At 39.6% G+C, this 288,358-nt stretch overlaps 2 protein-coding genes across 3 annotated transcripts; both read left to right on the top strand.

The window, feature by feature from the left end:
- The first annotated feature begins 5,186 nt into the window (after positions 1-5,186).
- Positions 5,187-118,579, top strand: LOC124552651 (DNA topoisomerase 2-binding protein 1-like). Its single transcript, XM_047126978.1, has 10 exons — positions 5,187-5,265; positions 41,580-41,662; positions 63,003-63,166; positions 66,375-66,495; positions 72,058-72,120; positions 79,717-79,851; positions 92,093-92,134; positions 92,233-92,448; positions 101,566-101,798; positions 117,222-118,579. Exons 1-10 carry the CDS (start codon positions 5,241-5,243, stop codon positions 117,436-117,438), a joined length of 1,299 nt encoding a protein of 432 aa, XP_046982934.1. The 5' UTR covers positions 5,187-5,240; the 3' UTR covers positions 117,439-118,579.
- Positions 118,580-157,513: 38,934 nt separating this feature from the next.
- Positions 157,514-215,174, top strand: LOC124552650 (methionyl-tRNA formyltransferase, mitochondrial). Of its 2 annotated transcripts, XM_047126976.1 has the most exons (6): positions 157,514-158,020; positions 185,587-185,790; positions 191,117-191,239; positions 197,942-198,120; positions 206,485-206,956; positions 215,025-215,174. In XM_047126976.1, exons 1-5 carry the CDS (start codon positions 157,806-157,808, stop codon positions 206,922-206,924), a joined length of 1,161 nt encoding a protein of 386 aa, XP_046982932.1. In that variant the 5' UTR covers positions 157,514-157,805; the 3' UTR covers positions 206,925-206,956; positions 215,025-215,174. The 2 variants fall into 2 exon arrangements, with proteins under 2 accessions (XP_046982932.1, XP_046982933.1); XM_047126977.1 differs by lacking the exon at positions 206,485-206,956 and having other exon boundaries at positions 157,515-158,020.
- The last annotated feature ends 73,184 nt before the right edge of the window (positions 215,175-288,358 follow it).

Consider the following 288,358-nt stretch of genomic DNA (forward strand, 5'->3'; position numbering starts at 1 on the left):
GATGTTAAGTCCCATAGTGCTCATAGCCATTTGAACCATTTGAACATTTCAGATTGCAGAGGTCTACAGTAGAGATATTGATAAATCATATTACCTGTCGTCGATGCCTTTGGTTCTGAGGACCAGGAATCATCGTAAAATAAATGAATCTGAATTTGTGTCAGTGAGGTTTAAATGTACCCACAACTGTAATTTTTTTACAGTTGTCAACACCTGTGGCTGTCTATTCCTACAGGAACGTCGTTTGAGAAATCAGGGCTTCCTATGAAAAACATTTCCTACTTTTTTGTTTAAGATCTCCTATCTGGCTCGCTGCTCATGAGACAGAAACAGACTGTAAAACTGTTATAGACTGGGAATTTGGTTTGGATTTTGTTATGAGAACGGGCAAAATTGGTGGGACAGGGGTTGTTATACTCTAGATATGATTTTTAAGGTAATTAAACAGAGGACAGCTTGTTCTGTCTTTCAGTTAGTAAAAAGTTATATAGGAGATGGGTCAATCATAGTGTCAGCTGGGAGGGCTATTTACAGACGATCAGACGAAATTGGGTACATGCATTTCGCTGTAAATCGTACCATTGAATTTAGAGACAAAAAGAAACAGGGGCCTTTACAAACACAATTGACAGGTATTGGGGCAGGGGGTAATAAAAAATATTATTGGGTGAGGTAAAGTACTACAAAGTCATGTATATGGGTATGTCTGGAGGAAGGATGTTTCACAAAATTGGTGCTTGTTTGAGGTTTTTTTGGAAGGTGTGGGGGAGGATGTGTGTGCCAAAGAAAGAGAGCTAGTTTCTGTTTTCGAATGGAGGTGTATTTTTCGTTTTTTATTCTAATTTTTGTAGTTACTTTTGTATTGTTACTTTTGTTTCATGTTTCGTTTTGAAGTCATAGGATGCCTTTTTTTATAGTTCATACAATATGACTTAGACAAACTTTCCAGTTGGTGTGATGAATGGCAGGTAGCCCTAAATGTGGAAAAATGTAAGTTAATGCGGATGAATATGAAGATCAAACCAGCAATGTTCAGATACAGATTGACTAGTGTCCTGCTTGACACAGTCACATCGTTTAAACACATGGGCATAAAGTTGCAGAGCGATGTGAGGTGGAACGAGCATGTGACAACGGTGACAGGGAAGGCAAGTGGTGAGCTTCGGTTTATTGGGAGAATCTTAGGAATGAGTTGTTCACCTGTAAAGGGGACTGCATACAGGACGCTGGTGTGACCTATTTTTGAATAAAGCTCGAGTACTTGGGATTCATACAAGGTCATATTGAAGGAAGACATCGAAACAATTCAGACGCAGGCTGCTAGATTTGTTACTGGTAGGTTAGAACAACACATAAGTGCTATGGAGATGCTTTGGGAACTCAAATGGGAATCCCTGGAGGGAAGGCACGTTCTTTCCGAGAAACACTTTTGAGAAAATTTAGAGAGCTGGCATTTGAAGGTGACTGCCAAAAGATTCTACTGCCACCAGCATACATTGAACATAAGGGCCATGAAGAAAAGACACAAGAAAATAGGGCTCATAGAGAGGTGTATAAGCAGTCGTTTTTCCCTCACTCTATTTGCGAGTGGAACTGAAGTGGAAATGGAAATGACAAGTAGTGCTACAAGGTACCCTCCGCTATGCACTGGACGGTGGCTTGTGGAGTATCTATGTAGATGTAGACAGCCTTGATTTCTTGAATGTCAACCTATTGGGAATATTAATCAGCTATTGGTAAGTACTAGTGCATATCCTATTACCATAATTTTCATTTCTATATTAGTTTTTTCTAACAACGACTTGCAGTGTGGTGTTTCTTCTATTGTGTGCTGATGTTGGAAGTTGTTTGACATAGGTGTTAGTGAGTATGTATATATAAACTGAGCACATGTCGAAAGGTAGATAGAGTGAAAAAGAGAGATGTGTGTTTTGGAATTATGGAAGAAGTTCCAGATTTCCGAGAGAGTGGTTACCTTGTGAGTCGAGTCAAGAGAACAGCTTAATGTTACAATAATGGATTGGTTTAGCTGTAGGTCTAGTTTAGGTTGGAGCGTGATGATATTGACTTGAGTCAGTAAAGCCAACGAATCTTGCACTGGAAAAGGTGTCGGTGTTGACAAAATGATCTGTAACGTAACCTGAGTTCTAGTTTAGGTTGTGAGTTGTCAAAGTCATAGGATATGACAGTGTAAAAGCTTTCTGTGTCACGCACTGATCTGTAGTGCAGCTTGAGGTCTAGGTTAGGTTGGAATGCAACAGCATTTTTCTGAGTTGGCAAAGCCAATGACTCAGATAGCGAAAAAGCTATCTGTTGTGACAAACTGATCTGTAGTGTAGCCTGAGGTCTAGGTTAAGTTGAAATGTAACAGTTTGGTTGTGAGCTGTCAACGAATCTGACAGTGGAAAACATTCTGTGTAACATAGCAAGACATCTGTGTTAGGTGTAATCTGCAAATTTCGTTGAGGTGTCGAAGGAAACGAATGCCAGCAGAAATGCAAGGGCCTGTTTCGTCTGTATCGTATGTCGTTATATATGATGCTTTTCGCAGTATCCTACTTGTATTTACGACTTTTCCGAATATTTGGAGCATGTGATTCAGTTACGAGTTATTAGTAGATAACTACAGCAGATATTATCTACAAATAAGTATCCTAATTGGCTGACAACATAGTAACGATTTAACGTTATCAGTTTGTTCGTTGTGATGCTTGTTTGGCTTAGTTCTAATATTAGTCGATTTACGAGGAATTACTTATTAGAAATATTTCGCTGTTTCCGAGTGTAATATGAGCCACAGTTAGGGCCTATTCACGAAGCAAATATTATCTCCGAGAATCGTGGGAGCCATTATCAACACTATCGGACTTTGGAAATGTAGCTGAGCCCATAAGTGTATTTCTAGTTTACTTTTCTGTATGATTTTGACTCTTACATTTAGTAGCATGTTTCTTTTCAATCTCATGGACTGTATTCTAGAAAATTAATGTTTATTTCTTACTCTGGTAGTTTCTGTCATCGAATTGAAACAATGCATTTGTCATTTGGATCTCATTCGTTTCCTGAAACAAAATAAAAAGAATCCATCAGTAACAATTACGAGCTACTAGAAATTCAGAAAGTTACATTAACAGCTATGTGCATCTTTGTTGCTAGTTAAATACATCATTTTACCTCAGAAACGGATAGGTTAGTCCAAAAAAATCACCTTCTCCAGTTTATTTTCACTTTCAGATGACCCTGAAATTTGAATAAACTTTGTATAACGTCATCCTTCAGTAGCTGTCTGTCAGCTCCTGGTCGAAACATGTAGCTGTCTTTCGTGAAATTAGAGCTACAAATGACACCATGTTTCGATGGAGTCCAGTATTCCCTTGCTACTGCATGCACGCATTTCTTCAGAAGTTCTAGGTGCGAGCGAGGAAAACTAGAAAGATTTTAGATATCTTTTTAAAATATTTGAATTTCTCGAACACTGGTTCCTTTACCATATCTTAGAGCATATGTAGCTTATAGGCGGAACTGAAGACCACTTCCTGTTATCCGTCGATTACTGCATCAGTGTACAACACAACTCTTGATCATGTTTGTTAAAAAAAGAAACAGAATCGGTTTAAAGTCACAAGTAGAGAACGACAAGAAGTACTACTGTCCCATTGCAATACGGCGATCCTACCAAAGAGCATCACAGTTTTCTAGGCAAACACGCCTCTGAGCAGTCTCTACAGTTTAGTATTGAGTTCACTGGTTTTTGGTTCTATTTATAGCGCTCACAGTAGCAACGACAAAAGATGGAGGTTTACTAAGTTACAAGTAATCACAAATGAAAGTAGTAACTTTACTTACTTTTCTGGTTAGCCACATCTTCTTCATGCACTATTCCTGGCGCTGTATAAGCCACCAGCAGCAATCATTTTTTTCACATAATCCATGTACACTCATGCTATGTCAGTCAGAAATATTGGGAGAGTGTCAGAAGGATCAGTTTTTCCACGTAACCTCAAACTGTGGAAATATAGGTACTGGAAGTGGTGGAGTACGTCCGTATCTCGTGGACGTCCCTCTATTTTTACCAATGATTGACAGACTTCCAAAAGCGTTCGATATTCTGTGTGTGGACAGATGGATCGTCCGATGACATAAATTCAACAGAATGATTCACAAATTCGTTTCGAAATCCTTCTTTCTTTAAGATATTTTATGGTTGAAAGACATCTGTTGTCGCTTTCGTACCTGGTAATACTAAGTGCTTTATCAGAGAGACTAAAAGTTTTCTTCCCCTTTGAATAAACTCGAACTATAAAGCACTTGATCTGCTTCACTTTTCACCGGTCGTCCTCTCTCGTATTACCTGGTAGCTATACGCTTTTCGTCTACTTCGACAACCGTGTTTTCTCCTCCGATTGAAATATTCTCGTTCGTGAATATGGCGTAATAGATTTCTCGGCAGAAACCGTAGTAGTTGCACACCGGTGCTCGTGGATAACTGCGTTTAAGAAGCTGTTGCTTGTAACGTATAGTCTCTTATCCAACAGGAAACTAAAATGATGCCCTTCTTATGGATAACTTAGAACTGTCAAAATCACGTGTTCTTTCTTAAAAATGTTCTCCTGTGGCGTTGGGCGCAGTGCAACTGCAAAGCAAAATCAGCAGTCGCACTTTTCTTGCGGATTTCCGTGGAACTTAGTCCATGACATTCTCCACAATTCCCGCTATCCTCATTTGGAAGCTTTCCGAAGTCCCAACCAAATTTCAAACAACTTTTCATACTACATGAACGAGGAATTAGATTTCGCCATGTGAGACTATCGACACTCGAAACTGCAACGCTTTTAGTCATTGCTAATCACAACGGGAAACGATAAACTACGTTCCCTTACACTAAATATTTACCATGATTCGCGCCACAAGAGTTGTGCAGTCAATATCGAGTCGCAAGTTTGTTATATATCGTTAGGGGCATGCACGTTCGGTAGACAAACTTTATTAGAATTTGCCTGTTATATCAATAAATAACACAGCAATACACACACACGCTACTAACTGTTTTTTGTTCTCCAACACATGGTGAATTGCACAAGTCGCTGCCTTCATATTTACGGCATAATGGCAACTCCATAGATTATAAAATCTTTGGTTTAAGATCTTTGGCTGATGTCAACAGTGAGTATCTTTGCCCAGAAGAATTACGCTGCTTCTGCTTGTGTCAAACGAAGCTTGTAAAAAATAAAGTGCCTACTATGAACGAAACAGAATTAGAGAGGCGTAAGTAGTGTCTGGTTTTCTTGTCTCTTCCTGTTAATAAAGTTACGAGCGGACTAGAGACGCGGAAAGAGGCAATGAATTATTAGCGCCGGAATTGAAACTATTATCGGCTTCGCTGTTGTCTCAAATATTTGACTGTTTTTTCCCATGTCACGAATTACGAGGTGGTTGTGTTATGACCTGATGGCACAGTCTAAATTTCTGCGAGTGTAATGAGCATAAATTACATTTATAATCTTTGTTGTCAAAAATATTTGTATCTTCCGAATGTGTTAAGATTTCTATGGTTGTTCTGTATTGGTGTGAAGATGTAACGTTACTTCTTGGTATCTTGCTTCGAAACACGTCGTTTGTCCGCTTTTCTAATTCACTACGTTTTCAAGAGGCTCCCAAAACTGCATTTCATAAACGGACTTCCGAATTTCGCTTGTTGTTGCACATGTAAACATTCCAATATCGATTCTAGAAATGCGGTTCTAATATTTGGTTTTCAGCGCCCACAATCTATTTTTGCTCCCATGGAAACGAAAATCCGTTTCTTAAGCGTGTTTGGACTGTCAGATTTTGTGTCGTGTACTATGTCCGCTAATTTGGTGGGCGCTCGATACCAGTCATCTGCGTTTGTGACGTCATAGTGGCGCGGCGTATTTGAAATGTATCATGTTTGGACAAGACGTGTTGGAGTACGCTGTGGCGCGCACAAATGTGGGATGTTTATCTTTCTAAATTATGCGGTAGTAGTGTTAGTGTTGTTGGACACCTTAAGCTCTGTTTAGTGAGTAGTTATGATTTTGGCAGTTATAGACAATAGGTTCATTTCCGGGTATGGAATTATTAGTGAGGTGCGTTTTCTTGTTAATTGTGGATATGACAGCAAAGTTGACCAGGTGGTACCTGCATGTTGCCGTGAGGGATGACATGTTGATCCTGATTAAATTCTTACAGTTACTCGTTTTAATTACGAAACCGAGCACGTCACGCGCTTACGTCTGTGGAGAAGCCCTGAGACTACTACGGAAAAGGGACTGGATCCGGCGTTGAAGTTGTGATAACGTCTGCCATTGTATCCGGTATTGTTGCTGGTTCGTTAAGTCTAGTTTTGCTGTTCGGGAATGGGCGGATGACGTAATGTTTTTGCTATCGCAATGTTGTGAGACATACGAATCGCTCGAGTTTACATGGTAAGTATGTTTTAATAGTTTATTTTATTGCAGCATGTGTAGTTCTTGTGATTGTACGTTTCTTGTACGTCGAAATTTCTGTTCTCGCAACATTTTATGAATTGTTTGTTTGTGTTGTTGTTGGTTATTATTTTACAATGTGAATGGTAGGTATCGTGGAGTTTACGCACTTTCGTAGGGCCAAGTTTTCGATCTTAGTAGTGGCACTGTGGACAGGTCGACTGATGTCGATACCGCCTTTCGTTGGTTTCGCGATTTTTCTGTCGTATCGTTTGACTTCATTTAGTCAGTCTTGTTTACGAATTTGTATAGTTCAGGTTGAACTTTATAGCTCACCTGATGTTATCGATGTCGCCTTTGATTGGTTTTCGTGGTTTCCCGGTATGTGTATTGATCTTGGTTTTAATATTTTTGTGCTGGTCATTATGTTTGTTGATGCATAAAGTTCAACTGATGTTTTCGATACCAGTCACATTTTTTTAGCTTTTAAGTTTTTTCCTTCTTTGAAGCTAATGTTTGTTATTGTTTACTAATAATGTGAATCTGCAGTTGTTGTATTAGTCTTTAGTTTCACCCACTCAAAGCCCCCATTTTCCCACAGTACTGCCGTTAGCTTGAACATTTATTATTAAGAATTTGCCCGGATCTGTACTTGAAGAATTTGTTTGCGCCACGGTAAAGTTTAAGCTTATTGGCAACGATTTTGAAATAATTTTTGTTTCATCCTGGGGCTTTGTATGACATAATTTGTCAAAGTTGACTGGTGGTATCATATGCTCTGGTTAGCCGTGAAAACCAGATTTAAATGGGTGACAAATACATTAAAAAACAATACTTGACCAAATTTCTTGGCCTGGCACTGGATGCAGAGTTAAACTGGTCTGATCATGTGAATGATATTTGCAAAAAGTTATGTACTACCATATATGTCCCAAGAAAACTGACACCTTCTTGTAACATCACCACTCTGAGGCAAATATATTTTGCACTATTTGAATCCTATCTAAGCTATGGGATAGAGGTATGGGGATCCAGCAGTAAAGGTAATATGAAAAGTGTAATTATCTTACAAAAGAAGGCACTTAGAATTATGGGAAAGAAATGTGCCAGGGAGTCCTGCAGAAATTTGTTTAAAGAATTTAAAACACTAACTGTTCATAACCTGTATATGCTGAAGATAATCATTATGGCAGTAAACAGTAGCAAAACACTTAATAAAGAAATACACGATCACAAAACTAGAGGTAAAGAGAGACCCCACATCATCTCTCATAGAACAACACTTTATGAGAAAAGCCTTCACTATGCAGGCATAAAACTACTGAATTGCTTCTATCCTAATATCTCCAAATTGCCCATTACAAAACTAAAAATGAAATTAAAATTATGACTCCTAAACAGTCCTGTATATTCAGTAGATGAGTTTCTAGATTTAGTACACTCATATGATGGAAGACCATCTATCTAAAAATATATGTAATTTCAGGTCTTACACTGTGTCACTACCTGTAAATATTTGAATGTCAGATATGAATACTGTGTCACAAACTGTAGATTCCTTAATCTAAGTATGGCAATAACAATTTTTTTTAATGTATAGTCCATAATGTAACTCTGTTCTCTCAACTAAATTTAAAAAAAGTTGTGTAGATAAAAGTGCCAGCCAATAATATGTAACTCTAGTAAGTAAGGCTCTGACTTACCCAGAAGACTGGAACAAAACACAGCCTTTTTGTTGTAATCAGTTGATGTTGTATCAAAATAAAATAAAATAAAAAGCAACTTTTGTGCAGCAAAGTAGTAGTAGTAGTAGTATTCCATAGATGAAGAGGTTATTCCTAAGCTTTATTAAATAGAAGAGAAGCATATACTAACATTGCTAGATGACAAGAGATTTCGGGATGGTGATATTTTCACACAGTTAATGAAAGGTGTGGCTGGAAGTAGTTACACACGAACATCTGGTCAGTTAAGGTACGTGTCTGCTTTTAGATAAAAGTAACATGTATGTTTAAATTGGATGTAACTCATTATGTTGTATTTCAGGCAACACTGTTAAGAGTGATTTCCAAGACACCAACAAGCACAGTGGTATTAGTGGTATTAGCAGATTTGGATGTTCGGATTTTGTTTGTGATAAGATGGCTATTCTCTTTTACCAGAGACTGTCATCTTTAATAATACATTGTGGTGTTGATTCCACGCCATACAAAGAAGGCAAGCGTTTGGCTCTTGTAATGAAACAGCATTTTTAGTTAATGTGGTATTTTATCATGTTAACTAAAATGCTACACTGTAGATTGCTTTATTGTACAGAATCTTTGGTAACAGTTCAAATTGCCAGTGTGTGAGAAAATTGCTTTTACAATATGCTGTCATAACAACAACCAGACCTGCAACAAGTGAGTGCTGCTTATATTTGAAATTTATGTAGTTTGGAGTATTGAAATTCATTTTTGTGATTGCTGAACTGTCTTCATGGTTTCATCGTATATCTACCATGATAGCTCCACTAACTTAGTGTGTTTACACAGTGTCCATATTATGTTTACTTGCGATACAGGTTTGGTAATTGTCACATTTTGTAATAAGCCCTTGTATCTATTATGGGAAATACAGTGTGTGGTAATTCCAGAACTAACCATGATATGGCAGAGGATGGAAATCACCAACAAGTGCTTCATTATCAAAAGCTTTAATGAAAACGGGAAGCACAATACAGTTGAACAACTTGTAACGGCGCACACACACACACACACACAAAAAAAAAGAGAGCAGAATCAGAGATTGTAACATCAAAGGTGAACGACACTTATCTAGTGGTTGATGCTAACCACAAATAGGTATGGATGTTGTTTGCCACCTTTGTACTTTTTATTGACGGTGAAGAACTCTTACTTGCAGAGTGGATTATGCTAGTACTTTAGCCACCCTTGCCCACAATGTAAGTACAAACCAGTTAGAGGCCAAAAGGATCTACAAAAATAATTGGTTTTGTTCTTGAGTTCAGTATCTGATTGTTAAACAGATATACTCTGTGAATAGTGGGAATTGTTCTGGAGATAGTCAAGTCATTAAGATTTATAGTAAAAAGTGCCCATGGAACATGAAACTGACTGAGCGAAACATTTAAGTTAATCATGGGCCTTAAATCTATGAAGCTATTACCTTCACATAGAGATCAGAGCCGACATAGTTAACAGCTCTATGGAAAGCTCCTATACTGGCCATATGATAATGACATCTTACTTAAAATGGAAAAAACATCTCACAAGGGAAACTCCCCATCACACCCCCCTCAGATTTAGTTATAAGTTGGCACAGTGGATAGGCCTTGAAAAACTGAACACAGATCAATCGAGAAAACAGGAAGAAGTTGTGTGGAACTAATAAAAAAATTAGTAAAATATACAAACTGAGTAGTCCATGCGAAGATAGGCAACATCAAGGACAATGGGATTTGAGGAGCGCCGTGGTCCCGTGGTTAGCGAGAGCAGCTACAGAACGAGAGGTCCTGGGTTCAAGTCTTCCCTCCAGTGAAAAGTTTAATTTTTTATTTTCAGTTTATGTGACAAACTCTGTTTTCATCACTTTTTTGGGAGTGTTTATCACATCCACAAGAAAACCTAAATCGGGCAAGGTAGAAGAATCTTTTTACCCATTCGCCAAGTGTAAAAGTTAGATGGGTCGACAACATATTACTGTCTTGTGATGCACATGCCGTCACCAGTGTCATATAGAATATATGAGATGTGTTTTCCTGTGGAGGAATCGGTTGATCTATGACCTTGCGATCAAATGTTTTCGGTTCCCATTGGAGAGGCACGTCCTTTCGTCTACTAATCGCACGGTTTTGCGGTGCGGTCGCAAAACACACACACTAAACTTATTACAGTGAACAGAGACGTCAATGAATGAACGGACAGATCATAACTTTGCAAAAATAAAGAAAGTAAAATTTTCAGCCGAGGGAAGACTTGAACCAAGGACCTCTCGCTCCGCAGCTACTCACGCTAACCACGGGACCACGGCACTCCTGACCTCACACTATCCTTGATGTTGCATATCTTGCGCATGGACTACTCAGATTGTATATTTTACTAATTTTTTTCATAGTTCCACACAACTTCTTCCTGTTTTCTCGATTGATCTGTGTTCAGTTTTTCAAGGCCTATCCACTGTGCCAACTTATAACTAAATCTGAGGGGGGTGCGATGGGGAGGTTCCCTTGTCAGGTGATCTTCTGTCCATTAAAGATCCATGCAATACATATACAATCATTACTCAGAAACACAAAAGTTATTGTACAAGTTAAAAAGGCTAAGTTCCTGGGGCTCTGGATAGACAACACACTCTAGTGGAATATCCATAAAGATAAACCACTGTGTAAAATGAGTAGCATATGCTAAAACTTCAGAGTTATCCTCAAAAGGGTGACTTGATTAGTATTAAAACTTTGTACTTTGTGCTAGTTAACTCAGTCCTCCCATATGGCATTCATTTCTGGAGGTCGAAACATAAGAAAATACTTGTTATGCAAAAATGAATTGTCAAGATCATAATTAGAGTATCACCACATCTACAAAGCCAGTCTTTAAAGACTGGGTATATTACTTGACTCATACATATACATTGTAGACATTGTAGAAACTGTTTCATTTATGAATAAAAATTTCCCTCTCTTTAAAACAGTTGGGTGGGGTGGGGCGGGGAGGAGGTGTGGTTGACATAGACGAATCACAGTTTGAAAAGAGGAAGGATGGGAGGGTCAAGTCTCCGGTTGGCTTATGGGTGTTGCAGCTGTTATTTCGGGGGAATTCTGTTTTCAGGGTTTTTTGGAGGGGCATACTAAGAGGGAATTGGTGGGGTTAATTGAAAAGTATATAGAGGAGGTGGGTACTGTAAGTGAAATGGTTTTTCATCATACAGGGTTTTGGTAAAGAGGGGTTATGATCATTTAGTCGTAAACCATAGTTTAGAGTTCAAAAATTAAGAAACTGGGGCATGTATTAGTACAATAGGAGTTTTGGGGGGCAGTTAAATCAGTCATAGGCAGGGGGGAAGAGGCATTCCTCTAACCTGGGGATTATTGTAATTTTTTTTAGGGCCGTGAGTAAGATGTACGGACCAAGGATGGTTAGCTGAGTGGGTTTGGTATTGGGGAGGGGGGGGGTAATGTTTGTGGATCTAGGTGGGTGGGTTGGGGGAGGGGATTATGACTATGGTGCAGAGGATCATTTTTGCTGCAGCTGTTTTTAGTTGTAATGTGTGATAGTTTCATTTATTTTGTGGTTTTTATTTGTTGGCAGGTTTTTTTTCCCATTTGGGGGGGGGGGGGGGGTTTTATGAGGTTGTGGATTGTGTGTGTGTGTGTGTGTGTGTGTGTGTGTGTGTGTGTGTGTGTGTGTGTAGTGCCGGAGTTTGTTGGTGCTAAGTAGCCTTTTTTTTGTTATTGTTCGCGAGTTGTGATGTTTTGTGGTGGTTTTAAGGTGTTGTGGGTTTGGTTTTATTTGTCGCAGTTGTAGGTGTTTTTTTGTAGTATCGTCAGCTGTGGTTAACCTGTATAGGTAAAGGAAAATGTTTGGTTCCAATTTTTGTCGTTATAAGTGTGTGTGTTTTGGTATCGTCAGCAGTGGTTGACGTATATAGAATAAGGGAAGTGTCAGGTTCCAATTTTTGTTGTTTTAGGTGTTGGCTTTGTGGAATCGATAGTTCTGGTTGAGTTATATAGGTCAAGGGAAGTGTGCATTTCCAATTTTTGTAGTTGTAGATTTTTTGTGGTATTGGCACTTATGGTTGAGCTATATAGGTGAAGGGAAGTGACAGATTCCTGTGGATTTTGTGGGTGTAGCTGAATATGGGAAGTTTGTGGTGTTTTTCATCATGTTGTGTGGTTTGGGGTCATGGTGTGCATCTTTGTGTTTATATTTAGCTTGTCCCCACCCTAAAACCTCCAATTTCCTGTGCTTGTCGTGTTAGTTTGATTATATTTCTGGAGGGAGATGATGATGATGTTGTATTTACATGTATTTTCGTGTTTGTTGCCATGTTTATGTAGTGATGTAATAGGTGCCATATTGGAGACATTGTGAATGGTCATTTCTGCCACATTGATGACATCATGGGTCAAAGCAGACGGGCGGAATTGGACGTTTCTGTAATCCCCAGTGTGACACACAAATAGGGAGCGTACTTTATAATTATCTTGCTCAGTCAAAAGCGATAAAAAATATTCAGGAAGAATGTTATAAATATAATGCTCCAGCATTCCAGTATAATGCTCCAGTGCCGTTTTCATTCTGTAGATGACTTTATGTAGACCAGCTTATGTCCCGTGTAACTTTAATTTTGTCCGAAACATATTAACCATGAATGTGCTGTTAGTTGAATAGCAATTACTATGCTGATTACAAAAATATTTTAAAGTAGAAATTGCTGCATAGGAACTATTGTAATGCAAATGTATGTGTATTCTGTCGTTTACCTTACATATGTATCTAGGAATCTATGTGACCAATAAGTTTATGCTCTTTTAGCTATGTATTGCTATAACTTGTATTCCATATCATGAACATGATTTTGTGGACAAATAAATAAAAAATATAAATAAGTTCTGCTTTGTAGTACAAATGGCTTACAAAAGGAGTGAAAAGTCCATTTTCTTTTAGTGCCAGAATTACTGTGCACATTTTTACGGTTTCACACAGTTGTAGTGAAAGTTTATCATTGGGTATTCACACAATTTGAACTGATCAGTGAATGTATTGCAGAATGTTTCTCACTTATTGCAGGTTCTGTCTATGAAAGCAGTAGATCTCATATACCACTGTAGCTTAAGTTTGAGGCACCTTTTTAGCAGAAAGATGAATTTGTTACAGCAACCTAATTTAAATGACAGTTTAGCGAGTGTCCTCATTTTTAGTGTATAAAAAAACAAGTCTAAGCATTCAGTTGCTCTGTGAAAGGAGTGAGAGTTGTTACCATAATGATTTAAAAACGATTTTCATAAATTGGTGTCAGATAGCAGGTTACAAAAATAAATGGAAATAAAAGTACCTTTCTCAACACAAAAAAAGTGTTGCTAGCTGTTGCAATGGAGCTTTTGTTATACTAGATACAGTGTGTTCTAGCGACATACCATAGTGGTGCTTTTGTTACCCAGTTATTGTGAAATTGGTAAGATCTTAGGAATTTCGTTAATTTCAGTCCTACTGATGGAAATTAATAATGCATTAGTTATGAAATCATACAGGTAAAAGGCAGTACCAATTTGGAATAATTATGTATATTAAAATTACGTAGTATGGATAACATTATAGCACTGTTTCATCGGCTCACTGGAGATACCTGTAATGACATACGAGTCTTTTTATAAAGAGTCTCATTACCGGTTATAAGTGTGACATCAGTACAGTGATAATTTCTGTCAACTGTGTTACAGAATATCAGAAGAATTTGAAACAGACAGGCAGTGGGAGTAGCAACTGCTAGAGAATATGCAGGCAAGGCATGCAGAAGAGACAGAACAGCTGGTGACTATTTCCTTATGTGCCCTTCAGTCTCTGTGGAAGGAACAACCGACCCAATTTCATGCCTTACCTATGCTCCTCACAGTTCTTTCCCCAACCTGGCTTTTTTCCACCAACATTCCCCACTCTGGCTTCATCTCTTTCCCTGGCAGTGTGTAGTTCCCTATCAACACCAGTTCCCAATCAGAAATATTGGCCACGTAATCATGTTGTAATATGAAACATGATAATAAATAAAGTACTTACTGAAAAAACTTCTCTTTTATTTGGTAACTGCCCCAAATTTGATCAGATTTACAGATCGTTATACTATATTACTTAAAGAGTGTACAAAATATGTGATGGCCAGATACAGTCTGAAGAGATTGTATGAGTGTTGCAGGATATGTTGTGCTGAGAAGTAATTGTTGAGAAAAAAAATTCCAATACATTGCACCACATCTGAGCTATTAGCATTGAAGTCAATCAGGCTGTTGTGGGAACAAGTCAGGTGACCCTCCCTAAAGAGAGTGTGGTCAAATGTGTATTTTGTTTCAGAGATACAAAAATTGGACATGGGACGATAGTAAGATTCGAACCTAAGCCAAAGGCTGAGCAGTCTCGTGTGCTATTGTCTATACTATGAGAACAACAGACACTAATTGTATCTAATGGGGCACTTGTATATGTGCACCGAACGGCCTGATTGGCTAACTTCAATGCTAATTAAGTCTGAAATGGTGCAACATGTCATTTTTTAACAATCATTTCTCAGCACGCCATATCCTTATAAGGTTTTCAGGCTGTTTCTGACACTCTGTATGTTAGAGCTTCATATTGGGTGTTGTCTAACTAACGGCAGTTGAATTTTAAGCAGTACTACATAAGGTTTATTATCCAATGCTCTAGTAAGTGCTTTATGATAAACTAAAACCTTAATCAAAGTCTTCTTAATGAAAAGTTGTAAGAACACTATGTTCTCTTATCACTTCAGCAAGTAGTTTCACTGGGCCCACATTATTGAGCCAGTTCTTTCAAAACTGGTCTTTGTGTTGTAATGGCATTGTGGAGAACACAACAGGCAGAAACAAGCTGATGCACAAATCCATAGTTCGTGTGTATAAATTAAGGAAGACACGTCCAGCAAACTTTGACAGCCAAAACATTTTCCACAGCAATTCTAGTGCAGCTTCTTCAACTGAAACATTACTCCCCAAAGTTTTATCAGCCAAAATAGGTGTTAGGAGTCAAGCTCCATTTAAAAGTGGGAACTTTGGCATGACAGTGCCATTGATTGTGCATAGTGCCAAAGAAATTTGTTAGTAGGGATTACTACAGTGTTCTAGATTCAGTCTTTTAAGTACCTTAACTGAGCAATAACTTTCAATGTAATTGAAATTATTATGTGCTTACATTTGAAACAGAGCTATTTGGCATATATTGACTAATTATTGTAGCACATTTTTATTATGTTACTTCCAATTGGAATATGCATAACATTGGTTCTGTAGACTATACGTAAGACAATGATGAGTCTATGCCGGATGGTGCCACCCTCGTGCCACAGCATGAGCACGCATTAGCGCGCGCTCGCGCACTCATGCACACACCCACGCATGCGCGCGCGCGCACTCGCGCGCCCTCACACACACACACACACACACACACACACACACACACACACACACACACACACACACACACACACAGACAGAAAGAGAGAGAGAGAGAGAGAGAGAGAGAGAGAGAGATGTCACTAGAAATTCATTTCCTTGTATGATAATGACACTTATATGCAGATATTTTTTTAAAATAAAGTCTCAAGATGTGCTTTTAGCAGCTACATTTTTCACAATTAGCCTACCCTGAAGAATATCTAGTAACAGTTTCTTGCTTATGTGGAATTGTTTCTACATTTGATGTAAGATAATTCACGAGTTAATATTTATGTATATTTTTGACGATGTGTTATACACTGATGAGCCAAAACATTATGGTCAGCTGCTTAATAGCTTTTTTGTCCATCTTTGGAACAAAACACGTCAATGGTTCTGCACATCAGGGATCCGAGACTTCATTGGTAGATTTGTGGAGGTATGCGTCATTAGATGTCTGAGTACCGGTCATGTAATTTACGTAAATAATGGGCCACTGATTTGCATACACGGTGATGGCACTCGATAGTGACCAGGTGGGTTTTACATTGGGTGAATTTGGTCACTGAGGCATCAATGTGAGTTCACTATAATGCTCCTCAAACCACTGGGAAAAAGGGTTTCTGGATCTGAGATAAGCACAGTTTTATTGCTGAAAGACATCACCATTGGGAAGACATCAAGCATGAAGGGATGCAGGTGGTTCACAACTGTCAGTGTGTCTTCAATTACTACCACAGGCCCCATGCAAGTGTACAATAATGTCTCCCATAGCATAATAATATTGCTTCCATCAGCCTGCATCCATGGCACACTGCACGTTTCAAGCTGCCATTCACCTTGATGACAGGGTTTGTGGAGACAATCATTGACCTAGTGTAACAAAAATGAGTCATCCAAAGAACCAACCTGTTTCCATTGATCAATGGTCAAATCCAGATGGACCTGTCGTAATTGACAATGTCATTGGGTCAACATGTGAAGCAGAGCCCCATGTTCAACAGTGTGAGATGAATGGTGTACTCCAAAACACTTGTGTGTGCACCAGTATTCTGCTCTTTTGGCAGAGATGCCGTAGATCACCATCTATCTTACTTTACAGAGCAGACAAGTCTCCAAATCCCACATTTTGTGAAGAATCAAGAGCTCCAACCAATTAGCACCTATTGGTAGTCTTACTGTCCTTCTGCCTCTTCCTGTAGATGCTCACAACAATAGCACATAAACATTTTACCAGCTTCACCATATCTGAGACATTCATTCACTAACTTCGTGTTATAATAACCTGCCCTTTGTCAAGGTTGCTTATCTCAATGGATTTCCCCATTTGCAGCACATGTCTTCACTAGGGTGCTCTCCTGTCCATGTCTGCCCAACTTACCTATTTTCGTTACTGCAACACTGCCAGGTGGTAGCCTATGTTACGGTGGACAGTGGTCGTAATGTTTTGGCATATCAGTGTAAGTAAATCTTGTCACTTTACTGGACAAATATTATAGCCATTCACAAGGGAGTAAAACTGTGGATCTGAAATTTAGACACTATGGAAATCTCACTTATGGCTGTATCAACTATTGGGAATCAACTAGACAGAACTATATCTTAAATTTGGCATCAACCTGCTTGCCATTTTATATAGTTCTGAATTAGTCAATACTGATGTCTCGTTTGTGTATCTGATATGACAGATTTTAATGTTTCTAGAACTGTCCAAAGAAAATCTTTCTTTTAGCTAATTTTAGTATCGCTTTGTGTATCTGACAAAATATATATGTACCAATAATGGCAGTCAGCAACTGCCTGAGTTACAATGGATGTCCAGCATTTTCTGTTGAATTCTGCATATTCCTCTTGCAGAGTTAACGCAGCAATGTGTGTGCCGTGTATTGTTTCTACGATCTGTGAGAATCCAATATGATAGAGAACTCGTTGCTAATTTTCTCTTCTTCCTCAGTGTCTGGTATTTTTATAAATTTCATCAGAAATACAGTGTTCACTGCATTAACAAAAGAATACAGGTATTTGTGCACAGAGCTTTTATGCACACCTAACTGATTGACAGTTACTCTGTATTCTGCACCGCTTGCTAATTTATAAATGGCTATTGCCATTTCTTCTCTAGTGCAGTGGCTCACAAATAAATACTGTGGTTGGTAATAATACACAGTTTATGGAATGTCTCTTTCCTCTTGCCATTAGTATTCATTAAAATGCTGGAGTGCAGTACCATTCCATCAGTTTTCACTAGACTATTTCTTTCACAAAGTGAGCGATCTTGGGTGGTGCAAAAGACCAGCTTTGGATGGAATAAATTTGATAGATATGATTCACATATGTCACTTCTTGAATAACTCCCTCCTCCATATGATTTCACTCACATGTGTTAGATATTCATATTCCCCCTCTATGAGAAACATCACAAATACACCAGTTAAATTGTTTACCTATACTGAAGCTGCTGACTAGAGTTTTAACTGCACAAGCTGTTTGTCTTAGGCCGTCTGTGTAAAATAAATAATATTTGGAAAACCAATGTTCAGAATCAGAACTGGACATATTTGTCACACCTGCAACAAGCTTATTTTTTTGTCCGTCAGTTGCTGTTTTTATCTTGAAAGTTTCAGTTTCAGGCAATGTTGCCAATCCTTAGATCATGTCTTATAGTTACGGAGTAATTGTCATAATGGAATTATTACTTCACTGTCATATATTCGACAGTGAACTGTGAATTACAGTGAATTGAAAGCTCCAGTATGACAGGTTGCTCTGTAACTATGACATATAATCAAAAGATGAGTGACATTTCCCAATGCCAGTAATTTGGAAATAAGAAACTGGATCAGCAAAACCAGTTCATGCCATGTAAAAGACAATTCAGGATAAACTGTTTCCGAAATTTAGTTTGCATTCTCTGGAAGTTGGGTTGCACATAAACAACATAGAACCAGCAGCAGAGACATCCCCTTTTGTTTCCATCATACCTCTTGGTGAGTGCTGAGAACATTGCTCCACAAAACACGTAAGTATGCCATTGGCCCTGGTCTAGACACTTATCCAAAGAATGGATTTAATCTGTATTTATTTCGGTTGTTAAGCAATGATAAGTTAATATCCCAAGGTTCTAATGTGCAACACCTCCAACAATATGTAAAACTCCAGAAATTTAAAATGTCTTTCTAAACCACATTTTCTTTATAACAAACTGACTGGGATGAGTTTCTGAAACAACTGAGGAACAGAGATGATACCTTAGAAATTTTATATCATTTCCAATAAGATAATTGAAAACAATTATTTTAACATATCGTGTTTCTTTTTTTTTTTTTTTTTTTTTTTTTTTTTTTTTTTTTTTTTTTTTTTTTTTTTTTGTGATTAATACATTTTCTCCTTATTGTTGGCACAGAAGTTTTGAGATACTTAAAATTCCTGATGGATGCTCAAAAATATTAGGTTCTTTAATTTTACAATTTCTTAACATTAGTACTAAAAGTTGCAGGTGTTTGTGTCAACAGTTGCCACACTAGTTCCACACTTTCAAATGATTATCCTTAAAATAAAAAAGATATAGGCACAATGTAGCATGTGCATGATACAAAATAAAGTTTCACATCTTACATTTTCCAGCCAAGCACGTACAAAAACAATCTCTCACAGCTCACTAATAACAAGGATTCCATGCACATCAAAGAGATTCTTTCACGTAACAAAATTGTAGTGTCTAAGACTTCAAATGCAAATAAAATTTCATAAGTAAATTTCAAAATAAATCCACTATATGAAAAATAATGAAGTTATTTGAATAATGAAATTACTAATATTATGGATTGTATTGTTTGATAAAGTTATGAAGGGCATCGGTTAATCCTTTCCTTCACTGTATCAGCATGCACTATATACATGTAATGAAAGATGCACTATTGATCAGTTTCATTAGAAAGTGAAATTTTGAACTCTGTTTACAATCAGTAAATGTCCCCTTACAGCAAAACTCGAAGAATGTAGTAACAGTGAGTGTAAGGTGAATTTTAGATTTATTAATAACCTGTGAATACTAGGTCCTTTTTCGCTTCTTTTAGAGGACTGTAGTAGATATGATGGGATGTATACACACTTTTCTTATCACGCTTTACTAATGATGTATTTTAATCTTGCATAAAAAGCTTTTCATATTATTTTTTCGTATTGTTGTCACTTCTTGCATCTGTGAGTTGACTAACCTAACTGATGTCCAAATTTCCTCAGTAACGGTGAAATATAGGCCTCTCCTCCTTTCTTGTGGATTGAATTCATAACCTGATAGTTCATTAACAGAGACCATACTACTGATATGAACTTGAAGAGTTTGCATATTTATTGCGTCCAGAACACATCACGATGGTCAGCTTCTTATAGCATCTTTGGATATAGTTTACACAACACATGTTGTCAACTATATGTAGCAGACATTCACAATGATAATATACTTCAAGAACATTTTGTAACAGTCTCATGGCCCTTTTCTTTGCACACATTGGGCCCCTCACGAATCATAGTTTGAACGAAAAGTATCAATTATGAGTGGTTCTCAAAGTGAAACACAATGAAGATGACAGAATTATCAAATGCAAATTGGCTAATACAGTTTATGTGTATATGTAAATTCATGAAGACGAGTAAATAAATAGTGTTACAAAACAAATTAACTGTGGATTTTGACTTGTAGTAGTGATAAGATGTTAACCTGTTGGGAACTAGACACAGATTTTCATGCTAATATTGTCTTGTGTTGATGACTGAACGCTGACTGTGATCGATACAAGGCACAAGTTGTCAGAAATATTGGCTCGTGGTTCTATATAGAAACAAGTGTATAAATAACTAGTTAAATCTATAAATACATATTGCTGGATAATGAGATAAAGGTCAGAATTAATGGTGATTGAATCTAGTAAACTAAGTGGTAATATGGCTTAACTGTGTGTAAAATTAACAGTGAGATGGACTGTTTTGTTAATACCAAGTATGCCTCTGTGAGGATTTGTGTCATGTAAGTTTCACAGTTTTTTAAGACGCTCCACCACCACCACGACCACATCACATACTCCAGTCAGCATGCGACTTCAACCTAAAATGCTATCAGCACTTCGATGGCAGGGTGACATAGATGGTAACTTGACTGTTATATTTTATGTGCAGTGTAGGTTATTTGATTATCGGCGTTATCTTGGGATTTTGAACACTCAGTGACCACAATCTGTCAATCAGCATTTGTCTTCTATGCCTATCCACAGGGCACAGTATACAGAGTTTTCAGTGCCATTACAGACAACATGATCTCAACTCCTCTGGGTGAGGACTACCTTCTAGGTTTTTAAAAAGACATTGAATGTAGCATTTTCCCATACGTGTTATAAACATAACAGATACACATGACAGAGACTTTAGTCATCAGTAATAGTGGTTGTGAGGTGAAGAATGTTCAGAATGCATTTTCTCCTGGGAAGGAAGTTCCTTGAAGATTTTTTGACATAGAGCAGAAATGAGAAAATCTGAGGGCACAAGATGATGTGAAGAAGGCAGGTGCGGAATGACTTCCCAACCCAACTCCTGTATAGTGTTTTTTACCAGTCTAGCAGAATGCGAGCGGGTGTTGTTGTGGAGTAGCATCACTTCGTGCATTCTTGCTCCTTGTTGTTCTTGGGCTGCATGTGCAAGTCATCTCAGTTGTTGATAAATATCAGCAGTGATAGCCACACCTCAGGGAAGAAAGTCATGGTACTCGACATCATCACTGTTTCACCAGATGCATAACATTGCCTTCTGTGGGTAAGTGCAGGTGCTTCTACAGGGAGTTGCTGCTTTGTTTGATCTCATCCCTTCCTTTCTTTTAATTATGGAAGCATAAAGACACCATTTCTCATCATCAGTAATGGTACAGGATAGGAATGGTCGGTATTGTTCACAGGCCAATTGGTGATGAGCAATCGAAGAGCACATAAGGCCACCTGCTGATTTTTGTGATTCTTGCTTTGAGCATAAAGTACCCAGGAAGACAATTTTCGAACCTTCCCATTTCATACAAATGTCACATAGTGGTGGAATGATCACATTTCATCATATTTCCCCGTTCTCAAGTACACTGGCATGAATCGTGGTGGATTAATGTGTGTAAATGACCTTCTTCGTATCCTGAAGGTCTTCCTGAACATGGAGAGTCACTAAAGTTAAAATGACCATCTTTAAAATGAGAAAACCATTTTCTTACCATGCTCTGTCCATTGGCAAATGTTTCTAGTTGCCTCTGTTGTTACGACACCTCTGTTGAAGTCAAAAATAAGAATACATCAGAATGTTCAGGTTTCTCCACTTGGCACTCCCATGTTGTAGCATCCATAGCTCCACTCACTATCTCCCAATGACAAAATGGATGTTACACAACTGTATTTGGTTTAATGAAGGATACAAACAGCCAACTGATTACATAAATTTTATTCCTGTGACCTGGTTTTGATATCAACCAAGGGGTATCTTTATAAGAATAAGTTAATTACATATATTCACATTGCCTGGAGATATATTAAAACTGTGTGAACTAAAGTGCTAAAGTAAAATAATTTGAAGTTGTCTTGGAGATCCATCATTAAAAAGGCCTTCTAAGGTAGGCAGCACATTCCTACATTCTAGCACAACTCGTACACACATAACCATTGAATCTGCCCACTGAGACTGCACTGTGAGCAACTGTGGATGTTGGGAGAAACAATCTGGGTTGTGGGGGTAAGGAGGAGGCTGGGGTGGGAAGAGGGAGAGGTAGGAGGGTAGGGGTGGGTGGTGGTAAAGTGCTGCTTGTGAGAACTTACAGGGACGTGATGAAAACAGGGTAGGGCTGCTAAGTGCAGTCAGGAGATTGGACAGAGGGGGGGGGGGGGGGGGGACAGCATAAAAGGAGAGAAGTAAAAAGACTGGGTGTGCTTGTGTAATAGAGGGCTGTGTAGTGCTGGAGGGGGGACAGAGAGGGGGATAGGAGGTTGAAGGACAAAGATTAAGGAAGGTCAAGGCTAGGAAGGTTACGGGAACATAGGATATATTGCAGGGAGAGTTGCCAGCTGCGCAATTCAGAAAAGTGGGTGTTGCTGGGAAGAATCCCGATGGTGTGCAGTTTAGTGTTCCCATCAGTTGGGCGATCCAGCTGTTTCTCGGCCACAGTCTGTCAGTGGCCACTCATACGACAGACAGCTTGTTGGTTGTCATGCCCACATAGAATGCAGTACGGTGGTCGCAGCCTAGCTTGTAGATCACATGACTTGTTTCACAGGTAGCCCTGCCTTTGATGGGATAGATGGTGCTTGTGACAGAAACAGAGTAAGTGGTGGTGGGAGGATGTATAAGACAGGTATCTAGGTCTGTCACAGGGATATGAACGATGAGGTAAGAGGTGGAGTAGGGATGGATGATGCTATTGTATAGATTTTGTGGGTGGCAGAATACCACCGTGCGAGGGCTGGGAAGGATAGTGAATAGGATATCCCTCATTTCAGGGCATGATGGCAGGTAGTTGAAACTCTGGCAGGGATGTGATCCAATTGCTCCAGTCCCAGGTGGTACTGAGTCATGAGGGGAATGCTTCCCTATGGCCAGATATGGGGATTATGGGAGGTGGTGGGTGACTCAAGAGATAAGGCACAGGAGATCTGTTTCTGTGCAGGGTTGGGAGGGTAATATTGATCTGTGAAGGTCTCAGTGAGACCCTCATTATATTCGAGAGGGACTGCTCACCACTACAGACGCAACCGCCACAGTTGGCTAGGCTTTATTGCAGGGACTTATTGGTACGGAATGAGTGACAGCTGTAGAATTGGTTGTGCTGGTGGTTGGTAGGTTTCATATGGATGGAAGTACTGATGCAGCCATCTTTGAGGTGGAGGTTAACAGCGAGGAAGGTGGCTTTCTGGATTGAGGAGGACCAGGTGAAGTCAATGGGGGAGAAGGTGCTCAGGTTCTGGAGGAATGTAGATAGGGTGTTTTCATGCTTGATCCATATCATAAAGATGCTGTCAGTGAATCTGAACCAGGTAGGGGTTTGGGATTCTGGGTACATACGAATAATTTTTCTAGATGGCCCATGAAAGGCTGGCACAGGATGGTGCTATGCCGGTGTCTATTGGTGTACCCCGGATTTGTTTGTAGGTGAGGCCTTCAAAGGGGAAGTAATTGTGGGTGATGGTATAGTTGGTTGTGGTGCTCAGATAGGTGATTGTAGATTTGGATCAGTTGGCTGTTCGGAAAGGTAGTGTTCAATAGCAGCAAAGCCATGGACATTAGGGATGTTAGTGTAAAAGGAGGTGGCATCAATAGTGATGAGCAGAGCTCCGTGTCTTAAAGAAACAGGAACAATATTGTAAGTAGCAGTATGTCATTTTCGTAATACAGGGTGTTTGAAGAAGAACTCTCTAGTTTTAATGTGTTCTATAATCTGTACAAAGTGACATACACTGTTCTAGTTTGTGGTGTTTGTTTCATCAACTTCCAAGTTTGGCTCCCATGTGGTTGGCAGGTCTGCTTCAACTTGAGATGGCACCAGTGCTGTTTATTTTCCTCTGTTCCCTCAGTTCCTTGCGTGCAGTGCAGTGCAACTCAGCAACAATGTATACTCTGCAACAGAAAGTGCAGTGTGTTATTTGGCTTGTGAAAACTGAGTCAGTTATAACAGTGAAACGTAATTTTAGCCATCAGTATGGTGGTGAACCACCTTCAGAAAAAATTACCCGTCATTGGCTAAAATCTTTCAAGGAAACCGGTAGTGTTTTAAAAGCAAAATCACCAGGTAGACCAAGAACTTCTGAAGATGTTGTTGAACAGATTCGTGTTTCGTGTGTTCAGAGCCCGAAGAAGTCATTGGCCAGACGTGATCTCTAATCAGGAGTGCCTAAAGGAACTGTGTATGATGTTGTGTGTAGAAGACTTAAATTGCATGCCTACAAATTGCAACTGTTATGTGAAATAAAACCTACTCAGAAAATCGAGAGGTATGAGTTTGCTGTTGACTTTCTACACAGAATTGATGATGTGAAGATCAGAGACATCAGTCATTTACGTGAAAGAATCGTCATGGTGGTTGGGACAGTTACACCTGAAATGTTGGTGAATACTTGGCGACAAAGTGGCATATCGTCTTGATGTGTGCAGGGCAACAAATGGATTCCATGTTGACGTCTACTAACATTAAACAAAACGAAGAAATTATCTTTCGTGATATGTACTCATTGATGTAATTTTTCATTAATTTCCCCATTAAATTTATACTTAAAACTAGGGAGTTCTTTTTCAAACACCCTGTGGTGTTGTCATTATTCCTATCCTAGATTTTTCATTGCTTGGTTTTAGTGTTGACTTTAGAAGATAACCTCAACTTATTTGACATGAGCACTTTGTTTTTATTATACCTCCAGCCAATGTGAATCTATGTAACTGCAACTTATTCTGATGACGGTATCCTTTGTTGGTATCGAAACCAGATCAATGCAATAAAATTTCTGCAACTGGTTGGCCATTTTATCCTTCATTAATATATATAACAAAAATCTCAGAAAGTTCATGACCAGTTTACTTGAAAGAATTACATGATGATAAACATTAATACAGGTATAAGCTATATTATTTTTAAACAAGTGTGTTCAGCTTTTCTTTTAAAACTGACTTCAAGGAGAATGCTGTGCTGTGCTGTGCTGTGCTGTGCTGTGCTGTGAAAATGGGCAGTTTTGTTTTGGTTTTCATTCTCACTAACAGTTTTAACTGCTGTAGCAGGGCATTTAAACCATTAGACAAATTGCTTCCCCTATTTATATTCCTTCTCCTTATTCATAATTTTGCACAAAAATTCCACACATCAATATGCTGTGGTGTTTTCTTCCTCACAGTTAGTTTTCACAAAAAAAACATGAAAGTTGTATTATGGATTATCGGCCTATGGTTAGAATCTGAACTGTCCAAAACTGGCACTCTTATGCATTCACTGATTAAAACTATACGAAATACTGTCATTGAAACTATTATCTACACAGATCCAGAAGCTGGAGAGGTCTCCCACATACCCCATATGCCATTGTTTCTAACTGATTTACCCATTCATTTACATGACTTCATTGCCAGTCCAGGTTTCATACGCAATAACAATAAACAAGGCTCAACATCAGAGAGAAAGAGAAAGGGGAAGACAAGATGGGAAGGGAAGGGAGGGGAGGGGAGGGGGAAGGTGATTTGGATATGTATCCAGTTCCCATACATATGTAGCAATTTTGAAGCACTGCCGAGTTTGCATGGAAAGTATAATGTCAAGTTTTTGGTTTTTTTTTCCCCCGATTTCATCAATGATTCATGTCAAAGAAATCGTCGCTCATTATTCTGCAGTATCTGTTGCTCGATCCTCCAGAGCACTGGTCGCCAAACTTATGAAGCTTCTTAGCTACAGTACCGCTTTTAAATCTTTCTGTGAACTACCAAAAGAAACTAGCACAGAAATAGGAAATTTTTTATATTACATTTTTTTTGCCTACAAACTTACATTTATAATAAATATGAAATGAATTTTAATTAAACTATGTACTGTAAAGTGGGGTGAATAGAAACAGTTTTCAACTTCAAAAGAAAGAATTGATAATTTTAAAAATATATATGAAAATCAAAATTAAATGGTAGGGCTTCTGCCTAGCTTTAAACTGACAATTAGGTTTGGGACCTTGTATTATAACATAAAGAAATAAAAACGAGGTGTTTCCATCCACCCCAAAAAGAGCAGTGAATAGAAACAGCAGTTTTAACCTTATTATTGGTCTCTGGGGTGAGTAAGGACACGGAAAATGTGTTTTGAATCCAGGGGAATAAGAAACGAAATTTACCTGGTTCAAAAAAGTTTTTAATCAATAAAAGAACTAAGTAGGCTACTTGGTTTTAACATTAAATTGATGAACCTGGTTTGCTTGTTAATACGTTAAGTTCCTGGCATCAGTTTAAAAACGATGTCTTTGAATCTACAACTCGCACACCTAGAAGTAACGAAGAGCTTTCAAACAGTATCTCCTTGATTAAAAACTATATGGCTCCTCTTCTGTTTAAAGTGTTTAATTGGTCTTTTTGCTTAAAAAATCAATGTAGTCCCTGCCTTCCAAATAACAAATTTTGCATGTATACAATCTAAATGACTGCTTTCATTTTCCATATACATCAACCACAGCATAATCTCCTGAGCAGAGGGTAGTGACAGGTGGTTCTCCAATTCTGTCAGATTCTTAGTTTTTTTTCTGAGGAAACAGTGATGACAACTGTTTTATTCACCTTATTAACCCCAAAAACAAGTCCCAACATTTTCAGTTAGCCAAAAGACAAGTCATGTTAAAAGTATATTTTAAAACTGAGTCTTTTGTTAATGAAACAGAACTGCAAATTTGCTTACCGTGTACTTCAACTAAAACAACACAATTTAGACTGGTATTTACAAAGTTTGAAGTAAACAAATTCAGCAGCACATATGATGTTCGTCACAGAATGAACAAAATATCAACCGATAGTGTTGTCAACTTTGAAATTCGTATTTTCCCTGTAAGAATGGTTCAAAAATAACTTAGAGAAACAAATTTGTGAATAATATTCCCATTTGTGTTCAGTCATTGACAGCATAGAACTTTTTTGGGATTTTTGTTTCTGTCATATTATTCTTACTGCCCATTTTTTTGCAGTCAGAGTGATGTTCTCTCGGTAATTATTCCATAAAACATTAGTAATTGGAAATGTATTAAATACCTCAGGAGGTTGATTCATTTGCTCCCAAATCTAGCAGTTACACAAAGAGCAAAAGTAGCTGAATTTAATTTTTTGAGAAGCTCAGTAATATGCTTCTTCCAGTTCAAGTTCTCATCAGTATGTACTGACTCTTGTTCATGTGCTACATCATTTGTTGTTATTACTCTATTTGCCAAACAGAACTGAGTATAGTGCATTTCCTCAAAACTTAAGGATAGAACATTTTCAGAGGACCACTTAATAATTCTTTGTAAAATGTCATTAACAGTCTCTTCCATTGCTTTCTCTCTGATGGGATTTATTATGACACCAGTATTGTCTGTAAAAAGTACCAATTCTCCTTGTTGAATGTTTGAGTGGAAGGTCATTCACATATGTCAGGCAGAGGAGTGGATCTAAACATGAACCTTGTAGGTCTCATTTTTGTGATTTCTCCCAAGTTACTAAAATTTACTACCTTTCCAACGTCATTTGAATTATTCAGCATAACTTTTTCCATTCTCTTTAAGTATGGTTTGAACCAGTTGACTGTAAGGCCATCAGTATAATAAAACTTAAGTTTTTCTACTATTGCAATTCCATGAAGTCCATGGAACATTAACCTTAATCTTCCTTCCAGCAGATATGAGCTTCTTGAAATACTGAATTCATAGGTCAGGTCATTTACAACTATATAATCATAACCATCTTTGTGAGGCAAAGGTACTTTAGCGTGCATGTATTTGAATAAACTCATTTTAAATGGTAAAGACATAATGTAATTGACATTCCTGTCTGGTTATAGGTTTGGCATGCCTGAAATTTCTTAGATGGAGGCTGTTTAATGCCACCACTCCTCTAACAGTGAAAACTTGGGGCATTCTTCAGCAACTGTTATTGGGAATGTTTGTGGGATGTCATGGGCCTCCAAGATAGGGGATCTCGGTATAACTACTCAGATTTAAGAATGGGACAAACTTGTATTTGTAGGAAAAAATCTGCCTTAATGGGTGCTATGTGTTAATGAGATACACAGTTGTTGATGGTATGAGTAGGAAGCAGGTGCTTTTTGAGACAACTAGTGGTTTGCAAGTCATAGAAAGTCAGTTGCTTCCAGACCAGATGCAGCAACTACTGCTTAATCCTGAGCAACATGAGCCATCAAGAAATGACTCTCCAGGAAGCTTACAAATTCATGAAACAACTCATAGTGCTGTAATACACCTTGTTTCTTGTGACCGGGAATATTCATTGTTAGTATCTAGATAATTTTTGAATTTGACCGACGACATAAGATGTCAGCCTCAGAATGATGTTTAATTTTAGTTGCTGTAGCGTCAACCTGAGATAATTGTATTCTTTACACATTTATTGCAGTAGCTTCAAATAAAGATGACATTTTCTTTCACAAGATTTCAGTTAAATTGATTCCATAATTTTTCATAAGTCCGCCCCTGGTAGCTGAGTGGTCAGCGCAACGGAATATCATACCTAACGGCCCGGGTTCAATTCCCGGCTGGGTCAGAGATTTTCTCCACTCAGGGACTGGGTATTGTGTTGTCCTTCTCATCATCATTTCATCCCCATCAACACGCAAGACGCCCATGTGGCGTCAACTCGAAAGACTTGCACCAGGCAAACAGTTTATGCAACGGGAGGCCCTAGTCACGCAGCATTTCCATAACATGTATAGCTTTTCTGTCTGTTAACCAGACTTTTAATATGTAAAAACTAATAGTCCTCATATATGTTGGTTCTTTCCACATTACTGATAGAGCAGTATGTTACTTTTGATTGCTTCACTTTTATAATTGTAATAAACCTTTTGTTTCGTTCAGCATTCTGTAAAGCTTCCAATAAGATGAGAGAATTGTTTCATAAATAAATTTCTCAGGTGGCACAGTTAAAATTTATCGTTCCACAAACAAAGCATTTATTTTCACTGTTCATAGTAGTCAAACATAGTGACTGACAGAAGTGTGTCATAATCTCAGTTACACTGTCTTCCAAACAGAAAACCTTTTCGTTACTGGGTATAACAGGAAGACTGAACATTTCCAAAGTTAAGTTCATACAAGATTTTTCATCTTTTTTATACAGTTAAAAATAACAGACATAGATACTCAGAACAAAATGTCTGTATCTTCTCGTGATTGATGGCTGCTGGATAAAGGTGTCATTCTGAGTGGTGCAGCAGTGATCAACTCCAATGAAGTACACGCATTTGTGTTGCTCCAGTCCCTTTTCATTTAACATAAAAATACAGATTTATCTATTTCTTTCACAAAATCATGATGAGTAAATACTCTTTAATCATATTTTTATGCATCTTCATCCTCATGTTGCTTAGGCAGTAAAGATAGCAGTGTGCTCAGAAATTCTGTCCCACTACAATGTGTACATTCCTTAGCAAAAAGGCGTATGACACAAAAGTGGAGAGATCATATCTCAAATTAATTTCACAACTGGGGTTTCTGCGTCCATTCCCACTTTCCCTACAATCCTTTCTTACAGAGCAGTATTTCCACTGCACTGCTGCGAAAATAGCTTCAGGCATATTTACACAGTAGAATGGTGCAGAGTGCATGCAGAGTGTTATCTTCACTGCTGCAATTATCAACTGTACCCAGTACAATAGGGGCCAGCTAAATGCTCACTGTTTGTTGACGGCCGTGTGATGTAATTTTGTTCTCCCAACCATATAGTGATAACTTGTAAGCTGCAGGTGACACTTTGGAGGTTTCAGGAGTGGACTGCCAGTACAGACTTTACATTTTCTTTCTGAGGTACATGTTGCACGAATTTCACCCACAGCCAATACATTTTAATACACCTTCACTGCAATTTTACTTGTCCATAGTCTTCTTCATCACCTGAGGTAGATATTTGAAAAAAATGTACAGCAAATTGAGTGCAGCAAATTCAGCTGCATCAGAACTTCATGGAAAATCAGTGGCAATGAGTGAAAAATGCATGCCAGATCAGGACTCGAACCTGGGATCTGCTTGTTAGGTAGTTTGCACTACCCGGACACAGTGCTTATCGCAAATGCACAGACTGTCTTGTCATTCTCCTTGGCCTGACCCACACTCCCAACTAGCGCCACTATCCACAGCCCCGCCCATGTCTTCCATGCTCACATATTTCAGTTTACCACTGGAAGTTGGATGAAGTGTGCATCCACACTGCAGGTTGTCACTGCGCATTCATGTAAATTTTGTATACTAATGTACAGGGTGACCCAAAAGCCCATTAACATTTGAAACTGTACTAATACACAATATGTAGGTTGAGAGCTAAAAATTGACACAAATTCCTGAGGTTTTATTGAAACCAAAAACGAATGCATAAACTGGCCAACAGGTAGTGCTGGCTAGCAACACGTCAGTGACACAACATGAGAATCATTTATAAAATAAGCTGTAGTGAGAGAGCAAGTCGGATCATCCCTAGCCTGGCTGATAAACACCTGCTGCAAACTATGACTTTTATGCAGGATGGTGCTCCACTCCATATTGCTACATGTGTGGAACATCCCTTTCGCATGTTGTTTGGTGAAAATCGTGTCCGAGCTGCCACTTCCCAGGCCCCTGGCCCTCATCTGTGTGATTATTGGTTTTGGGGTTACCTGAAGTCACAAGTCTACCACAATTATCTGACCTCATCAGGGATGATAAAGACAACACCTGACAGCAATTTCTCACAGTAACTACTGATATGATGTACAATGCTGTTCACAATGTTGTTCCTTAACTACAGGTGTTGTTGATGAATGACAGCTGACATGTTGACCACTTGTTATAAAGATCATCACTTTTGCTAAAAATCATTTGTTAAGCTCATAATCGATTTTGTATCGTGTGAAGCACCATGTGTTGGTCATTTTGTGCACTTTCTTTTGTTTCGATAAACCCCATGTCATTTCAATCATGTCCCATCAGTTATTCCCCTCTACCCACATTATTCAGTGAAGTATTGAATTTTCAAATGTTAATGGGCTTTTGGGTCACTGTGTACAATCTTTATGCATTTTATCCTTAGCCAGTAAATCTTTAATACACTTACACTCCACTTTAATTTCTTTGTGGTCTTCTTCATCATATGATTTAAATCAGCAAATAGGATACAATAAACTTTATCTACTAATGTAAACTCCTTTGTGATTTAAATGAGCAAACTAACAATGCTTCAGTATATGTAGATAGTTTGAAGTGAGGCGACTTTGTGTTCTGTAACATTGTTTCCGCACACAGCGTTTTAAGGATCAATTTGCCCATAGGTTCATGGTGTTTTGCATAGGGTCATATGTGATGCTCATCTGCTGAACTCACAGATTGCTTTTGAGAATACCCGGGATAGTTCATTCGTGATATTTAGGATGCCTTTTCTATGCAAAAGCTGCGTAAAGAGGTGTCATTCCGCTCAGTTAATGGGCGCATATTGTAAGCAGTGGCAACAAGGCTGCTGATGCACCAGTCGAACAGGCTTGTCAGGAAAATGCCATGACAGTGTGCGAGGCTACCATAGATTTGGTGATATCATTGGTGAGGAGGACAGTTGTTGCTTTGCAGGAAGAGAGGGGCTGAGTGAGTGTGGAAGGGAACAAACCTTGGATGATTTAAATCAACCACTCAAGTAAGGCATATCTTCTTCCAGTTATTCAAACTGAATGATGTAATGCTATTTCACCTCCTTTTAAAGGCCTGCCATCAACCCTTGGATTCCCTGTACGAGATGAAGGATCTCTGCAATGTGTCAATTTGTAACATTACTGCAACAGTGAATCATGGTTTATTAATCTCAAGACATACATTTACAATCTTTGTAATTTGTGTAGAGGAGACACACCAGAAATTTGCATCCTAGTTACAATAGTTCTGGCAAAAAATAATATAGCATTAAAATAATGCATGTATTAATAAACAGCAATTCTTAATTGGTGGAATAAATAACAAGTTTATCAGTTTGTCCTTCATGAATTCATCCACTGAGTAATTTGAACAGAATAATATTGACACAGGGGGAAACATCATGGAAAAAGGGAAAAAAATGATAATGAAAATTTGACAATTAGATGGTGCTGTAAGTGTGAATGAATGAATTGCAATACAATGGCTATGGTTTGAGTTGCACATTACACCACCCGTACCATCCATGACTGCACCGATTTCTTCCATCCGATGTGGTACTACCTAGCCGTGGTGGATGGGCTTGCATAACGAACAGTGCTACAACTGTTATCTGCTGAACTAGCACAGTTATGCACACTGAACAGTACGGGTGGTGTAATGCACAACTTATTAGCCATTGTACTGCAATCTGTCTGTCATTTGTAGCCAATCTCATTTATGTTAACACTTGTAGCTCCACCTATTGTCTAAATTTTCATTAATTGTTTTTTGTTCCATGACATTTTCTACTGCATCAATAATGTTCTGTTCAAATTTGATGTCATTCTGAGCAGCGGCTCTCTTTCTTCAGTATTTTGAAACTGGAACTTTGATTATGGATACCCTGTATATATGAACAATATTCTAGCTACTCAAGTGAAGTGATTTTATATGAAAAATTCATATATCTTTTAAAAGTAACGTTGAACATCAGTCACTCATTGAGCAGATGTCACAACCTTCTCCTGCCATAAACTGTTCCCTTTTATTTTATTATAAATCTTCATTCCTGTATATTGAGAGTCTGGGTATAGAATCTGTGACATGTTACCTTTGTCACCTCCCAGACATTTTACACCATTGAGCAATATATAAAATCAATAAAAATGAGAATGATTTTAAAAAAATATGAAAATATGGTTCAAAATATTGCCTTCTGCTGTACCGTGTGTGAATTTATATTTCACTCAGCTCTTCAGCTAAGTCTCACTTAATTTGTTTGTATGTTAATATACTTGTCTTCATGTACTGTCTTTTTTTTACTCAGAAGACCACTGCTTTATACGCTACAGTATTGTAAGACCCAGCTGCAAGACCCAACCTACACAACCACCCAAAACTATCTGTTCCAATCCTGTCACAGTCATATCCTGTCTTACTAGATGTAGGGCCACTAGAGATCAGAAATGAGCTCTGTATACTTGCTTGGAACTTACTAGTGGGTCTGAAACATATCTTGTAAAAGATGTATTATTTTTCAATTTTTAAAATTCTTATGATGAAATAATTAATCTGTAAGAGAACAACATTGTAAAATATGTATATAACATCAAGGACTACAGAATGACTACTAGTTGTAATTCAAAGGCAATGTATATGCAAAATGTCAAAGAAAATCTGTAAACCTCATTCAATTTTTTGTGAAACAAAAGATTCGGAAGTGAGGTCTTTCTCTTCTTGTAACTCACTTCAGATGTCTACAAACCTATAGGACATGCATGTAATTGAGCTATGTAATTTATGTAATCTATTGAATAATAATTGTCATACTAACAGTAAATGTGTCTGAATTCTTTGTAGAAACCTTTTAGAAATGATGTATTAATTTTACTATATGAATTTCATATTGTAGACGAATGAGCCGGCAATTGTGTGCGAATTGTTTGAAGGCAGAATGACCAATAGCTTATTGCATCATGCCATTTAAATACTGCATTCTTAAAGAGTAGAACCTGCATATCCCTTTATATGAATTTCAAACTAATACTTATTACCACTTATTAAGTGGAAGTCAGTTTAATACTTCCATGGTCAAAAAGCTTTCAAACAGTGACCATGTACAATAACCTCCAGGGCCTGATCTATGAAAGATAACAAGCAATGACCTACACAATACAATGAACATAATACAATATAACAACATAACTGATTACTTATTGATGTGTGTTGTTATAGTGACCACATCACACCATTGCATTTGCAACTTGTCTTTCCCAAGGCAAACCTTTATTTGTGCTTTACATACTTTTTACTCAGTTTAATTATTTTCCTCGCTGTATTATCCGTCAGGAAGGAAGGGTTACAGATCCTATGACATCATCTCTGAACCCACCATCTCTATATGCTCAGAGTGTCACCTTGCGAGAGTCCGCTGCTGCCTATTTAACTAAAAACTCTTCACTTGAACCTGTTATTGAGTACAAGTGGACTGTACCAGCATAGAAATGAGAGTACGCAAGGTTGCAAGTACGACCCAGGATTTGTGGCATTGCCAGTACATACACGTACACATGGGCATGGCTATTATTACGTAGGGTCCCACCAATACAGTAACTGCTAAGGTAGCAGAACTGACTTCAGATGTCTATGAACCTATAGGACATACATGTAATTGATGTCGTGTATTGAATAATAATTGTCATACTAACAGTAAATGGGTCTAAATTAATTGTAGAAACCTTCTAGAAATCGTGTGTGTGTGTGTGTGTGTGTGTGAGAGAGAGAGAGAGAGAGAGAGAGAGAGAGAGAGAGAGAGAGAGAGAGAGAGAGAGAGAGAGAGAGAGAGGGGGGGGGGGGAGGATGGAATATCAAAAATATAAGGAAAAGATAGGTTGCTACTTACCATAAAGATGATATGTTGAGTGCAGACAGGCACAATGAAATGACACTTACACATAGCTTTCGGCCAAAGTTTTCTTCAGTAAAGGATACAGGATACGCACACACAGTCATCCACACATAAATCTCACCTCATGCACATGACATCCCTCTCTGGCAACTCAGACCAGAATGCAACTGTTACATAGCATGGAAGAAGAAAATTGGAGGGGGAGGGGAAGGGTCAGCAAGGCACTGGTGGGGGCGAGAGAAGAGTGCTGTCTGGCAGAGCATGCAGGGACTAAACTGTCAACAAATGTGGTGTGTGGAGGATGGTAGGATGGAAAGTGAAAAAGGAGAGGAGTGAGGAAGGGGAAAGATGGGTGGGTGTATTGGCAGAGGGCCATGCACAGAGTGGGTGGGAGACGAGAATGGGGAAGAGGTGATAGGTCAGAGGGGATGGAAACTGTTGGGTGGAAGGGGTGGGGGCAGTATATTACCATAGGTCGAGGCTGGATGATTATGGGAGCAGAGAAAGTCTTGTAAGCATAACTCCTATCTGCACAGTTCAGAAAAGCTGGTGGTAGAGGGGAGGATCCAGATGGTTCAGGTAGTGAAGGAGTCATTGAAAGCAAGCTTGATATGATCAGCCACATGTTGTGCCACAGTATGGCCTGCTTTGCTCTTGGCCACAGTTTGGCAGTGGCTATTCAGCCTGGTGTACAGCTGGTTGGTCATACCAATATAAAAAGTTGTGTAATGATTGCAGCAGAGCTAGTACATGTAATATATGCTTTTGCAGGTGAGCTAACCTGTGATTGGATAGGATAAGCCTGTGACAGGACTTGAGTTGGAAGTGCTGTGGAAGACTCAAGCGGAAGACTGGCCCAATCCACACACCCTGCTAGAACCATTGCACAGCTTTTTATATTGGTATGACCAACAACCAGCTGTTCACCAGGATGAATGGCCACTACCAAACTGTGGCCCAGAGCAAAGTAGACCACTCAGTGGCACAACATTCAGCTGAATATAACATGCATTATTTCAATGGCTGCTTCACTACCTGAGCCATCTGGATTCTCCCCTCCACTACCAGCTTTATGAACTGCACAAATGGGAGTTGCCCTTACAACACATTCTCTGCTCCTGAAATTATGCCAGCATTGATCTACAGTAACATACTGTCCCCACACTCTCCACCCAACAGTTCCTATTCCTTCTGTCATATCACATCATCCCTATTCTTGTTTCCCACCCTTTTTGTGTGTTGCTTTCTGCCAACACACCTGTCCATCTTTTCCCGCCCCTCTCCTTTTTTGCTCTTTTGCTCCTTTTTTCCCCATTTCCTTGTCCCACAACCTACCGACACTGTGCCTCGTGGCAGTCTAGTCCCTGCACACTCCACCAGACAGCACTCCTCTCCTCCTCTCATACCCTGCTGTCCCTTCCCCTCATGTGCCCCATCCAGTTTCTCTTGATCCCCTGCTACATGGCAGTTGCAGAGAGTGTGTGTGTGTGTGTGTGTGTGTGTGTGTGAGTGTGAGTGTGAGTGTGAGTGTGAGTGAGAGAGAGAGAGAGAGAGAGAGAGAGAGAGAGAGAGAGAGAGAGTGTGTGTGTTTTTCCTTTACTGCAGAAGACTTTGGCTGAAAGTTATATGTAAGTGTCTTTTTGTTGTGCCTGTCTGCAACTCTGTGTGTTGCTTTTACTGTGAGTAGTAATCTTTTCCTTGTATTGTTATACATAAGTATGGATATGTTTATCTATAAGTGTGTATGTATGTATGTATATAATAGAGGGAAACATTCCACGTGGGAAAAATATATCTAAAAACACAGATGATGTGACTTACCGAACGAAAGTGCTGGCAGGTCGATAGACACATAAACAAACACAAACATACACATGAAATTCAAGCTTTCGCAACAAACTGTTGCCTCATCAGGAAAGAGGGAAGGAGAGGGAAAGACGAAAGGATGTGGGTTTTAAGGGAGAGGGTAAGGAGTCATTCCAATCCCGGGAGCGGAAAGACTTACCTTTCTCCCTTAAAACCCACATCCTTTCGTCTTTCCCTCTCCTTCCCTCTTTCCTGATGAGGCAACAGTTTGTTGCGAAAGCTTGAATTTCATGTGTATGTTTGTGTTTGTTTGTGTGTCTCTCGACCTGCCAGCACTTTCATTTGGTAAGTCACATCATCTGTGTTTTTAGATGTGTATGTATGTACGTATATGTGTATTACAGAGGGACCGTGCAGAGACTCCTCTGCATGAAGTCGGAATAGCAGTTGGGTTCTCTGATGTGTCTTTGAAGTTAGTCAAACATTGTCAGAGTTCAATTATTTATTAATCATATTTGCTGTCATCTTGTCTGACACCAGCCTTGTAGCCAATGCCTCATTCAGCTGCATGTTGGATTCCCACTGACAACTACCAAGTCAGCTACTTTTCTGCAGGCCTAGGCTTAGAATGAGTGACCTCACACTGCGGTGTCTTCCTAGTGCGGCTGTGGTCCACCGAGAATGGTCTTATACTAGCTGCTGGAGTGTCCTCGATCCCACTGTTAATTCTACATTGACCTTTAATGGCAATCCATGATGTGGTGTTGGAAGTCATGTGGTTGGTCGATCTCCTTCCTACCAGCTGGGTAGGTTTCAGGACATAGAGGGGCCTAGTGTCAAACAGGAATGTGGACCCCACAAGGCCCTGCTGCCGGTTTCCATGCTGAAGCTTAGTTCTGTCAGCACTCTGCTATGTGCTGTTGTTGGAAGACAGTCAACTTCTCCATCGCCAGTGGTAGGCAGCGAACAGTACAAAGGTTCGTCAGTCCAAGACCGTCATCTCAGGTTCATCTTCGGCTGGTTCGTAGACTGTACTGGAGTAACTAGGACAGATTTGCTACAGTGTCATAATTGTGGAATCGAGTGCTATTATTGTGAATACCATCAATCCCAACGAGTACCTCCTTGAGAGCTGGAGAGCTCGAGTATTTAAAGGCACCTAATATGAGTCTATGATGTGATGCTCAGTTCGTAATGACCACGTGTGTCCTCCTTATTGTGCTATATTCACTTAACAGTCTCTTAACTGCTGTTTAGGTTCTCTGATACTGGTTCTTGTGAAATGCGTAGTTTCTTTCAACATCTCTTATGAGGTAACAAGTACATGTGTCACATTTCTGTTGATTTTTCTGTCCCATGCTTTTTTATGCTGATATTGTCCTCTCTCTCTTGGCACAGTGTTATAAGGTGGTGAGGTCTGACCCACTTGCGACATACCACTTGCTTCCTGGTTCTGTCTCTGCCTCTGACATGACCACACTTTGCTTGTATTAAGGTGAACGAGTTTTAATCAAATTTTGTCATTTTCAACCCCTTACTATTCCCTGCCATAACAGTATGTATATACTTTTTGAAGAGTGCTGTAAATTTATTGTAGTAATTAATCTATGTTCAGAGAATGTCTAATGAATCTGTGATGACAGTACAATAAAACAGTACACAAGGACGAAGTGTGCTCTCTCAATGGTGATTAATTATTAAAATAAGTTTACAGTTGTCATCATAAAAGTTACATAAATGAATGATAAGCTACAGAACTTGCTATTATCCCACAAATGCAGGTTGATGTGACCAAAAGAATAGACAAGCAGTGTGCATTTTTGCCGTAAGGACATCACGGTAGTGTTGCTTTGTGTCCAGTTTTCATTTTTTCACAAGAACACAAGCATTTTGTTTGTATTGGACGAATTTTGTATATTCTTCATCTGGAGCATGGACTGTAGCATCAGACTTTTTCCAGGCACTATAATTCTTCTAATGCAGTACATTTGCAATTGTATTCACTGCATCACTTAATTTTAGTTTTTCACTCTCAACAGTCTCACAAAACACAGCTTTGATAGAGGTCACCTGATCCAAACAATCAGTCACTTCACTCTGTCGGTGCCACAGGGGGCATTCATAAATAATGCAACCCTTTTTTTCTGAAAGCAGGTTGATTTTATTCAGGATCCAATATATCATATTATTCCCCACTCTTTTGGCTACAAAACTCTATTTTTTAACAAAACCTCTGTCCAATGCGACAGTCTTACACCATCTAACTGGAAGGGCCTGTACACCTGCACAATATCACTCTACTGATAGATGTTGGAGCCAGCACCTCCCCATTATCCACGTGCTTCCCACGGAGTGCATCCTCCTTTAGGCCACACAGATGGATGTCTGAAGGCACGAGATCCAGGCTGTAGGATGGGTGATGAAGAACAGTCCAATGAAGTTTCGTGAGCTCATCTTTGGTGAGCAGACTACTGTAAGGTCTGACTTCATCACAGAGAAGCAGAAATTTGTTTGCATTTTTGTGGTGACGAACATGCTGAAATCATTTCTTCAATTTCACGAGGGTAGTACAATACATTTGAAAGTTGATTATTGCACTTTGAGGGAGGACATCAATCACAGCTACCCCTTCAGAGTCCCAGAAGACCATCACCATGACTTTACCAGCTGAGGGTACAGCTTTAATCTTTTTCTTCAGAGGGGAGGTTGTGTGGCGCAGCTCTGTGGATTGCTGTTTCATTTCTAGTTCAACATAATGAACCTATGTTTCATCACCTGTGATGATGCTCAGCAGAAAATTGTCACAATTAGTCTCGTAATACCCAAACAATACCACACAGATGGTCCTTCACTGTTCTTGATGGTCTTACGTTAGGCGGCTAGGAATCCAGACGGCCCACACCTTTGATTACCCCAGCTCGTGGACAAGTCTCTCAGCACTACCAACACAGACATCCAGTTGAGCAGCGAGGTGTTTGATTTCAATCCTTTGATCTTCTCAAATGAGAGTGTCTGCTTGTTCCAACGTTGCAACAGTCACGGCTGTGTGCAGCTGGCCGGCATGTGGGTGATCGGACGAGTTTACACAACCTTGTTGCTGTGATGACAGACACCTCGCCCAATGACTAACCATGCTTTTATTCACTGTCAGATCTCTGTACACATGCTGCATACACCTGTGAATATCTGCGATGCTCTGGTTTTCCATAAAAAGAAACTCACTGATGGCTCTCTGCTGGGAATACACCTCTATTATAGATGCCATTTTGAAGGATATGTATAATGTCACCACATATCAGAACTTTGTCAAAGTATCGGGGCTGAAGTGGGAATGTTCCACGATGTCCCACAACAAATTCTGCATTTTTCCAACTGAAATTGGCCGAGAAAAAAAAAAAAAAACGTGTTGCATTACTTATTGAATGCCCCTTGTACTTTACAACAGCATGATCATGCACATAACTTCCATACTAAGTCATGGCTAGCCTAACTCCAGCTCACTTCAGTAAGAGAGAGCAAATTAACAGTATGAAGCGACCACAGCACCATCATTCTCTGACTCAACATACCAGAAAAACTACAGTGGGAAGGAAGGAAGCCAGTCTAAAACCGATGTAACAGCAGCACCTTGATCTTTTGTGTATGGACCCCTCTATATTAAACTCGTATAGCTCCACTTCTGACCTCTAACGGCCACACATGAAGTCGGTTGTATCATACCACCAGTGAATGGAAACATCCAGTCTGTGACTGAGACTAGAGTTCATCACTCATTTGTGGAACACCTCACTGAGCATAATGTGCTTGAATTGTATGGCTTCTTCAGTTTCTGTGCTATCTGTATTTCAAACCACTAGTTATCTCTAGACGAGGACATCATCCAGTGACTTGTTGTGTTCAATCTGGTTTTTGCATCTATCAACAATTCTATACATCAACTGCACGATGAGCTGCCGTTACTTGTTCCATTATCTATATCCCACAAAGGAGCTGTATCTTCAGTAAAAGTGACATGAGAAAAGACACTGTGTGGATTGAGGAGTTAAGCATTCATAGATGAAACTTCAGTTTTGCTATACAATGATGGCTTTCATGGCCGGGTGTCTTAGCTGCTGGTGATCCTTCCACACTGTGTGGCAGTGTTCCTTAAAACTTCTCTGTTCCCAACATTTCATCCAAAACTGCACTAGACATCTTCATAGGTGCTCCTGTGTCTGTTGAGTCTGGCCGACTGACAGGTTGGATTTTGGAGAATGACATAAATACTGAGGAAAAGGCACTTGCTTGAAGTTTACATGTGCTAGGCAGAGACAATCCTTGTCAGGGATAAAGGTTAACTATTGATTGTCACCTGTCCAAGAAAAACTTATCTATGAGTTCTGTAGAGCTCATGTCCAAGTACCACTATGCATCATGGCTTCTTCTTTTTTGTTATCCAATGCTATATAGAGAAGCTGTGGAAATACATAAACATGGGTATCATTTTATAAGGAAAGAAGCTGCCATGAAATTTAGTGTTATATGCACAGTGGTTTTACAGAATTAATACATAAATTTTATTTAGTACAGACAACAATTGAAAGTTATGTTTAATCTCAGATGAGGATTATCTCTGCTGATCATGTGTAAATTTTGACCACTCTCCGACATCCGACCCATCAGTCGGCCAGACTTATTTGAACCTGGACTACCTCTGAAGGGACCTTTGTCCTACAACCCATATGATGCACCAACAGCTTGATTTTGGTTACCATAGCTTAACTGCTAAGCTTGTAATTTTCACCCCCAATGTTTGTGTGTGTGTGTGTGTGTGTGTGTGTGTGTGTGTGTGTGTGTGTGAATTATTAAGGAATACAAAAATTTAAAAATTATATTAAACATTTCTGTTTCAGCCCCTCCAAAATATATGGAAATTGTCAATAAATTGACACTGGCAGATGCAAAGGAGGCTGGACCTTTTTTAGATGGGTGCAAGGTAAGTTTAAAAAAATCAAAATATTCTTGCACATTTCTTGTGAGAGACTTACTGTGGAAATGAACAGGAGTGTTTGTTTCGGCCAGTTAAGGAAAATCATTTACTAATTGAAGCTACTAAATTTTCAATGTAACTGTGTTCTTTCAGGAATTCAGACTTGTCACTTTCTGTTTCATGAATTGATTTATTTAAATTTGGTTGTTCTGTTTATGCCATTTTCATATAAGGTAACGCATGACGTAGCATCATTTTACTGTGGCAGCTATAAATGAGTCTTATTTTGCCTTTTTCAAAAATAATGAAAACCATTCACTGTACATGTGTTGATTCATGTGTATGTGTATGTACATGAGTTTATGATTTGTTGTATCTTAACGACATGTATAATTATGTGTGTGCATTGCTTCAAATTGTAATTCAGACATTTGCAGAATTAATCATGAGTAATTGTCAATATCTACATATATGAGGGAAGTAAATTATTATCTGCAAAGTGGTTATAAAATTTTATTGTAATCAAATAGGAAACCTACAAGAACATCATTTTTTGACATAGTCTCCTTACGTTTCAATGCACTTGGTCCATTATTGTACAAGCTTTCTAATGCCCTCATAAAAGAAGGTTCTTGGATGAGCTGCAAGCCAGGAATGCACCGCTTCTTTCATTGCTTCATCTGAGGAAAATCAACATCCCCTTAATGCCTGTTTGAGTGGACAAAACAAGTAATAGTCAGAAGGGGTAAGAGCGGGACTATATGGAGGATGACCCAGTACTTCAAATTTGAATTTCTGGAGTGTTTCAGCAGTGTGGGCAACAGTATGTGGACAGGCCTTGTTGTGCAACAACACACTGTCTTGTGACAGCATTTCTCGGTGTTTGCTTCGAATTGCAGGCTTTATCCTGGCAGTTAGCATCTCACAGTAATGTACGCTGTTTATTGTTAGCCCCTTTCCCCATAATGTTCCAGTACTGGACCTTGTGCTTCCCAAAAAACTGGAAGCATCAGTTTTCCTGCGGATGGTTGGGTCTTGAACTTTTTCGTGCACGGTGAATTTGGATGTTTCAATTCCATACTCTGCCGTTTACTCTCTGACTCGTAATGATGAATCCATGTTTCGTCACCAGTAATGATTCTGTCCAAGAAATTATCGTCACCAATAATGATTCTGTCCAAGAAATTATCGCTTTTGTTACCATAGCAATCCAAATGTTTTTGCAAATGTCCAAATGTGTTTGTTTATGCAACTGTGTGAGTTGTTTTGGGACCCATCTTGCACAAACTTATGAAACCCAAGTCTGTTGTGGATGATTACGTAGGCAGAACTGTGACTAATTTGCAGACAGTGTGCCACTTCGTCAATAGTTAAGCATCTGTCCAAGAGAATCATTTCATGTGAACTTTCAATGATTTCTTCATTTGTGGTGGTAAACGGTCGTCCGGCACCTTCATCATGCGTAACACTTGTGCAACCATTTCGGAATTTTTCAGTCCACTCGTAGACACTCCACTGTGAGAAAACATTGTTGCCATACTATACTGAAAGTCTTTGATGAATTTCTGCCCCTGATACACCTTCTGACCACAAAAAAATGGATCACTGAATGTTGCTCTTCTTTGGTGCATGTAGACAGTGGAGCAACCATGATTAACAGCACAGTAGTGATAACGAAACTAATCAAGCAGCTTGAAAATTGCAAAGATATAACAACAAACCCCCCCCATGAACCATGGACCTTGCCGTTGGTGGGGAGGCTTGCGTGCCTCAGCGATACAGATAGCCGTATCGTAGGTGCAACCACAACGGAGGGGTATCTGTTGAGAGGCCAGACAAACGTGTGGTTCCTGAAGAGGGGCAGCAGCCTTTTCAGCAAGATGCAACCACAACGGAGGGGTATCTGTTGAGAGGCCAGACAAACGTGTGGTTCCTGAAGAGGGGCAGCAGCCTTTTCAGTAGTTGCAAGGGCAACAGTCTAGATGATTGACTGATCTGGCCTTGTAACACTAACCAAAACGGCCTTGCTGTGCTGGTACTGCAAACAGCTGAAAGCAAGGGGAAACTACGGCCGTAATTTTTCCCGAGGGCATGCAGCTTTACTGTATGGTTAAAAGATGATGGCGTCCTCTTGGGTAAAATATTCCGGAGATAAAATAGACCCCCATTCGGATCTCCGGGCGGGAACTACTCAAGAGGATGTCGTTATCAGGAGAAAGAAAACTGGCGTTCTACGGATCGGAGCGTGGAATGTCAGATACCTTAATCGGACAGGTAGGTTAGAAAATTTGAAAATGGAAATAGATAGGTTGAAGTTAGATATAGTGGGAATTAGTGAAGTTCGGTGGCCGGAGGAACAAGACTTTTGGTCAGGTGAATACAGGATTATAAATACAAAATCAAATAGGGGTAATGCAGGAGTAGATTTAATAATGAATAGGAAAATAGGAATGTGGGTAAGCTACTACAAACAGCATAGTGAACGCATTGTTGTGGCCAAAATAGACACGAAGCCCACGCCTACTACAGTAGTACAAGTTTATATGCCAACTAGCTCTGCAGATGACGAAGAAATTGAAGAAATGTATGATGAAATAAAAGAAATTATTCAGATGGTGAAGGGAGACGAAAATTTAATAATCACGGCAGTAGGAAACATAGTAGGTGAATATGGATTGGGGGTAAGAAATGAAAGAGGAAGCCGCCTGGTAGAATTTTGCACAGAGCATAACTTAATCATAGCTAACACTTGGTTCAAGAATCATGAAAGAAGGCTGTATACATGGAAGAAGCCTGGAGATACTGACAGGTTTCAGATATATTATATAATGGTAAGACAGAGATTTAGGAACCAGGTTTTAAATTGTAAGACATTTCCAGGGGCAGATGTGGATTCTGACCACAATCTTTTGGTTATGACCTGTAGATTAAAATTGAAGAAACTGCAAAAAGGTGGGAATTTAAGGAGATGGGACCTGGATAAACTGAAAGAACCAGAGATTGTACAGAGTTTCAGGGAGAGCATAAGGGAACAATTGGCAGCAATGGGGGAAAGAAATACAGTAGAAGATGAATGGGTAGCTTTGAGGGATGAAGTAGTGAAGGCAGCAGAGGATCAAGTAGGTAAAAAGACGAGGGCTAGTAGACATCCTTGGGTGACAGAAGAAATACTGAATTTAATTGATGAAAGGAGAAAATATAAAAATGCAGTAAATGAAGCAGGCAAAAAGGAATAGAAACGTCTCAAAAATGAGATCGAGAGGAAGTGCAAAATGGCTAAGCAGGCATGGCTGCAGGACAAATGTAAGGATGTAGAGGCTTATCTCACTAGGGGTAAGATAGATACAGCCTACAGGAAAATTAAAGAGACCTTTGGAGAAAAGAGAACCACTTGTATGAATATCAAAAGCTCAGATGCAAACCCTGATCTAAGCAAAGAAGGGAAAGCAGAAAGGTGGAAGGAGTATATAGAGGGTCTATACAAGGGCGATGTACTTGAGGACAATATTATGGAAATGGAAGAGGATGTAGATGAAGATGAAATGGGAGATATAATACTGTGTGAAGATTTTGACAGAGCACTGAAAGACCTGAGTTGAAACAAGGCCCCGGGAGTAGACAACATTCCATTAGAACTACTGGTAGCCTTGGGAGAGCCAGTCCTGACGAAACTCTACCATCTGGTGAGCAAGATGTATGAAACAGGCGAAATACCCTCAGTCTTCAAGAAGAATATAATAATTCCAATCCCAAAGAAAGCAGGTGTTGACAAATGTGAAAATTACTGAACTATCAGTTTAATAAGTCACGGCTGCAAAATACTAACGCGTATTCTTTACAGACGAATGGAAAAACTGGTAGAAGCCGACCTCGGGGAAGATCAGTTTGGATTCCGTAGAAATGTAGGAACACGTGAGGCAATACTAACCCCATGACTTATCTTAGAAGCTAGATTAAGAAAAGGCAAACCTACATTTCTAGCATTTGAGACTTGGAGAAAGCTTTTGACAATGTTGACTGGAATACACTCTTTCAAATTCTGAAGGTGGCAAGGGTAAAATACAGGGAGCGAAAGGCTATTTACAATTTGTACAGAAACCAGATGGCAGTTATAAGAGCCGAAGGACATGAAAGGGAAGCAATGGTTGGGAAGGGAGTGAGACAGGGTTGTAGTCTCTCCCCTATGTTATTCAATCTGTATATTGAGCAAGCAGTGAAGGAAACAAAAGAAAAATTCGGAATAGGTATTAAAATCCATGGAGAAGAAATAAAAACTTTGAGGTTCACCGATGACATTGTAATTCTGTCAGAGACAGCAAAGAACTTGGAAGAGCAGTTGAATGGAATGGATAGTGTCTTGAAAGGAGGGTATAAGATGAGCATCAACAAAAGCAAAATGAGGATAATGGAATGTAGTCGAATTAAGTCGGGTGATGCTGAGGGAATTAGATTAGGAAATGAGACACTTAAAGTAGTAAAGGAATTTTGCTATTTGGGGATCAAAATAACTGATGATGGTCGAAGTAGAGAGGATATAACATGTAGACTGGCAATGGCAAGGAAAGCGTTTCTGAAGAAGAGAAATTTGTTAACATCGAGTATAGATTTAAGTGTCAGCAAGTCGTTTCTGAAAGTATTTGTATGGAGTGTAGCCATGTATGGAAGTGAAACATGGACAATAAATAGTTTGGACAAGAAGAGAATAGAAGCTTTTGAAATGTGGTGCTACAGAAGAATGCTGAAGATTAGATGGGTAAATCACATAACTAATGAGGAAGTATTGAATAGGATTGGGGAGAAGAGAAGTGTGTGGCACATCTTGACTAGAAGAAGGGATCGGTTGGTAGGACATGTGTTGAGGCATCAAGGGATCACCAATTTAGTATTGGAGGGCAGTGTGGAGGGTAAAAATCGTAGAGGGAGACCAAGAGATGAATACACTAAGCAAATTCAGAAGGATGTAGGTTGCAGTAGGTACTGGGAGATGAAGAAGCTTGCACAGGATAGAGTAGCATGGAGAGCTGCATCAAACCAGTCTCGGGACTGAAGACGACAACAACAACAACAACATAACAACAAATAACCAAAGCATGCGTCATCAATGTAAAATGACAGTACAACCAAAATAAACAAAAATATAAGTAAATTGCAGATAATAATTAACTTACACTTGTATTTCTACATCCACACACCATCTCTAATCTCATCCTTCTGTCAACCGTATTTAAAACATGATTTTCTGTTTGTCAGGCAGGCTTTGGTGGCAAGCTTTATGCAGATGTACATGTGACAGAATAGAAAGATGGAGCAAATTAATGCACATGATTAAAAAGCAATATTTGAAATGAAATAAGTTATTTAGCTTATTTGCTTTCTGTTGTTTTCTTGGAGTTTCTGTAAATTGATTCAGATTCAAGGTATGTTCCAGCTTTGCTAGGACAAATCCACATTTTTGGTTTTGGTTTTCCATGTATAAATCTTAGAAATAAAATATTGCAGAGCCTTATTGATTTTCTACAATTATGTAATTTATTCTTTCCATAACAGTTTCCAAGACTGAGTAGTAAAGCGCTTGAATACATTACAGATCAGAACAGGCCAGAACAGTGTGAAGATGCCATACCACTTTACAGAACACTGATGACTCGTGCCAAAAAGTTAGACTAAAATGACCAGTGATGCTCGACTCGTAATGCTAAGATATTTATCTTTATTATTAATCTTTACATTGAAAGCTAGAAATTGTGTCAATATTTTCTAAAATTTTCATTAAAGTTGCTTTTCAGGTTGTAATCCAAAAACTGTCAAGATTATTGTTATTATTATTATTATTATTATCATCATCATCATCATCATCATCATCATCAAGTTTCAGAATTTTCCTCTCAAAATTCAAGCAAAATGTGTTTAACACAACTTTTAGTGGTTTGATTTTTATTTTGAAATAATTTCTTATTACGATTTTTTATATTTGTATATAGTAAAATAATAATATTCTACAATTTATTTTCACAGAACCAAGTGCCAAATTTTTATTATTTATGACATATGTCAGTGTATCAAGTAATACATTTATGAGAGTGTACCAGGAAGTGTAGTACATAACATGTGTGAGCCACTGATCATTATCATTACACACCATACGGTATGTATTGGGGATTAGTTTTGGTTCTGATGTTACTTTTCGCCTTTCCTGTCAGTTACAAATATTGCATGGGAAGAGAGATTGTTGCCAAGCCTCTCTAATTTTACCTCCATTGTCCTTTCACAAGATGTAGTACAGTGTATTTCAAAAAGAATATAGGTACTTTGCACACTCACATTTGTGAAATTGTAAGACGTAGAACTATGAAACTTGGGACACGTATTTACCAATCTCTCATGTTTAGATTACAGATGTTCAATACGTCCTCCACCAATGACACAAACAATATCACATTGCGACTTGAATTCCTCCTGTACTCTGGTGAGATTGTCCATTGTCACTGATGTTATGGCAGTAAGGATCTGGTTCTTCAACTCTTCTAGGTTCTGTGTTAGTGTTGGTACACAAATTTCATCCTTAATGAAACCCAACAGGAAGAAGTCACAAGGTGTTAAATCTGGTGACTGTGGAGGCCAGCTGAGAAGTGCTAAGTCTTCGGCTATTTGACAGCCGATCCAACAGCTCGGTTGAGTTTCATTCAGATATTTATACACTTGGTGACTCCAGTGAAGGGGTGCCCGTGTCTCGTTGAAAAATGAAGTTGTCCACATTCAGCATCAGAAACAATGAGTTTTGTAACATAGCAAGATACTGATGACTGTTAACAGTGTTTCCAGCACCAAAAAAAAAAGGGCCGTAATCACATGAGTGGGGCACTGCAAAAAACATGTTGACTTTGAGTGAATCCTGTTACACGTTCAGTGTGTGCATGTGGTTTCTGTACGCCCCAAATTCAAATGCTGTGTTTGTTTACTTTCCCACTAAGGTGAAAATTCACTTCATCACTAAATGCAATGCATTGTGTAAATGTTTTCTTTGTCAATTGTGTTCTGGAGCTCTTCAGAAAATGTCACACTTTTGCATTTGTGGTCACGATGTAGAGCCAGTAACAACTGTAACTTTTACAGCTTCACACCCAACTGATGTCTCAAAATACACCAAATTGTTTTTATTGGCATTTGCAACTTCTGACTCGCATGAAGAGTTGATTTTGTAGGATTATGTTGGAAAGTGGTTTGAATTCGTGCAACATTTTCATCAGAAATATGAGGATGGCCAAGACTCTTTCCTTTGCATACATATCCTCTGTCTACAGACTGTCAATACCGTACTTGAAAGTTCCTTTCATTCAGAGGAGCAGTTGTATACCTCAAACTGTAATATCTTTCCACTGTACTCACTGAATTACTGTTCACAAACTCGTGAGCACAAAGTGATTTCTGCTGCGGAGTAGCCATTTTGCAACATGTGACTGTAACCAAGCAAACAGAAGAGAACCAACACTTAGTGGCAATGTTTATAAAAATAGACACTGTATCTGTTCCTTGAATAACAGAGCCATGGCACAGCGATCAATAGTTTCGACAACATAATACTGTGTAACGCGTATATTCTTTTTTAAACACCCTGTATGTTGGTTGCTCTCTGAATTTTAACTGTAAGCCACACTGTGTTGCATAATATCTCTCTTGTAGCATTTGCCACTACTGCAATGTGCAAGTAGAAAGGCAGGTGCGCGATGCCTTTAGCACAGAGGGAGACCCAGAATATACTTTTTGGTATTGCTAGTGTGCTGTGTCTTCACTCATCGCCATGCTCTTGAGCCATTTTATAGTCTGGTAATTGGAAATACTGAGGTAGGTGCTACAATGTGCCACAGTTTCCACTTCTAACTCTCCCTAATTAAATTATATACTCAGAAAACTATTACTGTCACCTCTCAATGTAAGACACATCACGTTTCCTTTGTACCATCCATAATTAACACTGTAGTGGCCCAGTAGCTTCTCCGTGTCTAAACTAACATGAAAATGAATGCTAAATGTTCTAAGTGTACTCAGAAGTGCATGTTGCAATCAGACATGGCAGAACGATACCACTCTTTGGTACACTACCTCTTGCCATTGTGTGTTACTCCACCATGTATCTTCCTGTGTGCGCATTACTATGGAGTTGGTTGAGCAACTCTGTGACACTTTCATGCATATTAAATGAACTCACAAAGCAATACACTGCTCTTCTTTCAATCTGTTCTGTTTCCCCTATCATTCCATCATTGTACATCTACAGCCACGTCTTCATCTACACCCACATGTACAAACACACATAGGAGGTCTGTTCAGAAAATTCCGAAACTTTGCCTGCTAAATTTTTCTGTGCTTTTACTTATTGTGCATGGCCTCCTTCAAAATATTCTCCTCCACAACTGATACACTGCTCCTAATGCCTTTTCCACTTCCAGAAGCAGTCTTGGTATGCCTCTTGCTGGATTGCGCGAAGTGCCATCTGCAGACTTTCTTTTATCTTGTCTGTCATTGCAATTCTTCGTCCTTTCAGTGGGATTTTCAACTTTGGCAGGGGCCAGGTCTGGAGAGTACAGAGGATGGGGCAGCACAGTGATTTCGTTTTTTATGCAATAGTCACGCATCAACTGGGATGAAAGTGCGGGTGCATTATCTTGATGCAAGAGCCATGAATTGCCTCTCCTCATTTCAGGCTGTTTCCTTCTCACATTTTCTGACAGGCATCACAATACACCCCAATAGTACCATCAATTAATGGTTTGTCCCTGTGGCATGAATTCATGAAGAACTAATCTGTCAAAGTCAAAGAAAATTAACAACATGGCTTTAACATTTGACCTGACCTTACAGGCTTTTTTTGATTTTGGAGAACCTTTCCTGGCCCATTAGTTTTGGATAACCTTTCCTGACCCATTATGAAGACCGAACCTTAGTCTCAACATCATAACCATAGCCCCACATCTCATCGCCAGTTATGATTCTCTATAGGAGCACCTCATTCTCATTTCTGCGATCCAAAAACTCTTCACAGATAGCAAGGCAAAGGTCTTTATAGTATTGACCCATGAACTGTGGAACAAACTTGGTCGCAACACAATGCATTCCAGGATACTGTGTCAGGATGTCATGGCAAGATGCAGCCAAAACATTACATTCTTCTGTGATCTCTCAGTCAGTCAGTCAGTCAGTCAGTCAGTCTTCGATTGGCACACACAGTTTCATTGATGTTTCTGACATGAGCATCTTCGGTAGGAGTCAAAGGGCATCCTGAATAAGGGTGATCTTTAACTTCTGTCCAGACATTTTTAAACCATGTGAACGACTCATAATACTGAGTATGGCTTAAGCACTCATCACCATAGGCTTCCTGCATCATTTGGTATGTCTCAGAAAAGGTTTTTCTTGAGTTTCATGCAAAATGTAACTCAGACACATTGTTGCTCTATCTCTGCCATCTCGAAATTTGCAGACTGTGCAACACAATGTTCTACTCAATACAGCACTGAACAATAACTTACCGACATACAACAATGAAACTCCTGATAGTTACACATTAAACACAGACATGTGCATGGATGCCAATCGCATTTCACTCCAACACATCATTGACACAATATTCCAAAATTTTTTGAACAGACCACTTATGTACATACATACCAGTCAAAAGTTTTCAATGACGTACCACAACTATAGATTTGTGATTGAAACGGGGATATTTTTTTTTTTTTTAATATGTTATCATATCCCTGTTCTGATAATAAAAGAAGTATAAACATGTAAGGATTAACTGCTGCTTTTGTGTATTTGACTGGTTGTTCGCACAGATGGGCATTGATAATTATCCACAAAAATACTGACATGAATTTACCTAAGATGGTTACATTCAAATAGGCCTTATTCCTTGAACTGTCTGTGAATCAATCAGTTCGCATTAGTTTGTAATACATCTACTTCTTCATCTACATCACTACTCAGCAGTCCACTGTACAGTTCATGGTAGAGGGTACCCCATTCCACTACTAGTCATTCTCTTCCCTGTTCCACCTGCAAATAAAAAAAGAGGGAAAAAATGACTGTCTATATGCTCCCATAAGAGCCCTAATTTCTCATATCTTATGTTTGTGATCCTTATGCACAATGTATGTTGGAGGTAGCATAACCGTTTGGCAGTCAGCTTCAAATGTCAGTTTTCTCCACAGTGTTCCTCAAAAAGAGCGTCGCCTTTCTTCCAGGGACCCCATTTGAGTTCCCGAGGCATCTCCGTAACACTTGCGTGTTTTTCAAACCTACCAGCCCGCATCTGAATTGCTTCAATGTCTTCTTGTAATCCTACTTGGTACAGATCCCAAACGCTCGAACGGTACTCTAGTAGTGTCCTATATGCAAGTCTCCTTTACAGATGAACCACACTTTCCTAAAATTTTCCCAATAAACCGCAGTTGAACATTCGCTTTCCCTACCACAATCCTCGTTCCATTTCATATTACTTCGAAACATTATACCCTTCTGTTTAAATGACATGACTGTGTCAAGCAGGACACTATTAATGCTGCATCTGAATATTATGGGTTTGTTTTTCATACTCACGTGAATTACCTTACATTTTTCTACATTTAGACCTAGCTGCTATTCATCACACCAACTAGAAATTTTGTGAAAGTCATCTTGTATCATCCTGCAGTCACTCAACTTCAGCATCTTTTTGTATATTGTGTGCATCTAGCAGTGTGTTTGTATACCTGATCCAGTGCATACCATATTACCTCCTATTGGGACAGAAGCAGGAGACTCTAATTGAAAAACATGCTGTAATTGTAGCTCAGTATCAGAAGGGCTATTCTAATAAGAAAACAGGAACAAAATTGGCTTAGCCCCATCTGTAATGGTGTATATGTTGTAGTGGTTCTAGCAAACTGGTGCCAGTGCAAGTATTTCACAGTCTGGAAGACCCTGAGTAACATCATACAGGGAAGATCACTTCATCAGAGGATTTGTACTGAAATTCAAGAGGAAGTAAATAATATGCAAGCAGCTCCAAGCTTTGTCTCAACAGTGCAATACCCCGTTTGTGAATAAGGTTTAAAGAGTTGCATAGCAACCAAGAAACCTCTGTAACATAAACAAAATAAAGTGAAAAAATTGCAATTGACACAGAAACATAAAAACTGAAGTGTGTAGCAATGGTCCAAAGTGTTATTTACAGACAAATCTATGTTTGAAGTATTTAGAAACGATCGTCAAATGTTTGGCAACTTTATGGAGAACATATGAAGAGATAGTGTTTGATGCCAACAGAGAAGCACAGTGGAAGTTTGGTCATGGTGTGGGGATGTTTTGTGGGTGATAAAGTTCGTAAACTAGTGAGAATTAATGGAACATTAAAGAAGGAAGAATATCACAGGATACTGTTCAACACTGCAGTTACATCTGGTAGGAGGCTTATTGGTCATGGATTTGTTCTGTAGCAGGACAGTGATCTCAAACCTGAATATAAATTGTGCAGAGGACATGTCAGTAGAGAAAAGAAATGTGGGTGAATGAAGAATAATGGTTTGGCCAAGTTAGTCACCTGAATTAAATCCCTATTGAACTCTTATGGGATGAACTTGACAGGGATGTCAGAAAACTGAGATCATCAAATGTTGAAGATCAATGGCATAATTTACACATGCAAAAAAAAAAAACAACAACTCCAAAATGTTACCTACAGAATGCCGAGAGTGTGTGTAGCTGCTCTGAGGTCAAATGGTGGACACTTTGAACAGGCTAAAATCTAAGCCATATTGTATTGTATTTAACCCTTAACATCCCTGATGCAGTCTTACAGACTGTTGCTAACACACAGGCATGGGTAGGAGATTAACACGGTGTTACCTAGTTGTTCTGTCTCAAAGCTGATGTGGTTTCCTTTGTCAGTAGCCACTTGAGCATGATGTGGATTGGCACTGCTTCTTTCGTGCTAGCGGTCTGTGTCTGAGACTGTATGTGGGACTTAGTGTTACGGATTCAGGAGCCAGATCTTCAATCAGTTTTCATGTTACAGACCCTGATGGTGAGGATACTATTTTAAAGTGGTTTGAAGACAGTTTATGAAGTTATGCTCTATCAGATGGTGACAACAAAATTGCAAATGGACATAATTCAGAATCAGAACAGTTTGAAAGTGGAGATGAATTGTTTTGCCACCTGTGAATTCCTTGAATGAAACAGGTGATGAAGGTGATGAAGATAGAAGTGTAGAGACTGAATCTTTAGCTAAAGGTTCTGCTAGAAATGTATTTGGTCGAACAAATATCACTGGTTGCCAAAGGCTGCTCTCAAGCAATTTCATGTCCGGCAGCATAATGCCATTCATTTGCCAACAGTGCACCACCAATTCAAGTAGATCATAATCCAGATCCTCTTACTGTTAGGAATCTGTGTATGTCTGACGATGTTTGAATATCGTACTGAAATGAACTAATGTAAAAATAAATAAAGAAATGCCTGAGAATGATCCAGATCTTCAGTATGAAGCTGATTTATGTGAAATAAAAGCATTTTTCATTCAGCCATTTGCCATGTTTTGGGTGTAGTGGAACCAAGAGTAGAAGTCATTGCAGACAGATTGGAAGAATGCAAAACATGCACCACCTGTGACCCAAGAAAGAAGAGGAAGACACCGTACATTAGCCATTACTGCAAGAAGCCGATCTGCATTGAATACTTGACAAAAATTTGCAGTGAGTCTAAAGAAAACTTCCAAGAAGGGAACTAAAACCCTAAAAGCTACTAGTGTAATTTTTATTTTTTGAATGTTTTATGGGAGTTTACTATGTTTTTACTATTACATGAATAACAAGCAATAAAAATACAGCAAAAAATGAAATTTAGATGTAGGGTGTTTGAGTTGTATTGCATTAGCGTTATCATGTAATGTTATGCTCATTTTGTGCAGTTTTCCATATAAATGCATCTTTTTCATAAAAATAAACTTTAAAATTTATTGAATGTATTTTTTTGTGTGGTATTAATGTAACTTCTACATAAAAACTGAATTATTTCACTGAAATTACTGAATGTAATTTTTATGGCTGTTTAAATATAACAGTCTGTTAGAATGTACCTAGGACAGTGTGTGACAAAAAAATGAACTGGTGATCTAATGGTTAATGAGAGAGAGAGAAAATACTTGTTTTCTTGACCTATATAGTTTGTATGGTGTGTTTATACATTGAAATAAAGTATGTAGTTTTTGGTCATGGGTGATCGAAAACTTTTGGCGTGTAGTGACGTACATACATACTTCGCAAGGTACTGTAAGGTGTATGACGAGGGGTAGTTTCAACCACTACTAGTCATCCCCCTTCCTGTCTCATTCCCAATTGGAGCAAAGAAAAAATGACTGTCTGTATGCCTACATACCAGCCCAAATTTCTCATTTCATTTCTTTGTGGTCCATATGTGAGACGTGTACGTGGCAGTGGTTTCATCCAGCAGTCTGTTGCAAATACCAGTTCCCTAAACCTCCTCAAAAATGTTCCTAAAAAGAACATCATCTTCTTTACAAGGATTCCAATGGTTTCACAGATCATTTCCGTAATACTCACTTGTGAATTGAACACTTGGCAACAGGTCTTAACAGCATGTCTGTGACTGTCAAACACTGAAGTAATACTCAAGAAAGGTCAGCACTAGTGTTTATTTGCAGTCTCCTTTATATATGAGCTACAGTTTCCAAGAATTTTCTCAGTAAGCTGAAGTTGACCATTCGCTTTCCCTGCAGCTGACATTATGTACTCATTCTATTTCATATCACTTTGCAGTCCTACACTTAGATATTTAGTAGGCATGATAGTGTCAAGCAGCATGCCACTAATGTTGTATTCGAACATTATGAGTTTGTTTTTCCTATTCATCTCCATTAAATTAACATTTTTCCATATTTAGAGCAAGCAGCCATTCATCATGAAATAGAAATTGTGTCCAAGTCATCCTGTATCCTACTACCGTCACTCAGCAACAACACCTTCCATATACTACAGCATCATCTTCGTCATCAAACAGCCACAGATTCTGTCTCACCCTCTGCACCAGATCATTTATGTATATAGAGAGCAAGAGCAATCCTACTGCACTTCCCAGGGCACTCCTGGTGATACCTATGTCTCTGAGGAACACTCAGTGTCACGGACAACGTACTGGGTTGTATTACCTAATAAGTCTTTGAGATACTCACATATCTAAGAACCTATTCTGTGCGCTTGGACCATCATTAACAGCCTGCAGTGTTGCACTGCGTGAAACACTTTCCAGAAGTCTAAGTATATCGAATCTGTCTGTTACCCTTCATCCGTGGTTCGCAGGATATTGTGCAGGAAAAAACAAGCTGAGTCTCATATGAATAGTGGTTTCTAAATCTGTGCTGATTTGTGGACAGAAGATTTTCTATCCCAAGGAAATTTATTACATTCAGATTTAGAATATGCTCAATAATCCTGCAGCAAACCAACGTTGAGGATATTTGTCTTTAATTTTGCAGGTCTGTTCTCTTACTCTTCTTGTGTGCAAGAGTCACTTGCCAATAAATGCCAAAGAGTACTCTCTATACAACCAAATTTGGTTCTGTGTCCTCCATACAGGAGTCTGCGCAACAGTCAGATGACGGTGTGTTATGTTTCTCCCGTGTGAATGATTTTTTAGTCACAGAATTTAAAACTTGAGCTTTCCTTTTGCTGTCTTCTATTGCCACACCAGACTATCAATACAAACCTTTGACTCTCTTAATGATTTCATGTAGGAGCAGAATTTTCATGTGTTCTTGGTAATATCTTTCACTAATGTTGGTGGAAATTATTGTATGCTTCACACTACTATCTTTTCACAGAAATGCGAATTTCCATTAATTTTTGCTTGTTGTCAGTTCAATCAGAATTCATCAGAGTGCAATAATGTTTATTTTCTCAGAATTTTTTAAATTTTGTCATTAATCCACACTGGATCTTTTCCACCCTCAATCCAGTTAGATACTTCTCCAGAACACAATTTACATAGTCCAGTCACATTAATGTGATCACAGCTTATGTTCAGTATCAACATGCAGTGACAACTCACAGAGGAGATGGCAACACTAGCAGCGGATGGCGGGATGTGGAAAATACCGCAGTCATTGTTATAATGTGGAAACAGAGTGATTTATCTGACACTCAAATGGACATTATCATTACCTTTCTGGCCGAGGGCTGAAGCATTTCCAAAATGGCTAAGTTTGTAAACTGTTTGGATGCCGCCTTGGTTAAAGTATACCAGTGTGGAAAAATGGTGCTATCTAAAACTGGTGCTGAGGCAACTGTGATGTACCGTGGGTCATAGAGGACTGAGGTGATTGATGGTTGCAGAGATGTGTACAGGTGAACAGATATGCAACTGTTGAGCAACTGACTACCCAGATGAACCAATGGGCTACCAACAGTGCCTCCTTAATGACAGTTCACTGAACATTACTGCATGTAGACTTCCGCAGCAGATGACTGGTTCATGCATACAGTGTAATATTGCACCCTTCCCGTGACGTAATAACATACTATTTTCCTTTCCTATCGAAATGTCAGAAGTTAAAGATATAATTTAACCTTTGTTTAACCTTTGTGCCAATTAACTGCACTGCAAGTCAGCGAATATGTACACCCAGGATAATGAGAGCGACGTCGTATTATCATGTGTATTTTGTCCTATATAAGAATGCGTGCTCGTCTTTTCTTTCTCTCTCTTTAGCTGCGCACCTTTCTGACAGCATCTTACACTATCAGACTCCTATTTTCTTCCATTTTTGTTCAAATGGAATGAAATTGTATTCCTGTAGGAATTTGTTTAATTGTCCCATTACTATCGCCAACTTCAATTACCGATATGACTTTACTATGAACACTTTTTTCTTTCGCTCCATAGCCGAGCTAAGATTATTATAAATTCTATGTGTTTCACCGAAAGATGGCATAATTCTTTATCATGACCAAAACTGTGAGATTAGAGCTCGAGATGTCAGATGTCTGTATAAAAAACCTTACTTTGTGAAACAATAATTGTTTAATTTGGTATATCTGCTTTCATTCCATAGTAACGATCATCTATCCCCAATTTATAAAATGTTACAGATATTGCTTTACTACATTTTTTCTTATGTTGCCAATGCGATACCCATGAAATTAAATTAAAACTGTTCTGAATTTTTTCGCGAGGTGAGGAGACAGCTAATTGTATCCCTGATATGTTGTTGTTGTTGTTGTGGTCTTCAGTTCTGAGACTGGTTTGATGCAGCTCTCCATGCTACTCTATCCTGTGCAAGCCTCTTCATCTCCCAGTACCTACCGCAGCCTACATCCTTCTTAATCTGCTTAGTGTACTCATCTCTTGGTCTCCCTCTACGATTTTTACCCCCCATGCTGCCCTGCAGTACTAAATTGGTGATCCCTTGATGCCTCAGAACATGTCCTACCAACTGATCCCGTCTTCTAGTCAAGTTGTGCCACAAACTCCTCTTCTCCCCAATTCTATTCAATACCTCCTCATTAGTTATGTGATCTACCCATCTAACCTTCAGCATTCTTCTGTAGCACCACATTTCGAAAGCTTCTATTCTCTTCTTGTCTAAACTATTTATCGTCCATGTTTCACTTCCATACATGGCTACACTCCATACAAATACTTTGAGAAACGACTTCCTGACACTTAAATCAATACTCGATGTTAACAAATTTCTCTTCTTCAGAAACGCTTTCCTTGCCATTGCCAGTCTACATTTTATGTCCGCCCTACTTCGACCATCATCAGTTATTTTGCTCCCCAAATAGCAAAACTCCTTTACTACTTTAAGTGTATCATTTTCTAATCTAATTCCCTCAGTATCACCTGACTTAATTCGACTACATCCTGATATCATAGGAAAGCAAATTAAACATTTTTCAGCACACCAAGAGTCTACGAACCTTCACTTCCAACAACAAAAAAAGGTAAAAAAGATTAAGAAAGTGATCCGTGTGTGCGAGTGAAATATTTAAATTCATTTTACTGTTCATTTACTACATTTCCTCTTAATTAATTAATTATTTATTTGATTATTGTTTATTTTATTTAATTATTACTAAACCATGCTGACCACTGTGCATCAGTGACAAAGGCTATAATTCACACATCAGTACCACAACTGTATGTCCAATGAGTGGTGTCAGGTGGCCTGTTCAGATGAATCACATTTCACACTCTATCATAGAAATGGCCACACAACTATCATTGGAAGGGTGGAGACTGGAGAAGGGAGGGTTGTGGTCTGATTAATGTTTTTGTGGCATTTACTTCGTGATGTCATCATACTGGAAATCACAATGGATTAACACAAATGTGCACATATCCTTGGGGACTATGTCTACCGTTAAATGCTTTTTCTTTTTTCTCCAGCATGATGGCACCTGCCAGCAGGGCAATGCAACGTGAGAGACAGCTCACAGTGTACATGCTTGGTTCAGTCAGCATCAGGATTTCACTGTACTTCCCTGGCCACCAAACTCCCCATATTTTAATCCAATCAAGAATCTGTGGGTCCATTTCGATTGGTCTGTTCATGCCGTGTATATACTCAACCAATAAACTTAGTGCAGCTGTCCACGGCATGGATTTGGCATGGCTCCCTATCCTTGTTGGTACTTTCCAGAACAGCATTGACTGTTCTTGCACATCTGTGCTGCAAAAGGTGGTTATTCACACTTTTGATAGATGGTCACATTAATGTGACTGGACTGTGTACAGTCTGTTTGAACTTCCTCCTGAATTCTCAACATCCGTGATATCAGAACTGATGATGTCTTTGTCTAATCAGGATGCTAACAACTGCTTTCTGATCTTTCCAGCATAAAAACTCTCCTAGCCTTCTTAATGGATTTATTGACTGTAGTAGCTATCAAGGCTATAGTATGATCACTAATCCCTGTCTCCACACTGAAATTACTGATGAAGTGAGACCTGTTTATAGCTATGAGGTTTAAGGTATTTCCTCATGTTTAGATTGTCAAATTAGTCGCTCAAGATAGTTTTCAGAGGATGTGTTCATAACTACTTCACAAGGCTGTGTCACTGTACCACCTGCAGTATATCCATAGCCTTCCCATTCTATACTTGGTAGGTTAAAGTCCCTATGAAATAATATTCCATGAACAAAGTACTTCTGCACTATTAAGTGTAGAATTCCTTTGAATGATTGTTATAGTGGAATAGGATAGCTGGTAAAAACATCCAATGATTAACCTGAATTCACTTACACCAGTTATTAGCATCCTCGTATCTTCATAGAGTCACAGTGGTATTCCAGTATTGGTCAAATGAGAGTTTTTTCATCCAATTCCTTTGTAAATGGACTACACTTATTGGGGATTCTTTGAGTGTACTTGTCTGGCACCAGTCTTTCCTGCATTTAGCATTATGTGATCACTTCACTTTAAATTGCTCTGTATGCTTAATCCAAGGAATTTAAGATAATTTTAATGGAATACAGTGATTGTTTGGCACACATGTAATCAAACAATGAGTCTTTTCACCTGTTTTCTTATGCACAGTATGTCACATTTCTTAATGTTGACAGGCAAATGCTAATATCTGTACCAACTCTTGATCCTCAGCAGGTATTCCTCTGTTTATTACAACTTTCTAGCTTTTCAATTTCTTGATGTACCAGAGCTGCATCCACAACCAGCATTGTGGAACTTTTGTCGTTCTCCACTAGTGCATTTACAGTCAAACCCCACTTTTACACTTTTCAAGGGACTTCAGAAAAATGCTGTAAAATGTGGGAAAATGTAAAATGTGGGAAAATGTAAAATGTGGGAAAATGTAAAATGTGGGAAATAACATCTTTAGCAGTAAAAGTTACATATAGGACACTACCTTACATTTTTGCATTTTATGTATGATATATGTACATAACAGGCATCAAAAGACTTGTCAGGGATGTGTTTATTATGTAATAAAGGTTTACTACCTAATAAAAACCACTGATGTAACCGGGACTGATAACTGTCTGGGAAGCAGTAACGTTTGACTCAGTTTCATACATCATAATCAATGTTTTCGAAAGCCTGCAGCTGTCATTCATTATTTAAATAATGAAATACTGCACTAGTTAGTATTTTTGCATGCTTAGCATGATGCATTTTTGGAATTTTTTCTGTTTTCAAGTGCAAATATGTACATAGGTATTTTGTGTGGTGTTTGAATATGTTTTATTCTGCATCTCTTGATCTGTAGTCATCTTTTTGAGGTTGTCAGGTACTGTGCCTCCTCAGTTATATGGAACCACACACATACAAACTATCATTCACATTGTTTGTTCGTGTAACATCACTGAAAATACATACGTAAATACTGCACTTGATAACGAGAATAATTTCTCAAAACATGTTTTGCTCAGCATTAAAAATAAGTAACTGGCACTGTGTTTAAACTAAAAACACTTGAGCAATGCAAAGTGAATGATAGTGTCAACTAGCGCTACAAGTGGCCAAATGCCTAAACACACTACATATGGTGCAATAAAGGTGTCACGATGATGACAACGATCACAAAACTGCGCATGCACAGTAGAGACATCTTAGAAATGATTGCGATTTGTCATGATATCTTTATTCGAATGAACTTAGTTACTCCCATCAGCCACTACACTAAGTAGAGTTTGGCAGCGGCAGGAGATACAGCACAAATTGTACCAACTTTTGCTTGTTTACCGGTTCGAATGTGCTCAGTAGACTGCACTGGTGTTAAGAAATTTAACCACGTAACATTTGTAAACACTACTGGATGGCCAACATCTCACCAGCATCATTTTTTTTCTCCACAAACATTTTTTTCGTAATGCATAAATCACACAAAAATTATAAATATGATGATGCAGAATCAGGTGAAAATTAACATTGTGGACATAGGAAATTTGACGGTAACGATAAAAAATGTCATAAACAGCAGAAAAATATTAATTCCAAGAATGTAGAAGTGGGGTTATACTGTATATGAATCATGAACAGCAATGCTAGTTTGTTGAAGATGTCTGGTCCCCAGAAAGTTAACAGTAAGTGAGCATAAAGCACATCCCCCAACTGTACTTGGATTGATGTCAGCAATGTGGAACTATAGCTTTGTGCATCTGTATGATGCTCATTCTTGAAAACATGAGTGGTGTTTGCATTTTTACAATCAATTGGAATGCTTCACCTCCAGCAAGAGGAGCAAGTTCATTGGCATACTCTATACAGAATCCTATAGGTATCTCATGAAGTCAGTCAGCTTTCCTCTTTTGGATGATTTTAGTGTCCCTTAGTAACTTAGCTCAATATCTGTAATTTTGTAGTGTAGTCTTCATATGAAAATGTTTTATTTGTTTGCCAAAATCATTTTGTTACTACTTTCAACAAAATAAATTGCCATCTCCAGATGTATGTTCTTATTGTGACAGAGTCGTATTGTAACTCCAAGGAGTTGCCTGGAACAGTATCACAGTGCTGAGGTAACTCAACTAACTGCAGGTCCAGAGAGGTTAGTTGTGCTACTACAGGCAGTGATATTGTTCTGGGCAACTCCACCAAGTTACGTCCCCACACAATTTATATTGCCAAAACTCCTAATCCAATAATATATTAACAAAATGATTTTGGTAAATAAATAAAAGGTTTCATAAGAAGACTACAGTACAAATTTGTAGATTACCTCCTGCACCGACTGATCATGTCAGGTAATCACAAATCTGTAACTTTGGTTTTCATTTGATGTTTGAAAGATAGAACCATAGAAGCATGGCCTCCATGCAGTGGAATTTGTCTTATTAGTCACATAAATTCCAGTCAAAAAATAAAACAGTGCCCACTGCCATTCAGTGGGCATTTATAGTTATCTGTGATGAATTATTTAAGCTTTGTTCTTAATCCAGCACTTATTTGCAGTCTACAATTCTTATTTCAGGAGGATGACGGTTCAAACACATGCCCAGCCATCCTGTTTTAGGTTTACCATAATTTCCCTAAATTGCTTCAGGCAAATGCTGGATGGTTCTTTTGAAAGGGCATACCCAACTTCTTTCCCCAACCTTCCCTAATCCTATGGACTGATGACCTGTCACACCAACCAACCAATGAATCTTCTCCTTCTTCTGTAAGTTTAATATCCTGTAAAGAGCAAACTGTTGAAGTAAAAGTATATCATTAATACATTGGTGACAGGCACATGCATGCATGTGAATTTGTTGAAACTGTAACAGTGACATGCTCACTCTCTTTTTCTCCTCAGTATTCTTGCTAGTAAGAAACAATTTTTCTTTGTGTAGGTTTATCTGAGTGGATTTACTCCTGATGTCTGTGAAAATCTTAGCGGGATTCTAAATGCAGGTGGAGCAACAAGATTAAATGAACTTTCAGATTCAGTATCCCACATTGTTGTTGGTGACCATGTACCTGGAGATGTAAATTACCGCAAGAAGAGTGGAATCAGGTGAGTGAAAGTATTCCTTCGCTTCTCAAATACTTACTTCCTGAACTACATCACATGTTCTGACCTTTGATCCACTGTAGATTAATATTATTTTATGAATCAGACCAGATAAATGTAATTATTTAATTATCTCTAAAAACAAAGATGATGTAACTTACCAAATGAAAGTGTTGGTATGTTGATAGAGACACTAACCAACACAAACACACACACAAAATTCAAGCTTTCACAACCCATGGTTGCTTCATCAGGAAAGAGGGAAGGAAAGGGAAAGACGAAAGGATGTGGGTTTTAAGGGAGAGGAAAGACTTACCGGGAGTGGAAAGACTTACCTTAGGGGGAAAAAGGGGCAGGTATACACTCGCACACACACTCATATCCATCCGCACATATACAGACACAAGCAGACATTTTTCATGCCTCCTACCAGAACATCCCTTTAATGTGATTTGATCTGATGCCATACAAAAATAATTAATTAAATAATTAATGATATGAATATAATAGAGGGAAACATTGCATGTGGGAAAAATATATCTAAAAACAAAGATGATGTAACTTACCAAACGAAAGCGTTAGTATGTTGATAGAGACACTAACAAACACAAACACACGCACAAAATTCAAGCTTTCGCAACCCACGATTGCTTCATCAGGAAAGAGGGAAGGAGAGGGAAAGATGAAAGGATTTGGGTTTTAAGGGAGAGGGTAAGGAGTCATTCCAATCCCGGGTGTGTAAAGACTTACCTTAGGGGGAAAAAGGGACAGGTATACATTCGCACACACCCACATATCCATCCGCACATATACAGACACAAGCAGACATATGTAAAGGCCCTGCTTGTGTCTGTATATGTGCGGATGGATATGTGTGTGTGTGCGAATGTATACCTGTCCCTTTTTTCCCCTAAGGTAAGTCTTTACACACCCGGGATTGGAATGACTCCTTACCCTCTCCCTTAAAACCCAAATCCTTTCATCTTTCCCTCTCCTTCCCTCTTTCCTGATGAAGCAATCGTGGGTTGCGAAAGCTTGAATTTTGTGTGTGTGTTTGTGTTTGTTAGTGTCTCTATCAACATACCAACACTTTCGTTTGGTAAGTTACATCATCTTTGTTTTTAGATATATTTTTCCCACATGTAATGTTTCCCTCTATTATATTCATATCATTAATTATTTAATTAATTATTGTTGTATGGCATCAGATCAAATCACATTAAGGGGAGGTTCTGGTAGGAGGCATGAAAAATGGGTAATGTCTGGAAATGTTTAGAATTTTTGTCATACAGTGATTGTTTTTATTAAAATGGGAGTTTACCACACTATTATACATGCATCTGTTTATGAAAACTCTTTTTTTTAACCTAGTAACAAATTAAAAATGGTGGCTGCAGCCCTTGTTGAAGTAAGGGCCTCTTGATATGTCCTAGTTTCCACGAAGCAATGTACAGACTCATGGCTATTTCTGGAACCCATAAAAATAGAAAGTTCTTAAATTAGAATAATGGCCATCATGATGGAGTTTTGGGAAAAAAAAAGAAAAAAAAATGCGTCTTTTTGAAAACAATGTAAATTTCTTAGCACGTTTTCCTAATTCAAATGTTTGAGAATATTTAAAATTCAATTTTCTTTTTAAAAAAAAAATTCAAATGAATCGCTTACTCTGCCAAAGCTCTAGAGCGCTTCATGCACTGAAAAAGGCTGTTTCAAGAAAAAACATGTTTAAAGTATGGAGTAACAATACAAATTGTTTCAAAAAGTTTGGAGTAGCAAAAATGTTGTTTCAAAACAGATAATCCGTGATCCTAGGACCATAGAGGCATTGTTGCTCTTCCTCAGAAATGTTCCGGGTCTGGGACCACAGAGACCATTGTTGCTCTTCCTCCGAAATGTTCTGGGTCTGAATGTGGTTCTGTAATTTTTCAAACTAACCACTTTTAGCAATCTGAGACATTCCTTGCTCCACAACAACCATGCTTTTCCTGTCAGGAAAACAGCATATTTTTTTTTTTTTTTGGAACAACTTGACTAGAAGAAGGGATCGGTTGGTAGGACATGTTTTGAGGCATCAAGGGATCACCAATTTAGTATTGGAGGGCAGCGTGGAGGGTAAAAATCGTAGAGGGAGACCAAGAGATGAATACACTAAGCAGATTCAGAAGGATGTAGGTTGCAGTAGGTACTGGGAGATGAAGAAGCTTGCACAGGACAGAGTAGCATGGAGAGCTGCATCAAACCGGTCTCAGGACTGAAGACTACAACAACAACAACAACATCCCTGTGACAATTCCTCACATCTTCATGATCTTCGGAATAGATGAATAACCTTCACTGCATATACCAGCAGTTGTTTAAACAATTTTTGCCCCACAATGATGATGTTTCAAAGCCAGTTTCCAAATGCACACATTAGAGCTCTCATTGTCATTATGTGTACTGGCACCAGTACTGGGTGAATCTTTTCTTTAACCAATTCACTGAGTGCCTACAGCGGCTTACATTTTGGTCAGTGCATGGTCCCATTCAACATGCTGTAACTTCTAAAATACTTTCACAAACAAAAAGTCTATTTGTAGGCATAATCTATATACTTCATGAATGCAAATTATGTAAAAAATTCCACTTTTTCATTGATATAGGCCAGGAACTTCCTTTAATTAACATAAACTTGTTATAATGGAATGGGAATGAACCCTCAGTATTTGTTGAAACTTGAAACATTCTCTGATGTGCACCATTCTGCTTCTTTCTTTTCTATCTGTATTTTCTCGGAAACAATTACTTAGTTTAGAATAACTGTACACCAAATTCTTTCTTCAAGGCAGAGACACTGAGTGATAACTTTCATTCCATTCTGCTCCATTATGTTTCATACAGTGAAAGTCTCACACATGCATATTGCTTATTTTGATATGCATTTCAAGTCTAGAATCCCAGAAGATAAGGTGCGAAAATTTTTATGTTCCACACCCATATATTTTTCAAGAAACTTGTAGGTCTTGACAATGTAGTCAATTCCAAATATGTATGTATGTGGAGGAGGAGGAGGAAGTAGGTGAAATAGCATTTTGTACATATGTGAATCACATCCTCATGGGTTTGAGATAATTTGTTTTGTTTTTTATACTGGCAGAATGGTCTGTGGCTGTAATCTTACACTTCTCTCTCTTTCTAATTTTATAATTTACATATTCTTTCTAATTTTCAGACCACATGTTGTAACTGTTGACTGGTTGCTTGAGAGCATGAAGCAAAGGCATCCTGCACCCGAATCACATTTCTTGGTATTTGTGAAGCCTACTGAACTACCATTACGATTGAGCAGAAAGGTATTGTGGTGACAACCTTGAACCCTTGTCAGTATGTGCCAGTACTTCTCAATTGTAATAATTTTGTCTCATTTTTATTCTGTTTCCCTCTTATAATGTGAAAGAATGACAAATGATGCAAGACAGACATAAATACTACTCTCATCCGTACTACTTTACGAAGACAAGTCATTGTTTTATGTTGTTACCAAAAATTTAGATGAGCTGTTCACTAGTTTACTTCATATTTTTATACGATAGTCAGTAAACATTGGGTGGACATAGGCTACGTATTTTTTTTTTTTTTTTAATGCATGGTATACAAATATCTGTGAGCTACGTAACGTGGAAAAATTCTTTACTAATTCACTATAAATTCTTACCCAATACTTTAACAAATGTTTGGACAGACATAGGCTATATTTTTTTTAAATATGTGTGTTATATGAACATAAGTATAGTAACATATAAAGAGGAAACATGGTTAGCAAAAATCTCAAGAAGCACTTCACCTATTTACTTAAATTTTTAGGCAATACTTGAATAAACATTCAGATCGAGATAGGCTACATAGTTTCTTTATGTTCTTGACCAATTACTTCATATTTTTTACACTATTCTCTTACAAACATTGAGATGGACATCACCTACATATTTTTTAATATATGGGTATATACAAATGTATATTAATATATAAAGAAGAAATGTTGCGAGCAAATGTCTGAAAAAGTTCTTCATTGGTATACTTCAAATTTTTTCATGATCCTCTAATAAGCATTCAGAAAGGCATAGGCTACATAATTTTTTAATATTTATGGTACTTGGTTTTTAACATTGTTCCCAAAAATGTCAATAAGTTCGTGACCAATTTATTTCAAATACCCTGAAGAGCTAAAGAAACTGGTATACCTGCCTAATATCATGCAGGGCCCCCGCGAACATGCATAAGTGCCACAACATGATGTGACATGGACTCGACTAGTGTCTGAAGTACTGCTGGAGGGAACTGACACCATGAATCCTGCAGGGCTGTCCATAAAGGGTCATGAGTCGTGCTTGGGTAGCTCAGTTGGTAGAGCAGTTGATCTCAAGAGGCAGAAGTCCTGAGTTTGAGTCTCAGTCTGGCACACAGTTTTAATCTGCCAGGAAGTTTCGTATCAACGCACACTTTGCTGTGAAGTGAAAGTCTCATTCTGGAAACATCCCCCGGGCTGTGGCAAAGCCATGTCTCCACAACATCCTTTCTTCCAGGAGTGCTAGTTCTGCAAGTTTGAAAGGTAGGAGATGAGGTACTGGAAGAATTGTAGCTGTGAGGATGGGTCGTGAGTCATTCTTGGGTAGCTGAGTTGGTAGAGCGCTTGCCTGCAAAAGGCAAAGGTTCAGAGTTTGAGTCTTGGTCCAGCATTTTTAATTTGCCGGGAAGTTTCATATCAATGCACATTCTGCTGCAGAGTGAAAATCTCATTCTAGGTTAATATTATTATTATTATCTTCACTTTCTCAGACATTAAGTCCGGTTAAAAATAGAGTGACGCGGACCTTGATCAAGCGTCACTTACTTTTAACTGTACGGTATGTGTTATATTGCATTTAGGAACTGTCGGGTAATTGAACATGTATCAATAATTACGGATTTCTGTAGCTGTATATATATGTTTGGATGTAGCTGTATTGCATTGATGTACTGGTGGATATTGTGTGGTATGACTCCTGTAGTTGATAGTATAATTGGTATGATGTCAACTTTATCCTGATGCCACATGTCTTTGACTTCCTCAGCCAGTTGGATGTATTTTTCAATTTTTTCTCCTGTTTTCTTTTGTATATTTGTTGTATTGGGTATGGATATTTCGATTAGTTGTGTTAATTTCTTCTTTTTATTGGTGAGTATGATGTCAGGTTTGTTATGTGGCGTTGTTTTATCTGTTATAATGGTTCTGTTCCAGTATAATTTGTATTCCTCATTCTCCAGTACATTTTGTGGTGTATACTTGTATGTAGGAATGTGTTGTTTTAAAAGTTTATGTTGTAAGGCAAGCTGTTGATGTATTATTTTTGCGACATTGTCATGTCTTCTGGGGTATTCTGTATTTGCTAGTATTGTACATCCGCTTGTGATGTGATCTACTGTTTCTATTTGTTGTTTACAAAGTCTGCATTTATCCGTTGTGGTATTGGGATCTTTAATAATATGCTTGCTGTAATACCTGGTGTTTATTGTTTGATCCTGTATTGCAATCATGAATCTTTCTGTCTCACTGTATATATTGCCTTTTCTTAGCCATGTGTTGGATGCGTCTTGATCGATGTGTGACTGTGTTAGATGATACGGGTGCTTGCCATGTAGTGTTTTCATTTTCCAATTTACTTTCTTCATGTCTGTTGATGTTATGTGATCTAAAGGGTTGTAGAAGTGGTTATGAAATTGCAGTGGTGTAGCCGATGTATTTATATGAGTGATTGCCTTATGTATTTTGCTAGTTTCTGCTCGTTCTAGAAAGAATTTTCTTAAATTGTCTACCTTTCCATAATGTAGGTTTTTTATGTCGATAAATCCCCTTCCTCCTTCCTTTCTGCTTAATGTGAATCTTTCTGTTGCTGAATGTATGTGATGTATTCTATATTTGTGGCATTGTGATCGTGTTAGTGTATTGAGTGCTTCTAGGTCTGTGTTACTCCATTTCACTACTCCAAATGAGTAGGTCAATATTGGTATGGCGTAGGTATTTATAGCTTTTGTCTTGTTTCTTGCTGTCAATTCTGTTTTCAGTATTTTTGTTAGTCTTTGTCTATATTTTTCTTTTAGTTCTTCTTTGATATTTGTATTATCTATTCCTATTTTTTGTCTGTATCCTAGATATTTATAGGCATCCGTTTTTTCCATCGCTTCTATGCAGTCGCTGTGGTTAACCAATATGTAATCTTCTTGTTTAGTATGTTTTCCCTTGACTATGCTATTTTTCTTACATTTGTCTGTTCCAAAAGCCATACTTATATCATTGCTGAATCCTTCTGTTATCTTTAGTAATTGGTTGAGTTGTTGATTTGTTGCTGCCAGTAGTTTTAGATCATCCATGTATAGCAAATGTGTGATTTTGTGTGGGTATGTTCCAGTAATATTGTATCCATAATTTGTATTATTTAGCATGTTGGATAGTGGGTTCAGAGCAAGGCAGAACCAGAAAGGACTTAATGAGTCTCCTTGGTATATTCCACGCTTAATCTGTATTGGCTGTGATGTGATATTATTTGAATTTGTTTGGATATTAAGTGTGGTTTTCCAATTTTTCATTACTATGTTTAGGAACTGTATCAATTTAGGATCTACTTTGTATATTTCCAATATTTGTAGTAACCATGAGTGGGGTACACTATCAAAAGCTTTTTGGTAATCAATGTATGCGTAGTGTAGCGACCTTTGTTTAGTTTTAGCTTGATATGTCACCTCTGCATCTATTATCAGTTGCTCTTTACATCCTCGTGCTCCTTTGCAACAGCCTTTTTGTTCTTCATTTATAATTTTGTTCTGTGTTGTATGTGTCATTAATTTCTGTTTAATGACTGAAGTTAATATTTTGTATATTGTTGGTAGGCATGTTATGGGGCGATATTTAGCTGGGTTCGCTGTGTCTGCTTGATCTTTAGGTTTCAGATATGTTATTCCGTGTGTAAGTGTATCAGGGAATGTGTATGGGTCTGCAATGTAACTGTTAAATAATTTAGTTAGATGTGAATGTGTTGAGGTGAACTTCTTTAACCAGAAATTTGCTATTTTGTCATTTCCAGGGGCTTTCCAATTGTGAGTAGAATTAATTGCTTGGGTGACTTCATGTTGCAAAATTATCACTTCAGGCATTTGTGATATCATCTTGTATGTGTTTGTTTCTGCTTGTATCCATCGTGCATGCTTGTTATGTTGTACCGGGTTTGACCATATGTTGCTCCAGAAGTGTTCCATGTCTGTTATGTTTGGTGGATTGTTTATTTTAATGTGTGTGTTATCTATTGTCTGGTAAAATTTCTTTTGGTTTGTGTTGAATGTTTGGTTTTGTTTCCTTCTATTTTCACTTTTTTTGTATCTTCTGAGTCGTTTGGCTAATGCTTGTAATTTCTGCTTCTTTTCGTCTAATTGCTCTGTCGCTTCTTGTTGTGAGATTTTACCTAACCTTTTTCGTTTTTTTTCCGAGATTTCATTTCTTATAAATTGTGTTAGCTGTCCGATGTCTTTTCTCAGTTTTTCTATTTTGATCTGTAGCCTGTGTTGCCATGCTGGTTTTGTGGGTTTCTTCTGTGTGTTGGTTGGTTCTGATCTCTGCCTAGTGTGTATATTTAGTGTAGTGAGTCCTCCTATATAAACCAGTAGTTGTAACTCTTCCATAGTTGTATTTTCATTTATTTTGTTGTGTATGACTGTGTTGATAGTTTTTATTATTGTTTCGACTTGTGGGTTATTTGGTGGTCTACGCAAGAATGGTCTAATGTCTGTATTTGTGTCTTTGTATTCTATATATGTTAGCTGAAATTTTTCTTCTATATCTAACATCTGTGTCACTTCGTGTTCTATTTGTGCTTGTTCTGGTGGCTGTCTTAAGATTTCGTTTTCCTCTGATTGTTTAATTGGTGCATGTTGTTCTTTGTTTGTTTGCTCTGGGATGTTTGAGTCCATTACTGTATTTTCTTCTTCTTCTGATTGCACATTATTTTGTTCCAGTATTTGTTGTACTTGATGTTTGATGTTTTCTAATTCTGACTGGGGTATCCTGTTATTTTTTATTATGACACGGATCTGATCAGCTAATCGTTGTTCTGTTAAAAATTTTAATTCTGGGTATCTGGTAATAAATGTTGTGTATACTTGTGATCTGTATCCAGTTGTGTTGGTTCCTAGGTTTGTTGCTTGGTAATAACAGAACATGAGGTGTCGATTAACTTCATCTGACCATCTCATCCTCTGTCTTTGTTTTCCTTCTAGGGTGGTTGCAGGAAGCATATCCTGCAAAACACCTCTATTTGGATTTAAATCATTTTCCAGTTGGCTAGCAGTGTCGTTACCATTGTGGGCGGGCATAGGGTTCAAGCGTCGTCCCCGACCATGACGGCGCTTGTCCGAGGCTTCTTTAGTTCTGTCCTGAACCAACTAATCACACTAAAAGGGGGGTTAGCCCTATTAGTGGTTTGTTCTTTTCGTCGCCTTTTACGACTGGCAGAACATACCGGAGGCCGATTCTTTTCCCGGGCCTCCACGGGGTTTATTATTATTATTATTATTATTATTATTATTATTATTATTATTATTTAGTAACTGCTCTAATTATACTCTTATTTTTATTATTGTTATTATTTTGGTAACTGCTGTAACACAATTTTGATCAACTATTACCCATTGTAATATGTTCCACATCAATTAATATAATGTAACTTGCGGAAAATTTTTTCTGCAAAAGTGAGACAGATGCTCCATGCCAATTTAGAGTTTCAGTTTATATATAGCATTTGCCTCTTTGCCTCTCAAAACAATAATAATGTGCAAAAATATACCAGTTTTGCTCTAAAATTGTACATTTTTGGTTTTTCTGTATTTAGCCTTTGTCCAAGATTAAGGGCCAGTCGGGGGAAACATTTGGAGGACTAAACATTCCAAGAAAGGTAGGTGTAATGTTGCAAATTACTGTTATCTCATATGCTGTTTTGAAGTTTTCACTTGACTGTCTACTAAGATGGTTCTCCATCTGTTATGATGTCAAACTCGTACTTTTCTTTCTTTTAATCACTATGGACAGGCTAATATCAGTTTTAAAGACACCAACTCACTATATAACCACACAAGGGTTGTATGGAAGTAGTGGCACAAACATACGAGATAGAGGGGGGGGAAGAGAGAGAGCATGTCAAGCAGCCATAAGGTTAAGTTATTATTCAGGTTTTAACAGTTAATTTCATCTGTATTACGCACATGCAGCAAAGAAGTGTATCAGTGCATGTTCCAGTTCATATCAATTTTCCGTTGTTATTACTCATTAAACGTAAAAAGTTCATAACAAGTAAAATCATACACCCAGGATTAAATTTTTGCATGATGAATAGTATATTTGTTAGACTTTTAAATAAAATAAAATGCAAAGTGCCAGAGTTCATAGTGTTCAGCTACAGGAATTAACACAAGTTTGATTCCAGTTATTTTTATGTAAGGATAGTCATTGTTGGGAGCTGCAACTGGTAGGCTTAATTTATGTATGCATATCCATATGCGGAGCCCATGCAAGTTAAGTTGACCCCTGTGCGGAAATGTATTTCCTTTCTCATCACTGGGTGAGTCCACCCCTCTGTTCCGAAGGCACAGTTGCTAGAGATCAGAAACAGAGCAAGTATGAGTCTAATGTGTCAGTTTGTATACTTCACAAAAACAAGGTGCTGCTCTGACTTCAGTGTTAACAGGCTTCCTTTGTTGCTGCTGTAAATTTGATGAGTCTGACAACTGTGGCACTGCAGTTGCTTCATACTTGTCGAGTGTGTCAAACAAAAACTGGCATGGAACAATGTTACTGTTATATCCCTGTGACCAAAAAGCATGCTATTTCTGTATTCTTTTGTTCATGGAAACTTGCAAGTTGTGTACCTTGTACTATCATTCATTTCTCTAAATTTTATGAAGACTGTTATAAATGTATTTAATAATTAGTCACCATTTAGAGAATCTATTTCATCCTCATGCCAAGTTTTGTGGCACTCTTGTTACTGACTCAGCAACACCTCAAAAGTGAGTGTTTGTCAATGTAATTGTTAGAGATTTTCAGAACAGATATTAAAAATTTACAGCAGTCTCACATGCACTGAATATTATTCACTGCTAACCAGTCAGTCAGTATACTGGTAGATAATAATCAACCTGCCTAATGGTTGCTTACATCATTTAGACTGGCAGGGTGGATATACTGTGACATTTCAACCTGCACCGAAGAATGGCTATAAATATATGAAGATGGTATCTGTCCTTTTGGACATGTCCGAAAGAACAGATACCCTCTTCATATAGTTAAGTCTAACTGGCTATTGACCTCCTCCTTCTGTGCTGGATGCACATGCATTGCCCGAACTCTTATGGAACTCGGTAAAATTGTCTGCCGCAAGTAATGAGTGTAATGGGCAGGGGCACCACAAATGTAGTGTGTGGACATTAACTTGGGAATATGGGTCTCACGGGGAGCGTGCAAGGGATAAATCCCTACAGTCGCACTATCCTCTGTGCCCTCAGTGGGTCAGATGGGTAGAGCATCTGCCATGTAAGCAGGAGATCTACTGCAATATATTTTTTCAATGAAATAATATAATTATTATAAGGGCACTCAATTACTGTTGAAATAAGAATTAGTATGAATTTGTTATAACATATGTGAAGGAAACTCGTGTTTATTTTTATTCTCTGCACGAGCTTCTCACAAGCTGTTGACCTTACTTCTGCTCAGTTGTTGTTTTGTAATACACTATTTCAGGATTTTGTCACAGATTTCGTAAACCTTGCTGTGCTTTTGGGAAAAAAAGCTACTTTTAACTTGCCAACAAGAGAAAGAAAAAAGGCTTACAAGAGAGCCAAAAATAAATTGCATCTTCTATTGCAATTTAAACATAATCCTGTAATCCATTGTATATTTAATAATAAACAGGTGATGTGTCAAATTGTTGGTCGTACTGCCATAACATGTTAAAATGATAGTTTGCAGACTCTCTAGTTGTAGCTTATAAGTTTTGCAACTGCAAAAATACAACTGTAAGGGGCTACCAGTTGCATTGAAATGCACATGTCTGTAATTAAGTATAAAAGTAGGACCATGGGTGCCAAATGTGCATGATGCCACAGATTAGTTAATAGTTTGGGTTTGCTGCATGGAGATTGTGGTTTCATTAGGGTGACTGTAGTGCAACCTATAAAAGGATTAGCAGTGAGGCTGTCACATGGGTATGTAGGTTATTGGTTCCATACTCTGAAAATATTAAATTTTGAGTTATTCTGCACAATTTCAACCGCACAAATACTAATTAATTTTGGAACAGATAGGTTATTCCAAACATGTGGAGTAGGAGAGATGTTGGGACAGGAGATGTTAAGCACTATTTATAAAAAGACTTATTTATTTTACTAAATACCCAAAGGCTGGTAATTTCAGATCATCATTACTGATATCTATTAGTCTCTTTGACTTTCATTTTAAATCTGTATTTATGCAAATTCTTACAATAAAGCCAAATGTCAAAACATTTAAAGAAATTTACACTAGATTAAAACATTAACTGCAAAACTTTCAGAGCTTTCATCAATTTTAAAATTTGTTCACATAAATTTTAAGAAAACAAATATTCACACTTACAACAAATTGAGTCACTTGAAAGGTAAGCAATGCAATGGGAAGTAGGATAATCCTTCTTACCGTACTTGAACATCAAATGCCTCATTTCCAAAAGGACTCTGTTTACATGGCAGATTAACTTTAGAGTGGGCGGTCGGCTGGTATCATTCATATATGCCATCTGTGTGGTTGTTAGTTTGGCTTTTCATCCACAAAATTTTTGCACACAGTAACAACAGCTAGCAACACAACAACTGTTTAGCACTTTTAATAACCAAGCAACATCAATATAAAATACCTTGGGCCTTAATAACATCAGTTAGCTGATAGTTAGCTGATTTAAAGACAAGGCCTTTAATTTACCCAAAAATGTTACTTAACCAGAGAAGGAGCTAGACAAGTTGATTGCTAAAGCAACTGACAAATTTAAATATTAAAAACAAACTCCGCACCTCAGTTACTTGGTGCAATATAAAGCAAGGAGATTCGTTTACCAAAAAAATTCCTAACTAGGAAAGAAGCTAGGCAAACTCAACTGGCAAATTTAAATATGAATAAACCGCAACTCGGTTGCTTGGTATACTGCACTCTTTAAATTTAAGGTGCTCTTAACAACATGTTACTACATGGTCGCTGGAACTAAATTATGTCTGGTAGTGAGTAATGTGAACTTCACAGAGATTTGCTTTAGTACAGATTTTTAGAGCAGTATAAATGCTTACTAAATGTAAAACTTTCACTGCAGCTTTCATCATTAGCACTAGAATACCATTCTCATATACATTAGCCACACTACAAGACCCATTTAAAGCTGAGTGTGCTGTACACAGTAGCACCAGTAACATTTTCCACTAACTGTCTGTGGGAACTAAATAACAACTGCTTTGCCAAAAGTGTGATCTATTCATACAACTGAACCAAGCCAACACACAGCATGATGACTCATTCTCCACTCAGCTTGGCAGGACCCATCCAGCACACAGCCACCCATCCACCCAGGACACCACATACAGTGGCTCTGCATATGACTGGTTGCACTATGTCATTATGTCTCCACCTCTTATCTATGCAGGGAAGCACTCACCCAGCAGTCTCTCTCTCTCTCGCTCTCTCTCTCTCTCTCTCTCTCTCTCTCTCTCTCTCTCTCTCTCTCTCTGTCTGTCTCTGTCTCACTCACTCACTCACTCACTCACTCACTGTCTGTCCTTGTCTTCTTCCTCTGTCTGTATGTCTTCTCTCTAGTGCCACCATACGCACCCTTTCAAGACTAGCTGATCAGAGTTTCTGTAATAGCCAAGCTGCACTTTAATACAAGACATCGAATCCTGATCAAACCTAGAGCGAGGTTGACTGCACCATGGCTCAGTTATGTTTCAAATACAAGATGATAGAACGAGAGATGAAGATTTGTCCATTAGAACATTTGAGAGGAGCAGAAGAAAGTGGTTTGGGAAAAGGTGAAAGATAGGGGCAAAAAGGGAGCAGTTTGGATATTTCTGTTACCTGTTGAAGGGGAAGGTCTTCATTCAGCTGTAGAAGAAAGTAGGGTGTTACCAGGCCATAGGTAAGAATGTAAGAGAGTGGTTGGAAAGTGGGTTGAATGGAATAAAAAGTCTTGTTGTTAGCTAACAGCTGGGAGAGGGTTGTAGGCCAACAGTTCGAGAAAAAAACTGAGATCAGGTGAAGTAATGGAAAACATTGAGGCACTGACTGCAGATTTGAGAGAAGAGAATCAGGTACTGATAGGTAGGGGAGTAGGTGACAGCCTGGCCAAGAATAGATCATGTAGCATCAGCTATATCATAAAAAGAATAGATTGCTACTCACTGTCAAGATGACATGTTGTGTTGCAGACAGGCATGATAGAAAGGCTGTTTCACATAAGCTTTCAGCCAAAGTCTTTTCCAGAAAATAAAAGAGTGGTCAGATTCATACAAGCAAGCACACCTCACACACGCACATGACCACTATCTCTGGCTGCTCTGGCCAGAATGCAACTGAAACACTTTGATTGGGAGCAGCAGTCTGGAGTGGGGAAGGAACAAGGGAGGAATAGAAGGGCACAGGTGGGCAGAAGAGGAATCTGCACTGTTTGGTGAAGCGTACGGGATAGGGTTGACAGGTGCAGCATCGGGACATTGTGGTGGGGGGGAGGACAAGGAGCAGAATAGGAGAGGGGCAGAGAAGGGGAAAAGACTGATGAGTGTGTCAGCAGAGACCAGCAGGCAGTGCGGGTGAGGGGAGGTGAATTGTGAGGAGGTGACAGGAAAGAGGGGGCAGAAACAGTTGGGTGGAGGGTGCGGGGACAGCAGGTTACAGTAAGTTGAGGCCAGGATGATTTCAAGAACAGAAAATGTGTTGTAAGGATAACTCCCATCTGTGCAGTTCAGAGAAGCTGGTGATGGGGAGGATCCGGATGGCACAGGTTGTGAGGCAGCCATTGAGACCAACCATGTTATGTAGAGGTGAAAGTTGTGCAACAGGTCAGTCCACTTTGCTCTTGGGCGCATTTTGGCAGTGATCGTTCATCCTCGTGGGCAGCTGCTTTGTATTCATACAAGTATAAACAGTTGAACAATGAAACTTCTTGGCAGATTAAAACTGTGTGCCAGACCGAGACTCAAACTCGGGACCTTTGTCTTTCGCAGGCAAATGCTCTACGAAAGGCAAAGGTCCCGAGTTCGAGTCTCGGTCCGGCACACAGTTTTAATCTGCCAGGAAGTTTCATATCAGCGCACACTCCGCTGCAGAGTGAATATTTCATTCTGGAGTTGAGCAATGACTGCAGCAGAGTTGTTACATGATGTGGCTGCCTTCACAGGTGACCTGGCCTTTGATGGGGTAGGATGTGCCTGTGACATATTGGAATAGAAAGTGCTGGGTGGGTGAACTGGGCAGGTCTTGCACCTGGGTCTTCCACAGGGGTATGGTCCCTGTGGTGAGGGATTATGATTGGGAGTGGCATGGGGATGGATTTCAATGTTGGAGAGTTTAGGTAAGCAATGGAACACCACTTTAAGAGGTGTGGAAAAGATCTTCAATAGGATGCCCCCATTTCAGGACAAAATTATAGGTAACTTAAGTCCCGATGAAGGGTAGTTCGGTTGTTCAAGTCCAGGGTGGTGTTGAGTGATGAAGGGTGCACTCCTTTGTAGCTGGCTCTTGGGAGTGGTGGGAGGATTGGAGGTATGTGGGAAAATAGCCGAGAGATTTGTTTGCAGACTAGGAGTGAATAGGACCTGTCTGTGAAGGCTTTGGTGTTTACCTACAGCATATTGGTGAATTGAGTTCTTGTCACTGCAGATATGCTGTCCCTGGGTGGCTAGGCAGTATGGGAGGGATTTTTTGGTGCAGAAGGCATGATAGCTTTTGAAATGTAGGTACTGTTGGTGGTTGGTGGGTTTAATGTGGATGGTGGTGTAGATGGAGCCATTAGAGATGAGGAGGTCAACATCCAGGAAGATGGTATGTTGGGTCGAGAAGGATCAAGTGAAGTGGATAAGAGAGGAAGTATCAGGAGTGACCGGGATAAGCTAGGTGCGAAAACCTCACATGCAACTGTGGGCTTATTTGATGTTGTGCAGCATCTCAATCAACTCCAGATGAACGTGACCATTAGACAAATTAACTTCTTATGTAGTGTCTGATTCCAGTATTTTTGTCACTTGTAGTTTCCTAGTTCTTATTAAATGCAGAAGAAATTTCAGATGTATGGCTTTTCTGGATTTCAATCCTTGATCGATTCTAAGATGTACAAGGGGAATTCAATAAGTAATACAACACATTTTTTCTGAAAGCAGGTTGATTTTATTCAGGATTCCAGTACACTACATTACTCCCCACTCTTTTGGCTATACCCTATTTTTCAGCATAATCTCTGGTCAATGTGGCAGCCTTAAGCCACCTTACTGGGAGATCTTGTATGCCTTCGTGGTATCACACTATTAGTTGATTTCAGAGGCAACATCTATTGTCAGCTCTACCAACAGAAATGGTGGAGCAACATGTTTGATAGTGATCCATCGATCACCTTGAATGAGAGTGTCTCCGCATTCCAACATTGCAGTAGTCACAGCTGTGCGCTGTGGCCAGCATATGGGAGATCAGACAGGTTTGTGTGACCTTGTTGTGATAATGACAGATGCTTCGACCATCGATTCAGCATGCTTTTGTTCACTGCCATGTCTCTGTAGACATGCCCCAAGCACCAATGAAGCACCTATGAATACCTGTGAAACTCAGTTATGTCTCTCTGCTTGGAACACACATCTTTAAAGATGCCATTTTGAAGCCTACGCATAGTGCCACCACCTATGTGAACTTAGTTAAAATATAGGGGCTGAATTGGGATTGTTCCATAATGTCGCACAACAAATTCTGCATTTCCTAATTGAAACTGACCAAGGAAAAAATGTATTGTATTGCTTACTGAATGACCCCCCCCTTTTTTTTTTTTTTTTTTTTTTTTTTTTGTCAATGACTGGTAAATACTTAGATGCATCAGGTTTTGAAGTCCATGCTAAATCCTAAGTTCCTTTAGAACTGGCTGGACAAGTGAGCTCATAGGTCAGAGAAAGACAAGGGTGCATCACTTCCAATAGAACTGTGACTAGTATATTGCTGGAGTATCAAAAAAATCAGCTTTCAGATTGAGGGAGGTTTCACTAATATTCATCCCTTAGTATCAGTATTATCCCAAGTGGAAGTTTAAGTAATACTTTATTTAATAAATAATTGGCTATTGTAACATGCTCTCGGTGAAATTTCCAAAATATTGCATGACAAGTTAGTGACACTGTTGTTTAAAAAGTAGTATTTATTAGTGTCCATGTATTGTATCATTCTCATTTACTGGATATGTAGACTCTTCACATAACTGGAAGCTTTTGTTGTAAAATAGCGCAAGGCAGAAGATTTGCAGCCAAAAGATGGTGATATCTTGGCTTCCCCACCTGCAGCAACACGTGTTCGTATCTTCTCACCTGTAGCTGGTACCTCAAGGGACAATGTGCAGCCAGAAAGTAGTTCACAGACTGTAAGTAATTCAAGTAAACTGAATGACTATTTGATAATATAGCATTATTAGCTACCTCAAGTAAAAAACTTGCTGTTTTGTGCTCTGTAACTTTCACTTTTTATTACTGGGAGAAACTGGTGTTACAGTGTTTGTTTTGGCACACCAACATAAAATGTGTCAGTAAACTAATGTAAAAGGTGTCATTAAACTAGTTAAGTGGAAACAATGTGAATTCTGCATGTTTATTTATACATGTAAGGTGACTTTTCAGTTCCCCTCTTTGTGCAAATGAGATCCTATATGTCAGACAAATTTACTTCCTAATTTTAGGTCCTAACATTTTTCAAAGAAACAAAATGTTCTATCTGTTATAACGTCAAGTTTGATAAATATATTTCAGAACGACACAACACATATGAGTCACAGAGTAAGTTGACAAGCAAGACATGCGTACACGTTAGCATCAGAATGAGCACTGAGTCCCAGTCTAGTGGCCGCTGCTCGGCTGGCCGCTTAGGTGGCGCAGCTGCTGCATGGCTGGCAGACAGCGCCGCACGTAGAGGACGCGCATAATTGCGCGGCGGCGCTTTGAATGATCGGCGAGTCACAACACTATCCATGTCATTTCTTCTTGATATTTCAATGATTATCATCAAGTGGGGTGAAGTTGACCAATTTTGGATTTTAAACTTGAATATTTCTTAAAGCAATAAAATTTATTTGTTATACACATTTAGTTCATTCAGTACTGATTGTCAATCCCCCTAAAGTTCCTGCAATGTAGCAATGTGAAATGTGTCAGTTTATGTGTGAAGGAGACAAAGTATTGTCTACCACCACCAGACAGCATTGCTGCTTCTGATGTGTGGTGCATTGCAACAGCACCGTTCCATCTTGCAATGACACAGCGTGGAAACAGACAAGCACAGGTGACAATGGACAGTGTGATTTCTCTGAATGGCTACTACTGCTATTGCTTCAGACATCCACAAGAGGTTAGTAACCATATGCAGGGAAGCAGCATCAACTTGCAGATCTATGTTTTGTTGGGTACCAGAGTTCAGAGACAGCAGGGATTGTGCTGCACACAAACCAAACAATGCCCAGCATGACTTGATAATTGGGGCACAGGCGAATCATGTTTGATGAACTTAAGACGGCAACATTAAGGGGAACCTATCATACCATCATCCACGAAGGTCTGAAGTGAAGGAGGTGTGTGCACAACGGGTGCCCTCTTCCATCACCCTTGCGCAGAAACAGAACTGTGTGGAGATATGCCAAAGCTGGTGCAACTGTACAGTGCACATCCAGTAGAATTCCTTGAGCGTCTGCTCACTATCATCAAATCACAGTTCTTTGATGAGACTCCAGAAAAGAAATGTCTGTTTATGGAGTGGAAGCATACTGGCCGCTCTCGTATTGAGAGGTTATGGCTGGGGCTATTTGTGCAGAAACAAATGGTGACTGTGTTCTGGGATCAGGAAGGAATCTTGCTGGTGGACTGTCTCCCTCCCAGTACAACCCTCAATAGTGATCAGTGCTGCACTTCACTGCATCAACTCCATCGACACATTCAACAACCCTGTTACAGAAAATTGGGCCGTGATGTTCTGCTCGAACATGACAATGCGCAGCCACATGCCAGTCATCAGACCATTGGCACCGTGTGTGAACTAGGGTTTACTGGGCTGCCACATGCTCCATATTCACCCGATCTGGCTCCTAGTGACTATGCGCTGTTCAATGCAGTGAAAAAAGTCATGCACAGCAAGAAGTTCGCCACCAATAATGAACGATATGCCTTTGTCCATGTTTTACTATGCAAATACAAAAGTTACCACAACAGTGGCAAAAGTGCAATAATATTACATTGAATACCTGTAATGTAATTAGTATTTGTTTGTTCAGTAAATGGTACATGTGAAAACGCAAAAATTATAGTGCCAATAGAGTGAGTGTTGAACAGTAGTAATAAAATGTTTGGTCTGTTTACTTTTGCTCTAACAGACTGTAGAGGGGGGCGGTATCAGTCAACTTCATCCCATCTATTATGTGATAATTGTGGATTGTTTTAAAATGTTATCAATAATAGAAAAATAAATTTGGCATAGTAATTAAATTTTAGCACTAACTTCAGAGTAACATACATAGAAAGTTTAAGGACAAAAAATGTGATCACAAAATTTGCTTTATGGAATTCTGAAGAACCACACACAAGAAACATGTTCACTGTTCATTTGACCCCTGTACGTCAACTTCAAAATTTTAAAACATCCCCCCTTCCTACAACTACTGTGTTTGGCAAATTTTTTACAACATATGAAACCTTTTTTTAACTTTACGGTCAACCTCATCTCCACAGTCAACTTCACCCCGTTTGATGGTAAAATGTAATAACAAATGTCCAAGCTACATTCACTACACCCAATTTACTTTTGTTCACACACGGTACTTTCACACTGACAGCTCTTATGAGCTGAGCTGTATGATGCAACAAACAGAACTGTACCCTGTATGACAAGTTCATAAGTTAACATACAGACACTTGCAGCAATGACTTCCTCACTCCACCACTAGACTGTTACACCTAGTTATTATTGCATCCACTGTGTCACATTGTTACTGCATTCATTAGGTCCTGTTCTTGTTGCGTTCATGGAAGTTTGTTCATAAAAACACCACTCAAGAAAAGTTCAACTTCACCCAAATTTTCTGAATTGGTTAACTTCAACCCAATTTCATCAAGAATTTTCGAAATTTTAATGTGTCTGTTAACACATAATTGAGTAGATTAACTTTTGCTATTGCTCTAGTTGTTGTTGTGAAGGATCAATACTTGGATTACATAAGATCTAGGCACGAGTTGTTGTATGTCAGCCACACAAATAAAAGTTTTAGCTCATTAAAAAAAGCTAAGGAAACCCATCTGTCTGAAAATGATTAGGCATTCAGATAGAGGTTGAGAATATTATACATTCAGCCATTGCCACAAATTATGAGCTTTCAGACAGGAAACATAATAGCTAAAATAAAAGAATTTTCATGACCAATGTGTAGTTACTTAACTTAAAACGTTTTTTTTTTAACTTTTCAGCCAACTTCATGCCAGTGATTAGCTTCACCACATTTGATGGTGTTTCAAAACATTTGAAAAATATAATTTGGACTGTATCATTAGCTGTAAACAATATTTATGTTTGTATCTTAAGGTTTTGTGACAAGCTAAGCTGTGACTTCCTAGACTTGTGCCAAAGAGCTGAGAACTGTATGTCGTTGTTTGTTGTTGTGGCCTTCAGTCCTGAGACTGGTTTGATGCCGCTCTCCATGCTACTCTATCCTGTGCAAGCTTCTTCATCTCCCAGTACCTACTGCAACCTACATCCTTCTGAATCTGCTTAGTGTATTCATCTCTTGGTCTCCCTCTACGATTTTTACCCTCCACACTGCCCTCCAGTACTAAATTGGTGATCCCTTGATGCCTCAGAACATGTCCTACCAACCGATCCCTTCTTCTGGTCAAGTTGTGCCACAAACTTCTCTTCTCCCCAATCCTATTCAATACTTCCTCATTAGTTATGTGATCTACCCATCTAATCTTCAGCATTCTTCTGTAGCACCACATTTTCTTGTCCAAACTATTTATTGTCCATGTTTCACTTCCATACATGGCTACACTCCATACAAATACTTTCAGAAATGACTTCCTAACACTTAAATCTACACTCGATGTTAACAAATTTCTCTTCTTCAGAAATGCTTTCCTTGCCATTGCCAGTCTACATTTTATATCCTCTCTACTTCGACCATCATCAGTTATTTTGCTCCCCAAATAGCAAAACTCCTTTACTACTTTAAGTGTCTCATTTCCTAATCTAATTCCCTCAGCATCACCCGACTTAATTCGAGTACATTCCATTATCCTCGTTTTGCTCTTGTTGGTATTCATCTTATACCCTCCTTTCAAGACACTGTCCATTCCGTTCAACTGCTCTTCCAAGTCCTTTGCTGTCTCTGACAGAATTACAATGTCATCGGGGAACCTCAAAGTTTTTATTTCTTCTCCATGGATTTTAATACCTACTCTGAAGTTTTCTTTTGTTTCCTTCACTGCTTGCTCAATATACAGATTGAATAACATCGGGGAGAGGCTACAACCCTGTCTCACTCCCTTCCCAACCGCTGCTTCCCTTTCGTGCCCCTCGACTCTTATAACTGCCATCTGGTTTCTGTACAAATTGTAAATAGCCTTTCGCTCCCTGTATTTTACCCGTGCCACCTTCAGAATTTGAAAGAGAGCATTCCCGTCAACATTGTCAAAAGCTTTCTCTAAGTCTACAAATGCTAGAAACGTAGGTTTGCCTTTCCTTAATCTAGCTTCTAAGATAAGTCGTAGGGTCAGTATTGCCTCACGTGTTCCAGTATTTCTACGGAATCCAAACTGATCTTCCCCGAGGTCGGCTTCTACCAGTTTTTCCATTCGTCTGTAAAGAATACGCGTTAGTATTTTGCAGCCGTGACTTATTAAACTGATAGTTCGGTAATTTTCACATTTGTCAACACCTGCTTTCTTTGGGATTGGAATTATTATATTCTTCTTGAAGTCTGAGGGTATTTCACCTGTTTCATACATCTTGCTCACCAGATGGTAAGAGTTTTGTCAGGACTGGTTCTCCCAAGGCTGTCAGTAGTTCTAATGAATGTTGTGTACTCCCAGGGCCTTGTTTTGACTCAGGCCTTTCAGTGCTCTGTCAAAACCTTCACGCAGTATTATATCTCCCATTTCATCTTCATCTACATCCTCTTCCATTTCCATAATATTGTCCTCAAGTGCATCGCTCGTGTATAGACCCTCTATATACTCCTTCCACCTTTCTGCCTTCCCTTCTTTGCTTAGAACTGGGTTCCCATCTGAGCTTTTGATATTCATACAAGTGGTTCTCTTTTCTCCAAAGGTCTCTTTAATTTTCCTGTAGGCTGTATCTATCTTACCCCTAGTGAGATAAGCCTCTACTTCCTTACATTTGTCCTGTAGCCACGTCTGCTTAGCCATTTTGCACTTCCTGTCGATCTCATTTTTGAGACGTTTGTATTCCTTTTTGCCTGCTTCATTTACTGCATTTTTATATTTTCTCCTTTCATCAATTAAATTCAGTATTTCTTCTGTTACCCAAGGATTTCTACTAGCCCTCGTCTTTTTACCTACTTGATCCTGTGCTGCCTTCACTATTTCATCTCTCAAAGCTACCCATTCTTCTTCTACTGTATTTCTTTCCCCCATTCCTGTCAATTGTTCCCTTATGCTCTCTCTGAACCTCTGTACAACCTCTGGTTTAGTCGTTTTATCCAGGTCCCATTTCCTTAAATTCCCACCTTTTTGCAGTTTCTTTAGTTTTAATCTACAGGTCATAACCAATAGATTGTGGTCAGAGTCCACATCTGCCCCTGGAAATGTCTTACAATTTAAAACCTGGTTCCTAAATCTCTATCTTACCATTATGTAATCTATCTGACACCTTTTAGTATCTCCAGGGTTCTTCTTTCATGATTCTTAAACCAAGTGTTAGCTATGATTAAGTTGTGCTCTGTGCAAAATTCTACCAGGCGGCTTCCTCTTTCATTTCTTAGCCCCAATCTATATTCACCTACTATGTTTCCTTCTCTCCCTTTTCCTACTACCGAATTCCAGTCACCCATGACTATTAAATTTTCGTCACCCTTCACTATCTGAATAATTTCTTTTATTTCATCATACATTTCTTCAATTTCTTCGTCATCTGCAGAGCTAGTTGGCATATAAACTTGTACTACTGTAGTAGGTGTGGGCTTCGTATCTGTCTTGGCAACAATAATGCATTCACTATGCTGTTTGTTGTAGCTTACCCGCATTCCTATTTTCCTATTCATTATTAAACCTACTCCTGCATTACCCCTATTTGATTATGTGTTTATAACCCTGTAGTCACCTGACCAGAAGTCTTGTTCCTCCTGCCACCAAATTTCACTAATTTCCACTATATCTAACTTTAACCTATCCATTTCCCTTTTTAAATTTTCTAACCTACCTGCCCGATTAAGGGATCTGACATTCCACGCTCCGATCCATAGAACGCCAGTTTTCTTTCTCCTGATGACGACGTCCTCTTGAGTAGTCCCCGCCCGGAGATCTGAATGGGGGACTATTTTACCTCCGGAATATTTTACCCAAGAGGATGCCATCATCATTTAATCTTACAGTAAACCTGCATGCCCTCGGGAAAAATTACGGCCGTAGTTTCCCCTAGCTTTCAGCCGTTTGCAGTACCAGCACAGCAAGGCCGTTTTGGTTAGTGTTACAAGCCAGATCAGTCAATCATCCAGACTGTTGCCCCTGCAACTACTGAAAAGGCTGCTGCCCCTCTTCAGGAACCACAAGTTTGTCTGGCCTCTCAGCAGATACCCCTCCGTTGTGGTTGCATGTACGGCACGGCTATCTGTATCGCTGAGGCACGCAAGCCTCCCCACCAACAGCAAGGTCCATGGTTCTTGGGGGGAATAATGCGTTAGTAGTTTTTTAATAATGATTTATTTTCGAAATAAACTTAAAAATACACTTACACCTACTATAGCACCCCCTTTGGGGCTGTAGTTCCTGAAATGCTAAAACACATGTTTTCATTTCTGACCAAGAAATGAAATATCACTTTTTGATGTTCTAACTTCAAAATTGTCTTAATAGTGACATATTTTTAAAAAACCTTCCATTTCCTGTTTCACCCTCTTATGCATGGACTTCAATAAAAGCCCTTCTTAAATGATACCTGCAGTATAACAGCAACAGTATCTTCAGATTTCAATTTTCTGTCCTTAGCAGTTTGGGCTGGATGCTTGTGAGTCAGTCAGTCAGTCAGGACATTGCCTTTTATATATGTACTTAGATTGGTCTTAGTTTTTACAGCAGAATTGCAACAATAACTCATTATTTACTTACATGGCACAAATATTCATGAAATTCTAGTCTAGACTGATAAATTACACTTTTGGCAGCAATAAATTTTAATGCAGTATTTATTCATTAAATAGTTAGCATGTGATGAGTGAGAGATAATGTGCAAGATGTTTTGCAAGTAACTTCACCTTCCACTGCATCACAGAATGACTTCCAGCATGATAGTTTTGCTTGCTTAATTACAGTGCTGTATTTTGCAAAGGCCTCCTGACATTTTTCTCACTGTTTTTTTCCTTCTTGCTACTTTGAACAGTCTTCTTACACGCTTTATTTGCAATACCACATTGTTGTTCCACCAAGATTCCTTTCTCTTTGTGCTCTTCATAGGGATTGGACAATTTTCTAAGTATGAGGTGTCACTTTGCCTACCCTTTCCTCAAGATCTTCTGGTGAAGTTACATATTCAGATGAGTGAATGTTTAAGTTGTTCTTATAAAAGTTCATCTTGTTTTCCTAGGATTCCTACAGGCCATGGTATGTTTAACAATGATTTCAGCCTCAAACTTAATATACATGTGGTCAGATACGGATGGTCCAACACCACATGCCATTGTTTGACATAATTGCCCATTGGTATGGACAGCAAAAGTTATGTCAGTTACTTCTTCCCTTCTTCTGTTCCTGAAGTTAGGTTCCCCAACCCTATTCAATATCTCCAAATTGCTCTCAAGAAGATATTCTAGTATGTACTCACCCCCACTGTTGGTGTCATTGCTTCCCCACTCCAGGTAGTGGGCATTGGCATCACAACTGACGAGCAGCTGTTCATTCAGCTATGAGCAGCTGTCTCTCAGACTCCTCACTCTCCAGGAAAGGGGAGTACTATCCTCACAGGGAAGGTAAGCATTTGTGCTTCCTTCCTTACAGTTTTTTGCCCCGACAGTCATTAAGTCCCTTTAGCAAAAGTCCATCATTGGCATGAATGATTTTCCATTTTCGACTTAAATGCATGTTCTGGAGGTTTTAAGATACCTAGCATAAATCAGTTTTCACACAGTTCTTCCGAGGCTGGATACACCTTTTTTATATAAATTGGGATACTGGATCAGGGCCTCATCCATCTCCTGTCTTTCCAGGAGAGGACTCAGGGTAGGTTTGATTATCAGGTACAACCTTGTGTTTGATTACCCTCGAATCCTCTGTCAAGATCTTACAGTTCTGTGCCCATACTTTCTTGAACAGGATCTTTGGTGGAGCATCCTTAAGAAGTTTTGGTACTCAAATTGATATCTTTGTGATCTTGAGGAATTTAGCTGCTGTCTTGATCAGCTTTGTTGCTTCCTCATGCAGAAGTACCTTTTCTGCCATCTCCTTAATCCAATCCACTGTTCCCATTCCATCACTGACAAAGATTAGAGCACCTTTGTCCAGACAGACCCTCCTGCATTTGAGGCCTGGACTTGTGTCCCTCCCAATTTTCTCAGAGAGAACCATCTGAACTAGCTCCTCCCACTGTGAGGTGATGCTGACCAGTGGTTACATCTGTTAGATAACCACCATCTTAAAATCTGAGACTGCAGTACTGTTTCCCTGCTTCTTGCCTCAGCTTTTTCTGAGTTGTTACCTTGTTCATATTGAAATGCTTTGTGGGCTTGTCACTGATCAACAAATACATGACTCTCTCCTTTCAGATTGAAGCTGGTCTGAAACAGAAGTGCTTCTACTTCAGAGAGACAATTTTGGAAGGAGCTATTCGGTGGTTAACTTTGGTTTGAATGCATCAGAGTAGTGTTCTGGCACCTCCTAGGGATTTTTTTAAACAATTGCTGGAACGTGTTGGAGCTGAAGATTTAAAGTAGTGCACATGTGATGAATCACAATGTTACTACAATTGTGCACGTACATATGTATGTGTGTCTCTACAGTGTACCCAATACAAGTTGAACTTCATTCTGAGGTTGTGATTGGTGTTGCCTGGCTTCTTTTTACAACTGTTTACTACTTGTCACTGTCTGAGAGAGATGTACAGCATAGTGAAGATAAGCTGAGCTTCATTCTGAAGCTATGTTCAATACATATCACCTTCTGTTTACAACTGCCTGCAACCTCAGCAGTCTAGCAGCATGGCATTGTCTTGTGTTATGTGCACCAATGAGAAATAAATAATGCAAGGAGTGTTTCAACATGAATGTCTGAATAATGGGCTTTCGTGAAATTGTGTTTTTTTCTATATCATAATACATGATGTAGCTCCTGATTGACTGCATGTGTGATACATGCATGGCTAAAAGTTGGCAGTCTTTCAAGCTGACACCTAAACATCCATTCCCTCATGTTCTCCAAGAATTTTTCCTCTTTCCCTTCCCCACATCCTTGTTAGGATGTAGCTTGACACTCAACTTATGTTGGATTACCTATACAGTAGGGACAGACAGTAGCACCTGTTGTTTATGTTAAATCTCGTGGTTTCATTGTTTTGACTAAGACAAATTATGTTTAAAAACTTGAATGTCACAACAGCATTTTTGTAAAAAATGAAATGCAATTTCGATTTCAAAAGATTCTCAAACGTCATTGTTTAGTTGCCTTTCATTTCACAGTGGCAATTTTGCTGCGCATATCAGACATTTCTCTCTGTAAACTAGATACTGATTCTGAGACCTTGGACACAGAATGTGACATAGCATTTATGGCTCACAGGAGCACTTTCTGCCAGACTTCAGAACTAAGGCTTTCTAATTTTTCTTAGTTTCTGTTCCGTTACCAACCAAACTAGTTGATTCTTTGTTATGATTGAATGATTCAATACTTACTTCTCCTGATAACCTTTTCTGTAATTTTGAAATGTGCCCTCCTTTCACTTTGATAGCTACTTATCACTGTCTTATTTACTAAGACTCACAAAAGGCAATTTCATTATCTCCTATGGTAGCAGAGTAAGTGGTATTCACAAAGAACAGTCCCAGCTTAGAAATGGCATCAAAAACTGCTTGTGATAACAGTTTAAAAACTTTGAGCAGGCTGGTGATAAAGAGTCCACCATGTCTGTACATATTTTCCTCCACGCAGTATAGACTCATGTTGAAAGTAATTGCAGCATTCACTTACTAAAAATTAGAACTTTAATTATTTACACTATTCTGAAGATACCATTTTTAATGGGCTTTCTGTCAAAGTTCAGTGTGAGATAAACCCCAGATTTTCAAATTCAAGTTAATAGGCTTGTTTTTGGCAGCCTCCTTTTAATCATTATTCAAAGTAAAAGACCCGTGTAACAGTTTGTGTGGATAAGAGGATATTTTTGTGTGTATACAGAACTTTCTCAATATGTTGTACATATTTACTCCAACAGTTCTCACAATCTGTGATCACAAATGAGTACTAAGTATACAAGAGTGTCTCTTCAGGTATCTGGACTTTTTTGTACTTTTTTTTGGATTCTCATGCCGTTCCTTCTAACAAGTACATAGGCAGCTTTCTGTTGTTGCTCCTTTGTCACTTATCAGATATTGAACCTCTATCTGCAGTATAATGTGCTAATGTTCCACATTGGATAAATTAAATTGATCTTAATGATGTGTGATTATTCGGTGTCTGGTGGGTTAGCTGACGATTAATGTATCATAACATACAAGGAGCAACTTTTAAAAATGCTTGATGTCCACTGGTGGACAAAATTGAGTTTGATATAAAATTGTGTATTTTATGTCCTGCTCCACACGTGCCTACAATCAGATATTGTCAAAACACATTTTAATATCGCCAAAAAGAGCTGAAAACTAGTAGATGCAACAAATAGATTTTGTCCCCTAATATGAATGCATCAGACTGCATATAGCCCACCAGATTATTTTATTTGGTTTCATTAAGCTATGTTAGCTATAATGTAAGACTAGTGGACTAAAGTGAAAGCTTTTAACACACCAAAAATGACCAACTGCTATTCATTGTCAGCATTACAGAAGACATATGTAAAAACTTTTTACTGTTAAGATGGAGTGTATAATAGTGTGTTGATGCATATTTTTCATTCATTTTTGCCTTTTTTTTTTAGTTAAAAGAGAAAAGAATTTTCAAAGGATGTCACTGATGTGGTTCTCCACATTGAGGACAATCATTTTTACCTGGTGACTGTGCTTTTGGTTGAGTAGAAGAGAAACACTGCAAAATTTCAGAAATATTGAACTCAGATATGTACCAGGAAATGTATGCAGAAGTGGGTGAAACAAGGATTTTGAGAAAAGATTGGGAAATATTTGATTACAAGGATGTGAGTAAAAATTTGAAATCTGTAAATGGGATCAGTGATGTGAAAACAGTTCATTTGAATAAATACATGGTAGGCAAAAGGGTAAATAAGGTGAAAATCAATACTCACCTCAACTACTTTTATGAGGCTCGTGCAAATTGCTTTTTGCTACTAGGCAATTGTGGATAGAGCTGCAGCAAAATAGCAATGTTAACACTATCTTTGGAAATGAAGCACATTTATTTTTCGTTTCTACTTGTGGTTTTTATGTGCATTTTTTAATATTAAGAATTGAATTTTCAAAACAGAAAATATAATTTACCAGTTTTATGTTATTGAAAACTAGACAAAATACAGTATGTTGAAATAGGTTACAGCTAAAGCCATATTGTCCAGTAGAACATAACAAACCACATTTAGCCCCTCACAGAAGTCCTTGTATATTGAAAGTAAAATAAGAAAAATTGCCTTGTAATAAACATATTTTTATCAGTGGTCCTACCTGAGTATCTTGTGTAAAATTCAAAAAAATTAATAGAGTTCTTTAGCGGCATACATTTTTTTGCTTCTCCTGCAAATTTTATATTTTGTGACATTATGCATTTTGAAAAGGTGCTCCTCATGTGTAATTTAACAATGACATACAATTTTCGATTGGAAAAAATATGTTGGGGATTAATATCCTAACTTACCATTTTTCATGTTGGAGGCATCCAACTCATCAATGTTGTCAAATCTGGGGAGATTCATTGGTCCATACTTTTTAGTATGCATCACTGCAATTAATTAAGAATTGTTTTTTGACCATATAATGTCTGGATAGCTTTACCAAATGATGTATTAACTGCAGAATGTTCTGGTTTGCTTCATTTATCCAAGTTTATCGCGTTATTCACTGTAGGATATTTATAGATACTGCTGCTCCAGAAATATGTAACGAGGTTCATGATCCTTTAATTGTTAAAACAATATGTTACATGTTCTGTTTATTTGATGATGCACTTTCTGAGTTGCTTATTAAGTGCAGATAAATTCTCATTATTGTGAATGCAGTACACTTGGGTTTTTTTTTTACTTTACAGGGAGTGAAACAATCACCCAAAATACTGATATCGTCCATGAAAGTAAGTAGCAGACTTATATATGTAAAGTGTGCTTTTAATTCTTCTCCAACACAAGCTAGGGAACACAGCTGTGACCTATTGAATTAAATTTATTTCAGGACAAGCGTGCATATGTCAAAATGATCATGGACCTGGGTGGCATTGTGTCGTATAAATCTGTCTTTGATCCCACAACAACGCATCTCATTTGTTCCAGGCCAGGATGGTATAAAAAGACAGCATGTTGTAACCTATTGCTTTGTATTGCATCTGGGAAATGGATATTACACAAGAGCTTCATAGATGCAAGTTGCCGAGCAGGTACTTTTGTTGAGGTAAAAGGAACACCATTTTCAGCCATTCGTTTAAAATAATAGTAGTTGGAAGAGAATTTATATTGATCCATTATTGTGTGTGTTCCTCATAATCTGCTAATCAGCATGATTAGGTAAATAATAATACATGTGTCACTTTATTTATAGTGGATGTCAAAGCAACAAATTCTTACTAGATATTGAGAATGAACAGCATTTTTTTCCTTAGTAATTACTGTGAAGACCATTTAGATAACTGTCAATCAGAAACATACTTAGAGCTTTGTGACTTTCCTGTCAGTGTGCTGTGTGAATGTAATAAGGTTGAATTTTTCAGGTAATTTTTTTAAGTTGGACTGAAATCAAGTACCTGAACTGTAAGCTGCGTTCAACAGGTTTAACATTGCTTTGAAAGACATTGTAAATACACACACACATGAAGAATAGTCTCTGGCCGCTACAGAGAACATCAGGCTACAAACTAGACTTTTACGAGAAAATAAATAAAAAAGACTGCCCATTGGAAAGAGTGAGACCTAGGCAATTATTTGACAATAAAGGTTTTGGCCTCCTAGACTTGCACCATTGGAATGAAAACTAAAGCATTCCTCTAAGTACTACCAAAATAACTTACTCTTTAAGTGTGTACATAAAGGCTTTTTTTTCTCTCAGTCCAGGCAAGATGAACATTCCTCCAGAGTGTTGCAAAATGCTCATATTAAACTACAAGAAATACTTCCAATAGGTGGGAATATTCAGATATTAGTGGACAACAGGAGATTCATTCATAGAAAAGTGCCCAAGTTAAAAACTTACAGAAATCACAAAGCTCTCTTTGTGAGTAATTGACAGTACTCAAATGTTTGGTACAAACCACTAAAACAATTTCCATGGGATAAGAGGTGATGTTCAGGGTGTCCATAATTAAAGTTCATTTTTCAAAACTCTGTAGAAAGAGAACCACTGTTCAGAATGACATCAAATTTGAACAGCATATTATTAATGCAGGTGGAAATTTCATGGAACACAAAAAAGTTTTAACAAAAATTTTGGCAATAGATGACACCGTAAGTGTCTTAACATAAATGAGGTCGACTACAGATGACAAATGGATCACAATATGATGGCTGTGGTTTGAGTTGCATTTCTCCATCCATACTGTTCAATGTGCATGACTATACAAGATTGGTAGTCAACAGTTGTGGTATTGTTAGTTAGGTAAGCCCATCCACCACGGCAAGGTAATACCACATCGGATGGGAAGATCGCTTTTTAATCATCCTGGGCCAAAAACTGCAAAAAATTAAAAATGACATTGGTTTCTAATTGTCATGAGATGCACAAGACATATTCAATATGCTGTCCTCCATATTGTGCCACTAGTTGAAATTGAGAAACAGCATGTTTCACAACAGATCTAATTGTCTCCGGGGGATCACATTCAGAGTGTGTTCTGCAACGTGTGCCTTCAATTCAGCTACATTTGTGATTGGAGCACTGCACAAAACATCTTCAGATAACCCTGCAGCCAGAAGTCACACAGATTAATATCAGGTGATCTGGATGACAACGCTGTAGAGAAATGATGGCTGATAATTCTAGCATTTCTGAAATGCCTCTGCAGCAGCCACTTTACTGGCTGTGCAATGTGCGGAGCAGTGCTATCTTGCATGAAAAAGATCCTACCCACACATCCACACTGTTGAAGGATTGGAATGACATTGGTGCACGAAAGGCTCTCACAGCGTTTACCACTGACTGTACAGGTAATAGGACCCACGGGATTCATCTCCTTGAAAAAATACAGCCCTATGATAAATGATGCCATCAAACTGCACCATACAGTCACCTTTTCAGAATGAAGTGGTACTGGCTGATGTGCAAGTGGATTTTCCGTTGCTCGTATTCTGCAATTCTGCATAGTGACATGTCCTTGGAATTGGAAATAAGCTTTGTCTGTCCACAGAATGTTCCACTGCAATTCATTGTCCAGTTCCATGCAAGCAAGACATTCCAGAGCGGATGATTCTCTTACTGGCAAATCAGCAGGAAGCAACTCAAGAACATGGGTGATTTTATGTGAATACCAATGCATATTGAGCAACCAGTACAGGAAACAAAAGAAAAATTTGGAGTAGGAATTAAAATCCATGGAGAAGAAATAAAAGCTTTGAGGTTCGCCGATGACATTGTAATTCTGTCAGAGACAGCAAAGGACCTGGAAGAGCAGCTGAATGGAATGGACAGTCTCTTGAAAGGAGGATATAAGATGAACATCAACAGAAGCAAAACGAGGATAATGGTTTAAATCGGGTGATGCTGTGGGAATTAGATTAGGACATGAGAGGCTTAAATTAGTAAATGAGTTTTGCTATTTGGGAACAAAATAACTGATGATGGTTGAAGAAGAGAGGATATAAAATGTAGACTGTCAATGGCAAGGAAAGCATTTCTGAAGAAGAGAAATTTGTTAACGTCGAGTATAGATTTAAGTAAGTCGTTTCTGAAAGTATTTGTATGGAGTGTAGCCATGTATGGAAATGAAATGTGGACAATAAATAGTTTAGAGAAGAAGAGAATAGAAGCTTTTGAAATGTGGTGCTACAGAAGAATGCTGAAGATTAGATGGGTAGATCACATAACTAATGAGGAAGTATTGAATAGGATTGGGGAGAAGAGAAGTTTGTGGCACATCTTGACTAGAAGAAGGGATCGGTTGGTAGGACATGTGTTGAGGCATCAAGGGATCACCAATTTAGTATTTAAGGGCAGCGTGGAGGGTAAAAATCATAGAGGGAGATCAAGAGATCAATACACTAAATAGATTCAGAAGGATGTAGGTTGCAGTAGGTACTGGGAGATGAAGAAGCATGCACAGGATAGAGTAGCAACAACAACTAATGCATGGTGTTTCAAAGGATTTTATGAACCACACAGGCATGTCCAATGTTCAGGCAATTCCCCATGCACTGCATGTTTCCACACCACAACTTGACCTCCCCTGCAGTGCTGCAGCCACATCTTCGACAGACATCAGATTGACTGCTATCTGTCATCTGCCACATTGTATTTCAAAAGAGCCTGTCTTTTCTAATTTTGTAGTCATTTTCTCCAGAGCCTTAGCAGACATTAGACCAATACCCCCCCCCCCCTTTTTTTTCACCTGAGTGTACAGCCCTTTCACAGAGCTGCTGGTGCACAGTCATTATTCTTGTAAAAGATCATTACTGGCAGTGTGGGATCTGCCATGGAGACAGTCATGTCAGGAGTCTCAGACACAAATTGAGGAAAATCTATGTACCACACGACTGTTGGTGTGCATATTCTGACACTTACAGTGCCATTCATTGGTCAAATTTTCATTTTTTCCCATATCGCATTTCCCTCTGTCAGTAGTATGCTGTTCAAATGCGAAGTCATTCTGAGCAGTGGTTCTCTTTCTACTGTATTTTGAAACTGGAACTTTAATTATGGACACCCAGTATTTCTAACGGTAAACAAATATCTTAAATCAAGTGAAGTAGAAATTGAGTCTATATAAGAAATGATTTGAACATGAGTACCTATCAGGTACAAATTAAAATTTGTAACTATCACCCTGCATATTCTAACCTGCCTCCTTGCTCTGTTGACTACAATATTCAAATTATTAATACTTTACAAACTTTTGAAGTTTTTTGCTTTGCTTATGTGTGCATAAGAGATGTATATTAGAATGCATAAGAGCAAGTAGAAAAATAAAGTTAATGGTTTGTACTTAACTTTCAGTGCCAATTTGGAGATATATAAATTATTGATTTGCTCATGTTATAGTAGCTTGGTCTTCTTGTAAGAGGAAGTCTGGTTTAAATTTTAAAATATGTACAATAAAATAATGTAGATATTGCAGGCAAATTTGTTGTCACATCAATTTTTAATAAGCACTAGAAATTACACTTCTTCCAGCCAGCACAAATCATCATGTTTCAATGCATAGAAACCAACCACTTCTTAGCAGCGCACCATAACAACTTTACAATGCAGCATTTCATAGCAGAGTGACCTGCAATATGACAACTCACATTTCCATTGAAAGATGCTGCAGTTGCATATCAATTTTTTACATGCAGAGAAACTTAAATATGATTAATTATTCATATAGAAAAGTCTTTCGACTTATTTTTCAAAATAGTTATGGAAACATTAAACACAGTCATAATAATTTTAAATGTCAGTACCTTAAAATGCAATTATGATTTTGAAATATATAAAAAATACACTACTGGCCATTAAAATTGCTACACCGCAAAGATGACGTGCTAAAGATGCAAAATTTAACTGACAGGAAGAAGATGCTGTGATATGCAAATGATTAGCTTTTAAGAGCATTCACACAAGGTTGGTGCTGGTAGCAACACCTACAACATGCTGACATGAGGAAAGTTTCCAACCAATTTCTCATAGACAAACAGCAGTTGACCATCGTTGCCTGGTGAAACGTTGTTGTGATGCCTCGTGTAAGGAGGAGAAATGCATATAATCATGTTTCCGACTTTGATAAAGGTCGGATTGTAGCCTATCGCGATTGCGGTTTATCGTATCGTGACATTGCTGCTTGCGTTGGTCGAGATCCAATGACTGTTAGCAGAATATGGAATCAGAGGGTTCAGTAGGGTAATACAGAACACCTTGCTGGATCCCAACGGCCTCGTATCACTAGTAGTTGAGATGACAGGCATCTTATACACTTAGCTGTAACAGATCGTGCAGCCACGTCTCGATCCCTGAGTCAACAGATGGGGACATTTGCAAGACAACAACCATCTGCATGAATAGTTCGATGACATTTGCAGCAGCGTGGACTATCAACTCGGAGACCACGGCTGCTGTTACCCTTGACGCTGCATCACAGACAGGAGCGTCTGTGATGATGTACTCAACAACAAACCTGGGTGCACGAATGGCAAAACGTCATTTTTTCGGATGAATCCAGGCTCTGTTTACAGCATCATGGTGGTCGCATCCGTATTTGGCAACATTGCGGTGAACGCAAATTGGAAGCGTGTATTCGTTATTGCCATACTGGCGTATCACCCGGCGTGATGGTATGGGGTGCCATTGGTTACACATCTCGGTCACCTCTTGATCACATTGACGGCATTTTGAACAGTGGACGTTACATTTCAGATGTGTTACGACCCGTGGCTCTACCCTTGATCCCTGCGAAACCCTACATTTCAGCAGGATGATGCACAACCACATGTTGCAGGTCCTGTACGGGCCTTTCTGGATACAGAAAATATTCGACTGCTGCCCTGGCCAGCACATTCTCCAGATCTGTCACCAATTGGAAATGTCTGGTCAATGGTGGCCGAGCAACTGGCTTTTCACAATACACCAGTCACTACTCTTGATGAACTGTGGTATCATGTTGAAGCTGCATGGGCAGCTGTACCTGTACACGCCATCAAGCTCTGTCTGACTCAATGCCCAGGCATATCAAGGCCATTATTATGGCCAGAGGTGGTTGTCCTGGGTACTGATTTCTCAGGATCTATGCACCCAAATTGCGTGAAAATGTAATCACATGTCAGTTCTAGTATAATATATTTGTCCAATGAATACCCATTTATCATCTGCATTTCTTCTTGGTGTAGCAATTTTAATGGCCAGTAGTGTATAAACAATACAGGTAAAGACAGATTACTGCGTACTGTAAAGAAGACATGTTAAGTTACACAATTAAAAGAAACTTACATGAAGCTTTTGGCTACAGCCTTCATCAGTAAAAGAGAGACACACATCATTCACACACACATGCAAGCACACCTCATGCAGCTCTGACCGCCAGCTGCAACATCTCAGGCCGGAATCTTGGCTGGAGTAGGTGGTCATGGGTGCATGAGGTGTTCTTGCTTGTGTGTATGAATGATATGTGTCTCTCTTTTACTGATGAAGGCTGTAGCCAAAAGCTTCATGTAAGTGTTTTTTAATTGTGCCTGTGTACAACTTAACGTGTCTTCTTTACAGTAAGTAGCAATATGACTTTTCCTGCATTGTTGATACTTCTACTGGAGTTCCCACTGTTTGATCAAAAATATAAAAATGATTGTTTTCTGGTGCATTATAGGTTTTATGTTAAATTCATCTTTTCTGTTTATGAATATATAAGACAATTTTAGTTATGTTGCCAAAATTACACTAAATGCAAGATTACAATTTGTATACCATTGGATCCCATTATCAATTAATCATTTGTGTCATATTCTACAATATGTGACAAAATAAGGTGCACTGACCAGTTCTAGTACAACACTCAATGCACAACTAACTGGGAATTTCATAGAGAATCCCAATGCAATAGAATGTATGCTCTAAAAGATTTTTGTTCTAATTTTCATCTTGTTTTCAATACAGTAATTTATTTGCGTGTAACACATACACAAAAATTTCAAATTCTTATTTAGTCTTGATTTCACTTGAATTTATTGTTCAGAGTATCATCTTGGTTGTTCCCTTTACACTGATGTAATTAACTTTCACTAGGATTGTAGGGATGACTGCCACCTACACTGTCGAGGAAAGCTTGTGGTGGAGGGGAGGATCCAGTTATCCATACAACACTTTTTTCTCCACTCCCAAAAATTACCCCAGCCTTAACCAACAGTAGCCCACTGTCCCCTCACCCTCCACAGTTTCCACATGCTCTATCCTATCACCACCTCCCAGTTCATGGTCCCTCACCTCCATTGTGCACCACTGTCTACCAACTCATCCACCAGTCTTTCCAGCTCTCTGCTCCTCTCCTTTTCTGCTCCTCCATACTCCCCCCTCACCCTCCTCACCCCCCCCCCCCTCCCACCACCACCGCCACCACCACCACCACCACCACCACCGCCACCACTCCTCCCCCACAGTCCCCAGATGCTGCACCCAGAAAAGAACTCCTTTGACGACTTCACTTTCAGTTTTCACATATAAAATTTGGAGGCATTACTTTTCAGCACACCCTTGTATCACAGAACTTTGATGTAAGATAAACTTGATCAGACCCAGGAAAACAATAGCAGAACTTAACAAGCTAGCACTTACTTTTCTTAAAAATGAGATTGTTTGTTTACCAACTGTAATTTTAACTTGCAACTAAGACTCTTAAAGAATAATAAATGTTACATAACACAAGTACTATTGTGTAGAATGGAGGCAAGATAATTAATAAGACAACAGTGAAGAAGATTGAGACACTCCAAATGTGGCTGTATCAATGAGTGTTAAGACATCCTGGACACAAAGAGTAACCAATGAATATGTTCTAAGGTGAACTGATAAGGATGAGGAACTGAAGTTCACAATCAAAATCAGAAAACAAGAGGATTTTGGTCAAATCAAGAGAGGAGAACTTTGATGTAAGATAAACTTGATCAGACCCAGGAAAACAATAGCAGAACTTAACAAGCTAGCACTTACTTTTCTTAAAAATGAGATTGTTTGTTTACCAACAGTAATGCTAAGACATACTGGAAGGAAAAATTGTAGAGAAAAGATCAGTAGTAAGAAGCTGAGAGAAAGGTTTGGAGTGCTTAGATTCACAAAGTCAAAAACAAATACAGTTTCTCGTTGCATTTGCTCTGGTCATGATGGGAACAATGTGTATATGATTTGCATTTAGTAAAAGTAATACAAGTTTTAATTTTTTTCTTTTTTTCTTTTAATGCATCCGGTCGGTTGTGAAATAAAAACCACAACTGAAATCCAGTGAAGCTTTGCATAAATGTGTTGTTATTCAGTGTCTCTAGTATACCCATCTATCACAGCATGTCACACTTTTCATTTATGAATGCTCATTGAACAATAGTGTCTCCTGTCAAGTGTGGAGTGCTGGCTGAGGGTTTTTCACCTGATTTCATGCACCCCACACAACATAAATTTCACACTTTCTGTTCTTCATGACAATGTTCAGCTGCACACTGCAGGAGCAATGAACACATTCCTGCAGCATTTCCCATGGAAAGTGTTGGATAACCCACTATACAGCCAAGACTTGGCTTCTTCTGAGTTTCATCTCTTTGCTCACCTGAATCGCTGGCTATGAAGACAACACTTTGGCACAGACAACGAGCTACAGACCAGCATGGAGATGTAGCAGAAATCACATGCTTTTGCCTTCTATGACAAGGGTATTGAAATCATAAATCCCTCATAAAAATATGGCATGAGGAACAGTGGCCTGTCAAACTATGATGATAAGTAGAAATATAGACTATCATCCATTGTTTCTGAAAACAAGGCTATTAGTTTCACTGCTTCCATAGCACCTTCTTCAGGCTGCTATATAATTATAAAAAATGCTCAAAGCAATAAAGTATAAAATAAGTTCAGTAATACAATAAAATTGGTATATCAAATTGATACAAGTAAATAATCATGAAGTAAGAAAAAAATATGAACATTAGTAGCTCATAGTCACAAGGTATGGATTATATCAGGTCTATTCATACAACCATGGGACACATGGTGTCACTAGTTTGCTACATCCCACTACAATAACACCATTGTGTTTCATACTTGTCTTAACAAACTGATGTACTTGCACATTATGTCTATGAACTCCTGTTGTTCATATTATTTTTTGTTCATATTTATATACTTGTATCTATTTGACGTAACAATTTTATTGTATTACTGAACTTTTATACTTTGCCGTGTTAAGTACTTATTGTACCTATATAAGGACATGAGGAAGAAACAACTGGTGCACGGAAACTAGTAGCCTGAATAAAGTTTCCAAAAAATGGCTGACATTATATATTTATACAACGGGATATTAAAAAGTGGCACCAGACTACGACATATGGCTAAAAAAAAAAAGTCAGGGTGATGACTATGACAAGAAGTAGATCGAGGGTGTAGCTAAATGTAGCAAATAAAACATTTTTGATTTCCACTGCAGCTTCCATTTTACAATCGATTGGTGGCTGGAAAAAATGGCCCTCATATTATCACTAGCAACAAAAAATTGTGTCAGTAAATTTATTTATTTACCTTAAGTGTAAAAGAAAAATAATTTTCACTTTAACTGTTGAAACATGTATTTTCTACAATGTTCAAATAATGTTACTGCAATGTCTGTTGGTTAAAAACTATTTCACTGTTTGACAGGAAGAGGAATATGAGTTTGGAAACCCTAAAGCAGAAAAACTGTGGGGCAAGCTGCAACCCAGAAGTATGCAAATGGCACTGGCAAAGGCAGGTTACAGGTGGCGACGTAAACTGTGTGGCGGTAACAGCGGGCCTTTCACCGGCATGAAGGCCATCGTATGCACAAAACAGAAGAAGGCGGTTCTTCTTGCCCAGGTTATCAAGGCAGGAGGTGGAGAGGTGCTGGACATCAGGCAAGTTCTTTGTTTCCACCTCTGATGTACGAATCTTCCAAAATGGTCCTCTCAGGCTACACACTAGAGCACTGCATCCGCGTGAGTAGCATCTGTCTAAGTCAAGGCTGGACAATAGCAGCTTGGGAGCCACTTTGTTGAAATGAAGCTTAGCAGAGGGCCACACCATTTAAAATGTTTGTATTCATTAGTTGCATTTCTGTTTTAGAAAAGGTCAATTCTTCACTGAACACATTACATTCATTAATGATTTTAGGTTTTTTTGGAAGTTTGTGGTTTCAATAAAGTTGGGCATTTATATGTTTACTGTTGCACAGTCAACATGGAAATAAACCAGATTAACTGGAAAAGTGCTTTGCATCGTACTGTGCATGCACATCGTGTTGACAGTCGGCTCGGTTGCTGATGGGAGCGAGCGTAAATGGGAAATGTTTTTACCCTCAGCCCCATCAGCCACTGCACCAAGCATAAACATGATTTGCACAAATAGTACCTACACTGCACATGTGTACTGATGTGACTGTCCTAGTGAAGATCAGCCATGCACGGGAAGGAAATCTCAGTTCAAGGCAGGTTTTTTGGACTCTCAGTGGGCCACACAAAAACCCTTAGTGGGCCACATGTGGCCCGTGGGCCACTATTTGCCCACCCCTGATCTGTATCACACACTATGCATGTGCGCACAGCTGGCAGTTCCCTGACTCAGTATCACGTGACACTCACTCCCTGTGTGCTGGAGAAAAGCCTATGCGTGAAAAAAGTCAAACCATCATTCAAACCTTTTATTTGGAAATTAAGACAGTTTCTGTTCTGAGGCATCAAGGGATCACAAATTTAGCATTGGAGGGCAGCGTGGAGGGTAAAAATCGTAGAGGGAGACCAAGAGTTGAATACACTAAGCAGATTCAGAAGGATGTAGGTTGCAGTAAGTACTGGGAGATGAAGAAGCTTGTACAGGATAGAGTAGCATGGAGAGCTGCATCAAACCAGTCTCAGGACTGAAGACAACAACAACAACAACAACAACAACAAAGGGGAAAACAGGAAAAACCCAGGAATTTTTCATTGTTTTAGTTTTCCTGCAACCTGTTAGAAATAGCTTAGTTTCAGTAGTTGGCAGACAGCGCCCGGTAACAGGCGCCACCGAAATTCCACACCTATGATGACGCAGGAAGCCCATCTGTTCATACGACTAGAACATTAAAATATCTTACATAACGTCATAAAAAGAAAAAAGACATCAGAGGATACTCTAACAGTATTGGAATTTCATGAACCATACTAAAATGTGCACATTCGTATGCCCAGATTCCCAATGAAGAAGGCCTTCAACTTCCATCTGGCTACTTATAAACTATGTGAACCATTCATAACAGCAAGTACACTAATCACTGTAGGCTTCCTTCATCATTTGGTGTATCTCTGTAAAGGTTTTCTTGAGTTTCACTCAAAATTTAATGCAGATGTGTTGCTCCTCTAACTCTGCCATATGGAAATACACAAACTGTGTGACACAATGTTCTGCTCAACACAGCACTGAACAATAACTAAATGACATACTGGTACTACAATGAAACTTCTGGTGCATACACATTAAACACAGGTGTGTGCATGTATGCTAACCACATTTTTGCAACACAACATTGGTGAGAAATTATGAATGTTCCAGAATTTCCTGAACAGGCCTCATATTTATTACCAATACCAGGCATCGACTTTCAATTAAAACAACCCTCATAAATTGTAGCCCCAAGATAGCAGGAAGCACATATACATGATAGCGGGCAAGGAGTGAACAGTTTTATCTTCTTGTTGATGGTCTCAACTTGTGGCATTTTCAGTGGGTGTTGCTCTCTAAATAATAAGAAACAAGTAGTGCAGAATGTGGTTAGCAAATGATCCTAGTGGTCAAATGGGCCCAAAATTTCCTGTAGGCAACCAAATTTGGTACAGAATCTAGTGTTACTTGAACTATTATGTAACTCACACTGCAAGTGACATGCAGGAAATGGCAAACTGTTCCCAATGGAAAGCTATCACTCTATTTAAAATTCTACAGTTTTGTCAAACAGTGGATGAAATATCTTCAAACCCTGACCTTAATCTAAATAGACAAACTCCTGTTGTATTTGACCAAATTTGTAATAAGAATTCTCGTATGGCATATATGCAACACTTTTTCTTAATTTAGGTTATTTGTTTTTCTGCAGAATAGTAAGTAGATCATTTTGATGTAGCAGTTTATAAATTATTTACTGAACATGTAACATGTCTAACACACATTTACTGGAAAAAGAAATGTTATTCTGGATGCATTTTCTTTCACATTCTGATAAGACTACTATTACCCAATACCAATCTCACCACTTTAAAATAAAGCTAGGAGTAAAAGGTGAAAATGTTTTCCTTCAAAAAATATCAAGTTGTGAAGCTAGAACAGGGAGAAATAATATTTCATTTGGTTATTTCGCACTAAGATTTCTAAGGGGGTTGCAAATGAACTTTTTGAATAGTTTTCACTCATGAAAATAACACTTTTAAAAAAGTTATCAGCTCTTAAAGAATGGAAAACGATGATGGGATCATTAAGATGAAACAAGAAAATTAGTTATGGATTAAATGTTTATTGAACTAAATAAAACATGGACCATTAGATTGCATTGTAATTGAGACTTCCAGAATTAATTACAGTGGTTAGTTCTGTCATGGAGCTAGTACCAACAGATGTCCCTAGTTGTAGGACTTTCAAAGCTCAAGCAGAGACCAAAGTTCTCCAGGTGTGGCTTTCATTGCTCAAGTGCACAGCGCTATGTGCCAGTTCTGAACCACATTTGACTGGCAACTGATCATACACTCTTAAGATGTAGAGTAAAATAGACTGATCAGGCAGGAAGTTACTAAAGTAGATTTTTAGAATTCATCAAAGAATAAGGAGATTTGTGATTAAATTAAGCAAAAGGTTAAGCATCTTGTGAAATGAAAATTATGTGGATACAGACAAAAGAGGAATTTTTAACAAAGGTATTTATCCAACCAGCAAAAGACTTTGCAAGGACAAAGGATTTAAAAGACAAGAAAATCTCAGATCAAATCGGAAGCTATTCAGGAGAAGGCAGGAGTTTCAATCAAAGTATAGATTAGATTAAATTAGAATCGATCCAGTTTGCATTCCGTATACCCAAAAACTGAAATGATCCTTGTGGGTACGGAACATGTCAGAAAGTATAACGTAAAAAACATAAAACATTTGAATATAATACTAACTACCCTGCTCATTTGTCAGGAGATTGTCAAAATAGGTGAATACCTTACAGCAAAAGGAACTGCTAATATTTACAGAATTAATACTCTGTTATGCACTTTTAATAAATTTATCATGCACAATATACCTAATCTTGACTGTTGTGACCATGTAAGAGGAACATGATGGAATATGCTGAATTAACAAAGCAGAACCATATGATGGGTAGACATCATATTGCAACAGTTGAGATGGCAAATTGGCTAACTACAGAGAGGTAATTCTCCCAAGCAGGAGATGACCTGGAAACACAGAATGTTAATACTGTAATGGAAAATAAAAACTTTCTGCAGGTAATACCAAATGAGACGTAAACGGCATTGTGTTATGAACAAAGAAGAGGGCTGTGAGATGATAATGTTCCAATTGAAATGGTTGTAGCTAGAAGAAGAAGAATACAGAAGGGAACTTGAAAATTGATTTTAGGTGTTTGTGAAACAAGAAAATTCTATAAAACTCAAATAATGCTTTACCTGTTTCACTTCTCTATGAAAAGGTTAGACAAGACGAAAAAAGCTACAGACATATCAGGATTCTTTCAATAATATACATAATATTTACTAAAATTACCGCCAACTGCATAGGAAAAAAGTTAGATTTTAATCCAGTAAAGGAATGATCTGGTTTTAGAAGTGTGTATATCACAGTGTATCATTTGCAAGTTGTGAACAAACTTGTATAATGATCTAACTAATATCAATTACAACTTTGTCTGGAAGTAACAGATTCTGAAAAAACTTTAGGTTCTGCTTCAGTGACATCCATACTAACGGCCTTTGAGAAACAAAGTACTGATTCAACATAGCTAAATACACAGCTGTATGCTTCATTATTACCACTTTGTATAAACTCGATCAGTATAATGAAAAATTTGGAATCGAAGGGGAAGTAGGGCAATGAGATTCCGTATCAGAAAAATTTTCTCAGCAGCTTTAAAGGAAGTATTCAAATTGTTGCACTGAGAAAATGAGGAAAGAATATGTGTAAGCAGAATGTAATCAGAACAACGTTTTTTTTTGGACTGATGACACGATACACTTTGGCTGTTGTACAAATAAACTTCAACAACTAATGGAATAACTTGATTTGAAAGTGGGCTTGAAAATCAGTTACAATAAGAATATAAGAATGTATAACCAGCATACAAAAAAGAAGAACTCAGTAATAATGAAATTATAGAAACAGTTCATGAATTTTTGTGTACAGAGTAGTTGAAGACATCTGAATGGACAGCAAAAGAAACAAGCGGAATTTGCTTTGAGTGCTGTGGGTAAACATGTGTCTGTATACTAACATTTTCAATCAGTCTGTGCAGTTTTAGATTTTGGCAGTGAGCTGTGAATTTTTAATGTGAAAACCATTCAAAAATTGATGATTGCTAGCAAACAGTCTAAGAATATACAACTGCCATGTACATCCCTCTCCCATAGAGACCACAAAGACAAGATTACATGAACTACTGCGTGCACTGGGCATTTTAGCTCTCATTCTTCCCTCACATGAATCAGACAGGAAGAAATCCAAAATTGTGGCACAGAGGTATATACCCTCTGCTGTGCTATTCACAGTGATTTGCAGAGTAAGGATATAGATGTAGAAGACATGGTGAGACATATGTTGGGAAAAAATTTTAAAAAAATGCACTATGAAGGAATTATCAAAATGAGTTGAAAATTAGTAGATGTGACGTACACATACAGACAAGCAAATGATTACAATTTCAGAGAAATTCAATGATTAATTCAAGAGAAAGATCTTCACAAATTGAGTAAGTCAATGATGCATTGGTCTGCATCTGGCCCTTATGCAATCTGTTATTTGGCTTGGCAGTGATAGAGGTGTTGGTTGTTCTCCTGAGGGATGTCATGCCAAATTCTGTCTGGTTGGCATGTTAGAATGTCAAAATCTGTGGATGGTTGGAGGGCCCTGCCTATAATACTCCAAGTGTTCTCTTTTGGGGAGATATGCAGTAGATGCAGTATTCCCTGATTTCTGAAAAGCAGTTGACTCAGTACCACACCTATGCTTATTGTCAATAGTATACTCGTGTGGGATATTAAGTGAAATTTGTGACCAGATTGACGACTTTTCGGTAGGAAGGATGCAGCATGTTATTGTGGCTTGGAAGTCATCATCAGACGTAGAAGCAATGTCACATGTGTCCCAGGGAAATGTGTGGACCCTTGCTGTTCATGTTGTATATTAATGACTTTGCAAACAATATTAATATTAACTTCAGGCTTTTTGCAGTTGATGCAGTTATCTATAAGGAGATAGTATCCAAAAGAAGCTGCATAAATATTCAGTCCTATCTTGATACGATTTCAAAGTGGTACAAATATTGCTTTAAATGTTCAGAAACATAAAATTCTGCACTTCACAAAATGAAAAAACATAGTATCCTTCGACTATAATATCAATGATTCACTGTTGGAATCAGGCAACACATATACCTGGGTATAACACTTTGTAGGGATATGAAATGGAATAATCACATAGGCTCAGTCACGGGTAAAGCAGGTGGTAGGCTTCGGTTTATTGATGGAATACTGGGGAATTGCAATTAGCCTACAAAGGAGATTGCTTACAAATCCCTTGTGTGTTCAGTTCTAGAATATTGGTGAATTGTCTGGGGCCCATACCAAATAGCACTAACAAGGGATATTGCACGTATAGAGAGGTGGGAATCTCAAATGGTCACAGATTTGTTTGACCCATGGGAGAGTGTCACAGACATACTGAAGGAAATGAATTGGAAGACTCTTGGTAAATTTGTGGTAAGATCTTATGGGACCAAACTGCTCAGGTCATCGGTCTCTAAGCTTAGACACTACTTAATCTAACTTCAACCAACTTACTCTATGGACAACACACACACCCTTGCCCAAGGGAGGACTCAACCCTCCAACGGGGGTAGCCGTGCAGACCGTGACAAGACGCCTCAGACCGCTTGTCTACCCCAAGCGGCGGAAGACTCTTGAAGACAGATGTAAACTATCTTGAGAAAGTCTGTTAACAAAGTTTTAAGAACTGTCTTTAAATAGTGACACTACTCTACCATCCCCCACATATCACTCACATAGGAATCATGAGGATAAGATTAGATTAATTACTACATGCACAGAGACAGTCAAACTATCATTCTTCTCACAATCCATACACGAATGGAACTGGAAGAAACCCTAATAAGTGGTACGGCAGTACATACTCTCTGCCATGAACCTCACAGTGGTTTGCATAGTATAGATGTAGATGTAGATCCAGTGACCCTGCTGGTCAAGGTAGGGTTGGCAGGCATGAACAGAAGCAGTAGAAAATTTCCATGTTTGTGGTAGGCGTTATTTGCTCATATGTAATCCCAGGATGGCAACAAAACAGGGGATAGAATATCATTGACATATTGCTGTGCTGTAAGGGTGCTACAGATGACAGCCAAGTTGGGATTGCTATGAAAAGAAATGGCACCCCAGACCATCACTGCTGGTTCAGGTCATATCGGGTTGGTATCCCACTGCTGTCTGGGGCATCTCCAGATGTGTTTACAGACTGGAATCTCATTCACTGGAGTAGAATTGTCTTCAGTGATGAGTTCCACTTTGTACTGAGCCTTGATGACCAGCAAAGACAGTGATGAGTTCCACTTTGTACTGAGCCTTGATGACCAGCAAAGACATGCACATGTACAACACTTCTACAAATTTCTGTCCCATTTGGATAATTCCTTTGTAGTGCATGTTTTTTATGTAAAAGGTGAAACAGGTAAACATGTAAATGGATGATGGATCAGATTGAATTGAAATATTCAATTAGAAATGTAATAAAAATGAAATAGAGGTGACAAGACATGTAGGCAAGTGAATGGATGGTAGATGGACATAGGAAGTTCTATGCTGGATGGTGAGAGAGAAGAAACGTCAGTGAGAGCAGTCAGTAGAAGTCATTACAAAATTTGCAAAAGCAGCACAGGTACATATAGTTGAAGATTACAACGATGCAATGTGTAGGGAAGTCTAGAGGATGTCTTTATTATCCAGCAGTGTGGATGTTTATGATGAAGTTTCAATTTTGACTTCCTTAACTTCAATCTGTGCTTTGATTTTTAAGTTTGTGTAGTTTAATTATAACATAACAGCAGGAAAAATGTGAATTTCAGGATGTTATTACTGAAGCTGAAAAGACTGTAGCATCTCTCAGTTGGAGCAATTTGGAGAAGCTTTTAGAAGTATTTTAGTGTATTAGAAATTGTTGAGATTTTGGATCAGAAGTGCTACGAGAGTCGTAATGTTGCATGTATGGACATTATCCCAAATCTTGTAAATGTTGTGTCCTTGAAGATTAGATGTTGTACCTCAAAACACAAATTTCTGCATTAAATATTTTTCGAGTAAAGGAGACCACCCACTGAAAAGCAGAAGTAGTCGCTTCACTGCCTGCCCCATCTGGATCCTTTCCTCCGCCACTAGCTGCTACTAATGTAACCCTCCTGTCCTCCATTAACCAACTGCCCCACACCCTCCACCCAACGGTTTCCCCTTCCTCTGTCCTGTTGATGACTCATTGCTACCATTTTCCAGCAGATGGTGTCCCTTACTTCTAAAGTACTTATGTTCCATCAGGACTTTCCTACGTAATCATTTCTGTATTATTATGTTTACATCTATGCCTATTCTATGCCTATACTCCACAAGCCATCTTATGAAGTGTGGTGGAGGGTACATTGTGTACTGCTGTCATTTTCCCCTTCGCCTGTATAAGTTGCAAATGATTCACGGGAAGAATGACTGCTGGTAAGTGCCCACATGGACTCAAAGTTCTCTAACTTTACCTTCATGTTCTTTTCATGAGATATATGTAGGAGGAAGCAATATATTGGTTGACTCTTCCAGGAACATACACTCTCAGGAGCTTAGCAGTAAAGCACATCCTGATTCAGAATGCCTCTCTTGCACATTTATTTAGCCATCCGTGGACATTTTAAAATCTATGGATGTTGTCAGTTGCATACATTCATATATTTGTACAGTTTGTTGTTACATGTAGTTAAACATTGTGATATATAAGTTATTTACAATCATTTTTGCTCCTAATCAAAATATTGTGAAACAAAAACTATTTACAATCATTTTGTACTAAGGAATTCACTTATAGTGTAAAAGTAGTGTTCCTGCAAAAACAATTTAAGATTTTTCCTAAAGCGCAGTACATGTTATCTGCTTCTTTTATTTTCTGTGGCACTTTATTATACAGTTTTACACCTTCATACAAGAAGCTATTTTGAGTCTTATGTTTATTGTTCCTGTCTAGGTGAAGACAGTGACTTGTTCTAGTACTATAGTTATGAAAACTGCAATTTGTGCTATAATTTTCTGTATTTTTCTTGATGTACACTATGGTTTGGAATATAAATTCACAAGGAACAGTTAGAATTTCTAACATTTTGAAAAGTTCTGTGCCGTGGGCCCGCTTACTGCTTTTTGTTATAATTATTACTGCTCTCTTTTGCATTTTAAATACTGTTAGTAAATACTGAGCACTGTTTCCCCAGAAAATAATACCATAACTGATTACTGAATGAACATAACTAAAGTATAAAGTTCTCAAACATTCACTACTGCATGCGGATACAAGGACTCTTAAGTGCATAACATGTTGTGGATATCTTTTTCGAAAGTTTCATAGCATGTTCATTCCACTTCATTTGGCTGTCAATGTGCAACCCTAAGAATTTTGTTGTAGGTACATCATCTATGGAGATGTTATCTAGTTTTAAATTTAAGGGACTCTGTTTTCTGTTCATTCTAAAGCATATTGTATTTGTTTTCTTTACATTGAGAGGTACTTTGTTTTCCTGAGACTATTTGTGAACATCCCTCAGCACTTCAGTAGAATTTTCCAACATTTGTGCTGGTGTCTTACTGGTGATTACTATGTTGCTGTCATCTGCAAACAATATCTTCTCTCCATGGCTGATATGTTGTGGGAAATCATTTATATACACCAGAAATAATACAGGGCCTAGTACACTTCCTTGAGGGACACCAGTATTGATATATTGTGGATCAGATATAGGTTTCTCAATGTACTTTGATCCACTGGAGACATGTATGATCTCTACCGACTGTACTCTGTTTTCTAGATATGAACAAAACCATTTGAGAACCACTCCCCTTACTCCTAGTGCCTTTAATTTATGCGACAGCTGCTGGTGGTCAACTGTGTCAAATGCCTTAGACAGGTCTAGGAAAACGCCAGTTACATAGCTGTTCTCATCTAGTGCTTCTAAAACTGTTTTTGTAAATTGTGCTATTGTAGATTCTGTACCTGTATCAGGCCTGAAACCATGCTGGTCATTGCAGAGGAGGTTGAATTTACTTAGATAGCTCAAAAGCCTCTTTTTCATTATTGTTTCTATCAGTTTGAAAAGCATGACAATAGGGTTATTGGTCTGTCGTTCTCAACATTTTCTATGTCACCTTTCTTGTGAACTGGTAAAATTTTGGCACGCTTCAGATAGCCAGGAAAGCAACTAGTTTTGAAGGATTCATTTATGATTTCTGTTAGTGGAGCTTTGATACCGTTTATGCATTTTTTCAGCACACACATTGGGATTTGATCTAAACCTGCCAAGTTTTTGTTCTTTAACTGCCTTACAACATTGCATACTTCCTCCTCAGTAGTTGGAAGCAATACCATTGAGTTTGCTATATGCTTCTGTATTGGTTGATTAGCACCCTTTGGAAAAATTTTCTGTAGGTTTGTTGCAATGCTGCTAAAGTAGGTATTCACATAATTTGCTAACTGTTTCGGGTTACTTTCTAAGTTTTCCTTGTTCCTGATTTGTGTGTTTGTAACTCTCTGCTTCACAGTTCCTGTTTCTTGTTTCACTACAGCTCATATAGCTTTACCTTTATTATTGGCTAAATTTATGAACCCATTGCTGGCTCATTTTTTTGCAGTGTTGAGTACCCTCCTGTAGATCTTTTTGTAGTTTTTGTAGTAGTGCAAAAAAACTGGATCACTGTTGTCCTTTTTAATGGCGTTTAGGTATTTACAAGTTTGAGCACTTTTTCTAATTCCTTTAGTCATCCATTTATTGTTGATGGGTGTTCCAAAGGGAATTAATGATTTGGAGAATGTTTCTCAAATTTTAATTTAAACTGAGACATAAAATTGGAGAACTTGCTATTCACTTTAGTTTCTATGTATACTCCTTCCCAACTTTCATGTGCTAACTTTAAGGAAAACTCTTGCAAAGCTGATGGGGAGTAGACTCTTTTATATACATGCAGTTTTGATTCTTTTTTTACACAAGCTTTTACTTTTATAATTTGACATAGATGGTCAGACAGTCCCAGATTTTTGACAAGTACATCACAGTTTTCTCTGCCTACACATGTAGCTACATGGTCAATGGTAGATGATTGTGTGGTTATTCTTGTTGCACAGTTGACTAGTGATGATAGTCCAAAACTATGTAGGATATTCATAAATGTGTTACTGGTGTCATTTGTTTTAGTTGTATTTATGTTAAAGTCCCCACAGAAAAGGATATTATGTTTCAGAGTCAACGCTAATTCTAGGCTTTGTATAAGTTTTGAAAAGAGTATCTCTAAATTACAACTGGGAGAATGATTACACATAATATAGTTAGTTTCTTGGGCATATTTATAGCAACTATCTCTATTGCTGACACTTCAAAGTCTTTCTGCTGGCAGAGTTGGGTGATTGACTCCATGACAATTTTTGCTCACTAAATGAACTTCTAACAAAGTGTGATACTCTTCTTTGGATCTTCCATATTTCCTCTATCAATCCTGTCTGTTATGGATCCCAGGCTGATGAGCAATATTTAAGTATTGGTCAAATGAGGGTTTTGTAAACTACACTGTCTGTTGGTGCACTATGTTTTGTGAGAAGTCTTCCAATGAATGTCAGTCTGGCATCTGCCTTATATGCAGTTAGTTTTATGTTCCACTTGAAATTGCTCCATGCACATGCTTCTAGATCTTTTGCACAAGTATCTGCTTCCAGTCATTGTTCTGCAATTGTGTAATAATACAGTAATGGGTTCTTCTGTTTATATATGTGCAATATGCAATATTTGTTTATTTTGAGCATCAATTGCCAGTCTCCATAGCAAGCATCAATCTTCTGCAAGTCTTCCTGCATTTTGCTGCAATTTTCAAACATTGCGACTTCTCTGTATAAGACAGCATCATCTGCAAAAACCCTCATGGAACATCCAACCTGATCTACTGGGTCATTTATATATATCATAAAAAGTTCTTGTAACAGTCCCTTGGGGTACATCCAAAATTCTTTTAGTCAACAGTGCAGAACTGTTTTGAATGCCTTCTGGGAATTAAGGAACACGGCATCTATCTGGGTGCCACTATCTGTTGTTTTTCGGGTGTTGTGGATGAAGAGAGTGAGCTGGTTTTCACATGATTAGTGTATTTGGAACCCATGTTGAATCCTACTGAAGAGTTTTTTGGTCTCCAGAAATTTCATAATATACGAGCATGAAACATGTTCCGAAATTCTTCAATTCCTGTGCCATATAGTTCCCCTCCTAGAAGCTGTTCCAGGAAGTATGCACATGGGAACTTCCCCTCCAGAACGTCTTACTCTCATTGTCCCTCTAGCCTAAATCTACATTAGCCCCCACTGTCTTTCCAGTTCCATACCTCGCGTGCTCGAGCTTTCCTTTCCATTTTTTTGCCACCATGTTCCTCCCTCATCCCAACACTAGGGTGGAGGGGATGGGGTCAGTTGCTAAAGGAGTGTAGTAACTTAGGCATGAAACAATAGGTAGGTAAGTGATTGCTGTCTTCATTTTACTGTCTCCACCTTTAAATTACTACTGATTTAACATTTTGTTTGAAAAATATGTTATTATATGATTGGGGAACTGATGGAGAGCATTTCCACTGGAAGGTATCTATTGGAAAACAAAATGTTCCAAACTTGGAGGTGTTTTAGAAAGAGTTAATTTTTTCATATTCCTCACTTCCTTGATGTTGGGCCGATACCGATCTGATTGGCTATTTTGTGATACTGTTTGTAATACAGTGCAATGATTACTTTATTGAGCTGATGGTAGTAGTTATAAAATGTTTCCTACATTAAAACTTAGTAAGTTTATGTTTTAGTAAGTCAAACATCCTGTTTCCTAATATGATACTGGAAAATTTTGTATCATATATAGACAAGTGTGAGGAAAGACAGCCAGTTGCCATTTATTTATTTATTTGTTCTGTGTATCTGGGACTGTATAGTGTAATTGCTTATTTGCTGTATACAGTTCTTGAAATTTTTCACATGTTATTGTAACAAAAAGTAATATTATGCAATATTTTATTGCACTATGCACTTAATCAATACAATCTGAATTCGTGGTACAGTTTTGTTTTTCTAGATACTCCCTTACTGTATAGAAGCAGTACTTGATCATGTAATCCTTCAGTGTTCATTTGAAAGTTGTTTGTGTTCATTATTATTTTTATGGATTTGGGTAATTCATTATAGTTTGATGACAGAATGTACTTTCATGGATTGTGATTTATTTGTCCCATAACGTAAAAACTCTGAATAATTCAGTTCAGGTACAAGATATGTGTCAAAATTGTGTCAAAACTTCACCATAAATGTAGAACCATTGATGTTAATACTAGCACCCTAAAAATAAAACAATTTTGTAAGTTACCCCCTTGCTCAAATTATCATTTCCTTCTCAGTGAATTCTTCTACCGAATATTACTATTTCTCACACAGAATCTGCTGAAGCCCAGTTTTTAGAATATGTGGCTCCATATTAAAAATGTTTTTGGCACTTAATTCATTATGTATCTTTATCTCTAATCATTATGGAGTTCGTGCGCATAATTTCAATTTGTGTGTAGGTGATGTAAACTTCTTTTTGTTTTTCATGTTGTATGTGTGGTTAAAATATTTTTTCGCAAACAGTTTTTGTTTACTGTGTAGGAAGTTTATAATTTCATAAATGTATATAGAGGGAACAGTTAGGATTTGTAGTTTTCAAAGTAAAGGGTGACAAGATTCTGTTTTCTGTGCATTACACATGTATCTGACAACTTTTTTTTTTTCAGTTTGTGCATTTGGTTGATTCTTTATACAGTTCGACTCATCTCTGACATGATAAACCAATTATCATGTCTTCTGATTTATATAGCTCCTATGAATAAATGCGAGTCCAGTTTCTCCATTACTGTGAACTGGTATTACAATTAACTTTATTACGCAATTAATGCCACCAAAGGTTGCCCAGTCACGGCTGATTATGTCCAAAAATATCACAGTGTTGTTTCTCTCTGTGGGATGCATGTGTAGAGCAACAGCATTAATAGATATGCAGCAAAATAAGATGGTAGAAGAACTAATGGTTATATGAGTATTCTCACTAGTGGAGGAAGTGACACATGGGTAATGTATTTTGCTCAAGTTTTGCAAGGACATTCTGTGTTGAAAATAAAAAGACATGTGTTTTGGGTTTTTGCTCCCCAGTTTTTGGAAAAACTGAGATCAAAGTTGATGAAAATGGTATTTTCTGTGCTATACATTAAAAGATCATCTAAAACCAACCATTTTTTATGAATATAATATGGGGCCAAAGTTAACAATGTTTGAGTTATTAATGTTTTTGTGTTTTTATACTGTATCTTAGGTACCCGTCATTCATTGTGTCCAACAGAATGAAGTTGAAGTTGGTGGCCAAGCAGTTGAGGCATTAGATTACAAAACCACAGTTCCATGTCCAATTCTTTGTCATCACAAATTTTTTTTTTTTTTTTAATTTATTTCGGTAGGTTTGATATTATTTTGATAGTCCAAATACTTTTCTCTGCCTTCTTCTTCTTCTTTTAAAAAAGTAAAACATTGAACAATGTGATTAATAATCAAATAAATATACATTAAAATGTATTGACAGTTATTTTCATTGAGATACATGACATGCTAGATAGGACTTTCTTAGATGATGATGCGCAACCAACTTGCACCATACCATTGAAAAGTACCTCTTTGTCAAGTGTGTGACATTTACTTCCGCCAGTTACAGAATTTCATCAGATGACTTCAAAATCAGGTGACATCACAACACAGCAAAGAGGTATAAAATAGGGTGGATGTGATAAAAATTTGTGCATTGCTTCGTAACCATTTGACCACACCTGTCCTTCAAGATGTGCTTATTTATGCTGGGTACATACCCAAATTGATATGTGATGGATCTGTTTTAGCAATGTAAATCAGATATGTTTTCCATGGACACAGTACCGAGTAACGTGACAGTGTGGTGAGGTTTTGTTTGTATGTTGTGCATGGTTCGAGAAATATTTAAGTTTTCCTGTTTCAATGATAAATTTCAGTCGACTAATTGTGAAAACACTCAAGAATAGGCAGGCAATTAGAATGAAGTAATAATAAGCTTTAGGTGTATTTTTGTACTATGTGTCATGATGAAAGTAACTGTCAATCATTTATAATGTATATTTATTTGATTATTAATAACAGCTCCCACTGTTTTACTTCAAAAAAAGGGGGTAGAAAAGTATCAAGTTATCAGAATATTATCACATGCACTGAAAAATATATAGAATGATAAAAATGCCATGACCAAGAATCAAACACAGACCAGTGGAGTTACTCTAATACCTTGACTGCCCGGCTGCCCATCTCACTCTGTTAGGCACACTGAATGACAGGTATCCAAGCTACAGCACAAAAACACAAAAACATTAATAACTTGAACATTATTAACTTTGGGTCCCATATCATATTAATAAAAATATTTGTTTTGAGATGATCTTTTGATGTATAGCATTGAAAATACAATTTTCTGTCATTAAATATGATTTTTTTTTTCCAACAAGATAGTGTATAGAAAAAGTCCTTGCAAAACTTTATCAAAATGGTGACCCACATATCAGACCTGCACTTTGTCCGAAATAAACAAATCACTTATGGTGGTGCGGAGGTCTAGATTTAAATTTTATGGTTATTTGCAATTAGATTTTAAATTTAATTACGGAAGATCTTTTCATAGCACAACTTAAATATATTTTAATTTTTGCTGGTAATAATAATTGTTTTTATTTCTGTAGGCCACCGTGCAAAGATCCACAGGGAGCGACACATTGCTTTGCTGATATTAAAGATTTAAGTGAACCAATTGATATGGAAGCCTTGATTAAGAATAAAGTACCATGTTTGTATCCTGTCTACATCCTCGCTTACCTTGTAAAAGAACCTCCACCAGATGCTAAAAGATATATCCTTCCAGAATACAAATGGATAATGGCACAGCTGGACAGATTATAGTCACTGCATTTCGTAAAATAAGAACTTAAGCTGTATATATGTGCCTGTGTTATTTTTATGTGCTTCTTTAAAAGTCATAACAGGGCCTTTGCCATGTATACTGCATGGTTTATTTGTTGACATGGCAATGCGTAAAAAATTGCCAAGCATTTTAATACATATTTTTTTTAAATATGTGGAAAAGTGTAAACCCATACTGGGAATACCAATTCTTGCATAAAAAATATCAGCACACCCACCTCATTGCTTTATTGTAAGTACAATATCTGTTTAATGAATTAACCTAGAGTGGACCCAGCTGCCACAATTTGATCATGAATATTGTGGATGTGCAGTATTTTGTGTTGGGTGGCAGAGAGAAAAGGGCAAAGGAGAGGATGCGATTTCATATGCCAGCAGCAGTGGAATGTTTAACATCGTCTTAGCTCAGTTTGTTGTTATTGCAAAAATAAATCTGTGACAGCAATGCAACATTTTTTAGACAACATTTTAATGTTGCTCAACATGGTTGGGTACCATTTGGGAGTACCATATTGGTTTAGCTGAAGAAATCTCAAGGCAGTATTCGTGTGCTGAATGTGAAGCACTGACATCAGAGAGCAACACACACGCTCGAGAACTTGCAGCAAGAACAAAGAATTTGATCATAGTCCTCGACTCTTACACAGTTTCATATTTTAGGGTGAATTTAAGAAGTTTACATCAAATATTTGATGATATGTAATTTCATCTTTACAAATTGGAAATTTATCAGAAACCTAACCCCAGAGACAAGTAAGCACAAGGTACTTTTTGCACTGCCATGGTCAATTCACTAAGCAAAAGCCCTGTTTTCTTGAATAATTTGTTCATTATGCCAAACCCCGTTTTCATCTTTAGAGGCTTTGTGAACAAACAGAAAGTGAAGTTCTGATCTCCAGTACATCTACATCTACATGACTACTCTGCAATTCACATGTAAGTGCCTGGTAGAGGATTCTTTGAACCACCTTCAGACTTTTTCTCTACTGTTTCACTCTCCAACAGCATGGGGAAAAATCAATACTTAAATCTTTCTGTACAAGCTCTGATTTCTCTTATTTTATTATGATTATCATTTCTCCTGATGTAGGCTGGATAAAATACATTATTTTTGCTTTTAGAGGAGAAAGTTGGTGATTGAAATTTTGTGCAAAGATTCCACCACACAAAAAAATGCCTTTGTTTTAATTATTGCCATCCTGACTCACTTATCATACCAGTGACACTCTCTCCCATATTTCGTGATAGTGCAGAGCAAGCTGCCCTTCTTTGAACTTTTTCAGCCTCCTCTGTCATTTCTATCTGGTAAGGATCCTATACAGCATAACAGTACTCTAGCAGAGGATGAACAACTGTAATGTAGACACCCTCTTTAGGAGACTTTTGCGTCTTCTAAGTGTTCTGCCAGTAAAATGTAGTCTTTAGTTTTTCTTCCTCACAACATTATCTCTGTGAGTGTTCCAACTTATGTTGTTCAGATTGTAATTCCTAGGTATTTAGTTGAATTGACAGCCTTTAAATTTGTGTGATTTATTGTGTAATTGAAATTTAACAGATTTCGTTTTGTACTCATGTTGGTAACTTCACTGTTTTCCTTATTAAGGAAAAATTGCCACTTTCCAGACAATTCAGATATCGTATCTAAGTCACTTTGCAGTTGGTTTTGATCTTCTGATGACTGTAATAGGTGGCAGACAACAACTTTATCTGGAAACAACCTAAGAGGGCTGCTCAAATTGTCACATGAATTGTTCATGTACATTAGGAACAGCAGAGGGTCTACAACACTTCCTTGGGGGGTCACCAAATATCACTCAATGATTTACCACTGGTTATTATGTGCTGTGATCCTTCTCACAGGAAATCATGAATCCAGTAAAACAACTGAAGTGATATCCCTACTATATAGGCATGCAAATTGATTGGAAATACCTTGTGAGGAAGAGTGTCATAAACCTTCTGGAAAGGTAGAAATGTGGAATCAGTTGGAGATCCTCTGTTGATAGCACTCATAACTTTGTGAAAATAGGGAGCTCGTTGGGTTTAACAAGAACAATATTTTGTTTCTCAAACAGCTGCACAAGAAACCATTGCAGTCTCCCAAAGTGATAGTTTGGTGTAAATTCAGTGTTTTGGGATTGTAAACCCATATTTTTTTAGAATGAGGATGAAGTAACAGCTGCTACTAACTCAGAATGTTACGTCACTGTGTTAGATAACTTTATTCAGCCTCACTTATGATGGCTTGATATTGACCCAAACGTGACATGAGACAATATGGCCATTGGTTATGGAATGTTCAGAAGCATTATCTCTCAGTCTGAAGACATTGTGTGGCTTCCTCGGTTACCCAGTCTTATTGTCTAATATTTTTTCATGTGGGGATTCTTGAAAGACTGTGTGTTCTGGAAGCATATAGTGAACATCTGAGAAGCCAAATAAACCATTGCTGATGAAACTCTGGCTATTGACAGTGACCTACAGATGCCTGTGTATGACAAGTTCCGGAAGTACATTGATTTAAATGAAGGCCATCTTCCTGATAGAATTTTTAAGCATAACCTTGCAAACTTTGAGTAATAAATGGCATATTTCAGAGTATTTATAGAATACTTTACTCAGTCTTTTCTGTTTTCATTTCATAATCTACGAATATCAGAAACATGTCAGCCGGCTCGGCACCAGCTTTTATGATATTGCTGTCACTGTTTAATTGTTTAAACAATAAAATTACAATAGTGTGAAATGTGCTTAAAATAGTGAAATACAAGGCTACTGTGGCACTTTATTCTAAAACAGTCCTAAGTGTATACACTGTTGCTTCTTCTTGATTGGTGTTTATGTCATGTTAAGTATACAAGTGAAACTTGTAAAAGTAAACTTTTAATTTCTGTTCCATTCTGATAACTGTACTGTATGTCTAAATTCACTGAGAAGACATTACTTATTACAAGAAAGTGCTTTAAAACCAAGTGATCTTGTAAACTACAATTGAAACAGTATACGAGCTGACAAACTGATCAAAAGTTAATTGTTATGTTTACTCCTCAAATTATTTACATTCTACAAGGACTTCTCATTACCTTATTGATTAGCGTATTTCCAATCTGTTGGAGTGAAATTGCTGTGTTTAGATGTTTTCTTAGCACTTGTGCAGAGCAGCAAGCAATGTATTGCTTTATTACTTTGTTACGTATTAATTTTTTACCTCTAGATATTCTGCTCACAATGTGTCCAATAATGGATTCAAAATTTAAAATTTGTTACACAAATGACAAACCATTTTTACATGTATTCATAATGGAGTATCTAATTTTGACAGGGAAGAATACACAATTAAGCTGAAGAGGGATATGATTATCTGATTTTGCCGTGTAGCTTTTCACAGTGATTACAGATGTGAATCTGCATTTCGATGCCAAACATATAGTTTTGGATGTCTATGATGAGTTAAAAACTGTAACTGAGACCATATTTCTTAATGTTTAGTTTCCACAATTTGTTACACTTTTTGTTTTCTTGAACCAACATACTGACATTGGATACTGAAACCTCGCAATCATGACAGATTCATTGCTAAGTAATTAACTACCTAACAACAACAAACTAACTGGTGGTTGCTGCCACCATTTGTAAGTACATGATGACAATAGCTATTTTACATGACAACTGTAGCTATTTGTTCTTACATTCTTTCAATATAATCGATCAGTATTTATAGAATTTTGATAAAATGTGTAGAGAATTTGTTACAACAAAATACAATAAGAAGTTTTTTATGACCAGTATTTTGGGGGAAACATATTTTTAGATCGAAAATTAATAAAATATACTTTACAATCAATGACATGTGAATAATTTTAATATACTCTGTTAATTACTCAGTGAATTTCATTATGAATATTCTCCAAGTCTTTGACATAAGCTCAAAAATTGATACAGTTAAATGTTTGGTTGAAATTTTGTATATATTTTCAAGTTAATTTAATACCTTCTGGAATGTTGTAGAAAGTAATTGTACATAAAAGAAGAAAAATTTTAGATCTAACATTGTAGTATGTAAACAAGATTACACCTGCATTGTGATAAAATACCTAAATTGTGTAGTGGTGTATTATAAAACAGTTTGAAATCAAAGAATAAAAAAAACCCATGAGTATTAGCACTTATTCATAATGTGACTTTTAAGTTTCTAGGTTAATTGAACATTTTTACTGTTTTTGTATAATTGATACCTCTGTAGGGACTACATAGTTTGCAGAAAGAAATCATGCAATATAAATTTCAAAAATATGTGACGTCTGGTATCATGTCAGTTTCATAATCTCCAATTTGGTCTATCATACAGCCCCAGAATGCCTTACATAAAAATTATCCATTAGATACCGCATGCCTGCAACAGACAAACCAAGTTGGTATATGAGAATATAAGTATGTAGAAACATGAAAACAAAACATGTTTTTTTGGAAATTTTGTATAACTGCTGTGTGTATGTGTGTGGTGCTCTATATCTAATTATGACTTGTATAAAAAATTAAACATTCTAAATTCCAATTACTGTGTTACATAATTCATTGCCAAAGTGAAGAAAAAACAATACTGAGAAATCAACATTAATATTAAAGAATGAAATTGTAGCAAAAGCTGTTTTTGTACATCTGTCTGAATCATATCAACTAATGTTACAGAACAAACACTACAATGATTGTTCTAATCTTGTATTCTAGTCAAGATATATGTATCCTTTGAAAATAAGAAACTATTGTGAACTGAATTGTAATAATTTGTGTATACATTAATTACTGTATGAAAAGTATGTTGAACATTATAGCTGACTTTTAGATGTCTAACCAACAAGTCCATCTGCAAAATAAATCTCCCTAGCAACATAACATTCTTCATAGCAAGAGTCAGTAAGTAATTCATTCCAGCAAAACTTCCTATGCTGGCAGTTACATTTTTAGCATATTTTGGATTATGACATGTACTACACTACAGTATTTCTGAGTCACTGGATTTGATCCATAATTTTTTTTTTAGGAAAAGGAATTTTTCTTAATTAGCAGGTCTTCCTTAGCAACTTATCCATTAATTTGTGTTTTCCTGTATAGTGTGCCTGGCATCTTCTATACATATCAGTCATTTGGCTATTCTTTCATATCTGCCAGAGCTGGTCACCAGGACGTTTTATACTGAAATAGAAACAAGTCAATAAACAGTTTCAAAATGATGTCAAGTCAGGACAAAGGTAATATGTTTTGGACAAGAGGCAATCAATGCTAGTGACTTTAGGAGCAGCAATCTAAAAAATCAATGTGAAATAATTACATATTTAGTCATAAATTAATACTTTTCTGAAAATGAAATAACATAATCTAACTTAAATAATACAGTCATCAAAATGTTACGTACAAAGCGTATATGCACAAACCATTATTAGTAGCTGTGGTGGATGTAGCATTAGACAGAACAGGTATTTGTGGACTGAAGTCTCTCCTCATCATTACTGACATCATTAATTTTAATCAGAAAAGAATCAACATTTCTTGTAATATAAAACATATACCATATACAGGTAAACACAATGAAATCATCATCATCATAATTACCCAGAATGCAGTGGTGAAAGGATATTTTAAATGATTTAACATTTGACTTAAATGAGTTTACAAGGTCCTTTCAACAGCACTGTCTCAAAACTAGGTAGAAAATGCATCTTTTCAGCTATCTTGCATATTTGTAATGAGTACATGAATATATTTTACTTTTGATCATGGTATTTGACCAGTAAACATAAATTTCTGACCTCTCTGATCACACTCTTATGGCAGCCATGAGTCTGCTAAGGACACCACAGTAAGGCTTGTAACAATTATAATTTACTTAGTTAACATTGATACCACATTCTAATAACCAGTTCACCTTTATACAAAGTATTATCATGTCGTTGTCATCTGTCATAAGTTTTGTTGCACATTCTCACATACCCTGAATAATATGGCTTATTTTAAGGTAAAATCTCCATTTATCATTGTGGAAAACATTCTCTTTTACCAAGCAGTTCCTAGCACAGTAACAAGTTCATCGAATCAGCATAGTTTCCCATTAGCATAAGATCCCATATTTTTTAAACATAAATCATGAATAACGTAAAAGTTCAGTGTGTCTGTAGCAGATCAGTCACATCACATAAAATAAATAAGATCAATGAATCATTAACATTAAAATAGTAATAAACCTTCAGTTAATTATTAATAAAGCCATTAATTGAATGTGTTGAATAAATTTCAACACCAGCTATGCAGTAGCAAATGTCAAAATTAATTCACTAAGTAATGAGTAAGACAAGCAATCTTGTGTGCATCTTTGTCTTTCTTTCTTTCTTCATCTTTTAAACGATGCAAACTGACATGTGACAGAGTTAAAATACTTCAGTCAGATCAGCAGCTAATCGAGTATAAACTGTGTCATAGAATAAAGCACTAGATAGTGACAAGGCTTTTTCCCAGTCTGATTAAGTGTTGTATAAACCACATGACATTTTATCACAACCACAGTGTAAATCTGTGGAAGTACAAGAAAATATGCTAGTTGTATGATTTGGTACTTTTCATGATGCAACCTTTTTGGTTTGTAAAATATGCAATAGATACTGAAAAGGGATAATTGTATTCACCGCACAACAGAGATGCTGAGTCAATAACCTTTCGGCCTACAAGGCCTTTGTCAAAAATAGATGACACACACACACACACACACACACACACACACACACACACACACAAACGCAACTCATACACACATGACCACAGCCTCTGGCAGCTGAAGCCACTCTATGAGCAGCACCAGCAGTGCATGATGGGAGAGGCAACTGGATGGGAGTAAGGGTCTCTTCTCTCCTTCTTCTGGTCTCTGCAGTGGATACTCTTTTTCACCACCAAGCCTATCTGTCACACTCAGCCAAAGACCAATGTTGAACCCTGCCTGACTCAGTTCACTCCTCCATTCAACTATGATCCATTCCCACTGCCCCCAGATCACTCTTGTTAACTTTCCAGAATTTCTTAACCCTGATCTACATTCCCATCTACAGTCTTCTCCCAGAAGAGATGGGTCACCAACTGATTGTCACAACTGTGTGTTATGATATAGAATGGTAGAATCACATCCATTCTGTGCAAAATTTTACTTTCATATAGTTGTGTCATAATTTTGTCAGCTGCTTCCTGTCGATCTTTATACCAAACTGACATGGAATTTTTCTTTAAAAGGTTGTTCCTACAGAATCCACCAAGCCCATAAAATGATTTTAACCATTTCTTTGTTTTTGGAACTGGGAGTTTTGCAATGGCTTCAACATTTTCCTCCTCAAGCAAAATTCCCTCTTCAGTTACCTGTGACCCAAAAATTTGAGTTGCTTCACAGCTAATTTTCACTTCTCCAACTTCAGTGACATAACCTCCTCTCTTAATTTCTTAGAAACTTCACTCAGTAAACCAAAATGTCCCACCTCCTCCCAATTTCTTCCAGCAATTAAAATCCTAATAAGTGTGAGTTGTTAATTTCCCACAATTATCTCACCAGGACAAAATCCAATACACGAATAAATTCTGCTAGAGAAACGTTAAGGCCAAAAGGTAAAACACAATATTGGCAGTGTCTCCACCTGTAAGAAGTGCAGTGTTATTTCCAGAATTCTGTTTAAGTAGGATATTATGTAAACTGAAAGTGAGATCTAAACTAATCACAAATTTTGTGTTTTCAAATTTATGCAACAACTCATCAGTGCTTTGCAGTTGATCTGTCTCCTTTTCACCAAACATTTATTTACGTGTCTTAAATCCAACAGCAATCTTAGCCCCCCTCCACCCCCATGGGTTGTTGCATATGAAAGAAAGCCTCCCTTTCTGATATCAGTACCCCACAAGGTATAATGAAAGGTGGTTCACGTAGTTTCCATTTTAACTTATGTTCTTAATTTTTTAATTTCCCAAGCTTCTCATCAGAAATGTCACAGTATTCCCACAAATGTGTCTTTCAGGATTTAACTTTCTACTTCCTGAAATTTAGCTTTAAGTAAGCCACTATACTGTTAATCAATAGATTTGTCTCCAGTATAATCAATGTCAAAGTACATAATCTCATCAGCAAAAGTTACACCCCCTAATTTGATAAGTGGTGTTGCTACAATTTTGATTTGTCAGTCTTGTTTTAGAGGCATTTTGCTTTTTGGATCAGTAAATGCTAATTCTCTTGTGAACCAGTCAAATCCTACCCCTGCCCTCGTAATTTAGTTCGCCACAAGTTGACACTTTCACTGAAAATTGGAATTACAAGGCATCTTTCGGCATACTTTATATCTCTAATAGAAAATGATGAAGAGTACCTGTTTCTTTACAATTTTGCTGCACCTACCATTTGCTCCCTTTATTTTTACGCCCACAACAGGCATTTCAGTGAAATCAGAACAGTGTTCGATTTCACCTCTTAATTTATCATAAATCCTACAGGTAGGACTATTATTATCAGGTGAACAGTTACCTTCCCTGTTTCCAACATTTAGATAAATTGATGGATTTCCATGTAAGTCATATTCTTTACCTTCATTTTCTTCACACAAATGTCATCTGTAATTCTTCAAAGTTCATTTCTTTCATTTTATCCTCCTCTCTTAATTTTTATCTTTCAGTTTGTAAGCTACTTAAAAATTGAGCTCCCTTCGCTTACACAATCCCCCTTAACATGCTGATTGACTTCTACAGATTCCCCCCTCATCACTTGACCCGTGGTTCGACTCTCCAACAATCAGGATTAAACTTCCCACAAAATTCGTTATTGTAGCTTTAATTCCCTGTTCTCATTACTGTCCATATAATTATCCCATACCACCCTCAAAATCTCAGTAAAATCATTATTCCTACTTCCATTCCCATTACAGTTGATGCTCCACTATCTTTTGTGGCAGAATGTGACTCCCATGATTTCTACTGCAAGCGTCCTCATTCCACAAATTGTCTCATCATCAATATGTGATTCTGTCTATACTCCTTTAATCTCAACCAAAATCCTCCCATCAGGCTAATAATTGCCTTCAACTCTACAACTGTCATTACATAAATTAACGCCAGCATCTACAGCATCGTTACAATTAAGGTCAACACTTCCTCACTCACTAAATGGACAACCGCCTCACCAGCGATGGGATTAGAACCAGTAACAGTACTTTTTATTCTACTCACTGTCAATTATACTACATCACAAATGCTATCTGACTTCATCCTTGATAATGCTGTTTTCTGACTGATTATAAAAGTTTGTTGGAGTTTCATTATCTAATTCCACCTACCCGGTGCATAGTTCTTTACTGTTTCTTGTACTATTAACTCCATCACTCATAGTCTCCCAAAATTTCTTATCAGAATAAGTTATAACCATGTGGTGTGGCACACCCCTGCTGCACCTCCCCCCCCCCCCCTCCACCCACTCCCACCCCCACTGCCCAACACACACACACACACACACACACAAATTACTTTTTTGTCTACACAACCCAGAATTTCTTCTCTCCCTATATCTCTGTGTCTGTCCTGTAAAGATCTGCCTGATTGTGATTCCACTTAAACACCCAAAACTGACTGGCTTCCAATGGACAACTCCCAGTTCTCCTGTACATTTCCTCTATTATCTGGCCTTCCGTTATACTGAGATCTGTTATTACCTTCCTATGACCTACATCTGTTCATGAAACTCTCTGTTCGCATTTGCGTTTCTGCCATTTTATTTACAGTCTTTTCTAGTTTCACCTCCCCGATATTCATCCCTGTAATTTTCGCCATGCCTCCTCCCATTATAATTTTGATTCTAGTCCCATTCTGTGGATCCCCAAAACTGCTTTGATTTAAAATTTTACTTATCATTTCTTTCAAAGGCTCTGTCTAATTTATCTACATGCTTCAAAAAGTGACCAGCTGGTCTGTAAACCAGCTTCCCCACTGCACGTTCACAGGTAACCTTTCATTTAGGGCATCTAGTTGAGTTGATTTATCAAAAGGCTTGTCCAAATGAACCAATTTCCATAACGGTTTTTCACAAAATTGCTTGTACCTCCACTTCCCCCTCTGTAAATTGGTCCATTCAAAAATTTGCTCTTGATCCTTGCTTGCTCTGGTTCTGACCAAATTTTGCTTAAAAACTTTTCTCAAACTCACTGTAAGGCATTTCTGTACTAGTATCCTGATTAGACTGTGAAAGCACTTCCCCATCCAAGAGCTTTTTTACAAACATAACTTTAAATACATTAGTCATCTGAAGTGAAAAATTGACACAGCAGTGTTGTAAAAAGTCTGCAGAGTGTAGTTTTCTGTCGCCAGGAAAGCTTTTAATAATGACATTGGCCCACTTCCTCCAAAAGCTACTAATAAATTTCCTGGCTTCACCTCCTTCTTACAGTTCAAATTTCCTGTGTAGGTTTAATGCTTTACTTTTGCACGCATCTACATTACAATTGACAACATCATGAGCTTTGTTGCTGATTACAGAAATTTGTTTATCAGTGTCAAATTTAAAAGTTTCAACCTTTCCTTCTAAACACAATTTAGTCTGTACAATCTTTACTTCTGTTTCATGGCTCTACAGCACCTTTTACCTTATTAATCTCACTTTCTTGTTGTGTGTGCAATGATGGATTCAAATTTGAAAGTTCGTAGCTCAAGTGACGTACCTTTTTATGGGTAACTAATTTTAACAGAGTGGAATATATATTTGAGCGGAAATCAAAGATAGTCATCTAATTTGGTGATGTAGTTCTTCACAACAATTAGGGATGTAAATCTGCACTTCACTGCTTGGTGTATATTTTGGGTTTTCTATGACAAAATAAAAATTGTAGCAGGGTCCATATTTTTTAAATTTAACAATAAAAATTTGTTTCATTTTTGCTTTCTTGAACAAATATACTGTACAAATTACATTTCTGAATAAAACTGACATGGGATATTACAACTTTGCAATCATTACAGACTCATTTCTAACGACAGCAACTAATGAACTGGTGGGCATGCCACTGTGTACAAATACACAATGATGACAGCTATTTTTCATGACATTGTTTTAATATGATCAAAATTGAAATTACAACCAATATTTGTGGCAATTTGATAAATTGTGTAGAAAATTTGTTACTGGAAAATACAATAAGTTTCTTATGATCAGAATTTAGTTGGAAATACATTTTCAAAGTGAAAAGTAGTAAAGCACACTTTGAAAACCATGACATGACAATAATTTAAATTTAAACTTTTTGTCAGTGTATCTCCTTGAGAGGATTCTCCACAGGCCTTTGACACAAGATTAACAAACTGATACAGTAATATATTTGGTTGAAATTCTGTAAATGTTTTTAAGTTAATTTTTTATTGTTACAGTATCTTCTGGAATGTTCCACAAAGTACATCTACAGCTACATCTACATACATATTCCGAAGCCACTGCAAGGTGCATGGCAGAAGGTACCCCATACCCAGTCATGTGTGTGTGTGAGTTGCATCTGCATGAATATGTGTGTGTGTCATCTAATTTTGACAAAGGCCTTACTGCCAAAAGCTATATTTGTGACAGCCTTTTTGCTGTGCCTATCAGCATCTCTGCTATATGATGAGTAGCAACTTTCCTTTTCACAGTATTATTATATTCCATCCTGGAGTTTCCATTCTGTGATTATCTTTGTGACCCTTATTCAAAATGAATGTTAGTGGCAGTAGAATAATTCTGCAGTCAGATTCGAAGATCTGTCGTCTGAATTTTCTCAATAGTGTTCCTCTAAAAGAATGTCACATTCCCTCCAGGGATTCCCATTTGAGTTCCTGAAGCATTCCTGTATCACTTTGAGTGCTGTTCAAACCTACTGGTAATAAATCTAACACCCTGCCTCTAAAATGCTTCAGTCTCTTCCTTTAATCCAACCTGGTGAGGATCCCAGACACTTGAGCAGTACGCAAGAATAGGTCGCCTTAGTGTCCTATATGTAGTCTCCTTTACAAGTGAACCACACTTTCCTAAAATTCTCCCAAATAATGAAAGTCAACCATTTGCCTCCCCAACCACAATCCTCACATGCTCTTTCCATTCCATGTCACTTTGCAACATTAATTACAGTCTTCTACATGTAAAGCTAGCTGCCCTTCATTACACCAACTAGAAATTTTGTCTAAGTCATCTTGTATCCTCCTATAGTCAAAACATATCAATAGCAAACAACCACAGACTGCTGCCCACTTTGTCTGCCAGATCATTTATGTGTATATAAAATAATAACAGTCCAGTCACACTTCCCTAGGACACTCGTGACAATACCATTCTCTCTGATGATCACTCACCATCAAGGACAACATACTGGGTTTTATCATATAAGAAATCCTCGAGCCACTCGCATATCTGGGTACCTATACCATGTGCTTATATCTTCATTAGCAGTCTGCACTGGAGCACTGTATCAAATGTTTTCCAGAAATCTAGAAATATCAACTCTGCCTATTGTCCTTCATCCATAGTTCACAGTATACCATGTGAGAAAAGGGCAAGCTGAGATTCGTACAAGCAATGCTTTCTAAAATCATGCTGATTCATGGACATAAGCTTCTCAGTATCAAGAAAATATATTACATTTGAAGTGAGAATATGTTCAAGGGTTCTGCAGCACACCTATGTTAGAGATATTGATCTGTAACTTTGTGAGCCCATTCTTTTACCCTTCTCATACACAGGAGCCACCTGCACTTTTTTTCAGTCACTTGGGATTCATGATAAAGGCAAATTAAAAAGGGGCCAATGTAAAATCAAATTGGGGTTCCATCCAGACGTGGTAACTTATTTGTTTTCAACTCTTTCAGTTGTTTCTCTACACCAGGGATACTTCTTATCTACTATGTCATCCACACGGTAGTAGAGTTGTGTGCCCATAACCCAATGGAAATGCAAGGTGTTAGTGGGTTAATTTAAGGAAAAGCTGGATGCCCTTCCCATCACAACCTTCATTAAGGAATTTCTGCATGTAGTGCTAAGTGAAAGTGTGTGAATGTTTTTATTTATTTATTTAGTGATGGCATTTAAGTACATTTCAGTATTGGACCACGTTATTCTACATTACATAAAATTACATATATTCACAGACAAACATCTAGTCCTTGTATATATTCGATGGATCTTTCGGGATGCCACGAGGAATTCTTCTAAGTCCTCACTGAACGCTCTAGCACTGCATTCTTCTCTGATGTGTTGGATGGTCTGCTTAGGTGCACCGCAGTCACATGCTGGTGAAGACAGCAGTCCCCATTTGAAGAGTGAGCCAGCATATCTTCCATCCCCAGTTCTTAACCGGTTCAGAGTTGACGAGATCTTGCGGGGCTGATCAAACCCAGGTACTGCCTCAGTAATACAAGGCATTAGGTGGCAAGTTTTTGGGGCCTTCTGGAGCCATTCTCTTCTCCAAGAGTTGATGTCAGACCCAGTGAGGCTGTCAAGAGCAAGAGGAGAATGTCTTGAACGAAGCCTCTTGGTACTCAGATCAAGTATATCGATGTGTACCAGTAGTTCAGGGTTTGCTTCGATCTTGTTGTATTCCCTGACCAAGGCTGCTTCTTGTCATATTTTTGGGGTAGTATATGACTCAGGACAGGTAGCCACATGTTAGGGGTAGACCTAACAGTTCCTGAAATAATGTGCATGGTGCTGTTAAGTTCGACATCGATTTTGTTCACATGACTACTGTTTATTGGCTAAACAATGTTTTATAAATGTTTGTGAATGGGACCTGGGTGCCAACTTGGTATTGATCTAGTCAGATATGGTAAACTGCCTAATATCCCTAACCAGGTTGACTGACATACCAGCCCTCATCATTAACCTGCTGAGTGGATTTGATTTGGAACTGACGCCCCTCCCCATCCCAGAAACATCACTTTACATGTACTGCTATCTGGATCTATAGTATCTAAACATGATTACAACTGTAAACTGATAAAATAATAAAAGTGTGTAGTGAAATATTAATAGAACAATTTGTAATCTGAGAATAAAACACATGTTTAGGACTTGCCACGTTTTACGAACTATAAGAGACACTCTTTTTTTTCTTTTTTTGAAAAATTGTCTCCAAAATTCATGTGCATTTTATTCTCAAAATTAAAAAAAAAGTCCAGTGTTTGATTTAAAATTCCTGTTAGTCTTAAAAATGGTCATATGTTCAATGCCATGAGAAACCTGTATCTATCAGGAAACAGCAGTACAATGATGCGACAAACATGAGTTGCGTGGATTCACAAGCTTGCTAACACTGTCTCCCTCCTGCCCCACCATCACAAACCCGGAACACTGTCTGGCCTATGGGGCGTCATTGCAGTCTACGGTGCCAGTGAACTTGAATCGAAAGTGATTTGTGATATCAGTAACAGTAAAATATTTCTGTTACTACCTAGTTCCATAGTGGAAAAAAATAAGTATTCATATGATGTGTGCTATAAATTGAAAGTATTAGCATATGCAGAACAACACGGAACCAGAGCAGCTGAGCAACATTTTGGCCCTCCGCCAACAGAAAAAAACCATCTGCAATTGGTAGGCTGAAAAAAATGAAGACTAAATGTGGAAATAGAGGACTGAATGCAAAATGGCCAAAACCAGAAGATGTATTGAAATGGACTCAAGGACACCATCAAAATGGCATTGGAATTGATACAAAAATGATTCAAATACGTGCTGGTAAGCTAGCACTACAGTGGAACTTAGCAGACTTTATGGGGGAATTGGCTGGCGCTACAGGTTTTGGGAAGCATCATGGACTTAGCATGTGAACTAAAACCGAAATATTTCAGAAAATGCCACAAGACTATGAAGAGAAAATATTACCTCTCCATCTCGTTATTATTCAACATCAAAAGAAAACCGGTGTGGAACTAAGCCAGATGGCAAATACGGACAAAACTACTCTGACATTTAATGTTCCATGTAACAGAACTGTTACTATAAAAACAAGTGAACACGAAAAAATACACTACACTGATGTCCTTTCATGTTGTACTGATGGTACTCAAGCACAAAACAATGCCAAAACCTTTTGAAATGTTGCCAGGTGTTGTTGTTCATGTACATGACAAGTGTTGGATGGATGAGGCTGGTATGAAATAATGGATTAACAGGGAGTGGGAAAGAAGGAAAGGTGCTTTATTGAGAAAAAGTTCTCTTCTCATGCTAGATCAGTTTAGCAGTCATTTGAGAAATTCTGCAGAAGAGAAATTGAGACAGGAGAATACAGAACTTGCTGTTATTCCAGAAGGACTTACTTCACAATTGCAACCTCTTAATGTCTCGATAAATAAACAATTTAAAGTGTATATGAGAGGAATGGGGCAAATGGATGATGGCTGAAATCCTACATGAATTCACGCTGAAGGGAGCTTTAAGATGACCTGCAATCAAACAAGTGTGTCAGCGGATAAAACAGACATGGTCAACAGTGAGAGAAGACGTTCTTGTTAAATTTGTTAAATCTTTCAAGAAGTGTGGCATAAGTAACGCTCTTGATGGCAGTGAAGATCATCTTATATATGAAGATAACAATGGAGAGGAAGATGAAGAAAGTTCAAATGATGATCTTCAGGGATTTTAAAGGTCAATTTGTTTTTATAAACTAAAATTATTTATTAGTCTGGTTTTTCAGTCTAATAATAAAAATGGTAAAAATGTTATTTTTTGTAAAAAAAAAAAATTGCTTAAAAATTGAGCTACATTTTATTGTCCATAGAGACTTAAAGTCCATAAAATACAGTACTTATAATATGATTTTTGAGGACCACTAGGGTAATTAAACATTTCTACTGGTCAACAGTTAATAATGATTTTAGTATTGCACAATTTAATTTGGAGAAAGAAATCATGTAATTTACATTTAAAAAATACTTGATATCTGGTATCATGTCAGTTACTGGAATGTAGTATCGCATGCCACATTACAGTGGGAACCTGAGTACAGGCATAATCGTCATTGCAAGGGTACTTTTTCGGGCACCCTGATAAAGACGTATACTGACATGTTCAGTCAAAATACTTCTACTGGTAACACCTGTCTGCATGCAAAAAAGTTGTATGTTTCTTCCTCAAAAGCAGCCTGCCAGTAGCCAGCCATGAGGCCGAGGCTAGTCATAAATTGTACATTATGAAATCTTTGCATATCTCCTCAATACTTCTGGTCTATCCGTTTCACATTGAACAACCTTTGTTCAACACATGTGCATCTACCACTATTTGGACACCACCATCTCTTTTTCCTATTATGATCAAATAATTGTTATAGGGACTGGTACTCCTCTCTATAACATTCCATTCCATAGTTCATGGAGCATTACATTTAATTAGCTCTGATGTCCAGTAACAAGCCTCACTTTATTCTAAAGCACATCATACGCCCTTCCAATTTGCACCTGCCACCACAGAACAAGTAATGGACTCTCGACAACATTCTGCGTCATTACACACCATTGGCCAGAGACTAGCTTCAGGCCATTATGGGATGACCATCCCATGTGTTATCTGCCTTTAATGCTGCAACACAAACAGCTGCATTTGGAGTGGTGCCACGACCAAGAAGCACTGGATGCTGATGGGTGGTATTGCACTGTTTTAGGTGATGAATCACAGCTCTGCATAACACTGGGTGACAATCATCAGCAAGTATGTTGGCAACCTGTGGAGCGTTCTTCCAATGTTTTGGTGAGGTACAGCAGTGTTATACCTGAGGGCATGGTCATGTCATGACTGGTAATGACAGGGATTTCTGACAGAGCAACCATACGTCACACACATCTTACATCCTCACTTGATACCTCTCGTGCGACAGAATTGTGGAGCCATTTTTCAATATGACAATGCTCATCCACACACGGCACATGTCTACATACTGTCTGTGTTATACTGAGCTACTCGTGTGGTCAGCAAGATAGTCAGATCTGCCCCAATAGAATACATGTAGGACCAGCTTGTACATCAACTCCATCCAGTCCCAGTATCCAGAATATCAAGGACTAGTTACAACAGTTGTGGGTCAGGTTGCCCCTGGAGATGAAACAACACCTTTCTGATACTCTTTCCAACCGAATCAGTGCATGCGTTGAGGCTGGGAAGGGTGCAACATCATGACAGTAAGTGAGCTCATGCTGCCAAGTTCTCTGTGAAGTTGACTAAATTTTGAATCATTGAAATAACATCACATACCTCTCAGTGTGCAGGGATCAATTTTTTTCTTCTCTTCATTTGAGCACTTCACTTTTTTGTTAGTTAATGTACAGGGTGAGGCATAATAAAGTGCAATTTTTAAAAGGCTGTTAAGGAAAAACACTTCGTTAAAATGTTTTTATTGCATAATCCTAAAATACATGAAAAAGCATTTTCTGAAATTGTAAAACATCGTTTATTTATTTTTTTAAATATAACTCCGGTATGATGGCATCCATTTAGATGCACACATTCTCCAGCCACACCTGGAAGTGACACATCACAATGGCCAATATCGCCAGTGGGATTTGAACAACTTCCTGTCAGATCCACTCTTTCTGGGCTTCAATTGTTCGAGGAGGGTTATCTTGGTAAACTTTGCTTTTCAGATAACCCCACAAGAAAAAGTCACATGTTGTGAGGTCTAGTGAATGAGAGGGCCATGCAGTGTCCCAGTTGCAGGAAATCACATAATATGGAAACAAACAATTGACAATGTTTGTGCTTACTTGAGAAATGTCGGAGGTTGCTCAGTCCTGCTGGAAAATTGTCTCATTATTCACTTCATAGTGTGCAAGTTGCGGAGTAAAAAGGTTTTCCAACATGTCTGTGTATCTCTGCGAAGTTACTGTTACAGCACTGCCAAGGTCATCTTCAAAAAGGTATGGCCCTATGATCCCTAATGAAGACATGGCACACCACACAGTAACTTTTGCAGAGTGCAGTGGTTGTTGATGCAGTTCTCTAGGATTAACATCACTCCAAAATCAAAAACTCTGCTTGTTCACATTACCGGTGAGATGGAAGCAAGCTTCATCACTCATCCACAGATGGTTTACAATGTCCCCATCTTGATTAATCATGTCAAAAAATTCTAAGCAGAACTGGCTTCAGCTCACATAATTTGGATTTTGTAGGGGTGAAAGTGCAAATCTTGGTGTGAAATTCATCTTACCATACTGTTTGAAATCCCAAGTGTGTCGCTGTGCTGGAAAGCTGAGCGAGAGGACTTCTCTCAATTGCAACTCCTACAGGTTTGATGTTTTCAAATGAGCGCACAGGTTTTGATCTCCCAGTTTTCTTCTTTGTTGTTGATGCTGTCTCCTCAAAGTTCTCAAGCCTCTTTTTAATCACACAGGAAGACAGCACCGGCCAATTCCGATTAATGTTGAAGTGGTTGCAGAATGCACTACATGCTAGCTGGTATGAACTACCATTTTGATAATATGCTTTGACAGTGTACACGCGATGCTGTGAGGTCCAGCACTCCTTTATGACTCAGTGGTATTTCACATCAAACGTAACTGACGCTATCCCCTCCACCTCTCTCCGATGCAGCTTGATTCACACACTTTTTAAAATCACTTGATTTTTTGCCTCACCCTGTATTAAGAAATACACACATCAAAGAAAGTTGCATCACCCCAGTTCCCAAAACTCCTGAAGATAGACATTGACTGTGGATATTGTATCACAGATACAGTACCTTTAACTGTTCAGAGGTGTCACTATACCCACCCAAAGATGTAAACAACCATGCATGAGCAGCTCCCATTAGATGGAGAGGGTCTGACAGCCAATCAGTTCCAGTCATTCCACCAGGAAGGAGGTACACGGCTCATGTTGTCTGTAGTTCAACCATGCCTAGATGGTCAATACCGCAGTTTGAATGAAAATGGAGTATGTAATTGTACCATCACCATAAATGTGTTGTGGTATGAGGACACATTGTGATTTTGCTAGGGGCAGCCCCCGTTTTGGTGTACAGTGGTAGTTTATATTGTGTGAAGACTGACAAAGAGTGTGGTGATACATACCACTCCACATGAGTGATGAATATCACTACATCTTCCTACCAACATATGCAACCAAAGTTATTCATATAATATGAAAATAACACCATAAAATGTCATGTCTAGTATACATGTGCAGATGTTGTGCATTTATTATATTTTTATTGTGCATGTGGTTAGCCATATTGAAGGTTGATGCCCCTCTTCAGTACAGGGCAGTGGGTTGTGATAACTTAGGAAAAGGAAATACATGTTTAGATGCCCAAGTATCCTGTTGATCTGCGCAGTGGTTAGCACACTGGAGTCGCATTCGGGAGGACGACGGTTCAATCCCGTCTCCAGCCATCCTGATTTAGGTTTTCCGTGATTTCCCTAAATCGTTTCAGGCAAATGCCAGGATGGTTCCTTTGAAAGGGCACGGCCGATTTCCTTCCCAATCCTTTCCTAACCCGAGCTTGTGCTCCATCTCTAATGACCTCGTTGTCGACGGGACGTTAAACGCTAACCACGACCACCACCTGTTGATCTATGTCCTGCCCTAGCCACACGCGGACCTCCCAAGAACTTTTATATCAACAACTGAAGAATGTTGTAGTGAAAGTTACATGAATGTTAGATATTAATACTGATCTTGTATATGGAATGATGAACGTATTTGTAGGGATGCAGGCTGAGGTATGGTAGATGCAATGATGTTCATTGGTTGATCTTTCTATACCTTTACTTCATGCAATATCACTCTACAAAATATAACATTACAAGCATGCGGAATCACACCAAGAGAGTAAAACTAAAGTACTTCTATCAAAGTCATTACACCCTGTCCTCATACTGTTGCTTGTTTATCAATCTGTGTCACTACATCATACCCCCACTTTTTTAAAATCCCAGAAACCCAGGTATGTTGGTGAACTGCTGTTTAACAGTTCATCCAACTCTTGTAGTCTTCAGTGCCTGTTCGAGCAGGGAGCCATGCTGGTAGTGGTCAGCCCAGGTGAGGTCATCAGTGCTGCGCCGGTATGGAACGATCAATCGTGCAGTAGGAGGTACTGACATGGTGTCCTTTGTCATCTCTGGATCCAAGTGTGCCAGTTTCAATTGTTACACAGAAATCATTTCATCTTTACCACTGTGTTAAAGTTTAAAATGGTGTGGTCCTCACTGTAAGACCTCATATGGGCTGCTGTGTGATGGTATGAGAGGTGGTTTGGCTGAGTCATTCCTCAACCAGATGAAGGGTGCATTGCATAGGTACTTGCAAACAAATTTCCAGTGTCCACGGAGCTGTGACATGGAGGGGTATATTTGAGCCATTGTATCCTGCAGGTGGCGGCCGACTCCAGTGATGAAGGCCAAAGGAGGAAGGTCAGAGGGGTTGTCACTGCCAGTAACCATAGCTTTTTGCCATACTCCAGCTGTGCCAGTGAATGCTGCAGGTCTTCTTTGACTGCCGATTGCAGATGTAAGAGGACAAGTGGTAGCACAGCCGACCATGTAGTACCAGCACCATGATCGCCATCTTCAAGGTATGGTGGAACCTCTCCATCATACCATTGCTGACTGGTGGTATGTATGTAGGAGAAGCCGCATAGGTGTAGGGTTTCTTGGGAAATTATCTTCCCTTATCAGTCGTGATGGTGTGCAGTGTACCAAACCATGCAATTCAACTACTTAGAATGGTCTTTGCTACCACAGCTGCCATATGTTTGCAACCAGCATGGGCTCCAGCCATCGGGTAAAGTGGTCCATTAAGGTTACCAGGTTACAGAAATGGAGGCCTATGAGGTTCACATATACGTACCCAAATTTGGCCAAAAATGTGATGAACGATCCTTGTGGACCAAGGGTGTGGCGGCCAATTTCAATCTGCTGACACTTGCTACACTGCTTTGCCCCCTTGGAGCACTCTCTATCATCCCCAGGTCACACTACATTATTTTTCACCACACCCCCTGCCATAGCACATACGTCAGGAGTACAAAATCAGGAAAGGCAGAAAAAACAGTTCTCCAAAAATTGCACCAAATGTAGACATGCTTATTACCATGTGCCACATCACACCACTGAGAGACATTTGCATGGGCTGATTTGACTCATCATGATTCTAGACTTGAATTTTGTTGCTCCCATAGCATATTTAATTTTGTGTCCAGCACCTGTGCTTGTGAAATGTGGACCCATCGTAATTTTGGCAAACTATCTTGATAAGTAGTTGGCGACAGTGTTCTCGCTGCCACTCATGTGATGGACTGATTAACATATGTTACACGCATATCTTCTGTAATAACTCTTGATATGCAACTGTACGGACCTGAGTCGACAACCCTAATGCTGCGAAATGCCGAATGGCACACTGCGCCCTAATGAAATAGCATTATCAAGACATGCAGGTGCATGCTGAACAGTAATGCTTCTGAATATTTTATGTTGTTCTTACCATCAGTTGAGGTATGACATGTCATGCATATTACTCAGTCGACTTCCCCGCTTCACTGGCACCAGCTCCAACCCTCTGCCGCTAGAGGACTCCAAATTGTAGTGTATAACATGGCAATATGTAACCTAACTATCAGTATGTGAGAAACAGTGTGCTGTAATCGAATTTCTAACCACAGAAAACGTGCCTCCAATTGAAATCCATAGAGGAATGGCAGCTGTGTGGGGTGATTGTTGTATTGTAAGATGAGTGATGCCAATCTGCAACAATCTGTCGCCTTGAGTTCACTGTCACTGACTATCCTCCAAACAGTCGCAACTTGGCCACATCTGATTTTCATCTGTTTCCAAAACTTAAGGAACACCTTCAAGGACTTCACTTTGATAGTGGTGAATCGGTGTAAGCAGAAGTGAAGCTATGGCTCTGTCAACAAAGTCAAACATTCTGCAGTGATGGTATCAGCAAACTGGTCTCTCATTCAGAGAAATGTTTCAACGCCAGGGTGACTATGTTACGAAATAAATATATAACCATGAAGAAAAAAGATGTATCATGTTAATGAAGTTTGTTTTATTTAAAAAGCTTTAAGAATTTTCACGTAAAAAATTCAGAGGCATTGTTTTCCAGCATGCCCTCAGCTAAGTATTACAACTAAACCATCATGTCTGCAGCAGCAATGAGGAAGGTGACGAACACAGCATGGAGAGTAGAATGTGCTGACACGCATTCTCAGTAATCTCTTGAGACTGTTATCTCTGTTGCAACTTTTCATTTAACACTACAGTGGCATGCTGGCAGGCAGCAGATGCAGCTCTTACAGTGACACTGACCGACAGATCATAGACTGAAACTCTCACAAGAAATAGATGGTAGTGAAGCATTACGGCACACCTCTCTATTACATGTATGGCATGGGCTCTGGTGTTTGCTCACAGATGTAAGTAAGTCAGGGGCAGCAGCTTTTAGTGCACCTCCAAGATACATCAATAGGCTGACGGTGTGCCAAACACCTTCAGTTCAGCTCTCAGCAAACTAGAGGTAGAAGCCCTGAAGACTTCACATCAGCGGATGAGATGTCGGCAGCTTACAGTGACTAGGTTCGGTATGCCAGGCAGGCAGCAATGTTGAAGGTAACAGAGATCTGGAAAACAGTAGGCAGCATGTCGTAGGGTCAGCAACGTAGCCAGTTCACTGTAGCTGAATAGCATATGAGCTTAAAAGCCTGAGAATTTATTACTGTCTGTCTGAAGCAGAAAATGTCTGGCCAGGGATGACTGCATTTGTCCTTGTTTTTCTGGCTCATCATTATTCTTCACCATGCATTGTGTTGCAACAGTGGTTCTCAGGACCTCAGCTTGATGCTTTTCTGCCATGTCAGCAGGCAGATAGGTGTTTTTATGGAACATGTACTGGTTTTTGCAGTTTTATGCTATACTGTCAGAATGATGTTATAATCCTTCTTCAGCGATGTCATGTTGCTGAGTTACTGATTCTGACTTCTCCTTCAAGTGAGATGAGCAATAGCCATATTCCAGAATGAGTTCTGCAAGGTTTGCAGGAGAGCTTCTGCAAGGAATAGCCATATTCCAGAATGAGTTCTGCAAGGTTTGCAGGAGAGCTTCTGCAAGGTTTGGAAGGTAGGAGACGAGGTACTGGCAGAAGTAAAGCTGTGAGGACGGGGTGTGAGTCGTGCTTGGGTAGCTCAGATGGTAGAGCACTTGCCCGCAGAAGGCAAAGGTCCTGAGTTCGAGTCTCGGTCCAGCACACAGTTTTAATCTGACAGGAAGTTTCAATAGCCATATTATTTGCATATCAGCTCTCTGCCTGTCTGTCACTGTCATTGCTACATGGTGTGCTGATCTGGTCTAACTTGGCTTGGCACTCATTAGAGAAAACTGCATTTGCTAATGATATTTTTTTGGAGCACAACACAACTTTTGATTAACTGTTGGTCAAGACCATTCGAAATTCAGTAAGTCAATTTACGCTAAATCTTTATTGTCAATGTTGGCTGCTAAATTGAAATGCTTGTGTGGCATGATGGTCGCGAAGCTCCATCTGGGAAGCTCGACTGTCGAGTTGCAAGTCTTATTTCAGTTGACTCCACATTGGGTGACTTGCATGCTGATGATGAGCATGAAATGATGAGGAGAACAACACAACACTCAGTCTGTGACCAGAGCAAACCTCCAACTCAGCCGGGAATCGAACCTGGGCCCACTGTATGGCATTGGCATGCAGACACCGAGTGATGTTTAGTGGCATTTGCTCTCATTGTTGAGTCTCTAAAGAGTCTCATTCTTTTTCTTCTTTGAAAACACTGTTGAATATTTTAAAATTGTTTCCAGTTCTTGTCATTTCACAAGTTACTTTCAATTATTAACACAGTGATATGTGCTGGCAGTGTGCACCAAGAGATTTAATTAATTTTTTGCAGATTTAGGTAAGCTAAAGAAGGGATGGAAAGTAGTAAAAGATGTAATAAAATTGATGAAACACTTTTGGAACATGGGTTCATCTCTGTGTTTCTATTTCAGGAAAGCGTGTGACATGGTGCCCCACTGAAGACAGTCAACGAAGGTAGGGGCATATGGAATAGTTTCTCAAATACATTATGTGATCAAAAGTATCTGGACACCCCCAAAAACATATGTTTTCCATTTTAGGTGCATCGTGCTGCCACCTACTGCCATGTACTCCATATCACTGACCTCAGTAGTCATTAAACATCGTGAGAGAGCAGAATGGGATGGTCCGTGGAACTCATGGACTTTGAAGTGATCAAGTGATTAGGTATCACTTGTTTCATATGTCTGTACACAAGATTTCCACACTCCTAAACATCCCTAGATCCACTGTTTCCAATGTGATAGTGAAGTGGAAACATGAAGGGACGTGTACAGCACAAAAGCAAACAGGCTGACCTCATGTGTTAACTGACAGAGGCTGGCGATAGTTGAAGAGGGTCATAATGTGTAATAGGTAGACATCTATCCAGACCATCACACAGGAATTCCAAACTGCATCAGGATCCACTGCAAGTACTATGACAGTTAGGTGGGAGGTGAGAAAACTTGGATTTCATGGTTGAGTGGCTGCTCAAAAGCCACACATCATGCCGGTAAATGCGAAACGAGGCCATGCTTAGTATAATGAGAGTAAACATTGGACGATTCAACAGTGGAAAAATGTTGTGTGGAGTGACGAATCACGGTACACAATGTGGCAATCCAATGGCAGGGTGTGGGTATAATGAATGCCTGGTGAATGTCATCTGCCAGCATGTGTAGTGCCAACATTAAAATTTGGAGGCGGTGGTGTTATGGTGTGGCTTGCATCGTTTGTTGTTTTGTGTGGCACTGTCACAGCACCCTATATTAATGTTTAAGCATCTTCTTGCTTCCCACTGTTGAAGAGCAGTTTGGGGATGGCAATTGCATCTTTCATCACAATCGAGCACCTGTACATAATGCACCACCTGTGGCAGAGTGGTTACACAACAATAACAACCCTGTAATGGACTGACCTGCACAGCGCCCTGGCCTTAATCCTATAGAACACCTTTGGGATGTTTTAGAATGCCGACTTTGTGACAGGTGTCACCAACCAACATAGATACCTCTCCTCAGTACAGCACTCCATGAAGAATGGGCTGCCATTCCCGAAGTAATCTTCCAGCACCTGATTGTCCGTATGCCTGCAAGAGTGGAAGCTGTCATCAAGACTAAGGGTGGGCCAACACCATATTGAATTCCAACATTACCGATGGAGGGCGCCACAAACTTGCAAGTCATTTTCAGCCAGGTGTCTGGATATTTTGATCACATAGTGTATGTGAGTGGCTCAAAGATTTCTTAAGTAATAGAACCCAGTATGTTGCCCTCAATGGCAAATATTCATCAGAGACAAGGGTATTGTCAGGAATGTCCCAGAAAAGTGTGATAGGATCACTATTATTCTCTATATTTATAAATGATGTGGCAAACAGGGTGGACAACAATCTGCAGTTGTTTGCTGATGATGCTGTGGTCGAAGTTGGGTGGCTGTAGGAGAATACAAGATGACTTAGACAAAATGTCTAGCTGGTGTGATGAATGGCAGCTAGCTCTACATGTAGGAAAATGCAAGTTAATGCAGGTGAGTAAGAAAAACAAATGCATAATGTACAGATACAGCATTGGTAGTTTCTTTCTTGATACAGTCACATCCTTTAAATATCTGGGCGTAACATTGCAAAGTGATATGAAATGGAATGAACATGTGAAGACTGTGTTAGTGGAGGCAAATGGTCGACATTGGTTTCTGAAGAGAATTTTGGGATAGTGTGGTTCATCAGTAAAGGAGACTGCATGTAAGATGCTAGTGTGATCTATTTTTGAGTACTGCTTGAGTGTTTAGAATTGCCACCACGTTCAGATTGAAGGAAGACATTGAAGCAGTTGCGAGGCAGGCTACTAGACTTGTTACTGGGAGGTCTGAACAACGTGCAAGTATTGCAGAGATGCTTCGGGAACTGAAACGGAAGGGAAGACGATGTTGTTTTGGTGGCTCACTATTGAGAAAATTTAGAGCTGGAATTTGAAGCTGATTGCAGAATGATTCTATTGTCACCAATGCACATTTCACATAAAGACCACGAAGATAACATCAAGAAATTAGGGCTCATAAGGAAGTATAGGCATAGTAATTTTGCCCCTGCTCTATTTGAGAGTGGAACAGGAAAGGAAATGGTGCAGGGTACTTTCCGCCAAGCACCATATGGTGGCTTGTGGATTATGAATGTAGATGTAGATATAGATATACATCTATGGTCTGCAAATCACTATGAAGTGCCTGGCAGAGGGTACTTTCCATTCCAAATCTTATAAGGCTTCTTCTCATTCCATTTGTGTATCAACCATACCAAGAATGAATGCTTAAATGTCTCTTGTGTGCTGTAATTTGCCTAATCTTGTCTTCTTGATCCATGCATAAGTGATTCTTGGATTCCTCACTTAATACTGTTTCTTCCTTGCAAATAGATTTTTCTTAGGTATTTTGCTGTTTGTCTTCCAGTTCAGTTTTTTCAGTACCTCTGTGAAGCTCTCCCATGTGTCAGTCAAAACTATGACTGTCTGTACCAGCATTCTTCGTATCATTCAATATCTCTGGTTAGTCCTATTTGGTAAAGATCTCACATACTCTAGCAATATCTAAGATGTGATACAAGTGTTTTATAAGCAATTTAATTAACAAACTGACTGCATTTTCTATGTATCCTACAACTGACTGAAGTTTGCCACCTGCTTTACCTGTGGCTGAGAATACATGATCAGTCTATTTCAGTTTCATAATTTCACCACAAATTAGTACAACAAGTATGTGTATTATGATGGTACCACTCCATTGGTCAATGATGAGGCCAACATCTTGCTGCATCAATAACCTCCCAATCATCAATGTACTGCTTCCTGTACAGTGCATCCTTCATTGGGCCAAGCAAGTGGATGTCAGAAGGTGCAAGATTGGGGATGTAGGGTGGATGAGGAAGAACAATGAAGTTTTGTGAGTTCCTCTTGGGTGCACAGACTTGTGTGATTCCTTGCTTTGCCATAGAGAAGGAGAAGTTTGTTTGCAGTTTCTTGGTGACAAACACACTGAAGTAATATCTACAATTTTCTAAGCGTTGCACAATACACTTCTGACTTGAGCTTTGCACTGAGAGGGAGGACATCACAGAAGTGCTGTGGCACCACTCCATGGATTGCTGTTTTGTTTCTGTTTTGAAGTGATGAAGCCATGTTTCATCACCTGTAATGATGTTCGACAAAAAAATTGTCACGATGAGCCTTGAGTCACACAAGCAATTCAGCACAGATTGTCCTTCATTACTGTTTATGATCTTCTGTTAGATGGTGAGGAAACCAATGGGCACACACCTCTTATTGCTCCAACTGGTGGGCAAGTGTGCCGGCACTACCAATGGAAATGTCCAGTTGAGCAGCAAGGTCTTTGATTATGATCTATCGATCACCTCAAATGAGAGAGCCTGCACACCGCAACATTTCAGGAGTTACAGCTGTGTGCACCAGCACGTGGGAGATCAGACAAGTTTGCACAACCTTGTTGTGATAATGACAGATGGCTTGTCCAGTGGCTCATGGTGCTTTTGTTCACTGCCAGGTTTACAGTATCTCCTTTTCCCATTAGCCTATCTTTTTTATGTATATTGACCACTGCCTTCAATTTCACATACTTGCCATGTTTCCTATGTGTAGTACACAGCTTTTCATATTGGTATGACTATCAACCTGCTGTCCACCAGGATGAATGGCCACTGCCAAACTGTGGCCAAGAGCATGGTAGACCACCATGTAACACAACATGCAGCTGAAGATAATATGTTTGATTTCAATGGCTGCTCCACAACCCAGGCCATCTGGATCCTCCCCTCTATCGTCAGCTTTTCTGAACTGCACAGACAGGTGTTATCCTTAAAAATATTCTATGCTCCTGAAATTATCCCAGCCTCAACCTACAGCAACCTACTGTTGCCACACCCTCCATCCGTCAGTTTCCACCCCCTCTGTCCTATCACCTCCTCTCTTTTCACACTCCCTCACCCTCATTGTGTGCTGCCCTCTGCCAATGTTATTGCCTGTCTTGCCCCTCCCATGCTGCTCCCCTTTTCCACTTACACTGCCAGCCCCTGTCCACCTCCATGCCTCACAGCCTCCCAGTGCTGTGCCTAACAGTCTACGCCTTCATCTAGTCCCTGCAAGCTCCACCAGACAGTGCTCTTCTCTCACCCTGCCTGTACCCCGATATATACCCCCTTTCCTGCCCCACTCCTGACTGCTAGTTTCATTCAACCTGACAGATGCATTCAGGGCTAAGCTGCTGGAGACACCAGTCTTGTGTGCATGAGATATGCTTGCTTGTATGACGTTGTGCATGTTTTCTTTCAAAAGAAAGCTGTGGCTGAAAGCTAAATGTGTAACTACCTTTCCTTGTGGCTATCTGCAGCTCAAAGTGTCAACTTTATGAAGTGTAGCAATCTATGGTTTGGTTAGTTTGTGGGGGTTGAAGGGACCAGACTGCAAGGGCCATCGGTCCCTTTTTCCATGGCCATGAAACACCCATAAGGAAGAAAATCAAGCAATAGAGGTGACAAGGGATGACACAAAACAATAAAGACATAGACAAAGACCAGAAAAGAGGAATTAAAAACACACAGAGTGTTACAGTGGTTGGCCGATCATGGAAAAAAAAGGAAAAGCTAACGGCCAAGAGACACACTAAAAACCCCAATCTAAAACCGTAGACCAAAGGCCGAACTCAACACAAAAAAAGAGTCAAACCCTCAGATCAAGTGATAAAAGCCCCCTGCACAAATAAAACTCAAAACTAAGCCTGCCATTGCAGTGTCATTCGTTAAAAGTGCAGGTAGTGTATCAGGCAGCGCAAATATCTGTTTCGGCGCAGTTAAAAGTGGACAGGCCAGCAAGATGTGAACCATTGTCAACACTGATCCACAGCAACGTAGAGGTGGGTTCTTGCGGTGCAATAGATGACCACATTCCGGAAGGCCCATTTCCAGGACCAGTGCACTGATAGCCTGTTTGGCCAGCGTGTCAACATGTTCATTACCCAGGGTGCCGACATGACGCACTGTCCACACAAAAACCACGGAGCGGCCACAGTGGGCAAGAATATGGATGGACTCCTGGATAGCCATCACCAGATGGGAGTGAGGAAAACACTGGTCGATAGCTCGTAAACTGCTCAGGGGGTCAGTGCAGATAACGAACGAGTCACCTGGGCAGGAGCGGATGTACTCTACGGTGCGAGAGATGGCTACCAGCTCTGCAGTGAAAACACTGCAGCCATCCAGCAATGAGTGTTGTTCAGATTGATCCCCAAGAGTAAAAGCATAACCATCTTGACCAGCAACCATTGAACCATCAGTCCAGACTACATCAGAGCCATGAAACGCAACAAGGATGGAAAGAAAGCATCAGCAGAGGGCCTCAGGAGAGACGGAGTGTTTTGGGCCTTGTGCCAAATCCAACTGAAGGCATGGGTGGGCCACACACCACAGGGGTATATGTGAATGGGCCTAGGAAAGAGGTGGGAGAGGGAAAAACTCAAGCCCAGAGAGAAGAGACTGGATGCGAACTGTGATTGTACACCCTGACTGGGTCCACTGGCCTGGAAGATGGACGACCGAGATGGGGAACAGGGGCTGGTAATTTGGATGCCCAGGCAAGCTACAAACATGTGCAGCATAAACGGCCAGTAGGCATTGGCGCCGGATCCACAATGGAGGGACACCAGCCCCCACAAGTACGGCAGTGAAGTAGGGGGTCAAGCAACTGCAACATGGAAGGTCATGCCAAACCATAAGCCAGGTTCCCATAATTGAGACGGGACTGAATCAACGCGTGATGCAGTCATAGAAGGGTAGACCGATCGGCACCCCAGCTGGTGTGACTCAAGTAATGAAGAGCATTAAGATGCCGCCAGCATGTTTGTTTAAGCTGCCGAATGTGAGGGAGCCACGTCAACTGGGTATCAAAAAGGAATCTCAAAAACTGTTACGTTCCCACCGCAGCAAGAGGTTCACCATCAAGATAAAGCTGTGGCTCAGGGTGAACAGTGCGAGGCTGGCAGAAATGCATGATGCAAGTCTTGGTGGCCGAAAACTGGAAGACACGTGTTAGGGCCCAACACTGTGCCTTGCGGATAGCGCCCTGCAGCTGCCGTTCAGCAACTGCAATTCCAGCAGAGCTAGTACAGGCAAAGTCATCAGCATACAAAGAAGCTGATACGGAAGTCCCCACAGCTGCAGCTAGCCCATTGATAGCAATTAAAAAGCGGCAGATACTCAAGACAGAGCTTTGTGGGACCCCATTCTCCTGGACTTGAGAGCAACAAACTCGCACATGGAAGGAATGAAGTGACAGTAAATTTTCAATAAAAATCGGGAGCAGGCCCCTAAGACCTCACCCATGAAGTGTGGTGAGGATGTGATGGCGCCATGTAGTATCATACACCTTCCGCATGTCAAAAAAAGACAGCAACCAGATACTGACAGCGGGCAAATGCTGTGCGGATGCAGACCAGATTATCGGTGGCAGAGCAGCCCTTAGAGAACCCACCCTGAGATGGAGCCAGAAGGCCCTGAGACTCAAGTAGCCAACTCAGCTTCCGGCTCACCATGTGTTCGAGCAACTTGCACAGAATGTTGGTGAGGCTAATGGGGTGGTAACTGACCAACTCCAGTGGGTTCTTGCGAGGTTTCAACACTGGTATGATGATGCTTTCCTGCCATTGTGATAGGAACTCACCTTCAACCCAGATACAGTTGAAAAGGTCTAGGAGGTGTCACTAGCAGGTGACTGAGAGGAGTCTCAGCTTCTGATAGTGGATGTGATCTGGCCCGGGAGTCATATCAGGGCAAGCAGCTATGGCACTTTGGAATTCCCACTCACTGAATGGAACACTTTACGATTCGGGGTGTCGCATATGGAATGAAAGGCTCCGATGTTCCAACCGCTCTTTCAGGGAGCGGAAGGGCAACAGGTGATTCGTAGAAGTGGAACTCTGAGCATAATGTTCTGCTAACAGTTCTGCAACTGTGTCTGATTCAGTACAGACTGCTCAATTCAGGGAAAGCCCAGGTATGCTGATGTCAATAGAGTCGCCTAATCTTGGACCAAACCTGCGATGGAGAGGTACGGATGCCTATGGTGGAGACATAACTTTCCCAGCACTCCTGCTTCCATCAGCTAATAAGGTGTTGGGCCCAGGCATGGAGCCACTTAAAGGCAATGAGGTGCTCCAGTGATGGGTGCCACTTATGACGTTGGAGGGCCCGCCTGTGATCTCTAATTGCTTCAGCAATCTCTGGTGTCCACCAAGGCACAGTCCTCTGCTGAGGGGACCCGGACGAACAGGGAATTGCAGATTCTGCTGCACAAATGATGTCGGTGGTTATCGTGTGAACCACCACATCAATGGTGTCATGAGAAAGAGGCTCAATAATGGCAATGGAGGCAAACGAGTCCCATCAGCCTTATTCAAGGCCCATCTGGGGAGGCGCCCAAAAGAGCAATGCTGTGGCAGTAACAGAAAGATCGGAAAGTGGTCACTACCGCACACGTCATCATAAACACTCCATTGGACAGATGGTAGAAGTCCAGGGCTTCATACTGAAAGGTTTATGACTGAGTACGTGCCATGCGCCACACTGAAATGTGGGGAGGCACCATTATTTAAGAAAGAAAGGTCGAGCTGTGCCAACACTTGCTCAATGACAGTGCCTCGGCCTGTTGCCACCAATCCACCCCACAATGGGTTATGGGCTTAAAGTCGCCCAGTAACAGAAAAGGTGGCGGCAGTTGGGCTGTCAGCACAGCCAATACATGCTGTGGGACATCACCATCTGGTGGAAGATAGATACTGCAGACAGTAACAGCTTTAGGCATCCACACCCTAACAGCGACAGCCTCTAAAGGTGTTTGAAGAGGGACACACTCGCTGTAAAGAGAGTTAAGGACGTAGACACAGACACCACCAGATATCCTTGCATAAAGCTGCCCAATTCTTATAATAACCCCAATAGCCACAGAGGGCTCAGCAAGGTGCTGGAAAAAACCTCCGCAATTCCACTGGAGGATAATATGATCATGAGGCTGGGAAGGCAATGAACATTCAATGAGGTGGTTTATGCCTCAGGGTCACCTGCTGCCACTGACTGATTTCCTGATGAGTCGATGTACGTTGTGTCTGAGGGCCCAGCGAGATCCAGGTCCTCAGCGGACACCAGGATCTCCACATCCTCAGAAGCTGAGCTTGTAGGTAGTGGTGATGTGGATGCCACTGCAAGTTCCTTGGTCTTAGAGGCCTCCTTCTTGGACTTTTCCCGCTACTCCTTGGGTTTCTCTGGCTGGGAGGGCTTCACTGACTCAGTCTCCGGGACTTAGGAGGATCATGAAGCCCTATAACCAGCTGCTTTGGGGCACTTCAGCTACTAGTGGGCATCATCTTTCCCACTAGTGGAAACCTGGGAAGGGAGGGACCCAAGGGACCCCATCTGTGTGTGAGGAGCCAAAGAAGTTGGATACTTCTCCGGCTTAGAAGTGGGGACGGACGTCCCCTATGGTTGGGGGTTGTTGCTCCCAAAGCAGGTGATGCAGGAGCAACAGGGAGGGAATCCCCCCCACCATCAAAGGGGTAGGGGTGTAGTCTTCCGGCTCTGAGAGGTGACTGGGGCAGGTGGAGCTGATGGGACTAGAACAGTTGTAGCAGCGGTATAAGAGGAGAGCATATGAACAGGATGGAGGCGTTCAAACTCCCGCCTATCCTCAGTGTAGGTCAGTTGGTCCAGGGTCTTAAATGCCATGATTTTCCTTTCTTTCTGTAAAATCCTGCAGTCCGGCAAGCAAGGTGATGATGCTCTCTGGAGTTGACACAGATGGGAGGTGGGGCACTTGGAGTATTGGGATGTGATGGACATTCACAATCTCGACATGTGAGGCTGGAAGTACAGCAGGAAGACATATGGCCAAACTTCCAGCACTTAAAGCATCGCATCGGGGGAGGGATATAGGGCTTGACCCACAGTGGTAGACTGTCACCTTGACCTTCTCGGGCAATGTATCACCCTCAAAGGTCAAGATGAAGGCACCAGTGGTAACGTGATGATCCCTCGGACATCGATGAATGCGCCGGACAAAATGAACACCTTGCTGCTGTAAATTGGTGTGCAGCTCATCATCAGACTGCCAAAAGAAAGTCCCTGTGGAATGTAATACCCTAGACCATATTTAAGCTTTTATGAGTCGTGATCGTAACAGAAACATCCTCCAACTTGTCACAAGCAAGTAATGCCCATGACTGGGCAGAGGATGCTGTTTTTATCAAAACTGACCCAGAGCACATGTTGGACAAGCCCTCCACCTCCCCAAACTCTTCCTCTAAATGCTGTCCAAAGAACTGAGGCTTCATCGTCATGAAAGACTCCCCATCAGCTTTCATACTTACTAGGTACCGGAGGGAATAAGCTTCACTGCCATCCTTAGCCTTTGTTCCTCCCAGGGTGCGGCCAGGGAGGGGAATGATTTGAGGTCATACTTCTGTGCATTGAATTGAGCCCTTGAATGCTTAGAGACTGCTGGTGGTTGGCCACCAGCAAGAGAAGATGTGCCACACTTCATTGCATGTCACATGCCCTGATGCCACCCACTCCGACCAAGGGTCCTCCCCACGGGTGCCACCCAGCCACAGCAAGGACCACCTGGCAGGATGGCCCTTGCTGGGAGTCCCGATGCCCCAGGGGATGGGCATCTACTCCTTGGCATATGTGGAGATTTAACGGTGCAGGCATCAGCAGAGTGATGCCTGTGTTCTCAGGGGGGTACAACCAACAGGGTACATGGCGGCACCACCACAACAGCCTGGCTAGCGTGCTGGATATCAGGTGCAAAGAAGTCGATGGTTATCATCGGCACAAATGTGACACTGCATAGTGCGTGCTGGAAACTGCACCCAGGAATGTATCCTCACCCTAGAGATGGAGAATGAGCGGGACTGCAATGCGACGATGAGAAAGGGGGCTAAAGATCTCGATGCACTATGGACACGATGCACCATGTAAGGCTCCCTTCCCCAATTGGCTCGCTCTTCAGAAAAGTTTGAAGAATGGAGGTCAAACCTTGCAGGGGACCAACACATAAAGGCCAAAACATGTGAGACCCCATTTTTTTTAGCAGTCTATCTTTTTTCTTAATATTGCTGATATTACAACCTGTCGTTTCTGTTGTTTGATACCCAGTATTATGTTAGCTTCATTACTTTTTAGTAATGTTTCAAAATCTGGGATATTGTTATGAATACTTCGGTAGTCAAGCACCAGGATATTAATAGTCTCAAGTGTGGGAGATATTTCTTCAGACCTTCCATAAATACTCCAGGGTCTCCTACAGCTATAGCTATCTAGACCAGATGGAAAAGTTAATTTTAGCTAAAAGACTTTGTTCTCAACTGTCACACAAAGAACCACCTCCGGAATTGTATATGGAAAGGGAATTTTTGCAGTGGGGTCACCTGTATGTGTTTTATTAGTTTATGTAAAATTACAATTATATGTTTAGCATTTTTGCCAACTCTTGTACTTGGGTGTTCCTCATGAATGTTTGACCCTACCTTTATGACAATAATCGATGTGACATTACAAATAAGATGGTGAGTAATGGTAGATGATTCCATAAATATTCTAATTAGATAAATAGGTCTTGGATAGCTGCAGATCTGCAAGGGTTTTCTAATTTTGAGATGAGTGTCTCAATTTCTTGGTTTGTAATATTAGGACCAACACCTTTGATAACAATGACGTGTAGAGGATGTCGTGATAACTGAGAATCTTCAAGAGGTATGGGTTAAACAAGTGTGTGTTAATGTATACTGGTGTCAAAGATTATAGCGAAAAAGGAAATTTTACAAGGTTGCATTTATTTTGCCACAAAATGGTATAAACAGGTGATAGTAAATTAGAAACAATGTAAAGAATACAGAGTGTAAACAACTGCAACATGCATAATGGTAGACAAAAATGTTCTTCATTTTTTCCAACTTAATGGATTTGCATACACATTCTGACTACCAGTTAATGTGCTCAGTGTGGGGTGTAACCACCTATGCCAGCAATACAGGCTTGACAATGATTTGGCATCCTGTGAATGATTCATTAGTCTCATGCTGAAGTAATAATGTCCTTTCTTCCAGTGGAACTGTTCGAAAGTCTTAGAGAATGGTTAGTGAATGTTGATGTGATGCAACCTATCTCCCCAGTGCATCCCAGACATGCTATATGGTATTAAAATTGGGAGAGCGAGCAGGCCACACTATGCTTATAACTTGTTCTGTTTTCAAGAAAACATCAACTACTCGTGCTCTATGACGACAAGCATTATCATCCATCAACAGGAAGTCTGTGCCCACTGCATATCTAACAACTGCACGTGAAGTTCCATGATTTAGTCATGATACCTGACAGCAGTTACACCTAGTTTATTCACCCATACAATTTCATGAAGATGTGTTCGAGTGGCCAACATAATCCCTGACCACACCATTACAGACTCTCCTTGATATCAGTCTCTTTCAAGAATGTTTGGGTCCTGAAATCATGTTCCATATTCCCTCCAGATGGGAATCCATCAAGAATCACTCTACAGATGAAATTGGAACTCATCTGTGAAAAGAACATTGGCTCACTTTTTGACCATGAAGATGCATCAGAGTACAAATACAGCAGGTCTCCAACAATAAACCACATTCGAGAAACAACAGAACGATTCACATTAAGCCATCAGGCCACATAAGTTTGTGACTGTCCTTTTTTCATTTTCCTGTGGCCCCCCACCACAGAGAGGCTGGTAGGCATCTTTTCTGTGCCATACTGTACCATCTGTGACTGCACACAGTGTTTGTGGGTGTGGACTACCTGGCAAACACTACACTGTTTGATAGGTGCCTTGATGACATCGTCAGCATGGTTGTCCATTTACCGGAATATTATCTTCTGTGCAGAACACGATCATACTGACATCTGTTAACAGTTTCTGTGATTATATCACGAATTAGACACAGAACAGGGAAATGGTGGTTTGTTGCTTTAATTTTGGACTCCCGTGTATATCTTGGCTCATTCCATATTGCTGAATGTTGTCCTTCTCGATGGAATCCACTGCATATGCTGAATGGGAGGATGACTAATGGTAATTGGTGATATTTTCAATAGGACATGAAATGTAAGTGAGGAAATCAGGATTTGGAGAGGAGGATCACCTGGAATATGTTGATACGCTTCTGGATTTCATCAAAAGGGATTTTATTTGCATGCATTTTGGATTAGGATGAGATTGGACTAAAGTGTATATTTATAATGATATGGGCTGGCCTCACATAAGGAGTAGCTCATTTCTTCTCTTTTGTCAGGAGGTGCTTTATTTATGTTCTGGAAAAGTGATGAAGGGGAGGGGGGGAGGACAGAAATTTAAACATATACTGAATGTATAGGCAAATGGGAAACTGAAGTGGTTAATTTGTCACAGTAGACAAGAAACTTAAATCCACCAAGATATAAATCAAAGTTGCATGCAGAAATGTTTACGTAAGACACAGTATCAATGATGCACATAAATTTATAATTGGAACCTTCTATCGACTACCAGACTCACCTCCTGAAGTAACTGAAAGCTTTAGAGACAATCTCAGTTCACTTGTGTGTAAGTTCCCCAATCATACTGTAATCATTGGAGGAGACTTTAATTATCAAAAAATGAATTGGTATAATTATAGATTTGTTACTGGCAGGTATGCAAGACATCTTTTGAAAGATTAGTAAATGCTTTTTTCTGAAAATTAACAACAGATAGTTTGGAACTCCAGTCATGATGAAAATATCTTAGATCTAATGGCAACAAACAAACATGGCTTTTTGAGGATGTCCACATTGAAACACGTACCAGTCCATGAAGCAGTTATAGCAACAATGCATTACAAAGTAGAAAGGGCAACTAAAACAAGTAGAAAGATTTATATGTTCGCCAAACTAGACAAAGATATAGCAGTGTCATATCTCAATGACAGGACTGGGGTATATAGAGGAACTATGGCTCAAGTTTAATAGTATAGTTGACCATGCATTGGATAGATATGTACCCAGTATAACAGTTAATGATGGGAGTGACCCTCTGTGGTATAGAGTCACTGCAAAGAAACTTCTACAGAAACAAAGACTACTGCATGATAGGAATAAAACAAAGCATAGGACTACAAATAGGGAGATGTTAAATGAAACGTGTTTGACTGTCCAGAGAGCGGTGTGTGAAGCCTTCAATGACTACCTTAGCAGAATTTGTTAAAGGATCTTCAACTAAGCCCAAAGAAATTGTGCTCGTGTGTAAAGGCTGTTAGTAACACAGAAGTTAGTGTCCAGTCACACATGGACAAGACAAGAAGTAAAATTGAGAGTAGCAAACCAAAAGCAGAAATGGTTAACTCTTTTTTTCAAATGTTCTATTATAAAGGAAAACCTAGGAGTTTTCTTCCAGTTAAATCTTCATACCACTGAAAAGATAAGTGAAGTAGATATTAATGTCAACGGCACAAAGAAAAAGTTGAAATTATTGAAATTAAATGAAGCCTCAGGGCCCAGTGGAATCCTTATTAGATTCTACATCAAACTTGCAGCTGTCTTAGTCCTTTTGTTAATTAGAATCTTTCATAAATTCCTTGAACAAAAAACTGTACCCAGTAGTTGGAAGAAAGCACAGGTCACATTCATCTAGAAGAAGGGTACAGAAGTGGTCCACAAAATTACTTCCAACACCCTTGACATAAATCTTAGAACATATTCTGAGCTAAAACATAATGAGATGTCTCTAACAGAATGACCTCCTCCATGCCAACCAGGTAGATTTCACAAACATTAATCATGTCAAACCTAACCTGCAGTTTTCTCAAAGGCATACTGAAAACCATGGATCAAAGCAGTTGGTTAGATGCAGTGTTTCTTGACTCAGTACCACATCTACATTTATTATCAAAAGTGCTATCAAATAGAGTATCAAAAGAAAATTGTGGTTAGATTGAAAATTTTTGGTAGGGAGGATGCAGAAAGTTATCTTGGATGGAGAGTCATTGAGAGATGTAGAGGTAAACTTCAGATGTACCCCAGGGTAATGTTTTGGATCTCTTGCTGTTCACATTGTACATTAATGAGCTTGCAGACAGTATTACTATATATATCTATGTGATACTTTGCAATTCACAATTAAGTGCCTGGCAGAGGCTTCATTGAACCACCTTCACACTATTTCTCTACCATTCCACTCTCGTATGGTGCACAGGAAAAAGAGCACTTAAATCTTTCTGTGTGAGCTCCAGTTTCTCTTACTTTATCACAGTGATCTTGTAGGTGGATGCCAACAGAATATTTTCGCAACTGGAGGAGAAAGTTGATGATTGATTGTGCGCAAGAAGATCCTGCCACAATGAAAAAAAAATCTTTGTTTTAATGATTACCAACCATATTCATGTATCACATCCATCATATCCATAGCACTCTCTCCCCTATTTTGTGATAATACAAACTAGCTGTCATTCTTTGAACTTTTTCGATGTCCTCCTTCAGTTCCATCTGATGCGGATCCCAGACTGCACAGCAATACTCCAGAACAGAGCAGACAATTATGGTGTAAGCAGTCTCTTTAGTAGACCTGTTAAACTTTTTACACAATCTACGTATAAATCACAGACTTTGGTTTGCTTTTCCCACAATGTTTTCGATGTGATTGTTCCAATTTAACATATTCATTACTGTTATCCCTAAAGATTTATTTGAATTTGCAGCCTTTAGATTAATAGTAACCTCAGAATTGCTGCAGATGATGCTGTTATCTATAATGAAATACTGTCTGAAAGAAGCTGCACAAATCTGCAGTCAGATCTTGATAAGATTTCAAAGTGGTGCAAAGACTGGCAACTTACATGTTCAAAAATGTGAAACAGTGCCCTTCATAAATCGAAAAAACGTAGTACTCTTATGACTATAATATCTGTGACTCACAGTTGGAATCAGTAAACTTGTGCAAACATCTGGTTCTTTCTAGGGACATGAATTGGAAAGATCACATTGGCTCAGTCATGGATAAAACAGGTAGCAGATTTTAGTTGGTAGAATACAAGGGAAATGCAGTCAGTCTTACAAAAGAGATTTCTTTCAAATCACTCATGCAATTCATTCCAGAATATTGCTCAAGTGTGTGGGACCAATGCCAAAGAGGACCAACAGAAAAGGATAGCATGAATGGTCACAGGTGTATCTGACCTGTGGGAAAGGAAGAATGTCATGGAGATACTGAAGGAATGGAACTGGAAGACGCTGTAAGATAGACTGAGAATGTCTGCTTACGAGGTTTCAAGAATTGGCTTTAACTTATGACTCTAGGAATATACACAACTCCCTTGGTATTGTAAGGGCAAGCTTAGATTGATTACAGAACACACAGAGGCATTTAAGCGATCATTCTTCCCACTTTCCATACGTGAATGGAATGGGAAGAGACTCTAATAACTGGTCAGCTGGACGTACCCTCTGCCATAGACTTCACAGTGGTTTGCAGAGCATGGATGTACATGCAGAACCGGCAGTTGTGAGTATTATACAATATGGAGCTATTTCTTTTTTTTCTTCTTGGCTGGGTAATTGGACTGAGGATCAATGGCAGTTGCTGGTGTAGAATTTGTGAGCTACTTGTGTTCGTACAGTCATAACCAGGAAGAGTTATCTTATTGAACACAGCGTGTTTAATAAATAGACGCGTATAGCGAACAAAAATAGCGCTACCAGATTTTCAAATGTTACATCACACAGTATAGACAACATGTACATACGTAATTCCTTTGTTTGACTGAACGTAATGTCCCAGGTGTTTTTTGCCAGAGTAAATATTTGTGCTCAGCAATTTCTAAGCGAAAGAAAATAGAAAAACTGAAAGCAAGTATCCATTAAATTTGACTTTTAAAGAGGGCGGTTGTACGATGCCCTTTTGGTGTGTTACTACCCTAGGCAGTAAAGCTGCACAGTGCACATCTGGAACGTTGATAGTTATGCGATGCAACACATGGGATTCCTTGTGTTTAGTGTGACTGTTTTCGAAGTTTACATGTTGCTTTGTAGTCGTGTGTGTTCGGTGGATGTTGTGATTCTGAAGAATGACAAATAGCATCTCGAACTCGGATAGCTGCAACACATTTATACTCACGGAAACCTAACCTCAACAACTACTTCGTGTACTTAACCATGATAATGTTGAAAGCATATTTGCTGCGGAATTTGCCTGAAAAACTCTGCTACAGATTAAATCATTGCGTTAGATCTGTGAATGTGAAACACAAAAAATGTGATCAAACGGTACGATCATACTCTACTCGCCCTATTGCTCCTGCTTGGAATGTTTTGTTTTTCGGCACCGATGATTTTTCAGCAGAAAGCTTAACAGCTCTTTGTAATGAAATGTAAGTACTGATAGTCAATTGAAGACTATTATTATTATTATTATTTTTTAGTTTTCCGTTAAACAACCCAGTACTACGAAAAATCCTTGTAATTCGCAGATCTCATTTAACGCGCTTGTTAAAACAATATAGTTCTTAGCTTAATACTTTCAGTGTTTGCTGTCACTATTAGGCAGTACATACTCAATGTTCTACTCATTGCTTTAGCTCTTTATACAGAGAATGATTGATCTACCGAAAATAACGGGGCGACTGATTCTACAGTGAAGTTCAAGCCGTGAATGTATTTTTCCCATTTAATTACGTTCAATAGAGGTTTCCTTTTCTCGTGACACCTACCACAAAGTGTGATCTAACACAGCTTTCTGTTCCTGCAAAGATTTCCGTGTCTTGCCTGCGAAAACGGCATTCAAGTTAGGGTTAAATTGTCTTCTGTTTATATGCACATTAACACTCTATGCCATGGTTTTTGTACTTTCTAACATTCAGACTGATCGTGTAGTATCAAAATTGTACAGGTGACCCGTGTAATTGTGAAATTATGAGCTTCACAGTCCAGCATACTGCTTGTTATTGCTGTTGTGTCAAGACTCTGAGGGCAATGTGACCTTAATTGTCAGTGGGTGTTTCACAACGTTTTACGCATGTAGAAATAAGCTGACTGACAAAAAAGTGAAGCACAGAGAAGACTTGATCAGACGTCAGTGTAACTTCTGGTGTATAGATGATTAGAGTTGCCGTTTTCTGTGATATGTAAAACGGCCCTCCACAATACGTTAATGTTGTCACCGGGCCTAGCGGGATGTGTGGACAGTGGACACAGTACTACTGCTACGACGGTACTCCACATAGGAGCGGCGCGGGGAAACAAGCTCCGCCTCCTCCTCGCAGGGCTGGCATCCCTTATCCGTTGTTTGTAGATCTGCGAAAGCAGTGCTGACATGTGGATATAGGAATCACCGACCCCATTGGGATCGTGGGCGTCTCCCTCGAATCCATTGATGATTCAGGATTTGTCTCTTCACTCATTTCTAAATAAGAAAAGAAGCCAACAAGCTACTCACAACACAAAGCAAAACGGAATCCCTGAGCCATTTGGTGGTGCCGTGGTGGCTACATTGTAATTGTGTGCTGAAGTTGTCAGTGGTAGTTAAGGCCTGACCTCTACCGGTATTTTAGGCAACCATTATTCAAAACACACCGGCGCGCCAAGATATCCTCATATGACTTACGAGTCGCGAACAGCGTAAAACGACCTGGAACTATTACAGACCACAGGCTAGGCTGTGCAGCACCAATGGCAGCAGCGCGGCATGTAGAAGACGTAGGTGAGGATGAGGTGGATGCCTTGGAGGATGTCGCCACATCCACACTATCCGCTACCGATGGTCGTGCAAACTTCTGTTCGAAACCGCTGCCCCCCGACATCCTGGCTTACATTAAAGAGAAAAACCGTGTATTCCGCGAATGGCAGATCACACGCCAGCCCGCCACAAAGCGCCTCTTAAATAGAATGCGCAGAGAAATAAAAGCCGCAGTGGAGGCTCACAGAAATAGCTAATAGAACAGCAGATTGAAGTGTCAGTGTGGTTCTGTGAATTAAGGGAAAACTGTGTAGCGAATAGTGCTTAGTTTCATTGTGTTAAATAATGACGGGAGGAACATAATTAGTGCGGTATAAAATAACGAGGACGACGACGAGTCTTCCTTACCACAAGATGTGTGAGCATAAAGCTGTTAATTATGAAAATTATGTTCTGTGCGTCAAAATAGCAAATTAGGTATTTAAAACATAAATGAATTATTTGAACTCAGTGATGTTCTCTTCACCAGTAAAATACAAGCAGCCTAAAGAAACTTTTTATTTTCTGATTACAGTGTTGCAAAAATCTTACATGTTTAATCAGTGTGTAATTATACCATATCCAGTCATTTAAGTTTGCAGAATCATTAACTTTGAATTTTTTTTACATCCAGATTATTAGATAGTAAATAGTTATATACTTGCAGATCTTACAATACATAATGATGGAAAACTAAAGTTTATCATTTCAATTAATATAGTACTAACAATGAATATGTGTCAGTAACTGTGTTTTTTACAAATTATTCATCTGTGCTTGATGTTAGATTTTAATTAAGAGTGCCCTGCCTTTCCGGTGATGTTAGAGGTAGTGAGAGATTTGCGTGATCTCCCAACAAATTTTTTGTCATACTGCCTTCCATTTAGGTAATTGTAAATTTACCCAATTTTTAATCTTGTCTTCCTTCCGTCTACCTCTAGTTCTTGTTCATTGTGATCACCCCTTATCTGATGGCTTCACTGTTGAGTTCCATAATTGACCACGAGGACCAGATAGTGTTCATAACTGTGTTTTTCTAAAATAGTTAAGTGAAAATGTAGTTCTAATTTGGCAAAAAATTTATAAAAGGGCAAGGTAAACAGCTGCGCTCAAGTGTAAGCAGGGCTGCAAGTAACAAAAAAAAATTGTTTGTTAAACAAAAAATAAAAGCTTGGCATTAAATTTTTACTTTTTCTTTTGTAAATGCTTAATGTGTACAAAAATTATACAGATAGGTTGTCAATGTGGATGCATGTTTACCGGAATGTAGTGTGTATGAGATAATGTTAAACATGATTACATGTAGCATCTACAAGTGATGAATGTTTCTGTTAAAGTCTGTTCTTATGGTAAACAGCTTAGTGCCTCTACATACAAGTTATGACAATAAGCAGTAAAAATATATGAAATAGGTAGTGATAGTAGTAAACCTCTCATTATCTTACTGCTAGATAGGTACCTCTACATTTCTCATAATGCTGGCCTTCTTTCCCCCAATTTTCCATTAATTTGCTTCAGTTATGGCCATAACCTGTACCTGTGTGTTCTGAAACTTTTAAGTCAGATGTTTTTTTATCCCATTTCATAAGCAGATTAGTTAGTTTAGCAAATAATTATCATTCCACTTGTCTTTGCTCAGAACCGAATTTATAAGGGGATTCAAACATGACTACTTCACCACACACTTACCAACATTTCCTTATGATCGCATGGATGTACTCCATTAAATTTTGTGATAGCAAAATCCAGCCATAGCATCTGTATCTTATGTTTCAACACATTATTACAGCTCATAATAAGTCACAAACTTTCATGTTTATTCACAAGAGGCCCTAACACATCATTATTTCATTCCACAGTAATCCTCACTATAGCCTACTAATTCACTGTATTTCATCAAATCACTCCTCATTTAATTGCTACATAATAAAACAGTACAAACTTTCATGTCATAACTCCATGGAGTTAATACAACTTTCCTTTTAATTACCTATTTGACTAACAAAATTTTATACTTTTACATTATTTGTTTCATACACTGCCCAAAACTAACTTCATTTCTCTGCATGCACTAAATATGTCATTGTCAAAGTGAAATTATAAGTACAGTGTGTCTTGCATACATACAGTAATCACCACAGCTGATAACATTTCAGTTTCACTATAAATGTAGTTAATGTATTGATTTTGCAATTAAATACCTGACAGTGGAAATATTAAGTCTGACATTCCTGTCCCTGCATAATTTTTTTCCCATAGCAAATATAATTCTTCTAGGCTCATTATCACAATTCACTGTAGAGGTAGTGTCAGTATAATCTTGTTGCGTATATCTAGTCTGGGCAGTAAATACAATACTAGTGAAGGCAGGTACATACAAACTACTAGCAATTTTCCTGTATGTGAGATACTTGCAAAAATAATGCTAAGTAGTAATACTCAAGAACTTTAAAAACTAGTATTGTTTTGACTGTGGAAGGATTTTTGTTTTCATAGAAACTGGTTAGTAGCATAAAATGAAAGACCCTCAAAAAAATAAACTTGCATATGGGTTCATAGTAAGATATCAGTGAACAAAGCGGTAGAATGGCCAGGGGAGTATCTCACACAGCAAAAGTAGTGTTAAACTCCAGTTCCTTTAATAACAGTTGCAACAAGCACAAGAAATCTTTATCAGTTACTAGGTTACGTAACATAATAATGAATGACCTTTAATATGAACAAGTTTAACATATGGTATCAACATTAGGCAGAAAAATCAAAATCCCAAGTATGTTCAAATCTGAAGCGAGCATAACCATTTATCAGTACATTACATAAACATATGGTAAGAAAATACAGTAATTAAAAGATTAATACAAATTGTGTTTGTGTGTGTGTGTGTGTGTGGGGGGGGGGGGGGGTTGATAATAGTTCAGTACCCAGTAACATTTTCAAGCATAGTAGAAATCATCCTGATTCAGGTACCAGCAAGTGTAAAAGTTTTCTGGAAGTGAACACAGTTGATGATCAGTAGCCACAGTCAGGCAGATATAAGGTGAACGGACATCCCTCATTGGCTGGGACAGTTGCTTTTTCTGAGTCTTAGTCCCATCTTTTTTAAAAGCTAGAAACGGACGCCAAAATGTCCCTTTTTTTGTAGTAGGTACTTATTGCCATAAAATGCTGTTGACTGTAGTTCTCAAAAGTTGAAATGTCCTGTTTAGTGCCAGTTTGATGAAAAATTTAGATACTAACAACTGACAAAGCAAAGCACTTCTAATTTTATTGGTTTACAACGCATAAACGCCTGAAACTGTGTGGAGACTATGCATGGAGAAGTACAGTTGCAGACAATAATCCAAGTGCTGGTCTGCACTTGTGCTTAATGTGAATGCCACCACCACCACCAAGAACAACAAAAACTGTAAACACACATTCTTCATAGTGACTCAAAAATATTCATTACAGTTGTAGCTTTGGTAGAAGACAGTACTGTGTTCTGCATTTATAAAATAATAAAATACCGTGAGCTTTTGTAAACTGCAATTGCTAAAATACTTGAAATTAATAATACGCCACTGCTGAGAGGTAAGTGTGTTTTTAAGAGGGACCTACAAAAGGAATAACCATACATTAAAAAATAATTTTTGGCTCAGATGTTTGATGCAAAAACTATATCATAACAACAGTGAAAAACATAAAAGAATGGTATGTGCAGGTGCTTCTTGTAACACAGTGTTGAAAAATTTTTTTTTAGTGGAAGTTTTGGTGGTGATGTTTTTGTGGTCTTCTGTCCAAAGACTGGTTTGATGCAGCTCTACATGCTACTCTATTCTGTGCAAGCCTCTTCATCTCCGAGTAACTACCACAACCTACATCCGTCTGAATCTTCTGAGTGTATTGCTCTCTTGGTCTCACTCTACGGTTTTTATCCTCCACACTTCCATCCAATACTAAATTGTTGATGCCTCAGAATGTGTTCTACCAACCGATTCAGTCTTCCAGTCAAGCCGTGCCACAAATTCGTCTTCCCCCCAATTCTATTGAGTACCTACTCATTAGTTACATGATCTACCCATCTAATCTTCAGCATTCCTCTGTAGCACCACATTTAAAAATCTTCCATTCTCTTGTTTAAACTGTGTATCATCCTTGTTTCACTTCCATACATGGCTGTACTCCAAACAAATAATTTCATAAAAGACTTCCCGACACTTAAATCAATATTTTTCTCTTCTTCAGAAATGCTTTCCTTGCCATCGCCAGTCTGCATTTTATATCCTCTCTACTTTGACCATCATCAGTTATTTTTCTGTCCAAATAGCAAAACTCGTCTACTATTTTAATTGCCTCATATCCTAATCTGATTCCCTCAGCATCACCTGATTTAATTCAACTACATTCCATTATCCTCATTTTGCTTTTATTGATATTCAATTTATATCCTCCTTTCAAGACACTTTCCAGTCCGTTCAACTGCTCTTTCAAGTTCTTCGCTGTCTGACAGAATTACAATGTCATCAGCAAACCTCAAGGTTTTTTATTTCTTCTCCCCAGATTTTAATTCCTACTCCAAATTTTTCTTTTGTTTCCTTTACTGCTTGCTCAATATACAGATTGAATAACATTGGTGATATGCTACAACCCTGTCTCACTCCCTTCTCAACCACTGCTTCTCTTTTGTCCCCCTCGAGTCTTAGAACGGCCATCTGGTTTCTGTACAAATTGTAAATAGCCTTTCACTCCCTGTATTTTAGCCCTGCCACCTTCATCATTTGAAGGAGTGTATTCCAGTCAACACTGTCAAAAGCTTTCTCTAAGTCTACAAATGCTATAACCATAGGTTTTGGTGATAAAGATATGAAATTAGCAGCTATTGAAGAAGTGTTCATTTACCATACTGTTCACCACAACCAGTCTTTCAGATCAGTGGACTGTACTGCTAAACTTATCCAATGGACTTTTGAACCAAAATTTACTTGTGGCCATAGCAAAACCAAAGCAATTATATTAAATATTTTAAACCATTTGCCATTTCTCAACTAGAATCTGATTTACAGAAAGTTAATTTTATTTCAATTATGACAGATTCCTCAAATCACAAGGACATAATATTTCTGTTGCTCATCAGGTCCTTCAATTCTGCTGAGGGGATTTGAGCTGACTAGTCTTGAAAGAACTGTGACAGACACCCGAACAACAGGGAACTGACATGCATTGATACTATGAAATAGTTCATTGATAATGGCTCGACACTAGCCAAAATCTAGATTTGCCAAATAAAATCTGCAAGAAACGATGACTGATTGCTGTGCTCTATCATTTGTAGAGTAATTTCTGTGTTAAATGATTTTGAATCTAATTTAGTTTCCAATGGCAAAGATTGTTTCATAACATCAGCTATCAGATCAATTAATGGTGCACTGGAAAATGAGGGTTATCATCTGAGATCATAAAATTTGAACACTATGTCCATACATTTTATCAAGGTGCAGCTGAATATTTAAATAAGTGGCTTGAACCCGTTGAGAGTTTGGAGGACTGCAGTTGGACTGGTTAGTTAGTTAGGTACTTAGTAACGTGTTCCATGGATCATTTTGCACAATAGATCGTAATAATGTGGAACGAGTCATTATACATTCACATCACAAATTAATATGTACACACAGTTACACTCTGAACGTCTTTACAAAAAGAAAAGAAAGATACATGGATCTCAGTTAATTAACTTCAACCCACAACCTTCTACGCATTACAATAACAGAAATTCTACAGAATAGGAGTTCTTGTTGTTGTTGTTGTTGTGGCCTTCAGTCCTGAGGCTGGTTTGTTGCAGCTCTCCATGCTAGTCTATCCTGTACAAGTTTCATCTCCCAGTACTTATTACGACCTACATCCTTATAAATCTGCTTAGTGTATTCATCTCTTGGTCTCCCTCTACGATTTTTACCCTCCACTCTGCACTCCAATACTAAATGGGCGATCCCTTGATGCCTCAGAACATGTCCTACCAACCGATCCCTTATTCTAGTCAAGTTGTGCCACAAACTCCTCTTCTCCCCAATTCTATTCAGTACCTCCTCATTAGTTATGTGATCTATCCATCTAATCTTCAGCATTCTTCTGTTGCACCACATTTCAAAAGCTTCTATTCTCTTCTTGTCCAAACTATTTATTGTATATAAAAAGAAAGATGAGGTGACTTACCGAACAAAAGCGCTGGCAGGTCGATAGATACACAAACATACACACAAAATTCAAGCTTTCGCAACAAACTGTTGCCTCATCAGGAAGGAGGGAAGGAGAAGGGAAGACGAAAGGAAGTGGGTTTTAAGGGAGGGGGTAAGGAGTCATTCCAATCCCGGGAGCGGAAAGACTTACCTTAGGGGGAAAAAGGACAGGTATACACTAGCACACACGCACATATCCATCCACACATACAGACACAAGCAGACATATTTAAAGACATAGAGTTTGGGCAGAGATGTCAGTCGAGGCAGAAGTGTAGAGGCAAAGAAGTTGTTGAAAGACAGGTGAGGTATGAGTGGCGGCAACTTGAAATTAGCGGAGATTGAGGCCTGGCGGATGACGAGAAGAGAGGATATACTGAAGGGCAAGTTCCCATCTCCGGAGTTCGGATAGGTTGGTGTTGGTGGGAAGTATCCAGATAACCCGGACGGTGTAACACTGTGCCAAGATGTGCTGGCTGTGCACCAAGGCATGTTTAGCCACAGGGTGATCCTCATTACCAACAAACACTGTCTGCCTGTGTCCATTCATGCGAATGGACAGTTTGTTGCTGGTCATTCCCACATAGAATGCATCACAGTGTAGGCAGGTCAGTTGGTAAATCACGTGGGTGCTTTCACACGTGGCTCTGCCTCTGATCGTGTACACCTTCCGGGTTACAGGACTGGAGTAGGTGGTGGTGGGAGGGTGCATGGGACAGGTTTTGCATCGGGGGTGGTTACAAGGATAGGAGCCAGAGGGTAGGGAAGGTGGTTTGGGGATTTCATAGGGATGAACTAACAGGTTACAAAGGTTAGGTGGACGGCGGAAAGACACTCTTGGTGGAATGGGGAGGATTTCATGAAGGATGGATCTCATTTCAGGGCAGGATTTGAGGAAGTCGTATCCCTGCTGGAGAGCCACATTCAGAGTCTGGTCCAGTCCCGGAAAGTATCCTGTCACAAGTGGGGCACTTTTGTGGTTCTTCTGTGGGGGATTCTGGGTTTGAGGGGACGAGGAAGTGGCTCTGGTTATTTGCTTCTGTACCAGGTCGGGAGGGTAGTTGTGGGATGCGAAAGCTGTTTTCAGGTTGTTGGTGTAATGATTCAGGGATTCCGGACTGGAGCAGATTCGTTTGCCACGAAGACCTAGGCTGTAGGGAAGGGACCGTTTGATGTGGAATGGGTGGCAGCTGTCATAATGGAGGTACTGTTGCTTGTTGGTGGGTTTGATGTGGACGGACGTGTGAAGTTGGCCATTGGACAGGTGGAGGTCAACGTCAAGGAAAGTGGCATGGGATTTGGAGTAGGACCAGGTGAAACTGATGGAACCAAAGGAGTTGAGGTTGGAGAGGAAATTCTGGAGTTCTTCTTCACTGTGAGTCCAGATCATGAAGATGTCATCAATAAATCTGTACCAAACTTTGGGTTGGCAGACTTGGGTAACCAAGAAGGCTTCCTCTAAGCGACCCATGAATAGGTTGGCGTACAAGGGGGCAATCCTGGTGCCCATGGCTGTTCCCTTTAATTGTTGGTATGTCTGGCCCTCAAAAGTGAAGAAGTTGTGGGTCAGGATGAAGCTGGCTAAGGTGATGAGGAAAGAGGTTTTAGGTAGGGTGGCAGGTGATCGGCGTGAAAGGAAATGCTCCATCGCAGCGAGGCCCTGGATGTGCGGAATATTTGTGTATAAGGACGTGGCATCAATGGTTACAAGGATGGTTTCCGGGGGTAACAGATTGGGTAAGGATTCCAGGCGTTCAAGGAAGTGGTTGGTGTCCTTGATGAAGGATGGGAGACTGCATGTAATGGGTTGAAGGTGTTGATCTACGTAGGCAGAGATACGTTCTGTGGGGGCTTGGTAACCAGCTACAATGGGGCGGCCGGGATGATTGGGTTTGTGGATTTTAGGAAGAAGGTAGAAGGTAGGGGTGCGGGGTGTCGGTGGGGTCAGGAGGTTGATGGAGTCAGGTGAAAGGTTTTGCAGGGGGCCTAAGGTTCTGAGGATTCCTTGAAGCTCCGCCTGGACATCGGGAATGGGGTTACCTTGGCAAACTTTGTATGTGGTGTTGTCTGAAAGCTGACGCAGTCCCTCAGCCACATACTCCCGACGATCAAGTACCACGGTCGTGGAACCCTTGTCCGCCGGAAGAATGACGATGGATCGGTCAGCCTTCAGTATATCAATGACCTTTCATCAGTAACATTACCAGATGCCAAGTTTGTTTTGTTTGCCGATGATACAAACATTGCAATAAATAGCAAATCAAGTGTAGTCTTAGAAAGATCAGTCAATAAAATATTTGTGGACATTAATCACTGGTTCCTAGCCAATTCTTTGTCACTAAACTTTGAAAAAACACACTACATGCAGTTCAGAACTTGTAAGGGGTGTCCCAAGAGTATATGTCTAACATATGATGACAAGAAGATAGAAGAAGTGGACAGTGTTAAATTCTTGGGATTACAGCTTGATAATAAATTCAATTGGGAGGAGCACACCACAGAACTGCTGAAGCGTCTTAACAAATCTCTGTTTGCAATGCGAATTTTGTCAGACGTAGGGGATATAAAAATGAAAAAGCTGGCATACTATGCTTACTTTCATTCCATAATGTCATATGGGATTATTTTTTGGGGTAATTCATCAAGCCAAGCTAAAGTTTTCCGGGCACAAAAACGTGCAGTAAGAATTATATGTGGTGTGAACTCAAGAACATCCTGCAGAAGCCTGTTTAGGGAACTAGGGATACTAACTACAGCTTCCCAGTATATTTATTCCTTAATGAAATTTGTCATTAAAAATATATCACTTTTTCAAACCAACAGCTCAATTCATGGAATCAATACTAGAAATAAGAATAATCTTCACAAGAATTTAAAGTCACTTAGTCTTGTACAAAAAGGTGTGCATTATTCAGGAACACACATTTTCAATAACTTGCCAGCAGCCATAAAAAGCTTAACAACCAATGAAATTCAGTTTAAGAGAAGCCTAAAGGATTTATTGGTGGCCAACTCCTTCTACTCCATTGATGAATTTCTTAGTAAAACCAACTGATTTGTATATAAGTACAACATAACTTCTGCACAATTTCAGTGCAGTAATGTGTTCACTGAAAATTTGTGTGTGTGTGTGTGTGTGTGTGTGTGTGTGTGTGTGTAAGTATAATCTAACTTCTGCACCATTTCAGTGCAGTAATGTGTTCATTGTAAATAAGTATTACAGTAGTTGTATTACATGTTTATTACCTTATAAATAAATAAAAAACGTTTTTTATTTTAAATTCAGTGCATTAGTATTTGTAAAATGACTCTTAGTGTTCATTAAAAATGACGATCATTCCACTTGGGACCTGTGGAATGGTACATTAGCTTATTTGTTTTAGTTGTAAATATTTGTCATGTATTGTTGTTTTTCTGACATGTTCCACATCCAGGAGGACCTCCTCACTACGGATCAATTGGAATGAAAGTAAATCTAATCTAATCTAATCTAATAGCCTGGGCTTCAGCAGTGGTGATGTTGGGTGTAGGATTAAGGTTTTTTAAGAAGGATTGAGATGCAAGGCTGGAAGTCAGAAATTCCTGGAAGGTTTGGAGAGGGTGATTTTGAGGAAGAGGAGGTGGGTCCCGCTGTGACGGAGGACGGAACTGTTCCAGGCAGGGTTCAATTTGGATGGTGTCTTGAGGAGTCGGATCATTAGGAGTAGGATTAGGATCATTTTTCTTCGTGGCAAAGTGATACTTCCAGCAGAGAGTACGAGTGTAGGACAGTAAATCTTTGACGAGGGCTGTTTGGTTGAATCTGGGAGTGGGGCTGAAGGTGAGGCCTTTGGATAGGACAGAGGTTTCGGATTGGGAGAGAGGTTTGGAGGAAAGGTTAACTACTGAATTGGGGTGTTGTGGTTCCAGATTGTGTTGATCGGAATTTTGAGGTTTTGGAGGGAGTGGAGCTGGAAGTGGGAGATTGAGTAGATGGGAGAGACTGGGTTTGTGTGCAATGAGAGGAGGTTGAGGTTTGCTGGAAAGGTTGTGAAGGGTGAGTGAGTTGCCTTTCCGGAGGTGGGAAACCAGGAGATTGGATAGTTTTTTGAGGTGGAGGGTGGCATGCTGTTCTAATTTACGGTTGGCCTGTAGGAGGATGCTCTGAACAGCCGGTGTGGATGTGGGAGAGGAAAGATTAAGGACTTTTATTAAGGATAGGAGTTGACGGGTGTGTTCATTGGCTGAGTTGATGTGTAGGTGAAGGATTAGGTGGGTGAGGGCAGTTGATTGTTCAGTTTGGAACTGGTATAGGGACTGATGGAAGGAAGGGTTGCAGCCAGAGATGGGAACTTTGAGTGTGAGGCCTTTGGGGGTAATGCCAAATGTCAGACAAGCCTGAGAAAATAAAATATGCGAGCGTAATCTGGCTAGGGCGAAGGCATGTTTGCGGAGGGAATGTAAATAAAACTTAATGGGGTCATTGTGGGGGTGTTGTGAGGGTGACATGGTATTAGAAGGTGGAAAGTGTAACATGAGGTGAAATGAAAATGAAAATAAAAATATATTGTCCATGTTTCACTTCCATACATGGTTAACCTCCATACAAATAATTTCAGAAACGACTTCCTGACACTTAAATCCATAGGAGTTGTCAAGGCGAAACTTTCTCAGTTTGTTATCAAATTTTAGATTGTTGTCTGTCATACATTTTATATCTCTGGGTAAATGCTCAAAAATTTTTGATTCACCATTATGCACACATTTTTGTGCTAAAGACAATCTTAATATGGAGTAAGGAATGTCATTTTTCCTTTGTACTTCATTGTTCCTCTTGAACTGTTAAGTATTATTTACAACAAACTTCATGAGGGGAATAAATATACTTTGAAGCAGTAGTCAGAATACCGAACTCCTTAAACAGATGTCTACAAGATGATCACAGGTGAGCTCCACATATTCTTCTCTCAGCACATTCTGTCCCAATGAAGACTTCCTTTCTTAAAGATATAGTTACCCCAGAACATCAGTCCATAATCCATATGACATTGAAGAAAAAATGCAAAATATGTCGACTTACTGATTTGTCTCTCCCAAGATTGGCAATGATTCTAAGCATAAATGTGGCTGAACTAAGTTGTTTTAGGAGTTCGAAAATGTGTGTTTTTCTGATTTAAATTCTCATCAGTATGGACCCCTAAGAAGTTTGAAGTTTCTGCCCTATTTATTATTTGCTCACCATGCGTTACACTTATCATTGATGTAGTACCCCTAGATTTGCAAAACTCAATACGTTGGGTCTTTTTAAAATTGAGGATGAGACCATTCGCAGAAAACCAGCCAATGATACTTTTAAGAACTTTATCATTATTTCTATTTCTGCATGTATGCTTTGATTGATTACAGTACTAGTGTCGTCTGCAAAAAGAACTAATTCTGCTTGTTGTATACTAGGTGAAAGATCATTTACGTGTATGAGGAACAGTAGTTGTCCTAAGATCAAAGCTTGGGGAACCCCATACATGATTTTGCTCCAGTCAGAGCTATATTCCTGGACCATATTTCTTGAATTACTAAGTACAACTTTCTGTATTCTTTTGGTTAGATATGACATTATCCAGTGGTTGGCTATACCATCATTCCCATAAAATGTTAACTTATTTAGGAGAATACAATGGTTCACACAGTCAAATGCCTTAGAGAGGTTGCAGAAAATACCAGTTCGTGCTATTTTATTGTTTAATGCTTGTAAAACCTGGTTAGTGAACATGTAAATGGCTTTCTCAGTAGAGCAACCCTTCTGAATCTGGAACTGTTGTTGTTGAGGTGACACACTACTCTGGATTACATCACAATCTCAAAAGATTTCAGTCTCTCTGGAGAAATGCCTTGAGTTAGTGATGCATTACATATTTCAGATAAAACTGGGCTAATTTCATGGGAATGAATTTTAGTGCTCTGTTGGAGACGCCATCAAAACCATGCAAGTCTTTATTTTTGAGAGAATGTATAATTTTCTTAATATCAGGAGAAGAAGTTAGTGATATGTTCATATGATTGAATTTTATGAGAGTTAAATTTTCAACATACTGATGTGATTTTGCTCTTGAACAGTTTGCCCCTATACTTTCTACTATGTTTAAGAAATGATTGCATTTGCTGCCTGTGACTCATCATTTATAGCCCTTTCATTCATTTCAGTAGTGCTGTTGTGTTTTTCTGTCTCTGGTTGTCATTACATTACCTATTGCCTTAAATCTGGTCTTGGAAGTAACAGTTAATGCAGGAGTACCCCTGAGGAAATAACATTTGTAAAAATTTCGTTTGTGAAATGGTACTTTCAATTATAGTAGATAATACTGGGCAGTATGAGAGTATATGTATATTAAACAATATACATCACTGAAAATATTAGAAAACTGGCAAGTGGAAAAAGTGTCACTGAGTGACTGTTGGGTAGAAAATATTTCATATTGCAGTACAGACAGTGTGCCTTATATCAATGTTTCTTCTGTGTTTACCTGGAACGAACACCCCCAGTCAATGAATGTTTTCTCATATGGATGGATGTTGGACAGTTGATGAGAACATTCTGTCAGTTTAGACTTTCGAAAGCCGTGTTGATTAATAAAGTGAACTTCAATCACACATGTACAAATTTTATAAAATGTTGTGTGGTGTAGTGGAGTTATTGAAGAAAATCAATTAATCAGCAAAATATCAATGAGGAATGATTCTGGCATTAATAGTTCTACATGACTGTTTTGCTGGAGTGAATTCAGAGCTAATATATATGCGAGATACACATTATTTCTTTATCATTACTTTCGGAACCTTCGTATTTATGATGAAACAGTTTTACACATTCTCTTTTGTCCTTTCTTCAGTGAGAAAAATTAAAGTGTCCCATTTTCTTGTTTCAAAAATATGGTCACCTTAGGCGGATAGCCAAAACACTTGAACAGTAATTACATATTATATCATAAACACTGAGTTGTGTTGGGAAAATATAAGGTTTCTGATATGGACTTTTAAGTTGATGGCAAGTTGTGAGTTTGCTTGAAGTAAGTGTGGTCAAGAGAAGATTGAGTCGTCGTGGGGTTTTGCATGAGGCTAACACATTAGTGAATATTTATTGTTTCCACAGTAGACAATTTCCGTAGTCCAAAAACTTAATGGTATATGGCACATACAGTTGAAGGAAATATTCACACAATCACCTACTGCATTGTCAGAAAGCTAGTACAAAGGAACTTCTGACAAGTAGAGAATGACATCGACAGGACAAGAACAAATGGTACATGATAATTACATAGTATGTGTGTCCCTTTGGATAACTCAGTGGTGCATGGAATGCAGGGCAGTCACAACTGAATAATCTGTTATAGTAGATATCGTGTTATCTTATACAGTGTGTTAACATATGGATGTAGCTCTGCACGTAACTTGAAATTGGTGGTGCAGTGTATGAGATTGGTGCGTAAGTTCGTAATATTTTTGTTTTGCCCTTTTGCTTTCTGATTGATATGGATTTATTTAGCAAATGCCATATTTTATTTGTAGTTCACTGTTTGAGTTTACATATTGTCATTTGAACATAGTGAGTGGAGCCGCGCACACAAGAAAATGGAGTACCAAGTGGAGAAATCGGAATGTTTCAAACATATTCTTCTGTTTGAGTTCAGTGCAGGGGTGACAGCAGTGAAGCAGGTAGAAAAATTTGTGCTGCGCATGGGACTAATGCCATTGAACAGAGCATGCCAAAAAAAAAAGCTTTTTTTTTTCATTTTAAGAAGGATTGTTTTGACATTAGTGACTGTCCACATTCAGGAAGACCTTTGGGAATTTGGTGAAGATGGTTTAAATGCATTAATCCACAATGCTCCACCAGTGTACTCGAGAACTAACAAATCTGACGAACTAGGATCATTCCACCATAATGCAACATTTGTATGCGGTGGGGAGGGTTCAAAAACAGGGTGTATGGATACTACACACTATAAGGCAAATTCAGAAAAAAACAGTGGGTGGCAATGTGTGTGTTTCTGCTTGCTTGGCTTGTGAACAATGCCAACCACTCATATCCTGCATCATTATGAGTGGTGAGAAATGATGTCTTTATGCTAACATAAAGGAAGGGCTGGTTGAGCTCAAACAAAGCAGCAGCTTCCCGTACAAAGACCTGCGTGCACCCACAAGCAGTAACGTTATGTAGCTGGTGGAACAGCAGCTATGTGGTGTACTACGAATTGCTTCCTTGAGGTGTAACCATCACTGCTGACATTAATTGTCAACAATTGAGACATCTTGCATATGCAGTCAAAGAACGACGACCAGGAAAGCTGCGTGAGGTGATGCTATTCCACGATAATGCCCGACCGCATTCTGCTACACTGAAAAAAGACCATATTTAGGAGCTGGGTTGGGAAGTCATTCCCCACCCACCTTATTCCCTGATCTCACCCTCAGATTTTCACCCTTTCCACTATCTATCAAACAACCTTCAAGGCACTTCCTTTCCAGATGAAAATTTGCTCCAAACATGGCTCGATGGGTTCTTCGCTTCAAAACCATGTGATTTCTACAGTCATGGAATCAAAAAGTTACCACAGCACTGGCAGAATGTTTTGAATAGTGAAGGAGAATATACTATGGATGACTGAAGTCACTGTTATGTGTATCTGTTGTGAGGCAACATAGGCATTGTTGAAGCCAGGAAGCTATGTTCTTGTTCAAATTCTTTCAGGGATCCAAAAGTCTGTGAAGCGTTTTTACACTGCACTGACACAAGAATGGTTTAGTGACTGTGAATATTATGTGATGGGAATAAAATCTGTTTGTAATAAGCACATTTCATTCAAAGCAATGGGAAAAGATGTATTTAATGAGTAAAGGTGTGATATTTCAGCTGAATTTCCTGAGCACTCTTTTGAACGTACTGTTGGACGTTTGGGATATTGCTTTGGGGCCTTGTAGATGTTAAGGAGTGTTAATCTGTGAATTTGCTTGAACCTCATAAAAATACATAGCATTTACTCATTATTAACCTGACACATAGAAATGTCAAAGTAACCCCACAGCTCGAAAACAATGTTGCTGTGTAGTAAGGAATGTTGCACGATTTCGTAATGGGTTGAGGTTGATACATAGGCAATGGCAGCCTTACTTTTACAGAGACCCAATAAAGTTATCTAAGTGCCTCCATTATGTGGTGACTTTAAGATGCACTTTTTTCAGTTATCTTTTCGAATGTTTATGAATTTGAATTTCCTGAAATAATGTCTTCAGAACATACCATTTACAATACTAATTTTTATAAAAAAAAATCTCAAAGCAAGTCACCTATATACAGGTGTCCCAGAATATTCAGGGATATGACAGGAATTCTCATTAGAAGCAAAAAAATTCGTGTACTGTCCCCTATTCCGAATGGTTTCCATAGTTTCCAATACATTTAATGTCAGTTTTGTATGTTTTTCTTGAATAAGTTGAAAATTTACTGACTCAGGGAAAAATCTGACGTAGTTTAAAATCCAACTACATTAAATTTCCTACAAGAAAGGTCCTATTCATTTTTGCTCTATGACTAATAGTTTGCATTAAGAGAATATTGAAAATCTTGTCAACACACATGCGCTGTAGCTTAGGTAGTTTTTTTTAGGTCAATTTGAGATATTTTTCTGACTTGATGGACCTGCCCACTATTGTGGTATGTTGTAAATAATGACAATGCATTGAGTAATACAGAAAATAAACAACAATGTACATTAAATATGTTTTATCTCAGAAACCATTTGGAGAAGGGCAGTTTGTCCATATGAAAATTTTTGCTTCAGATGATTGTTCCTGTCATATCCCGGAATATTAACTGCTCCTCCTGGGACAACATGTGTACTACTGTGACATATCCAGCTGCTGTTTTATGTACTATTACATACCAAGCATTTATGTAACTTTACTGCTTTCACAGCTCCCTACATGATGAAAAACTTATTAGAAAGTTTAATTTGTGCACCAGTCTCCTTCTCCTTCTCCTTCTTCTTCTTCTTCTTCTTCTTCTTCTTCTTCTCCTTCTTCTACCCTCCTCATAGTCCCACAATCATGTCTGGGTCATAGCGTTTTCAAGTTTCCTCCTTTCTACCCCATTCTAGTGCTTGTTTCACTTACTTACATCTTCAAATTACACATTACATCTCTGAGTCAAACTGTTACAATAAGCTGCAAATTAGATTACATATACTTTTTGTTCCACAGATCTATAATGACAAGATTCTCAAGGATGTAGAACATGTCGTAAAACAGGAATACGCAGGGCATATGTACAAAAAAAGATATATATTAGTTAATTTTCCTCAATTAAATTGTTCTCGTAGATGTGGAATAAATCACAAAATCTCAAAACAGAGAAAAAAGACAATATCAAAGCTTTTCACAGAAGTGTAAATGAGTATACTAGAGTTGGGACTTAAATAGTGACAACCATTTATTCACAACCGATACAAAAGAGTTACATGTTTGCACCTGTTACTGTCCTTTAAAGTAGTCACCAGCATTGCGTAGAACCAGTGGCCAGCGATGTGGAAGGCATAGTATACCTTTAGCAGAGCCTGGTCTGTTGATGATGCAAACGGAACCGTCTACTGTCTGTCGAATCTCTGGAACAGTTCTGAAGTGAATGCCACGAAGTGGTTCCTTCATCTTTGAAATCAAATCAAAGTCACAAGGACTTAAGTCTGGAGAGTATGGTGGATGGTACAGTACTTCCCTGTCCCATTGACCGAAGAGAGCAGCCACAGCTTGCGCTGTATATGCCCGCGCATTGTTGTGCAAAATGGTGGGCAGGTTGTGCAGAAAGTGTCGCCGTGTCTTTCACAAAGCTGGTCACAGATGATGCTCCAAAAACGAACAGTAATACTGTGCATTGACGGTCTGTCATGGAAGAACGTAATGCTTTAGGATTACACCATCACAGTCGTACACGAGAATCACCATAACTTTCGCCATACTGGGGCTCTGATGCACTTTCAACTGTCGCGGCAACCCATAACGACGCCATTTGTTGGATTGATGTTTCAGTTTTGGCCCCTACAATGTGGCCCATGTCTCATCCAGTGTTACGGTAAGGCATAAGAAAGCCTCTCCTTCACGCTGATAGTGCTCCAAGTGTTTCTGAGCAGTGTCGTAATGCATCCATTTCTGCATTTCCATCAAGTCATGCGGAACTCATCGTGATGCAATTTTTCGCATGCCCGGGCGTTCCTTCAGGATGCAAAGGACAGTTGTATGTGCTAATCCGGTTTCATGGGCGAGCTCACGAATCGTATGGCATCGGTCACTGTCCACTAACGCGGCAACAGCATGCACATCTTCATCAAAGACACTAGGATGACCTGCCCAATGCATATCTGCCACTGTTTGCTGGACCTTCGTTGAAGACTTTTACCCAACGTGCTACTGTTCTGTACGGCAATACCGATTCCTCGCACACTTCTTGAAGACCTTGATGACACTGGGATGCTGTACGATCTCTGGCACACTCAGTCTTGATCCAACTGCGTTGTTCCTGTTTCGAAAACATAGTGACTCCGTTACGTTAGACTGCTCGCTCACAAGTGACTGTGTTTCCCTCGATTGTGTGCACGCCAGTGACGTGGGACGGGCAAGTCCATTTGCTTGGAGGTAAGAAGGTATGTCAACAACGTGTGCTATCAACAGTAATAGTAGATTCCATTGCGTAGTATCTCCACAGCAGTGTTGCCACTATTTTAAGTTCCGACCTACATACACTGATGTCCATAAGATAATTCTTTGACCATTATACATAGACTATTATAGCCACTCATTGTCATTCAGAAAGCAGTTTGCAACACTTATTTTCATTGAGTACATTACCACTCCAAAGATCTGTAGAAGTAATATTTTATGTAACACATTTTTCATAATTTATACATTCGTTTATTTGTCCGTAGACCATTCCGTAGTACAGTACTGGGTATGTAACATATATTACAGAAAAAATATATAATACATATACAGAACAGGATAGGATTTGGTGAGGATAGGATAGGAAGTTGGCCATGGCCTCATTAAGGGAACTAGCGTAACATTCATCTCAGCAATGTGGGAAAACAATGGAAAACCCAAGGCAGGATGGCCGAAAGGGTATGAACCCCACTCCTCACAAATGGAAGTCCAGTTCATTAATGCTGACGTAGCCACCTTGCTCAGTATGTGATTAGGAAGGAAAATCACATATACATAACCTGCAAGGAGATTATAACAAGGATAAGAAGTGTAAATATGATATAACTAGAACATGAAATTTTGTTATATTGCATTTCTGAAAAAAAGGTTAACACATGAATACATTATTTAACATTGCTGAAAAAACACACAGGAACACCTAGCGGTACTATAACATCACAATCTTCTGATACCTTTTCTGTGGAGGTGTATTGCACTTCATCTGACACAGAGAAAACAGGAAACCAACAGCACAAAAATTCTTGTGCAAAGACGAACGCAGTGTAGATGGTACATCGGTTAACAGGTTCAAAAGTAACTCAACAATAAACATAAATCTCTTATGTATGATGGTAATGCATTATAAAGAATGACACCAAAATGACTTGTATATCTTAGGGTGCAAGTTCTTTTTTCTCTCTCTACATGGAGGAAAATTGTAAAAAGGTGGGAAGTTAAGGAGATAGGACCCTGGATAAATTGAAAGAACCAGAGGTTGTTGAGTTTCAGAGAGAGCATTAGGGAGTAATTGACAAAAACGGGGTAAGGGAATACAGTAGAAGAATGGGTGGCTTTAAGAGATAAAATATTGAAGGCAGCACAGGATAAAATAGGTAAAAAGGCAAGGCTAAGTAGATGTCTTTGGGTAAACCTAGAGATACTGTATTTCATCGAGGAAGGTAGAAAATGTGAAAATACAGTAAACAAAGCAGGCGAAAGGGAATACAAACATTTAAAAAATGAGATTGACAGGAAGTGCAAAATGGCTAAGCAGGAATGGCTAGAGGAAAAATGTAAGGATTTAGATGCATATATCACAAGGGAAAAGGTAGATACTGCATACAGGAAAATTAAAGAGGCCTTCAGAGAAAAGGGAAGCTGGTGTATGAATATCAAGAGTTCTGATGGAAAACCAGCCTTAAGCAAAGAAGGGAAAGATTGAAGGAGTATATAGAGAGGCTATACAAGGTAGATGTACGTGAGGCAATATTACTGAAATGAAAGAGGACATAGATGAAGATGAGATGGGGGATACAATAACGTGAGAAGAATTTGACAGAGTGCTGGAAGACCTAAGTTGAAACAAGACCCTGGGAGTAGCAACATTCTGTTAGAACAACTGAGAGTCTTGGGACAGCCAGCCATGACGAAACTCTTCTATTGGTGAGGAAGATGTATGATACAGGTGAAATACCCTCAGACTTCAAGAAGAATATAATAATTCCAAAGACACTAGTATGTATTATTAAACTGTCAGTTTAATAAGTCATGGTTGCAAAGTACAAAAATGGATTTTTTATAGAAGAATGGAAAAGCTTGTACAAACCAACCTCGGATAAGATTAGTTGGATTTCAGACAAATGTAAGAACATGCGAGGTAATACTGACCCCACAACTTATCTTGGAAGGTAGGTTAAGGAAAGGCAAACATACGTTTATAGCATTTGTAGACTTAGAGAAAGTATTTGACAATGTTGACGGGAATACTCAATTTGAAATTCTGAGAGTAGCAAGGGTAAAATACAGGGAGCGAAAGGCCATATACAACTTGTACAGAAACCAGACAGCAGTGGTAAGAGTTAAGGGGCATGAAAGGGAAGCAGGGGTTGAGAAGGGAGTGAGACAGGGCTGTAGCCTATCCTTAATGTTATCAATCTGTACATTGAGTAAGCAATAAAGGAAACAAAAAAAGAACTGGGAGTACTAATTAAGAGTTCAGGGAGGAGAAATAAAAACTTGAGGTTTGCCAATGACATTGTAAATCTGTCAGAGACTGCAAAGGACTTGGAAGAGCAGTTGGATGGAGTGGACAGTGTCGTGAAAGGTCGCTATAAGATGAACATCAACAAAAGCAAAACAAGACGAATGGAGTATTTTTTTTTTTTTTTTGGTCATCAGTCTACTGACTGGTTTGATGCAGCCCGCCACGAATTCCTTTCCTGTGCTAACCTCTTCATCTCAGAGTAGCACTTGCAACCTACGTCCTCAATTATTTGCTTAACGTATTCCAATCTCTGTCTTCCTCTACAGTTTTTGCCCTCTACAGCTCCCTCTAGTACCATGGAAGTCATTCCCTCATGTCTTAGCAGATGTCCTATCATCCTGTCCCTTCTCCTTATCAGTGTTTTCCACATATTCCTTTCCTCTCCGATTCTGCGTAAAACCCCCTAATTCCTTACCTTATCAGTCCACCTAATTTTCAACATTCGTCTATAGCACCACATCTCAAATGCTTCAATTCTCTTCTGTTCCAGTTTTCCCACAGTCCATGTTTCACTACCATACAATGCTGTACTCCAGACGTACATCCTCAGAAATTTCTTCCTCAAATTAAGGCCGGTATTTGATATTAGTAGACTTCTCTTGGCCAGAAATGCCTTTTTTGCCATAGCGAGTCTGCTTTTGATGCCCTCCTTGCTCCGTCCGTCATTGGTTATTTTACTGTCTAGGTAGCAGAATTCCTTAACTTCATTGACTTCGTGACCATCAATCCTGATGTTAAGTTTCTCGCTGTTCTCATTTCTACTACTTCTCATTACCTTCGTCTTTCTCCGATTTACTCTCAAACCATACTGTGTACTCATTAGACTGTTCATTCCATTCAGCAGATCATTTAATTCTTCTTCACTTTCACTCAGGATAGCAATGTCATCAGCGAATCGTATCATTGATATCCTTTCACCTTGTATTTTAATTCCACTCCTGAACCTTTCTTTTATTTCCATCATTGCTTCCTCGATGTACAGATTGAAGAGTAGGCGCGAAAGGCTACAGCCTTGTCTTACACCCTTCTTAATACGAGCACTTCGTTCTTGATCGTCCACTCTTATTATTCCCTCTTGGTTGTTGTACATATTGTATATGACCCGTCTCTCCCTGTAGCTTACCCCTACTTTTTTCAGAATCTCGAACAGCTTGCACCATTTTATATTGTCGAACGCTTTTTCCAGGTCGACAAATCCTATGAAAGTGTCCTGATTTTTCTTTAGCCTTGCTTACATTATTAGCCGTAATGTCAGAATTGCCTCTTTCGTCCCTTTATTTTTCCTAAAGCCAAACTGATCGTCACCTAGCGCATTCTCAATTTTCTTTTCCATTCTTCTGTATATTATTCTTGTAAGCAGCTTTGATCCATGAGCTGTTAAGCTGATTGTGCGACAATTCTCACACTTGTCAGCTCTTGCCATCTTCGGAATTGTGTGGATGACGCTTTTCCGAAAGTCAGATGGTATGTCGCCAGACTCATATATTCTACACACCAACATGAATAGTCGTTTTGTTGCCACTTCCCCCAATGATTTTAGAAATTCTGATGGAATGTTATCTATCCCTTCTGTCTTATTTGACCGTAAGTCCTCCAAAGCTCTTTTAAATTCCGATTCTAATACTGGATCCCCCATCTCTTCTAAATCGACTCCTGTTTCTTCTTCTATCACATCAGACAAATCTTCACCCTCATAGAGGCTTTCAATGTATTCTTTCCACCTATCTGCTCTCTCCTCTGCATTTAACAGTGGAATTCCCGTTGCACTCTTAATGTTACCACCGTTGCTTTTAATGTCACCAAAGGTTGTTTTGACTTTCCGGTATGCTGAGTCTGTCCTTCCGACAATCATATCTTTTTCGATGTCTTCACATTTTTCCTGCAGCCATTTCGTCTTAGCTTCCCTGCACTTCCTATTTATTTCATTCCTCAGCGACTTGTATTTCTGTATTCCTGATTTTCCCGGAACATGTTTGTACTTCCTCCTTTCATCAATCAACTGAAGTATTCAGAATGAGATTTTCACTCTGCAGCGGAGTGTGCGCTGATATGAAACTTCCTGGCAGATTAAAACTGTGTGCCCGACCGAGACTCGAACTCGGGACCTTTGCCTTTCGCGGGCAAGTGCTCTACCATCTGAGCTACCAAAGCACGTCTCACGCCCGGTACTCACAGCTTTACTTCTGCCAGTACCTCGTCTCCTACCTTCCAAACTCTACAGAAGCTCTCCTGCGAACCTTGCAGAACTAGCACTCCTGAAAGAAAGGATATTGCGGAGACATGGCTTAGCCACAGCCTGAGGGATGTTTCCAGAATGAGATTTTCACTCTGCAGGTTCGCAGGAGAGCTTCTGTAAAGTTCGGAAGGTAGGAGACGAGGTACTGGCAGAAGTAAAGCTGTGAGTACCGGGCGTGAGTCGTTCTTTGGTAGCTCAGTTGGTAAAGCACTTGCCCGCGAAAGGCAAAGGTCCCGAGTTCGAGTCTCGGTCGGGCACACAGTTTTAATCTGCTAGGAAGTTTCAACTGAAGTATTTCTTCTGTTACCCATGGTTTCTTCGCAGCTACCTTCTTTGTACCTATGTTTTCCTTCCCAACTTCTGTGATGGCCCTTTTTAGAGATGTCCATTCCTCTTCAACTGTACTGCCTACTGCGCTATTCCTTATTGCTGTATCTATAGCATTAGAGAACTTCAAACATATCTTCAAACGTATCTTCAAATGTATCTTCAAACGTATGGAATATAGTCGAATTAAATCAGATGATGTTTTGGGAATCAGATTAGGAAATGAGACACTTAACTGAGTTTTGCTCTTTGGGCAGCAAAATAACTGGCGATGGCCGAAGTTGAAGGGTATAAAATGTAGACTGGAAATGGCAAGAAAAGTGTTTCTGAACAAGAGAAATTTGTTAATGCTGAGTACAGGCTTCAGTGTCAGAGTGTCTTTTTTTGACAGCATTTGTATGGAAGTGAAACATGGACGATAAACTGTTTAGTCAAGATGAGAAGCTTTTGAAATGTTGTGTTACAGAAGAATGCTGAATATCAGATGGGGAGATCATAAATCGAATGAGGAGGTACTAAATAGAATTGGGAAGTGGATTATGGCAAAACTTGACTAGAAGAATGGATCAGTTGGTAGGACGCATTCTGAGACACCAAGGGATCACCGGTTTAGTACTGAGGGGAGTGTGGGTGGTAAAAACTCTAGAGAGAGACCAAGAGATGAATACAGCAAGCAGACTCAGAAGGATGCAGTTTGCAGTAGATATTCAGAGATGAAGAGACGTGCAGAGGATAGAGTAGCATGCAGAGCTGAGTCAAACCAGTCTTCGGACTGAAGACCACAACAACAACTATAACAACAAAAGCCGGCCAGGGTGGCCAAGCAATTCTACGCTCTACAGTCAGAAACCGCGCGACCGCTACAGTCGCAGGTTCAAATCCTGCCTTGGGCAAGGATGTGTGTGATGTCCTTAGGTTAGTTAAGTTGAAGTAGTTCTAAGTTCTAGTGGGCTGATGACCTCGGAAGTTAAGTCCCATAGTGCTCAGAGCCATTTTTGAATAACAACAACAACAACAACAACATGGAGGAACCCACAGGTGCGAGGGTAATAGCTATGGTAATTGCTATTAGCATGTATGTTACCATGGTGAGCTCTTGTGATCGAGACACATTTATATACGCTGAGATTACAAAAGTCATGGGAAGCCTCCTCATATTGTGTTGCACCTTCCTTTGTTCAGCATAGTGCAGCAACTTCACATGGCATGGACTCAAGACATTGGAATATCTCTGGAGGAATATTGAGCTGTGCTGCCTCTATAGCTGTCCATAATTGTGAAAGTGTTTGCAGGTGCAGGATTTTGTGCACGAACTGACCTCTCAATCATGTCCCATAAATGAAACTTCCTGGCAGATTAAAACTGTGTGCCGGACTGAGACTCGAACTCGGGACCTTTGCCTTTCGCGGGCAAGTGCTCTACCAACTGAGCTACCCAAGCACGACTCATGCCCCGTCCTCACAGCTTTACTTCTGCCAGTACCTCGTCTCCTACCTTCCAAACTTTACACAAGGTCTCCTGCGAACCTTGCAGAACTAGCACTCCTGAAAGAAAGGATATTGCGGAGACATGGCTTAGCCACAGCCTGGGGGATGTTTCTAGAATGAAATTTTCACTCTGCAGCAGAGTGTGCGCTGATATGAAACTTCCTGGCAGATTAAAACTGTGTGCCCGACCGAGACTCGAACTCGGGACCTTTGCCTTTCGCGGGCAAGTGCTCTACGAACTGAGCTACCCAAGCACGACTCACGCCCCGTCCTCACAGCTTTACTTCTGCCAGTACCTCGTCTCCTACCTTCCAAACTTTACAGAAGCTCTCCTGCGAACCTTGCATAACTAGCACTCCTGAAAGAAAGGATATTGTGGAGACATGGCTTAGCCACAGCCTGGGGGATGTTTTTGGAATGAAATTTTCACTCTACAGCGGAGTGTGCTGTCTATGTCTTTTGCTCGAGGTGTCGAGGGTGTTCTTCAAACCAATTGTGAACAGTTCTGGCCAAGTGGCTTGAGGCATTATGATGCATAAAAATTCCATTGTTGTTTTGGAATATGTAGTATATGAATGGCTTCAAATGGTCTCCAGGTAGCTGAACGTAACCGTTTCGAGTCAGTGATTGGCCCATTTGGACCAAAGGACCCCGTTCATCCATGTAAACACAGCCCACACCATTATGGAGCCACCACCAGTTTGCACTATGCCTTGTTGACAACTTGTGTCCATGGCTTCATGAAGTCCACATCAGACGCAAACCAATTTTTACCACCAACTGAAATTGAGACTCATATGACGAGGCCACAGTTTTTCAGTCATCTAGGGTGCAACCGATACGGTGAGAAGCCCAGGAGAGATGCAGGAGGCAAGGTTGTGCTGTCGGCAAAGGCACTTGCATCGCTCGTCTGCTGCCATAGCCCGTTAATGCCAAATTTCACTGCGCTGTTCTAGCGGTTATGTTCATCGTACACCCCGCATTGATTTCCCTGGTTGTTTCATGCACTGTTGCTTGTCTTTTACCAATGAGAACTCTACACAAATGCCGCTGCTCTCAGCTGTTAATTGAAGGCCATCGGCCACTGCTTTGTCCACGGTGAGAGGTAATGCCTGAAATTTGTTATTCTCATCACACCTTGACACTGTGGATTGCGGAATACTGAATTCTCTAATGATTTCCAAAATGAAATGTCCCATGTATTTAGCTCCAACTACCATTCATCATTCATAGTTTGTTAATTGCCGTAATGGGGCCATAACCATGTCGGAACCATTTTCACATGTATCACCTGTGTACGAATGACAGGTCTGTCAATGCACTGCCCTTTTATACCTTGCATATGCAATACTACTGCCATCTGGATATGTATATATTGCTATCCCATGGTTTTTGGCACCACAGTGTATGTACGGAGAGGGTATTGTAAATGCACATAACTTTTTAAACTTTAATTGGTTTTACTTAGAAATTTGTAAGTGGAGTTGGAGGCGCTGGTCATTGTAATGCAAGAAGATGCTCATAAAGTATTCTTTTACTTCTGTTCTGAATATCTGGACATTACTGTATTCTTTCCTGATACATACTGGCAACCTGTTAAAATATTACTGAGCTAGTAAGTCATCTTTATTTTTTTGTAAATGCATAACATTAGAGTTTGAAAGATTCAGGGTTAAACTGTTTGTTGCAAATCATTCGCAAGCCTGCTCCACTATTCTCCTGACTGTGTTATTTTTTTCTCTTATGTAGTACAAATTATTGTGCATAATGGTGATAGTCTGTGATTACAAAACCTGTCACCAAGATTATTTGTGTAGTAATTATAATTTTAAAACTTCAGTGTTGTGTAATATTATTGCCTTTAATCACAACAGGTGAAGATACTCATAATCTACATCATTATAAAAGGTGTGTCTGTTTGGCTGTCATTTAAAGCTGTGTTAGATATTTGTGTTAAGACTGTGTGTTTTTCAGGAAACTGCTAAGAGTCGTGGGTCATCTAGAGGTTGTGACATCGACAAAATCTCGTAAACCAAACCCTGTACAGAGGATTGCACAGCAGGAAAACCTCGCAGTTCATCCATGGCCGTTGGAGTCTGTGCCACCAGGATTTCACATTGGTCTTGTAGCATCTTTTGGACACCTCATTCCCAAGAAGATAATTGAAATGTTCCCTTTGTAAGTACTGTCGGCTTGTGAATCTATATGCTGCAGTTGTCAAATATCAATACACATTATTCACGTGAAAAAACTGTAAAATTATGAGACAGCATTGCTGGCCAGTACTTAACTTTAGGAGGTGAAATTCTTAGTACCGCCTCCGGACACGTATAAAAGTATGAGGGAGGACATTCTGCACGTCTACATACTTATTTCTCAAAATAGTACCCTGGTGACAAATACGTTTTTCCTATCGTCACTGTAGAATTCGTGCTTTCAGTTTTCGGAGGGTCTTCCAGTATTTTGCAGTGTTTACGGCTTGAGATCCAAATGCGTCACACCTTGAACATCCCAGAACACTGTGAGTATGACTTTGCCTGCTGATGGTATGGTCTTGAACATTTTTGACATTGATGACCCTTTTTGGCAGAACTCCTATGAAGCTTGCTTGTTTTTAGGGTCAAAATGGTGAACCCAGCTTTGTACACCTGTTGTCATGTTATTAAAGAACCCATCACTTCCACTGTCAAAATGCAAAAGAAATTGTTGAAAAATGTCCAATCTCCTCTGTTTCATGTCGGCAGTGAACATTTGAGGCACCCACTATGCTCACAGTTTTTTGTACGACAGTTCTGCAGTGATGGCCTGTACACACTCTTACGATATGCCACACTTAACTGAGAGCTATGCCTGTGTTATCCAACAATTTTCTTGATGAGTTCATGATCTTGAGTCTGATGAGTCATGTTAGATACCATATGCGATTGTCCACTCTGAGCTCTGTCACACATGTAGAGGTAAGCACCACCATTCCTTCATTACAAGCACAAACAACCCAGTGTTGCATATTAATGATGTCGGTACAGTTGTTATCATACACAGCTTTTATTTTTCTACAGGTTTCAGTTGAAGACACATTTCTTGCAATTAGAAACTAGGTTAGAGACTTCATCACAGCATGCTATTCAACCTGCACAGACCTAGTGTTGTTACAGGCTGCCATTTTACACCACTGTCATGTTACATACTAAAATTTGGAGCCCTCTAGTGACAGAGCTGACCTTGGGGAAGATCAGTTTGGATTCCGTAGAAATGTTGGAACATGTGAGGCAATACTGACCATACATCTTATCTAAGAAGAAAGATTAAGGAAAGACAAACCTACATTTCTAGCATTTGTAGGCTTAGAGAAAGCTTTTGACAATGTTGACTGGAATACTCCTCTCTTTCAAATTCTGAAGGTGGCAGGGGTAAAATACAGGGAGTGAAAGGCTATTTACAATTTGTACAGAAACCAGATGGCAGTTATAAGAGTCGAGGGACATGAAAGGGAAGCAGTGGTTGGGGAGGGAGTGAGACAGGGTTGTAGCCTCTCCCCAATGCTATTCAATCTGCATATTGAGCAAGCAGTAAAGGAAAGAAAAGAAAAGTTCGGGGTACGTATTAAAATCCATGGAGAAGAAATAAAAACTTTGAGGTTCGCCGATGACATTGTAATTCTGTCAGAGACAGCAAAGGACTTGGAAGAGCAGTTGAACGGAATGGACAGTGTTTTGAAAGGAGGGTATAAGATGAACATCAACAAAAGCAAAATGAAGATAATGGAATGTAGTCGAATTAAATCGGGTGATACTGAGGAAATTAGATTAGGCAATGAGACACTTAAAGTGGTAAAGGAGTTTTGCTATTTGGGGAGCAAAATAACTGATGATGGTTGAAGTAGAGAGGATATAAAATGTAGACTGGCAATGGCAGGAAAAGCGTTTCTGAAGAAGAGAAATTTGTTAACATCGAGTATTGATTTAAGTGTCAGGAAGTCGTTTCTGAAAGTATTTGTATGGAGTGTAGCCATGTATGGAAGTGAAACATGGACAATAAATAGTTTAGACAAGAAGAGAATAGAAGCTTTCGAAATGTGGTGCTACAGAAGAATGCTGAAGATTAGATGGGTAGATCACATAACTAATGAGGAGGTATTGAATATAATTGGGGAGAAGAGGAGTTTGTGGCACAACTTGACTAGAAGAAGGGATCGGTTGGTAGGACATGTTCTTGAGGCATCAAGGGATCACCAATTTGGTACTGTGGGGGGGGGGGGGGGACAGCATGGAGGGTAAAAATCGTAGAGGGAGACCAAGAGATGAATACACTAAGCAGATTCAGAAGGATGTAGGCTGCAGTAGGTACTGGGAGATGAAGAAGCTTGCACAGGATAGAGTAGGAGAGTTGCATCAAACCAGTCTCAGGACTAAAGAACACAACAACAACAACAGTGACAGAGGATTGCAACTTGCGTTAGTGAAGCGGGAAAAGTAACCGAGTAATATGCTTGCCATGTAATGCCTCATCTGGTACCAAGGATGACTTGGACTGGTGGAAGTGACGCTTGAAAGAGAGAGAAGAGTAGAGCAAGGTGAAATGATGCCTGGGATCCCTGATGTTGCAGCTGCTTGTGGTCTCTTTGTCCTGGCTGCTCGATTAGCAAATAGTGGAGGGCTCATGAATCTCTTGAGTGGAAGGTGCTGGCTGCACGACTGTTCTGTCCCATTTTTCAGATAGTATCACAATGCAGTACATCGACACCGAGGACAGCCAACGAAGAAATAAAGAAAATGGAACATCGTCACAAGCCTTATCTATATGAGGGTGGTATCTGTTCTTTCGGACACGTCTGAAAGAACTCTTATGGGAATCGGTAGATTGACTGCTGCGAGTAATGAGTATTGTGGGCAGGGGTGCTACAAATGTAGTGTGTAGACAGTAAGTTGGAAATGTGGGTCTCATGGGAAGCATGCCAGAGATACGTACCTGCAATCTCACTATCCTCTGTGTTCTCGGTGGCTCAGTCAGGTAGAGCGTCTGCGATGTAAGCAGGAGATCCCGGGTTTGAGTCCCGGTTGGGGCACACATTTTCAACTGTCTCCATTGATATTTATCAACGCCTGTAAGCAGCTAATGGTCTGTATTTCATTGTAAGTTCATACAGATATCTAGTCTACATCATTTTGCAATTTGTTTTGATCATCTGATGACTTTACAAAGATGGTAAATGACAGCATCATCTCAAACAATCTGAGGGATGCTCAGATGGTCTCCTAAATTGTTTATGCAGATCAGGAACAGCAGAAGGCATATAACACTTTCTTGGAAAAAGCCAGATATTACTTGTGTTTCTGTTTTACTCGATGACTTTCCATCGATTACTGTGAACAGTGACCATTCTGACAGAAAATCATGAATCCAGTTACGCAATTGAGAAAATACTCCATAGGTACTCAATTTGATTAGAAGTTGCGTGTGAGGAATGGCTTCAAAAGCCTCCTGCAAATCTAAAAATATGGAATCAGTTTGACATCTCTTTTCAACAGCACTCATTACTTTGTGAGAGTAAGGAGATAGTTATGTATCACAAGAACAGTTTTCTGAATCCTTGTTGGCTGTTAGTCAATTAATCATTTTCTTGAAGGTAGTTCATAATGTTCGAACTCAGTATTTGTTCCAAAATCCTACTGTAAATCGACGTCAGTGATATGGTTCTGTAATTCAGTGGAATACTCCTATTTCCTTTCTTGGGTGTTGGTGTGACTTGTGCTGCTTTCCAGTCTTTTGCTATGGATGTTTCTAAGAGTGAGCGGTCTTATATGATTGCTAAGTATGGAGCTGTTCTATCAGCATACTCTGAAAGGAATGTGACTGGTATACAATCTGGACCCAAGGCCGTGCCTTTATTAAGTGATTCAAGCTGCTTCGCTACACTGAGGATATCTACTTCTAAGCTACTCATGTTAACAGTTGTTGTTGATTCAATTTGTGGAATATTGACTTTATCTTCCTTTGTGAAGGAATTAGTAACTTTGCTTTAGTGGCACTGTTATCGGTAACATCATCATTGCTATTGGACAGTGAAGGCATCGATTGCATCTTGCCACTGGTGTTCATTAATGTGACCGGAGTCATTTAGGGTTTTCTGCTAGATTTCAAGACAGACTTTTCATATGGAAACTATTGAAAGCAGTTTGCACTAATCTTGCAGATTTTGTGTTCCTTTTAATTTGGCATGGTTTCTTTGTTGCTTCTGCAACAGTGTTCTGACCTGTTTTGTGTATAGGCTTCCACAAATGACGGTCTTGTATGCTTGAGAATTGTGCTGGAATGCAGAAAGGCCTGTAGAGGATCAGCACTAGGTGCAGGGAGTGGCAGTTGGTCCTGAACATAAACAATTGTAACATATTGTGAACAGGATAGATTGAAAAATCAGCCATCCAGCTGCAAATAAAGGTTTATTATCCCTTGATCATGGTTTCAATATGTATAAAAAAAAAAAGCTCTTAAATGTGATTTTCAGAGTATCCCTGTAGATGTAGAGACCTTCCTCAGAAGTATTGGCCCTAAAAATGTACACACCAGCTACATTTTTTAAAATTTTTTTTATAGAAACATAATAAAATATTAATAGAAATATTTTATCTTGTGACAACTATTGCATCATGTGATGTAATAAGTGAGTATGTTTATTTCACAAATATTTTTCTATTAATATTTTGTTAAGTTTGTAAAAAAAATTACTTTGTGACTGGTGTATACATTTTTAGGGCCAATATTTCTGAAGAAGACATTTTTATAAATATCGAAACCATGATCAAAGGATAATAAACTTGTAGTTGCAACTGGTTGACTGATTTTTCAGTCTATTCTGAATTACACAGTTGCTGTTTCACAGCCATGTTTAAGATTTTAATACTGTGAACAGTTACACAGAAAGAGACCTGTTATCATAGGACACATGATTGCAGAACAATCACTGGAAGCAGTCACATCCATTAAATATCAAGAAGTTTGTGTATGGTACAGTTTAAAGTGGAACAGCTACATAAACCTTATTGTAAGTAAGGCAGATGCCAGGCTGAGATAGATTCGAAGAATCATCAGGAAGTGTAGTCCATCCACGATCGTCCGATTGATGTTTACCAGTCTTTGTCCTTTGGTAGTCGAGGAAACAATGTCAGCATGTTGATCGTGTTTGGACATATTTACTAATAACGGAGCCATAGTTCAAGTTTCTGCTTGTACCACACACAAGTCAGAAAGACAAGAATGTCACGCTAATCCCTTGCCTGCATATTGGAGCTTATATACCTGCACCGGAGTCACTCTACATTACATATATGCTCCAGCAACGCTCTCAAATGGAAACTTCTTGATTACCCCTTACACTCATTGACTTTCTCACCTTTGTTGTAACAAATAGCAAAAGCAGCAGTGTTTCCATCTTAGAGGTAACAAATGCTTACAGAATGTAGCCATTGCTACTGTAGGTAACAGTCTGTACTTTTTCTCTTTGCAGAGGCGTTCTGAATGTACATGCCAGTCTCCTGCCTCGTTGGAGGGGTGCAGCTCCCATTGTATATGCCGTATTCAATGGGGACACGAAAACAGGAGTTTCCATAATGCAGATTATGCCACACAGGTATGTAGGCACTGAAAGAAATATTGTGTAGACATGCAAGTATGTATGATCACTAAAGGTGTGCCACAGTGATCAAAATTGGGTCCATGCTTATATACAAATTATTAAAAAAAAAATCAACAGGAATTGTTTAATGTCGTGGGCTTTATACATCAAATCTTCAAATTTTTTTGTCGTGGTACATGTGTTCCTGATGTATATTTGCATATTCAGCTGTTTTGAAAATTTAGTTTATTGCTGACAGATGAAAAAGTTATACGTATTTCCGAGTCCTCAGCAAATTATTACTTTGGAAAAAGATGGTTCAAAGAATTTGCATTAAGTTTTGCTTGAAAAATGGAGTAAAGTGAAGGTAGTGTTTACGAGTAGTATAAATGTTTCAGAGAGGGTCAAGAAGACATTGAAGATAACGATCACCCTGGACACCCTAGCACACAATTTCTGATGACAATTTCGAAGAAGTAAAGATAATGGTTCTGGAAAATTGCCAGATGACCATCGGAGAGGTTGCTGATGATGCTGGCATATCCTTTGGCTCATGCCAAGCAATCTTTTTGGATGTTTGAGCATGAAACGTGCAGCAGCAAAGTTTGTTCCGAAATTGTTGAATCTCAACCAAAAGCGATGTTGCATAGACATCTCTCAGAAATTTCTGAATGAGGTCGACAACAATCCAGATCTTCTAAAAGAGCTTACAGCAGGTGGAGCAATGTGGGTATATGTATATGATGTCAAAACTGAACCCCAGTTGCCCATATAGAAGCTACCAGGAGAGCTGAGACCTAAAAAAAGAAAATCAATAAGTTTAATCACATGTGAAGGTCCTTCTCACTGTTTTCTTTGATTACACTGGAATAATGCATCATGAGTTCCTGTCTTGTGGTTGTACAATCAGTAAGGAATACTACCTGGAATATGTTGCCTCAGCCACTGTGTTCGCCAGACATGGCCACCTGCAACTTCTTTCTGTTCCTGAGGCTGAAGAAAACTGTGAACGGATATCATTTTGCCACCATTGATGAGATAAAAACAGAATCACTGAAGGAACTGAACATCATAACGAAATGTGAGTTCCAGAAGTGCTTCCAAGATTGGAAAAAACACTGACACAAGTCTGTTGTATCTGATGGGGATTACTTTGAACAGGACAAATTTGATGTTGATGAATAAATAAAGATTCTTTAAGAAAAACAAAAATTCCTGTTACTTTTTCACCACGCCTCATGTGTGGATGACCTTTCACAATATATACAAGAAGCAGAAATGGTTCTCTTTGCTGATGATGCAAATAGTATTATTGGGCTCAACTGAGCAATTTCAACACTCGGAAATGTAAATAACATTTTTGTTGAATTTGAATAAAACACGAAACATGCAGCTCCGTATGGCACAGGGCCTGACAACACCATTAGCAGTAATGCATGAGGGTAAATCAATAAATGAAATAGAATATTCTAAATTCTTGGGTGTTTACATTGATAAGAACCAAAACTGGAAGTCTTAAATGTCTTAGCTCTTTAACTTCCTGTTACACGCATATTGTTTTGAAATGCAGGCAACGGTAGTCAAATGTCCACATTTTTATAAGAAGGCAAAACAATAACTGCTCTGCCTGTAGGAAGTTTTATTCAAACTATGACTGGTTTCATGCAAATTTAGGCACATCCTCAGGTTATTTAAAGATGGATTCGAAAGGAAGTACTTTACTTTTTTTTTTCTTTTTCCACTGGCTTAGTAATATTGTTATATGGAGTAGAATAGTCCTGTACATTAGGCACTTACATAAATCTTGTATACAAAATTGTTTTATGCTGTCCTGAAGCCCCTCCCTATCCTTCATGCCATTGATAAATTAAAACGCACTAGAAAATAATTTGGGATGGAATGTAATGATATTATGAAAAGAATAGTTGCTATTCACCATGTAGTGGAGATGCTGAGCCACATATAGGCACAACAAAAAGACTGTCATGAAATAAGCTTTCAGCCAACAAGGCCTTTGTCAAAAATAATCACACACACACACACACACACACACACACACACACACAGTCTCAGCCAGCTGAAACCAGACTGCTAGAAGCATTTATGAAACTGATAAAAAGGTGGGCTTCCCTAAAACAAAATAAAATTAGTGTTTGGTCCTAAGAGAATAAAATAAGCCCTGCAAAGCACGCAAAAATGTATACAAACACCAATCAAAAAATACTGTGTTATCAGCTGAAGGCGATGCGGGCGTGGACATAAGGAATATTGAATGTGCTAGAGCCCTATGCAAGCAGTCACAAGGAAAACTGCATTGGCTGCGGTACCCGAAAACCCAGCAAGATGGCAGTAGAGAGTGTGGGTCTAATGCTCCGAATGTTAAGCATGAAAGTGGCAGGTGGCAAGCATAAAAGTAAATTACAGTTTAAATCAGCAAGTGATATAAAACGTGGACGATTCATGGAAAGAAAACTTAATACAGTAAATCCCTTATGATTACAGACTGCTTAATATTTATAATGGATATTATTCCACACAATTTGTAAAACCTTTTACTGTTTATAAATTCTCCATTGGTTTTCAGACAGCTTGGAATAATATCCAGTATAAGTATTAAGTAATGTACATCATAAGAGATTTACTGTATTGCTTTTCTTTCCATGCATCGTCTATGTTTTATATCACTTGCATATTTAAATTGTAATTTATTTTTGTATACAGCTCCTCCCTCTCTTTCATGCTTCACTGTTTGGTGCACTAGCTCCACTTTCTCTAGCGCTTTCTTGCTGGGTTTCTGGATACCATTGCTAATGCAGTTTTCCTTGTGGCTGCTTGCATAAGGCTCAATCAAATTCAGTGTTCCTCATGTCCATGCCCACATCGCCTCCAGCTGACAATATGGTATGTTTTTATTGGTGCTTACATACGTTTTCACATGGTTTTCAGGGCTTATTTTATTCTATCTGCACCAAATACTCAATTTATGTTGTTTTAGTGACCCCCACCCCTTTTTATAAATTTGACAAACACTTCTAGTCAGTTTTTATTTATCAGTGGTGTGAAGGATGGGGACAGGTTTCAGGACAGCATAAAATAATGTTATATACAGAATGAATGGGACCATTCTACTCCATATAACAATATTTTTCTAAGTCAGTGTAAAAAGAAAAAACTGCAAAATACTTTCTTCCTAATCTCTGTTTGGCTCACCTGAGAATGTGCCTAAACTGGTGTGAAACCGGTCGTGGTTTTAATAAAAACTTTGTACAGCCAGAGTGGTGTTTTTGCCTTTTCATAAAAATTTTGTGTTACAGATAATATCAGATTTTGGAGATGAACATCAGAAAAAGTTGGCATACTTTACCTATTTTCATCTACTAATGTCTTGTATTTAGTGCCTTATGCAGTTTGTTGTTAACTGTTGAGCACAGTTTGAAAACAACAGTGGTATTGATAAATATAATAATAGAAGGAGAAATGACTAACACCATCCATCACTCAGCCTTAATGTGACATGGAAAGGAGTGATGTATTCAGCCATAAAAATCTATTTATATATGTGGTGTAGAACAGGCACCACATATGTATAAATACACTCCTGGAAATGGAAAAAAGAACACATTGACACCGGTGTGTCAGACCCACCATACTTGCTCCGGACACTGCGAGAGGGCTGTACAAGCAATGATCACACGCACGGCACAGCGGACACACCAGGAACCGCGGTGTTGGCCGTCGAATGGCGCTAGCTGCGCAGCATTTGTGCACCGCCGCCGTCAGTGTCAGCCAGTTTGCCGTGGCATACGGAGCTCCATCGCAGTCTTTAACACTGGTAGCATGCCGCGACAGCGTGGACGTGAACCGTATGTGCAGTTGACGGACTTTGAGCGAGGGCGTATAGTGGGCATGCGGGAGGCCGGGTGGACGTACCGCCGAATTGCTCAACACGTGGGGCGTGAGGTCTCCACAGTACATCGATGTTGTCGCCAGTGGTCGGCGGAAGGTGCACGTGCCCGTCGACCTGGGACCGGACCGCAGCGACGCACGGATGCACGCCAAGACCGTAGGATCCTACGCAGTGCCGTAGGGGACCGCACCGCCACTTCCCAGCAAATTAGGGACACTGTTGCTCCTGGGGTATCGGCGAGGACCATTCGCAACCGTCTCCATGAAGCTGGGCTACGGTCCCGCACACCGTTAGGCCGTCTTCCGCTCACGCCCCAACATCGTGCAGCCCGCCTCCAGTGGTGTCGCGACAGGCGTGAATGGAGGGACGAATGGAGACGTGTCGTCTTCAGCGATGAGAGTCGCTTCTGCCTTGGTGCCAATGATGGTCGTATGCGTGTTTGGCGCCGTGCAGGTGAGCGCCACAATCAGGACTGCATACGACCGAGGCACACAGGGCCAACACCCGGCATCATGGTGTGGGGAGCGATCTCCTACACTGGCCGTACACCACTGGTGATCGTCGAGGAGACACTGAATAGTGCACGGTACATCCAAACCGTCATCGAACCCATCGTTCTACCATTCCTAGACCGGCAAGGGAACTTGCTGTTCCAACAGGACAATGCACGTCCGCATGTATCCCGTGCCACCCAACGTGCTCTAGAAGGTGTAAGTCAACTACCCTGGCCAGCAAGATCTCCGGATCTGTCCCCCATTGAGCATGTTTGGGACTGGATGAAGCGTCGTCTCACGCGGTCTGCACGTCCAGCACGAACGCTGGTCCAACTGAGGCGCCAGGTGGAAATGGCATGGCAAGCCGTTCCACAGGACTACATCCAGCATCTCTACGATCGTCTCCATGGGAGAATAGCAGCCTGCATTGCTGCGAAAGGTGGATATACACTGTACTAGTGCCGACATTGTGCATGCTCTGTTGCCTGTGTCTATGTGCCTGTGGTTCTGTCAGTGTGATCATGTGATGTATCTGACCCCAGGAATGTGTCAATAAAGTTTCCCCTTCCTGGGACAATGAATTCACGGTGTTCTTATTTCAATTTCCAGGAGTGTATGTACTGCTTGATGGCCATTAAGATAATTTCAGTGCGGATGCACTCTTACACAGGAATCTTAGTGTCATGCAGCAAACAATGATGGACTGCTATGAGCTGTGTAAACAGTGTGTGACAAGGTGGAAATTTGGGATGGATGAAGACAATGCTCAGATAGCTGAAGTAGTAAAGGTGATCACTTGTGTGAAGTGGGACGTCTTTGTTCGAGTCTCAGTCCAGGACAAATTTTCACTTGTTGCCATTGAATTGAAGCACTGTGAACCATAAGAGCACAAAGCATGGAAACAGAGTTTTGAGAAAAATAGGTATTTGTGAAAATCAAATTTGTAGACAAACCACCAATCTCGTAGGTCTGGCTTGGTTCAAAAACAAGTTTCAGCTTCCTATATTTCTTCTGAAAATATAATGTATCTTATTTATGTTATATATTGTTAATTATTATTTATGATTGTATCTATTATTAATGTAAATTCACAAAATTTCCATATGTGGGCTAGTGACAATAGTGTCTTTTAATATTTGTAAATTAATTAATTAATGTTAAACTAGACTCAGAACATAAGGAACTGATACTACATACACTACACATGCAATTATGACTTATTCAAATACTTCATGATCATTATTACGATCAGTTTTGTGAAGAACATTCTGTGGCTTGAGGTTCAGATAAAACTGCTGCTATGCCTCTGATTATGAAGTACTACTACTGCATACATGATGTAAATACTAAATTATGTTGCCAACCATAGATAACAGGTGAGCAGTGCAGAGCAACAAAATTATGCTTCGTGCTTTTGGCTCATATGGAAATAAGTATGTGAGAAATCAGTGAGACAGTTTTTCATGAACGTTCGTATGTTAATTTTGGGCCTACATATTAATCACCATAAAATCAACAGATGTCATAATGCATACATACGAAAATCTCAAAATCGATGATGGCGTGCTTTAGGCCCTCACGGTTTTCAGCACCTTAGTTCATTTCAGTGCCTGATTGTGGCTGATGTTGGAATTTATTTCATTTCATCGCACACAAAAATCTTTGACTATCTAATGATGTAAATAATGTAATAAATAATAAAATTAGCTTCAAAGACAAAATGAACTCCTATCTGCTTGACAACACCTGCTCCATATTTATGAATGTGAATTTTATGGCTATTTTGTGTGTTTTGATCATTAAATAGGCATGGGCCTTCCTTTGTTAAACATTACAGAAGCACAAATATGTAAAAGATGTTGAAGTCCTGCATATAGAGGGAAAGGGTACAGTTATGACTCTACTAGAAATTAAAAAACAATTGAGTATCCTCACATTTATTACTAAATAGACAGACTCATTTCAATTATTTGTCCCTATTGGACATGTTGTAGTAGGGCCATACTGAAAGTAATCATCAACATTTTTTTAAAAATTGTAACCTATATTTTTTACACAAACCAAGTATATCCTCTTAATCTACATAGATTTTGTAGTGACATTCCAGACTCCCCCCCTCCTCTCTCTCTCTCTCTCTCTCTCTCTCTCTCTCTCTCTCTCTTTCTTTCTTTCTTTCTCTTTCTCTAAAAAACCTCTTTGTGTGTTATTGTGCTCTGGACAGTGACTGTCGTAACCAGTGATGTAAGATGTATACCTTTGCCTAGTGCACATTCATGTGGGGGCCAGAGTGTAGCTGTGAGTTCCTCCTGCTCCTAGGTTTGATGTTGGCCCAGTACTGAAGCAGATGGCTTGCCCCATAGGTCCCCACGAAACGGCAGCTGACGTCCAGACCCGCCTCGCACGGCTTGGGGCTGAAGCTCTCCTGGAAGTCGTACGACATCTGCCTCACTCCCTGGATGACGCCTTGCCACAGCTGGAAGATGGGGTGACATATGGTGAGTGCCAAAAGGAGAATTGAATTCTTTTTAAAATGAATCAGCTGAACTTACCGACACTGGACGATGGCTTTAGCCAGTGACGTAATGATGTTGTGGATTGTGACGTACATTCACACAATGTAGGTAATGGTTACTCATTGATCTGCTGTTGAGGTCTACATTAGGTGGGAAGGTGACAGTTTGGCTGAGACTTGGCAAAGGCAGTGAATGTGATGTTATAAGAATAACTGTAATACTCGTTAAGGTGAACTCTGTTTTAATTGAACACTGAACTACTTTATTTGGAATGATGCTATCGGCAATTATATGCCTTTATCTGATCTCAGAACTGACTTAACATAGCCAGTTATAGGGGACATACAGTTTAACATGGATTCTAAACTAGGGCCGTTCATGGTGTGGTAGACTTCACACGTGCATTGTGTATGGGCTGCGTGTGGACCAAGGCCCATCCTGTTCCAGCTTTGCTTGTTCCTTCCCAGGAGGACTCTGTACAGCACAACATTACATTTAGCATTTTTTCATCAACACAGCTCTCTTCAGTTCAGCAAAGTAGTGGTGTTAGTACTGTTTAGCTTTTGCTGTTTGTTCACAGTATGAAAGACGTTCACACGTCCAATGGTTGTTTGCACAAAAAGTGATCCATCATCACAATCCTTTAAAAATTAATGGGAATGACAGAAGAGAGGGATGAGAATTTCAAATATATATTTTTCACTCTCATAAGTGGAGGCTACAGCAAATGTACAATGAAACACCAATGCAAAAAGAGTTTAAAGGTTTAGTTGACAATGATAGAGCAAAAAATTACACACAGGATTTGTTGTTCTTTACATCAAGAACCATTTTCTCCTAAATTTGCAGACTCGAAGAAATTGGTGGTATCAATAGTAAAACTTCTGAAGTTGCACACGTTATTCCAGAAGTTGCATACATTATTCCACTGTCAGTTGCAACAGTTTTCAATGCAACTGAATAAAGAGTATGGAGACTTTATGTATTACTGCAAAGTATATTCGTTAAGTCAAGGGGCATGTATGGAACAGTTTTTCAATTTAAAACCTGCTATTATTGTATTTAAGAGAGCTGCAATGAAATTTATAACATCCAGAAATGATTGCATACCTTGCATTTTAAGTGGACTTGACTGCACACTGACCATTGCAAGGTGTGAAACAACTTCTGTCTGATTTGATGGGGATACAAGCGTCTGCCAGTAGCAAAATGTGTCAAAGGCTTTTGGAAGACTAAACAGTGCTTCACAACATCAAATTGCGACTGATGAGTGTGGCGTCACAACTTTTTACATTAGATTCGTTCGAGCAGTTGCGGGCAGGCTAATGCACCTGCACAGTTGAGTCGCATATAAGTAGTATCTTCTCCCGCTTCTGGCTACAGAAGTGAAGCTGTTAGCTGTAGCTGTATAAGCAGTAGCAGCAAGCAGCCAGAGCTAACCGGAAAAATTTTACTGGCGTGCCCGAGTGTGGGGCGAGGGGAGGGGGGGCGTAAACTCTGGGGTGTCTGCCCTGGGTGGCAATTTCAGGGGAGGGGGAGGGCACAAAATTTATATTCTTGAGGAAAAAAACCATGTTTCGCAAAGTGCCAAGCATCCAGCGCACGTTGGTGTATCAATTGTTAGTATGATTTTGAAACACATCCCTGTTGATTTTTTAACATTTTTTAACACATTCTAAGTTGATTTCTGAATGAATCATAAGTTGATTTTTGAATGCATGCATAGTGTAAATGATGTCTATGTCAGAGGAATCCCAGTCGCATCTAGAAATAACCTTTCTTGCAGAAAAAAGGGGACGGGGCTATACGAGCCTAGCAGAACAAAGATGAATGGGTGAATGCCAATCGCTGTTTGTTATGTAATTGACTGGGCTTGCAAATGATCAGCTTTTTTATAATTACTAGCAAAATCCATAGATTCAGACTACCAGAGTGGAAATAAACAACAAACAGGAATAACACATAAGAAAGATTACGTATTATCTTCTCGCTGTATCCAAGAAAATGAAAGTTTGACAAAAATGTTTTGGCCAGATTGTTACACTAGCAAGGGCCAGTTGTACAGTCGCCAGCTAGCAGCCAGTTAACTTCAATTCTGGCAGTTGCACGGAAAACACGTTCTACGAACATGCAATAATGCCTAACTGGAGAGTAAACATGGGATAAGTAAACCGATGATTGTGGCAGGGTTAGTGAAGTTAACTGTAGAATCAGTCTTAACACTGACAGGAATAGTTACAGATTTAGTGATGACAAGATTGTTTGTTAGAACGAGGTAGGAGAAGAAATTATGGAGGAATATGACAATTCCAAATTTATACAAAAATTTCGTACTACTACTTTTTGATCTCATGCTTCAGAAGCTGGAGTGTATGAATTAAATGTGAAACTATTTCCTAACATAAAGTTTTTTGCTTTTAGTGGGTCTAATAGGCATTTGACATTGGTACTTTGTGAATAGTATGCTATGGAAATGACCATTTGTGCCAAAACAGTCTCGTTTATTTTGTGTGTGTTACAATTGCTGCAATATTAGACAGGCGTATTTCATTTCATCTAGCAGACAGTGAAAAAATAGATGTAATCAGATCGAAAAATCATTCCAGTCTTGGGTACTGTTTGTATTAACAGCTTTTTCAGTATTATACAACGACATTTCAGTTTTTCATGTAGCAAAACATTTGACAAACTTTAATGAGGTAACAGAGTCTTTTGCAGAAAGGAAAGCACGCCATGTAAAGCTGTAGCAAGATTGGAGAAGAAAAAATGCTAGGACCGAAGGAGTGAAGAAATGTGTACTGTCTTACTTCTCTCTTGTATTTATTGTTTTATGTATCCTATATTTAATTTTATGTCACACAAAGCAGCAAGTTATTAGCTAATAGACAATAAAGAGAGCAAATTTTCTGAAGAGTTCTTGTTCTCCCGGTTGCAAATAATCGCATCTGGTATTAACTGTGAGTTGAGGCTTTTTTTTTTTTTTAAAAAAAAAAAGAAAAAATATAAAAAAAACATGTGCTGGTTGTCAAACCGGCTGCATGTGCACTACAAAATGAACATTTTTTGAAAAAATTTTGGTGTCCAATCTCAAACGCTTGGGGATTGGGGGGAGGGGGTATGGAGGGGGGGGGGTTGTTTCCATAATATCGAAGATTCAGGGCAGATGCGTAGAGCAGTCTCAGTTGTTGTGGGGAGAGGAGGGTAGTCTCCATGTGACCCTAGTTTATGTTTAGTGATTTTGGTGTTTCCTCCTCGTTTACTGTTCTCATGTCAAATGAAAACAAAATGGATTTCTGTGGCCAGGAGATGTCAAGTGTATTAAAATACATTGACATAATTGCGGAGGGTTAAAATGTTATTAGTTTCAGATCTTATTTTATTTCCATCTTTCTGATGGTCAAACATTAATTGCCTTGCATAATAATGAAGTTATTTTTGTCGGTTTTCTAAAGAAATTTGGCTTTGTTAATGTTTTCCCATGAGTCAGTCAATTTATTTGAAACAAAGTGTTTAATTCCACACTATTGGCTAGTTTCAACTGTTCACTGCATTTCAAGTGCATGTTTTCATCATCTAGCACGTGTGGCATTATGCCATAATAAAGAACCAGGCATGAGATAATACAGTACTGGTACTCCAAGAAAATTTACATTCCGTAAACCACACTCAAAAGCTTAATATCAGGTTGAGGCCTACTTCATTGGGAATCTGGACATGCGAAGGTGCACTATAAGCAGAATTATGCATTTTAGTATGGTTCACAAAATTCTGATACTCTGGGAGTCTCCTCTGATGTCTTGTTTCTTTTATGACATGATGTAAGATCGGCTCCCTGTGTCACCGTAGCTGTGCAAGGGCGGTGACGCCTGTTATCTGGCGGCGCTCTTTGGCAACTGCTGAAATGAACCTATTTCTAACAGGTCGCATCCCCATTCGTGGCACAAATGTGTCTGGCTGCCTCCACAGCTGCCACCCCTCTGTTGAACTCCACAGCTCCACTCTTATCTCAATATGACGAAATGGCAATATGTAAACTCAAATAACAACAGTGAACTACAAATAATAAATGACAATCAACAAATAAACCAATAGCAACAAGAATACCAGCCTGCAAAACAAAAATGCTACACATTGACATATCAATCTCATAAAAACGCCATGTGGTACCTTCAAGAAGTGTAGTTTCTGATGCCTGACTGTTAATGAATGCAGAAGAAACTGGAGATGATGATATCCTGACAGCGAACAGAAGTGTTTATTTTACTTGTAGCAGTTCTCAGAACTAACAGATCAGATTGCTTCAGTTGTTCACTGATCATACACGTTTAATTTTCGTGCAAAAGTTGTTGCAGCACAGACATTGAGTCATGTTAGCTCCCAATCAGCTTAATTGTTTTATTTCATTTGCAACAGTAGTTTCAGTAGAGAAATTCACAGGAGACAGCATATATATGAGATCAGTTATGCAGTTGTTTAATTTGTAATTAGTAGTTGTTCTGATGTACAAATCTACAGCATCATGAAAAAGCGCATAGCCTGTTGAAATATTTATGGAAAGGTTACTGGACTTCACTGTGAAAGCAGAGTTCTGGCTGGCAGGTTCTGAACATGAATGTTGCGTAGTAATAATGTGCTGTTATGAACCTCACATTTTTGCACAATTTATTGACACAGTATTATTGTGTCAGTAATACCGAGTGAGTGAAGACTGCTTGAAGTGTTGTACTGGCTGTTGTACAGTTGTCAGACATAGTTTTTCATAAATATTGGGCACATAATGTTTCCAATATTGTATTGTAAAACGTAAGCTTCATTAACGCATTTATCAGTCCATCCACGGTACCAGTAGGTTTTAAAACGTCACATTCAAAAATGCAATTTTACTGGGTCGTATCTCAGTTTCTATTGATCACAGAGAAAAGGAATCAAATGTATCGGATAGTCCTTAGCGATCATTTGTATACCTATCGGAATAACAAGCATCCTGTAGCTACCCTACAGCAGAGGGTCAGAATTTAAACACCACACACGTCCTCTGGCCTGGACAAATTGAGCAAATCGGTTGGCTGTTTTGCGTTAGGTCTGGTCTAGGGGGGGAATCTCAGGTGGCTTTCAAAAGCATCATTTGTTCATGGGCACTCCCCGAGAAAACTCTGAAAAACCATAATTTTCGAGTATGAAAAGTACCAATTGAAGGGATGTTCACTTCTTTGTAATGGCAGATCATCAAAATTTTTGCCATATGGTCTTAAGATGATATTGTGGGGAAACTTTGAAACATTTTTTGATATCAGTATCCATTACCGAAATCCAGAGGTTGAAATTAACAATACTTACACCCATAAAATATGCAGGTGATGTCCAGTAAGAGATATAAATATGATGTTGTGAACACCTGGTAAGCATTCTAGGATCACCACAAGGATTCTGAGTTTACCAAACATAGTAATATAACTTAATGACATGCCATCTGTGTTTAATGAGTACTTCACACGTATGTATTTATGCCTGAAGTGATACTGCAGTGGCAAAAAATGGGCTAAAAAGGGTTTTAACATGCCTGAAAAGAATGTAAAAGACTTCCAAAAATTATGTAAAACTGGAAAGACAAAAATTCAGTAACCTATTTCTGATAACATTTTTACTCTTACATGATGGAAATCATAAGCTGGGAATTGCGATCCCTGAACAAAGTATCCAGAAAAAAATGCAACGCAAATAATTTTGTGTTAACCTTGTTTGTTATTTATATGTGTCAAAGTATATAAATGTGTCGAAATACATAAATAAACTGTCAAAATTTTACTGACCTCTAGATTTTTGTTATATAAGCAACACATCCTGCTGTAGCAGGGAAAAGAAGGGAACTGGTGGAAAAGTTCTCCTGTCGGAGCCCAAAAAAGGCGAATACATTTTTCTTTGAAAGACTCTGACAGGGAAGTGGGGAACCAGCTGCCTTGCTCCCCATCCTGCCTTCGTCACCACAAATTTTGGCATGTGAACATATTTGTGCTGTAAGAGAGTAGCAGAAAGACAGTGACGGTGGAAGAGCGAGGATACAGTGCCCAGTAATGCTTGGGGAGAGAGAGAGAGAGAGAGAGGAGGGGGGGGGGGGGGGGACGTGTGAGGGTGATGGAGGGAGATGTAACAGTGGGAGCAAAAGAGAGAAGACACAGTGGAAATGGAAGAAACAAAGACGAGAGGAGACCATACATACGTTGGAAGCCCCAGAAGTTTTGAGCTGCCGAGGCATGGTGAAGACAGTAGCAGTGGGATATAAAAACAAAAGGAAATGGTGTAAGTGAGAGAGGAGGCAGTGTCAGTGGGATATACTGTAAATCAGTGAGAGAGAGACATAGATAGAAATTGGCTGTGAGAGGGTGTCGAGTATAAAGGCTTCAGTACACAGAGATACTGGGGAAAAGAATTTTGAATGCTCTTAGTTAAAAGAGCATGAAAATGTTTGGATGCCAAAATTTTTGATGAAGAAGGTCAGATGAGGATTGAGGCAGGTGGTTTCCCAGTTTTCTGTCAGAGTATTTTAAAGAGGAGCACATTTGCCTTTTTTGTGCTGCAGCAGAAGCATATTTCTAGTGGTTTTATTTGCTTGAATTAATGAGGTAATTTTTTAATGTTTGGGCTTGTGTTGATATGAACTGATAGAACCTTCTCAAGCTTCCAGTGGCATCAAGTGGTTAAATTCCCAGTTTCCCTCACTCGTTGTTCCATGATGTTTTCAGAGATTTAACTTTGGTTGTCGTGGGCACATGGATTGTGCTTTTGAACACCAACATTGGGTGTTCCAAGTTCATTGTACTGCTGAGTGTTCAGAAATTATGCGACCTGTGCGCACATGGTACATGTGCCTCAACATGGTATATACAATTGCAGTTTGCTCCAGCAGCAGTTGTCAGCTGTATCTGGCTGGCATATCACACTGTTTATGAAATGCACGGGCATTAAATTCATACATTAGCTCTATTAAAATGCACATTTGCTCTCTTGGCCATGTGATAATTATTCTGTTTTGTCTATAGTATATATAAATAAAAACTTCAATATCTGTGGACATGTTATAAAGCAAAATAAAAATACCATGTCCAGTCACTAAGGGAATCGGGTTATAAAAGTTGTATTACAAATACCACAAAACAAATTCTTGCTTGATGACTGTTCCTATTCAGTAGCACAGTCTTTACAACATGTTAAATAAGTAACTTAAAACAAGAAAGTGCAAAATATCTTATTGCAAATAGTGCAAGCTGTTTTGTAGATAAAGCCAATCGCACAAACTCGCTCCACAGGGAGAGTGCACTTATATCTACGTAACACTGAATATTATAGATTATACTTTTACTAATCTAACAAGAAAGTATCAGAGCCTAGTAGAACTTCTGAAGGCCAATAATAAAAATATTTGGCTGTAATGTGGTGCAAACCAGCAACACATCATTCGCTACCTTACCATTATGTGGTGCTACTCATTGTGCTATACTGACAACGACCATTGGATGGCCATACTTTGCCTCTTACTGTCTACTGAAAGCTTTAATCACAGATATTTATAAACTGACATTTAATTATAACAAATAGCATCAAGAACCTTGCATTTCTTATGCATCCTCCTATTCGTTGAAATGGCATAGTTTCATAATACACAAGTTACAATAAATTTTTTAACCACTGATATAATGTTTCCCATCATTTCCTTACAACAAATCGTATAATTAATGACTGGTTTTCAAGAGATCATCAATTTTTTAATGCTTAGAAATTGCATATATACATATTGGCTTCAACTGAAAGCCAATATGGTGTCTTGTAAATCTGTACTGAGGAGAGATAGCATGTGTGGTGACATAGGTAGCGTTCTTCCATCTCATTGGACAATGTTGAAACACACATTCAGAATATCTGCCATGCTAGATACTGCTCTGCCCATTCCGAAAGATTCCCAACGTGCTTCTTCCATGCTATGACACCAGAAACTCACCACGTTCATTGCTCGAATGCACAGTCCATGTGCCAGTGACTTTACATTGTGCAACAGTTTTGTGCAACTGTGCTAAAATACTAATCATTTGCATGTCCAAGCATGTAGTATTTTTCATGCCATTTTGGTGTTTGTTGCATGCCACCATCATAGTGTTCCAATTTTCTTCGTCAGCAATGTTTTGAGCATCTGGGACATGGCAGGAGGTGGTACAGTCCAGCACCAGAGGCACGACTGTCAACTCTTGCACGGGGTTAATTAATGAGTCAGGATAAATGCTCTACATTGCATAATTTTGTGTCAGAACTACTATTCTGTTTCCCCCTCACACCATATTCTTATTCGCTCTGCAGCTCCTAAGGTGACCCCAGCCCTGTACTGCGTGGACTGGCACAAGATGGCAGCTGCCGACGTCTACAACCTGTGCCGTGCCCTCGGCCACGTCACCTCGAACTGGCACGGCACGGCAGTCCGGCTGGCGCTTCCCGACGCACCCCCATCAGCGCCCTCACACGTCTCCTCGCTTCCTGCGACTGCCATCCGGGGCGGCGATGCGGCCTCCTCGAGGACTCCACGTAGAGCACTGTCGACAGAGAGTTTTATGGGGGAGCAATCCACTCCAGGAATGGTCCGCATCCACAGGGCCGGTGCCAGGCTGAGGGTGATGTGCGCGGATGGCAGCTGGCTGGCCTTTGCAAAAGTCACCATCATTGGGAAAAAGCCCATGTCAGCGATTGACTTCTATAATGGTTTCCTGTCAAAAGTGCCTTTGGATGATTGGATCCTCACATGACCGCTGGGCGAAATGGAATACGTATTATTTGTGTAAGTGTACTGTCTTCTGTCTGAAGTGATTTATTCAACCCTTTCCATACCCTTAGGCAGGATCCTCATTTATGCATCAATTTTCAGCTATCTTCACCAAATTTTGTATCCCATGTTGAGCTACAGCCAAGAAACTTATCACAAGAGATTTGTCCTGTTAAATTTTCCTGAAGCACTTGTTGCATGAATTCTCAAAAAACAAAATCCACCATTCTTTGTGTAGTAGGGATGACATTTTCAGCTGTATTAATAGGTCTTATTTTCTTTGCAGTCAGTTTTTCTTTGCACCAACTTCAGGCCCCTCTGTGATAAAAGGCAAGCACAAGGATACCAGGTAGTCACCATTATACTTGCAGGTCTAGTAATTTAGTGGTAAAACTCATACTTGGGAACTAAGGGGTCACAGGAACGAATCTGTTGGACCACAAAAGTTTTCAGTCTGCCTTTACGGTTGCCTTCCCCTCTTAGTGATGTGAGGGATTGCCAGGAGGGATATATGGTTTGGATTCCATGTTAGACCATAGGTCCTATTTCCCCAATTGGATAACTGGGTTAGGTTAGGGACATACAAGTTGCCAAAGTGGTGTCCAGTAGATAGACTTGCACCTGGTTTTGAGCCGGGAGAAGCAGAAAAGAAGATTCAGTATATAGGACACTGATTTTTTGCATCCTTCATGAGCTCTATACAGTGAAACCCCTATTTTACATTTTTGTGCGATCTTGACGTGAAAAATACAAAATGGAGGTAAATGCAGAATCGAGGAAAACATTAAAATCCCCAAAATATGAGCAAAAACGTATGTAATTGACACATATGGTTAAAACTTGTAATCCTCTCCAGTACATCGTATAAAATCTTTATAAGCAAAGGAAATTAAATGTACAATGCAATGTTTATACAATAGTTTTGCGGTAATGAATTTCATCAGTTAGTAAAATATCACAGATTTGTAACAGCAAGTAAAAACTTGTCAAGAAATTGAAATTAGTATCTGGGCACAAGATAATCGAGCCATTTTCCGACATGCCATCACCACAAATAATACATCAACACACGCGCTTTTGAGAGATCTTTTCTTTGTACTCGCCCAGAAAAAAAAAAATAAATTGATGAACATGGTGAAAAACTGAAAACTGTGAATTAAAGTGAAAGGCATCTGAATCTAAAATATGGAGATGCGTTTTCCTTGTGTAGCCAGCGGCAGTGCAGCGTACCCTGATGATGTGAGCACAGTGACCTCTACTGTATGTTTCCTTGTTCACTGTGCTGAGCAGTCATAGTGGAGCATTCCGCAGTATTGCCAACATGCGGCATTTGCACTTTGAACTCGTCGTTTGCTGTAGTGTAAACACAGCAGGTTTCGCGAAAGCACGTCTATACATGCAAGTTTTCTTTCACATGTGTTACTTATGTATACCAATGAATGTGAAGTAAAGTTAAGCCTGCTGTGATTTCAGTGTTTCTCTGTCCCAGTAATCGATTACACGCATAACAATGTGTCTGCCATCACATCATATTAAACATCATTGAGGACTGCAACAAAGATAAGCAAGCCATCGCACAATTGTTCACTGAACATGTCGTATTAATTGTGATGCTGCACATAGCAGATGGAATAGCCAACATTGGCTGCAGTTGGTAGAGGCATGATACATTCCAGATCCTGTCCACGTGCTGCGAACAGAACTACTGTAAGTAAAATTAATGCTTGGTAGTGAGGGGTGTACGATGTATAACTATCTAATTTAAACCTAAGTGAAAGCTGTGGTCAGTCCATTTGCTACATACTGATCACACCAGCCCTACTTTTGAACAAGTTACCAAGTGAACTTGCTGTTTATCAGTCTATATGCTAGAGGGTCAAGAAGACTTTTTGCACTTGTGACATCAACAGTGGTCTGTCAACTATTGATTTTTATGAGCACATGTGAATGACTCCAGTGTGAACCATGTGCTTTTTGATTATTAATTTCCTCTGTAGTGTGTGTGTGAGGGGGGGGGGGGGGTCGGTTGGGGGGGGGGCCGTTCGTGTGTGTGTGTGTGTGTGTGTGTGTGTGTGTGTGTGTGTGTGGGTGGGTGGGTGGGTGGCTGGCTGGGGGGGGGGGGGGGTCACAATATGCCTTTTCAAAGCAGCAGCACATTGAAAATATATCACAAACACGTTGACCTTATTAAATGTCGGTTACTAAAGCATCAAAGATATAAGGCTTCAAAAAATATTATAATAACCAAGACGACTGAAAAAACTTATTCGATAATCTGTAGCGAAATGAATAACATTGTGGTTTACTGAGTTAAAGCTAGTAGGTTTGCATCGTGCTACATACTAACATCTTAGCATTGTTAACACATTCTGGGACTTAGTTATGAATCTAATACAGGTATGTTCTGCAATATTCAATCTTATTTAACATTTCCATCTGATCAGAGAACAAAGGATGAAAGAAGCATTTGGCTGTCCATTTCTGAATATGTAGTGATTTCTGAATGTGTGATTAGGCAGATATATAAGAGGACAGCTTATATTGCTGCAAGTGAAATGATGAGGGATAACATTCATACTCTTCCTTATCACAAATATTTACACTTTGTGCAACCACAATCAAATTCTTGTAAAGAGTTCTCACTACAGCTGAGATTCTCCAGTTGCTAACATATACAGTGCCGTAATGATTGACAAATCAATAGCCTCTTTTCTGATTGCCTTCACTGTGCCACTACATCATGATTATGTCAGTCCCTGCAAAAAGTAGTGTGAAACATAGTTGATCCATATCCCTGAGAAGCCACTGCATTAGTGTGACATCATCATCTTATACAGCTATTGGCTACAGGTGGAATATAAATATCTGAAATGTCGTAATCTGGCAGTTTTCACTGTATTTCACAGTTTTTAGATTATTTCACTGTGTAGGCTATAAATCTTCACTATTTTCGGGATGAACAGAAAGTGAAAGAACACTCAAAACTGTGTGTTTTAAGGTATAATTTGTGGTAGTAGCGTGTTGGGAAATGACTCCATAACCCCATACATCATTAGCAAAGTGATGAGTCTTTTCAATTACGTATCCTACAATATTACTAGTGGCAAAACCCACTTTTTTCCCTAGTATGTCATATTATATGACATAAAATTTTGAATTTTCTTTCTTCTTTGTTTATGGGTTTTGCGATTCGGTTATGTCACTTGATGTTATGAGTGTTGGTACAATTGCTAGGACGAGAAGAATGAAATTCTCCTACCAACTTCAGTTTATAGCTTCTGTGCATGTTTATAATCCAGCAAATCCAGCACTGTAGGAATTTTGAATGTTTCGTCGGCTAAGGTCTGTAAATTTGTTATGTAGTGAGTTAAACGAAGTGTGGTGTGCTGGCTGCACTGGCTGGTGGGTGATGTAACAAGTTGCAAGCCAATAAGAGTTCACTAGATGAAAATGAAAATGGCCGATGTTTCCTTGATTATAACTGAGTGTATTCTTCAAGACTCAGTGTTTGAATTTAAAATGTTGACAGTCTATATTGTTGCTGAATACAATACATTGGAAAGACATGCAAAAAGACAAGACTGAGTTATAAGTGGAACAAGAAAAGTTGGCAGCAGGGCCTTTTTGTCACAGATTGACTGAGTTCAGAACACTTTGCATTGACTGTCCTGTTTTTCCATTGCTGCCGTAACTTAGTAGTCATTGTATCATAATTGCATGGTGAAGCTACATCTTTGAAGTTGTGGATTACATTAGCATTTCCTCTCTCATGTCTCCCCTCTTTGCAATGGCTTGAAATACTCCCTTAACTCCACCACCACTTACAATGCGAACTGTCTGTCTTTTGTGGCACTTTTAACTTGTTCTGTCACATCAAATGTCAATAAGAAGAAAACAGGATGAAGTCAATCGATACATTGAGTAAGAACGTAAAATTTAAGTAAACCCTACTTACTAGGAAGAAACGTAAATAAAATCTTGGAATTTTTAGCATTGACCTTAGGGGTCTTGCACAGGAGCTATGAATTTGTGGCACAGAATTGCAAGAAATGAAAATCAGAGTTCCGCTGTAATGATAGTTACCCAGTATCCACATGATCGCCAGGTATCATAGAGGGGCCTATGATTACTGAATGATGGATTGGTCACACTGGACCAAGTTATTCAGGCTTACATTACTGGCCTCCAAGGTCACCAGACTAACTGTATGTGATTATTTCTTGTGAGAGTTATAAAAGACTGTTTATGTGTCTCCATTTTCAACAACAGTGAATGAACTGAGACATAGCATAACAGCAGCTGTGGAAGCTGTAATCAAGACATGCTCAATTGAATATCGCATTGACATATGCTGTGCATCTCAAAGGGGCTATATTGAACACCTATGAAAAGGTACAAAAAAAACTTTTTCATAAGCATAGACTTGCAAAATTGGATGATTCTTTGTGATACCCCCTGTACATGTCCAGAACCAATTTCTTGTTCGGATATGAGCCATTGTGTCCTACTCATGCCATATGTCTGTTGAAAATTCAATGTGGTTAACACTCTTTCTTATGCATCGTTCACCCTTACTCCTCTAGGGTTCATAAATTCATGCAAATGTACCTTGCCACACGTATGTGACACTAAGTGCTGTGCTGGATGAAATAACACTTGTTGGCACAGTGGTGGGTTCTTATAATTACTTCTGATGGAGGCTGTGTTGGTGCATATTGATGCACAATGTAATGATAGGCATTCAGTAAGTAATGCAACACATTTTTTTCTCAGCCAGTTTTGGTTGGAAAAATGTGGAATTTGCTGTGGGACATTGTGGCTATTCCTGCTTCGGCCCCTGTAGTTTCATGCAGTTTCAGTCGGTGGCGGTGTTATATGTAGCCTTCAAAATGGCATCTGTAAGAGAGGTGCATTCCAAGCAAAGAGTTTCTTTTGTCAGAAAACCAGAGTATCATAGATATTCATAGGTGTTTGAAGGATGTCTATGGAGACATGGCAGTAAACAAAAGCACTGTGAGCCGTTGGGTCGCGCAAACATGTCTGATCTCCTGGATGCCTGCTGGCTGCCTGTAGCTGTGAATCCTGCAATGTTGCAATGCGCGGACACTCTCATTTGAGGTGATTGACAGATCAAAATCAGACACCTCACTGCACAGATGGATGTCTCTGTTGGCAGTGTCGACACACTCTTCCATCAGTTGGAGTACTCAAAGGTGTGTGCCCTCTGTGTTCCTCGCCGTCTAACAGAAGACCACAAGAGTAATCAAGACCATCTGTGTGAAATTGCTTGTATGTTACACGGAGCTGATCGTGACAATTTTTGGTGAACATTGTCGCTGGTGGCCAAACGTGGGTTCATCACTCTGAACTAGAAACAAAATGGCAAACCGTGGGGTGGCGTCACACTACCTCTCCTCCAAAGGAGGTAGTTCAAAGATGCACCCTCACCTGGTAAAGTCTTGGCAATGATCTTCTGGGACTGTGAAGGGGTAATTCTGTTGATGTCCTCCCTCATGGTGCAATGGTCAACACTGCAGAAAACTGAAGAAATGACTTCAGCATGTTCATCACCATGAAAATGCAAATGAACTTCTCCTCCCGCTTGACAACGTAAGGCCTCTCACAAGTCTGCACACCCGAGGGGAGCTCACAAGACTTCATCGGACTGTTCTTCCTCATGTGCCCTACAACCCAGGTCTCACACCTTTCGAATGAAGGATGCACTCCACAGGAAGCAGTATGTCGATGATGGGGAGAGTACTGATGCAGGAAGACATTGTCTCTGACATCGACCAGTAGAGTGGTACCATGCATGCATGCATGCATGCCCTCTCAGTAAGGTGGCATAAGCCCGTCACATTGAACGGAGATTATGTTGAAAAATAGGGTTTTTAGCCAATGTGGCGTATTGAAATCCTGAATAAAACTAACATGCTTTCAGAAAAATACTGTGTTGCATTATGTATTGAATGCACCTCGTAGATCACTTTATTACAGGGTGGCGCACGAAATGTGTTACCAGTTGTTTCTTTCACAATTTACGATGCACATTAGATATCCCGCTGGGATCTCTACAGCAGTACCAGAAGAGCTTGGAAAAACAAATGAGTTACAAAATGATGTTTAATTCACGATACTGCCGCTAGGAGACTAGTAAGCAGCAATGGCTGACAATGGAAGACTGACGACACAGCAACGATCGGCAATTGTGTTACTTTTTCACAAAACGAAAAGCCTTGTTGTGACTCAGAGGTGTTTTCGATAACAGTTTAACACACGATGGGTCTCTAGCAAGAAGACCATCCACAGGTTGTACGATAAATTTGCACAGCAAGGAACAGTATTGGAAGCGAAGCAACCTCGGCCTAAGCCTGTTTGTTCGCCGGAGAATATTGAAGCGGTACAAGTTGCTGTACAGAGAAGTCCCGGGAAATCATGTAGAAAGGCAGCAGTTCAACTGGGAATATCAAAATGCATTCTTAAAAGTGACCTCCATATGTACCCGTACAAGATGACCTGTGCACAGAAGCTTACTGAAGAACACAAGCAGCAGAGACTACTGTTTGCTCAGTGGGAGGAGGATTGGGAAGAAACTCTCAACAACGTTTCGTTTTCAGACGAGGCGCATTTTCATTTATACAGTGTGGTTAACAAACAAAATGTACGCTTTTGGGCCACTGAAAACCCACAAGTGCTTCGTGAACGACAACATTATGCTCCGAGGATTACAGCGTGGGCAGAAATTTCCAGTCACGGACTTATTGGACCTTTTTTCTTTGAAGAAACTGAAATGCGAGCGTTATTTGAGCATGCTTTGCAATAGCTTCATTCCACAGCTTCTTGCTACTGCCTTGCCCTTCAACACACAGTGGTTCATGCAAGGCCACATACTGCAAACACTGTGTTGGAGTTTTTACATGAGCATTTCGACGTGCGAATCATTTCACTCAGGTTTCCAGGTCACTTCAATGACCTACAAAATTGTCCCCCCAATAGTCCAGACCTCAATCCATGTGACTTTTTTCTTTGGGGGTACCTAATGGAAAAAATTCCCGAAACGTCCACGTGATTTAATGGAGCTCAGAAGACTTATTCTTCAAGCTTGCAGTGAAATTACGGAAGACATCTGCCGTGGGTTAATCACTAACTTGTGTTCGTTTGAATGAAGTTAGGAAACGAAATGGTGGACATATTGAGCATGTGCTGAGTTAGAACAAATCTCCATGGACGGCTCCTCATTGTAGTATATGTTCCTTTCAGATTGTATTAACAATAAAGTTTATATTCAAAAACAAAATGGTAAAACATTTCGTGTGCCACCCTGTATAACTTGAACAAGATGCAGTAAAGGAATGTCATGTGTATTTCTTACTGTCACTGACCACTAACATATCACTTGATTCACTAGAAGATAAGCCTCTTCTCTCAAAGTACAATTGACTGCGAACTTTGCTACGTCATTATGACTAATACAAGTCTCGCATTTCTGTCTGTAGTGAGATGCTGTCATCTTCGATGATGATTGCAGACTGCTCTGAGTGGCCCTACTCGCTGATATAAGTAAGCATGCTGCATCGGTGGCAAATGGAATTCTTCAGGGCATGCCTACGGTGATGTGTCTGTCATCGTAGTGTCTGGCAGTGACTATGCTCGTGATTGATCACTCCATATCACTTGTCTCCAGTCATCCTCTTTCCAGTGGCATCACTCTTTATAACACCTCGAGCGTCGCTTAGCTTTGCCTACAGAAATATATGGCTTATGAGGAACTACTCAACCTCTGTACCCCATTGCCATTGCACTGAGCGAGGTGGCACAGTGGTTAGCACACGGGACTTGCATTCGGGAGGACAATGGTTCAAACCAGCACTGGCCATTCTGATTCAGGTTTTCCATGATTTCCCTTAATTGCTTAAGCAAATGCCAGGATGGTTCCTTTGAAAGGAAAAGGTCCCATATATATTCTTTTGAGAACAGTATTTTTGAAATCGCTTAACTAAAAAGGAGATATTGCATACATGTATAGCAATGAAGAATAGGTAAAAACTGTCATCTGTTTTAATAAGACTGGTGTTTCTTTCAGAATGCTGGAGTCTCAGGTGAAGAAATAAGCTGGTTTGTGATAAAACTTTGAGAAGAGAATGTAAGATGACTGTGTGAGTTATGCACTCACAAACTGTACATTTCTAGTCATTCAGCTGGTTATACAGTTTTTTAGCAATAAATACTTTTGACAAAATTTTTTGTTGTAATTTTTATTAGTTCCTAACCTATAGCACAAATTTAAATTTTAAAATGAATGTCATAACTAAATACTTAGGATTAAATGCTCATCACTGTGCCTGAAATTTGACCCACAATGATAAAACCAAAATAATAATATCCCACAGTCACCTGTCTACTGTAGTATCCCAAAGATCATTTCCCCTACTCCTTTATTATTTTTTTTTTTTTTTTTTGATGACTGCGACTAAAGAATAAGGTCTATAATTTTCTCTGCAGCTCTGTAATCCACTTTTTCAATTAAAAAAAATTCTGTATCCTCAGAGCTTTTGTGTGGCTCAGTAAGGGAGTGTGATAGTTAAAATTCAGAAGTCCTACCTGAGGTTAGGTTAGCTTAGGTTTGGGTAGTTGACACTAGACACTCTGGTTGTTCCAAAGGTAAGATCCTCGGAGATTTAAAAAAAAAAAAAAAATCTTAATAAATATTTACAATAGATGTTATATGTCAATGTTTCCTTACTATTAAATGAAATGGTCTTCAAGGATGTGGCAAAAGTAAAACATGCTATACATTTTTTTATTTGTGCATTTAGTAAAAATTGCATCTCAAACTATAGAAGGCATAAACACTTACAAGGTTGTAGTAGCCTAGCACAATCAAAATAAAAACAGTTTGCGAGAATTACTTACACACATCGCATTATTGGATCAAAGCTGTGCTGAAGTGAGGTATTATATAGCATTCATTTTATGAGATGTAGTTACTGAATACAAGAAGAAATTGTCAAAAAGTAACATTTAATTATTTTAAGATGGTTTCATTTTGGAATACAATTTCAAAATTTTTCAGAAAAGTAACCTTTATTATCATAGTAAGCAACGAATATATGAAGAAATTGGCAAAAAGCAAACAACAATTTTTTTGAAGGAGATGGTTTCACTTTGGAACCACTAGGACATACTGGTACAGTTTTCAACCACCCATCATTTCATGTGATATAGTTGAAAGCAGATTTGCATTTTTCCTAGACGCAATCCCACATCTCGATATTTCTATGAACTAATAATGCTTAAAACAAACAATAGTCCTCAATAATGAGCAAAAATGGACCTAAAATTTAATAAATTTTGTGTCAAAATTACTTACTGTCCCAGTGGTTTTATTTCAAACTCACACGTAAAAGCAGTAGTGCGAGGGTCACTCCAAAAGAAGTGCACACTATTTTTTTTTTAAATCCATCTTTTATTCTACATGTTTTTAAGTTTTACAGTGTGTAGAAACATCCTTTAGGAACAATATTTTCATTTCTCCACATAATTTCCATCCCTCTCAACTGCCTTACGCCATCTTGGAACCAGCACCTGTATACTCGCATGGTAAAATTCTGGACCAACCTGTTGGAACCACTGTTTGGCAGCGTGCACAAGGGAGTCAGCATCTTCAAACCTTGTTCCACGAAGAGAGTCTTTCAGTTTCCCGAAGAGATGATAGTCACATGGAGCCAGGTCAGGTCTGTAAGGCGGGTGTTTCAGTGTTGTCCATCTGAGTTTTGTGATCGCTCCCATGGTGTTTTGACTGACATGTGGCCATGCATTGTCATGCAACAGCAAAACATCCTGCTTTTGCCGATGTTGTCGAACACGACTCAGTCGAGCTTGAAGTTTCTTCTTTGCCGTCACATGTGCATCAGAATTTATAGTGGTTCCATTTGGCATGATGTCCACAAGCAAGAGTCCTTCGGAATCGAAAAACACCGTAGCCATAACTTTTCCAGCAGAAGGTGGGGTTTTGAATTCTTTTTTTCTTGGGTGAATTTGCGTGATGCCACTCCATTGATTGCCTCTTCGTCTCTGGTGAAAAATGATGGAGCCATGTTTCATCACCTGTCACAATTCTTCCAAGAAATTCATCTCCACCATTTTCGTACTGTTCCAAAAGTTCGCTGCATACCGTATTTCTTGTTTCTTTGTGAGCCACTGTCACATCCTGGGAACCCACCTGGCACAAACATTTTTTAACACCAACACTTAAGTATTCTGCAAACACTTCCTTCCTTTATCCCAACATAGCGTGACAATTCGTTCACTGTGATGTGTCTGTCAGCAGTCACCAATTCGTTAACTCTCTGCAAATTGCCTGGAGTGTGTGCAGTACAAGGCCTGCCGCTGCGAGGACAGTCCTCAATATTGCCATGCCCGCTTTCATCACGTAACCTGCTTGCCCACCGACTAACTGTACTGTGATTGACAGTAGTATCTCCATACATCTTTTTCAACTTCTTGTGGTTGTTTCCCACTGTCTCCTTTTCATAGCACAGGAATTCTATGACAGCACATTGCTTCTGACGAACGTCAAGTGTAGCAGCCATCTTGAAGACATGCTATGATGGTGCCACTCACAGGAACAGGTTGAACTAAGTTTGAAAACAAGTGGGAAAGATGTATCTACACACTGTAAAACTTACACACATGCAGAATGAAAACTGTATTTGTACAAAAATAGTGTGCATTTCTTTTGGAGTGACCCTCGTACAAACTCAGTAGCGTTAGGTATATTTTCTTACACTGTCAATGATTTCAATATTCTCTTTCAGTCTCACAGCACAATATCTGTTCTCACTGTTGCTTTGAAAGCTGTAAGTGACTGCTATAATGCACTATGTTTATAGGAGTACTTCAATGTACCACTAGAAGTCTTTGCCTTGCCACAGCTTTGGTGGTTTCATGCTAAAGGTACTGGTACTTAAAAAAAAAGTAATAATAATAAAATGGAGATTTCAGGCAGTTCGTTCTGATAACAAAATCATCAGTGGAGTAGGAGGAGTTGGCAACTAATAAATCCTTTAAGGCCCTCTTAAACTGTACTTTATTAGGAGCTAAACTTTTTATGGTTGATATTGAAATTGTTTACAGAATTGATTTTCACTCTGCAGCAAATTGTGCAGTAGTATGAAACTTCCTGGCAGATTAAAACTGTGTGCCAGAGCAGGACTCGAATGAGGAACGTAGTTTTAGTCTGCCTGCCAGAATGTTTCATATTTAAAATGTGTTTTCCTGAATAATGGCCACTCTTATGGGGTAAAGTAAGTAACTTTACATTTTTATGTGCATCATTCTTACTCATGATACTGATTCTGTAAACTGAGCTGTTAGTTTTAAAGAGAGATATATTGCTGATAACAAATTTTATCAAGGAATTAATACACTGATAAGCATTAGTTAGTAAACTTAGTTCTCTGAACAAGCTTCTGCAATACGTTCCTGAATTTACACTACAAATTGTATTATAACCTTTGGCACTTGGAAAATTTTAGCAGAGATGATGAGTTGCCACAAAATATGACAATGCACAAATGTATATATAAGTTGATATGTAGACCAGCAGAGCCGTCGGGGCTAGGAAACTCTTACAAGTAATAGCCACATGCACCTGAGAAATGTCAGGCAGAAGAAATGCTAGTGGATGGTAGCCAATATGCCCAACAGTAAACCAACATGTGAACTGAACATTTTCAATTTTGTTTTATAATGTGCAGGTAGAGTCAGTGAAAACAGAGGGTGTTGATTAGGATTGAAAGTGGAGAACTTGCTTTCCTATTAACATATATTGTAGGTACTCTTCTTTTTATAGCACAATGTATTTTGGAATATCAACTTTCATTTTCAGGTGCACCTGTGTAAATCATAAAATCCTTCACCTCCAAATCAAACAATGGAAAATCCAGTATGGAATACTGACAATATTATGAAAAGGATATATTGCTTCTCACCATATAGAGGAGATGTGGAACTGCAGACAGACACAGCAAAAAGACTGCAAAATGTGAACTTTTGGCCAAAGACCCTTCTTCTAAAGTAGACAACACACACACACACACACACACACACACACACACACACGATCATGATGAGAGAAGCAGTCTGGGTGGTGGGGGTAAGAGCTTCTCCCATGCCTTATCTCTCCAGTCACCCACCGCGTCCCGAAGTTCCACCATCCGGCCGCAAAAGAGCATTACCTTCACAACTTGGTACCGGGCAGGACTGGAACAACTGAATCACATTTTCCATCAGGGTTCTGACTACCTTTCATTGTGCCTTGAAATGAGGAAAATCCTACCCAGTATCCTTCCCACCACTCCCACTGTGATATTCTGCCACCCACCGAACGTGCACAATCTCCTCGTCCATCCCTGCTTCCAGCCCCTTGCCTCATGGCTCATATCCCTGTAAGATCTGTCCCATACATCCTCCCCCCAACACCTACTCCAGTCAGATCACAGACATCATCTATCCCATCAATGGAAGGGCTATCTGTGAAAGCAATCATGATCTACAAGCTACGCTGCAATCCCTGCCTTCTATGTTGAAATGGCAGCAACAAGTTGCCTGTCCATAGGAATGGCCACTGACAGACTGTGGGCAAGAGACAGCTGGACCACCCGATGGTTGAGCATGCTTCCCAACACAACGTTCTTCAGTTCACCGACTGCTTCACAGCCTGTGTCTTCTAGACCCTTCCCACCAACACCAGCTTTTCTTAACTGGACAAGTGGGAACTCTCCCTGCAGTATATCCTAAGTTCCGACAACCCCCATGGCCTCAACCTTTGTTCGCCCCTGTCCTTCACCACCTATCCTCATCCCAGTTCCCACTCTAGCTTTACACAGCCTTCTGTTCCACCACCACACCCACTGTCTTGTTGTTCCCTCCTCTCTTTCTCTCCTTTGCCACTCTCCATCCCCTCCCTTCTCCCCCTGCCCCCCTTCTATCCTCCTGACTGCTGCTCCTAGCTACCCTACCTTGTCCCCACCACACACCACATCCCTGTATGCTCTCACAAACTAGCACTTTAGTGTCCCCACCCCTGTCCTGATATCCTTCCATCTCCCTATCCCAGCCTCCTCCTTATCCCCACCATGCACAATAGATTGCTGCTCCTATCATACGTAGTTACCCACAGTCTGGCCTCAGTGGCCAGGGACATTTGTTGTGTGTGTGTGTGTGTGTGTGTGTGTGTGTGTGGTCTACTTTAGAAGAAGGCCTTTTGGCCAAAATATCACGTTTATCCGTCTTTTTGTTGTGCCTGTGTGTGACTCATCATATCCTCTCTATGGTAAGTAGCAATCAATCCTTTTCATAATATTTGCACCAGAGTTCTACTCAGTCAAATATTCATAACGTGCAAGCTGTAAATGCTGCCTGCGTAAGAAAAAACAGTACCACATTTCCACGCATGCTGATACGTTCAAATACTATCTGAACAGCAATATGAAACTAGGTCATTACAGAAACCCGCCTGCAGTGAGAATGAGAAAATTAAACTATTGATCGTTGAGTATTACATGCAACACCCTGCCAGAAACATCATTTACATTTTCATTGTAAATAAAATGTTTAAAGTGTCGCCTTATTTGCGCAGTAGATACGCCAGACACAGAATGTCTGCAACATTTTGTGCAGATTTTTTCTTCTCTATCAGCAGTTTGCACCCAGATTAAGTTGGCAGATTTCGTATTCTTTCAATTTGTTAGCCTCGGTGAACTCCTGAGAAAGAGAAACACTTGATTACTTGCTTGTCTTCATTCTTGCATGCTCATGCTGACTATTTATTTCTTTATTCGTTCCATTGTAGCCTGTTACCTATAATTTAAACACAGGCTGCACTCATTCGTACAGAAATTATGGAATATACATTATGACCTCCTACACAATACTATATCCCATTGCCATAACTATTTCTACTACTGCTGTAATAATAGTAGTAGAAGAAGAAGAAGAAAACAAAAAATAACTATTTCTACTAAAATAAAAATACACATACTAACAAGTCTAACTATTATGATAACATCAGTTCTTGTGTGTCATCTTTCACAATGCACCCCATCAATCCCTGGTTTGTAGACTGCCATGACAGTTTCTTGGGCACTGTGGAGGGCATTGTGGTTCCATCTACCTCTTCCATTGTTTTTTGGCTTCCTGGTTGAAGGCATGATTTCCCTGTTCTGAAGGAGCAGCACTGTTAATGGGAAGGAGCACAGTTCACATCATCCCACTTCTAGTTCCTTGGGCAGTGAGATTCAGGCCATGGCTGTGTTTCTCTGTGATATTGTTATGATGGCCTTGTATGCAGTGTAGGCTATTTTTCTGCCACAACTGTTGACCTCAGCAGCCTTCACTGTGCCACTTCTAGATCTCCTGTCATAAACTCTTGCAGTGCAGTAGATGGGGGTCGATTCGTAAGTTAACACGCTACCCAAGCCTTTCTTGAAATAGCATCAGAAGCGTTGTCCAGGATCAGCCATTATGTCTCACAGTGTGGTATCTTCTTGGTATAGAGTCTTCTGTGCCGATTCCGTTGCTGCCAATCAGTATCAGCATATAGCAGACAGCCCCAGATAGTACGATCTGGCACACTTCTTCACCGCAGGCAAACTCGGAGGTCTGTCTTCTACCAATTTGATGTCAGTAGGCGGCATAGGGCCCATGACCAGCTAGGAAATGTGTCATCCTCTTGAGGGGTTCAGGTGCCTCATTCCCAGTTATATCTGGCAGAAAACTGTAGGCGTGCCTCACTTTTTGCATGTCATCCCATCATTTCTGCCATAGCTGGAGGAACCGATTCTGAATTTGCTGCTTACTTGTGGCCCGTATTCCTATTAAATTCAACGTGTCATGATATTTTTCTTTCTTCAGCCAATACATTGCCGCTTTTTCCAAATTTGGAGATTGAGTAGACATATTCTCAAGTGACAATGCCAAAAGCTCTTGTCAACTGAAGAAGTAATCCACTATGCGCCCTGTTAATTACCCATGCTGGTGTTATGAGCAGAGGTCTGTGCTCACACAAGTTTTTGTATTCTTCAGTGTTCTTATTCTTAACAGAGCAAGTTGGTAGTGACACAGTGTACTGAATACTTGATGTCAGCTGCTGTGTTTTCTTTTGGCTGTGCACTTTGTGCCCAACTTGGGCCAAGTCTGCAGTATTTGTGAGCTTCCAATTCCTTATTCACAGATACATTTCATGTGTACAGTAGATGACATTGGTGACTTGGATGGGATCTGTGTGTCTCCAACATCAATTATTTTGAACTACCCATGTTTCTTGCAAAGTGTTCATGTCAGTTGTAAAGTTAAATTGTGATCTGAAGAGAATACAGAGATTATTTCTATTTTATGACAACTCTTTAGACTGTTCATACGTGTTCACATCAATGATAATACATTAAATGTTTTCATTGTGTAGAGCAGGAGAGTTGTTAGCATGTTGTGGAAAGGAGCACACAAAACTAACACACAAATGTTCCCCCCCTCCCCAGAGAAGAGCTAGAGGGAATAGAGAATTTCAAAAAACATTTTACATGACAATATGAGAGTAACAAACAATGAATACTTTGTACTGGGTATGTGTTTTGATAACACTGAACATAAACGGTACAAAATTTAGTGGTTACTTTTACATCCCTAGTGGTTACAGAATTTTGTGCATGCCACATTTTGCTGATTTCACATGATACTACTGTCATATTACACCATGCTCAATCGCTTGTGGAAATGCTTATTAATTTCCATGTTTTGATCTCACTATCAGTAAATATTCTTGTGCAGAATATGACACTATGCTAATATGAGTCTATTTTCATGAGTGATATCATCATCATGTTCTTCTTCTTCTTCTTCTTCTTCTTCAAGTATTAAGCCCTTTGACCTGTTGCAGACTTCAAACCTGACCTTTCCATCTTCTCTCTGTTTTGCCCACACTGCTGATCCCTGTAGAATTTTGTACATGTTGACATTTTGAGAAATGTTCATCACCCATCCGTTCTACACGAGTTCTCCAATTTAGACTACATTCTGAGATTTTCTCATTGAAGCTTGAACTGTAGAGAGGGCGCCATGGTTCTCATTTATCTTCCTGTCCCTCTTCATCATCATCCCCCCCCCCCCCCCCCCCCCAACAATCAAAGAAGTTGCATTTTGGAGGCTCGAAGTCTGTGTTTGTCCTTGCTAGTTAGGACCCATGTTTCAGTGACAAGAACAAGTGTAGAGAAATGACAAAGAAGGACAGGAAGGTAATGGCAAAACATTGGAAATCTTGTATAGAGCAATTTGTCAAATTCAGTCCATAGGTATAATAACCTAGATGGGTTACACATAGGGGCATATCAAAGACAATGAGAATAAAAATGATATTTTTTGTTGAATCAGATTCTTGCTCAAAATAGTCCATGAGCGATCTGTTTGGGCTGACCCCACTTACATATTGACAATACTGTAAAAAAGATAGATTGTCCAGCACATAGAGGAGGCAATGAGTCACAAACAGACACAATTAAAGATTACTAAATGTTTAAGCTTTCAACCAAAAGGCCTTCTGTGGGAATAGAAAGCATACACACATTCACACAAGCACAACTCTCACATGCATTTCCACTGTCTCCAGCCAGTGTAGTCAGAGATAGTGGCAATATGTGTATGTGGTTTTGCTTGTGTGAATGTGTGACTGCTTTCTTCTTTTGAAGAATGCCTTTTGGCTGAAAGCTTAAATGTTTAGTAGTATTTTCATTGTGCTTGTCCACGACTCATTGCACCCTCTATGTGTTGAAGAGCAATCCATCCTTCTCATAAAACCATTGCTGTTCCATTCTGTTGTTTGATTCTATTTACATAAAAATTATGTATGCAGATCGAAAATATTTTCAAAAATAGCAAGCAGTGACTCTCAGGGCAGACAGAAGGTAAACTATATAGTATTTTCTTCTCATTACTATTTATATTTTTTCATTCTGCTATGGTCTTTCTGAACAGTAGTACTTGTGGATATAACCTGATTTATTGTTGTGTCAGAATGAAAATATACTTAGGTGACAAAAGTCACGGGATAGCAATATGCACATATACAATTGACAGTAGTATCGCGTACACCAGGTATAAAAGGGCAGTGCATTGGCGGAGCTGTCATTTGTACTCAAGTGATTCATGTAACAAGGTTTCCAATGTGATCATGGCCACATGACTGGAATTAACAAAGTTTCAACATGGAATGTAGTTGAAGCTAGACACTTGAAACATTCCATTTTGGAAATCGTTAGGATCAAGATACACGCAATCGACAATTTCTAGAGTGTGCCAAGAATACCAAATTTCAGGTATTACCTTCCACTGTAACCTATACAATGGCCGACAGCCTTCATTTAAGAACTGAGAGCAGTGGCATTTGTGTAGAGTTGTCAGTGCTAACAGAAGTAACCACAAAAATTGATGTGGGATGTACAATGCACGAATCCATTAGCACAGTGTAGCGAAATTTGGCATTAATGGGCTATGTCAGCAGACAACTGATGTGATGTCTTTGCTAACAGCATGACATTGCCTGCAGCACCTTCCTGGACCTATGCTCATATTGTTTGAACCCTAGATGACTGGAAAACTGTAGCCTGGTGAGATGAGTCATGATTTCAATTGGTAAGAGCTGATGATAGGGTTCGAGTGTGGCGCAGACCACATGAAGCCATGGATGCAGGTTGTCAACAAGGCATTGTGCAAGCTGGTGGTGGCTTTGTAATGGTGTGGGCGGTGTTTACATGGAATGGACTGCGTCTTCTGGTCTAACTGGATAATTTGAGTGAATGATTTACCCATTAAACATTAATGGAACATAATCTAGAGGTCAGTTCATGCACAAAATCATGCACCAGCAACTCTTTTACAATTATGAACAGTTATAGAGGCAGCATGGCTCCATTATTTCTGCAGGGGTCTTCTAATGACCAGCTGAGGCCATGCCATTTGAATTGCTGCACTACACCAGGCAAAAGGAGGTCCAACATGATATTGAGAGGTATCTGAAACTTTTGTCATCTCAGTGTAACTGTGTATTGGAAGTAATTTAAATAATTTTCCATAAAGAGTCACAGGTGTGCCTAGGAAGTCGTTGAGATCATCTTGTGCAACAACTACATCATAGTAATGTTATGAACTGCTACGGTCACAGGTTCGAATCCTGCCTCGGGCATGGATGTGTGTGATGTCCTTAGATTAGTTAGGTTTAAGTAGTTCTAAGTTCTAGGGGACTGATGACCACAGATGTTAAGTCCCATAGTGCTCAGAGCCATTTGAACCAATGTCATGAAATTCACTGTTCAATTACTAGTGGATTTTCATCATTTCACCTAAAGTTTACAATTTGTGTTGAAGGTCTCCATAAATAATAATCTTAAATGTATTACTGGCATGTGTTCACATCAGTGGATGTTTATCTCAAACCCTACACACTGAAACATTTATAGTTCAAAAAATATTAATTTACTACCCTGTGATTCTTACAGAGAATTCTTGTCAGAGACACCACAAAGTCTTTCAGCAACTCTTAACAAGTGGTGTGTTTTCAGTTAAACTACACTTACTTATCCAGAGGTCACTTGCCCTGTAGGTTATATGCTTTGTCAACAGTCAGTCTTCACTGCTTCTGTCTGTTGCTGTTTTCTCCTAGTTGATTAGATTCAAGGCTCCCACATCTTTCTTTACATCATCTTCACATTGGTTCTTTGCCCTACCTGGGGGTTGTTTTGTTGTGAAACTTAGTTTACGAAACTTGGTCTATGGCATATGAATTATGTGACCTGCTCATTGGAGTTGTCTGTTCTTTTGATACCGTTAAACATCATACTTGTTCATGATCTCATAAATTTTATTATTCTTTCTTGTTCTCCAAGTATTTCCATGTCTCACCAGGCACCAGATTCTTCTCATTGCCTTTTTTTCAAACGTTAGAAGCTTTTCATCTCTCTTTTACTGTCTACTTGAATATGTTCTGTTTTGTTTTTACTGATGAGTATTTCTGCTTTGCTTACTATTGTTTCCACATTTTTGTTCATCTCCCTGAGATGCTGACTAGTGCTGTGTAATCTGTGTAAGCAATTAACTGAAACATGTCGCCTTCCATCTGTGGCCCTTTCCACTCTTGAAGTTTGCTCTCTTGTGAGTTTTTTTGGGGTGAGATTAAACAGTACATGCTAATCCAGTTCTTAGGGGGAAAGGTTGAAAGTATGCTTCTATAGTTTGCGCTATTGCTCTTTACTCACTCACGCATACTCTGATCATCTCAATGAGTTTATTTAGGGTTCAGAACTGCTTTAAGGCTTTATTGACGCTATTTCGATGGATACTGCCGTAAACTCTTCAAAAATCTGTGAGCAGTATCTGCACTCCTCTATCTCTTTCCCAACATTTCTCAAGAATTTGCTTAAAAGGAAGCACATTGTCAGTAGTTGAACGGTTTGGACGGAATCCAGTCTAATATTTTCCATTGATATTTTCTGCAAACAGTTTTAGTTTTTCCAAAATAATTGTAGAAAGGATCTTGTATGACTTGTTGAGTAAACTGATTCCTGTGTGTGTGTTCGTGTGTGTGTGTTTGGGGCTTACTGGTGCTCATTGGTGGATTCCTCTACAGTTGGAGTTGTGCTGGCATAAGCTGTGAGCAGCACAGCGATTGGCAAAGGGGCTGTGAGAAGATCAATAGTAGGCACCGGAGCAAGTTAGCCTATCAGGAGAGAGGCCAAATACAAACTTGCAAGAAACGTGCCACCAACGCCCTCTCGATTGCCAGTATTTAGATCGTCGCTGCAGACGACAGGTATCACACTGTCACAGTCCCAGTGGATTCATCAGTCGCAGACCAGTCACTTGCAGCCGCAGTCACAATTGAAGTCTCACTCTCAGGCAGCACATAGTGCTCACAGTAGTGTGCATAGCGGGACATGTACTTCACCAGCAGTGAGGCTAATGTGGACTGTTACGAATGAGCTTGTACCACGACACATGGACTAGCTTAAACATAAGTAGCTTTCTGTTCTGATAAATAAAGAACCCTGTTAATACATGGTTGCAGTTCTGTTGTAGAAAGAGGATACCAGCCACTGAACAACATCCTCTCCTTGCTTCCCATGGTACAAGAATCTACAGTGGCAACGAGATGACACAAAAAGAGCAGTCCATCTTGCTTCCTTTCTTGCATATTAGACAAAAGACTGCCGTCTTCCTGTTATCTGGCAATGACTCAGTCTTCCAAACATGCTGAATGAGTTTGCACAGCTTGGTCTGTAGTCTGCTTCCTCCATTCTTCAACATTTCCATGTATCCTCTTCTGGTGCTTTAATGATTTTCTCTTTGTGTTTCGCTATCACTAAGTCTCTTCCATGATATCAGTTTCTGTCTCATTTGTTTCTTCTTGGTTTTCACTTATACTGAGCTATGGCTTAGGACAGTTGAGTAGCTTGCTGAAGGATTCTTTCCATCGTTCTAAGGCTGATTCAGCTTTTGTACTCATGTTTCCATTTTCTTTCACTGACATACACACTTCTTGCATCGAACCGTTTCATTGCTATTTTCGCATAAAAACAATGGAATCTTTAAATTCAAATAATTTCCAACTTCTTGCATAGCATCTAAATTCAGATAAATATATGTAATCAGGAATTTTCTTATTTTAAATTGGCATAGGTCAGTGTTTTCGCAAAAGCTTTTTTAACACATTTGAATTTTTTTTGAGAACAAGCTATGATGAAATTTTAAATATCAAGTTAATAAATTATGAGACAGAATCGCTGGTGACTACTTAGCCTGAGGAAGTGAAATTTGTGGTACTTTTGATAGACACATGTAAAAGTAAAAGTGATACACTTTCTAGTTTCTCATATTTTATAAACATCACGTTATTCTGTATAATAAAACTCTTGATCAAAATTAACTACACAATAGGAATTGATATAACAAAAATTATTGACTGAATAATAAGAGTTTGTGAAGGATTTATTATTTTGTCCACAGCTACAATTTTCAGCAACTGTAGTTTATCTTTTTCAGAATAAAATTCAGATGTCAGTTGTAAACAAATAAATTTTATGTACCTGAAACTATGTTTAGTAGATGGTAAAATTAACTTTGATATTTACAGAAAACTCACCACAACAGATAACATAAGTCATACCTCGTCTTGTCACCCCTTTAAGCACAAACTGGCATTCTTTCATGCTATGATTAACTGTATTATTGGGCCGCCCCAACCTCTTCTGCTGTTGCTACAGATGATGAGGTCCCATACTCCAAGGAGCATAGGGGACAATGCGGGAGACCCGCACCGCTGTTGCTACAGAACTTAACTTAAAGTATATAGTGGTCAAGAACAGACATCAAGCAAACCTTGTACAAAAACTTTATAATAATAAAACCAACAAGAATATAATTTCCTCTTCACTCAATAAAATGGTCTTATTGTCAAGAAGTAGACAATACCATTTCCAGGTGACAGTTCATATCATACAGCTAATTTATTTGAAAAATATATGACAACACTGTATCCTTTACCATCAGTAATGCCATAAGTTGCTCTTTATACATAATGGGAAACCTCAACTGGCAAATTTCGCAATTCTGGAGTATATAAAATGCAATGAAATATATGTCCAAGTTTTTATATAGGACAGACAGGAGGGAGTTTAAGACCAGCTTTCTTGAGCACTTGCTCAGTGAAGACAGCTAGAATTCATGTAAGATAACTTTTGCAGAACATCTCAAAATAGAGAAACACACACTTCCTCTTCAATTCTTGCTTAACATCAAAATTTTGCATGAAGTTGGCAAGGGTTGCAAAATGAGCCCTTCAGAAGAATTTGAAATATATAAACATTCCCAACTAAATTTGAAAGATTTGTTGAATGATCAACTTGCCTTAAAACCAGACTCTAGTTTGATTGAACATTTTCTCTTATAAATTATGAAAATTAACCCATCATTTGTCAATCTGTGTTTACAGAAATTACATACAATATCTACATTTCTGGACATATCATGGTGTTATGCTAGTATGCAGAAGGTATTGACTTCTCCTGAACTAATACTAACAAGGGAACCCCCCTCAGATTTAGTTATAAGTTGGCACAGTGGATAGGCCTTGAAAAACTGAACACATATCAATCAAGAAAACAAGAAGAAGTTGTATGGAACTATGAAAAAAGTAAGCAAAATATACAAACTGAGTAGTCCATGTGCACGATAGGCAATATCAAAGACAACTTGAGCTTAGGAGTGCCGTGGTCCCGTGGTTAGCGTGAGTCACTGTGGAACTAGAGGTCTTTGGTTCAAGTCTTTGCTCGAATGAAAATTTTACTTTCTTTATTTTCGCAAAGTTATGATTTGTCCATTCGTTCACTGACGTCTCTGTTCACTGTAATAAGTTTAGTGCCTGTGTTTTGCGACCGCATCGCAAAACCGTGCGATTGTTATTGAAGTTGCGAGCTATATTTGCTGGATTCATATTGCCCACGGAATACATCTCATGTATTTAATGCACTCTCGTCCAAAGTAGTGAACAGTAAACTGTGAGCCAGGGAGCCTCGTTTGCAGGAATACTCTCTCTTACGTGCGCTGTAGTCGATTGACGTGTGTATTGATGTTTGTTTAGGTGTGGCGTCCCCATACTATGGCGCAGTTACCTCGCATCGGACGGACGGACGGACAGATAATAATTGTCTGAAAATAAAAAATTAAAATTTCAGTCGATGGACGACTTGAACCAAGGACCTCTCATTCCGCAGCCACTCACGCTAACCATGGGACCACGGCACTCTGGAGCTCATATTGTCCTTGATGTTGCCTATGTTGCGCATTGACTACTCAATTTGTATATTTTGCTTATTTTTTCATAGTTCCATACAACTTCTTCCTGCTTTCTCGATTGATCTGGATTCAGTTTTTCAAGGCCTGTCCACTGTGCCAACTTATAACTAAATCTGAGGGGGGTGGGATGGGGAGGTTCCCTTGTAAGTAAGTTTCAGTAATATACTTTTTATACTTCATATAGATGTATAGCCAAAGTCTCAAGTTTTATAATACACCTAATTTGGTAGGCTTCTTAATACAACAAATTAATTTGTCAAAACTACTGAAGCATAATAAAAATATATTTGCAGCTGATGACTAAAATTTATTCTGAAAAATTTGTGAAGGAATTTTGATGTTTATTTGGTAATAGGGGTCTGAAAAAAAAAAAAAGTAGTGGGAGTGAAATCAGAGAAAATGAAGTTATTTACTTTGCAGTATGCAAAAACGAATATTATCTAGGATAGCACCCTAAACACCTCGTGATTTGTTTGATATCAGCATGATGTATGCAGGCCAATTATTAAATATAATAGACCACTGCGGTATCAGCTGCAACAGTCAGTTCTTTAAAGTCTGTAATTAATAGGAGAGTGCTTGCTGTTTTAAAACTTCTAGTCTCAGTTTTAATCTGTAATTAAAAGCTTCAGTTCTAACTGAAGTCTAACCCTGCTAGATGACAACATAATTTTATCCTAGTATTGAATGTATCATCCTATCATAATCTTTTTAGTCAAGTGATAAAAATTAGTGAATATAAGTAATGTAACATATTGTTGGAGTATAAGTTTCCAAGAATTTATGTACTGGTACATTATTATCAGATTAGGGAATGGGCTGGAAAAATTGATCATATTATAAAACAATTACAAGAAACACAGACACTTTAATCTTCTTCATGGAGTTGATATCACAAAATTGGCATTGAATTTATTGGTAGTAATTTACAATCTTGGTACCACACGTGGCACAATGAGGGGATGCTTTGTAACAGGGTTGAACTCAGCCCTCCTTGATCTTTCAGAATCTTTATGTTCTTCTCTTACTGCTTCCCTCTCATACTCTCTCTCATCTTTTTCATAGTCTTTTTCATCCCTCTCATATCCTTTTTCCTCCCTCATGTGTCCTTTTCTTTCCCTTTCATATTCTTGTTCTTCTCCCTCATAACCTTTCCCTCGCCTCCTTCCCTTAAAAGTGTATATCTTCTCTTTGATATCATCATCCTTTTCTTCAAGAATTTTCTGCAAACCTCTGTGTTTCTTTGTTTGATACCTCTGCCACTTTTTCCTCATGAACTCCTCTTCATTTTCTGCATCTGCAAAAGAAAAAAGGAAATGAAAGGAAGTATGTTTTAATGTTCACATATCAAAAGGGCAGACAGGACACACATTTGGATGAAACAGTGCAAAACAAATCAAATAAAATTTTTATTGTAACATAACATACCTCATACAATCAAAGATTGTAACATAGGTAACTTATCAATTTTAAGACTAATATACAGACTAATAAACTAATCTAAGGTGACAATTCATATGTATTACTTTATATAGTTATCACTTTTTTTAAAAAATCTATAGCTATAATTATGGTTTTATGTTTTAGAAAGATACTGTGTGAGTTTTAGAGAGATACTTGGTTCTCTGTTATGTGGTCATCATTAAAGAAAAAATATATATATGCCCCCCACCATGGCTCGGATGATCTTTTTAATAGCCTAAAGGTTTTGAGCAGATTGATTTTCTCAGGCCTCCAGAAAATTATGCTATACTTAACTACTGAAACAAAATATGCATAATATATAATGTTTCTTAACTGTTAAATCAGTGATATTAGATAAGATATTCATGACATACACAAGACTGTTCAGTTGACTAAGGACTCCACATATTTTTGTTTATTAACACACCAAGGAATTTGACACAGCTTGCGGTGTCCAATTTTTTGTCCCTATAGCTTATTTCATTTACACATCATACTGACTGTTTCTGTTTTTGCTCAGTTTAATTTCAAATTATTATTTTTTACCCATTCTTCCACTTCCCCAAGTGTCTGCTCAATATGGCAGATTAAGTCTCCATCGATTTTACAGCAGACTATTGCTGCTGAGTCATCTGCATACGGGATGGTATCTGTCTCAACCTGGCATAGCAGATCATTGATGTAACACAGAAGTAGTAGTAGTCCTAATACTGAGCCTCGTGGGACAGTTAACTATGTGTTTCCAGCCAGAAAAGAATTTATTGCCAGTGTTATTAACAAGTACTCTTTATTTTCTGTTTGCCAAGTATGATGATATCCAACTAAGAGATTATCCTTGGAAACATGACTAGTCAGTTTTTGAAGAAGGTTGTCATGAATTACATTGTTAAAGGCTCTGGTAAGATTGCAAAAGATGCCTAATACACAGTCTATTATCAAGACAACTGCTAACTTTTGTGATCAGTTCATTTATTGCGTGGGTTGTGGTGCAGCCTTTCCTAAAACCATACTGACTGTGTAAAATAATATTGTGAGATGAATTATTCAAAAGGGTTGATATGAAGGAGAGTTGATGCGCAAAACTATGATGTACTGATTTTATTATTATAGTGAAGAGGATTGCTTCAAAAGAAGACAAAAGATCAAGAAAGAGTTCAGACAGACTAAAAAGTGTCTACATAACAATATTATTTGTAGGATCTATGAGAAGTGATCAGAAAATAACTGGAATTTTTATTTTTCTTAAATAATTGTTACTTATTTGTCAACATCAACTTTGTCTCCTTCCCCTCAGATATAGTACACCTATGCCAGCACTTTGCATATTCTTGGAAGGACTTCTGGTACTCACTTTTCATTTTGGTGTTCAGCTCCTTCAGCTATTCTGTTTTTATATTATCAATGTGGTGGCAAAATGACATCCTTTCATGTGTCTCTTTAGTGCCAGCAATGGAAAGAAGTTACAGGAGGCCATGTCCGGCAAATGTGGTGGCTGAGGCAACCTAACAGTTTTGTTTTTTGCCAAAAACTCACAAACAAGCATTGAGGTGTGAGTGGCAGCATGATGCTATTTGCATGAGTGGTTTTGCCACAATTCTGGTCATTTTCTTTGGATTGCTTCATGAAAATGGTACATAACTTCCAGATAATATTCCTTACTGATCATATGACCATAAGGCAGGAATTCATGATGCACCATTCCATTGTAATCAAAGAAAACAGTGAGAAGAACCTTCACATGTGATTTAACTTGATTTTTCTTCTGTCTTGGTTCTTCAGGCAGTTTGCTTTGGGATGACTGGGCCTTGGTTTCGACATCATACCTGTAAGCCCAGGTTTCGTCACCTGTTACAATCTTCTTTAGAAGTTCTGGATTGTTGTCGACTACATTCAGGGATCCGTGAGAGGTGTCTGCCCAATGTTCCTTTTGATCAAAATTCAACAATTTTGGAACAAACTTTGCTGCTACACGTTTCATGCCCAAAACATCCGAAAAAAGCATGAGCCAAGGATATGCTGACATTATCAGCAACCGCCCTGATGGTGATTTGGCAAGGATTTTCCAGAGCGATTTTCTTTTCTTCTTCCACATTTCATCAGTGATTGATGCCTTAGGGGTCCAGAGTGGTCGCCATCTTCAGCATCTTCTCGATCCTCTCTGAAACTCTTGTCTTACTTGTAGTAGATTCGCCAAAAGCCACAGTCGACATTTCAAATGCGCTGCTGCACTGTATTCCATTCTTCAAGCAAAATTTAATGCATATTCTTTGATCCATCTTTTTCAAAACATGTATAATATTTTGACTGTCCGCAATGAAATAAATATTCAAAACATATGAAAATGTAAACATGCATCAGGAACATATGTACCAAAAAGATAAAAGAATTGAAAATCGGATGGACATAAAAAAAAAAAAAAATCCCGCTACCTTATGGTCACACATATTACTAAACAAAGTGAACTGTAGACCTGGCCATAATGGGAATTAATTTGGTTGCATGACTAGATACATTCATGCTCCAGCTCAAAGATGTGTGTGTGGTTACCTTGTACTGAAAATGATTACGAGAAATGAGTTCTCACTTTGCTGTGAATGTCATTAAATTTATCGCTGAGCAGAAAGAGAAAGCAGTCATTATGTTGACAGAAGATGCAAGCAAAATGTTGGAGCCCATTGTGTAAGTTATAAAAGAAGGGAACAATCCTGAGCAGAGTGGGATTCAAGTATTTACCCCAATAAGCAGAGTGTAAGGTCTGACAACAAATATACCATTCATGAACTGTATAGATTGTTATTAGATAGCACTTTCTGTGATATTATGAACAATGGAAAGAAGCATCAGTTTTGTGGAAAGCTACAATTTTTGTAGTACAGAAGTGGAATTCTCTGTGAGAAATTGTTCTATACTTGCAGGTGAATTTCATGATGTCAGCTGCAATGGATATAGATGTATTAAGCAATTGTGGTATGTGAAAATTTATGCTGGACTGGGGCTAGGACTCAGATTTATTGCCTAACACAAGCTATTGCCTTAACCATTTGGCTATCTGTGCAAGCTCCCCAGCTCGATCCAAACCTCCATATGTTGCTCTCCACTTCCTTATATTGTAGTCTTATGTACATCTACCTTTAGGACAAAGCATATGACAGTAAAAATAGCCTCTCTTCCTTGTGGTGCTGTCGTTCTCCCTAAGCTGGAATCAAGAAATGTTGTGAACTTAAAGGAAGACATACATAGGACTACAATATAAGAATGTGGATAGTGACATATGGAAGTTTCAGCAAATGAATACATTGCTTTCTCAAGTGTCCCCAGTCTCACTGAAACATTGTTCAGAGTTTGTTTTAATGTATCAGTCTTCGTCAGAAAATTAGTTTCAAGTTAAAAATGTTTGAGTCAAGAAGAGCCATAAAAGTCTCTTCCATGAAAAATGTTTAAAATTTAAGACATGCGTAACCAAATATAAATACATCTCAAGAAATGGGAAGATGCACTTTTGTGGGTAAGCCAGGACCAGACAAGAACTGAGCATTATCTAATTTGTGTAGCAAGCATTAGCATGCATCTCAGTTTTTAGCATGGAGGACAAACTGACCTGAGGCAACATGCACAATACAAGAATTTATTTATTTATTTATTTATTTATTTTTGTACTGGAAGTTGAAATACACTAACGAGCTGTTTCTTTAGCTTAAACGGTAAAGAAGAGTATGATAAGAGCATCACATGTGAACTTGGTTTAGTGTATCATGCTGTGAAACATAACCATGTCATTCAAGTGTGGACAGCAGAAATAAATTTGAGTCTCAAATATTTAATGATTCTGCAGTTGCTTCCAATCTTTAATGATTGTGAAGAATGTTCTTACTCCTGACTTTGTATCTATTGTAAGGTGTTCAGTAAATACCTTAGCATTATTTTTGTTAGCATCTGATGCATCAAACAAAAGCAATTGAAAAATATTTCCAGTTTGCATCTGGTACCCCTATCCTTTAAAGGTAGTGCATAATAAACTTCTAGATTTTGTTGAAAGGGCTTGGGTAACATATATGGTACTTACTGATACGGAACTGCAGAGCCTAGACAAACACATTTTGGAAATTAATTGTGTGTCTTTTTACTGTGCAAACAACATCAACATGAACTTTGGAAAAGCACATTCTGTATAGCAGTTACCCTGTTCAGAATTTTTTTAATTTGAAAAGAGTGATATTCAGTTATAGAAAAGTGCCAGTAGTTCAGTAAAATACAATAAGAATCAACCTGAACCTGATTGACAAGCCCTTGAAAATGATAAATATGTACTTATTTTGTTCTCTAGATGTGTACTTCCACATTAATAATATTTTGTGACCTCTATCAAATGTATGGAAGGGCTATGTAATTTTTAGTGATATGATATATATTTATATTTTAGATTTTAAAATAATAATGAGTCATCTCTTCTTTTTTTTTATTTTACAAAATCTGGTGCACTACCCTAAGTACAAGAGCTTATGGAACACAACAAATGATCAAGTAGGAAATAAGTCATGACCACAGCCAGGAAAGACACAGCAGACTAGAATGAAAAAAAGAAATCATACATGCATCGAGAGATGCATCTTATTTTATAGTATAACAGTAAGATTACTTGTATTCATTACTGTAATTACAGATTAGTGAAACTTACATTATGAAAATTCCTCACTGTTATCAGGCTGAGCAGCAAATACACTCTCTAAAGAGGGAAGCATGTATAAGAAGCTTGTGAAATTATCAAGGAAGGGAACTACATGGAAAGAGAGGAAACACAAAATTAGTTTTACAAAATTTTATCACTTTGTACAAAGACATATACAGAGAACATACCATTTAGAGTAAAACACAGCTACTAAGTTGTACATGCAAAGAACATTATTCAAATAAAATGGCTCTATATTAGTTTTAATATTAAAAGTTTCTCAAGGACGATCTTACAGAAACATTTTCCAAAAGGTGCTAATCAACCAATACAGAAGCATATAGAAAACGCAATAGTATTGCTTCCAACTACTGAGGAGGAAGTATGCAATGTTGTAAGGCAATTAAATAACAAAAACTCGGCAGGTTTAGATGAAATCCAAATGTGTGAGCTGAAAAAATGCATAAACAGTATCAAAGCTCCACTAACAGAAATCGTAAATGAATCCTTCAAAACTGGTTGCTTCCCTGACTATCTGAAGCATGTCAAAATTTTACCAGTTCACAAGAAAGGTGACGTAGAAAACATTGAGAACTACAGATCAATAGCCCTATTGTCATGCTTTTTCAAAGTGATAGAAACAATAATGAAAAACAGGCTTTTGAGCTATCTAAGTAAATTCAACCTCCTCTGCAATGACCAGCATGGTTTCAGGCCTGATACAGGTACAGAATCTACAATAGCACAATTTACAAAAACAGTTTTAGAAGCACTAGATGCGAACAGCTATGTAACTGGCCTTTTCCTAGACCTGTCTGAGGCATTTGATACAGTTGACCACCAGAAGCTGTTGCATAAATTATAGGCACTAGGAGTAGGGGGAGTGGTTCTCAAATGGTTTCGTTCATATCTAGAAAACAGGGTACAGTCAGCAGAGAACACACGTGTCTCCAGTGGAGTTAAGTACATTGAGAAACATTATCTGATCCACAATATATCAATATTGGGGTCCCTCAAAGAAGTGTACTAGGCCCTGTATTATTTCTGGTGTATATAAATGATTTCCCACAACATATCAGCCATGGAGAGAAGATATTGTTTGCGGATGACAGCAACATTGTAATCACCATTAAGACACCAGCACAAATGTTGGAAAATTCTACTGAAGTGCTGAGGGATGTTCATAAATGGTCTCCGGAAAACAAAGTAACTCTCAACGTAAAGAAAACAAATACAATATGCTTTAGAATGAACAGAAAACAGAGTCCCTTAAATTTAAAACTAGATAACATCTCCATAGATGATGTACCTACAACAAAATTCTTAAGGTTGCACACTGACAGCCAAATGAAGTGGAATGAACATGCTATGAAACTCTCAAAAAAGATATCCACAACATGTTATGCACTTAGAGTCCTTGTATCCGCATGCAGTAGTGAATGTTTGAGAACTGTATACTTTAGTTATGTTAATTCAGTAATCAGTTATGGTATTATTTTATGGGGAAACAGTGCTCAGAATTTACGAACAGTATTTAAAATGCAAAAGAGAGCAGTAAGAATTATAACAAAAAGCAGTAAGTGGGCCCACTTTAGAGAACTTTTCAAAATGTTAGAAATTCTAACTGTTCCTTGTGAATTTATGTTCCAAACCATAGTGTACATAAAGAAAAATATAGAAAACTATAGCAGAAATAGCAGTTTTCATAACTATAGTACAAGAACAAGTCACTGTCTTCACCTAGACAGGAAAAATAAACATAAGACTCAAAGTAGCTTCTTGTATGAAGGTGTAAAACTGTATAATAAACTGCCACAGAAAATAAAAGAAGCAGATAACATGTACTGCGCTTTAGGAAAAATCGTAAATTGTTTTTGCAGGAACACTGCTTTTACACTACAAGTGAATTCCTTAGTACAAAATGATTGTAAATAGCTTTTGTTTCACAATATTTTGATAAGGAGCAAAAATGATTGTAAATAACTTATATATCACAATGTTTCACTAAATGTAACAACAAACTGTATAAATATATGAATGCATGCAACTGACAACATCCATACATTTTAAAATGTCCACGGATGGCTAAATAAATAAAATAAAAGTAAATAAATAAAAAGATTTTGAAACTGTAATAAGATGCTTTACTAAGACTCCAGCAAATAAACAAAAGCAAGATAATCTTTTAATGAGACAAAAGCATTGCTTACATTGAATGCTGCAATTACAAACTCTAGCCATCTGTCAAGTTTTGCTTGGTTCGACATGCCCTGCCCTGCCCTGCCCTGATCTTATTAGTTCTTTCTTTCCCCAGCCCCATATATCTGTTAAATCTACACAGCTCATGTTTACACACAGCATGCCCAGACCATTCCTGAACGAATTTTAATTAAAAACAAAAATTAAAATTTTTATTTACTTAGTATTCCACAGTTAAAATATGCCAGCTTCCTGATTTCTGTATTGTGGAAGTTGACAATAATCTTGCAGTAAAAGAAGTTGAGCCTAATGTGTAGGCATTACAACTACATGATTTATCCGTACCTCATCATGTATGCCCAACTACTCAGAACTTCCTGCTTTGTTTATTATTTCTTGTTGGTACATTGTAGTAATCTTATGTACACAATTTGGCAGCACAAAAATAGATAGACTGTATTTGTTTTCCAAGTTTAAGTGAGAAAATTTCCATAAAGACAAGTTATTAATTTCAATAAAAGAACAATTTTATTAGTCTTCATTCATGCCCATTTACTCAGATTGACAACAATACTTACTGAGAGGTATTTGAAATTTGTGGAAAGAGCAAATTCTGTTGTAACTAAATTTGGTAAACAGAGGGAGTGGGGAGAAAGTAGAATATGAAAATATCACAGGGTTTTGCCAAAACTGGGTTATTTTAAATGGTGCTTACATATGCTGAGCATGGCCGTATATGAAAGACAATATTTGGCCCACAACTTTTTAACATGCAATCTGCTATCCATTTGTAAAGCACTGTATAATCAGTGTATAATCAAATATTGAAACATGATGTCATCGTCAGTCTTGTGTATCCACTTTTGTGGGTATTTGGATGCATAAACTTGCTTGTTTGTCATTTTGCAGCTGTGTTGTACTTAAAGCATCATATTTTATCTCTACTAGTGGTCACTGTTCAACCTTTTAATTAAAATTTGAGAATAATGGTATTTCAAATCCTTTTTTTGCAACTATTAAAATGCAGATATATTTTACCATATGCATTTTGTTCCATTTATTTAAAATGTTGTTGTTTCAAGAGATACTGAAATGTGGTTTTTAGTTACTACATTTATCAACTTGTTTTACTTTAAACCAGAAATGTCATCTACATTCTTGCATTTGGCACAGATGTTTATGCCCTAACATCATGTTGAATGTTATCTGAGATAGAACACATTTAATATAGACTGTTATTTATTTTCTGTGATGTTGAAACACTGTCATTCTTTACAATGTACCACATAAGTGTAGAGGAAGTTGAGAGAAATAATTTGATACAGCACACTTGGGGTCTATCAAGTCAGGAAACTACCACAAACTGGCCTACAGGAACTGTCTTAAGTTACAGTGCATGCACATTGCACAAGGTTTTCAATATTCTCACGCCCTCTTCATTCAAACTTTTAGGCCTGGAGAAAAACAAATCTTTTGATATCTGCCTTAAAGAACATTTAACATAGGTAGACATATAACAGTTTTTAGTTATCATTAAAAAAGATGTAGACCAAAAAGTAAAATGCACAGATCAATGTCTGGATATCTGTCATTATGTTCCTAAAGTATATCATTTGAATATACATAAAAATACTATTGTTTTAAAAGTATGTACACAACCATACTTAAATTAGCAAAGTGGTTTCCATAGCAAAGTCTTTTTCTACGTATCTTTTCATGTATTATGATGTCTCTTCTTACTGTGTTTTGAATTTTTCCTTTGTTGGGGTTCCTTTTTCTGCCGGCTTGCACTTATCTGATAGCAGTTCAATTTTTCATTTGTTTCATACTCACCTGTTTAGTGTACACGTGAGACTGCCAGCTACCAGTGTCTAATTAGAGCCCGTATCTGCCACATCAGTCCTGCTTGTATGACAGTACACATCTAGTTTACCCACACTAGTACTCAAGAAACTTTGCACTAGTTTCATCTGGGGAAGGCATTCCTTCTCACTCAGTTTTGTAGTTTTAGTGGTCTTCACTGGTTTGCTGCGGCTCTCCATGCTACTCTATCCTGTACAAGCCTATTCATCTCTGAACAGCTACTGCAATCAACATCCTTCTGAATCTGCTTACTATATTCATTTTGTGGTCTCCCTGTATGATGCTGGCCCCCACACTTATATCTAGTACTATATTGGTTGATCCCTTGATGTCTAAGAATGTGTCCTATCAACCAGTCTCTTCTTTTAGTAAACTTGTGCCACAGATTTCTTTTCTCTACAATTGTGTTTAGCACCTACTCATTAGTTACACAATCTACCCATCTAATCTTCAGCATTCTGCTGTAGCACCACATTTCTCTTGTCTGAACTGTTTATCATCCATATTTCACTTCTATACAAGACTACGCTTCAGACAAATACCTTCAGAAAATACCTCTTAACACTTAAATCTATTTTTGATGTTAACAAATTTCTCTTCCTCAGAAATGCTTTTCTTGCCATTGCCAGTCTACAGTTTATATTCTCTCTGCTTCAGCCATTGTCAGTTGTTTTACTGCCCGAATAGCAAAACTCATCCACTATTTTTAGTGTCTCATTTCCTAATCTAATCTAATTCCCTCAGCATCATCTGATTTAATTCAACTGCATTCCATTACAACTGTTTCGCTTTTGTTGATGTTTGTCTTATATCCTCCTTTCAAGGCACTGTCCATTCCTTTCAACTGTTTTTCCAAGTCTTTTGTGGTCTCTGTCAGAATTGCAATGTCATCTGGTTTCCTATACTGCTAGCTCAGTGTACAGATCAAATAAGATCAGGGATAGGCTGCAGCCCTGTCACTTCCTTCCCAACCACTGCTTCCCTTTTATGTCCCTCAACTCATAGCTGCCATCTGGTTTCTGTACAGACTGTGAACAGCGTTTCACTGCCTATATTTTGCCCCTGCTACTGTCAGAATTGTAAAGAGTGTACTCCACTCATTGTTGTCAAAAGCTTCATCTAAATCTCAAAATGCTACAAACATATGTTTGCCATGCAGTAAACTTTCTTCTATGATAATTTGCAGGGTCAGTATTGCCTCGCATGTTCCTACTTTTCTCAGTAACTCAAACTGATCTTTCCTGTGGTTGGCTTCTGCCAATTTTTCCATTCTTCTGTACATAATTCATGCTAGTGTTTTGGAGCTGTGACTTATTAAGAAGATAATTTGATAATATTCACACCTGTCAGCAACTGCTTCGTTTTGAATTTAAATTATGACATTCATCTTGAAGTCGGAGGGTATTTCACCCATCTGTCACATCTTACACAGCAGGTGGAATAGTTCTGTCATGCGTCGTTCTTCCACGGATAACAGCAGTTCTGATGGAATGTCATCTATCCCCTTGGTATTGTTTTGATTTAGGTGTTTCAGTATTCTGTCAGATTCTTCTGGCAGTATCATAACACCCTTTTCATCTGTGTCCTCTTCCCTTTCTATAATATTGCTCCCTTGTGTAGACCCTCCATATACTCCTTTGACCTTTCAGATTTCCCCTCTTTATTTAGTTATGGTCTTACATCTAAGCTCTTGATATTAATACAAATGCTTCACTTTTATTCAAAGGTCCCATTTATTTTCCTGTAGGTGGTATCTATTTTCCCCCTAGAGATATATCCTTATGTATCCTTACACTTACCCGCTAGCCATTCCTGCATAGCCATTTTGCACATCCTGTCAATCTCAATTTTTAGACATTTTTATTGTCTTTTACCTGCTGCATTCACTGCATTTTTATATTTTCTTCTTTTGTCAATTAAATTCAGTATTCAAGGATTTCTGCTAGGTCTCATCTTTTTATCTGTTTGGTCCTCTGCTGCCTTCACTATTTCATATCTCAAAACTACCTGTTTGTCTGCTACTGTATTCCTTGCCCTGTTGTAGTCAGTCATTGCCTAATATTGTTCTCTTAATATTTAATTGTGATTTAAGAGTTACTAACTTTATGCTATTACTAAGCTAATTTCAGTTCGAACAACCAGATCACACGTGTGTTTACATTGAGACTGTTCTGGGCTGTCCATTTATAGGCTACCTTCATGATAAGCTATCAAAAATATTCAAATGCATGTAGTTGTGTTTAGAAGTTAGTTCAATTTGCAATTGATTTTTCTAGTATATTAGTAGTCCCACCATTTTATAAACAGATCAGCTAAACAGAATTGCTGAGGAGTCAAACAGGTCATGATACCATTTGTCTGACCTGAGGCTGAAACACGCAATATTTAAAGACTGTATTCCAGTCAACATTGCCAGAAGCTTTATCTAAATCTACAAATGCTATAAATTTTGTAAGGTAAGTGAATAGGATGGATATTATGAACTCAAACCTTTTGAAGTAGGGAAAAAGTGTTCTAACTTCTTATTGACTATACAATGAAACAGGTGTCACTGGCTGGAGAACATTTTGTATGGTCATTAGTGTGATACAGACAGTAATTTACTCACTCTTGGCCTTCAGCCTGAGGATTCTGTCCAGACAGCGTTCATACCGCCCTGCTTGGGGAACGTGGATAAACAGCATTCCCATGTCCCTGCCCTTCTTCTTCACTGTCTCCAGGTTTTTATAGTCCACTGAAACACAATTACCATGAGAGTAGCAGATGTACATGAATTTCCAATCTCTGTCTTTTCTTCTTCATAACAGAATTTATCCACGTAATGCAAGGATAACTAACTAAACATTGATCAGCCGACATTTATTTCTGTTGTGTAATGGATTCCCTCCCATCAGTGAGATACCCAAATCCGTAACTCCAATGGATACACATACAGTTGTGAATAAACTTATATTTGTTGCATCCAAGGTGCAGGTCCATGGCTTTAAATGATGTTTGAGGTGACATGAGGTTTGGATAAGAAACAAAAAGTTTGCGGAATATCAATTTTTTATTAGCCTCCAGCACTAACGAATAAATGTATTTGATACACCCCATATGGTTTCTATCAATGTTATCATCTTGCTGTTACTCAGATATGAAAATACAGTGCTACCTGGAGCTGAGACACCAAACCAACAGATGTCACTCCCATCACTCTGTTAAAGACTGCCCCAACTCACTCAAAATATAACTGCTCATTGTCTGCTGACGCAGCTTCTTTTAATATGATGGCTTCTGGTCTGTACTTGGCTGTTTTGAACTTGTGATACAAATGAAGGACTGAATCCACTCATAAAGCTGTTTATAGATAGTGTCAAAAAATAGATTGGGCAGTAGTTTCATATCAGACTCAGTGGACTCTGTTGATGGTAGCTGTCCTCTTGCAAAACCTATTAATTCACTGCAAATAAGAGATGGGACTGACTTTCAATAAATGTTAGCAATGTTTGCCAGAATTTCTGATAAAAAAAACAAAAAAACTGAATTGTACAATGAAATCTGACAAAGAAAATGTAAGTAAAAAGAATGTTATGAAAAGAGACAGATAATTTCAAGCAATGTTATGTTATAACCAAAAGTGTCTGTTATGTTTCTTCAGAACCAGCTTTTATGTTGAAATCTATGTGTAATAGATTACTTCAGGTGGAAGGCTATTTCTTCTTATTTGACAGTGTTCCAGGTTCCACTATGGAAACTGTGAATGGATAATTATGTGGTTTCACTCACTGTAAGTGAAATGGGTTAACAATTGCTCATGAAGGACATTTCTAACATTTATCCCCATGTTATGTGTAATTTCATGAATGCGGAGAGTGATTATCCCCTTTACCAGATTAAAAATGTTCACAGGTAATTATGATATTAGAGAAAGTGTCCCTTTTGTGTCCCATGCAATCTGCCAGAGTCTGTTGGTTTAAATAATTTTCACCCTATAATTTAGGACTCCATTAGAATGCCAGAAACTATAGGTACAGTATATTAAAACACAGAATTTTAAGAGGAAGGCAGTATTCAGAGTTTGGGACTAGAAAGAGATGACAACATTTATTCTTTCATTCATCCATATCCATCAGGTTCCATAGATCCTATCAAGAATGCATGTGGAAATTAATCAAGGTATACATTAGTAAAAGATAGGCAAAGCATGCTAAATAAAGTACTATAACATGTTAACTACTTGCTGGAAATGAAAGAAAGTGTTGCTAGGGGTCTCCTAAATGTGCACAGAAAACTGGACATCACATGTCGTGAGGCCGGCTGACCATAGTGCCAAATGAGACTGGTCCTGCAACATGATGCAGTTGAAAGAAAGGGAAAAGGCAGTGTGTATCAATTGGTGAAGAGTTATGGTGAGCTGAGGTGGTGATATTCATTACAACACAGCCCAGAGACAACATTTGGATGACTCCACACAGGGAAGAATCACCGGGAACCGGGAAAAGACGAAGTGTGTCGAGTGTAGCACATAGCTTTCGTACTGCTCACAGCACTGTTTCACATGCATGGGGAGTGATCTGAAGCACAGGTTCTGCTGCCCAAAGGAGAAGAGGTGGTCAACCATGGTCAATCACAACAGCAGATGATCTCTAGATTGTACAATGGACAAGAAGAGAACCATATCAAACGGCAGGTGTGACTGTGGCCACATTTAGCAGGACTTCAAGGCACACAATCTCACATTTCATATTGGTGTGGCTACAGCATAGGGGTGTACTATTTGCCCAATGACCAGTGCATTCTGTTCCGTTCACGCCCACACACCAGCGGCATCATTTGTGATGGTGCCAAGAGCACGGGGACTGGACCGATGAGGAGCTGGTTCACATGATCTTCTTGGATAAGAGCACGTCCAGTCCAAGTATTGATTCTGGGTTCACCCTCATATGGCGAGAATTGGGAATATTTAATGCACCCAGGATCATTGACGAACATAATCGTTTTTGTGGCCCGGGTGTTATGTTTTGGGGAGGCATAATGTTGCATGGGCATACTGACCTCCAAGTCTTTGAACAAGGTACAGTAGGCAGTCACAGTGGGTGTGACACTGTATTCCTCCACCATGTGCATGTTTTCAGGAATACATTTGGCCCTGACTTCATTTTTATGGATACAGTGTGTGACCAGATTGAACAGCACAGGTGGAAAATCCCTCGGAACAAGAGGGTACTCAGTGACTAGACTGGCCTGCCCATTCCCACAACTTGAATCCCATCGTGCATGTGGGGGATGTGTACACGAACATGCGCCAGTGACCATCTATCAGTTGCTGCAGTAGCCACGCTGGTGGAGAAATAGAACTCCTTACCATAAGAACTCCTTACCAACTAGTGGGCACGGCTGGTCCCGCCGGAGGTTTGAGTCGTCCCTCTGGCATGGGTGTGTGTGTTTGTCCTTAGGATAATTTAGGTTAAGTAGTGTGTAAGCTTAGGGACTGATGACCTTAGCAGTTAAGTCCCATGGTTAAGTAGTGTGTAAGCTTAGGGACTGATGACCTTAGCAGTTAAGTCCCATAAGACTTCACACACACAACCAGTGGGCAGCATTGGAGCATGTCATAGGGCATCTGTGGTGAGCACACAGCCTATTAAGTACCATGTCCCGCCTTTTGTAATGACCATGAGGCCATCATAAATCACTGTGACTTCAGTGTAATTGAATAAAAGTGTCATTTCTGTTCATCTTACTGCGCATTTCTTTCAGTTACCCACTGTACTATACTGTAGCAATATTTTGTATGAATGGTCGATGTTTCATCAAACTGAGTTACTTGGCAGTGACATATCACGCTAAAGTTACTTTCGTCCTTAAGTTTTGCACATCAGTGTCTTTAGCACTGGAATGTGATTTAGATCTTCATTTCACTTCAGAGAAATTTTTATTTACTGCGTATTTTATAGGAAGAAACAACCCAATCCACGATCACTAGATTCATACTTAATTTTAAGGGTCTTATAAAGAATCAAAGGGAAGGCTACTAATATCAGAGGGACGGAAGAAAAAGAGAGGGGGCACCCGGTCATATGTCGCTTGTGGGGAAAAGTGTTCTCGAACTGGTCCTGGGCATGGGTGAACATTACAGGTCCTGAATGGGTCACAGTAGGTTGGGCAGACTGCACGATCTGTAGTGTTTTCTGGTTTAAAATGCTGCAGCTTAATAATAATGGGAGCATGACTGGATGAGCCTGTATCTACTTGCAGTCACTGACGTTTTGTACTAAGAGTGGAACTTTTTGAACTTTTAACTGCACAAGAAGAAAGCTCAATAAACAGACTCTGATGCAAAAACAAAACAAAAAGTAACTCAACACGAACGAATTATCTGAAAGGAACAGATATCGGTAGATGTGATGTACATGTACAGACAAACAAAGAATTACAATTTCAGAAAAATAGTACGATTTATTCAGGAGAAAGAGCTTCACAAACTGAGCAAGTCCATAATGCGTTCGACCACTACTGGCCATTGTGCAAGCTGTTTTCGGGTTAGCATTGATTGATGAAATTGTTAGATGTCCATCTGAGGAATGTCGTGCCAAATTCTGTCAAATTGGCGTCTTGGATCGTCAGAATCCCGAGGAGGTTGGAGGGCTCTGCCCATAATGCTCTAAACGTTCTCAGTCGGGAAGAGATCAGCGACGTTGCTGGCAATTACAGGGTTTGCCATGCGCGAAGACGAGCAGTAGAAGCTCTGCCCGTGTGCTGGCGGGCGTTGTAAGTCCAGCATGGCGTGCCACGAAGGGCAACAAATGGGGCGCAGAATATCGTCGACGTACTGCTGTGCTGTTAGGGTGCCGCAGATGACAACCATTTCTTCTATGAAATCACTCCTGGTAGTAGGGCTGTATGATTGGTGACAGATTGATATTCCACCACTGTAAAAGGCATCTTCGCCCTAGAATCTCATTGACTGCAGTAGAATAATATTCAGTGATGAGTTCAACCTCTAGTTGAGCCGTGATGACCAGCGAAGAGCTGGCCGCTGTAGCCGAGCGGTTCTAGGCGCTTCAGTCTGGAACCGCGCTGCTGCTACGGCCGCAGGTTCGAATCCTGCCTCGGGCATGGATGTGTGTGATGTCCTTAGGTTAGTTAGGTTTAGGTAGCTGTAAGTCTAGGAGACTGATGGCCTCAGATGTTAAGTCCCATAGTGCTCAGAGCCATTTGAACCATTTTTTGACCAGCGAAGACGTGTCTGGAGATGCCACTGACAGCGGTGGGATACAATCCTTACCAACCTGATTGTCGCCAACCATTGGTCCGACGGCCAGGAGAGATGGTCTGGGGTGCGAACCAGCTTCGGATTTTGACGATCTGACGCGCCAGATTGACAGAATTCGCCACGATACCCCTCAAGAGGACAGTCAACAACTCTGTCAAACAGTGCCAAGCCGAATAACTGCTTGCAGAAGGGTCAGTGCTGGTCCAGTCTGTTATTGACTTGCTCAATTTGTGAAGCTCTTTCTCTTGAATAAGTCCTCCAATTTTTCTAAAATTGTAACCGTTTCTTTGGCTGTAGATGCAGAGCACATCTGCCCATTTCTGTCCCATTCAGATAACTGCTTTGTGATGCGTTTTTTTTTCTCTAAGAGTGTTTTTTTTTTTTATTTATTTGGACGTCAAGTTCTGTACGACCAAATTGAGGAGCAAATCTCCAAGGTCATGGAACGTGTCAATACATGAAATTACATCATTAAAGTTCAAATGGTTCAAATGGCTCTGACCATTATGGGACTTAACATCTGAGGTCATCAGTCAACTAGAACTTAGAACTACTTAACCCTAACTAACCTAAGGACATCACACACATCCATGTCCGAGGCAGACTGAAGCGCCTAGAACCGCTCGGCCACACGAGCTGGTACATCATAAAAGTAATAACAAATAAAAATAAAATGTTTATGAGCCTGAAAAAAATCAATCTATAAGTTTAAGTAAACGCAAACAACAATACAAGAAAGGAACTCCTCGACAGGATAGAAGGAGTGACCCATTAGGAAACTCTTCAGTTTCGATTTGAAAGCGCGTGGATTACTGCTAAGAGTTTTGAATTAGAGTGGTAGCTTATTGGAAATGGATGCGGCAGTATACTGTACCGTACTTCTTTCTGCACCACAGTTAAAGAAGTCCGATCCAAATGCAGGTTTGGTTTCTGCCGAGTATTAACTGAGTGAAAGCTGCTTATTCTTGGGAATAAGCTAATATTGTTAACAAGAAATGGCAGTAACGAATATATATATTGAGAGGCCAATGTTAAACTACCCAGACTCGTGAAAAGGGGTCGACAAGAAGTTCGTGAACTTACACCATTTATTGCCCTAACCGCCAGTTTCTGAGCCAAAAATATTCTTTTAGGTTGGGAAGAGTTACACCAAAATATAATACCATACGGCATAAGCGAATGAAAATAAGCGAAGTAGACTAATTTCGTATCGATCACTCACTTCAGATACCTTTCGAATAGTAAAAATGGCAGTCTTAACTCTTTGAACAAGATCCTGAACGTGGGCTTTCCACAACACTTTACTAACTATCTGAACATCTAGAAATCTGAACTGTTCAGTTTCACTAATCATAGGCCCTTTCTGTGAAATTAAAACGTCAGGTTTTGTTGCTTTGTGTGTTAGAAACTGTAAAAACTGAGTGTTACTGTGATTTAGTGCTTCAGTCTGGAACCGCGCGACCGCTACGGTTGCAGGTTCGAATCCTGCCTCGGGCATGGATGTGTGTGATGTCCTTAGGTTAGTTAGGTTTAAGTAGTTCTAAGTTCCAGGGGACTGATGACCTCAGATGTTAAGTCTCATAGTGCTCAGAGCCATTTGGATCATTTTGTGATTTAGCATTAGTTTATTTTCTACAAACCTCGAACTTAGGTCATGAACTGCACTATTTGAAACCGAGTCAATGTTGCACACAACATCCTTTACAACCAAGCTAGTGTTATCAGCAAACAGGAATATTTAAGAGTTACCCATAATACTAGAGGGCATATCATTTATATAAATAAGGAACAGGAGTGGCCCCATCACTGATCCCTGGGGCACCCCCAACTTGACTGTACCCCACTCAGACCCCACATAACAGCCATTCTCAACATTGTGAATAATGACCTTTTGCTCTCTGTTGCTAACGTAAGAGGTGAACCAGTTGTGTACAAGTATTTGTTGTGGTAGTTTCCGACTTTTTGAATTATGATAATCGTCACAGACCTTCCCTAAAAACCTTGTACAACAGGTTCCTGCCTCTTTTTTTCTTTCCTCCATATTCTGTCTCAGTCCAGGGGAGAATTTGCACGTTATACACAAAATGAACTAATAAATAACTTAACAGAAACTGCGGGGTATGACAGACTTACAGTCAATGACGTCCTGCGTGACGTGACAGACGCAGATGCTGTCACTCTGGACTTCCGGCGAACTCCCGCCCGCTTCTTCGCACAGCAGTTGGCACCTCAGCTCTGTTGGCAGGACTGAAGCTCGCACCACGGTGGCTGTCGGCAGAGCAGATGATCAGTATTTGCGCCAATAAGGTGTCCTGTCTTATGAACACTAACAACAAATGATTTCCCACCATTCTGGTGGAGCCAGGAGCGGGTTAAATGAACAATATCTGATCAAAAGTTCCCGCAAATCTTTATGTAACCTTGAATTGACGAATAAAAAGAGAGGCAGGGAGTTTTGTATTGCCAGCTCGGAAGCACTAACAGCGGAGTGGGTTGGTTAGGAGATCTCAGTGATTTAAAACGTAGAGCGGTCATTCGGTGTCACCTGAGCAACAAATCCATCAAGGATTTTTCAGTCCTACTAAAGCTGCCCAAGTCGACTGCTGACGATGTGATTGTGTTGTGGAAACGCAAAGGAATAACCACAGCTAAACCATGACTGGGTAAGACGTCACGCAGTGACGGACAGGGACAAGGACTCAGCCAAGATTTCGTCATAGTGGGCGTCTAGTTTGCTAAAGAGAATCTTAAAAATACTCATGTCTTCCATTTATTCTTAAAATTTTCATGTTGTTGTTGTGGTCTTCAGTCCAGAGACTGGTTTGATGCAGCTCTCCATGCTGCTCTATCCTGTGCAAGCTTCTTCATCTCCCAGTACCTACTGCAGCCTACATCCTTCTGAACCTGCTTAGTGTATTCATCTCTTGGTCTCCCTCTACGATTTTTACCCTCCACGTCGCCCTCCAATACTAAATTGTTGACCTCTTGATGTCTCAGAATATGCCCTGCCAACCGATCCCTTCATCTAGTCAAGTTGGGTTACAAACTCCTCCCCAATTCTATTCAATACCTCCTCATTAGTTATGTGATCTACCCATCTAATCTTCAGCATTCTTCTGTAACACCACATTTCGAAAGTTTCTATTCTCTTCTTATCTAAACTATTTATCGTCCACGTTTCACTTCCATACATGGCTACATTCCATACAAACACTTTCAGAAACGACTTCCCTACACTTAAATCTATACTCGATGTTAACAAATTTCTCTTCTTCAGAAGCGCTTTCCTTGCCATTGCCAGTCTACATTTTATATGCTCTCTACTTCGACCATCATAAGTTATTTTGCTCCCCAAATAGCAAAACTTATTTACTACTTTAAGCGACCCATTTCCTAATCTAACTCCCGCAGCATCACCCGATTTAATTCGACTACAATCCATTATCCTCGTTTTGCTTTTGTTGATGTTCATCTTATATCCTCCTTTCAAGACACTGTCCATTCCGTTCAGCTGCTCTTCCAGGTCATTTGCTGTTTCTGACAGAATTACAATGTCATCGGCGAACCTCAAAGTTTTTATTTCTTCTGCATGGATTTTAATCCCTACTCCGAATTTTTCTTTTGTTTCCTTCACTGCTTGCTCAATATACAGATTGAATAACATTGGGGATAGGCTACAACCCTGTCTCACTCCCTTCCCAACCACTGCTTCCCTTTCACGTCCCTTGACTCTTACAACTGCCATCTGGTTTCTGTACAAATTGTAAATAGCCTTTCATTCCCTGTATTTGACACCTACCACCTTCAGAATTTGAGAGAGAGTATTCCAGTCAACATTGTCAAAAGCTTTCTCTAAATCTATAAATGCTAGAAACGTAGGTTTGCCTTTCCTTAATCTTTTTTCTAAGATAAGTCGTAGGGTCAGTATTGCCTCATGTGTTCCAACATTTCTACGGAATCCAAACTGATCTTCCCCGAGGTGGGCTTCAACCAGCTTTTCCATTCGTCTGTAAAGAATTCGTGTTAGTATTTTGCAGCCGTGGCTTATTAAACTGATAGTTCGGTAATTTTCACATCTGTCAACACCTGCTTTCTTTGGGACTGGAATTATTATATTCTTCTTGAAGTCTGAGGGTATTTCGCCTGTCTCATACATCTTGCTCGCCAGATGGTAGAGTTTTGTCAGGACTGGCTCTTCCAAGGCTGTCAGTAGTTCTAATGGAATGTTGTCTACTCCCGGGGCCTTGTTTTGACTTAGGTCTTTCAGTGCTCTGTCAAACTCTTCATGCAGTATCATATCTCCTATTTCATCTTCATCTACATTTATAAAGAACGATAAACTATGTTATTCGACAATGGTCTCAGACTTTTCATCAAGCGAAGATAAGATCTCCTTACTTAGGGGTTCTGTATTTTGGCAAACCACTAATCTCCAATCTCCACCGAGCGAGGTGGCGCAGTGGTTAGCATACTGGACTCGCATTCGGGAGGACGACGGTTCAATCCCGTCTCCGGCCATCCTGATTTAGGTTTTCCGTGATTTTCCTAAATCGTTTCAGGCAAATGCCGGGATGGTTCCTTTGAAAGGGCACGGCCGATTTCCTTCCCAATCCTTCCCTAACCCGAGCTTGCGCTCCGTCTCTAATGACCTCGTTGTCGACGGGACGTTAAACACTGACCACCACCACCTCCAATCTCCCTTCACGCTCCCTAAGTTCATTTTACACTCTTCTTCTTTCAGTCTGGATTTGAATTGAGGAAGTGTTCAGGAACGGACAAGGGCTAATTTTTTGGGACACCGTGATTATTACCGACAGGGCTTTTGGAATAATGAGATCCCTGTTCGACAGAGAACCTAGAACAATTCTTGGTAGCGAAAATACAGTATATCCGGAGTTATTCAGCATTACACTTTCCCAGGTTTCCTGAGTACACACCTCTCACTTCTTGCAATGTAAGGAAGATCATTTTCTGCATTAAAGAATGTCCCAGCAAACGAATGCATGAGCCTAAATGAGGAGAATTCGGATTATTATTTACTTATCATAAGCCTTTTAGTGCCAGGAGTCACCTAAGAGATGTTGGGCTCGTCTTAGATGCAGTTCTTTTCATTCAAGCAGAGGGACTACTTTTCAAGGGCACTGGAATCTTTCAGGAAAGAAGGGTTTTCGGAAGGAATTGGCTGTGCCCTACAGCAAGGAACCAATTCTGACATTTGCTTAAACTGAAAAAGGGAAACCACAGAAAATCATTTTCAAGATTGCTGAGGCATGAATTCAAACCACCTGCCTCCCGAATCCAGGGGTTGTTGGGCGAGGAACCCACCATGCAGAACTACCCCAAGTCCAACAACCAGTTGTACATTATTTTAAAATAAAATAAAATGCATCACAACAAAAGATTGAATTCTGACATTAAACAATGGAATACGCAGGATGGAACGTAACAATATTATGAAAAGGAAATTTGCTACTAACCATGTAGCGGAGATGCTGAGTCGCAGATAAGCGCAACAAAAAGGCTCTCACAAATAAAGCTTTCGGTCCATAAGGCCTTCGTCAAAAATAGACGACAGACATGCAAACGCAACACACACACACACACACACACACACACACACACACACCTAACTGCAGTCTCAGGCAACTTGAGCCTCACTGGTAGTGTGCGAGAAATTGTTAAGCTGTACGGTATTACAAGACCGTAAATAGATTTTGACCGAATGGGTGAGGGAGGGATGTAGAGCGCAGTCGGCTCGGACGAATTTAAGTAGCCCGCTGAGAAAACGGAGGAACGACCTACAGAATGTGCTGCCATCTGCCATCTCATACCCCTTCCGCTTTCTACAAACCGCTCCACATCGTTCCGTATCGGAACTGGTTTTCATAATCGGATAGTTAACTGTTCCTGCAAATAACATTCTTTGTGCTCATTCTTTTCCAGGTAAGGTATCATTGAATGTTTCTTGCATGTTTCCTTTTTGAGTACATTCACCTTACGGATCCTTTCCATGTCGGTGTAACATTCTTTTATTGCTACACGTGCTACATCTGTTGAATCACGTGTGATGCTGACAGCTTTTGAAACGTTCAGCTTTTTTGTAGAGAGTATCTTGTCTGCCACAGCTTGAATATTAAATAAGTATTCATACACATTACTTAGAAAGGTGTAACAACCTTTGCTTCCTCGATCAGTTTGCATAGGTCGCTGGGTACAATTGCCCCCGTCACCAACTTTCTTCTCTCCATCAAGGCAAACTCAGTCATAGGGGAGGAAGCTGTGCCCACCAAGAATAAACCGTTGTTCTATTCGTGTGAATAACCCATTTGTGGCCAGAAAAAGAAAAAGAAACACAATAATTCTATTTTTGTTTTGTGCAGCACAGTTGTCATTCCAAACAATAAGGTTTTTCTTCGTTGTTATCCCGTTGTTTAAGCAACACCAACTCAAAGGAAGGCCTCGGCGCTTGTTCGTGACGTCACGTCAGCTAGGCACGGCGAACGCCAGGTCTGTTGCAGGCATACTCACAGTGGTGGTGTCTCCCTCCCTGACACAGGAAAATGTGAAACTATTGGCGGTAGTTGACCAACACACATTCTTCTGAGAGATTCCTGCAATCAATTAACTGTGCAATTCATTACACTTCTTAACAAATAGTGTACTCCTGAACTTAAATTTCCACCTGTTGTAAGGATTGACATACAAAAACAACTTCACGGTCTAGCAGCAACAGAATTCGTGCTTCTTTACCTTACTTGTAAATCTGAGGAAGTTACGTTTGTACTGGGTTGCTTTTACAAGAAACTGTGAACATATTGGTGCTCTTCTTTAGGTATCTTGGTTGACTATGGGATGAGGAGCACTGAATGTTAAAGAAATATCTTGCGATTGTACACTTTGGGTGAGGGGGTGGGGGACAGAAGAAGAGGCAAAAGAGAGATATTTGTTTTACCAAATAAAATTTTTTTGTCTTATAAAGTTTATCCTTTCAGTTGCAAGAGGGGAATATTTATCTTTTCTAATGTGCATGTTTAAAAAAGTTTAAGCTCAGCAGTATTTTCGATGTATGAAGCTATTTTGTTTCCTATTTAGAATTCCTTTCGTTGAAAACGACTGTAATCTAATGACTGGCAACAGTTGGAGATTTACACATGTAAATTAGTTCACATTTCCAGAGACGATGTCAAACGAAAATAAATAAATAAATAAAAGAAACGAGTTCATTTTAAGGGGGTTGGGGTAAGTTTCGATAACAAAATGGATCAAGTAAATATAGTTTCTTGAATGTAAAATTTCCGAAGCTTGCAATGGGGCCAAGCATCTTCTCATATTGATCTACGTTTGTTTCGAAAGGATTCAGTAATACAAAACTATGATCTTCATTTGTTGCTTTACGATAGTAAGAAAATCTTCCATCTAAATAAAACTGCAGAATCCAAAACAATACCAAACAGTTTGTCCAAAAATAAGAGATTTATAGTGATAAGCACGCCCAGGCGTTTCTGCCTGCAACAGGCCTGGCGTTCGCCGTGCCCAGCTGACGTGACGTCACCAACAAGCGCCGAGGACTTCCTTTGAGTCGGTGTTGGTTTAAAACTTTCAAAATGCATGACGCGATTTCATTTCCACGCCTACCGGCAATACTCTCATCCCACATGCACATGTAAGACTGAAGGATGTCACTTACAGATACTGCCAAGTTGTAACAAGATAACTGGCTGCGATAAAACATCTCAGAGTGCGTTAGTGTAGGCAACAAACATAACCTGCTGCATATCAATCGATATGCAGCAAATGTCACTGCCAGGGAACTGAGAACTGATGTCACTCTTCGGAAGGCTCCGTGCCATCTCGGCCATCCTATGGTGAATCTATAAACGCACTTTTGACTGCAGTGAACCTGGTTTTGCTTCTATGTTCAGTAGGCCACATGTCTTGCAGGTATCTTTCCTAGGTCTGTGGTTGGAAAAGTTGGGAAATTCTTTCCGGAAGGCTCTACAATATAAACTAGAACTTATGGTGTTTTCAGGAAAGACCTTTTTAAAGTGGGAGTACCTTCTTGAAATATTCAGGTCAGGACTGAGGTTTTCCTCGCTTGATCTTGCTCGGTTGTAATGGCTAACTTCCTGGAGAAAGCCATTTATGTGCTGTTTTATACACTTTTTGTCTTCGTCGCTATATTTTGATTGAGCGTGTCTTGTTCTCGGGTCGGTGAATGTTGTGTCTCCAAGATTTTTCTTCCTGATAAGTATTTCCAGCCTTTTCTTTCCAACAGTAAAAATATTCATAGAAGAGGTTTTGCAAACTGCTACATGATCACCTGTGCCGTTTGCAATAGAATACCGAACTGTTCCCTGCCAGCAACTTTCAGCGGGATTATCATAGGTTCCATGCCGTCTACGCCGTCCTGGTGTGACACTAGGAAGACCCATCAGGAAGGTTCCTTGGGTTGAGTAGTCTTGCTTGTAGAACTTAGAAAACAAATCTATTTTCAATGCAGGCGCCAGCTCACTGCACCTTAATCTACATTTGCATAGTACGTAAAGGAAAGAACAACAAAATATTGTTTTCTATAGAGGACACTGCAGATATGTACACATTCAACAGCAATCATTCCTTATGTATGAAACTTCCTGGCAGATTAAAACTGTGTGCCGAACTCGGAACCTTTGCCTTTTGCGGGCAAGTGCTCTACCACTGAGCTACCCAAGCACGACTCACGACCCGTCCTCACAGCTTTACTTCTGCCAGTACCTCGTCTCCTACCCTCCAAACTTCACAGAAGCTCTCCTGCGAACCTTGCAGAACTAGCACTCCTGAAAGAAAGGATATTGCGGAGACGTGGCTTACCCACAGCCTGGGGGATGTTTCCAGAATGAGATTTTCACTCTGCAGTGGAGCGTGCGCTGATATCAAACTTGCTGGCAGATTAAAACTGTGTGCCGGACCGAGACTCGAACTCGGAACCTTTGCCTTTCGCGGGCAAGTGCTCCACCACAGGTTAGCAGGAGAGCTTTTGTAAAGTTTGGAAGGTAGGAGACGAGATACTGGCAGAAGTAAAGCTGTGAGGACGGGGCGTGAGTCGTGCTTCGGTAGCTCAGTGACAGCCAGTATCTCTGAATAATCCACTACCATTCTTGTTCCTTCTCCTACCCATGTGGCTTTCATCCGCCATAACCTAACATATGGACATCACATATGTACAAAATGATTTAAAGATAACATGTAGGTGTATTAATATTTCATTTATATGAAAAAGTTACGTAATATTATGCGATGTTTATGCACATACCTTATAAGCTGAAGATCAATGATTCACAAAAAAGGACAGAATAGACACTTATCGCAGCAGCAAAGTGAAACAAAAATAACTGAATGGCACATTGCACCATTCTTATGAAATCAGTAGGCAACTTAGCTCCATTGCCATCTAGTGATGGCACGTGTAACCAGCCACTTCGAATTCTCGGTGGACATAGCAGTTTTCGTATGTAATCCTCCTCAGTATCCTGTATCTTTGAAACCGCGTATCACGTTTTTCATGAATTTGGCACTTAGCACCCTTCTACAGTTAAGTAACCAATTGAATATCGCCCAAGTGACCAGACTGGGCGATATTTTGCCATTTGGGCTACTAATGATAGAATATTGGCAATCTTTTTTAAAGCAATGCAGCCATTGCCATTTGGGGAATATTTTTGTTGATCATCGCTATTTTTGGGCAACACCGACAACTCCAGGTGTATTTTTATTCACTGATTTTAATTTAATGTTATTTGTAATGACACTTACGCTCCGCTGCCATGTGAACTACTGAAATACTGTAATACCAACGTTCTACCAGCCTCCAAATAACGAATGCAATGCTGTCATTTAACTTTTGAAGATAGGTAATTAGGCTGTTATAGTAATGTGTACATATTTTTAACCTATCATAACGCTAGCGGACGAATAAAGATCGGTTTTCTTCTTTCTTGTTACAAACTTATCCATAATCAGAAACTATCACAACAGCACACAACACAAAAACAATAAACGGTAGCACTTACATTAAATTCAACCTCAAGTAATAACTTAAGTGTTTAACAAAACAACAACTGGGCTCGAGCAAGGCCAACAATTGGTCTCGGCTAAAACAGGGATGGGCGAAAGTCAGTAACGCTGTGGACGTAATAAATAGTTTAAATCTATCGTTCGCCTTGCTGACTGAAAATCAAAATATCTTTCAGTTTCACTACACGACAACTAGGTCGGATGTAATTTCATTTAGGTGACGGGAAGAGGGGGGGGGGTCCGGACTCTCTGACCCCCCCCCCCCCCCCCCACCCCCACCCTCAGCCCCATTTTGCTACAGCAGGGGGACCGTCGAGCATCGCAGAGGGCGGGTGTAAAAAATCGGATGAAATCAGCGAAACGGATAACTCGTGAGTTCCGAAGTACTACCTGCAGTTCACCTACCATAACGACTGTGCATAGGGATAGATGAATAAATATAACGCTTCCCACTTGAACTGTTCTTCAATTTCAGGCAGTTTGCTGACCTGTCTAATCATTCGCTGTAATTTTATTTTCCTTTGTTACGGTTGAGGTAGTTGTAACCTTATTTAATCTTTGTTGTGTGATAATCACACGTTAATTATAAACTTAGAGACCAACCGGACGACTGCTAATGTTTTGAAATGCGTCAACTTTAACTCGCAATATCTCACGTTAAAAATCACTGACGGAGTTCCGGTTTGGAACAGATAAATAAATGGAAATGTCGTGTGGCTAGGGCCTCCCGTCGGGTAGACCGTTCGCCTGGTGCAGGTCTTTCGATTTGACGCCACTTCGGCGACCTGCGTGTCGATGGGGATGAAATGATGATGATTAGGACAACACAACACCCAGTCCCTGAGCGGAGAAAATTTCCGACCCAGCCGGGAATCGAACCCGGGCCCTTAGGATTGACAGTCTGTCACGCTGACCACTCAGCTACCGGGGCGGACATTTTGGAACAGATGAAAATACTATTTATTCCAAAGTTTTCTTTCCTGTAAAATGTTCACATATCTTCGATAACAAGATAGTTTCTCGGTTGTCGTTAATTCGGTGACGTCAACGGGATATACATTTTCACAAATTTTCTGTACACCATCTCAAAAATTTATCGTCGCAAGTAAAACTAAACTTAAAACATAGCGCGTCTCTTCCACAACACTATGATTGACATCTATAACTTTAATTGACATCTATAGTCTGCGAACCACTGTGAAGTGCAGGAATCCTTGCAGATGTGTTCATAAATTCCTCAGAAGTAAAATTTTTCAATAATTTTTCAGCGTCAACTGTAGGCATTCTTTCATACGTTAAATACGTCGATGACATTTTGATCATATACAAAGCGCCTAATGACGGTATTGAGAGACTTTTTAATATGTTCAACGAGTTTCATGAAAATATTTCTTTCACCTGTGACCGCGAAAATGAGATCCGGCAATTGAATTTTCTAGATCTCACTCTTATGATAGTAGACGACAAAATTAGTTTCAGTATCTTCCGTAAAGAAACCAGTTCTGATCAAATTATTCCATTCACGTCAGTACACCTCCGTTCACATAAGATGGCATTTTTCCATTCAGATATTCATAGAACCACCTCCACACCTCCTTCTTCTGAAAATTTCAATTCTGAAATAAATCTGATTAAAACTGTGGCTGTCAATAATGGCTATGATCCTTCTATAGTAAATAGTATTTTTAGTAGGAAAACCAACAAGAGAGTCACCACCATAGGCCTTTCTAATAACGAACCTAATGAACAGAAAAGAATTTTGCTCTATACCATCTCCGGGTCCAATTTCTTACAGGATACAGCGTTTACTTCAAAATAAATATAACTGTAGAGTAGCCTTCTCCACTAATAATTCTTTAAAAAGTAACAGCATACATAACTTGAAACTTACGCTTTCCCCTCTGTAGAATTCTGGCGTCTATAAATTTAAATGCGGCAGTTGTCATGCCTATTACATAGGCCAAACAGGCCGACGTATTTCGACAAGGTTTAAGGAACACCTTCTCGCGAAAAAAGGCACCAATGTTCACAATTCAACTTTCGCTGACTATTTGTCAATCGCATGACACAATCCTAAAGATGTAAAAGACGTCCAAATCTTGCACTCGGAGAAAAAGGGCTTTAGGCTTAACATCTTAGAAGAGCTAGAGATTTTTAAAAACCTATCTCCGAAGGACGGTCTCATTCTTAACGAACAATTGCAATTACGCAACAAAAACTTTTTTCAAGGTATAGAGCCGCTAATTAAAAATGGTATCAGTGGCGATACTCTCCTCAATGTGGACTCTTAAACATCGTTTTCCTTTCCATTTTTATATTTTCTATGTAGATTTTTTGAACTATATTTCTTTTCTAAAATAAGACAATTACGATATGTCGTAATTTTCATGCACTGGTTTCTGTTGCTGCCTCTAATGTTAAATTGTCTATGCAGTGCCTCATTTGCTCGTGTCTGTAAATCGATTACTTCTTGCTAGATGGCGCGAATCTGTTTTCGTGTCCAACTCGCGGCTGCCTTAGCCTGTTAGCCGTCTAGTGTGACGGTAACGGCGGTTTGATGCATTTCTTGGCCCTAAACGACCTCACGACTGCTATTGTTTTTTGATGGAGCATTTTAGTCTAAGTGACAAACATGTTATATTTTTGCAGTTTAAATTTTATTCCTGTGGTAATTCCAATTTGACAAGAGGATTTTTGCTCAGATGTTTCTCGCCTATGGTGTGATTACATGTAAGTACACTGTACATTTTATGGAAGTAATCCTATTAAGTATATTGTATTTTTGAGCCATGTCATTGTATTTTCTAGATGCTCCTACGTAATTTTTATTCTGATGAAGACCGCCTTAGTGCTGTGGAAAACATGGTCAATTTGACAATTTTATGCAGCCGAGTTGGCTATACATACATTCTGAAATTAAGTTAACTCACGGTTGCTGGACATCAGCCAATAACAATATTTAAAATTTCATGGCTCATCATTGTCAAGCCCAAACCGCTAAGGGCAAAAACTTGAAATTTGGTGAAGGTGTGTGACTTATGCCGTTGGCGTGGTTTAAGAAAGGATTTTTCGAAATTCTAACTATAAGGGGGATGAAGGGTTGTTTGAAAAATGTCGCTGTTATGGCAGTTTTGAAGCTAGATGTACAAGAATTAGTATTTGGTTTCTCGGTCAGAAAAAAGAACTACGTGTTTCAACCTTTTTGGAAATTTAACCCGTTAGGAATAAAATATTGGGAAATGCTTTTTTTTAATATATAATTATTAAATAGCTACTAAGGTATTTTTAGAGCTACATCTATGAACATTGGTATTTGACTTATCTGTTAAACATAAAAAAATACGTGTTTCAGGAAACTGAACCCCTATGGGGATGAAATAAGGGCTGAGATTTTTTATGAATGTGTTTTTAAAGCTAAATCTATGATAATTTAAAGTCTGCTTCTCAGAAATAAAAATATACGTGTTACAATGTTTTTGGCAATTCTACCCCTATGGGTGTGAAATGGGGGATGAAGGCTTTTATGGAAATATTTCATTTTGCAAGCATTTTTGGGACAAAATCTGTGAAAACAGAAGCGTCCGATTCCACCCGTCCGTCTCTCTCTCTCTCTCTCTCTCTCTCTCTCTCTCTCTTGTGTGTGTGTGTGTGTGTGTGTGTGTGTGTGTGTGTGTGTGTGTGTGTGTGTGTGTGTGTGTGTGTAATTTCTTGTGCTAATTTTGTTTTGGGTGGGGGTCTATTTTTCTCGAATTGTAATGTTTTGTGTATTTATTGTGTATTGAATGTGTTTTAATTTACATAGGGATGCTGACTGTAACAAAACACCTATAACTACATATAAAAATACGAAAATTGGAATCGGTCATTTCCCTTGACCTATATAGGTCAACTATAACTACTTATACGAAAAAACCAACATCTACGAAAAACAAAACCAAAACCACAACACCTCAAAAATTACAAATTTAAACATCCCTATGTAAGTTAAAACACATTCAATATACAATAAATACACAAAACATTACAACTCGAGAAAAATAGACCAAAAAAACACTTACTTACCACCAACAAATTTCGGCCGGCCATCGCGCGCACACACACACGCGCACACACACACGCGCACACACACACGCGCACACACACACGCGCACACACACACGCACACACACACACACACACACACACACACACACACACACACACACACACACACAGAGACAGACGGACGGGTGGAATCGGACGCTTCTGTTGACCCGAAATAAAACATATACATGTTACTGTTTCTGGAAATTCAACCTCCAAGGAAGTGCAATAGGGGTGAAACTTTTATGACAATGTTTCTTTGCGAAAGCTTTTTTGAAGGTAAATCTATGAAAATTGGTGTTTGGCTTCTCAGTTAGAGATGAAAAAATCGTGTTTCAGTGAAAACTCTTTAAGAACATGCTTCGTTACATTAAAAAAAATCTCAGAGCTAAATTTATATTTCACTTCTCGGTGAAATATAAAGAAATATTTGTTAGGGGATAAAGTCCCAATGGAAATATCTCCACAAGAACGCAAAACGCACGATTAACAATAACTTTGGACTCCAGCTACCACAGTCGCATTTAGGTCAAAAGTACATTCGGAAAAGACCATGCTTATATGGCCTTAAATAGCGTGAAAAGTTTAGGTGTTGCAATTTGTGAATATAAAAATTCAATAATATAAAAGCAAAAAAATCTCTACAGGCCATACAGTCTATGCGAGGGAAGCTGCGGGCGCTACGTTAGTCACTTAAATACAGGGTGGTGCACGAAATGTGCTACCATTTTGTTTTTGAATATACACTTTGCCAATACAGTCTGAAAGGAACATATACTACAATGAAGAGCCGTCCATGGAGATTTGTTCTAACTCAGCACATGCTCAATATGTCCACCATTTCGTTTCCTAACTTCCTTCAAACGAACACTGATGTTAGTGATTACCCTACGGCACATGTATTCCGTAATTTCACTGCAATCTTGAAGAATAAGTCTTCTGAGCTGCATTAAATCACGTGGACGTTTCGGGAAAATTTTTTCCTTTAGGCATCCCCAAAGAAAACGGTCACATGGATTGAGGTCTGGACTATTGGGTGGCCAATTTTGTCTGTCATTGAAGCGAACTGGAAACCTGAGTGAAATGATCCGCATGTCGAAATGCTCGTGTAAAAACTCCAACACAGTGTTAGCGGTATGTGGCCTTACTCCATCTTTCATGAACCACTGCGTGTTGAAGGGCAAGGCAGTAGCAAGGAGCTGTGGAATGAAGCTATTGCGAAGCATGCTCGAATAACGCTCGCTGGTCAGTTTCTTCAAAGAAAAAGGGTCCAATAAGTCCGTGACTGGAAATTGCTGCCCACGCTGTAATCCTCAGAGCATAATGTTGTCGTTTATGAAGCACTTGTGGGTTTTCAGTGGCCCAAAAGCGTACATTTTGTTTGTTAACCACACCGTGTAAATGAAAATGCGCCTCGTCTGAAAATCAAACGTTGTTGAGAGTTTCTTCCCTATCCTCCGCCTTTGAGCAAACATTATTCTCTGATGCTTGTGTTCTTGAGTGAGTTTCTGTGCGCAGGTAATCTTGTATGGGTACATATGGAGGTCACTTTTAAGAATGCGTTGAACAGAGCGTCTGGATATTCCCAGTTGCACTGCTGCCTTTCTACACGATTTCCCGGGACTTCTCTGTACACCAACTCGTACCGCTTCAATATTCTCCGGCGAACAAACAGGCTTCCAATACTGTTCCTTACTGTACAAATTTATCGTACAACCTGTGGATGGTCTTCTTGCAAGGGACCCGTCGTGTGTTAAACTGTTGTCGAAAACGCCTCTGAGTCACAACAAGGCTTTTCGTTTCGTGAAAAAGTAACACAATTGCCGATCGTTGCTGTGTCATCAGTCTTCCACTGTCAGCCATTGCTGCTTACTAGTCTCCTAGCGGCAGTATCGTGAATTACACGCATAGAGTAAATATCTCTGAAGTGAGCATTGCATTCTGCGCATGTTGTCAACATTAAACCAGGATTGTCACGTGATTTCGGGAGTTCGCTGTGCGTGTGTGCTTTCTGCAGCGTTTGAAGTTTGATACCAAGAGTTTTTGTTGTGTTTCACCGTTTGTTGATAGTGTAATAGCGATGGTGAATTACTGTTGTTGCTACGGATGCAAAGAAAAATATGTGAAAGGAGGGATAGTAACTTTTCATGGGTATATTCCATATAGCTCTAATTATAAAAAAATGGCTCTGAGCACTATGGGACGCAACTGCTGTGGTCATTAGTCCCCCTAGAACTTAGAACTACTTAAACCTAACCAACCTAAGGACATCACACACACCCATGCCCGAGGCAGGATTCGAACCTGCAACCGTATCAGCAGCGCGGCTCCGGACTGGAGCGCCTAGAACCGCACGGCCACAGCGGCCGGCCTCTAATTATAGTTTTCATTTTAGTAAGAGACGCTGTATACGTTTAAAAATTTCGAGACGCATTATAATTAAGATTTGATTCTGTAGACCCATTTTTCTACGATTTTATGACTATATAATAGATATTACGGCTCGTACAAAAGCTTACAAACAATCGCTTCCTCTCGTAAATTTGCTAGTGGAACAGGAAAGGGAAAGGTTAGTTGTTTCAGTAAATACTATCCTCCATGCATTTATCAGTGACTTGTCAATTCACTGTTCTACAAAAAAAACCTTTTTTCTATTTCTGATAAAAAAATATTGTGATCCTAGTTTATTTTGAATGCTGAATTGAAAACTGTTTTTGGTTTTTTTCTGTCAGGGATAGTTTATGAGTAATCGCAATTTTATTTCTCTTTTCAGTTTCTGATGTAGGGCAGCAAATGAGAGGTGAAATTCGACAAACAAATGCACATCTTTATGATGTTATAAGTTCATCACATTAATGGAGGGTGGGATCTAACATATAACACAGTAACCTTCGTGTATACACTTTGAAGCGTTTATTTGACATGAGAAATTACAGAAAATTGGCAAACAATGAGCCACTGCCTTGTAATGCACATCACTTTTTTCTCTTGTATTGTGAATCTTTCTTCTCTCGAATGATATTCCAGCAATAATCTACTAACATAGAAGGTACCCACTTCCCTTCATAGCGCCTTTCTATGGTAGAAATGTCTTTATGGAATCTTTCCCCATCTTCATCTGATACGTCACTACAACTCTCTGTGAAGTAGTCCAGATGAGAGTCCATCATATGTACCTTCAGACACATTGCACCCCAAATCCTGATACGCTTTGATCATATCCTTCACCATTGCTTTGTAGTTAGTAGCTCTTCTTCTTCCGAGGAAGTTTTCTGACACCATCTTGAAACAGTCCCATGCGGTTTTTTCTTTATCAGTTAAACATGCTTCAAAAATTGCACCTTTCTGCAGCTCCCTGATTTGCGGGCCCACAAATACATCTTTCTTTATTTTTGCAGCTGAAAGACGGGGGAATTTGGTAGCTAGATATGCAAACCCACAGCCTGTTGGATCCATGGCCTTCACGAATTGTTTCATCAGGCCAAGTTTGATGTGAAGCGGTGGAAGTAGTATATATTCAGGAGCTACCAGACTTTCACGTTGTACATTCTTTTCGCCAACTTTCCGTCTTCGCCTAGACCATTTCTTTTTCATGTAGTGAGAATTTCGGTCTCGACTAACCCACTCGCAAAGAAAACAGGCATACTTTGTGTAGCCTTGTTGCATTCCAAGTGCCATAGCAATTACCTTGAAATCTGCACATATTTTCCATTTGTGTTCATTGTATTTTAATGAATTTAGCATCCTTTGGACGAATTCATAATTCTCTTTTGTCAAACTAGCGTAAGCTACTGGAACAGAGGGTATTTTATTTCCGTTATGGAGCAAAACACCCTTCAGACTTGTTTTCGATGCATCTATGAAAAGTCTCCACTCCTGTGAAATATAAGTGAAGTTCAGCACTTTCATCAGGCCAGCAACGTCATTGCAAAATGTCAGTGCTTCGTCAGTTGAAAAATAAGAAATAAAGGCTTGTTCTCTGTGCCTGAACAGACTGATTTTAGTACTTTGGTGCAGTAGATTATACTCTTGTAGTCTTGAACCAAGCAGCTGCGCCTTTTGTTTACTTAGTCCTAGATCACATACTAAATCATTTAAATCTGCCTGTGTTAATAAATGTGGCGATGACTCACTTGTGCAGTGATATAAAGAATCATCATCTGTGATTTGTTCAGTACTACTTATTTTACTGTCACTCGGAATTTGACCTCGAGCTCTTGAAGGTACTGGAAGGTTGTCGGAATGCTGCACTGGCATTCTCGCTGAAGGCACATCTGGGTAAACAATGTGCCTCTTCGACTTTTTGTTTGTAAAACGCTGAATTTTCGTTAGACAGAAATAACAATCAGTAACATGGTCCTTAGGCTCCCTCCACACCATGGGAACAGCAAACAATGCCACATTCTCTTTACGTTTCCACCACTGAATTAGTTTGCAGTAACATGTAGCACAACAGAAATGTGGTGCCCATTCTTTATCTTTGTCTCCTACCTCTACTCCAAAGTAATGTTTGTATGCTTTCTTTATGACAGAAGAAATTTTCTTCCTATTTCTGGCAAAAGCGAACTTCCTACGGATGTAGCAGAAGTTGTCCGGCTTATATCGACATCCACGACGATGTGGCATTTCTACAATTTTAAAAATACCACTTTGGTAATACACCTGTATTAAATTAATAGTAGGGAACTAGAGGAACGCTGCTGTGTAAAAACAAGCAGTCGTTTTACCTTCAGCACCAGCCTCAATTAGTTTACGCACAGGAACTAAGAAATTCAACCGTGCTCGGAAATATGACACAGTTACTTGTCAGCCAAAACAGCCACTCGTTAAGACTGACACAAACTGCGGCTAACACCACTGTTGTAAACTCGACGCACATGCCCCTAGGAGGCGTGAAGCTTTACTGCCGAGGCAGCGACCGGCTGTCGCCGTTCGAGTTAATGAGATGCTTCAGGTGGTCTTAATGACATAGGTGTGGCCGGGGATAACCTGATGATGTCTGATTCTTCCCACCTGCTGCTGCACAAGAAATTATCACGTCCTATCACTACTGGATGCGGCAACATACCCGTATTTCTCTATAACGTCTCTGTGTTTGCCATGAATTGTGAATATACATATATATGCATATTACATAAAAAGTATCCCTGACAACGATATTTTGTTTACGTATTTGAATTTCCGTCGGTAATATGGTCTAGAAGCACATACTTTAATATCAGAAATAGAACCCATGTCGAACAGTGTTATGTATATACACTCCTGGAAATTGAAATAAGAACACCGTGAATTCATTGTCCCAGGAAGGGGAAACTTTATTGACACATTCCTGGGGTCAGATACATCACATGATCACACTGACAGAACCACAGGCACATAGACACAGGCAACAGAGCATGCACAATGTCGGCAATAGTACAGTGTATATCCACCTTTCGCAGCAATGCAGGCTGCTATTCTCCCATGGAGACGATCGTAGAGATGCTGGATGTAGTCCTGTGGAACGGCTTGCCATGCCATTTCCACCTGGCGCCTCAGTTGGACCAGCGTTCGTGCTGGACGTGCAGACCGCGTGAGACGACGCTTCATCCAGTCCCAAACACGCTCAATGGGGGACAGATCCGGAGATCTTGCTGGCCAGGGTAGTTGACTTACACCTTCTAGAGCACGTTGGGTGGCACGGGATACATGCGGACGTGCATTGTCCTGTTGGAACAGCAAGTTCCCTTGCCGGTCTAGGAATGGTAGAACGATGGGTTCGATGACGGTTTGGATGTACCGTGCACTATTCAGTGTCCCCTCGACGGTCACCAGTGGTGTACGGCCAGTGTAGGAGATCCCTCCCCACACCATGATGCCGGGTGTTGGCCCTGTGTGCCTCGGTCGTATGCAGTCCTGATTGTGGCGGTCATCCGCACGGCGCCAAACACGCATACGACCATCATTGGCACCAAGGCAGAAGCGACTCTCATCGCTGAAGACGACACGTCTCCATTCGTCCCTCCATTCACGCCTGTCGCGACACCACTGGAGGCGGGCTGCACGATGTTGGGGCGTGAGCGGAAGACGGCCTAACGGTGTGCGGGACCGTAGCCCAGCTTCATGGAGACGGTTGCGAATGGCCCTCGCCGATACCCCAGGAGCAACAGTGTCCCTAATTTGCTGGGAAGTGGCGGTGCGGTCCCCTACGGCACTGCGTAGGATCCTACGGTCTTGGCGTGCATCCGTGCGTCGCTGCGGTCCGGTCCCAGGTCGACGGGCACGTGCACCTTCCGCCGACCACTGGCGACAACATCGATGTACTGTGGAGACCTCACGCCCCACGTGTTGAGCAATTCGGCGGTACGTCCACCCGGCCTCCCGCATGCCCACTATACGCCCTCGCTCAAAGTCCGTCAACTGCACATACGGTTCACGTCCACGCTGTCGCGGCATGCTACCAGTGTTAAAGACTGCGATGGAGCTCCGTATGCCACGGCAAACTGGCTGACACTGACGGCGGCGGTGCACAAATGCTGCGCAGCTAGCGCCATTCGACGGCCAACACCGCGGTTCCTGGTGTGTCCGCTGTGCCGTGCGTGTGATCATTGCTTGTACAGCCCTCTCGCAGTGTCCGGAGCAAGTATGGTGGGTCTGACACACCGGTGTCAATGTGTTCTTATTTCCATTTCCAGGAGTGTAGATTACTCAGTCTACTATTTATTTAATAAACTGGGAGCAAGTACTTAAAATGCGTTAAATAAATACCTCAACGTGCCACCAGTAAGAAAAATTGTGGTTTAGGTCGCAAAAACGAGAAAATAAATACGCAGAAATACAAGAAAAAAGGACGAATTAGGAGGGATATAATCGCTAATGTGTGGCAAATTCGGTGGTTTTCGGACACTTGCAAAAGTACTAGCGTACTGTCAAGTCGTTTTGGAAGACTATCACTGAAAAAATGTACGTCAGGCTCTGTAATACTATAAAGTGCCGTATCATACCGAAAACTACCAAAAATCAAGTGCGGAATATCACTTGCCCTTAAAAGTTACGTAGCTGGTTTATTCCCGGTATCAAATGGATACTGTTAAAATGTCTGCGCAACATATATAAATAATCCACGACACGTACGACAAGAATCCGTCTGTACTAGGGATGAAGTGACATTCTAAATATACAGGGCGCTATACGGACAAACACACGACGTCCCGAGATCACGTGACCAGGCCGGCAATGTATGTTGACAACACAAAATCTGTTCTGCGTATGTGAATGCTCACTCCAGATATATTCACTCTATGAGAGATCCCGGCGGGATATCTAATGTGCGTCGCAAATTGTGAAAGAAACAATTGGTAACACATTCCGTGCGCCACCCTGTATGTTACCTAGACAAACTTATTCCCGAAATTTCATTACTCTACATGAATCATTGTTTGGCGTTGCAACTGTTTTTTCCGTCATTGTATATAGTTTCAGTAGCTGCTGATACAGCTCCTTCGTAATCTCTGTACAGCGAATATTAACTTTTTGTGCGTGGCAGCATCTCGGAAGCAGCAGATACCTATTGTTTAGCGGGGGAGTGGAGTGTTAAATTAGGACGGAGCTTAGCCGTGTTGTTTGGGCGCCCTTGGCCTTCAGTCGCGGTGCGGATTTGAGGGAGCAAATCCCTCCTCTTGGCAGGCAGCGGAAGGCGAAGCGGCCGTGGTTAGCCAGAGAGGCGAACGCTGCTACCAATTAATTTCTGTTTGCCTTCCCCCTTCTCCAGCCCTCCGCGAGCGGTCGCAGCTTTGCTAAAACGCCGCCCACACACAACGGCTGCGACGTCTGACGTCTGCGCCGACCTGCGCTAAACAAGTCAGGGGCTGTCTTTTCTACGCCCCTGGCCCCGCTGGTACATGAAAACTCTGCTTCTCTAATGCGGCGTTTACCGTGCGACCAGGGACTTATTTCTGTCGATTTTTCTCACACTCCGCGGACGTTTCTTAATCAAATACGCACGAGCGTGGGAGCATTATCTATACAGGATGGTCCATTGATAGTGACCGGGCCAAATATTGCACGAAATAAGCATCAAACGAAGAAACTACAAAGAACGAAACTCGTCTAGCTTGAAGGGGGAAACCAGATGGCACTATGGTTGGCCTGCTAGATGGCGCTGCCATAGGTCAAACGGATATCAACTGCGTTTTTTAACAAAATAGGAACCCTCATTTTTTTTTACATATGCGTGTAGTACGTAAAGAAATATGAATGTTTCAGTTGGACCACTTTTTTCGCTTTGTGATAGATGGCGCTGTAATGGTCACAAACGTACGTGGTATCCCGTAACATTCCGCCAGTGCGGACGGTATTTGCTTCGTGATACATTACCCGTGTTAAAATGGACCGTTTACCAATTGCGGAAAAGGTCGATATCGTGTTGATGTATGGCTATTGTGATCAAAATGCCCAACGGGCGTGTGCTATGTATGCTGCTCGGTATCCTGGACGACACCATCGAAGTCTCCTGACCGTTCGCGGGATAGTTACGTTATTTAAGGAAACAGGAAGTGTTCAGCCACGAGTGAAACGTCAACCACGACCTGCAACAAATGATGATGCCCAAGTAGGTGTTTTAGCTGCTGTTGCGGCTAATCCGCACATCAGTAGCAGACAAATTGCGCGAGAATCGGGAATCTCAAAAACGTCGGTGTTGATAATGCCTCATCAACATCGATTGCACCCGTACCATATTTCTATGCCCCAGGAATTGCATGGCGACGACTTTGAACGTCGTGTACAGTTCTGACACTGGGCACAAGAGAAATTACGGGCAATGACAGATTTTTTTCACGCGTTCTATTTAGCGACGAAGCGTCATTCACCAACAGCGGTATACTGGGTAACGGATAATCCACGATGGCTGCGACAAGTGGAACATCAGCGACCTTGGCGGGTTAATGTATGTTGCGGCATTATGGAAGGAAGGATAATTGGCCCCCATTTGATCGATGGCAATCTGAATGGTGCAATGTATGCTGATTTCCTACGCAATGTTCTACCGATGTTACTAAACGATGTTTCACTGCATGACAGAATGGCGATGTACTTCCAACATTATGGATGTCCGACACATAGCTCACGTGCGGTTGAAGCGGTATTGAATAGCATATTTCATGACAGGTGGATTGGTCGTCGAAGCACCTTACCATGGCCCGCATGTTCACCGGATCTGACGTCTCCGGATTTCTTTCTGTGGGGAAAGTTGAAGAATATTTGCTATCGTGATCCACCGACAACGCCTGACAACATGCGTCAGCGCATTGTCAATGCACGTGCGCACATTGCGGAAGGCGAACTAATCGCTGTTGAGAGGAATGTCGTTACACGTATTGCCACATGCACTGAGGTTGACGAACATCATTTTGAACATTTATTGCATTAATGTGGTATTTACAGGTAATCAAGCTGTAACAGCATGCGTTCTCAGAAATGATAAATTCACAAAGGTACTTGTATCACATTAGAACAACCGAAATAAATTGTTCAAACGTACCTACGTTCTGTATTTTAATTTAAAAAGCCTACCTGTTACCAACTGTTCCTGTAAAATCGTGAGCCATATGTTTGTGATTATTACAGCGCCATCTATCACAAATCGGAAAAAGTGGACCAACTGAAACAGTCATATTTCTTTTCGTACTACACGAATATGTAATAAAAATGGGGGTTCCTATTTTTTAGAAAACGCAGTTGATATCCGTTTGACCTATGGCAGCGCCATCTAGCGGGCCAACCATAGCGCCATCTGGTTTCCGCCTTCAAGCTAGACAAGTTTCGTACTTTCTAGTTTTTTTCGTTTGACGCTTATTTCGTGAGATATTTGGCCCGGTCGCGATCAATGGACCACCCTGTATACAGGGCGTTACAAAAAGGTACGGCCAAACTTTCAGGAAACATTCCTCACACACAAAGAAAGAAAATGTTATGTGGACATGTGTCCGGAAACGCTTACTTTCCATGTTAGAGCTCATTTTATGACCTCTTCAAATCACATTAATCATGGAATGGAAACACACAGTAACAGAACGTACCAGCGTGACTTCAATCACTTTGTTACAGGAAATGTTCAAAATGTCCTCCGGTAGCAAGGATACATGCATCCACCCTCCGTCGCATGGAATCCCTGATGCGCTGATGCAGCCCTGGAGAATGGCGTATTGTATCACAGCCGTCCACAATACGAGCACGAAGAGTCTCTACATTTGGTACCGGGGTTGCGTAGACAAGAGCTTTCAAATGCCCCCATAAATGAAAGTCAAGAGGGTTGAGGTCAGGAGAGCGTGGAGGCCATGGAATTAGTCCGCCTCTACCAATCCATCGGTCACCGAATCTGTTGTTGAGAAGCGTACGAACACTTCGACTGAAATGTGCAGGAGCTCCATCGTGCATGAACCACATGTTGTGTCGTACTTGTAAAGGCACATGTTCTAGCAGCACAGGTAGAGTATCCCGTATGAACTTACGATAACGTGCTCCACTGAGCGTAGGTGGAAGAACATGGGGCCCAATCAAGACATCATCAACAATGCCCGCCCAAAAGTTCACAGAAAATCTGTGTTGATGACGTGATTGCACAATTGGGTGCGGATTCTCATCAGCCCACAGATGTTGATTGTGAAAATTGTGGCGGTGAATTGAGGAAGTACAGTACATACTGACGAAACTAAAATGAGCTCTAACATGGAAATTAAGCGTTTACGGACACATGTCCACATAACATCTTTTCTTTATTTGTGTGTGACGAACGTTTCCTGGAAGTTTGGCCGTACCTTTTTGCAACACGCTGTATACAGGGTGTTTATAAATGAATATCGGGGTTTTAACGCTTTATAATATTTACTACATTAAACTTAGTTACAAATGATATGTCAAATGAAAGAGCAACTCAAACAGTTTTACCAAGAACCTTATAAACGTTCAGTATGAGCACCATTTGTCACACAGCACGCACACAGTTCATGGCCCAAGCGCTGGATAGGCGCCTAATGACAGGGCTTGCTTTGCATGGCCTCCACGTTCACCCGACCTAACGCCATGCGATTTTTTTCGTTTGGGGCTTCATCAAGGATCGTGTGTACGTGCCTCCGCTACCAGCAGACCTCCCTGAATTAGGAAACCGGATTGAAGCAGCTTTTGCTACAATCACTGAAGACACACGTATCAACGTTTGGGAAGAACTCGACTATATACTTCACGTTTGCCGTGTGACAAATGATGCTCACATTGAACGTTTATAAGGTTTTTCGTAAAATTGCTTGAGTTGCTCTTTCATTTGACATATCATTTATAACTAAGTTTAATGTAATAAATATTATAAAGCGTTAAAACCCCGATATTCATTTATAAACACCCTGTACAGTGTCGCGAAGGTCCAGGCTTCCGTTCTGGGCGCGAGACAGGGGCAGATGCAAAGAGAGCAAAGCGTGAAGCCTCCAGTGCCTACCGTAGCAGAATATTCTTTAATGTGATTTTGTCTATTATAATTTCTTTTAAGCCTGCGGCAGTGAAAACAATGGCTTTGTTTATAAGTAACTTTTCTGCACCAGTCAAGAGTCTCTTCAATTCATATTTTACACGACGCGTTTCGGGAAAAGATCCCAATTTTCAAGTGTGTCTTCTCTTTGTACTATGCCATTTTTACGTAATGTTTTCGGTGAGTGACGTTGTGCTTTGTTTCGTTGAATTTACTGCAATACGTAAAAAAACGCACAATTTTTAGTTATTTATCGATTTTTATTTGTAGTTCGTGGCGAAATTTGGAAGAAATTGTACTTACAGTTTTCTACATCTACATGGTTACTCTGCAATTCACACTTAAGTAGCCGGCAGAGGGTTCATCGAACCATTTTCATACTACTTCTCTACCATTCCACTCTCGGATGGCGCGTGGGAAAAAGGAACTCCTAAATCTTTCCGTTCGAGCTCTGATTTCTCTTATTTTATTGTGATGATCACTTCTCCCTACGTAGGTGGGTGTCAACAAAATACGAGGGCGGTTCAGAAAGTAACCTCCGATTGGTCACAGTGCGGGTTGTGGGGGGAGTAGCGACGCCATCTGTGCGTTCACGCACTCAACAGGTCAGTCGGCATCAAGCCGTGGTCGAGTGAACGTCGTACCTGCGCTAGTTTAGTTTTTGTGGCAGTTTGAAATGTGTGCTGCAATAGAAAACCCCGCCAAATGTGAAGTGCGTGCTGTCATAAGGTTTTTTACAGCCAAAGGATATTCTGCAGCAGCTATTCATCGTGAGCTTTGTGCCGTGTACGGACCAAGAGTTATGAGTGAAGTTGTCCGTGAATGGGTACGTTTATTTAAAAGTGGACGAGAAAACGTTCATGATGAAGAGAGGAGTGGTAGACCATCATTGGTGACTGACGAACTCGTTCAGACAGTTGATGCAAAAGTTCGTGAAAATCGACGTTTCTCAATGTCGGAGTTGTCTACTGGTTTTCCACAGATTTCTAAGACTCTCTTGTACGAGATAGTGACAGCAAGATTGGGTTACCGTAAGTTCTGTGCACGATGGGTGCCCAAAATTCTTACTGACCACCACAAAACTCAAAGAATGGCCTCTGCATTAGACTTTCTGTCACGTTATGAGGACGAAGGAGAACCATTGTTAAACAGAATCGTGACCGGTGACGAAACCTGGATTAAGTACGTGAACCCTGAGACAAAAGAACAATCAAAGATGTGGGCACATTCAAATTCGCCTACCAAACCAAGAAAAGCCTGGCAAGATTTTTCTGCCAGAAAACTGATGGCAGCGGTGTTTTGGGATGCCAAAGGGGTGTTGTTGGTTGAATTCATGGAACGTGGTACGACCATTAATCAAGACGTGTACTGTGAAACAATAAAAAAGTTACGACGGGCTATACAGAACAAACGCTGTGGTATGCTGACTTCCGGTATCGTTTTTTTGCACAATAACGCCCATCCTCACTCTGCTCGCAGAACAACGGCCCTTCTTGAGTCCTTCAAGTGGGACGTTATCAACCATCCACCTTACAGCCCAGACCTGGCGCCAAGTGATTATCACCTCTTCATGCATTTGAAGAAATGGCTCGGGTCACAGCGGTTTGATGACGACGAAGAGCTCAAAGATGCGGTCACAGGCTGGCTCCAGGCACAAGCGGGTGATTTTTATGCAGAAGGAATTTCAAAGCTTGTGAAGAGATACGATAAGTGCCTCAATCGCTATGGAGACTATGTAGAAAAATAGTGCAAAGATGTAGTTGTAAGATGTATATATTAATATATTTTTATTTAACTTGGTGTATTTTTTTAAATCAACCGGAGGTTACTTTCTGAACGGCCCTCGTATTTACGCATTCAGAAGAGAAAGTTGGTGATTGAAATTTCGTAAATAGATCTTGCCACAAAGAAAACCGCCTTTGTTTCAGTGACTGCTTCCCCAACTCGCCTATCATACCAGTGACACACTCATCCCTATTGCGCGATAACACGGAACGAGTTGCCCTTTGTACTTTTTCGATATCCTCCGTCAATAATACCTGGTAAGGATCCCACACCGCGCAGCAGTATTGCAGCAGAGGACGGACAAGTGTAATGTGGGCTGTCTCTTTAGTGGGTTTGTCGCATTTTCCAAGTGTTCTGCCAACAAAGTGCAGTCTTTGTTTCGCCTTCTCCACAATATTATCTATGTGGTCTTTCCAATTTAAGTTGCTCGTAATTGTAATTCCTAGGTATTCAGTCGTATTGACAACCCTTAGATTTGTGGGATTTATCGTACACCCAAAATTTATCTGATTTCTTTTAGTACCTATGTGCATGTGCATGACCTCGCACTTTTCTTTGTTTAGTGCCAACTGCCACATTTTGTAACATACAGAAATTCTTTCTAGATCATTTTTTAATTGGAATTGATCGTCTGATTTTATTAGATGGTAAATCACAGCGTCATCTGCAAACAATCTAAGGGGGCTGCTCAGATTATCACCTAGATCATTTATGTAAATCAGGAACAGTAGAGGGCCTATGACACTACCTTGCGGAACGCCAGATATAACTTCTGTTCTACTCGATGATTTACCGTCTATCACTACGAACTGTGACCTCTCTGAGAGGAAATCACGAATCCAGTCACACAACTGAGACGATACTCCATATGCACGCAGTTTGATTAATAGCCGCTTGTGAGGAACGGTATCAAAAGCCTTCTGGAAATATAGGAATATGGAATCGATCTGAGATACCTTGTCGACAGCACTCATTACTCCATGGGAATAAGGAGCTAGCTCCGTTGCGTAAGAACGATATTTTCTGAATCCGTGTTGGTTATGCATCAATAAGTCATTTTCTTCAAGATGATTAATAATGTTAGAGTACAGTATATGCTCCAAACTCCTACTGCATTTGTGCAGTCTCACACATGCTAAACTTCAAATACAACTTTCAGTGCACAGTCTACATCACAATCGTGACAGTCTCGTTTTTGTTACCCCAGCAACACCAGCGCCTCAAGCGGCCAGCAAGCGACACTTCTGAATACGATATCGGATGAGTCAGAATACTAATCTTTATACTGATTTGTAGAGACCTTCGTAGGAAAGAGAACCACCTGTACGAATATTATGATCTCAGATGGGAAACCAGTCCTAAGCAAAGAAGGGAAATCAGAAAGGTGGAATGAGTATATAGAGAGTCTATACAAGGGCGATGTACTTGACGGCAATATTATGGAAATGGAAGAGGACGTAGATGAAGATATGATACAGCGTGACGAGTTTGATAGAGTACTGAAAGACCCGAGTCGAAACAAGGCCGCGGGAGTAGATAACATTCCATTAGAACTACTGATAGCCTTGGGAGAGCCAGCCCTGACAAAACTCTACCATTTGGTGAGCAAGATGTACGAGACAGGTGAAATACCCTCAGATTTCAAGACGAATATAGTAATTCCAATCCCAAAGAAAGCAAGTGTTGACAGGTGTCAAAATTACCAAACTATCACTTAAAGCAGTCATGGCTACAATATACTAACACGAATCCTTTACAAAAGAATGGAAAAGCTGGTTGAAGCCGATCTCGGGGATGTTCAGTTTGGATTCCGGAGATATGGAGGAACATGCAAGGCAGTACTGACCCTACGACATCTCACAGAAGATAGGTAAAGGAAAGGCAAACCTAGGTTTCTAGCATTTGTAGACTTAGAGAAAGCTTTTGACAATGTTGACTGTAGCACTCTCTTTCAAATTCTAAGGGTGGCAGGGGTAAAATACAGGGAAGGAAAGGCTATTTACGATTTGTACAGAAACCAGATGGCAGTTATAAGAGTCGAGGGATATGTAAGGGAAGCAGTGGTCGGTAAGGGAGTGATACAGGGTTGTAGCCTATCCCCGATACTATTCAATCTGGACATTGAAAAAGCGGTAAAGGAAAGAAAAGAAGAATTTGGAATAGGAATTAAGGTCCAGGGAGAAGAAATAAATACTTTGAGGTTCGTCGACGACATTGTAATTCTGTCAAAGACAGCAAAGGCCTTGAAAGAGCAGCTGAACCGAATGGACAGCATCTCGAAAGGAGCATATAAGATGAACATCAACAAAAGGAAAACGAGGATAATGGAGTGTATTGGAATTAAATCAGGATATACTGAGGGAATTGGTAAGTGATACACTTAACGTAGTAGAAGAGGTTTGCTATTTGGGAAGCAAAATAACTGATGATGACCGAAGTATTAGGATGTAAAATGTTGTTTGACAATGGTAAGAAACGCGTTTCTGAAGAAAAATTTGCTAACGTAGAGTATAGATTTAAACGTCAGGAAGTCCTTTCTGAAAGTATTTGTATGGAGTGTTGCCATGTGTGGAAGTAAAACATTGACGATAAACAGTTTCCAAAGGAAGAGAATAAAAGCTTTTGAAGTGTTGTGCTACAGAATAATGCTGAAGATTAGATGGGTCGATCACGTAACTAATGAGGAGATACTGAATAGAATTGGGGAGAAGAGAAATTTGTTGTACAACCTGACTAAGAGAAGACCGTGGAGGGTAAAAATTGTAGAGGAAGACCAAGGGATGAAGAAAGTAAGCAGATGAGAGGGATGTAGGTTGTAGGCATACTCGGAGATGAAATGGCTTGCACAGGATAGAATAGCACGGAGAGCTGTATCACATCAGTCTCTGGACTGAAGAGCACAACAACAGCAATATAGCTCTTGCAATAGGGAGTGTATGTTGTGCCATAAAGATTGACATTAATCAAAAAATTACACCACATTTGTGATTTAGTTTCCTAAAGACCCTGGGAGATACGAATATGTGCATTATGGGACTCTTTATTTACGATTCTCTTGTGACCTATACACATTTATTGAGTGACGTCGTTTCTCTTAAATAACAAAAAGTTGCTAGTTAACACCAGAAGAACTGATCTTTTACAGAAAGACATCATGTATCTATGCAATAAAATGGAGTTTTGCTCGCTACACTTTCAGTGAAATCAGTGAATGTGGAATAAGGAAACCTTTAACGATCAAATAAGACATAAGACACCACAACTGTAGCAAAGGAGAAAACCGCACAGACGTGATAATAAATCTTCAAAAGCAATAAAACTCTTTCCCAATACTTAAACATTTGTTGCTAAATCTGAGCCACAAAGGGCAACAATCTTCGATTTTGAAGCAAAAGTAATTACATTTACAAAAATACTCATGTGTTAGAAAGACGAGTGAAGTCTAAGAAAGGGCGAATCATTGAACTCCATAAAAAATTGTCAGGGAAAGGCCTGTCATAACAGAAATATATGCTTCTCATGCATAGAATGCATTTATATTCTCTTGCTTTCAACAGAATGAGTTACAAATAGTCATTTTCGGCAGTATATCTTCATATGAGTTGTATGTTATGTCGTTCAATCAGTGTTTTTACACGTATTTCACAATAATTCTTATCTCTTGGTAACTTAATAATAAATGGAACACAAAAAAGCAGTTATTCTGTGAAGTAGAAAATAATGAAAAACAAGCACAATCGCCGGCCGTTGTGGCCGAGCGGTTCTACGCGCTTCAGTCCGGAGCCGCGCTGCTGCTACGGTCGCAGGTTCGAATCCTGCCTCGGGCAAGGATGTGTGTGGTGTCCTTAGGTTAGTTAGGTTTAAGTAACTCTGTATAGGGGACTGATGACCTCAGATGTAAAGTCCCATAGTGCTTAGAGCCATTTGAACAAGCATTATCTTTATGACACATATATGTTACTGCATTTTTATCGCTTGGAGTGCTAGTGTCAATCGGTAACAACGTGCGCACCAGAGAGTGTCGTGACTGTATTTATTAGATTGTGGTATACACATGGAGGTAAAAGAAGGAAGGTGGCATGGGTATACCACGGAGGTTAAAAAAAAGAAGGGAGGTTGCACTACAGACTTAGGCTGTAAGTTGTTTTGAAGCGAGTGGGCGGGTCCTGCCGCCATTTTAAGTAGCTCAAAACATTAGCAGACTACTGGTTCTGAGTGTTTCTTGTTCATTATGTCTGTCGTGTGTGAGCGACAACTGTTTTCAGTACTAAAACTTAGATTGGTTCAAATGGCTCTGAGCACTATGGGACTCAACTTCTGAGGTCATTAGTCCCCTAGAACTTAGAACTAGTTAAACCTAACTAACCTAAGGACATCACAAACATCCATGCCCGAGGCAGGATTCGAACCTGCGACCGTAGCAGTCTTGCGGTTCCAGACTGCAGCGCCTTTAACCGCACGGCCACTTCGGACGGCTACTAAAACTAAGAGAGCTTACATGAATAACGTAGTGTCAGTAAGGCAATATGGAACATTTTCCTGTTCTTGAATGTCGATTTGCTCTAGTAATACGACACAGTCAGTGACGTCACGGGGAAGTGTTGCCGCGGTGAACTAAGGGGCTATGAATGCGATGAACGTAATGTTTTGGGCTGGTTAAGATGGCGAACAACGGCTTCAAGGTTGTGACGTAATGCCACCTTCCTTTTTTTCTCCATGGGGTATACACATAGTGTAGAAATATCTATGGAGTGAGCATTGCGTTCCGCGCATATTGTCAACATTAAGCTGAGATTGTCACGTGATCTCGTGTCAATGCTCTCTGCTTAAGACCAATTCACATCGGCCGTCACGTCACGTAACGTCAAAACATTCTATAATGCATTTCAAATGGCGGCATTCACTCACGTCGTCAACGAATCGTCACGTCACATTGCGGCACGCAAAGGTTTCTCGGAAACGAAGATTTTACGGTATCGTCGTCTGCTAACATCGTAAGGTAGCATGTTTTCGTCGCACTTTTGCGTCTTCCTAATCCTTATTTATTTCTTACGCTTTGTTTGTGTTGCAAACTGAAAATGTTCCCTGATGACTTTGATAGTTTTTCCGTTGAGTATTCTTACAAAATCTAGGTCAGATATCTGAAAGTGGAAAACTACGTAGGTTTTACAATAACACAACAGAGCTGAAGCCCACAGTGTATATAAATAAGAACATAAGTTTATGAAGCAATTTTCATTTTGTAACATTTTAAGTGGAAAGGTCAGCTTTAATGAAGGAGAAAAATAGTTGCCTTAACACGTTATTAGTAACTTAAGAAAAAATGGGTAAGTTAAACAGGCTCTATTTATTCATTAATAGCTATTGATTGATGTGGTTGTATGTACATATTTTCCCTAGCAAATAAATATCGATGTTCTGAAATGCTGTTTCACTGCTCAGCAGTTTAGCAAACAAATTTGATGAACAACATACGTTATGAAATATAATAAACTTTGTCGTTGTTAGTCCCTCAATTCCGATACTATACAGTGATATTTTGTATCTCGGATGGTGACTCATAACCTCACTTTCGCCGTTTCGTACCGGGATACGAGAACTGACGCGACATGATGTGACGGACAGTGTGAATACACGTTAACGTGATGGGCCGTGACGTGATGCCCATTCATTTTCCTCTTCAAAGTCAAGAGCCCTATTCATTCCAGTTATCAAACGCGAATTATTATGGTGTCTACAAAACGACTACACCAAACCCACAACACCTACAAAGGGAATCTGTCTGTACCAGCGATATAATGACATTAAAAATTTACAGGATGCGCTACAGACAAGATCACCCGGCCACGGTGGTAATGTATGTTGACAACATAAAATGTGTTCTTCACATCTGAATGCTCACTCCAGAGATATTTCTACTCTCTGAGTGTACATCCAGAATAACTTACATAAACCGTTACAAAGATGTTTTTAGATGTAGTTGACAGAGATATTACTAATTTGCTTACGTCTATTTTACAATGGTGCTTATTTCTACGTGTTATTCTTTCTACTTAAATATATTGCCATAGCATCTGAAGAAATTTACCGATTCACTTTCAAGTTTTCCGTTTAACATTTTGTCTTCATATTTTCTGTAATGTGAATATATCTCCAGTGCTTCTAACAAGTCCATTTTATGCCCTTTATCTAGTCGGTGGAGCAGTTTGACATGTCGCTCTGCTTTACCAAATGGTTATCCTGTATTGTTTGTGTGTAGTTGTTGCTGATGTGTATTTGTTGTGTGTGTAGTCTTTAATGTGTCAGTGTACCTGGTAATGAAATTTCGGCCTGTTTGTCCTAGGTAGAACACAGAGATTTCCTGGCATGTTACTATGTGTATTCCAGAGTCTGAGTGTGGGTCATGATGACACTTCATATCGTGTATTAGTTTCTGTTGTGGTCTATTTGAAGTAGAAAATCCAACTTTTACTCTGTGATTTTAGAAAATATTTACAATCTTCTGCGATATGTTGACATTGTATGGGATGCTAGAGAGATTTGTTTTTGTCTTTATCTTCTGTGGTGCACTTTGTCGAGGACTGTGTCAACCCTGGAAGCAGTATAATCATTTAAGAACACCGTGAATGGTAGCGGAAAAGCTGCTTATAAACAAACCCATTATTGCTGAATGATCTTTCAGAGAACCCAAAGAAATTCTGGTCGCTTGTAAAGGCTGTTAGTGGCACCAAAGTTAGTGTCCACTCCCTATTGAATGAGACAGGAACTGAAACTGCGGTTAGTAAAGCAAAACCTGAAATGCTTCATTACGTTTTCAAATGTTCTTTTACAAAGGAAGACCCCCGAGAATTGCCCCAGTTTAATCCTTGTAGCAATGTCAGGCTGAGCAAAATGGGAATTAGTGTCAGTGGTGTTGAGAAACAGCTGAAATTGTCAAAACAAAGCTCCAGGGCCCCACGGAACCTCTGTCACATTATATACTGAATTTGCGAGTAGTTTGGCTTCTCTTCTAACCATAATCTGTCGTAGAACCCTCAATCAAAAAACGGTGCCCAGTAGTTGGAAGAAAGCCCAGGTCACACATGTCTACAAGAAGGGCAGTAAAAGTGATCCAGATAACTACCGCTCAATATCCTTCACATCTCGTTCGTGTAGAATCTTAGAACATACTCTGAGCTCAAACATAATGAGGGTTCTCGAACAGAATGATCTCCTCAACGCCAACCAACCGAAAACATCAATCATGAGAAACCCTACTGGGACTTTTCTCACATGACTTCGGATTAAGGTACTCTGGTAGATGCAGATGCTTTGTCTGTCAGTATGCCGATAGTTTGTACGAAATAAAAATTAGACTATGTGAATGTGTTGTCTGTTCTTTTGGACATGTCTGAAAGGAAAGACACCACGCGGTATCTGCAGATGTGATACGTTATATGTAAATTGAAGGTGGAGGGGGCAGGAAGGAAAGGAAAGGATTGTTGATGTCGCCTGCATCGGAACATATGCGGAATCAGCGATGATGAGTGAAAATGTGTGACCCATCGGGATTCGACCCCAGGATCTCCTGCGTTAACCACTGCGCCACTCGCACACAGTGTTTATAGCAGTTCCACGTATTATTGTGGCAACATACCTGGCCGACTCACTCTCCGAATTAGCAGCAACTATCTGCGGTCTGTGTCCGTGTCTCCCATGCTTGCTACTTCGAGTTTCCCACAACAGGTCAATGGGTTACCACCATAAAGAGGGGCCGCAGATAGGTGGCGCTCGGTGGGAATGTTGGTCTGCTATGATGCGTGTTGAGGTAGTCCGTGCAGTTGAGACGAACGCTGTGTCGTGAGTGGCGCAGTGGTTAAAGCACCTGCCTAATAAACAGGAGATCCCTGGTTCGAATACCGGTCGGGCGCTGATAACCTCGCTGTTGTGCGCCCTAAAACACTAATAATCCTCCTCCTCATCATCATCGAATACCGGTCCAGTACACGTTTTCACTCGGCACCGCTGACTATGAGTGATGTCCTGATGCAGCTGACATCAGAAACGCTTTCCCTCTCGTTTCCTTTCTCTTGTTTTCAGTGCAACAAAAGAATTACACTACTGGCCATTAAAATTGCTACACCAAGAAGAAATGCAGATGATGAACAGGTATTCATTGGACAAACATATTATACTAGAACTGACATATCATTACATGTTCACGCAGTTTGGGTGCATAGATCCTGAGAAACCAGTACCCAGAACAACCGCCTCTAGCCGTAATAACGGCCTTGATACGCCTGGGCATTGAGTCAGAGCTTGGATGGCGTGTACAGTTACAGCTGCCCATATCACAGCATCTTCTTGCTGTCGGTTAAATTTCGCGTCTGTAGCACGTCATCTTCGTGGTGTAGCAATTTTAATTGCCAGTAGTGTAAATAATACTGAAAATTTGTTTTGTTGGCGATCTGTGTCGTCAAGAAATGTGAGGTATAAAACCAGGTCATCTGCAGCGCGACTGCACTGCCATTTGTGTGTGGCGCATTTGCAGCTCCTCCCTTTCCCCTCCCCAAGTCCTCAGACATCATGGCTTGGCGGTGGGAGAAATGTGCAGCCGGACTGAACACTGTGGCACCCATGGGAAAACATGGCCCACAACCTGAATTCTAGTCCAACCCTGCTCAACAGAGAATCCCCCGGATGTAAAAGTAACTTCAGGCATACCTCAAGAGGGTGTTAGAGTTCCATCACTTTTCACAGTGGGGCGTTCAATAAACAACGCAACACGCTTTTTCTGAAAGCAGGTTGATTCTATTCAGAACTCCAACACACGATATTATTCCTCACTCTTTTGGCCGCAAAAGCGTATTTTTCAACGTAATCTCCATTGAGTGCAGTTACGCCACCTTACTGGGCAGGCCTGGTTCAAATGGCTCTGGGCACTATGGGACTTAACGTCTGAGGTCATCAATCCCCTAGAACTTAGAAGTACTTAAACCTAACTAACCTAAATACATCACACACATCCATGCCCAAGGCCAGATTCGAACCTGCGACCATAGCGGTCGCGCGGTTCCTGACTGGAGCGCCTAGAACCGCTCGGTCACAACGGCCGGCGGCAGGCCTGTATGCCTACGTGATACCTCTCCATTGGTCGACGTTGGAGCCACCGTCTTGCTGTATCATAACCTCCCCATCATCTACATATTGCTTCCCGTGCAGTGCATCCTTTCTGGGCCAAACACATGGAAGCTCTGTATTGTCTTCTGTTAGGCAGAAAGGAACCTAGCCGCCACACATCTGTGTGTATCCCAACTGGTGGTTAAGTGTGTCAGCGCCACCAAGAGAGATGTCAAGCTGAGCAGCGAGGTGCCTGTGCTTCATTGATTACCTTGAATGAGTGTGTCCACACGTTCCAACATTCCAGGAGTCACAACCATAAGCAGCTGGCATATGGGAGATCGCTCTGTCTTGTGTAACCTTGTTGTGATCACAGCCTCACCCAACGGCTTACCATGCTTTTGTTCACTGCCAGGTCTACTATCGCCTGATTTTCCGCCAAAAGAAACCAATGACAGCTGTCTGCTTGGAACGCACCTCCATTAGAGACACAATTTTGAAGGCTACGTATAGCACTGCCACCTGTCGGAACCTCATGATACTATAGGGGTGAAACCGGGAATATTCCACGATGTCCCACCACAGACTTTTTTTTCAATCGAAATTTGCCTTGAAAACATGTGCTGCTTTACTTATTGGACCCCCTTATACACTACTGCCCATTAAAATTGCATCACCAAGAAGAAATGCAGATGATAAACGGGTATTCATTCGACAAATACATACTAGAACTGACATGCCGCCTCTGGCCGTAATAACGGTCTTGATACACCTGGGCACTGAGTCAAACAGAGCTTGAATGGCGTTTGCAGGTACAGCTGCCCATGCAGCTTCAACACGATACCACAGTTCATCAAGAGTAGTGACTGGCATATTGTGATCAGCCATTTGCTCGGCCACCATTGACCAGACGTTTTCAGTTGGTGATAGATCTGGAGAATGTGTTGGCCAGGGCAGCAGTCGAACATTTTCTGTATCCAGAAAGGCCCGTAGAGGACCTGCAACATGCGGTCGTGCATTATCCTGCTGAAATGTAGGGTTTCGCAGAGATCCAATGAACGGTAGAGCCACGGATCGTAACACATCTGAAATGTAACGTCCACTGTTCAAAGTGTCGTCAATGCGAACAAGAGGTGACAGAGACGTGTAACCAATGGCACCCCATACCATCACGCTGGGTGATACGCCAGTATGGCGATGACGAATACACGCTTACAATGTGCGTTCACCGCATTGTTGCCAAACACAGGTGCGACCATCATGATGCTCTAAACAGAACCTGGATTCATCCGAAAAAATGACGTTTTGCCATTCGTGCTCCCAGGTTCGTCGTTGAGTACACCATCGCAGGCGCTGCTGTCTGTGATGCAGCGTTAAGGGTAACCGCAGCCATGGTCTCCCAGCTGATAGTCCGTGCTGCTGCAAACGTCGTCGAACTGTTCGTACAGATGGTTGTCGTCTTGCAAACGTCCCCACCTGTTGACTCAGGGATCGAGACGTGACTGCACGATCCGTTACAGCCATGCGGATAAGATGCCTGTCATCTCGACTGCTAGTGATACGAGGCCGTTGGGATCCAGCAAGGCGTTCCGTATTACCCTCCTGAACCCACCAATTCCATATTCTGCTAACAGTCATTGGATCTCGACCAACGCGAGCAGCAATGCCGCGATACGATAACCCGCAGTCGCGATAGGCTACAATCCGACCTTTATCAAAGTCGGAAACGTGATGGTACGCATTTCTCCTCCTTACACGAGGCATCACAACAACGTTTCACCAGGCAACACCTATCAACTGCTGTTTGTGTATGAGAAATCGGTTGGAAGCTTTCCTCATGTCGGCACGTTGCAGATGTCGCCACCGGCCCCCAACTTGTGTGAATGCTCTGACAAGCTAATCATTTGCATATCACAGCACCTTCTTCCTGTTGATTAAATTTCGCGTTTGTAGCAAGTCATCTTCGTGGTGTAGCAATTTTCATGGCCAGTAGTGTGTATAAATAACCTAGTTGCAATTCCGCATTTTTTCAACCTAAATTGGCGGAGAAAAGAAACTGTTGCATTACTCATTAAACGCTCCTCGTATATAAATGACCTAGTCGATAACGTCAGAAAATCCATGGGGCTTTTTGCGGATGATGGTTACAGAGCAGTCAGAACACTAGGAAACTGTAACAAATGCTGGCAGACCTGCTGAGGATCGACACTTGGTGCTGAAACTGGTGGTTGCCTCTCAACATACGAGGGGAAGTCAAATGAAAATCTTAAAAATGTAATTAAAAATCTTCATTTCGCGTCAATTCTGAAAGTTGTCAGTACTGTTACGAAAGATGTAAGTAGTGCCGTACAGGCGGTAGCACAATAATGGCGAGCGAAACGCGGCCACAGTACCAATTCAGAATGGCTGCCTCACTTGCGATATGCACCAAGCATTAATAGACTCCTGACATACGTTTTCTGAGCAGTGAAGGTATGAGACCTATGGAAACGCATCGGCGAAAGAAAGTCCACTGTGGCGCGGTGAGTGCCACTGCAGCAAATGGAGTAGAAAATTGGGAAATGGCGTGACTTCTGCAACAGACGCTCAGTACCCTGGTCAGGCACACCGTGTTGTGACAGAGGAGTCTACTGCAGAAGTTGAAGTCAATGTGGTCGAAAACCGCCGTGTGACTGTGTACGAAACAGCCGTAAATCTGTACATTAGTCACGGCTCAGCACATTACATCATTCACGACGTGATCACGTTCCGCAAAGTGTCTGTCAGGTGGATACCACAGCAGCTCACTCTAGAACTAAGAGAGCGATGCGTTGGCGTCTGAGAATAATTTTCGCGGTGCACTGAAAGGCACAGAAGGCGGTGGCTTCTTCGCGAGAATCATTACAAGATACGAAACCTGATTACCACCAACCCGAAACAAAGGGAGCGCCATTCCTCATCACCAAAACCTGAGAAGTCCTGGACGCATGGAAGACTTTTACTGGCTCTGTTTTGGGCTGAACGAGGCATCATCTCAGAACACTACTCGCCTAGCGGCAACACCATCACCAGTGTGTCATAATTCAGTATGCTAAATAATCAGCACCGGCTTGGAATAATATCAAAGCAACGTAGACTTGTGACCACAGGTGTCATTTTCCAACATGACAATGCTGGGTTTCATACTGCCTCTGGAACGCTTGCAACCATCGATGACCTACAGTTTGATACTCTGCCATAATTGCCACACTTACCAGCTCTCGCACCGAGTTATTACCACATATTTCTCCCACTTAGAAAGTCGATGGGAAGGAAGAAGTTTTGTTCTAATGAAGAGATTCAGCATGTGGTGCATGTCTGGCTGGGAACATGACAAAAAAATTTTTTTCCCCGAGGAATCCGAACACTTCTTGCGCGCTAAAGGAAGTACGTTGAACGACAGGGTGACTAAGTAGAAAAATGATTCATATGTGTTCCACTTTCACTCAGCTAAAAATATTTAAAAAATATTTAAGGTTTTCATTTCATCCTCACTTAAAAAAGCAATGTATTGGGTATCAGTAAGCGGAAGGACTCGTTATAGTATGATTACATGTGTTCAGAACAATCATCCATAAAATACTTAAGAGTATGTGTACAGAGTCGTTTAAAGCGGAACGACCACTTGAAACTAATCACAGCTGAAGCAGATGCTAGACTGAGATTCATTGGAAGAATCCTCAGGAAGTATAGCCCACCCATCAAGGAGGTAGCTTACAAAACCGTCGTTCGACCAGTACTTGAACACTAGTCATCAGTATGAGCTCCTTACCAGATAGGACTGATAGAGGAAGTAGAGAAGTTTCAAAGGAGAGCAGCGCACTTCGTTACGGGTGCATTCAGTAAGTGCGAAAGCATCATGGGGATGCTGAGGTAGCTCCAATGTTAGACGGTGCAAGAGAAGCGTTCAAACCAAAGCTGTTGTTAAGATTCTGAAAGCGTACATTCTAGAACAATCAACCAATATACACACATAAAAAAAAGTTTTCCATTACCTAAGTTCCCAGAACTCCTGAAGACTGACGTCGACTGTGGATATTGTATCACAGACACAGTCCTTTTGACTGTTCAGAGATGTCACTAAACCCACCCAAAGACGTAAAAAACCATGCATGAGCAGCGCCTTTTACACGGAGGCGGTCCGACAGCCAATCAATTCGTCATTCCACCAGGAAGGAGGTAAACGGCTCGTGTTGTCTGTAGTTCAACTATGCCTAGACGGTCAATGCCGCGGTTCGATCGCGTCCGCACTGTTACTTTGTGCCAGGAAGGCCTCGCAACAAGGGAAGTGTCCAGGCGCCTTAGAATGAACCAAAGCGATGTTGTTCGGACATGGAGGAGATACAGAGAGACAAGAACTGTCGATGACATGCCTCGCTCAGGCCGCCCAGTGGATGACCGATACCTACGGATTATGACTCAGAGGAATCGTGACAGCAACGCCACCATGTTGAATAATGCTTTTCGTGCAGCCACCGGGCGTCGTGTTACGACTCAAACTGTGCGCAATAGCCTGCATGATGTGCAACT

The sequence above is a fragment of the Schistocerca americana genome, chromosome 10, assembly GCF_021461395.2.
Source record: "Schistocerca americana isolate TAMUIC-IGC-003095 chromosome 10, iqSchAmer2.1, whole genome shotgun sequence".
Classification (NCBI taxonomy): domain Eukaryota; kingdom Metazoa; phylum Arthropoda; class Insecta; order Orthoptera; family Acrididae; genus Schistocerca; species Schistocerca americana.

Bases quoted from the DNA above. Each gene is read 5' to 3' on its own strand.
- LOC124552651 (XM_047126978.1), top strand. From the start codon at position 5,241: ATGAACGAAACAGAATTAGAGAGGC. The intron at 41,663-63,002 runs GTAAGTTTAAAA...TTCTTTGTGTAG, and splicing joins CTTTTTTAGATGGGTGCAAG to GTTTATCTGAGTGGATTTAC. The intron at 79,852-92,092 runs GTAAGTAATTCA...TTTACTTTACAG, and splicing joins CAGAAAGTAGTTCACAGACT to GGAGTGAAACAATCACCCAA.
- LOC124552650 (XM_047126976.1), top strand. From the start codon at position 157,806: ATGATAATGTTGAAAGCATATTTGCTGCGGAATTTGCCTGAAAAACTC. The intron at 191,240-197,941 runs GTATGTAGGCAC...TCCTGCTCCTAG, and splicing joins ATGCAGATTATGCCACACAG to GTTTGATGTTGGCCCAGTAC. The intron at 198,121-206,484 runs GTGAGTGCCAAA...TTCGCTCTGCAG, and splicing joins GGAAGATGGGGTGACATATG to CTCCTAAGGTGACCCCAGCC.